Consider the following 288,358-nt stretch of genomic DNA (forward strand, 5'->3'; position numbering starts at 1 on the left):
GGTAGCAGAGAGGGAAGATGCTGAAGGCCTTTCTTTTTTTGTTTGTTTGTTTTTTGTTTTTCTTTTCTAGGTCCGCTCCCTCGGCATATGGAGGTTTCCAGGGGAGGGGTCGAATTGGAGCCGTAGCCGCCAGCCTACGCCAGAGCCACAGCAACGCGGGATCCGAGCCGCGTCTGCAACCTACACCACAGCTCACGGCAACGCTGGATCCTTAACCCACTGAGCAAGCCCAAGGATCGAACCCGAAACCTCATGGTTCCTAGTCAGGTTCGTTAACCACTGTGCCACGACGGGAACTCCTGAAGGCCTTTCTTTATTCTCACTTCTCTTCTATCTGGTCTCTCCACAGAGCACCTTGACTTTCCTGATGCGGTATTCCAACATTTCAACTGAAATAAGTGGAGGCCAGAGGAGAAATGAAAACATAACAGTAATCAGAGTAAACAACAAAGAAAATAAGAGGGACCATAAATTCATGACTCTTGAGGCAATGACTGTTTAACCTATTACATGACGTCTGAAAGGATGTTACAACCAACATCCATGGACGGAGTTATAAGTGATCTGTAGACACACACACGCACCCCGTTTACTAATTTAAAGGCACGTCAGGAGTTCCCCGGTGGCCTAGCGGTTAAGGATCCAGTATGTCACTGCTTTGGCGTGTGTTCAATCCCTGACCCAGGGAACTTAGGCTTGCCATGTACTCTGCCCAAAAAAAAAAAAAAAAAGTAAATAAAAGAAGTATCAATGTTAGTATTGTTTAAAAGCACATAAAGGCTCAAAAATGTGTGTACATGGGCTTTAGCCCGTGATTGAGCAAGACTCGCTTCCAGAAACATAAAGGAATAACGAGTGGTTAACGAATCTGACTAGGAACCATGAGGTTGCGGGTTCGGTCCCTGCCCTTGCTCAGTGGGTTAACGATCCGGCGTTGCCGTGAGCTGTGGTGTAGGTTGCAGATGCGGCTCGGACCCCACGTTGCTGTGGCTCTGGTGTAGGCTGGTGGCTACAGCTCTGATTGTACCGCTAGCCTGGGAACCTCCATATGCCGCGGGAGCAGCCCAAGAAATAGCAAAAAAGACAAAAAAAATTTAAAATTTAACATTGAAATTAGCTAGTGTCCTACATTTATATTCCAATTGACCCAGTATCTTCATCCAAGCAAGATTTTCAAAAAAGGTCCCTTAGCTTTATTAACCACATAGTAATTGTATCATATGGATCTCTTCCTAATTCTGGCCCAAGTCTGCGTTAGCTAGATCCTGCAAACTGTGTTTCCATTTATAAAACTTTTTGGGAGTTCCTACTGTGGCACAGTGCTTTAAGAACCTGACAGCAGCAGCTCAGGTGGCTGCAGAAGCTCAGGTATGATCCCTTGCCCCACATCATGGGTTAAAGGATCCTGTGTTGCCGAGGAGATCGCAACTGTGGCTCAGATTCAATGCCTGGCCTGGGAACTTCCATGTGTCATAAAATAAAAAGATTTTAAAAAGGAAACTTTTTTCCGTAGAAAATAAAACTTGGACTTTAGCCTTATGAACATTTTCACTTAAACAACTGATCTAATTAGGCTGGAATGTGTTCATTAAGGGAATATAAATATATACAGATAGAGAGAAAGACAGACAGAGAGAGACAGAGACAGAGACAGAGAGGCACCGCCCCTCACAAAACCAAGTCCTACTATCTAAAGAGTTTCAGGGAATTCCCTTCATGGCTTAGCGGTTAGCAACTCTGACTGGCATCCATGAGGACCCAGGTTCAATCCCTGGCCTCGATCAGGGGGTTAAGGATCCAGCGTTGCCATGAGCTGTGGTGTAGGTTACAGATGTGGCTCAGATCTGGTGTTGCTGTGGCTCTGGCATAGGCTAGCAGCAACAGCTCTGATTCGACCCCTAGCCTGGGCACCTCCATATGCTGTGGGTATGGCTCTAAAAAATAAATAAAAACTAAAATTAAAATTAAAAAAAGATTTCCAGAGTTCCTGCTGTGGTACAGTGGATTAAGAATCTGACTGCTGGAGTTCCCGTCGTGGCGCAGTGGTTAACGAATCCGACTAGGAACCATGAGGTTGCGGGTTCGGTCCCTGCCCTTGCTCAGTGGGTTAACGATCCGGCGTTGCCGTGAGCTGTGGTGTAGGTTGCAGACGCGGCTCGGATCCCGCGTTGCTGTGGCTCTGGTGTAGGCCGGTGGCTACAGCTCCGATTCAACCCCTAGCCTGGGAACCTCCATAGGCCACAGGAGCGGCCCAAGAAATAGCAACAACAACAACAACAACAATAACAACAACAACAAAAGACAAAAAAAAAAAAAAGAATCTGACTGCAGAGACGCAGGTTTAATCCCCAGCCTGAGAACTTCCATATGCTGGGGATGAGGCCATAAAAAATAACTAAATAAAAAGTCTGCTGAAAAGGCCACTTCTTACAGATTTTTTTTTTGTTAGAAAATAGCTATTTTGGATTTTAAATGTGTTATATATAGTAATATAGTTTAACAACAATAAATTAATATATTTATAATATTTTTTTACTTTCTCAATTTTAATCTCGAATACAATAAATCCTAATAGATAGAATTCACATAATCGAAAGTCTTTTGGAGTCCTAATAGTTTTTAAGAGAATAGCAGCTTTGCAGGGTCTATGTCCTTTGACATATGCATAGGTACATTTCTGGTATTGTACCATGTTATCATTTGATTGTTTAAAAAATAACGAGAACTGGAGTTCCTATCGTGGCTCAGTGGTTAACGAATCCAACTAGGAACCATGAGGTTGAGGGTTTGATCCCTGCCTTGCTCAGTGGGTTAAGGAGCCGGCGTTGCCGTGAGCTGTGGTGTAGTTTGCAGACGCGGCTCGGATCCCACGTTGCTGTGGCTCTGGCGTAGGCTGGCGGCTACGGCTCTGATTGTACCACTAGCCTGGGAACCTCCATATACCGAGGGAAGCGGCCCTAGAAAAGGCAAAAAGACAAAACAAAACAAAAAATAACAAGAACTGACATGGGTGATCTTAGTCATCCCATGTCTTTTCTAGGGCCACACCCTCGGCATATGGAGGTTCTGAGGCTAGGGGTCTAATCAGAGCTGTTGCTACTGGCCTACACCACAGCCACAGCAACATGGGATCCAAGCCGCATCTGTGACCTACACCACAGCTCATGGCAACGCCAGATCTTTAACCCACTGAATGAGGCCAAGGATCGAACCCGCACCCTCATGGTTCCTAGTCAGATTTGTTAACCACTGAGCCACAACGGGAACTCCATCCCATCCTTTTTAGTTTGAAACATACGTTTACTTGCCCCGCTACATACTTTACTTCCTAGCCTCCCTTGCAGCTAAGTGTAAGTATGTGTCTAATTTCTGCCTAGTGTGATGCAAGCCAGTGCTTATGTGGTACTTTCAGGAAATGTTTCCCTTCCTCTATACTCCTTCCTGGATGTGATTGCTGACCTCCCGCAGCCGTTTTGGACCATGAAGGTGAGACAGAGGAAAGTAAGATGGAAGGAACCAGGTCCTGGACAAATTTGTAGAGCCATTGTACTATCCCTACCTCTGAATTTATTTTATAAGACAGAAATAAATGTCTTTTTTGAACCACTGTCATGCTGGTGTTTCTACTCTATGCAGTCACATCCGATCCCCCAAAGTACAATTTTGATGGGAAAACACTGTACATGAATGTTTTAGGTTTTCCAAAGAGAATCTCAGACCTCTCCCCCAAAAGGTTTGCTCCATTAGCAGAATTAAAACATGCAAGAAAATAACTAGCTATCCCTCAACATAAGAAAAGACATATATCCGTGATCCCTTGGGGCTCAGCAGGTGAAGGATCAGGTGTTGTTACTGCTGTGGCTCTGTTTCTGCAGCGGCACAGGTTTGAGCCTTGGCCCAGGAACCTCTGCATGCTGTGAGCATGGCCAAAACAAACAAACAAAAAACACAATAAAAAAGACATGTACTGCACTAAGAATCCAGGTTTTATGACTTTCAGGTACAACAGGATATTCTGCAAGATCTTAAAACAACACTGAATCATTTGAGTGAGAGTTCTTTCATGATAAAGAGTGATCCAGATTTTTTTTCCATGGATTCAAGGAAAGAATGACAATTTTTAAATCATGAAAAACGTGGAGTTCCTGTCCTGGCTCAGTGGAAACAAATCTGACTAGTATCCATGAAGACGCAGTTACAATCCCTGCCCTCGCTCAGTAGGTTAAGGATCTGTGATCTTAGGTCGCAGACGAGGCTCAGATCCTGAGTGGCTGTGGCTGTGGTGTAGGCTGGCAGCTGCAGCTCCAATTCCACCCCTAGCCCGGAACACTCCATACACTGCAAGCACGGCCCTAAAAAAAAAAGAAGAAGAAGAAGAAGAAAGAAAAAGAAAAATGTGTTACATAGTCATCCTTTCACCAGCATTAACCTCAAAGTATAAGTTTTACTTTACTGGGGGTAAAGAGATAGGCTGCCCTTTTAATCAACTGACCAAGGTACACACAAGCTAAGGTTAACGCCTCAGCTAATGAAGAGGCATGATAAAAAAAAATAAAAATAAAAATAAGTTGGTTGACCATACACGAATCTAGAGATGAGCACCAGCTTGGAAATGCTACCTGCAGTGCTTCCAAGTGTCAATCATATCCCGTCACCACTTCAAGAATTAATATCTTCCAACGTTATCATCTAAAATATATTTACAGAGGTCAGAAGAGCTACGTCTGTCGTCCTCTGTGCAAAGAGGTGATGACATCAAGGGGGTATGTCACAAGCCGAAGTTTGGTTAGTGGATTTAAGCTGGTTTGGAGTTTTACCCACTAAGAATGATCTTCTGACCCGTCAGTTTTACAACTCTCCCCTCTCTGAGCTGCAAGGCACCTCTCCACCTCGGAGTTAATCATTTCTTTGCCATTATCTGCCAAGAGTTCTTATCTCTTTTGCTGTCACTTTATAACAGGGTCCTCTTATCAACCTGCATAGAGTCACATGATGAGTCCAAGCCTATCAAAAGTTTCCATTCCTCTGATTAGAAACCATCATGAAACTGGATAGATGGTTTACAGCAGGTCACTAATGCTGGAAAAAGTACAGAGTCCAGGAAAAGACTTGCTCGTAACTTTCTGGATTCTTGGATTTTTTTTTTTTTTTTGCCTTTTCTTAACTTTCACTAAGGATTACATTACTGTAGTCTGATGTGTCTTCCCCAAGGCTACGAAATTTGACAAGCCGCACTTTTTCTTACGCCAATGGTTTCTACTTTAAGCCAAAGGACTGCTTATAATTTCACTAAGAATGTCTTCTAATTCGGATACTGGAGGTTTACAAGAATCTCTAAAGCCTGGACTTACACCTATTGGTAAGTAGGAGTTGCTCTATTTATCATCTGTTTATTATCCTGCTACTGCACTAATACATGTAATTTAATCGCATTGATGTATTTGCTTTTCTAAGTCACTGCCTTTCCAAGTGTGTTTATTAAAAGCACGTAAGTCCATGTATATATCACACATTTTATCTTTTTTAAAGTCCAAAAAAGGCAAATGAGTACTTCAAATATTATTCATTATCTTCACTGCTTTTGGATAGCATTCTATCAGTGTAAAACAGCTAGGAAACAAAATGTTGAATATATCCATTTCATCCCTAATATTTTCTGATAACTTTAAGTGAGAAATAATAAACTAAAATTTGAACAACTTGAAACAAGTTAACCATATGGAACCATGATTGCTCAAACTTTAACAAATGCCTTCATGTATTTGTGGAATTTCAAGCCACACCACAGTATGTCTCATTCATTAGAGATACTATAGAAAACTTCTGTTTTTCATGCCCCCCCCCAAATCACACCATCATTAGCGAAGGATTAGAAATTAAGGGTTACTGTTTTTCAAAACAATAAGCATGCCCTTCTTTTCATAAACAGAGTTAAGTAAATAAAGCTCATTTTCATTTTTTAAAAGAATTAAGTAATAGCATCACAAATATTAATGTTACAGCATGAAATACCTTCAATGAACCCTGAAACTAAAGGACTAAAGAGAAGTGATTCCCAGGGGTCTATAATTTTGAATCGGTTGGAAATCTTGCCCTTATTCCTTTCCACTAGTTTTGGAAGGACCTAAGTCATTTCTTGCAGTCTTTTCTTTCGACCTGGAATTTCCCTGTAATTCGCAGAGGCCTGTCATCCGCTGGGACAAGAAGGAAAAAATCAAGGCTTGGGCTTTTCCTCTTTCTCGCTTGATATCCAGCTGACTCCACTGAATGTAGTGATTGCCTTTTTATGGGCCAACTACACCCTAAAGTATATCAATTGAGGAAATGGTTACCAAAAAAAAATGTTCTGTACTTATGAGAAAGAAAACAAGAGGAAGGCGAGCAGAGCGCAACAGAGAATCAATCGCTCTGCAGATAAAAAGAAAATGTGAGCAGAGAAAGGAGCTGGAAGAGAACACAAAAAAGCAGTTTCAAATCTTCGCCCGGGGTGAAACCTCTCGGGTGCCCTGGCGAAGGGGCCCTTCTGGCCGCTGCCACACGGAGAGACCTCTTGGCTGGTGTCGGCGGCGCGCGTCGAGGGCGCGCTCGGGCTGGGGCTGCGGGGGCGCGCGGCGAGGGCGCGCTCGGAGACGCACCTGCTAGCAGATGCGAATTCTGAGCGAGGGGATCCCGAGACCTCTCACGTGGACCCCCACGGCATGGCACAGGCCCCGGGGGTGAATGAATGAGGGGGAGGCGGTGGGAGGCTCTCCACTACCGCAGAACAAGCGTATTTTTACCGGCCCTCACACCGCGCGGGCTCCGCGGGGGCTGGAAGCCAAAGCACCTGCAAGTCTGGGGTCCGCTGGGTCCCGAGCGCCGGCAGTGGGAGGGGCGCCCCTCTAGCCCCAGAGGGACCGCTCACGGCTGAGCCTCTGGAAGATCCGGAAGGAGGAGCCCAGGGCCTCCGCGAGCCCACCCCCAAGCCCAGAAACGTGTGCAGGCACTTCCAGGCGCCAGATCCCCGGTTGACAAAATTCCAGTCCATTTTCCGGTCAGAAGAGACCTCTTCCCGGATCTCATTCGCAGCCACCGCCCCGTCCCGGCCCAGGCGCCTCCCTCTCCCCATCCCCGAGCGTTGCAGCCCCACAGGTGGTTGGGAGGTGTCCCTCTACGGAACATCTTAGACGCCTGGAGGGGGCTGCTGGCACTGAGGGTCCATCTGTGCCACAGAGTAGCCTCCTGGGAGTGCTGAGGGCCATTCCCAGGGTTCTTGGCTAGTGATTCACGCAGAGGGGACAGTGGAGCCATCAGACAGAACAGCTGGATCCCTGAGGCCGATTGCCTGTTGGATGGGGGTCTGACCTCCTCCCCACAGCAGGCCCACTGAGAAGCTCTCAGTCTTGCAGCCCAGTGTCTGAGTATCTGTGGTCCCTGTGGCTTTGAGACAGCCAATTTCACACTGGGGTGGAGCAAGGAGAGGTCCCCCAAAGTGAGCCCAATGTATGTATATACGGACTGAATCCTACCAAATTCAATTGTGTTCTCTTGGGAAAAGTGCCTCTATCTAAAAAACGGTCTCTGGGTCCTCCCTGCAAATGACATCGTTCTTCTCTGCCCATTGATGGTTACATGCAAATTGTGTCTACACATCTGTGCTCATCTGGAAAAGTGAAAAATAAGATGCTGCTGTTGCTTCTGCCTGCAAGGTTATCCGTGTGGTGTAAGGGCACAGTCTTGGATTATAACCAGATTGTTTCCAAAGTTAACCAGTTCTGGGATGCTGTCCAGATTCTTAGTGTCTGGCTTGGGCTTTTTTTCTTTCACAAATGGGGTGATTTTACTGAATGATTGATACACAATACTAATTTGAGAGAGAAAAAGACTTGTCTATATTAGCAAAAAAAAAAAAAAAAAGGCAGATTTGTGTGGTAGGAAGCATACCCTGTAATGAGTTTTTACTGACACCCCCACCCTCCAGCAATGTGGTTGACATGATGCTTTGACTTGTATTAAATTTACGGAATTCTTCGGATTAGGCACACTTTTGGAGAGTATGATCTATCAATATAATGGAGATGTAATGCTCAGTGCAAACGCTATACTGAAACTGAGATAGAAATATTGCTATTCTGGCCCCCTTAGCCCTCTTGGAGCCTGATTTTATTTCAGTTATAACCTCAAGTAAGCTCTGTGCCCTTAAGGCTCTCTGGAAGTAGAAGTCATACAGTGGAAAGGGAGGTAGCCTGTTATGTCCCCCCAAGCTCCAGGCAGCTTTATTTGCAGTGCAATTGAGAACACCGGTCACCCAAGCCCATGCTCTGACTTTCACTGCTGGGTCCAGGCACCCCGTTCCCTCCAGGAAGCTAAGCCCTAGTGCCTCTTCTTCTTCCCTGCCCACCTTCAACAGTGCTTCCTGATGCTCTTGGATGGCCTGGGTCCTCAAGTGCTCATGAGACTTAAAGGACTTCTTTAATGCTTCTTTTAATAAACCAGGAAATCAGGAAAGATGTGTGTTAGAAGGGAGAATGGAGGCTTGGTGATGCTTTTTTTCCTTTACTCGACCCCTCCCCCCAGACACAATGTGTAGGGTTATCTTGGATTCAGCCTTGAACTTGAGCTGAACTAGAGATGGATCTGGGACAGTACCCTCCCCCCCCCGACGGGGGGGTCTAACCTCCCCAAACACCTCCTGGGATGCAGGGCAAGCCTCAGACATCTTGCTCCCCAAGTCCAGAAACCACCTCAGGATAAATCTGCTTCCTCACAGTCCCCCTCATGGGAACAACAACTTCTCTGAGACATTTGGAACTTCGGGAATTTGGAGGGCAGTGTGTTCCAGAGAGGGCCAGGGGAAGGGTTGAAATATAATCAGTGTGAGTATGAGAGACTGAGCCTGAAGGAACCATGTGGGCTGACCTTGACCAGAGGAATTCATAAAGGCTGCCTCTTTCTCAGTCTTTAAGCAAGCGCTGTCAGGTGTTGTGTGATTGATAAGTAAGAAAAAGACAGGCTTAACTTTTAAACTGCAAAGACGCTGAGCATCTAGGGGTAAGGTGATTGCGTCTGAGGACTGTGTCAAACACTGTGGGGGTGGGGAGAACCTACCCCCTGAAGGATCTATGTGTAATGGTCCTTAGAATAGCTAGTGATTCTCTTCCTAGTGATTTTCCTTACAGAAAGATCGCTCCGATGAAGGTAGGGGAAAGAGAAAACGATTTAAATCACCTTATTATACTGATGAAAAAAAAAATGGACTCACAAAGGTCAAGTGTTTTCCCCAAGATCACTCAAGTTTATCAGAGGAGGGGTCTGGAGATGAAATCCATGGGTCTGATTCTGAAATCCATGCTGTTTCCTCGAGGTAGGATCTGTTTGCCCTCGTTGGTATGAATTTAGGATTGAAAACCATATTGGTCTCCTCAGACTGTCTTCCAAGAGGCTTTGGGGGCTAAAGAAAGACCTTTGTAAATGGCTGTCTTCCTCTTCAATCCACAGCGGAAATCAGATTTAGAACCCCAAAGAATTTCGCCGGGTGGCTGGGGCGTGGCATACGGTGGGGGTGGAGCCAGCATCTAGAGCCCGGCGGGCAGAGACGGGTGGGAAGGCACTTCTGGTCTCAGCCTCCGGAATTTCCTGAAAGGATCTCTGGAGCTTGACGCTTAGCTTGCAGTTCTGTCCCTTGCGGTGGCAACTCTCAGGGCTGAGTGGATGAAAAGGAAATTCAGAGCGTCTGCTGGTTACAGAGTCTGTGGGCAGGAGCAGGGCAGGGGAGTCGCTCCAAGAGAGTGACTGTGTTCAGAGAGGACATTTTATTCCTAAGAAACAAGCAAATGTGGTCTCGGGGGTGGGGGGGTTGGAGAGGAAAGAGAATTGAAGCACCACCACCCCCGCCCCCGCCCTTTTTAAGCACTTTTGACAAAGCCGGGCGTGTCTCCCGCAGTGAGAGGCTGGTCCCACGCCCGGCGCTACCGTTTTTTCACTGTAAAATGCAGATTCTAGCTCCGGATCTGCAGCCTCCGTGCCCTAAAGCTCTGCCTCCTCCGTTGGTCCCCAGAGGATTGCAAAGAAAACCACCGGTCGCAACCGCTCCCAGGTCCCCGAAGCAACGTCCCACAGGTTCCAGACGAGAACCCCCCTGGGAGCCAGCCAAAGAATTCGCCCCAAGACTTGGCGCACGCAGGCCACCATCTCGTAACCACAAAAGTTGTCTTCAAAGTTGGAGGCAGGTTGGAAAAGGAGGGACCCCCTTCGAATCACGCCATCCGAGGCTCTCGGGGGACCCTAACGCTCTCCCTACACCAGCGCGGCAACCCCGCCCCCCACCCAAGGGATAGTAGCACCACGAGCCCCCTTTCCAAATCCCCACTTTCTTTGCTGTCGGAGAGGGACCCAAGTCGCTGGACTCCCGCAGCTCTGCGGGTCTGGCACCCTTTGACCTTAAGGGGGCTCCCCTAAGGTGAGCGTCTCCCGAGCTTCCCTCCCCGCACGGCGGCAGGGGGAATTCAGAAGCTGGGTGGCGCGTTGCCCCTTCCTCCAGGAAGCTTCCAGTCTGGCCAGATTCAGTGGAATGTCAGCCTAGAATCGATCAGAGCTAAGAACTGAGTCCGCGGTCCGGAAAGGGATGCGGGGAGTGGAGGCACCATGGCAGGGTTCAGCTGGTTGCCATAAGGGCTGGGTGGCCCTCTGGCACCAGCATCGTCCTCGAGAACAGTCACTTAGTGTTCTGGTTTGTCCTGAGAACGGACAAGGGTGGTTCCGAGAGTGGAGGCTCCAGTTTGGAGCTGAAGCTGACTCTCATCTTTATTTGCATTACAGAGAAGGAAGAGATAGGTTAGACTGGACCACCTACCCTAGGTGACATCCCAGCTAGCTCCTTTCTCAAGACCGGATTGCCCGGTTCACCTCGAAGGGCGTCAGCTGTACCAAGATGGCAAAGAAAATGAAGTTCAGAAGGTCTGCCTTGAAGAGTTATTACCGAGAGATGCAGATTCCGATAATCCAACACTCCCAAACCCTCCCCTTTCCTTCAGGGCAGGGATGGGAGTTTGGGGGAGGGGGTGGGGAAGCCTGGATTACCCAGATAATTTCAGCACCTTGAGGCTTCCTTGTGGGTAAAGACCGAGCCACGATAAAGATACTCCCACAGTGACCGTGAATCAGTTGTCACTGGGGGGCCACCTCTAACAGGCAGTCTTTCCAGGGGTAGAACTACTGAACTGGCGGGAGCTTTACCTCCTGCGTTGTTGACGTCAGAAGCAGTGGCAGCAGAAAGGGATTTTTTTTTTTTTTAACCTGACACAGCTTCTCACCTATTCAAGTTTATTTTCTGAAAGCTTGGGCCAGTTCGATGCTCTTTGGCAATTTGTCTTCACTGAAGTTTAACCCTTCCCCCCCCCCTTTAAAAAAAAAACAAAAAAAAAAAAACCAAAGTGCTTCGAAAGCGGGTATGGGGCACCTGGAGGCAGGGACGGATAGTCCAGCCCCTGGAGCTCTGGATCAGAATTCTGGAGTTCTTGCTAAAGGCTCAGAGGAGGGCAAAAGTGCTTCCACTGGGCTTTTCTAGTGAGAGGGGCGAAAAATTAGGCGGCGCCTGAGCTGCAGGAGACGGATAAATCCTCTTCTCTTTCCCGGATCAACTTGCTTCTCTTCCCCCTGCCCCGGGCTATCCCAGCCTGGTAGTGGAGACTTTCTGGAGGAAAGAAAAAAAAAAAAAAAAAAAACTCTAGATTTCTAGAGTAGTAGACACGTGCTACGAGACAAGCATTCTGGTTTCTGGAAAGCACCAAAAAAGGAGGAGGCGTTGGAAATGGTTGATTTGGAAGTTTGTAGATTTGGAAGTTTCCTGCGAGGTCAGGTGGGTTCTGAGAGCCTTCTCCCACCTGGGCTCGCGGGAGGCGCGGGTCTTCCACGCAGTTCTTCTGGATACCTGTGTTTGCCGAGCCTAGGAAACTTGAGCCTGTTGCGAAAATCTTGACGATTTGCGCCTTTGCAGGTTGCAAGCGGGAAGCGCACGGGGCCGACCGCCCCTTCTCAGGTCAGGTCAAGGGCAGGCTGTGCCCGGCGCGCGCTCGGGAGCGCGGCGCGGAGCCGTAGGAAGGGGGAAGCGGGAGAGTCAGGCAGTCACTTCATGGCGGGGGGCGGGTAGCGCGAGACCCCTCTCCACCCCTGCTCGCGGGTGGATGGGGCGCACGGCCCCGTGACGCTGAGCCTGGATAAAATATGCCAGGACTGCGCTTCTCGGGCTCATCAAGGCTGCGGGAGCCTCCCCGAGCCATCATCTTGTGTAATTGCAACCGTCAATCAACGCTTTAAGACAAAGTCAGAAGCGGGAAGGACGAGCCTGGAGACCAGCCCCGCAGCACAAAAGGTGGAGGCTTGCGGGAAGTGGGGGGAAAGGGGAGCGAAGTTTGCCAGGAGTTGGCAGGAGAGCAGGGAGTAAACCGAGGATGCTCACGGCTGAAGCCCGAGCCGTCTTCACGCGGCCTCCCGAGTCCCGGTCTCCCGTCCCCACCAGTTAAATGTCCCACAGCCAGGGTGGATTCCGAAGTGCGCTTCCTCTAAGAGGTGGTACACGCGACGTCCCGGGCGGAGGGTGGGAGGCGTCGGCCCGCCTGCTGGGGGCTTTATCATTCCGAGGCGGTGGGTGTATCTTTCGATGCATGCAGACCACCGCCAGCTTCGACATTTAGACCACACCGGCCCTGATCCACCCCATCCCCGTCTCTTCAGCCACTCCTCCTGGCGTCCGCGTAGCCCTCCCTCCTCGCGCTGTGGCCTCTGCTACCTAGACCCATCCCCAGGTAACCAACCCGGCTCCGTTGGCGGGCTGGGCACCTCCTTCCCCAGGTGCCCTTTCTAGAGGGACGCCCAGGCCGGTCCCAGGTCACAGGGCAAGCGGGTCCCCGGCTCCAGTAGGGGACCCCGGCCCAGCAGGATTGAGGGGTCACAGAACCAGAGTGAGTGTTGGGATCCAGGGTGGAGGAAAGGTGCACTTGAGGGCGGTAAGGAGGGTGCGGGGCGGCAGCCGGGTACCGCTGCCCCACCTACCGCATCTGCTCCTCTAAAACCCCCCCGCGGAGCTTCTCATCTAAAGGGATGGCACCCTCGATCTCTCCCGCGGGAGATTTCCCACCTCCTCCACCGCAGGTGGGGTTTCGACGTCCCCTGAGAGGATCTGGCCCCAGGAAGCTCTTCCACTCCGGGAACTGGAGGCCACAGGCACTGAGGGTTTAGGGTTCCCTTTGATTCTCAGAGGAGGGTTCTGTCTGCTGGAGACCTCCTAAGCTTCGCAGCCGAGGACACAGGGCAGTCAGCCTGGACCAGAACATCAAAGCAAGGCGAAAAGCCTTGGACCTTCTCTCAGAGATACAACTGTGGATTCTTTTAAGGGCAGATTGTTAAAAAAACCTTGACCCCAGCCCCTATTCTCCCCCCATTGCGGTCTTTTGTGAAGAGACAAATGGATGCCAGCTGGCCCTTTGTCACCGTCACTCCAGGTCTTTGGGGGTGTGAACGGAAGGCAGACCGGCCTAGACTGTAGAGACACCAGTGTGGCCTGAACAGGTTCCCTTCTGGGGTTGAGGCTGGGCTGATGAAATGTGACCACAAAGTTTGCCCCAGGCCAGATCAGGCTCCACCTCAAGTGCAGGCAAAGATTTCCACCACACTACAATGAAGAGGTTCTGCCAGACCCTCGGTCTTCTTCATCTCCTAACCTCTTCCTCCGGCTGCACAGACCAGAGGGCCTTCCCTTCCACACTGAGGGCAGCCCCCCAGAGCTGCCAGGCAGGGGGTGTTGGGAAGGCCCTGTAGCAAGTGTCCCCACAAGCTCTTTGATTGCTGCGGGTAGCGTTGGTTCTTAAGGCTTAGCAATAAACCGATTCTCAAAGTTCACCTGAATCCACAAGCAAAGTGCTACAAGCATTGATTTGAGCCCTGAGACTTGACTCCTTTTCTGAATTTAATTCATGATACTTAAAAGAACCTAATACTGAAAGTGGACAGACAGTGTTGCACGCTACTGCCACCAACATCTGAACATCTCAAAGGTCACTAATTTTGGCAATTTAAGCCTACTCCTATTTACAAACTAGTGGGCAGCCCTCCCACCACGTTTAAATGTTTTCAAAAAGCTGCAGATGCTACTAAAATGGAAATGTAAATAACTTAGATTCTGAATACTGTATGTTAAAGAGGTAAAGGTCCAATCAGTTGAGAGAGGGCATGATCCATTTCCTAGAAAAGTGTAGATTATGCAAGGCAATGATTGGCGTATTAATCAATTCATCAAATACTGGACTGGGCAGTTTGAATGTGTGATGTCTGCCATTCACATTGAATACATTCAGACCTTTTGAGATTCAAATTCACCCCCTTGTGGGTGGACTCTGATAATTACCCGGTCTCCCAGCAGACACCGAGAGGCATTTCACATGCAGTAAGGAGGCTGGGGGGGGGGGAAATGTTTTCATCTGGTTGGGATGAGATCTGAAAACTGTGAAGATGGGGCTGGGCTGGTGGTGGAAGAGCTTGCATAACAGATGGTTCTTTAAAACTTTTTTAAAGTGCTGGGCCTCTGGCCTCGTGCGGATCGTCCCACCCAAGACACAGCAGAAGGGAAAAGGAAAGGCCAGGCTTCTTTGCATTCTATATGGAAACGCAGTTCACTACAATTTAGGAAGTCTGCCGCCGAGATAATCTTGGGCTGAAGGAGGGAGGTGGCGTTTTCTAAGGGAGCGAAGGAACTGGGGGAGAATGGGGAAACGGGGATGGCTGTTCAGATTCCTGGCAAGCGAGTGAACTCTCGGCCACAGAGGTATCCTCTCGGCGAGCAGGTGAGCCGCGACGCTCGGCCTCTCCGCTCCCGGGGGCCCACGGACTGAGTGCCCAGGGGAATAAAGCCAGGAGGCCCTGGAGAGCAGGCCAGCTCCACTTTGCTCTTCTAGGTTGCTTAAATGTGTGTTTAACTCCTGCAGCCCCCCTCCGCGCGGGCAGACGCCCACCGGGGAGCACCCCTGCCCCCGCACTCCCACCCGCATCCCTCCTGGCCTCCCCTTGGCGCGGAAACCTCCGCCCGAGCTTCTCCTTGGCCGCCGCGCTCAGACAGAGGTCGCCTCTCACCCGCTGTAAGACCCGCCGCGTTCACATCCCCCGCCCCAGGCCAGGGTGGGGTGGGAGGGGGTGAAGCGAGGTGAAGCGGGGTGAAGAGGTTGGGGCAGGCGAGGGGGCCGGCGCCTGAACCTCGTCCTCATTGGCTGGTGCCTGGTGTCCGACCCGAGTCCGGAACCCGCGTCCCCCATTCACTGTCATCACCCCTCATCCCTGCCTTCCCCCTACCCCGGTCCTACTTACCTCCCTTCTCCTCCTCTTCCTCCCCCTTTCCTTCCCAGCCTCGTCATCCTCGGGGCCGGAGAGGACTGCTCTCCGACTGGCGGGAGTAGCTGAGGCAGCAGAGGGAGGCTGGAACTTCTTAACTCCACGCCTGACAGTGAGCGAGAGGGAAGCAGAGTCGAGGAAGGGGCGGAGAGGAGAGGAGAGTGAGGCCAGAGAAGGCGCGCGCGAGGGACCCTGCGGATCCCGAGCCGAGGGCGGCGGAGGGAGGGGCGGGGGTCGCCGGAGCCGAGCCGTCCGGGAGCAGCGGCAGCGGCACAACGGTGGCGGCAGCAGCAGCCAGAGCTCCGCCGCCGTCTCCGCTGCGCGCCCGGAGCTCGGCCGTACGCGCACCCGCGCCCCGGGCCGCTGCGCCCTTGCCGAGCCGGACAGGGGCGCCCGGACGCAGTGTTAGCTCGCAGCCCGCTCCCTCTTCCCGGCAGCTTGCGGGCTCTCGGGAGCTGCGAGCCTGGACGGGGCTCCGGGGTCTTGACGGCAGCCCCGGAGGCGGCGGAGGCGCGCTCCTGCCAGCGGGCGAAGGAGCAACCACCCGGCTGCCCCCTCCTCCTTTCCGCCGGAGTTGAATCTGTGCTGCCCGTGTCCAGGTGCTGGGCTTCCGGACCGACTCGGACCCCCTACCCCCGCCCGCGGCCGCCTTGTCATGCTGCCCAAAGTGGAGACGGAAGCCCTGGGACTGGCTCGGTCGCATGGGGAACAGGGGCAGATGCCGGAAAACATGCAAGGTAAGGAGGCGCTCGCGGCGCTCGGCTCTCGCGGCTACCTCGCCTCGGGCTCGCCCCGCGGGCTGCAGCCGCCCGCCCTGCGCGGGCGCTGGACCGGCCGCCGGGCGCTCGCCGCCTCGGGGCTGCGGGGCGGCGCGCGGGCGTCAGGCCCCCTCCCCGGGGGCAGGCATAAAAGTTTATGGCTCTTGAACAATGCGGAGAGGGGATTTTCCTAGTAATGCCAAATTGGCCACTTGTAATTAAGAAAAGACAGGCTTTGAGCTCTATGGCTACCCGAGCAAGGCAGCCTCAGGCTACAGATCCTTTAGAATAATAAGATCATTCTAAGAAATGGAATAGCTCAGGGAAATCCGAGCTGGTTTTGAGTCTTAGGAGTCAGGGAGAACTTGAACCAGTGCTTTTGAATGGAGGAACACTCTGCCTGGGAGAGTCAATTGCAGAAAGAGGCGCCTCGGGGAGAGCTGGCTTAGCGGTGTTAGGACGCACGTGGGCACCCCAATGCCCGGGCGCGCACTGGGAGGCGGCTCCAAATTTGAACAACTTCATAACCCGCAGGCAGAACTGGAGAATATCCACCATATCCCCAGCTCATCCTCCGGTCGGGCACTGCGGAGTCAGTGAGGTGGGGGCTGCAGGTTAGCTTCGTGCCTCTTCAGTCTGAGCGCTGGCAACACAGGACTTCTGTGTGTCCAACCCCGCCCCACCCCCGCCCCGCTCTTGATTGCTAACAAAAGGGAAAAACAAGCAAATCCCGCAGTCTGTGCTTTCGCCGCATTCCAAAATAAGCGACTGAAGATTTGGCGGAATGAAGCCCTTCAAAAGTTTATCGCAGTCGCTCTGGGCCGGGGAGGGAACAATGCTAGGAAAAGTCACCGGTGCTCTTCTACCCTCGCCCCTGCCAGCGCGCAGGATGTGCGGGCTGGCGGGCCTGTGATCCCGGAACGCTTCCTGCCGTCCCCCTCGAGCGAACTTGAAAGGGCCGGGGAGGCGTGGAGAGCAGAGTTCAGGGCTGGTGCACGCGGCGGTGCGGGAGAGGCGGTGCTGGGCCCGGGGCCTGAGGTCGGCCCGCTGAGCTGGGAATAGTGGGGGGCGGGAAGGTGAGCGTCCTGCCGTTGGCGTCTTTTACCCCTCGCGGATCCTGGGCTCTCTGCAAGCCTCCAGGGAGGGCGCGCAAGTCCCCTGGGGCCGAGGCCCCAGAGTCTCCACTCCTGAGCTGGCTGCCGAGGGACCCGGTTGGCGCAAACAGGCTTTCCCTCTGCCACCTAAGGTTTCCGTGAACGGGGTTGTAGGAGAAGCGGGGTCTCATCGGGGAGTCTCCGCGGCCTGCTGCCGAGAAGGACTATCCTTTGGGCGCCTTGGGGCCGGCGAGATTCTTGGGTCCAAGGGAAAGCTTCAGCTTCTTCTTCCTGCACGCGCATTTCTGAGCAACTCGGGAAGAGAAGCTGAGGGAGAACCTGGAGCGGGAAGTAGCGGAGGCAAGAATCAGGGTTTGGGGGGAGATGGGAGGGAAATGCCATTGCAATATTTTATTTGTTAAACTCGAGAGGGCCGTTCTGGACCCGACCTCCTGCCCCAAAGCAGACGTTTGGCTTTCCCTGGTGCCCAGGGCTCCGGGAAGCCGCCGGTCGCTTGCTCAGCCCTCGGGCCGAAAGCGCGTGGGAAGCGCCCGGGCACGGCTTTCTGCACGCCACGCGGCCTCCCGCCCGGGAAGAGCCCCTGGGGACGGGACCCCATTCCCAGCCTCGCTCTGGTCTCAGCCGGGGGCGCGCTGCCGTCCGACCCGGGGGAGGCGGGGGTGGGCAGAAAGAGGACCCGCTACCGGGTTCCGGGACAGTTCGGGGAACTTGTCCGCGGGCCTCTGCGGCCTGAGCTTTCCAAGGCCCACCGTCCCCTCTAGCTTTCTCAAGACCGGGACTTCTTAGCTCCGACGGCTTCGGTTCTCCAAACGATAACTTGGGTTACGACCCCTGGGGGCGCCTCTGGAAGAAGCCCCAGGCTCGTAGAGCGGCCTCTGTCATTGAATTTTCCAAGAGGGTCCCCGTCTTTTCGGTGTCGGGTCCCCGAAGCGCGCCCTAGTCTCCCTGTAAACCGTTGCCTTCGTGCCCCTCGGGTGCGAGTTTACTTTGTTGGAGGAAGGGGGAGGGAGAAAAGAACACGCTTGGGAAAGCACTTTTTTCCTTCCTTAACCTATGCCTCGAGACTGCAGTGATGAGCTTTAGGAGGGACGGGGGCCATAAACAAACTTGGGCCAGACCCCCGGGTTTTCCAAACGCAAGCGTGGACCTTTCCGGGCACTTCTGGGAAGACGGCGCTCTGCGTCTCTTTATTTCTCTTCCGCGGAGCCCAAGCGCCTGCCTCTGCTTGGAACATCCTTTCCCGTGATCCCCCTCCCCAGACTCGGGCTAACTCACTCCGGTTTATTCCCCTAGCCCAGGGCTCTGTGTCCCCGGAGAACTGGCTCCACTCTGCCAGCGGCCCTCAGCCGAGAAGCGCTGCAAGTGACCCCCCCCACCCCCCAACCCCCCATCCCCCCACCCCCCACCCCGAGGGCGCTTTCCGGAGGCCCCCAGAATCCGTAAAGAGAAAAATCTTATTTTTAAAAGAAGTCATTGGCAAGGAGGCCACTCTGGTGACAGAGTGTTCGGGTACTTTGGGGATGCGGTGGGGGCTCTTTCACCCTTTCCTTTTTGGTAAACAATTCAGAGGAAACTTCTGCCTGGCCCTAGGTTCCCCATCCCCCCCCCGCCCCGCCCCCTGCAAATGCCACTGATTAACTTAAAACAAACTTGACTCGGCGTTTGTGCGCCTGTGTGTAAAGCCCAAAGTTGAGCGAGGGGCGAGCGGCGAGTGCGCCCCCGGGTTTCACCAGAGGTGCCCGGAGGGTTTGGGCGACGGCTAGGCTGCGCGGATCTGCCCTCGCCATCCATTCCCGCCGCGCGCGCTGCGAGGCTCGACCCGCGTGGCCCGAGTCTCACGGAGGGACCGGATCAGGTATTACCTGAGCCTCCTGGCCTCTGCCCACCTTGTGCCGTTTCTCCATCTTTGAGCTGCGAAGACGCTTTCGCGGGGCAGGGTCCTGAGGAAGGCGGTTACCTGATCCCTGCGTGGTCGCGGCCTGATTTCTGTTTAACTTTTAACAGGGTGAACTCAGAGGTGTTTATATTTTGCAGTGATGATCGGAAACATGCGAAGTTCATTAAAGGACTTCAATACTTTGCAACGAAACCAAACCCTCGTGTGTATCTTTTCCTTTCCTTCTTTTTCTTCTTCTTTTTTTTTTTTTCGTCCGGGTTCCCTCCCTCTTTCCTTTTTATTTTTACAGGAGTTTCCAAAGTGTGGAGATGAAAGCCCTATCAGTACAGAACGGAATCTAACCCATCTGAAGGCTGGGAGCACAGGCTGGGGTTCAAGTGGGGCTGCTGAGAAGCAGGTTTCTGGGGCTTCGTTCTTCCGTCAAGTGTTGGCTTGTTGGTGTTTGATCCCCATACATCCTCACAGTTTGGTGGACTTTGGGCAAAGTCACTTCGAGTGGGAGGATGAAGGGGTTGGTCCTTTCTCTGCTCTAGGCAAAGGGGACATTTTGGAACTTGACATAACGAAGCTCTAAAAGAAATTCTCAGTTGTTATGCCGTTCGTGTTTCTCTTCTGAGCTGTTGCTCTGCAGAGTTTGGAGACTTGTGTTGGACAGGGGTCGCTTAAAAAAAATTAACAAAAGAAATGAGGATGATTTTAAAATTATAAAAAGCCTGTGCCTTAATGCCATAAGATATTTTACTTTCCCTGTATAAAAATAGGTGTCGTCAGTACACCTGGGTAAAACCTTCTTAGTTCACGTTTGACCTGGTGATGTGTGCCCACCAAAATGCTTTTTTAGGGCAGGATTAAGTACATTAACTGCATATGTGCATACATTTCTCTTGTCGTTTCAGTGTCTCAGTTTAAAATGGTGAATTACTCCTATGATGAAGATCTCGAAGAGCTCTGTCCTGTGTGTGGAGATAAAGTGTCTGGGTACCACTATGGGCTCCTCACCTGTGAAAGCTGCAAGGTTTGCTTCTCCGTTGCTCCCTGAGAAATAATAATGTTCAAAACCAAAAGAAACCATTGGATGACACCCTAAAGTTAAAATGTAGGCTGTCTTTTGTGGACTCAATTAAAAATGAGAGAGGGAAGGAGTTAGTCTTAGGGAGATGATGCTTAGAAATATGTGTCTGTCTGATTTAGTTCAAAAGGCCCAGAAATTTATGCTGTTTAGAAAACTTTGCCAGTCTCATGGCTTTAAAGCAGTTTATTATAGTAAGGTGATGTAGCTGTAGAAAGACTTCTAACAGTCCAAAATATTGATTTTGCTTGACTTATATATATTTAAAGCATCGTTGTTGTGGAGAGGGAACATGACAAAGTATTTCCCAAATACATTTTAACTTCAGAGTATTCTGTGCGACGTGGCTAAACATTTTTTATCCTCAGACATAAAAGTCTAAGTTCGCCGCCACATGATTTCATCTTGATTTACTCCAAAAATAATTTTTGACGATTTGGGGGAGATTTATATCAGAAAGAATAAGACACCAGAGCTTAAGTTTATAACAGCGTAGTTTTCATAAATGGATCACCTGACCTACTTAAAGGCAAGAAATTTTAATGTGTCAGATGTATTATTAGTAACAATGTCAACGAGACATTAAGAATTTATCTCAGACCTTTTTCATATATTTCCAGTGAACTTGATACTCTTTATTTTTCAACATTTTTAAATGTAAAGAACTTAGTACAATTACTTCAACCACTGCCAGGAAAGTCTCTTCTTTCTCTATAACAGAGTAAGATAGTTTCACTTTGTGGCCAGTAGGACAGATGTAAAGAATCACTGTCCAAGCCAGTACTAGGTTATAAAGCTACAGATTTAATTTTGATTTTTTTTCACATGCGGTATAAGGAAAGCATACACTTTGCTAAAATTCTACTCTCTGCTATACATGCCTTTTTCCCCATCAGTTTCACCCCTTTTGTTTTTTTTACAGTTTCCCCAACTTGAATGTATTCTGATAGAATTGTGAATGCTTTGCTTCCGATTTTATTTTTTAAATCCTTTTGCTTTTAACTATCTCGTATTGACATGTGTTAAAAAAAAAAAAAAAAAAAAAAGAACCCTGAGGTGTTTTGCTATTCCATTTTTCCACTGGTATTTGACAGTAGTTTGCCACTTGTATCGGACTCCTGAAAAACAGTGCAGCTGGCCATGAACGCCTTATCTGAAACCGGAAGGATCATAGAAAAACAGATTTTGTTTTTTCCAAAAAAAGTCCTGGTCCAGGTAGCATGTATTTTTCTCCGAATGTTGAGATGAAATGGTATATGGCTAAATCTCCCCAAGATATGAAGCGATTCCGGAGTTACTCTGATGCCAGAAAAATCTCTACCATGTCCTGGCGCTGTTTGGGAAGGTTGAGCTTGTTAAAATGTAAGACAAATTGCAGAACCACATAAGGGCTGAAATGGAGCAAGGAAAAGCTTTACTGGGGATTTCCTTAAAATGAAACAATGCAAGAGACGGGTGTTCGATTTATAATATGTCTCACTGGTTTTTTCTTCCAGGGCTTTTTTAAGCGAACAGTCCAAAATAATAAAAGGTACACATGTATAGAAAACCAGAACTGCCAGATTGACAAAACACAGAGAAAGCGTTGTCCTTACTGTCGATTTCAAAAATGTCTTAGTGTTGGAATGAAGCTAGAAGGTAAGTTTTCTTCTCAAAACTACGGCCTGTTAAAATTCTCCAAGGACGTAGGATTTAAAACAACATTGTACTTATAATAACGTGGTAACAGTAGTTTCCTAGTCTTTTCACACTCTTGACAATCATGTAAGATCTTTTTATGTTTTGTTAGCAGAATAGCCTGATTCTCGTTTAAACACAGGTGAAATCTCCTGGGAACAGCACTTGAATATCAGAGTTTCACCTTCCTGCCTCTTTTTCAGTCTGAGGAACAGATGCATTCCCTAGGTTAGATGACAGCAAAGCTAAAGCGATTCGACGGAGAACAAATCAAAATAATTTGCAAAAATAGTTTTAAAAATCCTTTAAGTTTTTAAATCAGCCTGCCTTGGTGAAAGTTTGATTTGAATCTTTTTACATGGGTACCTGTGTTACATTGGTTACTCTTAGTTTCATGATTTCTGGACAAGAGTCTACGCCTTTAATTATAAAATGATTTTTCTCATGTAGAGTATCATTTTTGATAGTGCCGGAAAGCATACTTCTTTCGAAGAGGACTGAGTCTACAAAAAAAAATTTTTGAGGTGCAGGAAACATGAAAAATAATGAACTATTAAATCAGTAGCATTGGTTTGATGAGAACAAGAGTGGTTTCTCAAAAGCCACATTAAACTTTATGTTGAAAAGAGTAGAACCAGCCTTTACGATGTACAGATTGGCAGGAAGTCAAGTTAATATGTGACTGCTGTAAATAATTTGTAGTTCATGGACTATTATGGTGTGTTGCTGTTTTCCAGCCTCTGACCTACAGATTAAATACACTGCAAATAAAGTAATAAGAAGAGATACATATCACTGCGATGTGCCAGATCCTAGAGTGATTTTATTTGATCAATGAGGCGCAGGCTAGTGGTGTTAGGGGCTTTTCTGTTGTGTGGCACTCAGACTTGATGGAAATACTCAAACAATTTCAAATATAAATCTGCTGAACTGCTAATAGATTTCCTTCTCAATAGAAGCAGCCACTTTGGTTATCAGGAGTCAGGGTTGTTTTAAGACGAACCTGAGAAAGGCAATGATTGATATTTATTAACTTCTTGATTACTGATCTTTTGATTCTTTTCCAAACAACAAAATCATGTGATAGGTGCTTACTTCCCATAGTAGGAAACGAGCAAGATAAAATATCTTACACATGAAATGTTGTGATTGCATATGATGTCATTTGGTTCCTTTATGTGTTTAACAAAAGGAAAAGGTTGTGTTTCATTACCGCAAAAGTATCCTTTCTTTTTTTCATTCTTTAATTTTTCAAAATTATCATTGATTTACAATGTTGTGCCAATTTCTGCAGTACAGCAAAGTGACTCAGTCATACGTGTATATATATATATATATATTCTCTTTCTTATATTATCTTCCATCATGGTCTATCCCAGGAGACTGGATATAGTTCCCTGTGCTGTACAGCAGGACCTCATTGCTTATCCATTCTAAATGTCACAGTTTGCATCTACTAACCCCAAACTCTCCAGCCATCCCACTCCTGCCCCCCCAAAGTATCCTTTTTTAACTGTAACTCCCAGTGCGAGATAAACAATTGAATAGTCAATAAATTATCATCCAGATGAAAAACTTTCTGATCTTGTGCAGCATTCTGGATACCTAACATGCACAATAAATTTGTAATGTTAGACTCATCCTAAGATTTAAAAAGCTCAAAAACTAAATCTCTAGTGATTTCGACATGTCCCAGGCTGTCAGCGGTCACTGTCTAATTGCCATTGGTGACTACGAGCTTGAGAAACCCTCTTTGTAAATGATTAGACGTGGCTGCAGATGCCACACAAGCAGTGTTGACGGTGGACCGTTTTGACAGCTTCTGAAATGAATTTGCTTTCTTGATGTCCAGCTCCACTTAAGTGAAAAGCATTACCGGGAGTTCCCGTCGTGACGCAGTGGTTAATGAATCTGACTAGGAACCTTGAGGTTGTGTGTTCGATCCCTGGCCTTGCTCAGTGGGTTAAGGATCCGGTGTTGCCGTGAGCTGTGGTGTAGGTCGAAGACGTGGCTTGAATCCCATGTTGCTGTGGCTCTGGGGTAGGCCAGTGTCTACAGCTCCGATTCGACCCCTAGCCTGGGAACCTCCATATGCCTCCGGAGCGGCCTGAGAAAAGGCAAAAAAAGGCCAAAAAAAAAAAGGCGTTACCCAGTGAGGGCAGGTTTCCAAGAAGAGCACGTACCCAAACCCTTTTTGCAACAAATTAGCCAAAATCGCTTTGAGGGAAAAAGATGTTTTAAGGAAAAATAGTCACAATTTAATCTGGAAAGTGGATGATTTGATTTCTTCTTCTTTTTCTTTTTCTTTTTTTTTCTTTTGCCCTTCCAAAAGGAGAATCATAACATCACTGTCATGATAGACCCTCAGCTTCCTTAGCCATAGGACGCACCCCCTGTGGGTAACACAAATTAAGAAATCACTTTAGGAATTCCTACCATGGCTCAGTGGTTAACGACCCAACTAGGAACCATGAGGTTGCAGGTTCCATCCCTGGCCTCACTCAGTGGGTAAAGGATCCGGCATTGCCGTGAGGTGGTGTAGGTCGCAGATGCGGCTCAGATCCTGAGTTGCTGTGGCTGCGGTGTAGGCTGGTGTCTACAGCTCTGATTAGACCCCTCGCCTGGGAACCTCCATATGCTGTGAGTGCAGCCCTAGAAAAGACAAATAAAATAAAATAGAATCGAATAAAATAAAATAAAGAAAATAAAATAAAGAAATCGCTTTAGTCCACCAAAGGGTTACCATGTCCTGTCCCTACCTCTCTGGATGATTTTTTTGGCTGACCAACATGCTTGGAGGAAATAATTCATAAATAAAGAGGACATGGCTTTTAGGGGAATCTCTGTAGGCTATCATAATGAAAACAACCCCACACGGACCACTTGTGGTCCCTTTTCAGCCTTTCGAAATATCTGGAGATCTGGAGAAGGAGCATCATTTATATCTGATTTGTCATCTTACTTCCTTTTTTTTTTTTTTTTGTCCCTGACCCCCCAACAGCGGTAAGGGCCGACCGCATGCGTGGAGGAAGGAATAAATTTGGGCCCATGTACAAGAGGGACCGGGCTCTGAAGCAGCAGAAAAAGGCCCTCATCCGAGCCAATGGACTTAAGCTGGAAGCCATGTCTCAGGTGATCCAAGCCATGCCCTCCGAGCTGAGCCTCTCCTCCGCCATTCAGAGCATCCATTCCGCCTCCAAAGGCCTACCTCTGAACCACGCTGCCTTGCCTCCTACAGACTATGATCGCAGCCCCTTTGTCACGTCCCCCATCAGCATGACGATGCCACCCCACGGCAGCCTGCAGGGTTACCAGACCTACGGCCACTTTCCCAGCCGGGCCATCAAGTCTGAGTACCCAGAACCCTACACCAGCTCGCCCGAGTCCATCATGGGCTATTCCTACATGGACACATACCAGACCAGCTCCCCGGCCAGCATCCCCCACCTGATCCTGGAACTGCTCAAGTGCGAGCCGGATGAGCCGCAGGTCCAGGCCAAGATCATGGCCTACCTGCAGCAGGAGCAGGCCAGCCGCAGCAAGCACGAGAGGCTCACCACGTTTGGGCTCATGTGCAAGATGGCAGACCAGACTCTGTTCTCCATCGTCGAGTGGGCCCGGAGTAGCGTCTTCTTCCGAGAGCTCAAGGTACGGCAGCCCTTGGCATCCAGCCTTCCCCGCCTGGGGTGGGGTGGGGGGACCTGGCTCTGCCCCTGCTTCACAGGGTCTTGGTGCTGAAACACATTGCGCTTACCTGTCCTTTGTTGTGTGACGTCCTAGACGCGACTCCAGGACCCTTGTGAAGCCTCGTATTTTCTGCCGCTCTTCATTTGGGGGCCTGGTGTTTAATCTCACAATACAGGAAACTCAGTTGGATTCTTTTGTTATTATTATTATTTTTTTTTCTCCGCATGTTAGACTACTTTTACTTCTTCCCTTTGCCTCTGATGGTTTATGGCTAAACTGAAGCCAGGGTGAAACAGCACCTAATAAACATAAAAGATTATGGACCAAAGAGCCCTCTTAGAGGGGTGCCCTTTGCCAAGAAAACAAATGCTCACCTTTAGTTGTGTTCGCGCTAAAGAATGCAAAGGCGAGCACCTGGTTAGTCACATCAAGTAGGTATTTACTACCTGTTTACCTTGATATTAGGTTGGTAAGGCCTTTGTGTGCCGGGCGGATTCCAAATAGGATGTTGGCTGTCATTGGCTGGGGAATGGACCCAAGGGTGAGCGTGAGTCTCCTTGGCTGGGCTTTCTCGTTCTCATCATCCCTGTTTGTCATTGATTTTAATGGATTGGTACATGGTAAACACAGTCCTTGTTTGTATAAGGCTCTCTGTTTAACTACGTAATTATTTTATTTCCTGAAACTTAAGCCGGAATTAATATGGGAAAGTTAGAGAGAAGCTTGGGATCTACGAATAGCTACCAAACTGTATTCGGTGGTTAGTGGTTTCATCCTCTGCTTGGACAGCAAGAATGAATCCTGGGTTTGATCTCTAGTCTGTCTGGTAGAACCTCAGTTGCTTTCTGTTACTGTCGGGGAGATGTGGCTGCTGCAGGCCCGTGGCTTCTGATCACCTCGGACTTGGGAGGGGAGAATCTTGGAGAAAGGGGTAGTATGAAAAGCAGGCTTTTCTTTGAAAGGTTGTGTTTCAAGTGGTGTGTGTGTGTGTGTGTGTGCGCGCACGTGCATGCGAGCTGGGGCTGTGGAAGCCCCAGGCAAACAGAAAGCCGCGCTTTCCACGGCTATCTTCATTCAGGCCTCGGTTCTGTCCTGGAAACAAAAAAGTTATCTGTGTGGATCCAAATCCTAAGTTTCCAGACTACCACCAGTCTGAGGGCTGTGGAGACCACGTGGGGGCACACGGTCAGGCCAGGCCCCCTGGGGGTGGAACCGCCCCGGGCTAATCAGGGCGTTTATCATTAAGCTGTCCTGGTGTTTGTAGGGTCACGATTTGTCTCTAGAAGAAGCAATTGGAAAATGAAAACGAAAATGATAATTTTTGGTTAAACCGGAAGGTTAGGACACACTAAGAGTTAAGCACAGCCTTGGCGGTCGGAGGCGCAGTTTGAATTAGATCTTTGCTACTTAGTAAATGTCTTCACGGGCAGGTTGTCAATCTGAGCTTTAGTTTTCTGTCTGTAAAACTGTACATGTGGGAGTTCCTGTCATGGTGCAGCAGAAACGAATCTGACTAGGAACCACGGGGTTGCAGGTTCCATCCATCCCTGGCCTCGATCAGCTGGTTAAGGATCCAGCGTGGAGGTCACAGACGCAGCTCAGATCCCGCATTGCCAGGGCTCTGGCATAGGCTGGCAGCTATAGCTCCGATTGGACCCCTAGCCTGGGAACCTCCACATGCTGCAGGTGCGGCCCTAAAAAGACAAAAGACCAAAAAAAAAAAAAAATTGTGCATGCGTTCTTTGCAGGGACAGTCGGGATTATGGAGAGAACAATAATAACTTCCACTTAGGAAGGATTTCGAGGAGTAAATGAGACTGTGGACAAAGCTTCTAGGACTGGGAGCCTGGCGTATATTACATGCTCAATAAATCAGTGCTATTTAAAAATTGTAATTATTTGGTGACAGGTGTGTGGAGGCCTTGCGGAATACTCTTCTATTCAGGGGAAAAAAGCCATGCCCTTGGACTCCCTTATTTGTTTGACATTGGGAAGAGTATTACCACGTGTGTTTATGGAAGAGTAAAACTGTATAATAGTCATTAACTCTTTGGGAGCTCAGGGTTAATAGAGGCAGACTATTGCCTTTGGAATGGATAAGCAATGACATCCTGCTCTGCAGCACTGGGAACTCTGTGTAGGCTTATGATGGGGTATGATAATGGGAGAAAAATAATGGATACATGTATGTGTAACTGGGTCACTCTGCTGTACAGTAGAAAATAATACTAATAATGTATTGGGGAAATTTAAAAACAAACCTCTTGCCAGTTGAGGTCCTAAAATTTGCCAGGCAGTAAGTTGGGTGTCAAATGGATACAATGTTGAGTGAGACAAAGTATTTTCTCTCAAAGGTTTTATGATGAGAGAGTGTCATCCATATCTATTTAAAAACCAAGACCCGTTGGAATTTATTTCGCAAAAGCCCGGGGAAGGAAATCGTGTGTATTATTAATACCTGAACAAAGGAAGGTTATGCAGTGAAGCTAGTAGCCTCAGGTTGGACTTGAAAACACACTCTCCAGATTTCTCTTTTCCTCTCATTAGAGCTAAATTGTATGAGGGTTTTGTTTTTTTTTTTTTTTAAGGGCATCAGATTTCATGTTTGGCTAAAAATGCAGACATCTTTGGGAATGGGACACAGTAAAGCATTTTCAATCATTTATACTGTTGTTGAGTGCATTTCTCAGTCTTTCATGGGATATGCTTTTTTTTTTTTTTTTTACTTTTGAGCAATGTTATTGAAGCATAGTTGACTTACAATGTTATGTTCCTAAACCAACTATAACGGGAAAAATAAAAATCATTAAAAAAAAAGAAAGGAAAGGAAAAAAAAGTGTTGTGTTAATTCCAGCTGTATAGCAAAGCAGTTCAGTTATACATGTGGGTGTATATATATTTCCTCTGCATTATGGCTTATCACAGGATATTGGATATAGTTCTCCGTGCTGTACAGTAGGACCTTGTTGTTTTTCCATGAGACTATGCTTTTTTTTTTTTTTTTTGACTTTTTAGGGCCACACCTGAGGCATATGGAGGTTCCCAGGCTAGGGGTTGAATCAGAGCTGTAGCCGCTGGCCTACACCACAGCCACAGCAAGGCCAGATCCCAGATCCAAGCCGCATCTGCGACCTACACCAAAGCTCATGGCAATGCTGGATCCTTAACCCACTGAGTGAGGCCAGGGATCGAACCTGCGTCCTCTGGGATGCTAGTCAGATTCTTTACCTCTAAAGGGTGGGAGGTGCCCCCCCCCGGGGGGGGGTCAGAGAAAGACAAACAGAACCCACTTCACACTTTGCCTTGGGCTTGTCTTGAAAGGAGCAAGTTCCTTTAAAGGTTCTTTTAAGAAGGAAAAGTAGAGTTCGGAATAATTTAAGAATCTGCTTAAATACAAAGTTGTGAGGCGACTGTTTGCTTGGGAAGAATTCCTTTTCCCTTGTTTTTAAATTTACTTTGTGGAAACCAGACCAAGGCATTTCAGCCAGCCTTGAGACACGTATTCCTCCAGGGCAGAAAGAGGCTTTCAAACTTTGTAACTAAGACCTTCAGTAAGAATTATATTCTACACTGGAACTGGGAGCATCAAACACAAACACACACGCACACACCAACAGCAGAACCAAAGCACTAGACGATATGTGACCTTGTCCCGTGTACACTGGTATTTTCTATTTTATTCTGCTTCAGTCTAATTTGTTTCATGTTTTCTTAAGATTTCTGGTCATGACCCACTACATTGATTTCACGACCCACTAATGAGGCATGACCAGCAATCCCAGGAGTCATTGCTTTCGAAAGGTGTCCTGGGCCACCCACTGTGCCATTGTCTACCTACCCTGGCTAACTCACACCAACGCCTGCAAAGGGCCGACCTGCCGACATCCCTGAAACCCGCTGAAACCCGCCATCCAGTCCTCGCCCCATCGTCTAGCAAAAGTTGGGATTTTAAAATATCATTTGGCAAGACGAATGCTCCCCTTGAAACATATGTCTTTTTCTTGTTAATTTCACTGCAAATTACCCCATCCAATGATACACTGGCAGGGCTGATGGCTTATACCTCCACAGCCTCAAGATGCAAAGTCACATGTTTGCTTTGGGAGCATAATGGGATAATAAGGCAATTTTGCAAATGACCCCTTGCCCACACTTCCAGGACAAGTTATACTCCCTCCATGGATGAGAAGAGCAAGTCCAGAGTCCATTTGTTTACTCTTGAAGGGCTTAGAAAGGCCAGAGGAAATTTCGTGGGTTGTTTTGTTTTTCTTATACATTTACAAGGTGCAAAACAGATATTCTGCTTCCCATTCAAAATATTGGAATGCGAAAGAGGACATGATAACTGCAAAATGCACATCTTGAGAAATTGCGTGTCAACAGCCAAAAAGGGAAAAAATACGATATCCTCGTAGAAATCGTGCAAATTGCTGGGTGGCGATCGGGGAGAAAGAGATACAGGATGAAGATAAGTGAGCTGTTTGGTTTTTCTGTACACCTGGAAGGGACAGTTCTGATCTCCGTCCGGAATAATGGCGTGGAAGAGATGAAATTAATACTCGGAAACTAGCAGCTTTTGCAACAGCCCAGGTGCATCGATTGATAGCTCCTTGCCTAGAAATGATAGCTTTTCCAGACCTGGGGGAGACGGGGGGGGGGGGGGGGGCGGTTCTTCTACCCATCTGAAACAGGGGTGTGTGGCTACTGAAGGGCAGAGCTGGGGCTGGTTGACTCAGTTTCAGAGAAGCTGGGCATCCCCACAGCCTGCTTCCCACCCCCCAACACACACACACACCCTGTAACCTTTGACTCCAAAAACACAGGCCTTTGCCAGCGAAGCAAAAGCAGATCTCCTGGTTATCAGAAGTCAGTAACGACCGCCCAAGTCCTAAATCACGAATCCTCAGGGAGACAGATTCTCTGAGCCCAGGCCCCTGGAGCATCCATCCAGGGGGTGCATCTGCCTGCTGGCACCCCTGAGCCGTGGAGAGGTGTCTAGAGTTCCCTGTGTCCCCTGGCTCATAGCCCCGTCTTGGGGACAGTCCCTCCAGAACCACACAGGCTTGGGCTCAGTAGTTAAATAGCTCCATGGCATTACACTCTGCGTCCTACTTGAGGCTGGGCCTGTGTGTGTGGGTTCCTTTGTATGCATGGTGGTGAAAATAGGCAGGAGAATTTAGGGTCGTTGTACCCAGGTGATGGATGGGCCGCTGATGGGATGACAGTCTTTTCTGGGGGTGGTTTCACACCTTCTTTGTACCTTCAAATCTTTTCACCCAGTCTGTTTCACAAGGCCTATGCTTGGTTCCTTGTGTTTTTGGAAATCAAGAGCAAAGTCAAGCCCCCCCCCCCCCCCCCCCCGAATCACAGAAAGCGCTGCCTGGGTGAATCAGGAAGACTGTTTTGCTTTCAGCTTTCGGGGTTTTTTTTTGTTTTTTTTTTTTTTTTTGCTTTTTAGGGCTGCACCCGCTGCATATGGAGGTTCCCAGGCTAGGGGGCGAATCAGAGCTATAGCTGCCAGCCTACACCACAGCCACAGCATCGTAGAATCCAAGCCGCATCTGTGACCTACATCACAGCTCATGGCAACACCGGATCCTTGACCCACCGAGTGAGACCAGGGATCAAACCTGTGTCCTCATGGATGCCAGTCAGATTCGTTTCCGCTGAGCCACGACGGGAACTCCTTTCTCGCTGTGTCTTGAGTCCCTCACAAACACGAGGGCCCGTGAGAAAATAATTCCCACTTTGCTGAACAACTAAAGAATCTGGAGGATCTATTTGATCTTCTAATGAGACCCGATGTCTTAAGAGGATTCTGGGAACGGATAGAAGAGATAATTCTGGTACATGTAGGAATAGAAAAAAATCTGAATTAATCCTGACTGAGACATGTAACTAGTGCTTCTGTGGAAAATAGGGCTCAGGCTCAGGGAGTTTGTGCCAGAGGAATTGAGCCCTGCCGAAGCCGGTTTTCTCAAAAGTAAGGAGCCTGGGGGGCAGAAGCAAGCCTTCCTTTTTCTCTGCTCTGTTACAGAAGCTTTGGAAGCAGTTGTGTTTATTATTTTTAACACTCTGGATCCCCTTTCCCCTGGCCTGAGGTCTCCTCTTCCAGCCAGTGTAGGTCTGTGGCTTGAGACTTAGTTGGATCTGCCCCAGTTTTAAGCCATATTCTGCTTGCCTTTGTGCGTGTGTGTGTGTGTGTGTGTGTGTGTGTGCGCGCGCGCGCGCGCCTGCACGGTGTTTTCCAGTTTTACCCACCCGCTGTCCTTTGCCTCTGCCTGGGCTTTGGGGTTCAGGATCTGGAGTCCCAGAGTCCCGCGCATCTCTTTACTTACCTGAGTTTTCATTTCTCTGGATGCAAAGTAGCTGCTCCTGGAGGCAAAGGACCCGCGTTGAAAGTGATTCCTCATCAGGAGGGAGATGTGTTTAACCTCTATTTACCCCGAAACCTACTCATCAAAGAGGGATCAGAGGACAATTAAATCCCCACCCCCACCCCCCCGTAGGTTGGCAACGAAATAGAAAACTGGCTTTTCTTCCTTCCACTGGAGATGGGCAGGGAAGTTTTCTTCTGCCTTTGACTTTGGAGGGACCTGGAACCTGCAGGTCTGACTCTGTGGCTCAGGACTCTTCAGGCGTCACACATCAGCTTCTGATTCCTTCCAGGCAGAAGCCTCTGGGCTGGCTGCCTGTGGAGCGTGTAGATCCTTCTAGCCTTGCTTGCTTGTACAAGCGTGGGTGCTACTGCACCCATGTCTGTTACTGACCGAGGAATCCATTCTTTAGCCTCCTTCTTGGTCACCCCACCCTGGGGGCCCCAGCTCGTCTCCATCAAACTCTGTTTGTGCCAAGCTTTGTTGTTTGGTGGAAACGGCCCCCTGAGTGCGTCCGACGTGGATTCCCCACCTTCTGTGTTCCTTGCTACACTGTTATGTTTGGTTTACTCAGTGAGCACCCATCTGCAAGCTGCAGATTCCGTTTAGACTCGAACTGGTTTCGGCGCAGCCCGGCACTTGTGGTTTCCGTTGCAAACACCTCCTTCGTGGGAAGCCAGGAGATTTGGTCGGAGCAATGAAACTCGCTTCCTTCTGAGTCTGCTTGTTCACACACCCAATATGCTTCCTGTCCCTATTAATCTATCTGTTATCTGCCAGGATCTCAGGGAGCCTGGGAATAGCCCGCCACACCCAAGAAACCTGGCTTTAACTGGCCCGGCCATTGTCAGGTGTCTGAAATGAAGGACAAGGGACAAACACCCTTCTTCCTTGATCTGCTCCAGGTCAGATGGTAAAGGGAGGGGCGGTCCCTTCTATGGGGTGCTCACTCTTTGCCTGCTGGGACCGGGTGCTTCAGGCCCTCCTGGTCCTCTTCTTAGGGCAGCCCTGGGGAGTGACGCAGGACTAGGTCTCCTTTTGTCTAGGGAGGGAGAGGGAAGGCTCTGGACCTCTGCTGTCATGTAACATGGTCCTTCCGGAGGACACATCTGTCCATCCATCCACTCTTGTGGTCCCATAGAGACACCGGGTTATTGGATTAGTAAAAGTTTGCTAACTAGGCTTTTTAAACCTTTTTTTTTTTTTAAGTCAAATAATCTGTTAGTACCAGCAAAATTAACCAGGACACTTGAATCCGTTTAGGGCCATGGGAACAGGAATGAGAAAAATGGAGGAAGAGGAGTTCCTGCTGTGGCACAATGGGATCGGCAGTGTCTCTCTGGAGCACTGGGACTCAGGTTCAGTCCCTGGCCTGCGACAGTAGGTTTAGGATCTGGCATTGCCACAGCTGCAGCATAGGTCACAACTGTGGTTCGGATCTGATCCCTGGCCCGGGAACTCCATGTTCAGTGAGGTGGCCAAAAAATCAAAAAAAAAAAAAAAAAAAGACAATACTGGATCCTTAACCCACTGAGCCACCAGGGAACTCCTGGGAGTCAGACAGTTGTTAAGTGCTTTATGTGGGGCATCTGGTGTATCTCATTTAATACTCATCAATCCCTGTGCGGTAGCCGTGTTTGTTCCCAGCACACAGGGAGGGTACTAAGGCTTAAAGACAGTGTTTACCAAGTTGTCTGAGTCCCGTGGCTGATGTATGGTAGGGATGTCATTAAAATTTAAAAAATGCATATGGCAGCCTTTTGTGTACCGTAAAGGGCTTTATCTATCGTTATGGCCATTATCACGGTGCCCATCTAGTTGCCACTTTACAATGGCTTTTTTTTTTTTTTTTGCTTTTTAGGGCTGCACCTGCAGCATATGGAGGTTCCCAGGCTAGGGGTCCAATCAGAGCTACAGCTGCCGGCCACAGCCACAGCCACAGCAACAGGGGATCTGAGCTGTGTCTGCGACCTACCCCACAGCTCACAGTAACGCCAGATCCTTAACCCACTGAGCGAGGCCAGGGACTGCAACTGCATGGATTTGTTTCCGCTGCGCCACTGTGGAAACTCCTACAATGGCTCTTGAAGGACCTCTGTTACTCTTAAACTGCAGAGAGCAGTTTCTTAAACTGGCCCAAGAATATGTAAATTCTTTCTTTTTTTAACCAGAGGATGACTTGGTAGGACTGGAGGGCAGGGCAGTTTGCATGCAAAGACGTCAGGAGGTGGTCATTGGCTGGAGGCTCTGGAGCTTTTAAACCGAGATTTGCAAAACCGGCTGTGACCCGAGGGCCCTAGAAGGTGGTCAGTCAGGTGCAGTGGCAGAGCAGCCCTCCGGACTTAGGGACACTGGGCAGCCTCCCCCTTGCCCCCACCTCCTCAATGCATGGCACCTGTTCCTACCACGTGGTCAGTAGAGGCTGGGGCATCACTCTGTCTGCTTAGACACAGTTACAAACTTGTTTGCTGAGAATAACTGGGGGTCCCAGCTCACTCCCCAGCATGGCACACACACACATGCTCACAGATCTTAACGGAAAGTCCAAGAGGTTTGTTGGAGTCACTGAGCCCCCGGGAACCTGTCTGCACACAGTATCCAAAGTCATACAAAATCAGGGAGTGAGCGACAAAGCCGAAAACATGACTCATGGGTGACACTCCTTAACACCCTTGTGAAGGACTTTGCCCTCTGACCCCGTGAGGGAAAACAGGTCTTTCTATTTTCCAGGATAAGTGAGGGATGACTTTGCTCTGACTTTATGCTCCTGCAGCTCGGGAGGCCGATCATACAAATCTTGGAGGGCTCAACATCCATTTGCAGAATGGCTGCATAGAAATTGGGCATTTATGCTATTCTTCACGTTAAAGACATTAATCTCTAACCCAGGAATACCACCCACACTCGACAACAGCAGCACACACGGCGTCACCCCTCCCAGCAGCTGGGCATCTTCTCTCTTTTAAACGTCTGATGCTTAAAACCTAAATCCCTCTGCACTTGTGCCCTCTCCATACACAAGGTGCATGGTCCGGCCGGCTTGCCTGCTGATACTCTGACCTTCTGTATCCTTTTCTTTATTTTCCTTACTTTCCTTCACCTCCTTCCCTCCTTTTCTATCTGCCCAGACTCCCTTCCTCGTTTCTCACTCCTGTGGCTTTTCTTCCTTCCCTTGTTGATGCCTCAGTTTCTGAGAGCTGCCGGCAGGCATTGCTTGGTCAGCATGGGGTTCAAGGACCGCTAGCCTCCGCTGCACCTGCGCTTTCCCTGCAGGTGGATGGACCAAAAGGGGCCCCCGAATGCTATAGGTCTGAGGATGGGTGGATGCTGAAGACATCATCCCACGAAGGGTTATCGATGGTTCCCTCGCTTTTAACTTCCTCCCTTGGACATCATGTTCAAATGCCATGTTGGACCCTGGACCTACCAGGACCAAGTCTGTGAATTCACATATACCGTACCCTGAAGGAAGAGCCAAATGCTTGGAGGAGATGTTTTTTAAATCTGAAGCACAGAGGACTGTTGGGTCCTGCTGCTGTCCCTTTCTCTCAGAAACCTAAAAGAAAGCCATATTATCTTGAATATTAGAACTGCCACCAGGATTACACCACATTCAGGATTAAATTTACAACCAGCTTTGATCTAACTTCAGATTCTGTACGAAAGCTCTTTCTTCACATGGCTGATGGATCGTTAGCCACTAGGTCTAAAGTCTGTCCTTTATTGCACAGTGGGAGCATCGAGAGGGCAGAACGTAACCCCAGACTGTAGCCTCTGTCTTGCATTTGGGGATATGGAGGTAACTGGCCTTTCATTCAGGGCCCGTGGTGTTGGTTTTTAATGGCTGCAACAAGACCACCTCGTGTGAACTGATGATCACGGTTCTTTTTCTTTTTTCTTTTCTTCTTTTGTCTTTTTGTCTTTTTTGGGCTGCACCCGTGGCATATGGAGGTTCCCAGGCTAGGGGTCCAATCGGCAACGCCGGATCCTTAACCCCCTGAGCGAGGCCAGGAATCGAATCCGCAACCCCATGGTTCCTAGTGGGATTCGTTAACCACTGAGCCACAGTGGAAACTCTTTTTTTTTTTTTTAATGTATTTTTGTCTTTTTCTTTTTTGAGTGAGTTATTTTTTCCATTATAGCTGGTTTACAGGGTTCTGTCAATTTCTTCTGCACGGCAAAGTGACCCAGTCACACATACATATATACATTCATTTTCTCACATTATCATGCTCCATCACAAGTGACTAGATAGCGTTCCCTGTGCTTTACAGCAGGATCTCATTGCTTATCCACCCCAAATGCCATAGTGTGCATCTATTAACCCCAAGCCCCCAGTCCATCCCACTCCCTTCCCCTTCCCCTGGGCAACCACAAGTCCATTTCCAAGTCCGTGCATTTCTTTTCTATGGGAGATGATCGCATTGCTAAATACCCTGTTTACAGAATACTTTGTCTGGGTCATTATTTCATTTAATGAAAAGCATGTGTTTTGTTTTGTTTTGTTTTTTTATGGTGATGAAACAGAAGATGCTAAATCTGTCTTGAATGAATATACTCAAGATGTCAAGGAGGGAGACAAGACTCCTGAGAGTCAAAGCAGCCAGATAGGGGCTTGGCCTCACTTTTAAGCTACATCAGATTGCCAGCTGGTGATCTGAAAACTCTCAGGATGATGTTTGCAGTGACTTCTTAAGCAGCATTCCTGATGGATACGATTGACACAGGCACACGTACATTCATTTGGTAGAAAATAATTCCACACGCACCTAGGTCCTGGGTACCACATGGGTCTCCTGGGCAAATTCTATGTGTTATATGTATCAGAGTTTTTGAGCGCGTATCTGGTTTTCAGATGTGGTTTGAAATGCTGGCTCATTCTAAGACCTGCTGTTTTATTTTGACCACCATCGCCTGCCTCCGGAAATCTCCACCTGCAAAGGCTTTTTTGACCACCCTCATCCCAACACCACATTCATGCTTTTTTTGATCTCAGGTTGAGATGAATTATTAGGCTTTACTTAATGCCTAATTTGAAAAAAAAAAAAACTTACTAAATATTACATTTCCCCTCGTAAAATAATGATAGAGATTCACATTTGTGCAGAAGCGTTGGCAACAGCATTCTTCAAAAGTTTTCCTTTGGGTGATGAAAAGCTGTTATATTATTTTGACTAGCTAATCAAATGTAATTGGGGAGCTTGAAGTGCCTGAGATTTTCCTCGTGCGGTTATCAAAGCGGGACATGTAACTCGTGGAGCTGATGAAAAGCATCCCTCACGGTACTCTTTCAATTAGAGATCTTACAGAGCGAATGAAAGAACGGTTCTGCTGCTAAAAAGTCCGAGGCATTGAAATGCCCCTTAATGTTAATTGCTGTATTAGCTAGTTAACACATGAGTGTACATTTTAATTGATTCTTGCTCCAGTTTTGGAGGGAAAAAAAAAAACATTTCTGAATCTGATGGGCAAGTAAGTTAAGGAAGGATGAGGCTTGGGCACCAGAGTATACTGTTTATATACTCTCTTCCAATCATGCCAGGTATTTACAGTGAAAACACCAGTGCTCACTTTTGTGGAGTCTGACTTGCTGGAAAAGCACTAATGGTTTGCCCTGGTGTATGGGGATTTGTGGTTATGAAGGTTTGCACAGGAGTTTTACTTGACCTTGGAGAATTCCTTTTATGGTTTTATCAATGACATGTCACAATCTCGAAAACATAACTTCATCCCAGTCATGTATTTGGATGGATCCGCCTAAGGGTAGGCTTTTTTTTTTTTTTTTTTTTTTTAAAGGCCGCACCTGCAGCATAGGGAGGTTCCCAGGCTAGGGGTCTAATCGGAGCTATGGCTGCTGGCCTATGCCACAGCCACAGCAACATGGGATCTGAGCTGTGTCTGCGACCTACACCACAGCTCATGGCAACACCAGATCCTTAACCCACTGAGTGAGGCCAGGGATCGAACCCACATCCTCATGGCTCCTTGTCAGGTTCATTTCCTCTGCGCCGCAATGGGAACTCCAAGGGTTGGCTTTGAAAAGAATCAAAATATGCTATGCCCTGAGTTCCTGCTGTGGTGCAGCAGGTTAAGCATCCAGCATTATCTTTGCTGTGGCACGGGTTGCATCCCTGGTCTGGGAACTTTCATAGGCAGCAGTTGTGCACCCCCCCCCCCCAAAAAAAAAACCCTGCGTTTCATTCACCAGGATGTTGCATTGGATAGGGGTTGGAGGGGGGGTGTGTTCCACTTTTTAGCCACCTGTGGGACAGTTCTGGCACAAATGATTCATTGTGACCAAGGATTAGGACAGATTTTAGTTTCTATTCAGACAGGAATTCCGCTGTTCACTCCCTCACTCCTCAGACACAAACTGAGCTCCTACTGTGTACCATCCCTGTGCTGCAGACGAGACAAGAGCAGGCCTCACCCAGCACATCACGTCCTCGGGGTCCTTTCCTCAGTTAACCTAGAATTCTCCAGCATTGATGCAGCCCCAAACATTGCAGCAAACTTGTGCAACTACTTGTGATGGGTCCCGGCCATGCTTCTGCTGGGTTCTGAGATGATACTGGGACTAGAAAATGCAGGTGAGGGGTTCCCATCGTGGCTCAGGGGAAATGAATCTGACTCGCATCCATGAGGACACAGGTTCGATCCCTGGCTTTGCTCAGTGGGTTAAGGATCTGGCGTTGCTGTGGCTGTGGTGTAGGCCGGCGGCTGTAGTTCCTATTCAACCCCTAGCCTGGGAACCTCCATGTGCCCAGGTTCGGCCCTAAAAGGACAAAAAGGAAATGCAGGTGAATTCTCGGAGACAGCAAGCCAGCCCTGAGAAGCGTGGCGGTAGGACAGGAATGAGTGAAACCCAGAGAGAGGTTGGTCCAGCATATAGTCTAGGCTCTTGGGGACACCTTGCCAGCACCAGGCAGAGGCGAGGCTGGTGAGGGAGGGGGTCTCAAGGATGAGGGGGAGTTGTGCTGCAGGGGGACATGCAGAAGTGCAGGGGCCAGGGAGGCGTCCCCAGCAGAGGACAGCAGGTGCAGAAACATAAAACCTGGGCACTGTACTTCCAGGGACCAGAAAATGACTCCTGTGGCAGAGAGGTGAGCTTGTAGGGAGGTGGCAAGAGGCTGGACAGGTGACAGGTGAAGGGAAGCCACCACGGAAAGGTGGAGAGACTAGAAATTGGAAATGCACCTGCTGTTTCATGAGTTCATTCTTTTTTTTTTTTTTTTGTCTTTTTGGGTCCTCACCCACAGCATATGAAGGCTCCCAAGCCTAGGGGTCCAGTTGGCCGCCAGCCTACACCACAGTCACAGCAAAGCTGGATCCCAGCCATGTTCTGCGACCTACACCACAGCTCACAGCAACGTTGGATCCATAACCCACTGAGCGAGGGCAGGGATCGAACCCGCGTCCTCATGGATCCTAGTCAGATTCGTTTCCACGAGCCACAATGGGAACTCTGATCACACACCAGCTTTTTAAATGGTCCTGGACCCCACCTTTGAACCCGGTGAATCATTCCTTCATTCATTCATTCAGTACATGTAAATTAAATATACACTCAATGCCAAGCCCTGTTCTAGACCAGGGGTTGCTATGGTAACAAGACCAACAAGGATACAGTTTTTATTTCTTATTTTTCCTTTCTTGTTTTTTTTTTTATGGCCTACCCTTGGCATATGGAAGTTCCCGGGCAGGGGATCGAACCCACGCCTCCACAGTGACCTTGAGCCACTGCAGTCGGATTCTTAAGCCATGCACCATGGCGGCAACTCCAAAGATACTGTTTTTACTGATGCTCACATGGTAGTGGGAGGAAGCAGGTGGTAAACAAGCCAAGGAAGATAATGTGAGCAGAGAGAATAAACAAGTGAGCAGGTTATGGGCAGCAAGGGAGCCGTTAGAGGGCTTCAGAGAAAGTAGTTGTGACCAGTGGACACTTGAGCTGACATTGAAATAGCAGGGAAGAACCAGGCAGCCCAGGCACAAGACAGCAGGTGCCATGCCTACGTGGACTTGTCGTTTCTAGAACTTTCTAGCTTGTATTTCCTAGAATCAGGAAGAGAGGCAAAGTCACAGGGTCGGAGTTTGGTAAGGTGCAGCCCACCTGGGGTTTGGTTTTTATTCTCTCTCTGAGGTGGGAACGTGGAGGAAGATTTTAAGCAATGGCACATCTTTGTCTGATGCTCGGAGCACTTGTTGCTGTGGCTGCAGGTGGGAGATGGGTTGAGAGGAAGCCAGAGAGAGCAGGAGGTTCAGCGACCCAGGGGCTCAGACAGAGCGTGATAGATGGGGATGGGGAGAGGTGGATGGGTTCAGAGCAGAGGCTGAGCTAAAGCCGACAGCATTTGCTCAAAGGGGCTTTGGGAGCAGATGATGCCGCAAACAGGACTTGGGTTTGGGGCTCGAGCCATGCAAGGAAGTGGAACCAGCAGCTCGGGGAGCAGGGCCAGCAAATATCCCGAAAAGCTCCTGGAACAGGTCCTCAGCTGTCCCCTGTGGGAACCACTGGTCCCTGTTTTTACGCAGGAGAGCACAGCGAAACCACCCCCTGCCCAAAAAGGATCCAAACTCTTCCCAAAGGCCAGGATCCCCTACTGCCCCTGTTTCTGTTTGCAGCAGTCAGGATGTTCTTTGGTTTACAACCCAGACCCTTCTTGGGCACAGGAGTCACCCCTCTGTCATGCAGGTGGAAACAGGAGGGTCACCTTGGCTTGATGGCTAGCCTGTTACTGAGTTATGGCTTGTGGAGCTGCAACGCCATGAAAACCTACACACTGTGTCATTAAGGGGCCAAATGTACATCAGCAATTAAGACAGAGGGGTCTGCTTAAGACAGGACCCCTCTGCCCACGCAAACTGACCAGGCTGCCAATTCGAGCCGAGCGTCCCCCCAGGGAGATTAATGGCTGATGACACAGTGCTTGGCCCCACGTGACTTCCCTGCTCAGAGATTGGCTCTGGGCTGAGCAGAAGGGGGCTTTGGACTCTTTGTTTAAAAGCATAAACTGTTGGAGTTCCCGTCTTGGCTCAGAGGTTAATGAATCCGACTAGGAACCATGAGGTTGAGGGTACGATCCCTGGCCTTGCTCAGTGGGTTAGGGATCCAGCATTGCCGTGAGCTGTGGTGTAGGTGGCAGACACGGCTCGGATCCCGCATTGCTGTGGCTCTGGCGTAGGCCAGTGGCTACAGCTCCAATTCGACCCCTAGCCTGGGAACCTCCATATGCCGCAGGAGTGGCCCTAGAAAAGGCAAAAAGACAAAGGAAAAAAAAAGCATAAACCGTTAAACCTTTAATAACATTTTTCTTCATTGTGGATCCTCTAGAAGAATCTGACCCAAAGTTTCACTATCTTGACCTGGAAACCAGTTTGTTTTCCTCCGTAGTCTTTTGTTGTTGTTTTTAAAGAAGGACCTTTAGACTATTTCTTTTATAAACAAGGTCAGAATAAAAAAATCTGGAGTTCCTTCTGTGGCACAGTGGGATCAGCATTATCTCTGGAGCTTTGGGATGTGGGTTCGATTCCCCAGCCTGGCACAGCGGGTTAAGGATCCGATGTGGTTGCAGCTGTGGCATAGATTGCAACTGCATCTCAGATCTGATCCCTGTTCCAGGGCACCCCCCCCCCCCAGAAAAAGAATCCATAGTCTTTTTTATAGCATAAAATTGCTACTTAAAAAAAATTCTTTCTAAGCTTTGTCTCCCATCCTTTAATTATCTGTGTTGCTCTTCTTTTTTTTAATATTACTCAATGAATTTATTACATTTATAATTGTACAATGATCATCACAACCCAATTTTATAGCATTTCCATCCCAAACCCTCAGCGCATCTCCCCACCCCCCCAAACTATCTCCTTTGAAAATGATAAGTTTTTCAAAGTCTGTGAATCAGTATCTGTTCTGCAGAGAAGTTCATTGTGTCCTTTTTTCAGATTCCACATGTCAGTGATAGCATTTGATATAGGTGTCTCATTGTCTGACTGACTTCACTTAGCACGATAATTTCTAGGTCCATCCATGTTGCTGCAAATGCCGGTATTTCATTCCTTTTAATGGCTGAGTAATATTCCATTGTGTATATGTACCACATCTTCTTGATCCACTCCTCTGTGGATGGCCACTTAGGTTGTTTCCATGTCTTGGCTGTTGCAAATAGTGCTGCAATGAACATCGGGAGTACATGTGTCTTCTGAGAACTTGACCTTTGTTTTCTACAGTAACAGATACCCCACCCTTCTCTCCCGGCGTTGCCGTGAACTGTAGTGTAGGTTGCAGATGCGGCTCTGATCTCGCGTTGCTGTGGCTCTGGCGTAGGTCAGTGGCTACAGCTCCGATTCGATCCCTAGCCCGGGAACCTCCATGTGCCACGGGAGCAGCCCAAGAAATAGCTTAAAAAAAGACAAAAAAAAAATCTGATATTATTTGGTTTAGTATCTTTGCAGTCGAAAAAAACTCTTGCCTGTCTGTTCACTTTTGAGCCCAAGTCCGTGGTCACTTGCAGCACAGACTGACCTCAGCTCTGTGGACCCTGAAGCTTATACAATTTAGGAAGCTCTCGATAGAAAAAAATTGCAAAAAAAAAAAGAAAAAAGATCTCTGTGCATACAATTGCTTGGATCCCTCAAGAGTCTGGCAAATGCTCCCTATATGGGAAGGTTCCTGAAGTCTACCTAAAGCTCTTAGCTTCAAGGCAAAGTACCTCTGATTTGCTGTTCTGCTAAGGGATTTCTTCTGCAGGGTATCAGTGGGGCTAGCTAGAAATCACGTAGCAGTCCAGTAGGACTTAACTGTAGACCATTCAAATTAAGTAAAACAGATATAAAGCCCCAGACACCTTTACTGAATTTTGTTTTGTTTTCCTTTCTAAAAATAATTACTTATTGGTCCCAAGGCTAAACACAGTTTTGGGTTTTTTATTAACGTTTGATATTTTGGCCTCAGTGCACAGTGGCTTGATATGATATCTCTGTTCCCCGACCAGGGCTTAAACCCCAGGCTGCGGCAGTGAAGGTGCCAGGTCCTAACCACCAGACCACCAGGGAACTCCCAAGACAGTTCTTTCTGCCTGTCGAGTAAAGACATAACCACAGCATCATTTAGAGACTCTCTGCTGGCCCACCTTCTCCTCACCTGAGCTCACCTGAATGGCATCTCACACACACACCTGGTCTCCTCTCCTTTCTTATCTCAGATGCTATCCAACCAATTGAAATAAAAAGTGCCTGAAGTTCTAGTTCAGTTTGATGGAGGATTCATAAAGAATCTAGGCTGTCCAATAACAGCAGTAATTTCTGCACATGCACCTGTCACAGAGATCTGAGAAGGATGAGAGTTTGATGGTGAAGCATGATGTAAACGTGGGGGGGCTTTCCTGCATGTCAGACTGCAGTTTCTCTGTTCTTTTATTTTAAAGGCTATTTTATTTTATTTTTTTATTTGTCTTTTTAGGGCCACATGGCATAAACCTCCTCAGCATACGGAGGTTCCCAGGCTAAGCTGTAGACACAGGCCTCCACCACAATGCCAGATCCGAGCCTCGTCTGCAACCTACACCACAGCTCACAGCAACGCTGGATCCTTAACCCTCACCGGTTCAATGGAGGCCAGGGATCGAACCTGTGTCTTTATGGATACTGGCCAGATTTGTTTCCGCTGCGCCACAACGGGAACTTCAGTTTCTCTGTTCCTAAGAGGAATCACATAACAGGAGTACCGTTGTGGCTCAGCGGGTTAAGAACGGGACATAGGATCCTTGAGGATGCGTGTTCAATCCAGTGGGTTGAAGATCCAGTTTTGGCACAAGCTGTGGCATAGATGAAAGATATGGTTCGGATTTGGCATGGCTGTGGTGGAGGCTGGTGGCTATGGCTCCAATTTGACCCCCATCCTGGGGCCCTGAAAAAAAAAAAGCAGAGGAATCACACAATAAGCCATTGTGTAATCACGCATTTCCCGTTTGATTTGGTTTACCCAGTCCTGACTTACACACTTGCAACATCTGAGAAAAAATACTGGAATTCTGAAGTGATACACTGGGGGGCACATTGGAAAATAGAATCTCTACTTAGGTCTCAGTGCTCTGCAGGTGCCCGTGGCACACAGAAGTTCCCAGACCTGCGCCACAGCAGTGACCACACCAGGTCCTTAACCCACTGCACTACCAGGGAACTCCTCAACTGGATCTTGGTGGCTTTCAAGTGGGATCTTATCATGGTGACGAAGCCTTTACTCTAGAGAACTCAAAGGTCAAAATGAGTGTAAAAGGTTTTAAACAGTGAATTTTACGCACTTCTAATATGGCTTTAAAAAAATGATGTGACTTTCTCACTGGATTTTCGTTTGTGAGGTAGTGTGGCTATATAAAGTGTGCAGAAGAACTTAAATGTTGTTGCCAACACAATAAATAAGTAAATAAATAAAGACGGTGGGAATTAACTAGATGGCGGGGAATCCTTTGATCAGCACCATGTACACTTTAAATATCTTACCATCGTACATGTCAATTACATACATCAGTAGAGCTGAAATAAATAAATTAGCATGGTGTACAGGGGGCCAAAGGAGTATGTGTTGGTTGAATGAATGGTAACAAAGTCCCCTTCCGCATCTGCTGTGGACTTTTGTTTTGAAGCGTAATGCAAAAAGAGAGGGAACGCAGGCTCCCCATTTCTATGAGCCAGGTCACATTTGGGGGGGGTTTTGTTTGTTTTGCGTTTTTGTTTTTGTTTTTTGCTTTTTAGGGCTGCAGATGTGGCATGTGGAGGTTCCCAGGCTACGGGTCGAATCAGAGCTACATCTGCCAGTGTACACCACAGCCACAGCAACGCCAGATTCGAGCCACGTCTGTGACCTACACCACAGCTTATGGCAATGACAGATCCTTAACCCACTGAGTGAGGCCAGGATCGAACCTGAAATCTCATGGTTCCTAGTCAGATATGTTTCTGCTGCGCCATGACAGGAACACCCCCAAGTCACATTTTGGAGTGTCTTATGGCTTCTAAATAACCTATGAGTCGAGAATAGCCTTTCAGAGTTTCCACTGTGGTGTTGTGGCTTAAGGGTCTGGTGTTGCTGCAGCTTGGATTCGATCCCTGGCCCAAGAATCCAAAAAAGAAAAAACAATGATTAAAAAAAGAATATCCTTTAAATGCAATGATCAATCAGGAGATTGCATGGAATGTTCCTGTGTAAGAACATTTAATGTAAAATCTGTTCTAAAAAAAATCGAACGTGGGAGTTCCCGTCGTGGCGCAGTGGTTAACGAATCCGACTAGGAACCATGAGGTTGCGGGTTCGGTCCCTGCCCTTGCTCAGTGGGTCAAGGTTCCGGCGTTGCCGTGAGCTGTGGTGTGCGGCTCAGATCCCATGTTGCTGTGGCTCTGGCACAGGCTGTGGTGGCTACAGCTCCGATTCGACCCCTAGCCTGGGAACCTCCATGTGCCGCAAGAGTGGCCCAAGAAATGGCAAAAAGACAAAAAGAAAAAAAAAATCGAACGTATAAGTCAGTCTGGATTCGAGCTGGTTTTCAGTGGGCTGGTTGTTGCTATGGGAAGGTGCTCCACCTCGTGACGTATAAACATGAGCAGTGGTGTTGGTTGGTCTGGGCGTGCAGGCTCTCCAGGAAATGGGAGAAATCTAGCAGGATTCCTAGGGCCTCGAAGAACCGTGTTGGCATCCTGTGGAACAAGAGGGTGAAAATGCATTTGTTTCTTGAAATGAGAATAAAAGGATTGGGGAGTTCCTTTTGTGGCTCAGTGGTTAATGCACCCGACTAGGATCCATGAGGACTCAGGTTCGATCCCTGGCCTCATTCAGTGGGTTAAGAATCCGGCATTGCCATGAGCCGTGGTATAGATCACAGATGTGGCTCAGATCCCGAATTGCTGTGGCTGTGGTGTAGGCCGGCAGCTGTAGCTCTGATTTGACCCCTAGCCTGGGAACTTCCATATGCTGCAGGTGCAGCCCTAAAAAGACAAAAAAAAAAAAAGAGAGAGAGAGAGAGAGAGACAATAAAAGGATCTACTTTTCCAGGTTCCTATCCTCTTTCAAGATGGGTATTTGGAGCTATTTTCGTCTTTGCTTAGGAATTATTGACCCAGATGGCTGGCTACCCAGTGAGAAATTAAAGATCAGCCACGGCACTTGTAAACCATTTAGACTAGTGTTCTTTGATTTCTCAATCAAATGGACATGCAGACGAACTTTCACAGAGAGGGCCCTATATCCATAACATATTATTTCACAGGCTTTTGCAGTAGGTTTTTCCGCAGCTTTGAGCCGTATCCTCCTTCACTTTAGGAGGTAGAAAAAAAAATGCCACTAAATCAATAATTAGCTTAGATCTGAAAGCACTTTGCTGCATAATGTCATATTTTGCAAAGGTTTCGGAGGTCAGGAGTATTTTGTTTAGCTTTAACTTCATCAAAATAAAGCACTGGGTAAAAAACACATGGAAAGGGCCCTCGAAACAACAGAGGTGCCCAAAATCTTCTATTACATTTGAGGGTTGGGCATATCCAGTTAAATTATCCCTTATTAAGAATTGGTGACTCAATCTTTACATCATTGCTCCCACTTTTCCTGACTCTCAGTTCAATCTGTTTTAGAGCAGAGAAGTGAAAAAAAAAAAAAGTATTAAGAGAGCTTTTGAGATTGAATTCTCTAATTAACTGCTGATCGTTTCTCTCAATAGACTATTTCTTTTAGTATTAGCTCATTAGCTTTTAGTATTAGCTCATTTTTTCATTTAATGATTCTTTAAATTCTAGAGTGCTTTAAGATTTTCAGAAGTTTCACACACATGATTTCATATAATCCCATAATAACTCTTCTCCCTTCTCCTAAATTGCCCCCCCAAATATAACCTTGAGTCTGTTCTGTATAGCTGTGAGTCTGCTGCTTTTTTTTGTTTTATTCCCTAGTTTGTTGTATGCTTCAGATTCCATTATTTGTCAGGCATTATTTGCCTTTCTCTGAATTATTCCACTTAGCATACTGCCTTCCACGTCCATCCATGTTGCTGCAAATGGCCGAAATTCATTCTTTTTCATGGCTGAGTAATATTCCACTGTATATGTGTACCACATCTTCTTTATCCATCTGTCAGTGGACACTTAGGTTGCTTCCATGTCTTGGCAATTGTGAAGAACACCACCATGAACATTGAGGTGCATGTATCTTTTTGAATTAGTAGGGTGGTTTTTTTTGTTTTGTTTTGTTTTTTTCAGCTAGATGCCCAGGAATGGAATTGCTGGGTTTTCCAGTAGTTCTATTTTTATGTTTTTGAGAAATAAATAGACCATATTGGATTCTAGTGGATTGTGAGGCTGTGATGCAAAGGAGAGCTCATGTCCAGGAGAACACAGGCGTCTGTGCACCTGAGTTATTGACTCACTACTTCCAGCCAGAGCCCATCATAATATTACAATAGCATACTATCTAATACTAATGATAATAATATCTAGCAGATGCTTTCTTCTGGAAGGCAGCTATGCTACCACTGCCTGTACTTTCTTCTGAAGATCTTCAAAGTTGCTCAGTGTAAAAATGGATGAACACAGACTCTCTTGAGAATGACCTTGTGATGAAAACAGTCTATGTTGTGTTAGAAAGGGCTCCATGGACACAGGATGCCAGTTTGGGTTGACAGAATGTGTGTCTGTTGCCTTAGATACGGGGGAGAAATTGATTCATCTTTTCTGTGACTGTCTTCACAAGGAAATACTTATAAGGGGAAAGGCTTTAAGTCATTCAGGATAGAGAAGTAGCAGAAGCAAACCTGATAAAATTGATCTTCCTGATTTGGGATGCTTCTAATACCAGAAAACCTACTGGCTACAAAAGGAATTCCTAGATGGGACCATTTATAGAGACTCTGCTCCAGCAGATTGGGGGGGGGGGAATGGGAGAAAAAGAGGCATTTTTAGTATTATATTTTTAACCATATTACATAGCAACCAGATATGTTTTTGCTTTTTTAGGGCCATACCCATGGCATGTGGAGGTTCCCAGGCTAGGGGTCAAATCAGAGCTACAGCCACCAGCCTATACCACAGCCACAGCAATGCAGGATCTGAGCCGCTTCTGCCACCCACACCACAGCTCACGGCCATGCTGGCTCCTTAACCCACTGGCCAGGGATCGAACCTATAGCCTCATGGATACTAGTCGGATTCATTTCCCCTGTGCCACGACGGGCACTCCTCAGATACGTTTTTAAATGGTAGTTTGTTGATTAATGACCTCCTTGTGGGTTATTTACAGCAACTTGACTTCAATATCAAAAAGAGAAAATTGGAGTAATTTGAGAATACTTGAGCTACCGCATAAAGTGAGATGCTTTTCATCAAAACACCTAAAGCTCAAGTAATAATATTTCATATAAGATTTGGAAAGAAATGTTACCCCTCCCCCCCAGTGAAATCTGTTTTTAGTTAATCGGAAATGGGAGTAAAATATTTTATTGAGTCTAAGTATAGGCTTTCATATATTAAAAGAAAAGCTATTTACAGGTGATTTGTTACTAAATAAAATCTTGGAGGAACACTTTTAATTACCAAAAAGGTAACAATAAACACAGGAACTATAAATGAATAAAGTATTCACAGAATCACTGCCCTCTGGACTATAAATAACCCCCCAGCCCTGCCACTATTATTAGCACATAGGAACAAAAGAAAGTTCCAGAAATAGAAAAGGGGAAGAACACATCGGAGAGCCTTCTATGCCGTGGCATAGGAAATATTTCATGAATTTAGGGGTTTAATTGATTTTTAAAAAGGACATTTCCAGGCTGTCTGTTTGCCAAGGAAATTCTTTTTACTGGCATGTTTGTAAAATTGGCAGGCTGATTTCCTCTGCAAGATCCAAGGTGTGATGAGTTTTATCTCGACTTCCTTTCTGACATCGGGACCGATGGTTTGCCTTTTCCTTAACTTATTTGGTGATTATCAGATTGCCTTTCTAGATCAGGTGCTGCAGCTGATGTTGGAAGGGACCGTGACAGCCCAGGACCAGGAGTCAGGTCTCAGTATCACCTGAGCCACCAGTGAGCTGGAGGCCTTGGGTCAAAGCATTTATGTCAGTGGAACATGTGCCTTGGTTTCCTGTGTGTAGCAAACACTATCAAAACCCTAGTTCTCCAGGTCCAGAGCTAAGCAGGTAGGGTTACAACGTAAGTAACCATACCTGATTCTTGCTCACAGACCACTCATGGCTTGGGAGACAGACCTGGAGTTGACAAAGAATGTACGGAAGACATGATCCCTGTGTAAGAACCTTGAGCAAGAGTTTCCGCCATGGCTCAGCAGAAACGAATCTGACTAGCATCCATGAGGATGCAGGTTCGATCCCTGCACTCCCTCAGCGGGTTAAGGATCTGGCGTTGCCATGAGCAGTGGTGTAGGTCGCAGATGTGGCTTGGATCTGGCATTGCTGTGGCTGTGGTGTAGGCCAGCAGCTGCAGCTCCGATTTGACCCCTAGCCTGGGAAGCTCCATATGCCATGGGTGGGGCCCTAAAAAGATAAAAAACAAACAAAAACCCAGCGCAGAGGTCCTCTCTCCAGGAAAAGGGCACCAAGGAAAACTGTAGAAATGGGCAGCTGAATCAACCCCATCCTGAAGGAGGCTCAGCTATAAAAAAGGGTGAAAATGACCGTTCTTCCTTATTTTAGAGGATCTGGTGAGGAACCGATGGCATCATACAAGTGAGTTAAAAAGCATTAAAGACAATATAAACCTAAGCTGCTTTTGTCCTATGTAAACATGTCACAGATTTCTAGTTTATCTTATTTTTCATAATAAAGGATTCACATGCATGAATAGTACGGATCTATTTCTAATTCCCCAATGCCTGCTAATATTTTTCTTTTTTGATAACTAAGGATGAGCACAGTTATTTGAGAACTGACTGTAGTTAAGTGACAGACACAGAAATCTCACGTACTTTGTTTCTGGTTTGTTGTTTGTTTTAATCAGTCTGGACCAGAGTCAAGTGAAGAAAAAATAATCCTCAAACAGAGATGTATTTTTCCATTAGTAGTGATGATAGTAATTTTTTTGGATGATCATTATGTTTAAAATAGTTATATTTGTGGTGGTTTTCAGGATATGAGGTTATGAGATGTAGTATTTTGTATTCCATTATTTTAAAAATATATACATTACTTAAGCACGAGCTATGTGTTTTCTGGTGAAAAAGATCATCTTTCTTAGGCAAAGTAAGTATTAGATTTATTTCTCTCCAGTAAAAATCTATTGTCTTCTTATCTTCGGCTAGATAGCTGGCTCTGCGTTTGTCTCATTTGCTGATTTATTCAACAGGTATTTTTTGAGTGTCTGTTATATGCAGTGTCAAAGAAAGTGAACAGTAGGTTCCAACATGTCTTAGAGTGAAACATTTTAAAAATCAGAGTTCCTGTCGTGGCACAGCGGAAATGTATCTGACTAGGAACTATGAGGTTGCAGGTTCGATCCCTGGCCTCACTCAGTGGGTTAAGGATCCAGTGTTGTTGTGAGCTGTGGTGTAGATCGCAGAAGCAGCTGGGATCCCGTGTTGCTGTGGCGGTGGTATAGGCCAGCGGCTACAGCTCTGATTAGACCCCCTAGCCTGGGAGCCTCCATATGCCACAGGTACAGCCCTAGAAAGACAAAAAGACAAAAAAAATTTTTTTTTTAATATACAGAAGGCGGGCACTAATGGCATATCCCACCCAGCACCACCATTAATGGAACTGAATCCGTGCTGAACCCTAAAAAAAAGAGGGAAGCCTCTTGGCTTTAGCAGCATGCAGATTAATTTGCAGCATGTAGATTAACTTGGAGCATGCAGATTAATTTGGAGTATGCACAAAACTGGAGTCGACAATGCGTTACCATTTAGAATTGCTGTTGTGAATAACTTTTACTCCCAATATTGCTTTTGTTAAAAGTAAATGCAAAACAGAGGAAAGGTATAAAACAGAGTAGAAAGCGGTCCTGTGCCCCTTCAGGTTACTGACAGACCAACATAAACCCACCGATCGCCCTTACAGCCCTGGGTTCAAGTTCAAAGGCACAAGCCCTGCCTCTGTGTCCTTTGTCCTGTATCCACTCCTCTCAGTATCTCATTCACTCTGGCTTTTTCCTGGAAGCTCCTTGCCCTCTTCCTATTGCCATTTTTCTTTTCTTCTTCTTCTTCTTCTTCTTCTTTTTTTTTTTTTTTTTTTCTTTTTTGGTTGTGCTCATGGCATGGGGAAGTTCTTGGGCCAGGGATTGAACCCGCGCCACAGCAGTGACCATGCCAGGTCCTTAACCCACTGAACCACCGGGGGACTCCTTGCCTTCCTTTTGACTTGGACTGAGGTTAAGCTACCAGTCAGGGATCTTGCCAGGTTTGCAGAAAATGGAAGCATGGTAGCTTGAATTTAGGAAAAAAAAAAAATCAAAATGCATGTAGAGGCTTTTCTGGTTTCTTTTCTTTCTTTTTTTTTTCTTAAGAAACAATAGTGTTTATTTATCATGTTTGGCTTAGCATTTCTTTGGTATTCGGTTGTCTCCGTCTTAACCAGAACCTCACCTCAATAACATCTTCAGAAAACAAAAGCATTTGCCCGTGGATGAGGAAGTGATATGAAGATGGAGTGGGAACTTCAACCCAGGACAGAATAGACAAGAAACAATTTTTTTTCCTCCTTTTTCTTCAGAAGTAGTCTTCCGCATGGTTGAATGTGCTAACCTAAGCCTGGTTCCAATATTTCAAAAGATACAGAACTTCCCAGCATGATGATAAAGTTTTCCTGTGTTCCAATAATAAAACCTCAGCGTACCCGCGGTTTCCAGTTCCTTTGTAGCTCAGCAACTTGGGAAGACCAAGCTGGTCCTGAGTCCTCGCCTGCGTATCAGTGTGGGAGTCGGAAACAGATGTTCATGGGACAATGCCATTTGTTGTCACTGTCGATACTATGTGGCAACTTTCCCAAACGAAATTGTTTGTGGATGGAAAAGAATGTAAGCAGTGATTCATGCCCAGGAATTTTTTTTTTTTTGGCTGCAACCTAACCATATTTTGTTTTAAATCCTAGCCCATGACTGGATTAAAAATTTGAGGATAATTTATTATTAGAGGATCTTTCCCCTTTTTTGGTTGCTCCAGCATTGCCTTCTAAAAAAGGAGGGACTATTTTAAGGTGGTTTACTGGCAATCAATGCCTCACGTTTTATCTGAGAATTCAGATACATGAATGGCATGTCTCGCTCCATATTTTTGTTAATAATTGGGAAGCACAGAGAATTCAAAACAGTCCAGCATTATGTGGAAACTTACTGGTTGGTAATAGGCAGACTTCTGCGATCTTGCTTTGAAATGTTCATGAATGTTACAAAAGAAGCACCCACTAACTCACACTTACCGTAAGAGACAATGGATTTATCTGTGCAAAGTAAATGCTAATTTATAGAGAAGCTGAAAATGTGCTTAGAGCGAAATGGGTACAAGAAAGCTGCTTGAAAATTAGGCCCACCCTGTCCTACGACACACAGGCAAACCATCTTTTTTCAGGAAGGAAACCTACCAAGAATTCAAGGCATCATATCCATCATTCTGCTGCCGGTTTTATCAAAACAAATCCTAATCCGCAAAGGAAAGTCTTTTAATGTTTATTCATTGCACCAGATGCCTAAGGCCATCATTATAAAATATTCTTTTTTTTTTTTTTTTTAATACCTAGGTATCTCTTATAATTAGGTTTCTGCTTCCCAGAGAAATTACTTTAAGGGACACAGAACAAAATCTGACTTTCAAACCACAGCCAGAGGAAGGATTGGAATCCCCTGTAGGAAAGGGTTCTAGGCTGGGGGGCCTGGGGCCTGAAGGTCTCATGCCACACACTAGCATTTTAATAGTTGGTGGCCTTGTGGCTGCCCCCTCTCACAATCCACGTCCTCTCATCTGCAAGATGACGGTCAGCCTGGATGACCTCTGCGCTCCTTTCAAGCTCTCCTAGTTCTTTCTTTCTTTTTTTTTTTTTTTAAGTGGATTTACAACACCGTGCCACTGTCTGCTGTACAGCAAAGTGACCCAGTCATACATGTATAGACATTTCCTTTCTTAGATTATCTTCCATCATGGTCTATCCCCGGAGTTTGGATAGAGTTCCCCCAATCAGGGGACTCTTACAGCGGGACCCCATTGCTTATCCCCATTGCTTATCCCCATTGCTTATGACATTTTTATTGTAAATGTCATCGTTTGCATCGACCAACCCCACGCTCCCCGTCCATCCTGCCCCTCCCCTCTCCCCTTGGGCAACCACACGTCTGTGCTCTACCTCCGTGAGTCTGTTTTCTGTTCTGTCCCTAGGTGTGTTTGTGTTCCGTTCCAACCGGACTCTTTTTCACAAAACCTTAGAAGTTTCAAATGCTACTTTCTAGCAGTCCCTGTTCACCTTCCTTGGCTCGCCAACAGCTTGGAGTGTCTGAGCAAAGAGGGTCTCATGCCTTTCCCCAGAAAAGTGCATAAACACCGTTTTGCACCCCATCCTGGGGCTCCGCAGACCCCTTAGAGCCCAGCAATGGTCCCAGGCTAAGACCCCTGCCACTAGGGAGCCTCGATGGTCGGTAAAGATTTAAGCAGGCATTTAAAAGCAGAGCTTTAGCCTCCACACTTGCTAATTCATTGTTTTTTGAAAACATTATTTTTATTCTGTAATATTTCCACACCATAGAGATGTGGCGTTGGTGTCAGCGTGCTTGAAAACTGGGAACACACGGCACTTGGCCAACTAAAGAGCCCTGGGCACGACCCTTGGAAGGGGTCATCCTGCGTGTGTGACCTGAAGGGGGAGGGTGGCAGAGGTGCCCCATGGCCCCGCTGAGGCTTTAGAGCAGGAAGTGGGGGCCTGAGGTTGGCCTGCATCTCCCAGTCAGGGGATCCAGGCTCTTGTTTGCTTTTAATATACGCAAAGCTCAAAAGTCAGTGCTCCTCCCAGAGTAATGGCCTCGGGAGGACTGTTTTCTGGAGCCCCTCACAAGCTAAGGAATACACTGGGCGACTGGAGAAAGTCAGGATGAGTTGTCATTCACGACTACAAAGTGGGAATCAATTCTAATGCAGATTTAAGACGATCTCAAGGGTTGATCTCCTCCCAATCTAGATCCTCTGTATTTTTCAAGCCACCCCCCTGGGTAATTCTACATCTTCCTAAATCCTAAAGTCATTCGAAGTAAGGTTGGGACCTTTTAAAAGTACTTTCATGCACGTGATGTCATTTCATCTGTTAGTTACTATCATTTGGGGTTTGTTTTTTTTTTCTTTTTTATGCATAACACATACACAACTAAATGCGTGCAGTCCATTTTAATGAAGGATGTAAGTCTCCCCCCCCCCAAAAAAAAATGTACAACCCCACTTCTTTCATCCAGCAAATGGCTAAGCTTTTGTAAGACTTTGTTTTTATCGCCCTAACTGTAGCCTTTCGGGTCTCAGGAGGACAGAGGCTTCAAGGATTCACTTTTACGTTTTTCAAATTCTTCTAACTTCTCTGGATTAAGGTCAAGTGAGATAAATTTATGTGGCTGCCTTGGGCCCTCCCAGCACATATAGGATGTCCTCAAGAAAACAGGGGATGGAATTCCCGTTGTGGTTCAGCAGTTAACGAATCGACTGGTATCTATGAGGACGCAGGTTCAATCCCTGGCCTCACGCAGTGGGTTAAGGATCCAGCCTTGAGCTGTAGGTCACAGATGGGGCTTGGATCTGGCGTGGCTGTGGCTGTGGTGTAAGCTGGCAGCAATGGCTCTGATTCAACCCCTAGCCTGGGAACCTCCCTATGCGGTGGGTGTGACCCTAAAAGACAAAAAAAAAAAGAAAGAAAGAAAGAAACCAGGGGTTTCCTCCTGATGTCTCAGGAAAGCCCCCCATCCCACCTGACACACAGGATGTCAATTCGGGCATCCTGCTCCACCTTTGCTGTTTCCCTGGGATGGGTGTCATGGTATCAGGGGCGTCTTGGGTACCGGGGAGCCCCCGCGCCCTGCCCAGCAGCGTTTCTTAGAGCCCTCGGATCCCATCTTTGATCTCCGGCGATATTTTTCTCTGTTATGTCACAGAGGTCACCTGGCTCCTGTGTGACAAACTGCCTGCATAAGTCACAGTGCCAGTGGCAGAGATTTGTAACCGTGCCCCTGGTCCATTGCCTTTGAATTATTTCGCGGGGCTGCCGCTTTACATTTACACTCTGTCGGAAGATGAACAGGGGAAGGGAGTAAAATCAAGGGCAGGGTCTCATCCTGAAGGACAAGGGGAAACAGGTGGAAGGTTAATGGCCCTGGAGCGATTCCACAAGCCGCTCAGGCTTGATATATGGGCCTCGGGCCTAAAACGGGCATTGGCTTTCAAAGATATATTATTTCATTTGAGGAGAGACATTCTGGAGTTCCTGCGTTTGTCTGCTGATAGATGACCCCCTGTTCACAATCGGTTATGGCGTGTGAGTTTTCCTTGGGTCTGCTCCCGTACATAAAAATTTTGCTGAGCCCCACCAACCTCCGCCAGGCTCGGGTAGCAAGAGCAGGGGCGGGTGCCAGCCGACCGCCAGGCTGCCGCTGTTGGCACTGCCGCCTTTGGGGGGCTGCTGCCCTCCTAGCAGTTCCCCTCGAGCCAGGAGGCAAGTGGGGTGTGAAAGACACTCCTGTTCATTCATGGAGAACCCGAGAAGGGCGGCCTTGCCCGCAGGAAAGAGGGGAAGAGATGTTGGGAAACAGGCGTGTGTGTGTGTGTGTGTGTGTGTGTGTGTGTGTGTGTCCGTGTGTCCGTCCGTCCGCCAGTCTGTGTGTGTGTCTGTCTGGGTGTATCTGTCTGTCTGTGTTTGTCCATCCATCTGTCTGTGTCTGCAAGTGTTTCTGGGTGTATCTGTCTGTGTGTCTGGGTGTGTGTCCATCCGTCTGTCTGTGTCTGTCTGTATGTCGGGGTGTATCTGTACGTCTGTGTGTGTCTGTGTCTGTATGTGTGTGTCTGTCTGTCTGTCTGTGTTCTGGGTGTATGTGTATGTGTGTGTCCATCTGTCTGTCTGTGCCCATGTCTGTGTGTGTGTCTGGGTGTATCTGTATGTTTGCGTGTGTGTCTGTGTGTCTGTCTGTGTATGTGTCTGTATGTATGTCTGTGTGTGGGTGTGTGTCTGTCCGTCTGTCTGTGTCTGTGTCTGTGTGTGTCTGTATATGTATCTGTGTGAGACAGAGGTGGGTAAGGTGAATTCAGGGTGATAGTCAGTCTTTAGGGTTCAAAAGTTGCCATACGAAAAGCTAGAGGACACCTAGTAGCTTTGGACTTTCTGGTTTGCACACCCCCTAAGCTTTTCGAGAATGGCTCAGTCTCTTACTATTGTGTTGAGAAAGTTTGAGGTGACTGGGGAGAGGGAGAGAACAGACTCTTGCAAAAAAAAAAAAAAAAAAGATGCTCTACACACCGCCCAGTGATCTATTTGCCTAACCAGCACCGCTGGGCCCGCGCCACCGAAAAATACGTCTGATGTCTCAGATGTTACGAGGGAATTGAACTGGTCACCAGATTAGAGGAACCAGGGGCTGGCATTAACTTCGTGCGGCCTCTGAGAAGTTGTGCTACAGATTCCGAAGCTGCAAGAGTCCCTTATCTCTGCCTCCTCGTGTTCAGAGATTTAAGGGTCATTCAAATACGAGGAGTTCTAATAAGCCTTAGTTTATAAGTCTGGTGAAATTAATTATTAACTCTGGTGGGGGGGGGGAGTGTTTATATGACATCTGCCCTTTATAATTCCTGAACTGTGACATGAGCCTTATCCGGGAGATCGTGCCTATTTTTATGGTGGGCACTGCTGGGGAATAAGCTCTCAACTCACTGTCCAAACCGAAGGTGAGCATTCTTCCCCGTTCTTCTGTGTCCCTGCGTGTTTGAATACTCACACCCCTGTTTGAGGTCTCAGAATTCTGTTTGTGGACACCTGCGTACTGAATAGCTGGGTCAAAGCAAATTCTTTGCACAAAGCAGCTTTCCTTAAGCATCCTAGATGCCGTGGGATTTATAAGTTAGTGCTGGGCAACCAATCTGATTTTATATATATATATATATATATATATATATATCTAATAATAGGAATGTAATTTCTGATTGAGAGACATAGCTGGGTGGCAAATGATAAATAATTCACCTATATTTCCTAAGGTGCCCTCATCCCAATCCTTAGTGGACATCAAGCAAAACGATGCAGTGTCTGGCCTCTGGCTCTGCTTCATAGGAAGCTTATAGAGATACTCTTTCCTTTTCCTCTGGAATATCGCAAAAAGCACAGGTGAAACCAGACCAGAGAGATCCTGTTGGTACCTGCTGAAAGGTGCACTAACTTTTTTAAAGGAAAGCTTTAGCATCACTAATTATCGAGACAGTCGGATGGGGTGTTAGCCATTGGAAGCAGCTGCTTTTCCACTTGTTACTTGGATAAATGAAGCCCCCGTCCGGGGACGCCGAAGATCACGTCATCCTGGCGGCAGAACATGTCCCCAAGCTTTTCAGTCACAGAACATAAGGTGGGGGGTCTTGGATGGTTCTGCTCACGACCTCCACACCTCATCTTCACGTTGGAAGAGTTCCCAACTTTATTTCAGCCCCCTTTCCCTTGCCTCCGTGGCATTTCCCAGTGAGGAGAGCACAGCCCTGTGGGGTATGTCAGTGCCTAAAGCAAAGATCACATCAAAGGCGTGCACATAATGGGAGCTCGCTCGACTTAGGGACAAGCCCCCGTCCTGGGCATCTGGCCCCGCTTGGAGGACTCCTCCATCCAGGGGAAGCCAAGTACTTGCAAGCACTCTCTTAATTGCTCATTTGCAGGGGGACAAAATGCTCCACGCAGAAAGACTTCAAAGCCAATGGAATCTGCCTTGAAAACAGGATCTCAATACCCAGAGTCGCTTATTGTTGCAAAATTAGAATAACAAATGCCCCAGCGTGAAGCCAACATAAACTTGCCCAAGTATTATTCAACCTGAGACAGATTCAACTTTTTTTTTCCCTTTGCTGCCCGCGCGATAGAAGAGGCACACTTAGCCCTCTGTTTGTTATTCTATACTGTTCATTTTAATGATATATTTAGGTCTTCATCACACTTTGTATTTTGACGTATAATTACCCATATTAAAAAAACACTCATTAGTGTTCTGTTCCACTGACTTAATTACGCCCTTAATTAAATCCTGACTAACTGGGGGTCACCGCCATGTCACTGGGATTTGTCACTGTGTCAGCAGGTGTCTGGTTGCTTCTATTCCTGGTTTTCCTCTGGTTTGAATCTATTTAAGAGCTTTGCTTTTTTTCCAAAATGCCAGAGAGAGAGAGAGGGCTGTCATTGGAGGGAGGAATGGCATATATTGGACAGGCAGCTGCTCTCCAAAAGCTTGTTTGCAGGAAGAAATCTTTGTTATCATTAGTCTAAAAATATCTCTGGATTAGGGCAACGATGCTGAACACACCCTCGGCTACAACAGATGCCCTTTTTCAAAGATCAATCGGTTTACTTTCTAGAAATCATGATCAGAGGCATGAGTACAATTCTGAAAAGTTCCTCAACAACAAAACACGGTTGTTTTGCTGTTGTTACATGACCATCACCTTAGATATCTTGCACCAGGATGCTTTGTCTTAGTTAATTATTGGATTGACATGGGTCCATGTAAAACATGTGAAACAAATTACAAAAACGAGCATCAGACGGAGACAAGACAAGTGTCTTTTATAGTGTCTGATGTATGCAGAAAAGTCAGTTCATTATTTGGAAAGACTTGTAATAATAAGACTGTTTGTACCTTTGCATTTCCTATTAGAATGTTTTACACTCATGACGTTAGGACATTACTTCAGGGAGCTAGAACTCCCATGTTTATGTCTATAATAGGCACCTAATGTTGATCTGAGTAATTGATTAGTCCAGTCAGGCATTTATAATGAGTTGTCAGCTTTTCAACATAAGCCACCCAAACACTTGCTATGCATCTACAAAGCTTTTCCATTTATTAATCAGTTCTTAATCTAAAAATGTATGCAAGCTACCTGAAAAGAACTTATATATATACATATATATATATTTTTTTTTTTTCCTGGAATTAGGATGGTTCTTTTAGCGTAAGCCCTAAGAAACTAAACTCAGACTATCTACCTCTAAGTTTTTCAGTCTAGAGATTCTGATGTTTAGAAGAACATTTCTTTTCATTTAAAGGTAAAAAGCCGCAATTTTTCTGCCAGCTAAGATGTTTTTCAGAACCTAGATTTCTCGTGGTAACTTTAACAATAGGTTACAGATAGCAAGCTATCAACAACATAAAACAGTATTGTGACCTTATTATTATTTGAGTTTGCTATTACATAATCAATTTAGATTTACCTACAAATATGGAAGGGTAGCATAAGAAAAAATATTCAAAGAAATGTATGCCATTGTTCCACTTACTGTATTTCTGAAATTCAAATCAATTCATTTCATCCTAAAGCATTAACGCCCACTGCCTTTTTCCCCCCTCTTTTTCCTTTTTGGCTGCCCTGTGGCGTATGGAATTTGTAGGCCAGGGATCAGATCCCAGCTGCAATTGTAACAATGCTGGATCCTTTAACTGTGCCAGGCCAGGGACCGAACCTGCGTCCTGGTGCTGCAAAGACACCAAGGATCCCGTTGTGTCTCTGCGGGAACTCTGAGCTGCCTCTTCTTGAGTAACAGATACTCTCATTGCTCTCCAAACAATTCTCAATGTAGAGTCTCCCTTGATACTTCTTTTAAGTCTTCTTATCGACTTTAAGTAATTTAAAATTTAAATACGTGAGCACAAGAGGTTTTTAAACCAATTCAAATGGTGAGATGATAAGAATTTTCATGTATTCACAGATTCCGTCTTTTTTTTTTTGCTCTTTAGGGCTGAACCCAGGACATCTGGAAGTTCCCAGGCCAGGGGTGAATTGGAGCTGTACCTGCTGGCCTAGGCACAGCCACATCAACACCGGATCCAAGCTGAGTCTGCAGCCTACACTGCAGCTCACGGCAATGCCGGATCCTTAACCCACTGAGTGAAGCCAGGGATCGAACCTGCATCCTCATGGATCCTTGTCGGGTTCTTTTCCTCTGAGCGACGAGGGGAACTCCCTGTATAGCTTCTTAATAGTCCCTGGATAAAGCAAGCCTGGGTCTTGGGTGTAGCCACATGTAGCAGCTCAAACAATGGGAATCCAGGTTTCTTTATGCTTGTGTGTCGTGAATGTAGCGTTTCATTACCATAGACTGGGTCAGATAATGTTAGGGTTCCTTCTGTAATACTTATCAAGGGTCCCTCGTGTGCCAGTTGCATTTTAGGACTTAGAGACTGAACAGGACAAAACCTCTTCTCTTGAGAAACACATTGTATATCTATTTTAGTAGTTATGAATCTTTTTAGAGTAATTACACTAACTTGAGAAAAGCATTTCTAATATAGCAAATACCCCTAATGAAGGATTAAAGCTGTAAACCCTGGAATGCTTCTGCCCCCCCCCCCCCCCCGCTCTGTTTAAGCCTCTAAGAGACCTCCCTGGTTCTCCCACCCAGTGTACAGTGTGAGTTCAAATACATTCCCTGGATACATTCAGAGATTATTTTAATAGTTAGTGTTCCTTTCTGCAGCTCAGAGTCAAGGTAAAAAGGAACAGTAATGATTAAGGAGAATAATGAAATTTTCATCAATTAATAGTAACTTTCTGTAGGTGAACTAATCACAGAGAAGTGTGGAATTCTACAAATAAACAATAATTTTAAAGCCCAATGGAATCTCTAGAAATATTTTCCATGTGACAGCTAAATGATACCCATTTGCAGACTTTCAGCTCTTATCTATGTACACTCCCCAGAGCTGCCATTATTCTTAGAGAATAATGAGTTATATCATGTACCTTCATTAAAAATGCATAAATCCTTTTGAAGTAACTTCTCTAATTCATTGATTTGATAATACAAGCACAGTAAACATTTTTGACATTACAAAACCCTATTGAAGGGTACTATACCCATAGATACAAAATGTAATAGGAAAACAAATTTGTTTTCAAATATACAGGAAAACAAATGTTAAAAAGAATCAGGCTTTATAGATACAAAATAATGCTGTATTTGAACTCTCCTAAAGTGTAAAGTTGAAACAGGGTAGGATCCTGCATGGCCCTCCTGGGTACAAAACCCTTTCTGTGTCCTTCATTTCGTGTTTGTAGAGAAAGAGTTTTGTCTCCTAGGCCTTCTCTGAGCTCCAAACAGCAGACGTGAGCAGTTAGTAGTTAGGGGAGTCAGAGAATGCAAGAAACAAAAGAAAAGTAGTCAAGAAACAAAATAATTCAGTGATAAAATGGAGTGTGATTAAGATTCCCAAAACCTCATCCTGTTAAATCGCCACCAACCAATCAGGAGAAAGGAACACACCCTGCAGCCTGCATCCCAAGTGTTGCCGTTTTTTCCCTGAAAGCCACTGCAGGGGTTCAGGTCTTTGGAGAGTAACTGCCCATTCTCCTTGCTTGGCGCCCTGCAATAAACACTGTACTTTCCTTCCCAGCAACCCAGTGTCAGTAAGTAGATTGGTCTGCATGTGAGCAGACCTGAGTTTGCTTCAGTAATGTTGTATCATGAGTTCTGCCTTTGGGGGCAGAGGGGGTGGGTCAGAGCTGGATGTGTTATGGGTACCTGCTTAGGATAGGCAACTGTAAGACAATTACCTCTTTCAGAGGCATTATGGAGAATTAAAGGACTTCACACAAATCAAGTTCTAGTCTATGTTCAGGAAATGCCAATTTCTTCTTTCCTTGATCAATGCTTGAAAGTCTGGCACTGTGGTTGCTACAAATACCAGGGCTTGGTGCAAGCACTGCATAAATAGTTACTTCCTTCTTAGCAAATAGTCACTTCCTTCTTAGCGCATCGGAAGGCTCCTGATGCGGAAATGACATGGGCTTTGGAATCAAGCTTAGCCTCAAGGCCTAACTCTGCTGCTTTCTGGTCGTGTGCTCTTAGGAAAGAACTTTCGTGTCCTTGTGTATAAAATAGGGATTGTGTACTCCTGACATGGTACTTAAGATGAAATTAAGTAATATTTGCAGAGCATACTGTGCTGGAACCGGGATGGAGAGAGATGGAATGGCCCCTACCCCCAAGGAGGAGAGCAGACGTGTGTAAAATTACAGGGACCAATGCTGTTTGGGGGCAGGGCTGATGGTGAGGCGAGGCTAGAACGCTGTTCCTGAACTTGAATCTCAACAAGAATTACATTTCCGAAATTCTACTACAGAGAGATACCTGGTGAAGACCAGCAAGCATGATTTGTTTTTCTAGCCAGCAGACATGTTTATTTGTATGTGCTTGAGATCTGCTCTTTAGTCAAACACAATTTCATGAACCAGTTTTCTTAAGTCTAGCTAACTCTCCCTGCTTCTCTTGGGTCTGATATAAGGGCTGCTTAGTCCCTGTTCCCCCCTGGAGGACAGAGGAGGAGAGAGGGGTTTTGAGACCATCAGTCTACGTAACTCCATGGTCGGGAGACTGAGACACTGGGTGAACTTAGGCTGGAGGGAAAGAAAAGAAAGAGCTGAAACAGTCAACTGTGTTTCATTCACTGTTGCTAAGTGACTTTCTGCTTCCTTCTATTAGTATGTCAGGCAGGTTTCTTTATGCCAAATAATTATGTCTATTATTAATGGAAAGGTATGAGGGTGGAGAGAGAATGAGTTCCGGAACCTTTTTTAGAAATGAAAAAAAAATTTTTTTCAGATAATTGCATTACAATATGGTGAGTGAGATAATAGAGGTCCCCCAAGGAGAGGGAAACCTCAACCCACGTGAGTCCCGCTTTCTCTGTAGCCCTGACCTGGGTCAACAATGGGGACAAAGACACAAAGGGCAGGTGACTTGTAGTTTTTGTAAGTGGCTGAAGGCTTTGTTCAGGTGATTTTAGTTCAACTTACCTGCCTGTTTTAGCCACAGATAGTATACTCTTCCTTTCTAAAGGCAACACCCCCCATCAACACACACTCACTCCTGCACTAACGCAAACACACACACCCATCCATCAATACACACTCCCTGCACACACCCACACATACACATACCCATCAACACACTCCCTCCTGCACCAACACATACACACCCCTCCATCAATACACACTCCCTGCACACACACACACCCATCAACACACTCCCTCCTGCACCAACACACACACACACACACCCCTCCATCAGTACACACTCCTTGCACACACACACGTACACACACACACACACCCTCTCAAGACCTACCCTCCAGAAAGGCTTGAGTGTGTGCTTTCAGCTCTGAGCCTCTTCCTCCTCTTGTGGGTCTGAGGGTCCCTCCTTCTCTCACTTTCCCACCTTCTCTCCCTTCTGTCAGATTTTTCAGCATTTCCATCTTCCCTTCCACTGGGTTCCTTCTTTCTGTAGAGAAGCATGAGGCTCTGCCCCTGAAAAACAAAGCCCAGCTCCCGGACCAGGCCCCCTCTTCGTCCCCATCCTGCCTTTTTCAACCATGGTACCCACACCCTTGCTCTCTTCCTGGGGTCTCTGGAGCCAGGCCAGCTCAGGGGCACTCCCCCACTTCTTGGTGACAAGAGCTCCTGAATCTCAGCCATTGCAGATGACCTTGGCCACATCTTCTCTGGCCCCATCTGCCCTGAAGGCTTTGTTCAGGTGATTTTAGTTTGACTTACCTGCCTGTTTTAGCCGCAGATAGTATACTCTGCCTTTGCAAAGGCAACACCCCTCCATCCTTGAGCATCCTTGAGCTTACCCCGGCACCGACTTCTGATCCTTCCAGACTGGCTTCCCCTCTGTCCACCCAACCCCTGAACGATACTGTTCCCCTAAATTCTGTTTTTGGTCCCTTTCCTTCTCACGCTACATTCTTGGGGTTCCACTCACACACGCTTCTCTTCCAGACACGTGGGAGCAGGTACACCATCAACTGCCCCTTCCAGAGCCTCCTCTCGGTGCCCGCCTTCCCCCCCAGTTTTCCCTTTCCTGACTCTTAGGGAACACGTCCTCCCCGCCCTTATTCTGGGTTTGCTGGTTTCATCGTGTCACCCTCTGCAGTCCAGCGTGTTTGCAGAGAAAGGTAAAACGCCTGAGCAGGTATTGCTTCTCCGTCTCTTCACCTCCCGCCTCCACCCCAGACACGCTGCGTGCCTCATCTTTCCCCACTTCTCTTGCAAACTTCCTGCCTCCGTGCTTTGGCGCCCACCAAGGCCCATTCCTGACACTATCAGAAGAGGCTGAGCTTAAACCCCAATTGCGGGAATCTTCCTCCATTTCTTGAGCTGGAATTAATTACCCCCCCCATATGACCATAGTAGTTGGCTTGTTTTCCTTTTACACCTAATATGTGTATAGACTCCACCTCCACCATCGCAGACCTCAAAGCCAGTGATGTGACATCTATCAATGCAGTCATGGAGCCCCCGAAACTGGGGCCGTCTGACAAAATCTGGGGTCTCTGGTAATCCTGCCAGGGTCTTCACCCCAGTGGTACTTATTTACATGTCTGTATCCCAACTCACCCCCACTGTTTCCTCCCATAAACCCTAGTGCGGGGTTTTGAACTCCGCGAATTGGCAACTTAGACATTCATTTGTGTTACTATGAAAATGATCACTCCTGATCTAAGGCAGTGGCCTCAAACTTTGAGATCCCAGGACTTTCTGCACCCTTGTTAATGACTGAGGACTCAAGGCCCTTAGTTCCTGTGAGTTTACTGCTCACGATCCATGTTTCAGGAGTTCAAACTGAGAAATGGTTAAAGCCCAAGAATTCCCAAGCACACGTGCCATTTGCCACAAGAGCGATGATGTCATTTCATCCTGAGAGGTCTGGGGTCAAAGAGCAAACAGCATCTGAGTATAAATGGGAAGACAGCTTTAACCTCTTGGACCCTCTGGCCACACTTGTAAAACCAGTGGTTTAAATATCACTCTTGTGGGCATTTACTCCTTCGGGGGGTTAAAGCTTGATGCCAACTGAATGCAATTCCCAAACCGGAATTTTCACATCAGCCAGTAAGTAGAGATACCCAGGGGAACAAAACCCTCGGACAACGGCCAGGGGGTGTGAAGTCGCTCCTGGGCCAGGGGCAGGGTGTCATCCAAGCAGCTGTGGGACAGACAGGTGCGTGAGAGTCACTGACAAGCAGGTGCGGTTTCTCGGGCACTTCCCTGGGCCCCTCCGCAGCATACACTCGCTCACCCCCACCAGCGCCACCTGGGCCTTGACCCCTGTGAGCTGCCATCAAGGAGCCACTGGGTACCACTGCTTGCATCTCTCTGAGGTCCAGGTCTTCAGGATCTGTGCAGCAGCTCCAGTTTCTGCCTGGCCAGGAAAGAGGGTTAGTGGAGGGACCAGTCCAAACCAAAGCCTAGAGTTGTTGCTTCGGTTTTCATTTGGGATTAGACTCTTGGTTTGTTGTATTGGTTGACCGAAGGGGGGGGAAGGTCCTCTAATAATGGCCAATATTTATCGAGCCCAAGCTTTGTCCGGAGTTCTAGGCACACACGAGCTCCGTGCACTCTCTCAACAAGTTCAGAGTATCCGTAATCATTAGGATGTGATGGAAGCTGGACTAAAAGTAAGGCTCCAGGACTTAAGTCTTCTGCCCAAGGTCACCTTTGTCTGTCTGCTGGTGGAGTCTGGCTTTGCGTCAGGCCAGTTCGATTCCCAAGCTACCCCTCTTCGTCTTTGTGGTGTGTTTTCTCCTAGCGTATTCCTGGGCCCGGAATGCCGGTATGCGAGTGTGTGTACACACGTGCGCACGTGGAGGGGCTTATCCATTTGAAGGAATTTTCTAGAACTTGTTATTCAAAGGATGGTCTGTTCCATTAGCCCTGGCCTCATGGATCAGCTTGTTAGACGTACAGAATCTTCACCCCAGAATCTGTTGAATCAGAACCTGCATTTGAACAAGATACCAGGTGAACAGTGGGTGTCTTGAAGTGTGAGTAGCACAGACCCAGAGCACAGCTGCATCTCGCAAGAGAGCAGGAAGGGAAGCCCTTAGTGGGGCTTCCTGCTGAGAGCGATCCAGCACTTTAGTGAAAAAAGACGAAAAGTGTGCTTCTTAAGAGAATAGGCTTCCAAAGCATGCATTTCTGCTATCTTACGCATCATTTCAAACAAAATATACTAATTCTAGACTGTACAAAAGATGCGCATCATCTTTGAGGTCTGCCTGTGGGGTGCTTTATTATTATTATTATTATTATTATTATTATTATTATTTGTCTTTTTGCCTTTTTAGGTCCGCACCTGTGGCATATGGAGGTTCCCAGGCTAGGGGTCCAATCGGAGCTGTAGCCGCCAGCCTACACCACAGTCATAGCAACGTGGGATCCGAGCCGTGTCTCAGACCTACACCACAGCTCATGGCAACGCCGGATCCTTAACCCCCTGAGCGAGGCCAGGGATCAAACCTGCAACCTCGTGGTTCCTATTTGGATTTGTTTCCACTGCGCCACGACGGGAACGCCAGGGTGCTTTATTAAAAGCAAGCAGAGACTGAAGGTCCCCATTGCAGAATGTGGTTTGTGGTGGAGTCTAATTTGTGCCTCGGGGCAGAGGTCATGGAGAGGAGCTCGTTAATGTGCTCTCTGCGGGACCAGATCCATCTCCATACTTCACCGTATTGATCTGAGAGTCATGGGCACTGCCCTCCTTGAACCGATTGGCTCACATGTGGCTGGAAATGGCCAGCATTCCCAGCCTGACCGCCCCAGCCCGAGTGCCACCCAGGGCAAAGGGGGATGTTTTAACCCCCTCATTGAAGTAGATTCCTTTTGGTTCCTAGGGAAGACTCCTCAGTTAGGCAGGAAAAAAAGATTTTAAAAGAAATAGGTTGCTTTTCTACTCTAAGGAGTGTTGTTATTCTTCTGTAGTTTCTATAAATCACGTGTGCCCAGTGTAGGGATCAAATATCTTTGACCAGAGGCAGAGGGCTTGATTAAAAGGATGGCGCTGAGGTTCCCCAAACAGCTCCTTTCTTTATTGAAAACTACCTGCTCAGTGTGGACTTTAGGACCCAGGAGACACCCCAGGAGACACCCTGCCATTCCTGTGCACATGCGATCCTTTAATTGCAGAAGCCCTAAGGAAGCAGCGGTTTGGTGAATCTAGCTCGTAAAACATTTACATGACCTTTGTGTGCTTCTTCCTGGAAGTAATGGGCCATGGGAATTCTAGAAGTGAGGTAGAAACAAGCCAACAAGCAAACATTTCCCATTAAAGAAAAAACAAATGTGTAGATTCCAGATTTAAACTAGACGGGAGCACAGGCAGGACCTTCTAACTCCCAGACGTGGTTTCCAGGAGACACGCAGCCCGCCTTAACTCTATTGCACATGGTGACAAGCTTGTCAAGAAGTGTTCCCTGTTCACACCTGACCCCCTCCCAGCCCAGCACTGTCCTGCACAGCAAGGACCTGTATAGACGTCCTTTCTCCTCGGCTCCATTCTGCCCCTTTGCCAAGCAAATTTTGCTCTGAAAAAGACACTCAAGCTTGAATCTGAGGCGAGTAGACTTATGTCAGGTTTTTAGAAAATAGAATTGTGCCTCCTTCTTTGGGTGAGCATTTCTTTATTTTTGTTTAAATTTTATTGGAGTATAGTTGACTTATAATGCTGTGTTAGTTTCAGGTGTACAGCGAAGTGAATTGGTTATATATATATACACATACATTCTTTTTCAGATTCTTTTTTTAAAATTTGGTGTTTAGCTCAATGAATTTTATTATATGTATAGTTGTACAACGATCTTCACAACCCAGGTTATGGCATTTCCATCCCAAACCCCTAGCCCCATCCCTTCCCCCTCAACCTGTCTCCTTTAATTTTTCAGTCTGAGAGTCAGTATTTGTTCTGCAAAGAAGTTATTGTATCCTTTTTTTTTAATTCCACATAAAAGTGATAGCATATATGTTTGTGCCTCACTGTCTAACTTCATTTAGCATAATAATCTCTAGGTTCATCCGTGTTGCTGCAAATGCCATTATTTCATTCCTTTTTATGGCTGAGTAATATTCCCTTGTGTATATGTACCACATCTTCTTTATCCACTCTTTTGTCAATGGACACTTAGGCCACTTCCATGTCTTGGCTATTGTGAATAGTGCTGCAGTGAACATTGGGATACATGTATCTTTTCCAGTCATCTCTGGATAGATGCCCAGGAGTGGGACTTTTTCAGATTCTTTTCCATAAAAGTTATTACAGAATATCAAGTAGATTTCTCTGTGCTATACAGTAGGTCCTTGTCAGTTATCTATTTTATACATAGTAATGTGTATATGTTAATCTCAAACTCCCAATTTATTCCCCCACCCATATTTCCCCTTGGTAACCATAGATTCGATTTTGAAATCAGAGCCTGTTTGTCTTATAAATAAGTTCTTTTGCATCATTTTTAGTAGATTCCACATACAAATGATATCATATGATATTTGTCTTTTTTTGTCATATAGTATGATCATCTCTGTGTCCCTCCATGTTGCTGCAAATGGCATTATTTCCTTTTTCATGGCTGAGTAGTATTCCACTGTGTACATGTACCACATCTTGTTTATCTATTCCTCTATCGATGCGCATTTAAGTTATTCCATGTTTCAGCTGTTGTAAATAATGCTGCAGTGAACAGTGAGGTGGATGGGGATTTCTAAAATTGACATCTGTGCACTACCACCTTGAATAGAATATAAATATAACAATTTTCCATGTGAAAAGTTGTATGTTTAGACCCTTGTACGATTCCAGGTCTTAGGCTATACCTCTTCAGTTCCCTGCTTTGAGAAATAGGAGGTCACAAGAAGGAACAGTCTGCTCTGTCTGAGCACCTTTGAAGCAACTGGAATAATGTCCAGGTCCTCGGAATAATGTCCTGTTCCTCAGAAGGAGCAGGCAGTTGAGACCAGGTTAAGTCAGGGCCCAGGGGACTGGGCTAAGACAGGCCGCCTGCTTAAGTTCACTCTGGGCCCCTGGCAAAGTCCTGTGTTGGTGGATATTTCATAGGCATTCTAGCCCAGGAGTGAGTTATAATTACTTGATATCTTCTATATTCTGAATGGTAATTGAGAAAGATTTTTAAAATACTTTTCTGGCAAGAGAAAGCCCTACTGGGGAGTTCCCATTGTGGCTCAGTGGATTAAGAACCCTACATAGTGTCCATGAGGATGCAGGTTTTATCATTGGGTAACTATATTTTTGTGTATTTCCAAGGGACCTTATTTCTCAAATCAACCTTCTTTACATTTGAAATAGAGAAATTAAATTACCATTACTGGAGTTCCCCTCGTGGCTCAGTGGTTAAGGAATCCGACTAGGAACCATGAGGTTGTGGGTTCGATCCCTGGCCTTGCTCAGTGGGTTAAGGGTCTGGCATTGCCATGAGCTGTGGTGTAGATTGCAGACTCGGCTTGGAAACCGCATTGCTGTGGCTCTGGTGTAGGCCAGCGGCTACAGCTCTGATTCGACCCCTAGCCTGGGAACCTCCATATGCCACAGGAGCAGCCGAAGAATTGGCAAAAAAGACAAAAGAAATAAAAAAATAAAATAAAATAAATTACCATTACTGTATTTCCCTGCAGGAAATAAATTGAGGTAATGTTATGTTAAAAAATAAACTTCTAGAGAAAAATCAAGAAAAATTTTTTTTTCATTTTTAAAGTTTTATTGAAGTACAGTTGGTTTACAGTGTTTTGATTTCTGTTATACAACAGAGTGAATCGGTTGTACATGTACACTCATCCATTCTTTTTCAGATTCTTTTCCATATAGGTATCACAATATCAGGTAGAGTTCCCTGTGCTGTACAGGGAACAGCTCTGTATTCTTGTATGATAAAGGCTTAGTGATAAAACCCTGGGCTAGGAGTTAGAAGGCCTGGATTGCCAGCCCATTTCTGGCCCCTGAGTAACCTTCTATAAATCACAGCCCACCAGGCCAGAGTTTCCTCTTCTGTAAAACGAAGTCATTAAACTAAAGGTGATTACTGGGTCCTTTTAGCACTGATCAAACAAATTTTTTTTTTTTTTTTTTTGGTCTTTTCTAGGGCCGCACCCTCAGCATATGGAAGTTTCCAGGCTAGGGGTCGAATCGGAGCTACAGCTGCCAGCCTGCACCACAGCCACAGCCACAGCGACGCGGGATCTGAGCTGCATCTGCGACCCACACCACAGCTCATGGCAGCGCCGGATCCTTAACCCACTGCGCAAGGCCAGGGATCGAACCCACAACCTCATGGTTCCTAGTCGGATTCGTTAACCACTGAGCCACGACGGGAACTCCCACAAATTATTTTTTCATTGAAGTATTGCTGATTTACAATGTTGTGTTAATTTCTGCTGTATGGTAAACTGATGCAGTTACACATACACTCTTCTTTTAATATTCTTTTCCATTATGGTTTTATCACAGAACATTGAATATAGTTCCCTGTGCGATACAGTAGGGCCTTGTTTATCCCCTCCATGTACAGTAGTTTGCATCTGCCAACCTCAACCTCCCACTCCATCCCTCCTCCAACCCCTCCCCCTTGGCAACCACAAGTCTGTTCTCTATGTCTGTTTCTGTTTTGAAGATAGGATCGCTTGGTGCCATATTTTAGATTCCACACATAAATGACATCATAAAGTATTTGTCTTTCTCCTTCACTTACTTCACTTAGTATGAGAATCCCTAGTTCCATCCAGGTTTCTGCAAATGGCATTATTTTGTCCTTTTTATGGCTGAGTAGTATTCCGTTGTGTATATGTACCACATCTTTTTTTTTTTTTTGTCTTTTTGCCTTTTCTAGGGCCACTCCTGAGGCACAGGGAGGTTCCCAGGCTAGGGGTCGAATCAGAGCTGAAGCTTCTGGCCTATGCCAGAGCCATAGCAACGCGGGATCCGAGCTGCATCTGCGACATACACCACAGCTCACGGCAACGCCAGATCCTTAACCCACTGAGCGAGGCCAGGGATCGAACCCGCAACCTCATGTTTCCCGGTCGGATTTGTTAACCACTGAGCCATGACGGGAACTCCCTGTACCACATCTTCTTAATCCATTCATCTGTTGATGGACCTTTAGGCCGTTTCCATGTCTTGGCTATTGTGAATAGTGATGCTATGAACATTAGGGTGCGTGTATCTTTTTGAATTAGAGTTTTGTCCAGATAGATGCCCAAGAGTGGGATTGCTGGATCATATCATGTCTATCCTTAGTTTTTAGAGGATCCTCTGTGCTATTCTCCATAGTTGGCCGCACCGACTCACATTCCTGCCAACAGTGTAGGAGGGGTTGATCAAACAAACATTAATTCAGCAGAGGAAAAGTGGTCTGATTTACTCAGAAATAATCACCCCCGCACTTTGGGGCTGAACCCTTGAGCTGGAGTTGCCACCGCTTCAGTGAACCTATTTCTGGGCACCTGTTCATATACCCTCAGCACTGCGGCCTTAGAGGGTGTTCAGTTGTGCGAAGGGAGCAAGTCCTCTGGCGTCACTGGGGAGCTGGGTGGAGGGATTCTCCCAGGAGCCTTTGCGCCCAGCGAATTCCCATCACTGAGCCGTCCTGAGGGACCTCTCCTTTGCCTCTGCCCTCATTTCATTGTATTTTTGGTGAGTGACATCCAGGCCACTCGGGTTTTTCCTCCTTTCTTTGGCCAACAGCCTGGCCAAAAAGGACCCAAGGACATGCTAGCCTCGAAAAACTTTTTTTTTCCTGGCTTTGAAACACAGTCTACACAGGAGGAAGCTGCGTTAAGTCTGTAGGGGAGTCACAGAGCTTCCTTTGTTCTCCCTGCTGTCCCAAGGACCCTAGCGGTGGCTCCCCCTTGCATGGGGTGTGGGGCAGCCGAAACCTTCCCTAATTCATCACCGTTGTTCTGACAACAGGACCGCTGCATACCTGGAATTCTGTGGCTGGTGTCTGGAGAATGAAGCTTACAAACCTCACCTCGGTACCCTATTCTGAAAATGACAATCATATTCACAGATGCTTTCTGGCCATTCCAGCCAGGCTTTATCCTCATGGCTGGAAGATCTAGAGCCTGATCCAATGTGTGAGGAGAGTCGCCTTATTTGTACACGTAGGAGATTTCTAAACCAGAGGACAGGGAACAGGCAGCGGTCATAAATGAAATAGTACTTTGCAGAAGAAAGCAATGGAAAATATTTCACACTCATCTGCCTTGAACTAGTTATTTTCTCCTTCATCAGCCTTTTCATCACCTGAACTTTTTTCCTTTGTGCTTCATTTAGCACCTCTTATATTTTGCCTGCCTTCATTTGGATTCAGATTTTCCTACCATTCCTAGGGTGCCGGCTGTGTGCCGGCCACCGAACTGGGCACATGTGTATTTATCTCATTTAACAAAAGCAATCGCTGTGAGAGCAGCTGGGGTTTAAGAAATTGGGATTCTGGAGTTCTCATCATGGCTCAGCGGAAACGAATCGGACTAGCATCCATGAGGACGCAAGTTCAATTCCTGGCCTTGCTTAGTGGATTAAGGATCCAGCATTGCCATGAGCTGTGGTGTAGGTCGAGGACATGGCTTGGATCTGGTGTTGCTGTGGCTGTGATGTAGGCTGGCAGCTACAGCTCCGATTCGACCCTAGCCTGGGAACCTCCATATGCCATGGGTGCAGCCCTAAAAAAAAAAAAAAAAAAAGTTTGAAGTCTTTGCCCAAAGTTCCGTGGTGAGGGTGCTGGTCTAGGAACCCAGGATTCTGAGCTATAAATAAAGCCCATGAATTTCCTTGATCGTGTCTAATGGTCCTGAACTATGCAATCAACGAAGGGGCATAAGATGTGTACCTTCTCTCTGTAATTTCTGGATGATCTCTGTTCATCTTTGGAAAACAGACCACTGCGTTCTAGGACCAGCTTTTCTCAGCCCCTCTTCACATTGCACCAGCTTTAGGAGGAACACTCGCAGAAGCTCAGTGTGGTGGCTACAGAGCCAATGTCATGAAGCCTGGTTTACTGTGTCATCTAGAGTCCTCCTGTGAAATAACAAGAGAAGTTTCTCTCAGGAGTCCAGTACCCCAAGAAGCTCGTTCGAAAGTCACATATCCACCAGTTATGTTAGCAGTGGTGCTTTGGTGACAAGGACCCCAACTGGGGTCCTTTGCCAGCTACTGAAATAGCCCTTATGGGGCTGGTTTGGGGGACTCATGCTGTTCTTGGCTTCAGCTTATATTCCTACCTTTATCTCCATTTCTTTCATTATTATATGTACATACAAACTGCTTCAAAAATTTTAAGGACGAAAAAGGAATTTTTTAAGGTCATTGCATTATATATGTGTATATATATTATATATACACATATTATATATGTATACTATGTTTGTGTGTATATGTGTGTGGGTGTGTATATTACATATGCATATATAATATATGTAATATATACATGTGTATTGTATATAATAGATACATATAATACATGTTTACACATATGTCATATATAATATATACATATAGTATGTATGTATGCATATGTATTATATATCAGATACATAATATATATTATACATATGTACTTTATATGTAATATATACATATAATATATATACATGTGCATTGTATATGTATATACATATATAATATGTATGATACATATGTATATTATGTGTGTGTGTGTATATATAAAATACGTGTGGGTATATACATAATATATACACCTACACATATTTATATTCTAATCACTGGTTCCATGGAGTTGAACACGTTCTGTGCTGCCTTGTGAACTAATTCTTTTGCATGGATGTTTGTCCGGTTCATTTGTAAGTACCTTGAGCCTAAGAACCAGGTCTTACTTCATTCAAGTCTCAGCGAACCCCAGCCCCAATGTGTGTTGTTTGATTGATTGTTCATTGGGAAATGTCCCTAAATGTCCCTAATCTGACGCGATGAATGACCCCTGTCTTAACCAGGGCCTTGTACACACCATCCTTTGTAACAGTCTGGGGGTGGGTTGGCCATGAACTTCCTCGACCGGCTAGCTCTCATCTTTTAGACTTTGTGAAAGACTGCAGCCTCATGGAAGAATTGTCCAGCTCCTTGAATTGCCCCGTCAAAGCCATTCTTGGGGAAGGATGGACACAGCTCACCTTCCACCAGTGGCAGAAGCCTCCTTTTTTCCCCATCTCTTTGCACAAGAACTTGCTTTTTTTCCTTTCCTTTTTTTTTTTTTTTTTTTTTTTTTGCCTATACCTGCAGCATATAGAAGCCCTGGGCCAGGAATAGAATACTAGCCACAGCTGCAGCAACACTGCATCCATAACTTGCTGCACCACAGCAGGAATTCCCACATGAACACGCTTTGACTTTGAAGCAGTGGAATGTGGTCGGTTCCATAAGCCTCGAGGCAGAACAGTCTCTTGACCTTCCAGCCCTCACCTCGGTCAGATCGCAAGAGTCCTCTGTGGCTACCTGCACACTGGAACAGAAAACGCGACCAGGACCGCTGTGTGCAAGCTCTCATTCGACCCCGCAAATACGGGGAACCTACTGGTCGCTTATAGTACATTGACATTAAAGCGAGAAACTTTTTGAACCTTGGATGGGAGGAAGAGTAAAATCGGGGCGAAAATGTCTCTTTACTTTGACGAATTCTGAGAACGTGGCTACAGTTGTTCTCGAGGAAATTGGCTCGGTTCCATTTTGTCATCTAGTGATGACATATATCAACAGGGATGTGTCACGTTTACATGCGCTTGTCTTTTTCCTCCAAATCTCCAAGGTGCCTCTCACCTAGGTAGGTATCTGATGTGCCCAGAAGCGAGAAAACTTGACATTGAATGTCTGGCATTGGTACATCCTTAAATGAAGGACTGCTGACTTCAGCATCCCTGGGAACTAAGGCATACCGGGTGTTGAATGTTTTGGATAAATGAGACTTAACCTTTGGAAGCGTCAGCCTTGGAAGGGGATGTAGCGATTTTTGATAGAAAGCCTCTAACACAAGTCACGTGACTCCCCCACTTCCAAGGCGAGGGTTCCTGGAACCTGTGCTGACAACTCATGATGGTCATAGGCTGTTGGACCCTGGGGTGCAAGGTGGGCCCCTTAGGGGGTCCTGACAGCTCTGATGCCTCGCTGCCCCTGGATTGAAGGTTCAAGAAGTAGATAGAGGGCCAGTCTGCTTTACCCTCTGCCCTCTTTCTCTGTGGCAGCCAGCAGGTGCATTCCCCAGCCGCAGTCCTCCTGATCCTGGGGGCCGGGCTGAGGGGTCCCCGTCTCCCCGGAGGTTGAGGATATGGGCTGTGGGACACAGTGACACTGCTCACTGCCTGTTCTCCCATCCCAGTTAGGGAGCTCTGGTTTGGGCGTGGTCTTCAATGGGAAATGCGGGAAAGGCAGAAGAGGTGCGTGTCCAGTTGAATAGCATCGCTGGAAACAGAGTGTTCTAGTGACTGTGTGTGATGCATTGCAACAAGATGAGAAACACGTGGACTTTCAGGGGTCCTTGATCCCGCGGACCCTGGGTCTGGACCTTGATGGGAGGGAGTTGGTGGGAATGAGGACACAGCATGAGGCAGAGACCAGGCGGTCCAGCCCCTCTGCCTTCTGCTTCCTCACCTGCAAGAGAGTTTCCATCCCAGGGGAGGGAAAAATCCTCCGTTGCTCCACTAGAAAAATGGAGAAGAGGGCCAGAGAAGCTGAGCGCCCTGGCTAAGTGTTGACAGATGGGTCTTTGTGCTACGAAACAAGAAACAACAGCCGAGCAGTGAGAAAGTTCGCTGGATGCTGGGGCTTGGGTTGCTGCTGTGGTGAGGGTTCGATCCCTGGCCTCAGCACACACAAAAAAAGAAAGTACGTCTCTGAGCAGGGAAGAACTTGGGGCCATAAATCTATTTGGGTTTGTAGCCATTGACAGGGGAATTTTACTGGCTGTTATTGCTCTCGTACAGTATTGGTTTTAGTGCTTGTTTAATCATTGTTAATGTGAAATCATTTTTTTCTTGGACTTTGTAGCAGTTGATTATAGAAGGTAGCAGATAAGACTTTATAAAAACAGTCAGGGATTAAAGCAGTTGTGTGTCCGACTTGCCCAAGGCAAGTTTTCATTAAGAGTTGCCGAGTTGATCTTGATTTGTTTTGTTTTGATTTTCTTCCCCTGCTTCTGAATACACCTTCATGAAAATGTCATCATTGTCACAGAAGGAAATATAAGGAAAGGGAAGCCCACCTTGAGGGATCCCCCCCCCCACTCCTTGGGGCCAGAAAGGAAAGAAAACAAATGAAATAATAGCTGGATGTTATTTGTAATGATTCTGAAGAATCTTCATTTTTTTTAATAATTTTTTTATTTTCCCACTCTACAGCAAGGGGGTCAGGTTATCCTTACATGTATACATTACAATTACATTTTTCCCCCACCCTTTGTTCTGTTGCAACATGAGTATCTAGACAAAGTTCTCAATGCTATTCAGCATTTTTTTTTTTAGTATTTCAAGTATATTTCTTTTTTCTTTCATGATTTTTATTTTTTCCTTTGTAGTTGATTTACAGTGTTCTGTCAATTTCTTTTTGTTGTTGTTGTTGTTGTTGTTGTTGTTGCTGCTGCTATTTCTTGGGCCGCTCCCGAGGCATATGGAGGTTCCCAGGCTAGGGGTCGAATTGGAGCTGTAGCCACCGGCCTACACCAGAGCCACAGCAACGCGGGATCCGAGCCGCGTCTGCAACCTACACCACAGCTCACGGCAACACCGGATCGTTAACCCACTGAGCAAGGGCAGGGATCGAACCCGCAACCTCATGGTTCCTAGTCGGATTCGTTAACCACTGCGCCATGACGGGAACTCCATGTTCTGTCAATTTCTACTGCACAGCAAAGTGAGCCAGTTATTTATATATATATATATATATATATATATATATATATATATATTCTTTTTCTCACATTATTCTCCATTACATGTTATTATTTAAATATTATATTCTAAGAGTTGTTCTAGCAGGAGCTACTGGGAAAGAAAAGAGTTTATTAAATGATTCTACAGTGTTAAGATCCTGAATTGTTAAATCCTTCTCTTACCCCTTGGGGGCCTCCCCAAAGAAAAGCCCCCTAGGTTTTAGTGCACATGGGATGATCCTAACAGATTACATGTCTGTCTTCTCTCCTTGGGATGTGCTTTGATGAAAGGAAAGGATTGTGTCCTGATCAACTCTCTTTTCCCCCTTCTTTTTTTTTTTTGCTTTTTAGGGCTGCACCTGCAACATATGATGGTTCCCAGGCTAGGAGTCTAATGGGAGCTACAGCTGCCAGCCTACGTCACAGGCACAGCAACGCCAGATCTGAGAGAGATTGAGCCACGTTTGTGACCTACACCCTACACCACAGCTCACAGCAATGCCTGATCCCCAGCCCACGGAGCAAGGCCAGGGATCGAACCCACAACCTCATTGTTCCTCATCAGATTCATTTCCGATGCTCCGCCACGGGAACTCCTTCCTCCAGCTTCTAAAACAAGGCCTGGCTCACCCCAGAGGTACCCATCAGAATTTAGAAATGGGTTCAGGTCCACTTTGAACCACCAACCCATGTCAGTAGAATGCTTCCCCAAAACCATCTTTCTTAAAGCCTAACCGCAGTGATTTTCGATGTGGATTTTTCGCACATCCCTGCCAGAGGGAACGTGCAACCCAGGTCAGTTGCAGGATGAAGAAGAAATAAAAGGGAGTTTGCAATGTCAGCTGTGGGCTTGAGAAAGATCTCACACTTCTCTTCTAATTGTTTGCCAGATGCACTGTTCTTATGAGAAAGTCCACGTTTCTAATGATTAACGTTCTGAGGGGTGGGAAGGTGTGTTGGTAACAATACGAGGCCTGTGTTCCTTCGCACGCTCATCTATAACAGCAGTGTGAATCGTTTCTCTGATGAGTAACCAGGTCTCTGAGATAAGCCCTTTCTTTTATTACAGCTGATAACACAGAATTGTACAAGGGGGGATGGCTAACTAGCGAGAGGTCTGGCTATGTCATGGAAATTACCCTCCACCAGTCCCCGTCTGGGCTCCGAAAATGCCACCCTAAATTGTCGACACTATGAACACCCAGCGAACTGACTCAAAAGTCATAGATGCTTTTGCTCCTCCTCTCTCCACCCCCACCACTCCATCAGCTGTACCTCTTTTCTTTTTTTTTTTGTCTTTTTGCCATTTCTTGGGCCGCTCCCACGGCATATGGAGATTCCCAGGCTAGGGGTCCAATCGGAGCTGTAGCCACCGGCCTACACCAGAACCACAGCAACACGGGATCCAAGCCACGTCTGCGACCTACACCACAGCTCAGGGCAACACCGGATCGTTAACCCACTGAGCAAGGGCAGGGACCGAACCCGCAACCTCATGGTTCCTAGTCGGATTCGTTAACCACTGCGCCACGACGGGAACTCCTGTACCTCTTTTCTAAAGATCTTCAGATTTGCCTATATCAGAGTTTCCATCGTGGATCAGTGGAAACAAATCTGACTAGCATCCATGAGGCTGCAGGTTGGATCCCTGGCATTGCTCAGTGGGTTAAGGATCCGGTGTGGCTGTGAGCTGTGGTGTAGGTCACACATGCGGCTTGGATACTGAGTTGCTGTGACTGTGGCGTAGGCCAGCAGCTACAGCTCCGATTTGACCCTGAGCCTGGGAACCTCCATATGCCCAAGGGTGTGGCCCTAAAAAAGCAAAAAAAAAAAAAAAAAGGGGGGGGGCACAATTGTCAACATCTCTTATCTGGAGATAAGGACCAAGTGCGTCATCATATTTGTCTTGTCCTTTTATTCTTTGATTCATAGAACGGCATAAAAACCATGTCACCCAAAGCCCCGTGAAGCTGCCTACTCACCCATTTCAAGATAACGTAAAATATCACATAATCAATTATGGAAATATGGAAATGGGATGTCAGCCTGGAAAACCTCCTCAGAGAGTCTTACCACAAGGAATCAATTGCTGGGGGTTGGGGCGGGGGGGGGGGGGGGGGGGAATGACAATCAGTCGAGAAGCCTTTACCGAAGTCCGGCTGTGAGTCCAGACCTGCCTGCCCATGTGGGGAGGGTCCTCTTGGATTCATGTCCACGTGAAGGTGGTCCTTCCTTCCACAAACACGAGGCAGGGGGACATCGCTCTTGATGTTGGGGGCCAGGGGCCAGAGACACAGGCCAAAATCAGGCACCTGCTGGAGGGAAGGTCGTACGGTCAGTGAGGTTCCTTCATTTGACAGGTGTTTCTACTGGGCTGCTGGGCCCGCAGGAGGGGCTCCTTCCAGGCTGGGCTGCCTCCAGGCAGCCAGGGAGGGACTGGGGGTTTGGGACTGACACATGCAACCTGAGGTGTGTGGAATGACTGGCCGACAGGCACCTGACATGTAGCCCAGGGGCCCGCTCCCCAGTGTTCTGTAATGATCCATATGGGAAAAGACTCTGAAAGAGAATGGATGTGTGTACGTCTAACCGAATCACTTTGTGTTACAGCAGAAATGATCACAGCCTTGTACATCAAGTCTACTTCCATAAAACTTTAAAAAAAAAAAAAGAAAAAACAAAACAAACAAACAAAAAAAAAAAACAAGCACTTAGAGTACTTGGCGAACACCAGGAGATGATAACAGACCAAAGGGTGGCAAGAACAGCACAAAAGACAAAGCCAAAAATGAAGCGCTAATTTCGGGAAATAGACATGCTCAATTTCACCTATCCCTGCAGATTTCTGAAGCAGCAGAGGAACCAGGAAAGAGACACATTTTCAAAGCCTCTCCATCTCCTTACTGCCTGTGGATGCAGACAGAGGTGGGGGGAAGAAAATCCAGCCCTGCCCGGGTTCCTAGGCCGTTGGTCCCCCCCCACACTGCACCCACCCACCCACACACAGACACAGACGCACACGCACGCGTGCTCGCGCAGTGAGGAATAAGCAGGAAATTGACACATTCTATTCTTTTTCTGAGCACAACAGAAAATAAATATGTCCTTATTTGGAAGGGTATCCTCAATATCAGAAAAGAGAAGAAGGCCAGGGAAATGAGTTTTTTCCTTTATTGCTGTTATTTTTTTAATTGAAAGTGAGATTCTTATCTTACAACCTGAACACCCTTTTTTTTTTTTTTTTTTTCTGAGCTGCACCAGAGGCATATGGAGGTTCCCAGGCTGGGGGTGAATCGGAGCCACAGCCACAGCAACACGGGATGTGAGCAGCATCTGTGACCTACACCACAGCTCACAGCAATGCTGGATCCTTAACCCACTGAGTGAGACCAGGGATCGAACCTGTGTCCTCGTGGATCCTAGTCGGATTTCCACTGAGCCACGACAGGAACTCCCTTTCCCTAAGTCTTTAACCACACTTGAGGAGGCTGTATTCCCCGGTGATTCACACCCTCTATATGTGTCTGGGGAGGCCATCCCAAAGCCTACTTTTTAGGCTTCCCTGCAAAGGATGCTAAATGAGCAACCAACACTTCCCCTCGCGGAAGAAAACATGCAAGGGAACTGAATTGCCATCCTAGACTGCCCACTTGGAAGCATATGGGCTGGAATGGGGTGAAATCAATCCAGGAGAACCACATCCAGCTGGTTCTGAAGGCGCCCCGAGCACCTCAAAGGAAATCCACTGTGTGCAAGGGGGTGGAAGTTGCTGGGACATGTGGCCGCAGCTCCTAGTGTGAGCAGAGAGCATCCAGGCGAGTCTTATCAGCTGCTGCCCACAGCCTGACACATAAGACCACACAAGCCTGGACTCTGTCCTCTGAAGAAGGATGTGAGTGCCTACTCCTACCACCCCCTATGCAGTGCTGGTGTGCATGTCCCCCAGTGAGAGCAGCTTTACAAGATAGGGACTGACTGCATCTGCCTTGTTCCCCATTTGGCACGTAACGCTCAACACACGAATGGCTCGTAACCTCTCTACAGAATCAATGGAGTTCCTTTGGTCAGAACAGACTTTCTGGTTCAGGTGATTTTTTTTTTTTTTTTTTTAAATTTTAGGGCCACGCCCAGGGTCTATGGAGGTTCCCAGGCTAGGGGTCGAATCGGAGCTGTAGCGGTCAGCTTACGCCACAGCCACAGCAACACGGGATCCTTAACCCACTGAGCGAGGCCAGGGATCGAACTTGCAGCCTCTTGGTTCCTGATCAGATTCATTTCCACTGCTCCATGATAGGAACTCCTGGTTCAGGTGGTTTCTGATGGAGATGTTTGAGGATGATGTTTCCTGATCACAGAGCCTGATCACAATTCTTCAGTTGCCTTTTTGCCTCTCAACAGGATCAGTGGGGGCTTAACTGGGAGCCTTCTGCTGGGTGTTTCTTCATTTGTGTATTGTTGACCCTTGACTCATTCCATCTCCACAGTGAGAACTGCTTTGTGTATTTTGGGTTGAGAAAATAAGGCGTAGAGAACTAAGTAGCTTGGCCAAGCTCTCCTTGCTAGAGCTCAACTTAAATCCTTGCTTTAATCTAAAGGCAGTGCTGTCTTGACCACATTCATGGTATCCTGGACCTCTGGAAACAGTCAACCCTAAGCTCGTATCACTGCTAACGTGTGAGTGGAAATTTCCTAAGACTCACCCAAACCCCTGAAATCTCATTGAATATCTGCTTAAAAATGAAATTGTTGAAAGCAAGTTAAATTAATTCAGTTTAGAAAATTCTAGCACCTCTTTTTCTTTTTTAAAAAAAATCTAGTTGATTTTTTTCTCTTTATTACTCAATGAATTTATTACATTTATAGTTTTACAATGATCATCGCAAGGTTTAGTTGATTTATGATAGTATGTTAACTTCAGGTGTACAACAAAGTGATTCGGTTATATATTTTTCAGATTATTTTCCATTAGAGGTTATTACAAGATATTGAATATTGTTCCCTGTGCTGTACAGTAAATTTTTGTTGCTTATCTATTCTGTATGTGTTAATTCTTACTATCTCTCTATCCTACTCCTGTTTCCTTTTTGGTACCTGTGTCTGGGAGTCTGGCACCTCTTGATGTATTTTGGAGATGCCATGGAGCTTGAGAGAGAAAAAGAGAATCCTTTAGGTGTACCAGTTAATAGATCTCTGAGGCCTATTTTCTCATCTCTAAAAAAATTTTTTTTGTTGCTCCCAGGGCCAGGGATCAAACCCATGCCCCAGCTGCAACCTAAGCCACAGCAGTGACAATGCCAGATCCTTAACCTGCTGAGCCACCAGGGAACTCCCATTTCATCTGTCAATTGAATAAAATAATGCTAGTTCCGCTAACTCCAAAGACAGGTTCTCTGAAATGAACCTAAAACAATGTGCCAGAGCTCTTTCAAACTGTTACATCAAACTGTCAGGAGTTTTTTTTTTTGTTTTTTTTGGTTGTTTTTTTTTTTGTCTTTTGTCTTTGTTGTTGTTGTTGTTGCTATTTCTTGGGCCGCTCCCGCGGCATATGGAGGTTCCCAGGCTAGGGGTTGAATCGGAGCTGTAGCCACCGGCCTACACCAGAGCCACAGCAACTCGGGATCCGAGCCGCGTCTGCGACCTACACCACAGCTCACGGCAACGCCGGATCGTTAACCCACTGAGCAAGGGCAGGGACCGAACCCGCAACCTCATGGTTCCTAGTCGGATTCGTTAACCACTGCGCCACCACGGGAACTCCAGGAGTTATTTTTATAAATATATTCAGGCATGGCCACCCTGTTTAGGCAGCCAAGGTCTTTGGCTGGTACATCCTGTCTTTGGCTGGTACATGGTAGAAAATGAAGAGAAACCGTTGCAAATAGCGGTGGAAATGGAGTGACCTGCCCTCCACCCTTGACCTTGGATCAAGCCTGTACCTGAAATAGGCGCGTGACCCTTGTTGGAGAATGTGGTTCCCTGGGATCAGATACTCATGGGGACGTAGCCCCCTTCACTTCGCTCCTCACAGCAGCCCTATGAGGGATGTCCTGTTCTCCACCCACTTTCAGATACAGAAACTGAAGTATAGGGAGTTTGTAGGAACATGGTCCAACCATAAAGCAGGTGCAGGTGAACATCAAGACGAGGGAAGCACTGATGACCAATGACAGCCCTGGGCCTCCACCTCCACTCATTGGGGCTGTTGCTCTGTTGCCTTTTACAGAGTTTAGGGGCTTGCTAAGAGCCGTATCCTATTTCAACTTTGGCTCTTTGGGGTCATTCTAATGGGGTCCACTGAGGACTGTTTGAGGCATCTGCACCTCCCACAAGCAAATGCTAATAGAGCTACTGTTAGGAAGACCCATCTAATACATATCTTCTCCTAGAAGCTCATTGATTATAAATACTCGGCTTTGGAGTTTTCATTGTGGATCAGTGGTTAACGAATCCGACTAGGAAACATGAGGTTGCGGGTTCGATCCCTGCCCTTGCTCAGTGGGTTAAGGATCCAGCGTTGCCGTGAGCTGTGGTGTAGGTCACAGACGCAGCTCGGATCCCGCGTTGCTGTGGCTCTGGCGTAGGCCGGTGGCTACAGCTCCGATAAGACCCCTAGCCTGGGAACCTCCATATGCCGCGGGAGGGGCTCAAGAAATGGCAAAAAGACGCACAAAAAATAAAGAAATGAATACTCAGCTTAAATATTTACATGTGACCTAAAAAGCATTTGTCCAGATGAAAAGGATGATTTTCAGGCAGCATCGACGATGTATATTCCAAGCATCTGGGCTTTGCTGACCATTGGCCGTCCTTCCTTTTCTTAAAGCGACTTCCCTTGTGTAGCACATTATGCAGAACATAAAAAACTGGTGCGTAAGAGTGTCCCTTTTTTTTTTCTATTTTTCTCTTACAGGTCGATGACCAGATGAAGCTGCTTCAGAACTGCTGGAGTGAGCTCTTAATTCTCGACCACATTTACCGACAAGTGGTACATGGAAAGGAAGGGTCCATCTTCCTGGTTACTGGGCAACAAGTGAGTATAAAAAAAACAAACAAAAAAGTGTCTTTTTATTAAGCGTGTTCAAGATGGCAGGAATTTAACTAGGTCAGAAGCACTTTTGCGCTTTGAAAGGGAGATTGGCTGCAAATAATTTAGAAAAGCTGCCTTGGTGTGTGCTCTCTGTTGCAGCTCTGATGATTACGGTTAGACTTGTAAAAGCCAGTTGTAATCACAAGCAGCCTACCTCCTCCAGCCTGTGGCGATTGAAAGTTGTGCTCTGAAGGGTCAAAACAATTGATAAATCAACATTAATGATGAGTACCGAGAGCTTTTTCCTCAAGCTTCTACATGAATCTACCACACTTGCTCATCAGCCATTGAAAAAAAAAAAAAGACCTTAGAAATTGTGGCATCCTCGCTAGTTTGGAATCATATTGGTGGAAGAGACTGAGTCAAATATATTAATCTCAAAGAGTTCCCACTGGGGCACACTGGGTTAAGGACCTGGCATCACTGCAGCTGCAGCATAGGCCGCAACTGCAGATTCAGTCCCTGGCCTGGGAACTTCCAAATGCCTCAGGTGCCAAAAAAGAGGGGAAAAAAATCATGTATCATCTCAATATTTGGCCTAGAGGCCAGCAAGTGTGAAGGGACTACAGCATTCTTTTTTGAGAGCCAAGCATTATGAAAGAAAAGGTGGAAAGAGGAAATTACGGTTCAGTCCTACTCCTTTCTGAATAGATGGTCAACGGTCTTTATCAAGCATCCTGCAGGGTCCCAGCCACTCTCCTGGGACTTTGGCACAGATGAGTGACTAGAACAGACTAGACTCTGGCCCTTATGGAGGGAGAAGCTGACAGTAATCAATAATCCTAATAAATGTTAGCGCTCAAAATGCTATTGAATTTAAAAAAAAAAAAAAGGAGCTGCCATGTTAAGATGTATCAATGTACCTTCCCGGTGGCATTCCCTGGTGGTACCTCGGGTTAAGGATCCTGAGTTGTCACTGCTGGGGCGCAGGTTCGATCCCTCATCTGGGGAACTTCTACGTGCCATGGGCACAGGCAAAAAACAAACAAACAAAAAAATTACATCCCTGGGTGTTGCAGTGTGAGTAGAACTGATTGGTTTCACCTTATGGAGAAAGTGACATTTGAGCAAAGATCTGAAGGAAGAGAGACCCCTTGACCTTCTGGACCCCTGCAGGGAGAGGAAAGGCTGCTTAATCGACCTAATTCCAATGTTACAGGATTTGGGCATGCCCCCCCCCCGCCTTTATAACTGATGTGTTATTAAAATGAATGCTCAGAACACGGGGACCCCTTGAGTCCGTTGGGCAGTTCCAGGTATGTGTTCAGCGGCATGTCAGTAGCCAGGACTCAGGCACCGCAAAACCTTTCACGTCCAGTCATACAAGTTTATGTGCTGTGAAACCCCAGCAGTGCGTATTCAGAAATGCAAGGCTGTATGATAAATAAATCACATTTTCCCAATGACATCAAAGGCAGGCACTATTTCAGAGTTTGTGCAGATTGGATCCGTTTGGCCAGCTCCCTCACTGCCTATCCCTGCTTCCTGCATGGCTCAGGAGAAGGGCTTTCTAGAGGAGGAAAGCTAGCCTCCAGGGGCATGACTTCCCAGTCTCTTGAATTTTTGTTGAGCAGTTGTCATCCTGTGACCCAGGCCTTTGGTAACAGTGTACCCATTGCTAGCATCTAATCACACACAGCCTGCCTCCCAACCCCCTCCCTCCGTGCCCCACCAGGAGCTGCATTAGAAGAACCAGACTCAGCCCGCAAATTAATTTGATTTCATCCTTCTGAGTTCCAGAAATCAAATGGGTTTGTGCCGTTCTTTCTCAGAGCACTTCCATTCCCGCTCTTTAGAAATCCTTATTTCATGTTTCATTTTGCCTTAAGTGCCGCCCCTGGGTAAAGGTAATTACCATGTAAGAAGTAGAAAAAGTGCATTTCTTTCTCTGATGTTTCCAAACCAGGAGTGGTCAAGGAGCCAATGGCGTTTCTGATCTTTAAGATCAATTATCGCTACTTTGTGTTTCGCCTTTTCAATGGAATTTTGCTTAACCTTTAACGTGAGCTACTATGTTTTAATTCTGTTGTTTCATGGCTCCCATAAGTGTACATTAAATCATCTCGTTGAGCAAAAGGAAATAATGCTTATGAGTAAGGTTAAGCATTTTGCCAAATCAGTTCTGTATGGGTAACGTCTTATCATAAAATTCATTTCAACCCAGTATTTTAAAAATACACACACACAAGACTAGAGCTGTATGTATAACTATAAAATAACAATGGAGGATTTTGAAGTGGCATCACTTTTAGTATTTGCATATTGTTGCTAATTAACAGCCGCTGCAACATTATCCTAAGGGAAAACAGGTCTACTGGCAACTTATTCATTATCTTCTATTATTGTGCATCATATTAAGAAGACAGGCATCTTACAACACACAAGTCATCAAAAATTTCCGCTGTTAGAACTGAAAGCAATTTAGCTCAAACTGTTGCTCCCTTCATGATGAGTGAAATTTATCCAAAGGGGACAACAGCTTATAGTATTTCTTCAATATCTCCCTTGAATTTAATGGCACAAAGATTACACGTAAGCGAGCGATAAATTAATTTTACTAAGTACATAAAAGACAAGGCCAGCTGCTCCCGAAATGAGCGCAAACCCTGCATTCAACAATGAAAATATAATTATGTTTGTAATAAAACGTAAGGAAGTTGCAAATCAGGGTACCATCTCAGGAATAAATCGCCAGTCCTCCTTCAGAGCCGTGCAATTTGATAAATTATGCTTGAAGGAAATGTGAAATGTGATCAGAGCCCCCATTTCATAAGCATGTTTGAGCTTTCAAATTAGCATGTAAATAAATGTAGAACTGCAACACTGCTGGTTTGCCAACTGATTTCCTGGAGTCCATCCCACTAAAGAAAGGTCTCGCTAAATAGGACTCCTGTGAAATCATTTCAGGTCCATTATAAGTGATCGGGGTATGTTCTCAAGCATCACCTTCTAACAGTTGGACTTACTACATACCTGCTCGAACTCCACCCACAGCAAATTCTAATTAACCCATCTTCCCAAAAATTCACGATTTAGATTCCTTTCCGTGACAACGTAGTTCCATTTGCAACTATGACGTTTTAGTATCTGAACTCAGTGACCTGCATACCTGTTAGAACCCCACACAGAGCAACATCGAATTAACCCCATCTTACAAATTAAAACATCAGTTAATACCAACATATGCATGGCTTGTTTGATACACCTCCCTGGCTTAGGGCTTCCCTGGTGATTTTGCTTAAAATGTGCAAAGTACCTGCCAAGCTACAGAGATGGTGCTTTCAGCAATTGGAATTGACCCTAAGCTTAAGTTGGTAGTATTGTCCCAACGGCTGTTATTTTCTTGATCTTAGTGGCACGGGTGGCACCTTACTAGCATCCAGCTTCACTGCCTCAGTGACGGATAGGGGCAGAAAGGGGCGGGGCCTTCCCCAGGCTCCACCCACATCTCCTCCTGTCTTGTCCTGCTTTCCTCAGCTTCTGGCCCCTGCTTGCCATTGGTCCGGTGGGATTTGTATTGTTATGACGCAGAGTGGTTTAGACCATGTCCAGTTTCTAAGGCATGCAGAGCTCAGCCACCCTTTTTAAGTAAGAAGAACTTCTTGGAGTAGAAAGATGTCCTGGAAGGGAGCCTCTGCAGCGACGGTGGAGACCTCCTTGGTGATGGTGGAGCGACGCTGCAGGGCTGGTATAGACCTAACCTGTCCCGGGGCAACATCCGCTTGTCCTCTCTGCTTCAGTCCCAGGGTTCAGGCTCCCTGTGTGCTGCAGCTGCCCATCACACGACCGAAAGCAGAAAGCACAGGAGCGCTTAGAACAGTTGGTGTTTGAATTTAGTGGGTAAATGCCAGCACCTGGACCAGGCAGGTAGGACAGCGCCGTGCTGGTGCAGGGGGAACCCCACCCCCACCCCGCCCACCCAGAACACACCGCACCGGACTGGGACTTTTTCATGCATAGTTGACTCTATGGAAACTGATTGACACCTTTGGGGGTCATCTTTCCACTGACTCATAATTTTTCTCACTCTCGAAAAAGGTTTCTGTATACCCAGTATTCTCTAGTTAAAGCTGAAAATTCAACTCATCATATTTACACAATAAAAAAAAAATCTATTCTGCCTTGTTTTTAATTGCAAATTCTCCTCGAGGGACTAGTTCTCCTGCTTCGGAGGCAGTCCCTGTGCCTTCTAGAGAAGCAAGTGCAGTCAATTATGGTAATGAAATGTCAATAAATATAAAAATTTAATACAGTCTGCTCCGGGTGAGTGGCAGATGAGGACTTGCCTCCCAGACAAATTTGCTGCTGCTGCAAATATTAAATGCACCTAAAAGAGTATCTGGTTGCCTGAGAGCTCGCCAGTAAAAAAAAAAGGATGGAAGCGCCAGGTACCAATTGGGCTTTCTCATTATGCTGTAATTGCAGCTGCAAAGCCAGTGCCACCATTGACAGCCATCCAACATCTTAACTTATTACCAATTGGACTTTTTGGTGTCCTTGTGAATAATCTAAGATTGTTACATTGTAGCAGCTTTTTCTTCTTAATACAGAAGGAAATAACCCTCTTTTGTTTTGCTTTCCAAATCAAGAAATGATTCTTCTCTCAATAAATTGTTGCTGTCTTTGGAGAGAAATGGCTTAACAATCACACGAAAATAGTTAGGAAGCAGCAAACCAAAGCATGATCCAAATATCATTCTTTCATCCTCCATAAGCATGTAATCTTGAATGACCATTTCTTTAAAATGTGGTCTCTTAGGAGTTCCCGTTGTGGCGCAGTGGTTAACGAATCTGACTAGGAACCATGAGGTTGCAGGTTCGATCCCTGGCCTCAATCAGTGGGTTAGGGATCCAGCATTGCCGTGAGCTGTGGTGTAGGTCGCAGACCCGGCTCGGATCCCGCGTTCCTGTGGCTCTGGTGTAGGCCAGCAGCTACAGCTCCAATTAGACCCCTAGCCTGCGGACCACCATATGCCGCGGGAGCGGCCCTAGAAAGGCAAAAAAAAAAAAAAGGCCAAAAAAATGTAGTCTCTTAATAAAATAAAAAATAGAAGTACATCTCTGCCTTGGCTTGCCTCATTAATTAACATCGAGTGCCCTTAGACTGCTGCCCTGGATTCACTTTTTATGGGCAGTGTATTTTTCTTTAAACTTCTTCATGAATTAACCATATTTTCCAAGGTAATGACCCTTCACAATAGGGAAAAAGATAAAGATATCTATATGTACAGTTGAAGTAGTCAAGGCCTGCTTCCTACCAAGCTTGTCCAAATGATTAGATTTAATCATGGAGTCCCCACTGTGGTACAGTGGGTTATGGATGTGGCGTTGTCTCTGTGGTAGCTCAGATTACTGCTGAGGCATAGGTTCCATCCCCAGCCCAGAGAGGTGGGTTAAGGCTCCATTGTTGCTGTCGCTGTGGGGTAGGTCACAGCTGTGGTTCAGATTCAGTCCCTGGCCCGGGAATTTCCATATGCCGTGGGCACAGCCATAAAAAAAGATGATTAGACTTATCAGAATGATTGTAATACATAGGAGTTCCCTAGTGTTTAGCAGTTAGGACTCAGAGCTATCACTGTTGCAGCCTGGGTTCAATCCCTGGTCTGGGAACTGAGATCCCACACCAAGCCACTGCACACCATGGCCAAAAAGAAAAGAAAGAAAAAAGAATGATTATGGTATGGTGTGTAATAATAGCATGGCTCACCAACTGTTTTCATGGGGAAAGTCTCTTGAGCTATAAATACATTGCAACCTGATTTTATCCACAGTGCTTAAAAGTTTCAAGGGAAATATATAGATATATGTGTATATGTGTGTATGTATGTGTCTCTATCTGTATAATTAAGCAAATCATAATATGTAATATGAAATGTCCACTTCTGGTAGCCACTAAACTGGTTCTTTTTCTAAAATGTTTTTGATTTTTTTTCCCTATTATAGTTGATTTACAATGTTCTGTCAATTCCTGCTGTATAGCAACGTGACCCAGTCATGCATATATAAATATTACTTTTCTCACATTATTCTCCATCCTGTTCCATCACAAGTGACTGGATATAGTTCCCCGTGCTACACAGCAGGCTCTCATTGCTTATCCACTCCAAATGCAATAGTTTATATCTACTGACCCCAAACTCCCAGTCCATCCCTCTCCCTCCCCTTCCTCCTGGGCCACCATGAGTCTTAAAAACTCATTCTTGTTGCAGGTGGACTATTCCATCATAGCATCGCAAGCAGGGACCACACTCAACAACCTCATGAGTCACGCGCAGGAGTTGGTGGCAAAGCTTCGTTCTCTGCAGTTCGATCAACGAGAGTTTGTGTGTCTGAAATTCTTGGTGCTCTTCAGTTTAGGTAAGGAACCCTTTTCTCACAAAGATGACTAAATGGCACCAACCTCCGAGTGTCTGAAAGTCCATCCCAGAGTTTGTTCCACCAAGCAAATGCCTTTCCTTGCTAAGCATCCCCCAACTCAATTACGTCTTCCTGGGTGCGTTCCTGCCCAAGCCAGAGCTCTGCCGTGGCTTGGATGGGGTGTGGGCCAGGAGGGACGAGCCTGGGGTCCTGTGTGTTCGTCCCCGATGGCCGTAACGGGATGGAAAGCTGTGACGGAAGCTGGAAAAACGCATGGTGTCACCCGCTGCCTACCTTTCTGCTGTTGGCCCCTTCTCTGTGCCTTTTGTTTCCGCCTGCGAGCTACTGCTGTTTTTGTTCTTGCAAAATATGGATAGTCATTAAAAAAACGCGCTTCTGAAATCTCTATCAGGAGTAACTAGAGGATGTTTATAACCAGATGCCCCGCTCTACAAACATAAATGATGATGGTGATCAGGGGAAAAGATGCTTCTTTAGGAAAGCTTTGGAGAAGAATGATACCCAAGCAAGACAGATTAGCTACATCAAGGTTCCCAGTGAGTCAGCTGAGAAAAATCACCACTGCTTGGAATAAAAAAAGGATTAAGGAGATGGATTTTTATTGACTTCAAAGGCACAGATTTTTCTGCCGGTCCCGTACTTGATTTCTGCATTCTGTTGGCTTCATAAAGCCAACTTAAATAAACTTTTTGCCAAGTCCATTTCTTCCTTATTGGCAGATAGCTGAGGGAGGCCACTTCCCTTGAATGAAAAAAAAAAAAAATGCAGAAATCAGATTTACCAACATATGTTTTTTCTTTAGTCTTCAGTTGTAAGATAGCAGTGAATTCATATCCTGAGGAATAAAACAATAAAACATATTGCGAAGTAAAACAGATGTGTCCACACTCCAGATTTGGTCCTTTCGTGTGAAAATGCTTCTTGACAGCACAGCACAACTGTTGCTAATAAAGCGAGAGTTTGAAGTAATAGAACCAGAGTTAATTTTTCACATGTCGTCAACATTGAAGAGAAAAGGAATATTTTCATATTTTGGAAAATGTGATAAATATAGCCAAAAGAAATGTTCCTGAAAATCTAAAAAGACACCAGAATTTCATAGATGTAGTGTTCAAAGATTTACCATGCCAGGCCTGGATGCCCTGTGGTTTCTGTATTCACCACAATAAATAGGAAAGTTCTATTCAACTAAATCTCTATCTTTTACCCAAGAACAGGGTTTTTTTGTTTAAGAAAAAAAAAAAAAAGAAAGGGAGAGGAAGATAACATAAGCCTACATGCTGTAATGTCACAAATTATTCTGGTTTATGGCAAACTCTTAGTCTTTTCAACTATAGTACGTTTGAACGGTAATTAAATGAAAAACGTGGTAATATATGTGCAAGAAGACTTAGGCATCTCGGTGATAAAATATTTAAAGAGCGTCATCTCAGTTCAATGGTATTTTAAATGAGCTGAATAGCCGCATTTCATTTGAAGATGGAGAGATTAACCATGAGCCATGTTTAGTTTTCATCACTTTTATCTTTCCTGCATCATTTTTCAAAATTGTTCTGTTCCCTGCCAAATACGCTGGAGGGGTGTGTGTGGGGGGGGGGTGGTTTCTGAAGTGCTCGCAACATTCGAACCTCTCAGATTATCCTTCCAAACAACTGGGCCCTGTGTTTCCTGGCACGTCTGCCACACAGAATTCTCATCTGATGAGTGCAGTGACTCCAGTTCTTGGGCACCAGGAAAAACTAGTGGACTGTCCCTTAAAACCATGCCTGTCTTGAAATTCCCGTCGTGGCGCAGTGGTTAACGAATCCGACTAGGAACCACGAGGTTGCGGGTTCGATCCCTGGCCTCACTCAGTGGGTTAAGAATCTGGTGTTTCTGTGAGTTGTGGTGTAGGCTGGAGATGCAGCTCAGATCTGGCGTTGCTGTGGCTGTGGTGTAGACCAGCGGCTACAGCTCCGATTTGACCCCTAGCCTAGGAACCTCCATATGCCGCGGGCGCGATCCTAGAAAAGACAAAAAACAAAACTATGCCTGTCTTTTGTGGAAGAGAGGAAAGCCTGGCTTTGTGATCCGAGGAAAAGCAAGTTTGGCCACGAGTTTCTTTTTAAAGAAGCAAGAATAAAGCAATTGGCAGTACAATTCGAGTAGTTTCCAATTGGCAAATGGGAGACGTTCCTCCCCTCTAGAAACGTTAAATAATCTATCTTGAGGGGCAGCTTAATTGGCATAAGTGCATAATTAACCTGTAGGTATCCAGGCCACCTCCGGAAGCCCATTTTATCCGGTGTGGGAGTGATCATCACAGGGCCTCCCTTGAAAGCTGAACCTGTGCGCTTTGTCCCAAACCCTCATGAGCCTTTGCCGCTGAATCTAAAACCCACTGTGTTCCAATCCCAGCCCAGCCTTGGACCTCTGTGATCCTGGGAAAGGAGGCTCCTGTGAGCTGATCAGAGACCAGGGGCTGGGTGGAGAGAGGCTCTTGGTGAGAGATGGAGGAAGCAGGGTTTTTCAGAGAGACGCCCACACAGGAACAGCAGTCCCACCCACAAGGACGGCTCGTGCAAAAGCAAGAGGGTAAGATGAGTCCAGGAACGATTCAGAGATCAGTGTGGCTGGAGGGAACCCATGGCTATGGCTGGTGAGGCTGGTCCTGGAAGGCATCAGAGACCCTCAACAGAGATGGAGCACTTACTGCGAGCAGACACTGGGATATGGGGTGAGGGGCAGTAGGGGCCACCATCTTCATTCCACAAAAAAAAATCGGGATGTATAGGGGTGAGGTATGTGATGAAATGCTATCTGCCTTCCTGGTAGCGACACAGAAAGCATTCAGAGTAGCTTGAATTCATGGAGACACTCATGGCGACACAAGTGAGATGGGATGTGGACACGGTACAGGGCACAGACCAGGGATGTGACAGGGTCGAGAGGAGACGTCTCTGGCTTCTGGATGCTTGAACCAGAATAGGAAACTTCCCGGGAGCAGTAGCTGATTCACTGAGCTCCAAAACAACCCACCTTCCTCCCAAAAGGCATCCTTCTCTGAAGCTGAGTCCTAACTTCGTGGAAAGCTAATGACAGGACGAAAGAGAAAACACAGTTGGCCAACATTCTTCCAGTCTGCTCCCTGATTTTATTTCCCCCTCAAACTGTATCCATGAGCAGACATCAATTGGTTAAGTTGGGTGGGAAAAAAAAAAGAAAGAAAAGTAAAAAAGACCCATCTCTCTGGATAGTTTTCTCTGTGTGATATAATCAATTCTAGAGGCCGAGTCTCTGCTGGTTGTCATGTTTTCTTCAAATTCTGTTAAATTACCTTTTTTTTTTTTTTCTCACCTAACAATAAGATAACATAATTTGCGCCCGTGGAGATAATTCTAAGTTGGTCCGATTAAAATTGATGACGCATGAGAGGCTGAAATAAAAGTTTTGTATATTTATTGGTTTGTACTCACACCTTTTCAAAAGGAATTAAAGTGACTGACAAATTTGCTGTCACCAACTGATGCAGAAATAACTCTCGTGGAGGAAGAGGTGTGTGGGACCACGATCGCCAATAGTGTCATGGGCCCTGCATTCCAAAGGCCAGGCGAATTCCCTTGAACCGCATCTCCTGAAAACAAATGCAAAACAGTGGCTTCCTGAATATGTCATTACACGTGCAAGCCCATCAGGAATATGAATGTGGCTTAAGTGCTCAGAGCAGCAAGTGACCAGAATGTACCAGCTAAGAGGTTCCTCTGGCTTGGGATTTTCTTAGCCTTGAGGCTCCATGACTGCATGCTGCTGGATGCTTGTCAGATCCCAAGTGGCAGGAGAAAGTAGAGGCATATTGCATCCTATTTCCCCCGATGGATGCCCTTGACTCATTATAACTTACTCTCTTCTCCAAAAGCACTTTTTTATACGCAGCTGAGTTAAAGAGAGGGTGTATTATTCTCTTTGAGAGGATTTCCCCAGCTTAAAAGCAGCTAATATTTATAACGCCTAATATGAAGAATATAATACTGCAATGCTATTATATAGTTATGTAACGCTAGTATTAATAATGCCTGCGGGAGTTCCCGTCATGGCGCAGTGGTTAACGAATCCGACTAGGAACCATGAGGTTGCGGGTTCGATCCCTGGCCTTGCTCAGTGGGTTAAGGATCCGGCGTTGCTGTGAGCTGTGGCGCAGGTTGCAGACGCAGCTCGGATCCCGCGTTGCTGTGGCTCTGGCTTAGGCCGATGGCTACAGCTCCAATTAGACCCCTAGCCTGGGAACCTCCATATGCCATGAGAGCGGCCCAAGAAATGCCAAAAAGACAGAAAAATAATGCCTGGAGTCTCTTTTTAACTGTAGGCTCAGTCCACTGAAAGGGGAGCTATTGTGTTTGTCACATGCTTCTGTGCAGTAGGATTCACTGCTATAGGTGCGTCTCAGTTGGGCTTAGAAATTGTTCTTGATTTCTCTCTACATCTCAGCTTCTAGCACTTGGCTTGTTACCCAGTAGGGAGTTAGAGAAGTTTCCTGATCATCTAGATGCAGGTATAAACTGACTTGGTTTCCAATTCCAAGCAAAGCTTCTATCAGAGTAGTTTGTGATCTGTCAAAGGAGGTAGTTAAGTCCTATCTACGTGCAGGTTGGTTTTCTGAGACTAATTTTTCCGAAGAACTCTCTAACAGCTACTTGCTCGAATTTAAATTATTTCTCTGTGGGTGCTCCCCTCGTGGCGCAGCGGAAACGAATCCGACTGGGAACCATGAGGCTACGGGTTCGATCCCCAGTCTTGCTCAGTGGGTTGGGGATCCTGTGTTGCCATGAGCCATGGTGCAGGTGTAGGAGTCCAACTGGGAACCTCCAATATGCTGTGGTGCATCCCTAAAAAGACAAAAGACAAAAATAAATAAATAATTTCTCTTACCAGTTTGCATTCTCCCAGTTTGTGTGGGAAGATGTTCATTTATAAGCTAACTGGCAGAAAATTAGAAAGAATATTAGCAGCTAAAATCAGATGGCAGGTGCATGTCTGGTCCCAAGTAAATAAATGCAGAACTGTAGGCTGTCAGCCCATGTTAGCAAACAGTAGCCGAGAACCATTCTACCATCCTCCTCAGCATGGACAGACACCTGTTCACACCAAACGGATGAACATGGTCATATCTTGATTCATCAAAGCAGCTCTTTGCTTCACACCAAATTTCCAAATGCTGAGCATGGCACATCCCAGGAAAGAACCATCCTCATGGAGGCAGATGGCCCAGGAAAGGTGCGCTGGGGTTGCCTGGGGAACCATTCAACTGGGAAAGCCTCTGCCCATTAGATGCCTTTATCAAACTTAGATGCCTTTATCAAACTGCCACCCGTGCCCCCTAAGAAATGGTTTTGAAAGTGGATGGGTAACATCTTCACGTCTTAAAAAGACCTTTAAAATTATAATTTGGGGAGTTCCTATTGTGGCTCAGTGGTAATGAACCCGACTAGTATCCATGAGGTTTTGGGTTCAATCCCTGGCCTTGCTCAGTGGGTTAAGGATCCGGCCTTGCAGTGAGCTGCTCTGTGGGTCTCAGATGCAGCTCAGATCCCAAATTGCTGTGGCTATGGTATAGGCTGGCAGCTGCAGCCCTGATTCAGCCCCTAGCCTGGTAATTTCCATATGCCGCAGGTGCAGTCCTTACAAAATTTGGAAGAAAATCCGGTAATTCTAAGGCAGAGCATTGCTCTTTTTCTCCTTGTCTATGCAGCTGGATTAAACTCTCCAATCCTGACACTACACAGGATGTGGCCCTGCTTAGTTCTTAGTGAAGCAAAGGCCTTCTAGCTATCAGATGAATTAAACTCTTAAGCCCCTGAACGCAGGAAATGTATCTGCTTTGCTCCTAACATGCTCCTTGACATATAGTAGGTTTGTGGGGTTTTGTGTTTTTTTGGGGTTTTTTTGTTTTTTTTGTCTTTTTGTCATTTTCTTGGGCAGCTCCCACAGCGTATGGAGGTTCCCAGGCTAGGGGTCTCATCGGAGCTGTAGCCGCTGGTCTACACCACAGCCACAGCAACGCAGGATCCGAGCTGCATCTGCGACCTACACCACAGCTCACGGCAACGCCGGATCTTTAACCCACTGAGCGAGACCAGGGATCGAACCTGCAACCTCATAGTTCCTAGTCAGATTCATTAACCACTGAGCCACGACGGGAACGCCCTCCCTTCCATTCTGCATTTGCAAAAAGACAACTAGGTGACTAGGTGATTTACCCTCACGAGTTAGGCTCAGAGCCAGGTCTGGAGCTGACCACCCCAAATCACAGTCCGTGTTTTCTCTGCTACCGTGTTTTCACTGTTATCCTTAGGGATGGATGAACTCATCAATCAATCATTTTCAAATGCTCCCTACATCCTAAGGCACCGTCTCTCTCTAGACAGGGTGACGTAGAAATTGGGACAATCATCGGAGGAATATGGACCAAAGAGAAAACCAGAGCTGCTTGACATGAATTTCCAATTTTTATTGAATAGACTAAATAACTGTAAAATGTGAGTGGTCTGGGTGTTTGTATATCTACGTGAACTCCCAGGTCAGGGCTTAGCGAGCTTGGGGAAAGCTTTTGCCATATAGCCTTGGTACTTCCTAGTTCCTCCTTAAGGTTTTGTCATTGCCTCTTTCTAAGTCTGTCATTTTCTTTGAACCACTCTCTCTGCATTAGGGAAGCTGCGTGATCATCAGTTTTCATTACTTGTGTAACTTTCTCTCTTTGACCTCTGTGACGTTCAAAGGAGAAAGGTAGCGAAGCTAACATGACCGTCATCCCTTCCCGTTGGTGGTCACTGGCATTCAAAACCCTCACATAGAAAAGGGGGAGCTGTGGGTATCTGGAAGGTTCAGAGCATGAAGCTCTTGGGTGGGTAGCGGGGGCCAATGAGTCAGGTCTGCCTCCAAGTACAACCTTCTGATTTGCTACAAGGTCCATCCTGACTCTTGCAATGTGATGCTGACATTGTTAATAGCAAATAAAATTGCACCACGTTTTCCAGCTGCAAACGTGGATGCGTTCATAGTCTTGGGGGTAAGGAAATGCCTGTTCAGTCATTGGTTTTCCAGTGGGCTTCATTTTAGCCAGGATGGGTATTTTTTTCTTATTTGACTTTTGTCCAGTAATGCGTCTGCTTGTTTCCCTTTCCCGGGTATGCCCTTTCTCCTCCCGGCTTTCAAGGTCAGAACCCAGTGCAGAGCAGAGGATAAGGTGAAATGCCAACAGGAAAATGGGCTTCCTGTGAGCCACGTCCAATCAGGGCCTTGGCAGAGCATAGAACTTTCGCCACACACGGGAACGCTCTTTCATCACTGTCAGGACCAGATCATCTATATACATATATGTCATTTGAAACATGCAGGCTTCATGATGGGCAGAGAATTGCAGAGCGGCAATTGGTCTCACATCTCACTTAACCAGGGGCCACAGGACTTGCAAGACTAGAAGTCCTTTGGGCCGTAAGTGTTGGTGCAGAGGCTCCAGTGTTACCAGCCTGGAGATCACAGCAGTTCTGTCCCAGCCCCCTTAAGGGGCTGAAGGCTCTGCTCTCCGGATGGATGGGAAAAATGTCTTTGGAGCTACCGCCACAGATGGCACGTGCTCTCCTCGGATACGCCAGGATTTCGCCATGCACACCTCTTCCTCCCACCTGCTCCAGAGTTTGCAGCCCTGAGCAGCACAGAGGAGGGTGTGAAGTGGTGCTTTTGCTGCGACTCCCCTTGCCAGTCCTCATCCAGAGCTCAGGGAGGCATCTTGGTGCAGTCCCACCTTGGGGGCGCTGTGGGGGGGGTGGTGAGGACGGTTTTGTAGGATCCACAGACAATTGGCAAGTTATGGGGCGGCCTGGTTTGGGAAAGACAAGCCAAAATATCCAGCCCTTTCTAAGCTCAGCCACCCTGGCAGGGATGAACAGCGGAGGCCCCGGGACCCGTCATCCACTGGGCACCTCTAGACCAGCCTGGAAATAATGACAAATACCTTTGGAGATGGGATGCAGGGGTACAGAAGGAAGACGATACTGACTTGCCCACATCTCCAGCAGGTTGATGGGTTTGAGGTTTTTAGCCATCAAACTAAGTGTCCCTATTGAGTTTTGGCCAGGGGGGGTGCAGTGGTGAGGATAAAAAAACCCAATTCTGGAGTGTCCATCGTGGCATAGCGGAAACAATATAATTAGGAGCCATGAGGTTGTGGGTTCAATCCCTGGCCTTGCTCAGTGGGTTAAGGATCCGGCATTGTCATGAGCTATGGTGTAGGTTGCAGACGCGGCTCGAATCTGGCATTGCTGTGGCTGTGGTGTAGGCCAGCAGCTACAGCTCCAATGAGACCCCTAGCCTAGGAACCTCCATGTGTCGCAGGTGCAGCTCCACAAAAAAGACAGAAAACCAAAAAAAAAAAAAAAAAACTAAAACAATTCTAAGTAAAGTAGCAGGAACAAAGAGAAATGTGAATTTCCCTTTTGCTTTCTTGCAACATTAAATCCAGTTCATGAAGGAGATTTCTAAGTCCAGCAGACAGCTTGGATGCCAGTGATTAAACTGTTTGCAGCCCCTAAAGCAAAATGAGCTCTTCACTGTATATAAATCAGAGGAGGGTCCATCTACACTGGGTGACGTAGAAGGCGGACAAGGTGAGCGTCTCTCATCCTCAGCTCACAGCCTCCCCTCCAGAAGTGCTGTAGAAGCTTCTGAAGGCTGGAAAACCAGCCAAGGGTCATGTTTGGGCGTCACCAAGTCTGTCCGAAGAGTCATTCCAATCTGGCAAGGACAGCAGCCTGCATGTCCCCAAATTCTGCTTGCAAAGTGTCTGCATAAAAGGTGGTCTTGAAACAGCAAAAACCAATCTTCCCACGAGCTGGGCATCGCTCTTCCTGAGGCTGGCCACTGTGTTTGCTCTGCTGCAGCCTTGTTCAAAGTGTGTCACCGAGGAAACCCTCACATATGCTCCCAGGCTGTCGTGGTGCGTACATTCCCCTCACATCTTTTTTTTTTTTTTGTCTTTTTTAGGGCCACACCCGCGGCACATGGAGGTTCCCAGGCTGGGGTCAAATCAGAACTGCAGCTGCCGGTCTATGCCAGAGCCACAGCAACTCGGGATCCGAGCCGCGTCTGCAACCTACACCACAGCTCACGGCAACACCGTATCCTTAACTTACTGAGCAAGGCCAGGGATCGAACCCGTGTCCTCATGGATCCCAGTCAGGTTCATAACCGCCGGGCTCTGATGGGAACGCTTCCCCTCACATCTTTGCCCAAGAGAATTGTTAAATTGCTCCCCATGAAGTCAGAGAAGCCGAAAAGGTCTCCCCAGCTCCTTCTTACAATTAGCATTCAATCTCAATCTTTCCCTTTTCCTATATGAGATTCTAATTTAGAAAAACACTCACTAGACACTTGTCAAATAACCACACATATCTTCATACTAATGCCTGGCTGATATATATGCAGCAGAGGGTAATGCTGGCAAATAAGCATTTCCTAAAATTTATGTAATCATTTGAAATTCAGAAAGGATTGATTAGCATTCACGAGATGCCCCTGTTCAATATTTACACCATAGAGATTTGGCAGAAGCAAATAATGGCACATAAAGTTGATGCTTGTCTTAATTAAATGCAGTATAATAGGCGTTGTGCGGATTTTTTTTTTTTTTTTCAGCGAGCAGAACAGTTTAGCAATGACCAGATATAATTCATTTTGGAGTTCTAAGTTTGAACTTAATCAATACGTATTTACAGCCGTGGAAGAAGTGATTATCGTTTGTTATCTGCTGGCACAAGAAAATAATTGCCTAAATAGCATTTATTTAGGCATATTTCTGAAGAGCTTATGCCTAAAAATATTTGTCATATTTTAGTTGTTCCAATGAATACTGTCATTTTGCTAACTACTGCTGTTTAGGAAGATGATTTTTCAGAGTCATAATGGCCTGGCAAACGGGGAATAACAAAACAAGGAAAGTGGGTGAGAATGTGAACTTTTTTTTTTTTTTTTTTTGGTCATTTTAGGGCTGCATCCACGGCATATGGAGGTTCCCAGGCTAGAGGCTGAATTGGAGCTGTAGCCACTGGCCCACCCCACAGCCACAGCAACGCAGGATCCGAGCTGAGTCTTCTACCTACATCACAGCTCACGGCAACGCCGGATCCTTAACCCACTGAGTGAGGCCAGGGATCAAACCTGCATCCTCATGGTTCCTAGTCAGATTCATTTCCACTGAGCCACGGCGGGAACTCTGAGAATGTGAACTTTCCGACCTTTTTTTTTTTTTTTTTCCTGCCTTAGTCCTGCCACCTGCTTGGTTAAAATCTCAGAATAAAGTGACCATCTTAGTCCTGACCCAGAAGAGGTTAGTTGGTTAACATGGTCTGATCAGGTCCTGCACACTAGTTAACTCTGGACACCCTAGGCCTCGGGGTCTTTCTAGAACCAAGCCATGACCCACTGCAGAGTCATTCATAAACCTTCTTCCTAAGTTTATTGATACAATCCAGCACGTCCAGTCTTGAGTCCTGGGTTGGGTTAAGACAGACCAAATCAAGCCAGGAACCCAGAGCAAAGAGAAAAGATAGGGGCCTTTCAGTGCTTTGACGCGTTAAGTGACAAAAACTACTACTCTGTGCAAAACCGTTGCCCTGGAGCTGTTGAACTGGCAACAGTCAGTCCAGAGAGAAGGAAACTCACAAGATACAGAACTTTGGACGATGGGGCCACTTCCAGAAAAGGTCCTCTCCACCCTCCATCCCTCCCTCCCCCCTCCCTCTGAACCAGTGCCTGTTCTCTCTCTCTCTCTCTCTCTCTCTCTCTCACACACACACACACACACACACACACACACGCGCGCGCGCGCGCGCCCGCCCATCTAGGCGGTCCTATCTTGTCAACGGAAAGGCCCTTCTCAACGCTCACGTGGCAGTGATCTGACCACTATCAGAGGCAGGAAGGCTTGGGAAGCTGGGCGTGGGGTCCCCCACAGGCCCTCTGCAGCGGGCACCGTCCTTCACCCCCGCTCCCTGAGCTGCCTGGATCTTGGACAGAAACGTTGGCCCCAGCCCTGAAAAGACGCCGAATCCTAGGCTTTTACTGTAGAAAAGAACCTGCGCCAAGGCCAAGTGCAGCCCCTTCTCCCTTCTGAATCAGGAAATTGAGATGAACAGAAGTCAAGAGCCTCGTTCATTCGTATACAGTCACGCAGGGTTAAGACCTGAACTGAAGGGTTTGGACGCCACACGTAGGAAGGCGCACAGACGTGGATTTCAGTCATTCAGAAACTGCTTTTGCTTCATTTCAAAACTAGATCTAGACATTTCTGGGCCATCTTTCTGTGTTTTGATTTTATTTTCTTTTTTGTCCTATGGACCTCCCGGGCCAGGGATCAGATTGGAGCCACAGTCTCGACCTAAGCGGGTTTTCTCCCTATACCTGCTGGAAAGAGCCGTCGTGACTTGGGTCTGCAGTAGGACAGGCGGGCGGAACCCATTTCTCACTGCCAAGAAGGGTTTCCCCATCAGTAAAATCCAGGGAATAATAGTCTCCCTAGGGAGTTCCCGCTGTGGCTCAGTGGGTTAAGAACCTGACAGAGTGTCCATGAGGATACGGGTTCGATCCCTAGCCTCGCTCAGTGGGTTAAGGATGCAGCGTTGCTGAGGCTGTGGTGTAGGCTGGCAGCTGTAGCTCCGATTTGACCCGTAGCCCAGGGAACTTCCATATGCTGCAGTGGTGCAGCCATTTAAAAAAAAAAAAAAAAAAGTCTCCCTAAAAGCACTGTTGTGAGGCTTAAATGCAATAATTATTATGAAGAAGTCAGCACAGCACCTGGCACGTGGCACTAGTATTGTTCAGAGCATCTCTATGGACACCAGCAAAAGTCACGTGAGCGAAGACCCCCTTCCGGGGAGGTGGCCCCTCCTGAATGTCACCTCTGGTGTGCAGATGATGTGAAAAAGCTCTTCCTGGTGGCAGCAGAAACTGCTCTCTTAATTCAGGACCCAGACAAGTCTGAAACCTCTCATCCATGAACCGAAGGTGCCGTGATGACCTTTGACTTTTTGAAATACGTCACAGGAAACGTGCCCAAGCCACTCCCCTTTTCTGCAGCCCCCCCCCCCCCCCCCCCGCAAATCCCAAAAGTGAACCAAAGCCAAGCAATAAATACTCAGTCCTTTTCCTGGGGTGCTGAGGCCCCCAGGGGGTGATGTTCCCACCAAGTGGAGAAGCCGCGTCCATACCTGCTCCCTGGAGAATATTTGCTCCAGAAATTCTTCAGCTTCTCCCAGAAATCTTCCAGGATTGTCAATGCTGTGGAAGTAACTTTACCCAAACAGTTGTAAATTCTTCTTGCAGACGTATTAATACTTGGTCTCTGACTCCAATGGCTAAATACAAAATATCACTTCAAATACACAACATGGAAGATTTCACTTAGAGAAAAAAAGGCTGTTTCTTTTGGGATGAAAATCCTGGGTAACTTTATTCCTTCCAAGGGACTCTTTAGAATTTGAGAATTAAGGAGTTCCCGTTGTGGCATAGTGGCAACGACTCTGACTAAGAACCATGAGGTTTCGGGTTTGATCCCTGGCCTTGCTCAGTGGGTTAAAGATCCGGTGTTGCCATGAGCTGTGGTGTAGGTCACGGATGTGGCCTGGATCTGGTGTTGGTGTGGCTGTGGTGTAGCCCGGCAGCTGCATCTCCAATTAGACCCCTAGCCTGGGAATCTCCATATGCCACGGATGTGGCCCTCAAAAAGACAAAAAAAGAAAGAATTTGAAAATTAAAACCTTGAGGAGACACTAACTTCCTTTTTTATCTAATAAATTTTAAAAGAGTAGGCTGGAGTTCCCGTTGTTGGCACAGTAGAAATGAATCTGACTAGTATCCATGAGGATGCAAGTTCGATCCCTGGCCTCCCTCAGAGGGTCAGCTATCTGGCACTGCCGTGAGCTGTGGTGTAGGTTGCAGATGCAGCTTGGATTCCCGTTGCTGTGGCTGTGGTGTAGGCTGGCAGTTGTAGCTTCAATTCGACCCCTCCTGGGAAACTCCATATGCCTTGGATGCAGCCCTAGAAAGCAAAACAAAACAAAACAAAAGTAGGTTACTTTATGAATAACAATTACTAATAGTGATAATAGGAAGTTCTCTGATGGCCTAGCAGGTTAAGGCTCCTTCGTTTCCACCACTGTGGCTCAGGTTCAGTCCCTGGCCCGGGAACTTTCACATGCTGTGGGTGTGGCAAAAAGGAGGAAAAAAAAGAGAAAGAGGGAGAGGGAACCTGAAATTGGAATTCTCATTTAAAAAATAAAGTTAAAAAAAATTTTTTAAATAGTGATTATATAATAACAGTATTAGCATATCCCCCCATTCATATTCCTGGCTTCAAACTCAAGGAAGGAGTTCCCTGGTGGCTCAGTGGGTTAAGGACTCAGCATTGTCACTGCTGTGGCTCAGCTTCAGTCCCTGGCGGCCGAACTTCCACATGCTGTAGGTGTAGCAAAACAAAACAAAAACCTCAAGGGACTTGATGGAGTGGGGCAAATGAAAACTTGAGCACCTAGAGGAGGATGAGAGGGGCTAGGGGAGCCTGGCCGAAGTCAGCATCATCCATAAATATGTGTGCATCTCCCTGGAGCCTCCGCTTTCCTGACCCTAAAACACAGACACCAGTGCTTCCCCTCTGCTGTGTGTGGGTCACCCTTCTCGTCTCAGTGCAAGGTCGTGTTCTCGCACTTCACAAACACACGTCTTCCTCTGAGTTCCCGTGGCTTCTTTCACACATCTCCACCTGCCATCTTATTTAATCGTTGTGTCGGATGCCCTCACCGAACGCCAGCCCTGATTTCATTCTGCACTCCTCGCACTGAGGATCATGCCCAGAAAACATTCCCATTGGAAACCATACTGGGTAGCAAGTGGGCTCAGCTATCGTAGCTGCCACTTGTTATAGATGCTGCCGTGAGCAAAGCAGCTTATGTGCGTGGTTCTGCCCCTCACGGCCAACCTCGGAAGCCAAGGACCATTAGCCACTCCTGGTTACCCACCCTTCCCCGAGATCAGAGAAATCAAACCACCACACAAAACGGCTCAGCGAGAAAGGACAACAGATGTGCAGGCTTTGGAATCCAGATCTTTTTTTTTTCCACGACCCATTGCTCCTTTTGTGATGACATGATGACGTGTGTAAACCATAAGGCGCTTTGCAAATACTCATCATTTCGGATGATGAGGACATGGTCTAAGTAGACGGGTTGGGATTCTGGAGGATAGCTGCTCCTTCTAAATCTCCTGGCAACAAGGCTGGAGTACCCTCCCCAGCATCCCGAGGGAGATGGCACCATCTATGCACGTTCACCCAGGGCTGCTTTCTTTGGACGGGTGGGTGATAAGAATGGCAGGTTTTCTCAATGCAAAGTCAGAAGCGCCGCTGAAATTACAGGACACTTAGCATGCATGCTGACTTGCAGATTCTATGCAGATTTCCCCTTTAATGTGAAGAAGCACCTATCTGGTGTCCAAATTCCTAGCTTCCCAGTCTTTCTCGTGTCAAGAATCTTAAAAGTTATCAGATACTCTTAGCCTGGATTATTACAGATTCTCCCCTCCCTTAATCAAACTCCAAGGACCAGCCGAGGAGAAGCATAGGAAATAGAGATTAAAAGGTGAGCATGTGCATGTTTTAAAGTGTTTTAAGAATAATCAAAATTAACACTTTGATCATAAAAATCTGTAGCGTGTTCCCGACACTCATCGTCAAGACAGAGTTTTAGTAATTATCCCTTTCTTTACAATTTTTTTTTAAAGTTGTTATTGCTTGCTGAAAGAAATTAGAGGGCAAATTAGATAACCACATGTTCTGGCATTTGTTCAGAACAACCCATATCAAAAGGAATCGGGTCCATGAATACTGTAACAGTATCCCTTCTAATTATAACTTCAAGGAACTTCCTCTCTCAGAAAGGTAGCTGCAGAAACTTATTCTTATCTTACAAAAGAACGAGGCTTTTAGGATTAAAAAACATCTTCATGCACCCTTTTTGCTCCACGTGACATTTTCCAGATTCCTATTTTGATCCTTGCAGCTCTGGAATCCTTCATAAACCCAGAGCCTGGATCATCATTTTCACTGACCCCCTGGTATTTCATTATTTAAGGTACACCCCAAGCTATTGATTTATCCTCCGAGTGGTGGATGTTTATTACAAACAACGCTAAGGGAACATTTTTCTACACGTTTTCCTGTACCTACATTGCTAGGAGTCCTTTTCAGTTCTGGAAACTGCCAAATTGTTCTTTGAAATGAGTACCAAATTGCATTCCAGGGAGTTCCCATCCTGGCACTGCGGAAACGAATCTGACTAGGATCCATGTGGTTGCGGGTTCAATCCCTGGCCTCGTTCAGTGGGTTAAGGATCCAGTGTTGCCGTGAGCTGTGGTGTAGGTCCCAGATGCGGCTCAGATCTGGCGTGGCTGTGGCTGTGGTGTAGGCTGGCAGCAACAGCTCTGATTAGACCCCTAGCCTGGGAACCTCCATATGCTGCGGGTGCGACCCTAAAAAGACAAAAAAAAAAAAAATTGCATTCCAGCCCAAATATCTGATAGCTCCTTTTCTCCACACCATCAACACCATAATTGAATGTCTGTTGTTCTGCTCTAATTTGCCTTCCACTTCCAAGTGAGATTAAGCATCTTTGACATATTTCTCTGAAGCACCTGTTCATGTCCTTGGCCCATTGGGATGGATGCCTTTCCTTAATGATTCAAAGGGCTCTCATAGATGTAGGTCTAGAGAAGTGTGGCTTTTCCTTTCACTTTATTTTAATGACAGTTTTCTTTTGCAGAAGTAGCCATATTCATTTTGTATCATTCATGTAATTTCGTCTATGGTCTTTGCTTTTCTAGCTTTAAGAAATCCTTCCCTACCTTTGAGGTCATAAAATTCATTCACCTTTAGTTTTTTCCCAAATATATTAAGACCTTGATTTTCGTATTTAAATCTTTAATATGCCCAGCATATAGTTTTAGGTAGAGTATGAAGTAGGGGTCTAGTTTTTATTTGGTCTTCTTTTCTTTACAGGTAGTCAGTTGTGCTAACACTGTTGAATAGATTCTTTCCCACTATTTTTAATGCCACCTTTCTTTTATAGTCAAGACCTATATATTTGTGGGTCTGTTTCTCAATGTTCTTTGTGTGTGTGTGTGTCTTTTGTCTTTTTAGGGCTGCACCCACAGCATATGGAGGTTCCCAGGCTAGGGGTCAAATCAGAGCTACAGCTGCCAGCCTACACCACAGCTCACAGCAATGCCAGATCCTTAACCCAATGAGCGAGGCCAGGGATCGAACCCGCAATCTCATGGTTCCTACTCGGATTCATTTCCGCTGCGCCACGATAGGAACTCCTCGATGTTCTATCTTGTCTTAATGTTCTATTTGGTTATCACAGTGCTAATTCCACGTGTATTAAGTAATCTTAAAATAAATCTTTGCTATCTGGTTGAGGTCTCCCTCTTCCTTTTATTTCAAAAGAGTCTTAATTATCCCTATGCTTTTGCTTTTCCATATAAATTTTAGGCTTGGCTTGCTATAATTCTACAAAAAGTCTGGATGGAATTTTGGATAGAATTGCAGATTAATTGAGTAGAATTAGAGATTAATTTGGGGAGAATTATTGTCCTTAAAGAACTGAGCCTTTCCCATCCATGAACATAGTTTAATCTTTCCTTTAGTCAGGTGTATGTTGGTGTCCTTCAATGATACCTTGTCGGAGTTCCCGTCGTGGCTCAGTGGTTAATGAATCCAACTAGAAACCATGAGGTTGCAGGTTCAATCCCTGGCCTTGCTCAGTGAGTTAAGGATCCGGCGTTGCTGTGAGCTGTGGTATAGGTTGCAGACACAGCTTGGATCCCGCATTGCTGTGGCTCTGGCGTAGGCTGGCAGCTATACCTCTGATTCGACCCCTAGCCTGGGAACCTCCATATGCCGCGGGAACAGCCCTAGAAAAGGCAAAAAGACAAAAAGTAATAATAATAATACCTTGTCATTTTCTCCCCAGAGTATCATTTGTAAATTATTTGTCCTTGTGACTTGATAGCGTTTGTTACTGTAAATATAAAGCTTTTTCTCTTACACTTTCTAATTGGCTAATGTACATATGAGTGATTTTAAAAAATATCGGACTTTTATTTAACCAACTTGCTGAATTCCCTCATTTGAAATGAGCTTCCTGTGGTTCATCTTCTCTATAATCATCTGCAAATAAGTAAAGATTTGTCTATCACCCTTCTGATTCCTTTTCTTGCCTTATTTTATTGACTAGACGATGTCTAAATAAGCCCTCTTTCCTTATTAGTGGGAATACTTCTAAAGTCTCACAATTTATTAGGAAAATTTTCATTAACCTTCTTGCAAAAAAAAAAAAAAAAAAGCTGTTATTCTTGACGACCCTTCCTTTTTCCCTTTACTTTTGCTCTTTATTGTTGCTCTTTATTATTTGATTGTTCCCTTTCTAGCTTCTTGAGTTGAACATTCTGCTAATACATTTTCAGCCCCCATGCATTTCCATTATTTTTCATGAACGCGTTTGGTGTTAAGGTAAGTTTCTCCTGAGCACAGCCATAGCTGTATCTGCCAAAGTAGTGATGGGGCTGACTTTCTGGGACAAGTCCGCCAGCCTGAAGATCATGCAATCACTCTGCTGACCTCTAGGGGCACCACTCCCACCATGGTCTATGTTGGTGCATCCCTTAGGGTGGTCCATGGGCTGGACCACCCTATCAGCTCTAAATGCTTCGGGATTTCCCTTCTGATCTTCTTTTTTTTTTTTTTTTTTGCTTTTTAGGGCTTCACCTGCAGCACATAGAAGTTCCCAGGCAAGGGATCAGATCAGAGCTGCAGTTGCTGGCCTAGACCACAGCCACAACAATGTGGGATCCAAGCCACATCTGTGACCTACACCACAGTTCACAGCAATGCTGGGGCCTTGACACTGAGCGAGGCCAGGAATCAAACCCACGTCCTCATGGATACTAGTTGGATTTGTTTCTGCTGTGCCCCAATAGGAACTCCCTGATCTATTTTTTTAATCCATAATTTATTTAATAGTGGTCTTTTTAAAATTTCCAAACAAATAGGTAAGTTTGGACTATCTATTTTTGTATTCTAATTGACTATGTCTTTGAAATACATATTTGTGACGCGATATTTAGTTAATTTTTGTACGTGTGGCATGTGTACTGAAAAAATACAGTCTGTGTTAAGTGCCAAGTTTTATTTATTTATGTTGTTCTTGATAGTTTTGTTGTATCTCCTTGGTGAGTGATTTCTTATATTACTGTAGTTTTCCCTTTTTTTCCTTTTTAATGCTTTTGATCTGAAAATCAGCTTTGTCTAATATTGAGGATATTTTATTAGCTTTTAAAAATTAATGTTCGGAGTTCCCATCGTGGCACAGTGGTTAACGAATCCGACTAGGAACCATGAGGTTGCGGGTTCGATCCCTGGCCTTGCTCAGTGGGTTAAAGATCCGCGTTGCCATGAGCTGTGGTGTAGTTTGCAGACGCGGCTCGGATCCTGCGTTGCTGTGGCTCTGGCATAGGCTGTTGGCTACAGCTCCGATTCGACCCCTAACCTGGGAACCTCCATATGCTCTGAGAGCGGCCCAAGAAATGGCAAAAAAAAAAAATTAGTGTTGAGGAGTTCCCTGGTGGCCTAGCCAATTAAGGATCTGGTGTTGTCATTGCTCTGTCACAGTTTTGATCCCTGGACTGGGAACTTCCATGTCCTGCAGTTGTAGCCAAAAAAAGTTTTTCATTTTTTTGGGGTTGTTTTTTTTTGTTTTGTTTTGTTTTGGTTTGGTTTGGTTTTTGTTTTTTTTTTGTCTTTTGTCCTTTTAGGGCCACACTCGCAGCACATGGAGATTCCCAGGCTAGGGGTCTCATCAGAGTTGTAGCTGCCAGCCTACACCACAGCCACAGCAACACCACATCTGAGCGGCATCTGTGACCTACACTGAAGCTCACAGCAATGCCGGATCTTTAACCCAGTGAGCAAGGCCAGGGATCAAACCCGCCACCTCATGATTCCTAGTTGGATTTATTAGGGAACTCCAAAAAAATTTTTGTTAATTAAAAAAAATTAATAGGGATGACTTTCCCCCACCTCTTTATTGTCAATTGTTCAATTGAGTCAGGAGTTTCTTGAGTTTCTGTGTTTCTGGTGGGTGTCTTGTAAGCAGCATGTGGCTAGACTTTGTTTTGTTTTTATCCATTCTATAAACACTTCTTAACTTTTACATTTGAGAACACTACGGATGTAGAGGAAATTGCCCCCCCCCCAATCTTACCAGGGGGTTCCACCTGCCCCACATTCACTTCATCCAGTGCCAGATTTTCATAACTGCAGTCAGTGTGAAGACCAGGAAATGACACGACAGACCAAAGACGAGCTTATTCAGTTATTCAGTTTGCTTATTTCACCAGTTAAACACTCATTTGTGTGTTTGCATTTGTGTGTGGTTCCTGCAGTTTTTGCCACTCGTGTAGGTTGGTCTAACCACCAACACAACCATGACACAGAACTTATCCATCGCCAGCAGGATTTTGGTGCTACCCTTTTATACCCACACCCACCTCTTCCCCCATTCTTTTTTTTTTTTTCAGGGCCACACCGAGGCACATAGAGGTTCCTAGGCTAGGGGGCCAATCAGAGCTGCAGCTGCTGGTCTACACCACATTCACAGCAACATGGGATCCGAGCCACATTTGCGACCTACCCCATAGCTCACGGCAACCCCAGATCCTTAACCCACTGAGAGAGGCCAGGGATTGAACCCCTAACCTCATGGTTCCTCGTCAGATTGTTTCTGCTGCGCCACGATGGGAACGCCTCTTCTCCCATCCTTCACCCCTGGCGATTGCTCATCGGTTCTCTGTCTCTATAATTTTGCTGTTTCAGAAATGTTATATAAATATAATTATGACCATTTCTGACAGGCCTTTCTCACTCAGCAGTGCTCCCTAGAGATCCATCGGGAGTGTGCCAATGGTTTGTGCTTTCTGTGGCTGTGCAGTAGCCCATTGGGGTAGATGCACTATCGTTGATTTCATGTTGATTTCGTCTTCATCTCTGAGGGACATTTGGGTTGTTCCCAGTTTAGGGCTTTTACAAATAAAGCCACTCTAAGCATCATGTGCTATTTTTTGTGTGAATGTAACTTTTCATTCATTCCCAAGAATGCCTTTCCAGGGCCCCCTGGCCAGTACATGTTTATAATCTCTATTTTGAGGAGTGAGTTTGAACTGCTACTACTGGTTTAGTAGTAAACCATCCTAGTCTTTGTATGAATGGAAAGATGTCCAATTTTGCCTCTTCTTGCATGATAGGTTGTTTGTAAAACTTCAGGTTGACCGGAGTTCCCATTGTGACTCAGTGGTAACAAGCCTGACTAGGATCCATGAGGATGCAGGTTCAATCCCTGGCCCCAATCAGTGGGTTAAGGATCCGGCATTGCCATGAGCTGTGGTGTAGGTTGCAGTCACGGCTCGGATCCCATGTTGCTGTGGCTGTGGTGTAGGTTGGCAGCCATAGCTCCAGTTCTACCCCTAGCCTGGGAAATTTCCATACGCTGCAGGTGTGGCTCTTAAAAAATGTATATTCGATTTAGGGAGTCGAGATCTCACAGCTCTTGAGGAGGCTCTTGGAATTCTACTGCCTTTTCTCCCTGGGAACTTGTAAGTTTTCTCTTTAGTGTTGGTGTCTTAAACACTTTCATCCTAAGGTGTCTGAGTACAGTTGACTCTTGCGCAAGGTGTGTTTGAATCTCATGGATCCACATACACATAGAGTCTTTTCAATAAATAATGCAGGAATGCATGATGAATGGGTGGTTGATGCGGTGGCTGCAGAACCATGGGAGTGGAGGGCCGATCCTAGGACCTGAGCATCCGTGGATTTGGGTATTTACAGCGAGTCATGGAACCAGCCTCCTGCAGCTATCGAGCAGCGACTGGTACCGGAAGCCCACATCCAGTTAGAAGATACTGGATTAAAAAAAATTATTATTTTCCTATGTTATTTCTCTGTAAATCTCTCTGCTAACTTCTATTAGTCCATCCTAGGGTTAGGGTTAGGGTTAGGGTCAAGGTTAACCCCTTCTGACCCTGACCCTGACCCTGACCTATCTCTTAGGTCCCTCTTTTTCATCTTTTCTGCCCTTGTCTCAGCATGTTGCTTTCTGTGTTCATAACATTTCATTCTGTCTTCATCCATATCTAGTTTAGCATGTGTCCCATCAACTAAACTTTTTTTATTTTAATAATTTGTTTTAAAGATTTCTAAAGGAGTTCCCGTCGTGGCGCAGTGGTTAATGAATCCAACTAGGAACCACGAGGTTGCGGGTTTGATCCCTGGGAGAGATTAGGAGGTGGTTTTATAGTTTGGGAGTGGAAAATAGGTTTGCAGATAAGGATCCGTGTAGAGGCAAGCTTGCATTGTTTCTCAAAGCTGGTGCTTAGTAGCCCCAGGACTGGTTCTGGTGGCCCTCCTTCTTCTGCAAGTAGTTCTTACATTTGTAGGAGGTTTTAGTTCCCATGTCTGGACTCACGGAGGTTCAGGTTCTTTATGCCCCCGCACAGAAGGAATTCAGCTAGAGACAGAGTGATAGGCAAGAAATGAATTTATTGAGAGAGGACGCAGAGTTCCCGTCGTGGCGCAGTGGTTAACAAATCCGACTAGGAACCATGAGGTTGCAGGTTCGATCCCTGGCCTTGCTCAGTGGGTTAACGATCCGGCGTTGCCTTGAGCTGTGGTGTAGGTTGCAGACAAGGCTCGGATCCAGCGTTGCTGTGGCTCTAGCATAGGCTGGTGGCTACAGCTCCGATTCAACCCCTAGCCTGGGAACCTCCATATGCCGAGGGAGCGCCCCAAGAAATAGCAAAAAAAGACAAAAAAAAAAGGATGCTTGTGAGAGATGCAAATGGGCAGGCAAGGAGGCTCTGCTGCTCTGTGTTTCTGCTCTGTTTATTTTTTTCTCCCTTAACCTAATGGGTTTTTTAGTTTTTTGTTTTTGTTTTTTTTGTCTTTTGTCTTTTTTAGGGCCACACCCACAGCATAGGGAGGTTCCCGGGCTAGGGATCGAATCGGAGCTACAGCTGCTGGCCTACGCCACAGCCACAGCCACACCAGATCCGAGCCGCGTCTGCGACCTACACCACAACTCACGGCAATGCCAGCTCCTTCACTCACTGAGCGAGCCTAGGGATCGAACCTGCAACCTCGTGGTTCCTAGTCGGATTCGTTTCCACTGTGCCAAGACAGGAACTCCTTCATTTAATTTTCAGTCGAAGTATAGTTAATTGACAAAGTTATGTTTGTTTCCCCTGTTCCGCTTTCAATTACGCATGTATGTATGTATGTATGTATGTATACATTCTTTTTCAGATTCTTTTCCCTGATAGGTGATTACAGGATATTGAGTATAGCTCCCCGTGTTATACAGCGGGTCCCTGGTTATGCATTTTTTTTTGTCTTTTTGTCTTTTTGTTGTTGTTGTTGTTGTTGTTGTTGCTATTTCTTGGGCCGCACCCAAGGCATATGGAGGTTCCCAGGCTAGGGGTTGAATCGGAGCTGTAGCCACCGGCCTACGCCAGAGCCACAGCAACGTGGGGTCCGAGCCGCATCTGCAACCTACACCACAGCTCACGGCAACGCCGGATCGTTAACCCACTGAGCAAGGTCAGGGACCGAACCCACAACCTCATGGTTCCTGGTCGGATTCGTTAACCACTGCGCCACGACGGGAACTCCTGGTTATGCATTTTATATAGAGTGCTGTGCATCTGGTAATCCCCAGGGTTGTTCTGTTTTTAACAGGGATGTTGATCCTGTTGTTTTTGCTCACTTGCTATTTTTCTGTTGTTGATGGGTCTGAAGCAGGAAGGGTGTACCCAGGTGTGACCTCACAGAGACATCTGGATGGAAGCCTGGCAGGTCCCTTTTCTTTCCAAAGAGCCAGAGATCCTTCAGTGCCCACACCAGCACACGCACACAAGCACATACACAGAAGAGCGCTTAAGACTGGGTCTCATAGCAGAGCCGTGTGCAGCGGACGCCCTGTCTGCCCTGCCCGGTTTATGTCCCCTTCCTTGTCCTCTGTCCCCTCTTCATGTGCTGTGTTCCCCAGCAAGCCCAACAATTTCTGTCCCTAGAACCCTCAGGCCATCTTCCTACTTACTCTGCTACTTTTCTTAACGCAATTAATAGTTCCCCCCAGGAGTTCCCGTCGTGGCTCAGCAGTACCAATCCAACTAGTATCCCTAAGGATTCGGGTTTGATCCCTGGCCTCACTCAGTGCGTTGAGGATCTGGCTTTGCCATGAGCTGTGCTGTAGGTCATAGATGTGGCTCAGATCTGGTATTGCTGTGGCTGTGGTGTAGACCAGCAGGTGCAGGTTTGATTCGACCTCTAGCCTGGGAACTTCCATATGCTGCAGATGCAGCCCTAAAAAGACAAATAAATAAATATTTTTTTAAAAAAAACCAAGAACCATAAATAAGATACACAAGACTAAATTTGAGCAAAAAAACAATTTTTAAAAATAAAAACCTCTCAGAGTTCCTGCTGTGGCACAGTGTGTTAAGGACCGACATTGCCAAAGCTGTGGCTCTGTTTGGATCCCTGTCCCAGGTACTTCCATATGTTGCAGGTGTGATCAAGAAAGAAAAAAAAAGTTAAAATTAAAAAAAAATTTTTAGGCAGTTCCCTTTGTGGTGCAGTGGTTAACGAATCTGACTAGGAACCATGAGGTTGCAGGTCCAATCCCTGGCCTTGCTCAATGGGTTAAGGATCCGACGTTGCCATAAGCTGTGGTGTAGGTCGCAGATGCAGCTCGGATCTGGCGTTGCTGTGGCTCTGGCGTAGGCCGGGGGCTACAGCTTCGATTGGACCTCTAGCCTGGGAACCTCCATATGCCGGGGGTGTGGCCCTAGAAAAGGCCAAAAGACAAAAAAAAATTTTTTTAAATAAAAATGTAAAACTTGAAAAATTTTTTTAAATCACCGTTTCTGCATGAGTGATTTTCTCTTTCCTTGTGTATAGCTCATCAGCTGAATAAATAATCTATAAAAATGAAATTGATCTCCAGGCAGAAGGAAGAGTGAGGGGTCCCGGGGGCGTGTTCTGGCCTCAGGGGATGGAGAGGATTTTCTCATCTGTTGATGTCCAGCACGTGTTTCAACCCTGGGTACAAAGCACACTTGCAGACAGAAGCTTCACTTGTGCACATGTCTTAGTGCTGTAAATCCGTGGACTCATATTCAAAAGGGTGACTGTGGCCAGTGAGAGCAGGTTGGGGTAACCACCTAACACTGCCCCACCCCCCACCCCCAGCCCTGCCAACCCCATTTTGCTACGCTTTCAGCGCTGGCTCCCAGGGGGCTGGGCTCTCCCTTCCCACTCTAGGAATTACACATCCTTGTCTCTGACTTGATCCAGCAAGTCGGTCCATCAGCAGAGCCACTGGTATCTCCCAGCAAGCCCCCACTGTGTCCTCACAGCCCCCCGTTCCCCCCTTGTCACCCTTCAAGTGTGGTCAGGGGACAAGATTAGGGAGGAAGGGAGTTTCCATCGCGGCTCAGCAGAAACCAATCTGACTAGGAAGGATCCATGAGGACACAGGTTCGATCCCTGGCCTCACTCAGTGGGTTAAGGATCCCGTGTTGCCATGAGTTGTGTGGTGTAGGTCAAAGACATGGCTCCAGATCTGGCGTTACAGTGGCTGTAGCATATAGGCCAGCAGCTATAGCTCCAATTCAACCGCTAGCCTGGAAACCTCCATATGATGTATGTGTGGCCCTAAAAAGACCAAAAAAAAAAAAAAAAATAGGGAGGAGGGACCTTCCCACCAGGGAGAGGCTCTCCGGCAGAGGACTGTGGCAGCTGCCTGCAGGAGCACCTGGGGCTGTTTGCAGCAAGGAGGTGGGACACGCTCAGAAAGCCTTGTGTTCCCCCAGGGTGTGCATCACCGAACCCAAAGCCTGTACATCACTGGCCCTGCATGGGTAGGGAGTCCATCCTGCTTTGCTTTCCATCCCGGCCATGCGCAGTGCAGCAGTGTCCCCACCTGTGTGACTTATTTTTCCCACCTACGGACCCCTGTTGATCCCCTAGGACCCGCCAACATGTTGCATCTTCCAAGATCCCCACTTGACTCCCCACAACATGTTCGTACTTACTTCTGCATAGTAATTGCAATTGTCTGTTTGCGCCACTTGCCGAAGTCCATAACCCCATCTTGGTAAATAGTAGGTGTTGAAGCAGCTGGAAGGGCTGAAGGGATGGTTGGATGAAGCATTCTTTGATGAGAAACTATGTTAAGTGCTTGAAGAAGCACTCTCTCGCATACTTTCTTTTTTTTTTTTTTTTCCTATCCCAATTCCTTCTATCCCCAGAATGACACATAAAAGGGAACCGAAATCAAATGAGAAAGAGAAGACGCTAACCCATATTTTGCCATCCTTGGTACATAATTAGCGGAGGAAATCTGAAATTGTGCTCTGTGTTCAAAGCGTTAACAGGTAAACCAGTGTATCCATCACTAGCTTGTTTTTATAGCATCAATCCGGTGTAAAGACAAAAACAACCCTGGACATTAGCAAGTATCATTTATATTTAATGCCTCTATGTTTATAGCAGTAAGACGCTGGATGATTATCAGCAGCACTTAAAAATATGATTCCTTGTTAAATAATTAATACATGTGATGGGGAGAGCTCCAAACAATGCTCAAAGCTCCAGTAATTAATGGACTGATTACAAGATACTTGTAAAACGGTTTAAGCACGAAGAGTACAGCAGAGGTGAAATTGTTTTAGAGTTAACCCGGTGTGTATAGACATGTGGAAAGATGTTCAGTGAAGCTGGTGGAGGCTGGGAGACAGAGAGAGAGAAAGAACAAGGTCACAAGATAGCCTGTCAACTTGGAGGTCTCCATTATTGTTTGTTTGTTTGTTTGTTTTTTCCTGTCTTTTTGTCTTTTTAGGGCCACGCCCACGGCATATGGGGGTTCCCAGGCTAGGGGTCGAATCGGAGCTGTTGCTGCCGGTCTATGCCACAGCCACACCATCGAGGGATCCGAGCCATGTCTGCAACCTACACCATAGCTCTGGCAACGCCGGATCCTTAACCCACTGAGCGGGGCCAGGGATTGAACCCGCCACCTCATGGTTCCTAGTCAGATTCGTTTCTGCTGTGCCATGATGGGAACTCCTGATTTAAGTTTTTTTGCAGGCTCTATAAAGGCTGATACAGGCATTGTCCATGCTCCAAACATGTTTTGAGCAGGATTCTAATGACGGAAGAGCATCACCCCAAGTCACAGGACTCTGTGTACCTTTTTTAGAAGGCAGACACTTCCACAGGGCTGGTCCTTTCAGCCTAGTCACCTTTTCTGACCCAATAACTAAAATATTTTTTACTGCCGGTGCTCAAGTCCCATGCCTTTGGGAGTTAATAATGGTACCCTGTGATTTTCCTACTGTCGTCGGCTGTCCTCGGAAATGACCTACGCTCTGAGCTTTCTTAGTGCCTATGACATCTCAGCTCTAGGAAGAGGGGAGGGAAGAGGAAAATGGTCCTTGTGACCGCCCTCGCCCCCAGCCCCATCCCTCTGAGGAGGAGGAGCCTCTTGGGAAGATGAAACGTCCTCTGGTGTCCTTTAGCACCTTCCCAGGCAGTCTGCGAGGACGAATCGGGCGATTATAGGACCGTCTTTTTAAGGAAAGCCATGGGTTTCACGTTAACAGGAACCATCCATCAGTTCGGAAGATTATGCCGTGATTTACTGTCAGAGCATCAGGGCTTCTCTGATTTTCTGCCTCCCGTGAAACATTGTGCTTTCCTTTTCTATTGATGTATCAACTATAATAGTTACAAGCAGCTACAGAAAAATCAATAGTGAGCTTTCGTTACCACCGTGGGCATGGAGCAAAGAGCCCGCGTAGCAGGAGTGCACCTGAACAAACCCAGCTGTGATCACGGAGCTGCATGCACGTGACTGTTTCTCCCGGGCTGAATGGTTAATGGGGGGATTCGGTGCATAGGGAATCTTAGAAATGCTGCTGTACTTGAAGCAGCATAGAGAGCCTGGGAAAGCCACTCCAGAGGGATAGCGAGCATAAGCATCTTTTCGAATAAAAGCAGCCTTGCCCAGATGGTTGTAAAGATGCACCCGCCATGTGTTCTGCTTTGCAACTGTCCCCTTCGGGTCCTCTGGACGGTGGCAGGACATGCAAGGTTACTGTGCCCCAGACTGATATCCGCAAGGTTAGCTGTTTTATCTGTCTGTATCCCCAACAGTTAACCCTGTACAGATAATTCATATAATGCCAACCTCTAATTATATCCTTGCTGTCATGTATTTCTTTTGCTCATTTCCCAGCTGAGGTGTTGCACCTTACTTCCACGCAGTATTTTTTTTAACCTGCTTTAGAGGTGGTTGGACTGTAATTGGAGAATCTGAGTCTAATGGAATGTCATCTGGACAGTTTTCAACCAGGCATCATTTACCGAATCCCTGTGAACTCAGCTAACACTTCCCGCCATGTCACACTCATGCTCTTTTTTAAAATTCTGTCATCTGGCAGCCCAAGTGCACTCTTCTCACGTGTTTTGTCTTGCATGGTTAAGAAGACCCTCCCACGACACACTGAACCCTAATAGCAAACACCCTGGGGTGCCCTGAGCTGCTGGGAGCCACAGACTGAGGGCGCTGGTCTGGCAGGAAAGCCTGGAGCAGGATATTCTGCCCCGGAGGGACTTCCCAACCCAGCTTCCTCAGCCCTGTAGGGTCAAGTTAATGGGGAAACCCAGAATGACAGCAGATTTGCGGTCTACTCATCCGGCTCCCCTCCCAAGAGACTGCTGGTCAGCACCTGCACACATGGTGGGTGTCGAAAGTTTTAAAAATACGTACAGTGAAAGAGTACATTTTAAGCAAGAATTGAGAATGCACGAAAAAACGAGGCGATACTATTTGAGAAAATAAGCTAGAGAGAGGGAGGGAGGGGAGGAGGGAGAGAGAAACGAAGACCGGTTAATAGTAGAAAACCGAATATACACTAAAGCACAGGCAACCGAGATTATGGTTCTTTCATTCCGCAGTCATATACAATTGGAATTTTCTTCCTAATCAAGACAAAATAAAGGCAGTTCATTTGTCCAAGAAACTATTCTGGAACGGCACCGACCTAAACATTACTCTGTGGTCTAGTTGAATTCTTAAATTCTTTTTTTTTTTTTGTCTTTTTGCTATTTCTTCGGCCACTCCCACGGCATAGGGAGGTTCCCAGGCTAGGGGTCTAGGGGTCCAATTGGAGCTGTAGCTACCAGCCTATGCCAGAGCCACAGCAACTCCGGATCCGAGCCGCGTCTGCAACCTACACCACAGCTCACGGCAATGCCGGATCCTTAACCCACTGAGCAAGGCCAGGGGTTGAACCCTCAACCTCATGGCTCCTAGTCGGATTCATTGACCACTGAGCCATGATGGGAATTCTGAATTCTTAAATTCTTAATGCAAATTATTTACGAAAAAACAATTTGGATTTTTTTTCCCCTATGTTTCACAAGTATTCTTTGACCTCGCACCTCATTAAGAGGGCTTCCCATCCACAGGGGTCCCCGTCTGCCTTTGCTTCCTGCAGCTCCTCCTCGGCGTGGGACCCTTGTAATCCGTCCAGGGTCCAGAAGCCAAAGCAACACTTGACATGTTTGGCAAGGACAGGCTGGTATTAAGACAGGGCCATGCCACTAGCCCAGCAACAGGGAAAGCCTAGCGGTGTTTGGGCGGGCGAACAGCGGGGGTGGGTACCTGCTGGCCTTTTGTTATTCAGCAGATCACAATGGGTACACTCGGGGAACTGAGGGAGCCCTTTCCTCCGGGGGTCCCACAGCAGCCCACTGCTCTAAAGTGGATGCGCTCATCATTGAAGGGTTCATGGAATCCCAAGGAAACATTTAGGAAGAGTCTTATCAGAGACAGTGATGAACCTGGGCTCAGGAAGCTGCCTTGTTCCTATACTGATGCCTGGTTTCCGTTGATGCTGGTTTTATTCCATCTCCGTCTTCTGGCACCTGCCTGAGCGGCTGGACGCTCTTTCAGAAGTTTAAAAAGATGTTTCATTTGATGGATCCATCAATGCTGCCCTTCCCAGCCTCTCAGGGGGAATCCCCTTTGTAGACCTGGCTTTAGAAATATTGACATTACACACTTAGAGCCAGATTTCCACATCCGTGATCCAGGAGGGTGCAGGGAATTTTCTTCTCCACTCGACTCCCAGCAAAGGCTGAGTCTCTGGATGACAAAATGCAGAACATAGTTAAAGGCACAGAGGACAAGACTTTAGTAGCCAGTGGACCTGGGTTTCAATGCAATTCCCAGTTCTTCCCCCAGTGGAATCATAAAAACAGCAACAATAATAATATCAACCCATTGGGTTGTTTTAAGCCTTAAATGGAATGGCATGAACATGGGTATTTAAGAAATGTCCCTGGGAGTTCCCGATGTGGCGCAGCAGAAACAAATCTGACTAGGAACCATGAGGTGGCAGGTTCGATCCCTGGCCTCGCTAGTGGGTTAAGGAGCCGGCATTGCTGTGGCTGTGGTGTAGGCTGGCAGCTATAGCTCCAATTCGTCCACTAGCCTGGGAACCTCTATATGCCTTGGGTGCAGCCCTGAAAGGAAAAAATAAAATAAAATAAAATTTAAAAAGATAAAATATAGCTCAGGAGATAAGTTTTCACGTATTTCACTATTCCACGATAAGCTTTGGAGATGTGTTTAATGCTTTCCTTAAAGAGGTATTTCTTTAAAATTTGGGAAGTGGAAGCGTCCTTGTTTCTTCATAATCACACTGCACCTTGCTCTGGGAAGAACTCCTAGTTCTGGGGTCACTGCTGTCTTTGGTGATGACCAGTACAACTCCCAGTTTGGTATTTCTGATCTCGTTTCACTGCACTGCCGTTTAAAAATGACCCCCGATTTTCTCTGATATGGAAGGCTGAAGGACAAAATCAAATCTTAAAACAGTCATTCTCCATCCTCTGCCAGATGAATTATTAAATACCACCTGCAACTAGAAGACACTGAGTGTCCGGGGCTGCCCTTGAACTTGATGTGGGCATAGTCACTGGGCCACCAGCAGGCGCAGGGAGAGAGTGTCTGGTGTGTTGTCTCATGTCCTGGATTCCAGAGGTTGGAAATTTCCTCGAGACCCAGCAGAGCCCACACAGGGTTCCTCGTGGGCATGAGAGTGGCACCCTGATGGCGGGGATATGAGCAGCTAGAGCCTAGTGTCCGAGACAAGAGTCAGGCGCTCAGAATGTCACCACTACGGTCCCTGAGTCTCACCAGAGTGGCTCCAGGTGCCACCACAGGTCGGGAAGAGTGAGCTCTGTGCTTTGCTCCAGGGGAGCCTTGGAAGTAGTTCATGACAATGAAGTCATCGCTGTGGATGGAATGCCCGGAGGTGCTCTAGGGCTCGGCGCTCTCCTGTCTCAAGGGAATCCCTGTTGAAGTACTTTCCAGGAGGAATAAACTGATAACGTGGAGCCTTTCCTCTTTCCAGGGTCAGCTGGCCAGTGAAGGGTTCACAGATTTGAAACCACCTCTTCTTTGCCCTGAACTCCCCTAAGCAATCTGGAGTTGGCAATGATACAGCCGCCAGAGTGTAAACATCTTCTGACGATGCCCGGGTGTGGAAAGGGATTGGTGACCACTGGTCATCCTCCCCTTTCCTCTGCAGGCATGGAATTGAGCATCATATTTTGCAGAACATATATGATAAGATTGAAGGACATGAGTCTTTTTTTTTTTTTTTTTCCCCAGTCATTGACCACACCAGCAGCCTATGGAAGTTCCCCAGCCAGGGACTGAACCTGAGCCCGAGTAGTGACAACACCAGGTCCTTAACCTACTGAGCCACCAGGGAGCTTCTCAAATATGAGATATTGTACTATCGAGACCATCACGGTCTTGGCAAAATCCAGTCTCAGTAAGACAGGGGGAGTAGATGGCTTCCTTCATAAAATGTTTCAAGCTCTTAAAAGTTCTTATTCGGAGTTCCCGTCGTGGCGCAGTGGTTAACGAATCCGACTAGGAACCATGAGGTTGCGGGTTCGATCCCTGCCCTTGCTCAGCGGGTTAACGATCCGGCATTGCCGTGAGCTGTGGTGTAGGTTGCAGATGCGGCTCGGATCCCGCGTTGCTGTGGCTCTGGCGTAGGCCGGTGGCTACAGCTCCGATTGGACCCCTAGCCCGGGAATCTCCATATGCCGCGGGAGTGGCCCAAGAAATAGCAAAAAGACCAAAAAAAAAAAGTTCTTATTCAAATCTTCCCTGTTGTTTTCTCTGCCACATGATGAAGCAAATACAAAACAAATGAGTGATGGATTTTTCTGTCTTTCATATACACATACATATCCCGAAGCAGTTGGGTGAATTATTAATTTATGTCCAAAATATTGATAAGTATTTGACTTGAATGATCTCGTTAGCTAATCAGCTTCCCTTCCCCTCTTAGTTTTCGCCCCAAAGACCTCTCTTTTCTTTTTACAGTCAAAAGATTCAGAACAAGTATTGGTCAGCTATATGATTTTTTTTTTTCCTTCATGCAACCTCTGATCTTATCGAGCAGAATTTTGATAAGCTGAGAAAAATGATGTAGCGAGAAGTAGCAAGAATATCTAGCTCGTAAAGAATAATTTTAACTCCAGAAACAAACAAACAAACAAAACCTGGAGTATTTAGAACAGACATATACAAATAACATTTCTCATAAAGGCCTAACGTTGCAAGGCTTTTACAGGTTGTGATGTTGCTTTTCAGTACAAGTGAAAGCAGAGTGTACAAAGTACAGGAACAGGAACAATTAACTTGGCCACAGAAAGTTGAATTCACAAGTAATGAAAGACATGCAGTTGTAGTGATCTCAACCCAGTGCTTTCTCTACAGTGATACAGGGTTAACAGAGTGGGATACAGTTAAAGGGGGATTGGGGGGTGTCAGATGCAGCATTAAAAAAATTCCCAATTTTGGAGTTTCCCTTGGTGACACAGCGGGTAAATGTGGAAGATCCGGTATTGTCACTGCTGTGACTTGGGTTCCATCCCCGGCCATGGAACATCCACATGTTGCAGGTGCAGCCAAAAAAAAAAAAAGAAATTCCCAATTTTGATGGGTTTTTCTCCCAATGCTATCATTAATCCATTGTGCCTCTTTCTCCAAAGGCTAGTACCAGGCCTGCCTGAAAGTAGGGGGCAGGGAGGGCGGTTTGAGGTAAAATATGAAAAGGCTTTGATAAAAATTCAAAGACCTAGCTCCTGCTGTATGTAGCACAGGGAACTAGAGCTAGTCACTTGTGATGGAACGTGATGGAGAATAATGTGAGAAAATGAATATATATGTATTCATATATATATATGACTGGGTCACTTTGCTGTACAGTAGAAATTGACAGAACATGGTAAATCAACCATAATAGAAAAAATAAAAATCATTAAAAAAATTTCAGAGAACTAGGGAGTTCCCATTGTGGCACAGTGGGTTAAGAAACCAGCTAGTATCCCACGAAGATTCGGATTCAATCCCTGGCCTTGCTCAGTGGGTTAGGGTTCCAGCGTTGCCATGAGCTGTGGTGTAGGTCCCAGACATGGCTCAGATTGCATGGATCACATGATGTGGCTGTGGCATAGGCTGGGAGCTGCAGGTCCAATTGGACCCTAAAAAGCAAAAAAAAAAGGCAAGAAGTAAACTAAACAAAAATTTCATTCTGTAGTTCATAACGTACTTATAAAAGGCCTTTAACACTTAAAGAATGGATTTTAAAACCCATAGCACATTAATAGTACTTTTAAATCCTTGAATTTCTGATTCTGCTGCTGCTTTCAGATAGAAATTATTTCTCATGAGTTAGGTATTCAGACTATGATACAGAAAGACATTCTGGAGTTTCCATCGTGGCGCAGTGGTTAACGAATCCGACTAGGAACCATGAGGTTATGGGTTCGATCCCTGGCCTCGCTCAGTGGGTTAAGGATCCAGCCTTGCTGTGGGTGTGGTGTAGCCTGGCAGCTATCGCTCTGATTAGCCCCCTAGCCTGGAAACCTCTATATGCCCCGGGTATGGCCCTAAAAAGCTAAAAAATAAATAAACAAATAAAACCATACAGTGTCTGAGTTCACATAGAGCTCAAGTTGCTGCGTCTCAATAAACAGCAACAAAGAGCGGTGGTGTCTCCGTCTCTGGTTCTCCCTTCTTGGGAGGCAAAATTCCCTGCCTTGTGACAGACACACCCTTGCATCGACCTCACTGTAATGTGTTTCATTCTGTTAAAGTGATCAATACTTATTCTTTCAAATGACAAGTATGTTCTATTCATATCTTGGTTTCTGCTGAAATGAGTGGGTGAGAACTAACCACACACACCCCCGGGGCGGGGTGGGGGAGGGTTCATTTGATTCATTCACGTCCAATCACTGTAGGGGGTGTGGGGGGTGAAGCCCAGTCAGGCAGTGATGTCCCAGGGGCCAGGTCCCCCAGGAAGAGAGGTCAGGAGCACAGCTGGACGGGGGAGACACATGTGTGAGGTTCCTGCCCAACCCGCTGAGGTCTGAGTGATACAGTGTATATACAGAGTACATGGGTTTTTGGGGGAGACCGCTGAATGCCTTTTTCCATGTCCACTTTGAAGAGATTTTGGAATTATCTGCTGCTGCTCTTCCATGTGAAGGGGACTTCTCCCCGTGGGCCCTCTGCCCTCCTCATCACCCCTGGCCCTTTCCACCCCTCGATACCCCCGGACCTAGAGGGCAGGGAACAACAGGTGCGGCCAGCCTCTTGTGCACCTGCCCTGCAGCCAGTGGGCTAAATAACACAGTTTAAAGACAAGGATTTCTTTCAAATGCTGAATTATGAAGGAGTATTGATTGCCTGGGTAGAAGTATCTGGAAGACCACATCTTTTGTTTTCTAGACTAACGTGGAGGAAGACGAACGCTATAATATGAAGGGAGGTTCCAAGTCAGCTGTGGATTAAGATAGGACCTTGTTTACTAAATGTACATTTATATTCCCAAACGTTACCTTTTTTTTTTTCCTCTCTTAGAAATCCTTTCTCCGAGTCCATAGGAAAGTTGTAGAACGCTACCAAAGCTGAGCATGGGGAATGGAATCGGCTTTTTGCTACGCTCCCGCAAAATAATATTTTAATTGGCTAAGCTGATATCAGATCCAAGTTCATAAAAGTTTGAAATCAAATAATTAAATGCAAATACGGTCTTCATCCCAAAGACGCTAAGAATGCCTTTAAGCTAATATTTTTAACAAGAACGGTTGGACAGCGCTCTCTTGTAAATTTCATCATACCTGAGGCAGTTTTCCTCATTCGATTAGCTGGAAAGCTGAATTTATCCCCGAGGCAAACCAGACATCTAGCATGGGCTAAATTCAACAACTGGAGCTTAAATTTGGCTTAATAAATCCCCACTTGTATCTGCCTGTTTAATTCTCTTTCATATGATAACGCTGGTTTATTCATAGGCTTGGCTTGCCACCTGAACAAACTCCAGTGCATCTCTTATTCTAAGAGAGTAAGAAAACTTTGCAAAAGCCACAGAAGTTCCTGAACGGAAATCAAATGCAAACTTATGATTCAAAAACTGTGTTAGGATGGGACTATGAGAATGAGGTGAGGCGTTTTTCTCCAAAGAAGGGCAGCTTCTTATGAGTGAGGGCATTTTATAATCAGAGGGGACAGATGGTCTTTATGACAAAATAAGGGCGGAGGCTCGGGAGGTTGCCCGGCCAGGGCGGCTGCAGTTCTGAGTCTCATGTGTGCTTGAATGATGCTACCTATTGTATTTTATTTTATTTTATTTTATTTATTTATTTATTTATTTATTTATTTATTTATTTATTTTTTAGGGCTGCACCCATGGCACATAGAGGTTCCCAGTCTAGAGAGTAAATTGGAGCTGTAGCCACTGGCCTACACTACAGCCACAGCAACGCTGGATCTGAGCCACGTCTGTGACCTACACCATCGCTCACAGCAACACCGGATCCTTAACCCACCGAGCAAGGCCAGGGATCGAACCTTCATCCTCATGGATGCTAATCAGATTCGTTTCCCTTGAGCCACGACGGGAACTCCTATTTTATTAAACATTGTATGTATTCTCCCTTAGTCTTAAGTCTATTAGACACACAGCTTTGTTTGAAATTTAGAGGGAAGCCAGGAAATTGCCTCAAAATCCTATGCCCCTTTAAATTCTCTTTCTTGGCTCAAAATCCTCCACCAATTTCCAGCCAAGCTCCCCCCCCCAACCTTTTTTTTTGGCCTTTCATTCTCCATGCAGTTTTCTATGGTCTTCAGCATCACACGTGGTATGTAGAGTTTGATGAAACATATGATCTGTTTCAAATCTTTTTTTTTGTCTTTTTTTGCTATTTCTTTGGGCCGCTCTTGCGGCATATGGAGGTTCCCAGGCTAGGGGTCAAATCGGAGCTGTAGCCACCGGCCTACGCCAGAGCCACAGCAACGCAGGATCCGAGCCGCATCTGCAACCTACACCACAGCTCACGGCAACACCGGATCCATAACCCACTGAGCAAGGCCAGGGATTGAACCCGCAACCTCATGGTTCCTAGTCGGATTCGTTAACCACTGCGCCACCACGGGAACTCCTGTTTCAAATCTTGATCTTCAAACTCCTTGAGAAGAGCCTTCCGCCTTCAGTTTTATCCCTCAGAATTCTGGGAAACCAATGTGCAAATGCGTATAGAGAAGGCAAATGGGTGAATGTTGTCAGCTGTGGACCCCAGCGTGGGCACACAGCCCCCCCCCCCAAGGAGGCTTTTCTCCGCATCTTCAGATTAGGTGACGGTACAGAATATCGAACAAAACCAAGTGTTTTTCCTTCTCCTATGCCTTGAACTCAATGTCTTCCATTTTGCATCGAATTATCCTTTTGGGGGGGCCTGAATGATTGAAACGTGTGCTGCCGTTCTATCTGAAAGTGGTTACGAGTTGAACGATGTCAGAAGCTCTCTCTGAAGCTGCTTAGGCTAGTAGTTGGGACTTCGGCTCCTGGAAGCTGGTGAGTGGGTTCTTAGGGAGTTAATTTGCATGTGTTTGATATTCATGGGAGCTTCATTCAAATGAGCACGTTCCATAGGACAGGTAGTGGGTGTCTTGCCTTCCAGGAAAATGCAGTCAAGGAGGGGACACTGGACAGAGGGACTGCTGTAGAACTGGAGATGTAAGATTGGTCACCTCTAGGACTGGACACTTCTGGAAGGTCCTCTAGACGCAAGCAAGGGGAAGACAGATGTATAAGCTAATGGAAAAATAGATCCTTTCATTCAACAAGTGTGAAGTGGCTTCCGACTCTGTCCAGGCACTGTGCTAGGCCTGGGGAAGGGGAACCACTCACAAGCCAGAGGTCCCTGTGCTCACAAATAACAGGTAGTTGTCATTGTGACTTAGTGGAAATGAATCTGACTAGTATCCGTGAGGACACAGGTTTGATCCCCGTGACAGGGTAGAAGCATCCAGGATGCGGGGACCGCAAGCGCCAGGTCCTAAGGCAGAGACAAGCTCCGTGTGTTGAGGTGCAAAGGCTAGTGTGTCTGGGGAGGAGCAGAGCGAGGCAGAGACACAGTCTCAGGGCTGGACTATGACGGGGGATGTTGCTTTATTCTGAGAAGGGAAAGTATGGACATCTTGGAAAATTATGGAAACAAGTTTCAAGGAATATCGTTTTATTCAAAGGAGTGAAATGATGCTGCTTGTACGCCATCTGTATTCTGTAGACTCCGAGAAAGGGGTGTGTGACACGTGCCAGCACACCAGAGCTGTTTTGCCACTTCTGCAAGCTTTGTACCCGTCCACGCCAAAGCTACACCCTTTCTGGGAGTTCCCGTCGTGGCTCAGTGGGTGACAAATCTGACTAGCATCCATGAGGATGTGGGTTCTATCCCCGGCCTCGCTCTGTGGGTTAAGGATCCGGCATTGCCATGAGCTGTGGTGTAGGTCGGATCCCACGTAGCTATGGCCGTGGTGTAGACGGGCAGCTGTAGCTCCCATTAGACCCCTAGCCTAGGAACTTCCATATGCCATGGGGGCAGCCCTAAAAAGAAAAAAAAAAAAAAAAAGCTATACAGTTCCTTGTAAAGGAGGGACTGCTTGGATATATATGAATTCAGGTGCCATTTTCCTGTGGCTTATTGTGTCAGGTCAAGGCTACCTACTAGACAGAGTTGGAAATCATTTTTAATTGCAGCCAAAAGCCATCTTGCAGAATTGAACTCAAAGCCAGAGAGTTGCATGAAAATGCAGGTGACCGTGAGGGAAAGAGGCAAAGCAGTGTCTGCCCCTACTTGTTTGTGGACCACGCGAATCCAGACTCTTCCTTTCAAAACGTGGCTTCATAACCATGCAGGTGTACACTGCCAGCCGTGGGGTCAGGGCCAGCCCTTGACCTTCACAGACAGGGAAACCGGAAGCCCAATTAGTGATAAGCTCATGACCTCACAGTCAGAGATGGAACCAAGGCTAAAAATCATGACATTCGATTAACGAGGAATGTTCTTTTCCCCTTAGGGTCTTGGGGTGACATACATTAGAAACGCAAAACCGACACAAGGGCAGGCTCACTGCAGGTGACATTCTTTATGCAACGGTGTTTCCTGAGATTGGGCTTTTCAGCAACATTGCATCAGTATTGTTTTGTGCAGAATGCCATGTGTATCTGGAGAGATTGGGCTTCAAAATTAGTCAGACAGGGTGGAAGGTTTTTAACCGAAACTTGAGACCGGGTCATGTTTTCTTGAATATTCTTTGTGATTGCAAATGGGATAAACTTGCAGGTAATCCCTCTGCCTTCCACTACTTTTGCAAAACTGCGAGTTCCCATTGTGGTGCAGTGGAAACAAATCTGACTAGGAACCATGAGGTTTCGGGTTCGATCCCTGGCCTCGATCAATGGGTCGGGGATCCGGCGTTGCCGTGGGCTGTGGTGTAGGTCACAGACGTGGCTCAGATTCCACGTTGCTATGGCTGTGGTGTAGGCTGGCAGCAGTAGCTCCAATTCAACCCCTAGCCTGGGAACCTCCATATGCTGCAGGTGCGGCCCTAAAAAGACAAAAAAAAAAATTTGGCACAACTGCAACATCCCGGTTGCAGATTCTGTTTTGTCCATGAAACTTTAGAGCAGAGAAAAAATGTTCCAATTGCTATTTAGGAAGCTTACTCTCCAGGTGTGTATTGGAAGCCAACACAAATCTCCAAATTTTATCCCTAAAACTTAAAGAAAATAAGGCCTTGTATAAATATACCATACTTGAACACTTTAAAGTTTATTCATATTTAAGTTATCATTTTACTTTTTTTTTTTTTTAGGGCCATACCCACGTCATATGGCAGTTCCCAGGCTAAGGGTCGAATCGGAGCTACAGCTGCCAGCCTGCACTGCAGCCATAGCCATGCAGGATCCGAGCCACCTCTGCGACTTACACCACAGCTCACAGCATCACAGGATCCTTAACCCACTGATCGAGGCCAGGGATCAAACCTGCAACCTCATGAATCCTAGTCGGATTTGTCTCCACTGCACCACTACGGGAACTCCCAGTAGCATTTTACTTTTAACTGATCCTAAGAAATAAGAGGTGTTCCACTATTTTGCCAATGGAAAAACCAGGCTGGGTGACTTGCTCGAAACTAGATTAGACCATCATTGTGTCCAAAAATCTTATTGAGCCAGGAGATCAAGTGGCTTTCAAACTTTTGAAATGGATGGAACCCTCTCTTCTAAATTCTGTCTATAAAGCCACGAACTTATTCTTAGTCCTGGCTCCTATCAGCCTCACTGGGAAGGGTTAGCAGGGGGCTGGGGGTGGAGTGGCCAGAAAGACCCCCAGGAACAACCCCCTATGATGCTGGACTCTGCTCAGTGTCAGATGTGACTGCTCTTTGGTTTGGGGGTTTTTTTTTTTTTGTTTTTTTTTGGATTTTTGTTGTTGTTCATTTTTGCTGCCCTGCAGCATATGGAGTTCCCAGGCCAGGGGTCAAATGGGAGCAGAGGTTGTGACCTACACTGCAGCTGCGGCAATGCTGGGTCCTAAACTGGCACCAGGGATTGAACCTGAGTCCTGGCGCTGCAGAGATGCCCCTGATCCCTCTGTGCCCCAGTGGGAACTCTGTGAGTACTATTTGTAACCATGATCTCTGACATTACAATGATTAAGCTGTGTCAGTGTCAGTATGGAGTGGATAGTATTTTATTCACATTCTCTGAAAACTGTTCAATCATGATTCGTGAGACCCTTTAGCAACTGAACTATCTGACTGACCTGGCCATCCCATTCCCCATCCCCAGCAGGTGGCAGGAACTTGGATGGCCCTAGGAAGGGGTGTCCCAAGAACTGCGGGGTTCGGGTCCCAGCCCTGCCTGAGGGCCATCTTGTGGGAAGGAGTCGAGGGTCGATTCCAGCCCAGGTTGTGAGTGAGTCACTCAACCCCTGGAGAATGAGAATAATAAGACCTTCCCTGAAATTCTAGGAGTTCCCGATGCAGTGCTGTGGGTTAAGAATCCAACTGCTGCAGCTTAGGTCACTTCAGAGGTGCGAGTTCCATTCCCAGCCCGGTGCAGTGGGTCAAAGGATCCAGCGTAGCTGCAGCTGCGGCGCAGGTCAAAAGCTGCAGCTCGGATTCAATCTCTGAACTTGGAACTTCCAATGTCACAGGCGCAGCCATTAAATAATAATAATAATAGTGATACCTTCCCTGTAAGATTCATAACAGTATTAAATGAGATACGTAAAAACAGTTCTTTGCATGTGGACATGTGCTTGCTAATTGTTCGCTGTCCCCTCATTCTGTGGGTCTGTCCTTAGAGATCGTGGAAAAGCCACTTAATCTCTCTGAGTCTTGATCTCATAGTACCTGCAGTGTCCTTTGCAAGTTTTGCTTCTCCGGAATCACATCTCTGGCTCTTTCTCTTCTCTGCCTACACGTCCCCACTGGACCCCCGGGGTTTCATCCGTCACCTGTCCACTGATGCCTCAAAGCCTATTTCTTTCCCTGGAGCATGAGAAGAAGAAGACCTTCCCTGTAATTCTTGGAGTTCCCGATGTGTGTGCCAGACCCAGACACCAGCCCAGGCTCTTGTACTGAGTCCAGACCGATGTCTCCAGCCGTTTCCTCTATGACGGTCCCTAGCGAATGTCCCTCGTGGTTTTTTTTTTGTCTTTTTTTTTGTCTTTTTGCCATTTCTTGGGCAGCTCCCTCGGCATATGGAAGTTCCCAGGCTAGGGGTCCAATCGGAGATACAGCTGCCGACCTACACCACAGCCACAGCAACACGGGATCCCAAGCCGCGTCTTCGACCTACACCACAGCTCATGGCAACGCCCGATCCTTAACACACTGAGCAAGGCCAGGGATCGAACCGGCAACCTCATGGTTCCTAGTCGGATTTGTTAACCACTGAGCCACGATGGGAACTCCCCCTCGTACTCGTTAAACTCAGCGTGGCTGCACCTGCACTCAGCCCATGCAGCCCCTCAAATCCTCCCTCCCCCTCTCTCAGAGAGAAGACCCCACCTGGCTCCCTCATCAGACCCCCAATGTCATCGGGACCCTTGCTCTCTCCTGCTGTCCCTTAATCCCGGGATGACAAGCCCTGCAGGGCAGGGGGGGTGGCGGGGGGGAGGGTCCAACCATCCTGATGCCTCTCACCTCCCTCCCAGCCCCGTGGCCATCACGTTGGTCCCCGGTGTTCCCAGGACAGCCAGCTGATTCGTGTCCCTCCGTGAGCCTGTCCCTCCCCGCCCTCGCTCACACGCCAACCCCTCCTCACCCCTCTGCTCATCCTCCCTCAGACCACTGACCGGTCCTTCCTTCTGAAAATCTGTACCGCTCCCAGAACAAGATCCAGGTTCATCCGATGGGCAACGCCCTTCACACTCCGAGACCTTCGGCTCCGTCCCTGTCTTGACCCGCCTCCCCCGTGGAAGCTCAGCTGCTCTGGAACCACCTTCTCTTCCAGTGTGGCCCACTCACTCCGACCTGTTTCTCAACACCCAAGAGCCCCTCTTGTCCCCAGGCTCTGGGTTAGGTGCCCACCCTGTGTGTGCCCAGGGCACACCTGCTATGTGTCTCCATACCGCCTGACACAGAGACACATCTTTTTTTTTTTTTAATTCAATCATTTTTTTAATTACTGAATGAATTTTGTTACATTTATAGGTGTACAACAATCATCACAACACAATTTTACAGCCGTTCCATCCCAAACGTCCAGCCCATCCCCCACCCCCAACCTGTCTCTTTTGGAAACCATAAGTTTTCCAAAATCTGTGAGTCAGTATCTATTCTGCAAAGAAGGTCATTGTGTTGTTTTTTTATTTTATTTATTTGTTTTCTTGCTTATTTTACCTTTTGTCCCTTTAGGGCTGCACCTGTAGCATATGGAGGTTCCCAGGCTAGGGGTCTAATTGGAGCTGTAGCCACCGGACTATGCCAGAGCCACTGCAACGCCAGATCCAAGCCATGTCTGTGACCTACACCATAGCTCACGGCAACGCCAGATCCTTAACCCACTGAGTGAGGCCAGGGATCGAACCTGCAACCTATGGTTCCTAGTCTGATTCATTTCCCTGGGGCATGATGGAAACTCCATTGTGTCTTATTTTTAGATTCCACATGTCAGTGATAGCATTTGATGTGGGTGTCTCATTGTCTGACTGACTTCATTTAGCATGATAATTTCTAGGTCCATCCATGTTGCTGCAAGTGCCATTATTTCTTTCCTTTTCCTGGCTAAGTAATATTCCATTGTGTATTTTTATCCACTCCTCTGTTGATGGACATTTGGGTTGTTGCCATGTCTTGGCTATTGCAGATAGGGCTGCAGTGAACATTGGAGTACATGAGACATAGCTTTTATACCTGTAGCTTCAACACCTGGCACGGGGCGCTCTGGAATGAATGAATGAATGAATGAATGATTTCAGGTATTTTGGGTACATAAGATGGGAAATAATAAACCACGTTTGAGTGCTTTGTCATTTATAAAGCACCAACCTGCTTTAAGAGCTTGTTTCTGCATACACACTTGATATATTTGCTCTATGTCCACATTTCTCACCCCCAGCTCTTGCTGAAGAGTCGCATTTTCTTGTTAGTCATTTGTGTATGAAGACACTCATATGTTCTGGTGGCTAAAAGTAGCTCTTGGCTAATAATTACAGCCACACGTGCGTGCACACGCACACACATTAATGTAAAGGACTTCACAGAAATGAATTTAAAAATCTGGAGTTGAAGTTTTCGCTGGAAACAGTGGACTCTCATCTTTGGCATCTATACTGGAAATACCCCGTCTTCCTCTCTCCAACCCCTAAGGAGCCCTCGCCCTTGACAACCTAACCTTTGTTTATGGGCAAGAGCCAGCGTGTCGCTCTCTGAAAGTTCTTACAAAGTTATTCATGGAAATTACTTAGATATGGCCCCTTAAAAGTCATTTAAAGATTCATTCCTGGAGTTCTGTTGTGGCTCAGTGGTTCACGAATCTGACTAAGAAACATAAGGTTGCGGGTTCTATCCCTGCCTTTGCTCAGTGGGTTAAGGATCCGGCGTTGCCGTGAGCTATGGTGTAGGTCACAGATGCGGCTCGGATCCCGCATTGCTGTGGCTCTGGCATAGGCTTGCAGCTACAGCTCCGATTAGACCCCTAACCTGGGAACCTCCATATGCCACGGGTGTGGCCCTAGAAAAGGCAAAAATTAAAAAAAAAAAAAAAAGTTTATTCCTCATAGAAAATTCATTTCCTTTCTGGCTTATCAGAGGAAAAGATCTTCTGGAGACAAAGTGTGACCCACTTTATAGATTGACTTCCCTCCAGAAGCCTCGGGGGAAGAAGGAAATTCCCCCAAATGGTACCTCTTTTTCCGGCTTGTGTGTCTTAGAAAAAGGGACAAGATGAAATTTTCCTCTCCCACGTGTGGAAAGTTAACAAAGATAATGATATTCTCGACCCTTTGAGCCTCCTGGCCCCCAGCCCCCTTGCTCAGCCGAGCAAGTCTCCAAAGAAAAGTGTGCACGCGGGAGGATTTACAGGCTGTGCCACGTGGCAGGTGCCAGGGAGGCAGGCATCAGTATCTTTATCTTCTTCAGAGAGAGCTCGAGTGCCGCATGTGCCTGGAAAGCCAGCCGTAATATATTCAAGAAGACCTAAGGGTTTACTTGCCAGTAAGGATGGAAAAAAAATCTGAGCACCCCACTGTGAGCTTATCATAATGCTGCTTCATATGAAAAGTTGGTAATGAGTCCCCGAGTGAATAAAGTAGAACAGATGATAAGAGGTTAATACTTAGAGGAGAACTCAACATGCTTTTGCCAGTCATCAAAATTTAAAGGTGCCGGAGAAAGGGTGGGGGTGCCTCTGTCTGTTTATGTACAGTTTCCAACTCAGAATTTGTAATGATAGGGTTCATTAACTTGGGCTTTTAAATTGTATTAAGAGGAAGCTTAGATGTGGAGTTCCCTGGTGGCTCAGGGGGTTAAGGACCAGTGCTGTCACTGCAGTGCCTCGGGTCGCTGCTACAGCATAAGGTTTTTGTTTGTTTTGTTTTGTTATATATATATATATATATATTTTATTTTCCCACTGTACAGCAAGGGGGTCAGGTTATCCTTACAGCATAAGGTTTGATCCCTGGCCCTGGAACTTCTAAACGCCACAGCCCTGGCCAAAAGGAAAGAAAGAAAGAAAGAAGGATGAGGCTTACCTAGATTGCAAAGGAACACACAGACTCCCAAACACAGGAGGCTTTGAGATCTGACATAAAGTCCCAACCCCAGAAGAACTGGGGGAGTTTTAGCCTCCTCTCCGGCTCCACTCCTCCACCAGGGTCTCCTTCTAAAATCCAAATGTGGTGCAAGACTGCCTTATGTGGCAACAGAAGAGCAAGTCTTTCCAGGGACTCCAGAACATGTGTCCAGATGTTGCATCCTCATAGAGTTGAATATGCTCACGAATTCCCGGTGTTACAGATTCCTGCTCCAGCTGCCAGCGCCTGCTCATTACTTGCTGTGGGGCAGGGAGGCAGCCCCGAGAAAATGATGAAGACTTTAAATGTATTTCATGCTTCAGTTTTCAGGAAAGGGCATGAATTAGCCTACAAACTCACTCCAAGAGCATGGTGGAAGCACACTGAAATTTCTGGACCCTTCTTACAAAGTCCACACAAGTCAGCTACATGAAAGAGAAAAATCCCAGGTCTTCCGAGAGGTGGTGGCATTGGGGTTTGAGCACTTATCTTTCATTGCTTTTTTCTTTTTCTTTTTTTTTTGTCTTTTTTGTCTTTTTCCCTTTTTCTAGGGCTGCTCCCATGGCATAGGGAGGTTCCCAGGCTAGGGGTCTAATCAGAGCTGTAGCCACCCGCCTACGTCAGAAACATAGCAACACAGGATCCGAGGCACATCTGCAGCCTACACCACAGCTCATGGCAATGCCAGATGCTTAACCCACTGATGGAGGCCAGGGATCAAACCTGCAACCTCACAGTTTCTAGTCAGATTTGTTAACCACTGCGCCACTATGGGAACGCCTGCCTTTTTTTTTTTTTTTTTTAGACTTCACAACTTTTAAAGGTTATATTGCATTTACAGTTACTAAAACACGTTGGGTGTATTCCCCGTGTTGTACGATACATCCTCAGAGCTCATTTTATACATACTAGTTTGTGCCTCTTAATCCCCTCCCCTCTCTTGCCCCTCCCTCTCCCCTTCCCTCATGACTAGTTTGTTCTCTGTGTCTGTGAGGCTGCTGCTTTTTTGTTTGATTCCTTAGTTGGTTGTATTTTTCATATTCCATACTTAAACAAAGTGATATCAGACAATATTAGTCTTTCTCTGCCTGACTTCTTTCACTTAGCATAATACCCTCCAAGTCCATCCATGTGGCTGCAAATGGCAAATGTCCTTTCTTTTTTATGGCTAAGTAGTATTCCATTGTATAAATGGACCACATCTTCTTTATCCATTCATCCTCAGTGGACACTTAGGTTGCTTCTCTGCCTTGGCTATTGTGAATAATGCTGCTATAAACATTGTATCTTTTTGAATTAATGTTTTCATTGAGGGGGGGTTATATACCCAGGGATTAAATTCCTGCACGGTATGACAGTTCTATTTTTAGTTTGGGGTGTTTTTTGTTTTTTGCTTTTTAGGGTCTCACCTGCAGCATATGGAGGTTCCCAGGCTAGGGGTCGAATCGGAGCTGCAGCTTCCAGCCTACACCACAGCCACAGTAACGCAGGATCCGGGCTGTATCTGCGACCTACACCACAGCTCATGGCAGCGCCAGATCCCTGACCCACTGAGCGAGGCCAGGGATCGAACCCACATCCTCATAGATTCTAGTCGGATTTGTTTCTGCTATACCACAATGGAAACTCCTTTTTTCTTCTTTTTTTGGGGGGGTGGGGGACCTCTATGCTGTTTTCCACAGTGGTTGTTCTCATCTATATTCCCCTTAATGGTAAAACTGAGATCTGCCTGTCAGGCCAGGGATAAGACATTCAGGAACGAGGGGACAGATTCCAGGTCCAGATAAGCACGAGGGCCCTCATCTGATAACATACATAAATTGAGACTTGGTTACTCAGCTCACAAAGGCATTCACCACAGGATTCTCTGAAGAGAACACACTATTACCATTACATTTTAAATATTTAGTAGTTCCCGCTGTGGCTCAGTGGGTTAAGAATCTGACTACAGTGGCCCGAGGCACTATGAAGCCACAGGTTCTATCCCCAGCCGGGCACAGTGGGTTAAAAGAATGAAGCATTGCCGCTGCTGTGGCTCATATTCAGTCCCTGGCCCAGGAACTTCCATATGCTGTGGGAATGACCATACAAAAATAATAATAAAATAGAATATTTTATTTCAGGAGAAATCTATTGCATAAATCAGTTTTTGGGGGGATTTTTTGTTTGTTTTTGTTTTTTTAGGACTGCACCCGCGGCATATGGTAGTTCTCAGGCTAGGGATCGAATGAGAGCTACAGCTGCCAGCCTACACCATGGCCACAGCAATGCGGGATCTGAGCCACATCTATGACTTAACAGCACAGCCAGATCCTTAACCCACTGAGCGAGGTCTGGGATCGAACCCGAGTCCTCATGGATACTAGTTGAGTTCGTTACCGCTGGGCCACAACGGGAACTCCCATCAATCAGTTTTGGAAAGCTGGTTTCAAATCAGAAAAAGAAAGGAGATTGACTTATAAGCTACATAACAACTGATATAATAGGTCATTTTATAATTAGTCAGTCTTGGGCAAATGCACCACTAATAAGAAGCAAACATGAATTGGGGAAATCTCTGGGGATGCCTTGACTCATATATATAATATGTAATAGCTCTCATCCCAAGATGCTGGCAGTTCATATAGGTAAAGGAACAGTCAGTAAAGAAGAAAAGGATGCCGTGAGAGGGACTGGAGCTGAAATAGCAATGATCCAGGAACTACCTGGTTGGTGAATGAGAATAATTCAGTCAAGGAGGTCGCATCATGGCACAGTGGAAATGAATCCGACTAGGAACCATGAGATTGTGCATCGGAAATGAGTCCGACTAGGAACCATGAGGTTGTGCATCGGAAATGAGTCCGACTAGGAACCATGAGGTTGCAGGTTTGACCCCTGGCCTCGCTCAGCAGGTTAAGGATCCAGCATTGCCGTGAACTGTGGTGTAGATCACAGACACAGCTCTGATCTGGTGTGGCTGTGGCTGTGGTGTAGGCCGGCAGCTGCAGCTCTGATTGGACCCCGAACCTGGGAACCTCCATATGCTGCAGGTGTGGCCCTAAAAAGACAAAAAAGGAAAAAGGGAGAGAGAGAATAATTCAGTCAAAATCTCTTTCTTTTTTTTTTCCCCAACCTTACAGCGTAAATATCAATATCATGGCCACTAAGTTACAAATTGCCTGTTTAGACCTAGGAAAAAAATACACATTTAGGGAGTACGTTGCACACAACGAGTAGCATAACCTTTGTAATAGTTAATGAGAAACACATATAGGTAGCTTAATGGGATAAGTAATTCATCTCTGAACTTTAGAGAAAAATTGTGTATATGTTAATCAAACGTACTCCAATACAATTTTTTTAAAATTGTGTTAAAAAAAAAAAAAGGAAAGGAGTTCCTATCGTGGCTCAGTGGTTAACGAATCCGACTAGGAACCATGAGGTTGCGGGTTCAGTCCCTGCCCTTGCTCAGTGGGTTAAGGTTCCGGCGTTGCCGTGAGCTGTGGTGTAGGTCGCAGACACGGCTCGGATCCCGCGTTGCTGTGGCTCTGGCATGGGCTGGTGGCTACAGCTCCGATTCGACCCCTAGCCTGGCAACCTCCATATGCCGCGGGAGCGGTCCTAGAAAAGGCAAAAAGAGCAAAAAAATAAATAAATAAAAATTGTATAGATGGCCAAAGTCTGAGAAACCTATTTTCCTTCAGAAGAAAAATCTGCATGGATTTTTTTTAATTTAATTTAATTTTTGCTTTAAATAGTCGATTTTTTTCATATTTTAAACTTTTATTGAAATATAGTCATGTGATCAACGTTGTGCTCGTTTCTGCTGTGCGACAAAGTGATCCAGCTACACACTTTTTTTTCAAGTTGTCTTCCCCTATAGGTTATCACAAACTATTGGATAGAGTTCCCAGTGCTACACAGCAGGGCCCCATTAACCATCCATTCCTTAGGGTCAGATGCACATGCCAACCCCAAACCCCCAGTCCATCCCTCCCCCCCGCCTGCTTGTATTTTTTAACTTCTAAGAGAAAGGTGCCAGTGTGGGCTAGCATTCCTTGAACGTATCCAGGGAATGCTAATCTGAAGGCTTTATTTTATTTTTTAATTTAATTTTTATTTGGATGTCTTTAAATAATTTTTCTGTAATAATAGTCCGTGAATAAACCAGAGGTTAGGATCCATCCTTGGTTTCATGTTTGTTAGCAGGTTTGTTTCGATATGTTTCTCTTAATGGCGTGGCATAATTTATCACAGAAGGTTGAACCTAGTTCTCAAAAAATACATTTATCAAAAATTGAAGGTTTCCAGAACAACTTTCTAAAAAGACCATTCTTCATTTATCTTGTATTTTACACTGTGCAAATTCCTGCATCCTCCCTAGTAATCTCAGGGACTGCTGCCAGCTTTCTTGCTGTGAGAATATCGCTCATTGTAGCATAAAAGAATACTCCATGTCCCTTTTTCTAGGATTGTGTTAAAAATCACTGTAACACTGGAAGTGGCTTAATTTTTCTTCCCAACCTCTTAGTAGTTTGTAAAAGAGAAAGCTGAGTTCTGCTTTCTTTTTTTGCTTTTTTCTTTTTTTCTTCTTTTTTCTTGTTAGGGCCACACCTGCAGCATATGGCAGATCCCAGGCTAGGAGTCAAATTGGAGCTGCAGCAGCTGCCAGCCTATACACCACAGCCACAGCAACTCAGGATCCAAGCCACATCTGTGACCCACACCACAGCCAGATCCTTAACCCACTAAGCGAGGCCACGGAATCAAACCCGCATCCTCATGGATACTGGTCAGGTCCATTACCGCTGAACCACAATGGGAACTCCCTACATTTTGTAATTTTGAGCCAAATGTAACTAATATTCATAAGTATATTTAAATAATTTAAAATAACTTTGTAGATAGATGGAAAATGTTTAGTTAGATGTCAGATGCAACATTGGGTACACTAGCTAGTGGACAATAATTTGGCCACCAGTTTCAACACCACAAGAAGGCTCGGAGCTCCTAACATAGTGTCCATTTGTACATTTCATTAATAAATAATCACATATTTTTGATTCTCCCATCACATTTTGAAACAGATGGCGTCTCCAATGCTCATACTGTACCTCCCTGTCAGTACTAATTCCCCATTGTTTTTCATTGGGAGCAAGAGTTAAGGATGGAACGAGGGAGGTATGTTTTACGCAGTTAGGACTCGTAGTGTAAACACTGAAGTCATCCTGGACCCGTTGTTTTTTGTTTTTTGGGTTTTTTTTTTTTTGTCTTTTTGCCATTTCTTAGGCCGCTCCTGCGGCATATGGAGGTTCCCAAGCTAGGGGTCGAATCGGAGCTGTAGCCACCGGCCTATGCCAGAGCCACAGCCATGTGGGATCCGAGCCGCGTCTGCGACCCACACCACAGCTCACGGCCATGCCGGATCCTTAACCTACTGAGCAAGGGCAGGGATCGAACCCGCAACCTCATGGTTCCTAGTCGGATTCGTTAACCACTGAGCCACGACAGGAACTCCCTGGACCCATTTTAACAGCAAATGTAAGACAGTCTGTTGTAACAGCATTTAGAGATACACGGGTATGCATGTATATACAGGTTGCGTTTTAACAGCCACAAAACTATGGGATACGTGTTACTGTGGTAACCCTTTTTTTACTTTAATTTGTATTTTATGTTGCAGTGTATTGATTTACAATGTTGCGTTAGTCTGGGTTGTGCGTCAGAGCGATTCGGTTTTACATATACGTATATCTGTTCCTTTTCAGATTCTTTTCCCATGTAGGTTATTTGAAAATATCAAGCAGAGTTCTCTGTGCTGTAGAGCAGGTCCTTATTGTGTATCTACTTTCTATACATAGTGTGTATATGTCAATAGCAAACTCCAAATTCATCCCTCCTTCCAACACTTCCCTTTTAGTAACCATCGTTTGTGTTCTGTGTATGAGTCTGCTTCTGTTTTGTAAATAAGTTCTTTTGTACTATTTTTTATTAGCTTCCACATATAAGTGATATCATATGATATTTGTCTTTTTGTCTGGCTTCCTTCACTCAATATAACAATCTCTAGGGGGAGTTCCCACCGTGGTGCAACAGAAATGAATCTGACTAGTATCCATGAAGATGCAGGTTCGATCCCTGGCCTCGCTCAGTGGGTTAAGGATCTGGCGCTGCTGTGGCTGTGGGGTAGGCAGCGGCTACAGCTCCGATTGGACCCCTAGCCTGGGAATCTCCATATGCTGTGGGTGCGGCCCTAAAAAGACAACAACAACAGCAAAAACCAATCTCCAGGTCCACCCACTGTTGCTGTAAATGGCATTATTTCAACTATAGTAACTCACCTGAAGTCCAGTACATTTAACCTTTTCATCATAGTTTGATGTGGTTTTCTCCAGAATCATTCTGATTTCTTTTTGTCCAATCAGAAAATAAAGCGGCGGGGGTGGATGGCTGTATCTGTCAGCATGGGTGTATGTAAACACCCACCCATATCAATATATTTTTTCCAGAGGCTTCTATGTACACCTCACAGCAAAGTTAACATATGTTCAGTTTGTGTCCAGTTAACATAAATACACTCCAGAAGAGAAATTCCATCACAACCATTTTCCCTTCCTCGTTGGCTCTGTCTGTGTATCTCAGTCTGTCTTTGGACTCTGTTTCCCCCTTATTCAGCATAAGGAGGACCCCTGGGACAGAGGGTCGTCAGAAATGAGTCTGGGTGCATCGTCTGTGGCCCTCTCCTCTGGGTGACACCTGACCAGAAAGAAAAAAAAAGAAAAAGCCAAGTATCAGACTTTAGAAAGCACTTTTGGGGTAAAGGGCACTGGCCATCCAGACTTGAATTCCACCTAAAGGACAAGGCTTTCATTTGCTAAAGATCATTAGTCACCGAGATATATATTTGAGAGGGCTCCCAGTCGCGCCTCTTCGGTTGGCAGTCGCTGGAGTGTACCAGATGGTTCATTAGCATCGGCTAGCCAAGTCAAAGGCTTTCAGAATCATTTAGAAAATGTCAAACAGAAACAAGAACCCTGTCACTTTTTATTAGAATTAACTACATCATACCCTGGACAGATTTCACCTTGGGTCAGAAAAATTAATACAGAATTATATGAATTGTGTAATATACTGGGTTAAGATAGGCCTTCCTCTGGGGACTCATTTGCTGGCAGTATATTATGATCCCTTTACGTGAGGAATCCTCCAACCTTTCCTTTTGTGAGATGTGAAAAGAGTTGACCTTGCTCAAAATCCATTGGTGTCTAATTGATTGGAGGTAGAGGCAGAATTTCAACAAGACCTTCTTCTAAGGCTCTTTTGTGATCCTTTTCCCAGGAAGCTTGGCCAAGGGGGCTTGCTGAATATTCAGCAGTGTCCAAAGGGTGCTTTGTGTCAGGGGGAGAGAAATACATTCCTTAATGGAACACACTGCTGCAGTAAACAAGAATTCAGAAGTCATGGAGATATTGTGCTTTTTTTTTTTTTTTCTTTAAACTGCAGATGTCAAAAACCTTGAGAACTTCCAGCTGGTGGAAGGCGTCCAGGAGCAAGTCAATGCTGCCCTGCTGGATTACACCATGTGCAACTACCCGCAGCAGACAGAGAAATTCGGGCAGCTGCTGCTTCGACTACCTGAAATCCGGGCCATCAGCATGCAGGCGGAGGAATACCTGTACTATAAGCACCTGAACGGGGATGTGCCCTACAACAATCTCCTGATTGAAATGTTGCATGCCAAAAGAGCTTAGTCACAGCGCTTAGGAGCTCGGCTTCCAAACCAGAAAGGGATTGGTGGTGAGGGAGGTGGGGAGGAAGAACAGGAAGAAAGGAGAAAAAAAATTCCCCCCCCCCAAAAAAAATTTCTGAACGGCTCTAAGCAACACTAATGAGAAACTTAGTTGAAAAGCTATTGAATTTTCAAAGGCATAATCATCAACTACGTACTAGCCAAGGAATGATGTATCAGGGTATTTGTACTGCAAACTGTGAATCAAATGGCTTCACATTCCCCAAAGGATTCTGTAGAAAAGACATTACGGTGGAGTGGACGGAACTCGCAGGTGGACACCAACGTGGTGCCAGAACAAAGACCGCCGGCACAGTTCTTGTAAAGGTAAACTGATCTCCGCTGTGCAGAAATCTAGGAACTGACCCGTGTTATTCATTAGGCGTATGCAGAGGGGGTCTGAGCTTCTGGAATCCCTCGTGGTAAAGCTGAACGGAAACAGTTCCCGAGAGTCCGTCAGCTCCACCTCGATCAGCCCTCCCCTCTTCCTTGCCAGGACCCAGCATCTTCTGCCCTGTGGTCCTGGGATCTCTACTAAGGGTTTGTGCTCAGCCACACCCACTAGTAGCGCCACCAAATCATGAAGACCTAATTTTGAATGTCTGTGTCTTAGACCTGCAAACCGCTAATAAGAACTGTCTATTACTATGTTAGCTTGCCATTTTAAATGTGTTCTGGTTTGTTTTGTCACGTGTTCATGATATTTAAAGAAACAAACAAACAAAAACAATGAAAAAGCAGGCCGTATCCCTCTTCTGATCTTAGAGAAGCAGTCATTAATATTAAGGGCAGCGACTACAAACTTATAAAGCTTTCGCTTTAGCAGTGTTGAATTTCCCAAAAACTTGCAGCCGAAAGGCTCGTGAGGTTCCATCCGTCTTTTTGACCATCAAGGTTTGTAGTTGATTGAAGAATGCAAGGTGAACCGTATTTTTGCTGGGGTGTCAAACCGTCACAGTTCCACGTCGTTTCAAATCACACTGACGCATGTTGAGCTATGCAAAATTAAAGACAGGGGGCGAACAGATAACATGGATGGACTTTGGTGGCCATTGAGTATCCCCTGAACGGAGTGTGGACACGGAGATCTTTACCCATGGCCTGGAAAGATAGCAAAGTGATTCCCCCCTTCCCCGGAAGGGGAGGGAACAGAGTGATGCTGAGCTTTCGGAGTCATAGACCAAAGTCTGCTGTAGAACAAAGCGCGGAGGAGGACAGAGAATCGCAAAACAGACTCCCCAGACCACACTGTCAGTATTATTCACAGGCAATGCCGGACGTATGGAAGTCTTGCCTTATTTCACAATTCTCAAAGGTAGCCGTGCAGCTGTGGATCATCACTGGTCTCCAATAAAGTGTTCCTACTTTAACGTCGAAGCAAATAGCGTGTTTACATTCTTGAGGTCCTCCGGGGGGGAGGGGGGAGCTGTGATAAAACGAAATCGCGAAGGCAGTAATTTCCGTAACGTTATTTTTCTGATTGGTAATTATTTTTGACACTACTTAATTATGGTATGTCGTGAGACACTAAAATCAAAAGCGGGAATCTCATCTAGACGTTAATTTTGTTGAGATTATCGGCGGCACAATCACGTGTAGAAACTGTAAAAAAAAAAAGATAAAATAAAAGTATCTCTTAGTCCCTTAATTTTTTTCATAAATGTTTCTGGCTTTTGAATAGTTTATTTATATTGTATATCATAGTTTCAACTGTAGACAATTATGATGCTAATTTATTGTTCCTTGGTTTCGCCTTTGTATAAGATATAGCCAAGACTGAAGAAACCAAATATGTGTTTATTGTAGCATGTCTTTCAAGTTAGTGGCATATAGTCAGGGACAGAGAAGGGTCTTAATGAATTAAAATCACTCACTTGATTAAATGTTTGTAAATCTTCATGATTCTTACTGTAGTTTTATTTAATATCTATTGTAAATTATGTGACTTGTAGCTTTCTCTGTTTTTAAGTAAATTTCAGCAAGGGTGGGGGTCTTACCTGGTTTTTCTTTCCAAGCATCGTAAGTTGTATACCAAAGATATTAGGTATTGCTTCTGTGTGTACAAAGAGGCTTATTTTATTATTTGTGTAAAACACCTCTAATATATGTCCACGGGAAGGGTAACCCGTGGGCAAAGCCGGGTGTCCACGGCTCCTCACACAGAGCTGGCTCATCCGTGTAGCTCCACAGCTCACAGCTCGGAGGAGGTGGAAAGTAGCTGGTCAGAGTCCCCATCCAAGTACATAGAATGGTAGCATCTTTGATCTCCCCAGTGAAGAACCAAGTTGGAGAGGAGTCGAGCCAATGGTTAAAGAAATGGATCCATCCCGTGTGTGGAATGGGGGTAGAGAAAATTTCTAGATTTGGGGAATAGTTATAAGGAGGGTCAAAAAAATTTTTTAAAAAGTACATTGATTCCCAAAGTTCCTGTTTTCTTATTTTAAATATGCTGTTATCCCCACTGAATATTACACCTAAAAAGGTCACATATTGGTAAGTGGTTAACCTAGTAAATTACACCATGAGAAGCGTTAGAAAGATATGCAATACAGAGCCCCAGCCCCACTGCTGGTGACACTAAAGACAGAAGCTGATACACAAAAATGCCATTGGAGTTCTCTTGTGGTGCAAGGGGTTAAGGAGCCAGTGCTGTCACCGCTGTGGCATGGGTTCAATCCCTAGTCCAGGAACTTCCACAGGCCACAGTCTCTGCCAAAAAAAAAAAAAAAGACTGCTGCTCGGTATCCGTGGCCCATGCAAAGCTTGCTAGTGATTTTCTCTTCGTACTCGTAGTTAACCATTTGCAGCCCAGCATTTACTTAGCAAATGCTTTAGCAACGGCAGGATTTATTAGCACAAGCAGGCTCCACTAAGAAGGCTGTTGGCTTGGCCTGGTTGAGTTGAGTTGGTCCATGTTGAGAAACAGACAATCTGTCATGTCTGAGTTTTTGTATTACGGATCTTCAGCCGCTCCCTTAGATCTGAATCCGTGCGGTGTTTAGAGTGTGAAGTCGGTTCCTCCTTGACGTTCCTTCCTGTGTTGGTGAAATACACATTGTCATGTCGGTTCTTGCCAGGAATTTCTCCACAAAATGGAATTTTTGTTCAGTATGTCAATAAATATCGATATGCCCAGCCTGATCATTTTTATTTTATGCTGTCGTCATTCTGTTGGATTCTAAAGCTTCTAAGGAACCAAGATACTGGACTAGGAATGGAGTCAAAATGAATTCCACACAAATAGATACATTTCCCTCTCATTTCTTTCTCTGGGCTTGAAGCATTAAACTGCAATCTCTGTGTCACCATGACATAAAGCATCATTTACTGTTACAACCAGTGGCAGAAACCGCTTCAGTATCTGTGACGCTCTCTGTGTTCCAGTGAGGTTCGCAGGTGCTTTGTTCATGGTGGGTCCTCAGATCAGCTCCACCAGGCATCCTCCTCTTCCAGCTTCCTGCTCAAAGTGATACACTAGCCAGCAAAGGAGCAGGGATGGGAACCCAGGACCTGTGTATCCAGGACCACGACACTGGACTGTTTCTAAACCTGGGTGACTCCTAGAATTTGTTCCCAGAGGAAAAGATCAGGCATCAAGCTGCCACTATGTATTAAGTTACCGATTCAAATATTGAGAACTTAGAAACAACAGCCTTTGCATTTTGGAGTTCTCTGGTGGCACAGTAGGTTACGGATCTGGTGTTGTCACTGCTGTGGCTCAGGTTGCTGCTGTGGCATGGGTTTGATCCCCAGCTCAGGAACTTCCACGTGGCATGGGTGCAGCCACAATAAATAAATAATAGTAACATCTTTATGTTTTAGACACTAGCCTCCTTCTGCACTGCTGAGCTTTGGAGATGTTTCAAGCAAGAAAACAGCTCCACAGTGCATTTTGGAATTTAATAATTATCTCTATTACAAAATAATGCCCTGGCCACAGAATATGGTGATCCAGCCCCCCCACCCCCACATTCCCGTCCCTACCCCTCAAGACCAGGAGTGGTTATGCCTTTGCCAAGCAGACAGTAATTCTTAGGGGCCTACTGAAAGACACCAAGGAATCAGATCCAAAACAGCATTCTCAAGGTCTAGTAGATTACGGACCTAATTTTTTTTTTCTCTTTTTCTTTCTTTTTAGGGCTGCACCTGCAGCATATGGAACTTCCCAGGCTAGGGGTCAAATCAGAGCTATAGCTGCTGGCCTACACCACAGCCACAGCCATGCCAGATCTAGCCACATCTGCCACCTATACCACAGCTTGCAGCAATGCCAGATCATTCACTCACTGAGCAAGGCCAGGGATTGAACCAGAATCCTCATCGATTTTTTTACTGTTGAGCCACAATGGGAAACTTTTTAGGACCACACTTGTGGCATATGGAAGTTCCTAGGCTAGGAGTCAAATGGGAGCTGCAGCTGCCAGGTTACACCACAGCCACTACAAACCCAGTTCCAAGCCATGTCTGCAACCTACACCACAGCTTACGGCAACACCGGAAACTTAACCCACGAAGCAAGGCCAGGGGTCGAGCCCATGTCCTGAGTCACAAAGGGAGCTCCCAGAGCTAAGATTTTTTTAAGTAACTAAATAGTAACATACAAAACACATCTTCTTTGTTAACCTCTCACGGAGAAGAACTTAAAAAAACTTCGTGCTGCCATCCCATGGAATGTGAAAAAAATATGCTTATATTCATACTCTGTTGAACTATAACTTAAGCTACAGAAAAGTATACAGTTTGATAAACTTTTTTTTTTGTCTTTTTTTGCTATTTCTTTGGGCCGCTCCCGCGGCATATGGAGGTTCCCAGGCTAGGGGTCGAATCGGAGCTGTAGCCACCGGCCTACGCCAGAGCCACAGCAACGCAGGATCCGAGCCGCGTCTGCGACCTACACCACAGCTCACGGCAACGCCTGATCGTTAACCCACTGAGCAAGGGCAGGGACCGAAACCTCAACCTCATGGTTTCTAGTCGGATTCGTTAACCACTGCGCCACGACGGGAACTCCTGATAAACTTTTACATCGGTTTACGTCCAGGCAATTAGCCCACAGGTCAAGGCAGACATAGGACTTAATTTTTGTAATTTTTAAATCAATGGTTACGTATATACATATATATATATATACATACATTTTTTTTTTTAATTGGTGGAGAGGGCGTTTTTCCAAAGCCCAACCTGGCAGCTGATGGAAGTAATTCTGATGAGAGCAGAGGCTCTACTTTCTTCGCTTAAAATCGCTCTCCCAAAGTTGCTGAATCTGTCCGCATGAAACAGCCCCCCGGGGGGAGGGGGATGGTTCTCGCGGATGTGCGTTTGATTGTTGTATTCGATATTCGCAAGACCTTTGAAGAGGTCTGTGCCTTTAACTAAGTTTGACGTTCAGTTTGAAGCCATCTCTGATGTGTGTTTTTATGAGAACCATGTGGAGGGTTTGCGCTACACAACGCAGGTCAACACGCTGCGACACTTACCGATGTTGACATCTCCCTGGAATAATAAGGACCAATTTTCCTTAACACTGAACAGGAAGCGTATAGTTTAGTCACTCAAAATAAATATCCCTGCAGTGCTTTAACGGTTTCGCATAGGCATTTGTTTTATGTTAAGGTGGGAATTAATAATTCGGTGATGGAGATCGGGCTGCCACGGTGGTTTTGTTTGCAGAAAAGCTGAGAACCCGTCTGTGAGATGGTGCATGTTTAATTGTTGCTGGAAAAGAGGGAAGGAGGCCAGAGGGGGTGCCCTGTGACTAATCGCTGAGCATCCCAGGCGTAAACGCGACACTAAAGGATCAAGAAACCAGGAGAAGACTGGAGATCGCTGAACACACAATCAAATGCAGAGAACCAGGCGGTGAGAATGGCGTTGCTCTATTATGAATTCAAGGCGCTCAACACAACATCTGAAGAGACAGCAGGAGAGTTAGAAATGTGCCTTGTGGCCCCAGGGAATGGAAAATCAGTTAAGAATGGAATAGGTAGGAGTTCCCTTTGTGGCGCAGTGGTTAACGAATCCGACTAGGAACCATGAGGTTGCGGGTTCAATCCCTGGCCTTGCTCAGCGGGTTAAGGATCCGGCGTGGCCGTGAACTGTGGGGTAGGCTGGAGATGCAGCTCAGATCTGGCATTGATGTGGCTGTGGTGTAGACCAGCGGCTACAGTTCCGATTTGACCCCTAGCCTGGGAACCTCCATATGCTGCAGGAGCAGCCCTAGAAAAGACAAAAAAAAAAAAAGAAGAATGGAATAGGTAGATATGGGGAGAATGATTACTGCAACATAGGAAGGAAGGAGCTCCAGTCATGACTCAGTGGAAATGAATCTGACTAGCATCCATGAGGACGCAGGTTCGATCCCCGGCCTTGCTCAGTAGGTTAAGGATCCAGGGTTGCCGTGAGCTGTGGTTAGGTAGTAGATTTGGCCTGGATCCCACGTTGCTGTGGCTGTGGTATAGACTGGCAGCTGTAGCTCCAATTCGACCCCTAGCCTGAGAACCTCTGTATGCGGCCCTAAAAAGACCAAAAAAAAAAAAAAAAACAGAAGAAAAAATGTCCTCCCATCAGAGCTGTTCGACAATGAAACCAACTCTCTTGGAGGTGGTGATTTCTCAGGACTGCTCTGCATGAGGCTGGAATTGACCGTACTGGGGCCTCACTTCCTACATCAGATGGCTGGGTCTCCTTTGATGACCCTCCAGAACCAAGTCCAAGAGTCCCACTGCTGGTCCAGAAGTCCAGGAAGGCCCTCTCCCCACACTGCTTCCCTCCCTGGAATTTGCTTGTGCCTTTGGAGTCGGCTGCTGGGACGAGATGCTGGCAGGCATGATCCAGCCACCTCTAGAGACCTGAGTGTGTACAAGATGAATGTACAAAACTCATGACGGTGTTTACCTATGACTCGGGAGAGAAATCACAACTTGACAAACATGTCAGAGCCACGCCTACTTACAACAAGCAATGGTGAACATTCTGCAAAGCAAAGTGTCTCCTTTTTTGAAAAATTCTATTCGTTCATTCACAACTGCTTCTCTAACATCTGCTATAGAGTGGGAGGCAACTCACGGCAGTGGAGGTGCTGGTTCCCTGAGGTATACCTCTTCTGGGGGGCCAGTGCCTCCCTGCCACCCACCCCAAGTTCAGGTGAGGTGACCCAGGAACGATGCTGGGACTCGATTGCCCAGCCCTTCCTCACGACGCCTTCTACGACCTGACAGCCAAGAGCACATTAAAGAGGTTGCCCTGAGAAACACATGGCATCAGCATCCATAGCAACGTCTTAACCAGGAAGAGCCATTTGTTTACTAATCCAATATTTCTCACCCGAGAAATACTCAGCAACTACTAATGTGCCAGCAAACGATCTAGTTGAGGAAATGCATCCAAAGAACTTACCCTAGAAATAATTCAAGGAAATAACAGCATCTCTCTTTAAGCACTTGTTACATACCAGGCATTGTGGCCTACACACTATGACAAACCTGTAATTGTTTCTGCCACCCTAGACACATTCCTAGACACATGGCTCCTCAGGCAAAGACTACATTTCCCAGCCTTCTTTGCAGCAGGTGCGACCATGTGACTACAATGAGCCAATGGCGATGGAACAGGAGCAGAAGTGACCGCCCCAACTTCGCAGTCTCCCCCAGCCTCAGAGACAAGCCACTGTTTCTGGACTCTGACTCTTACCTCCTTCTCTGGCTGGACCCCAGGTGTGGACAGCAATCTAGGTGACTGTCTGGGGACTGAGGTGCAATGGATGGAAGTACCTGAGTCCCCAAAGGACCTGGTGAGCAGAGTCCACTGACCAGACTCGGGTGAGAGAGAAATTAACAGCTGTTATTTAAGCCACTGTATCTTGGGGTCTCTTTGTTTCAAAAGCTTAGCTTTTGTCCTCATCAACACAAAAATGATTTTATTTAATCCTCAAGCAACCCCATCATAGGATGAGGAAACAGAGGGTTTACAGAAGTTATTACGTAACTTGCCCCAGTCTTACAGCCAATACGAGCCAGATTCACACAGTCCTGTTTGATTCCAGACCCTGTCCTGAAAGCAAAAACCGAGACATCTCATTAGACCCAAACTCATTAATGAAGCCGTTTCTTTCTTTTTTTTTTTTTCTTTTTAGGGGCGCCCCTGTGGCATATGGAAGTTCCCAGGCTAAGTGTTGAATTGCAGCTGCAGCTGCCAGACTACAACCACAGCCAGGGCAATGACAGATCCGAGCCAAATCTGCAACCTACACTGCAGCTCACACCAATGCCAGATCCTTAACCCACTGAGTGAGGCCAGGGATTGAACCCGCATCCTCGTGGATACGAGTCGGGGTCTTAACCCACAACAGGAACTCCAACGGAGCATTTTCTTCATACTCAAAAGAAGCAATGGTGACAGACACTTTTTTTTTTTTTAAATAGTGGCACCCAAAACATGAAAATGTTATTTGTTTCAGTAAGAAAAAGAGGGCTGGGTTATAACCATGGATATCTAAAACAGGTGTCATCTGCCCAGGGCCTCGGGAACACTCACAACATACAAGTTCTTTGGAGTCTTACACAGATGACAACGGAGGTAAAAACCTCTATTTGTAAAGCTTCTGGGCAGGAAACGTCACCATCACCACCACCTCTGGCCCTAACATCCATCCTGACCACGGTGTAATTAGCTCCCCTAACTTTCTCATCCTGGCTAGTAGTTTCCCTGTTTATTTGGTCACAAAGTCAGTTGAGAAACATCCTCACTGCCTTCATTACTAAGGACTATGCGAATCCAAGGCAACAATGTTCACGGAGAAAAAAGCATCTTGTGCCTGTCATTCTGGCTCACATGCCTTCAGCCCACTGACTAAAGCCCTCGCTATTAAAAAGAAAAAAAAAAAAAAACTCGTCCCGAGGATTTTCCCCCAGAAATAAATTAGGACTGTCAAAAGCTCTCTGCTGCAGAGGTGGAGCAGCGTCTATAAATAAGTGTGGAAACACGTGCTGTGTCGCCCCTGGTGTGGCTGTAACAGGTTTTATTTCCCCCTCTGCTCCTGCCGTGTGGCCTTGTGTTATTTGAGTGTCAAATGTCCCTACAACCATTGTGTGGCCTGGATTGCAGCCAAGCTCCCGGGGGAAGTGGGAGGCAAGTCCCCCCCCCCCTTTCAAGGAGCTGAAAGTGTGCAGCCCCACCCCGGGGGGAGGAAGGGAGGCCTCCCCCCTCTCCTGACAAGGGCCACCAGACTCGGTTCCTCCCCACCACCCACTCCCTGTGTCCCTGATGAGAAAAGGTCTGTGCCCTGAAACGTGCTGAGTCCTTGTTTCATGAAATTACCTCCTTTCATTCTTACAACACGCCTCCAAGGTGGGCATTGTTTAGCTTGGGGGCATCGTGGATGAGGAATCTGGGGCTGTAACACTATAGTTTCCTAAGGTCACAGAGCTGGTGGCTGGCAAGGAGCCCTGCGTATCACAGGTGATGAATACAGAAACTTTGAAACTCACTCTGCCTCTGCTTTTTCGTTTCCTCACCACCCTCCCTGACTCTTTGGGACAAACCCTTGTCCCAGCTTCACTTGAGGTCAGTATGCATATCCACCAAAGGCCAGAACACACACCTTTCTCACGTGATAATTTCATATCTGGAAAAATCACCACCTTGCCAGAACTAAGCACAAAAATTTAAAAAAAAAAAAGTGTGTCTCCGTGGTTCCTGATTTTTTTTTTCTTCTGGTTTTCTCTTTGTCTGCTTTTGTTTTGCTTTGTTTTCAGGTCACAGGAACTCAAGGGTGTGGGTTACTGCTAATGCTAAAATGCAGGCACCATGGCTGTATTCAATCTCATATAAATTTATTCCAGGGGAAAAATAGGCATTTTACAAATATAGGCATACCTTTAAGCCACCAGAGAAATACAAAAATAAAATATTACTTCAGTAAAAAAAATAAATAAAATAAAAAATAAAATTCAAGCATCTTAGCCACATCGATGCGTACAATGTTACTGGCCAAAGATTTAAGGAGAGTGCAACCAATTTAGATGTGGCTGCTGCTTACAAAGGCATAAAAGCCTGAGCAACAGGTGCCTGTGGAGGGATAGGATGAGAAATAGGAACCACATGCCATAGGAGAGTCACAGACAAGGAAACTCAGAGCCCAGAAAGGACAGAAGTGTGAGCTCGGAACGTGGAGGGATGGGGGGGCGGGGCGCAGCAGGTGGGGTGAGGGGCCCCCCCGCAGAGGAAAAGGGTGGCACCTAGGCTCCGCCAGGTAACACTGAGACTGGGAAATTGTTTTCCTGACATTCAAAGGGCCGCCGTATGACCTCATTCTGTGGCAAACTGTGGCCAAATAAGGTATCGAGGGCTGGGCGTGACGGCCCGTGATCTCCGCTATGTCTTTTTTTTTTTTTTTTTTTTGCTCCACGGAGGCATCCTCAGAACTTCCTGCATTTATTTTCACGCGGGGCAGGAGCAGCTCCGAGGGCACTAAGGAGCAGGGGCTTTCCAGCCGGCTCTGATTTATGACCCACGGAGCAAGGTGCCAAGTTCCTGTTTTTCCAGCACTGCGGAAACTTTCCCAGACATCATCTGATGCGCAACAGAGCCCCTGGCAGGTGGGGCGGGGAGGTGGGGAGCCAAGGGGGGGGGGGGGCACGGATGTTTTTACATTGTGTGCACATGATTCTGATGGGGAAGAGGGAGACCCAAAGCCTGCTTATCTTGTAATCAGTTCGTGGAACAGGCGTTATTAATCATCTCAGTCTTGAGCCTGCCCGTCAGCATAAAGGCTAGGAGCTCCCTTCTGTCTCTCACCAGGGATTTCTTGGGAGGGCAGGATGGAAAATAGCTTTGGTCACCCCCCTCAGTGCCTACAAGGGGATCACTGCTTCCTTCTACCCCTGGCTGGAAGTGTGGATGGTGGGTGGCGGGGTGTGACAGTGGCTTTGCAAACTTGGGAACGGCACACCCACCAGCTCTGGGGACATCCCAGAGAAAGCGTCAGGCTCCCAGAGATGCAGGGGGAGGCCAGGAGGACTCACCTCTCCCCGTGCCTTCCCTATGTCCCCATGTCCCCCACCATAGGGCTGACTACCCTTAAATGGGGTTACTCTGCTCCCCACGCCCCTAGGACTTTGCCCCCAGCTCTCTGGATTCTTGCCCTCATCTTGTGTGGTCAGTTTCAGCCCTATATGTCTCCTATCAGAGGAGAGCTAAGAAGCTCTTTAACCATCTGTGGTCAGGAGTTTAAGACAGTCGTGGTCCAGGTCCCAGCCCAGATGCCGAAAGGCTGGCCTGCCCTTCCTCCCTGCTTCCTTCTGATGAATTGCTGTGTCCTCAGAAAACCACGCTTACAAAATAGCAGTCACAAAGCTCCCAGCACAAGCAAAACACACATCGCAGTAGGGTAATACACCATCACAGGAATCTAAAGAATTAAAAAGGAATTAAGTCTACCACACTCCCCATGTCCACCACCAGGAAGCTTTGGGCAGCCAGGCTCTCAGTCAGGGACCCAAGGCTGTTCATATCCTTAGCATCTTTTTTTTTTTTTTTTTGTCGTTAGTCTTTTTAGGGCTGCACCTGCAGCATATGGAGGTTCCCAGGTTAGGGGTCAAGTCGGAGCTATAGCCGCTGGCCTACGCCACAGCCACAACAACGTGGGATCCGAGCTGCGTCTGCAACCTACGTCACAGCTCACGGCAATGTGGGATCTTTAACCCACTGAGCAAGGCCAGGGATAGAACCTGCGTCCTCATGGAGGCCAGTCAGGTTCGTTAACCACTGAACCATGATGGGAACGCTTCCTTATCATCTTTTAACTCAGCATCTATTCATAATACCTGCTTAATAAATATTTGTTGGGTTGAATCAAATATTTAATTGCTTTTCCCATAATTTAACATATATTTGAAAATACACATAATTTGAAAAGGAGTCTTATGATTTTTCACCTTGAAAAAGACATACACATCCTAATTTGTATGAACCTCTTTCTCTTCATCTTTCTTATAACTGCCTTCAAAGAGAACCTAGCAATCTAAAACGGTATTTTACTAATGATTTCTAGATCAATAGATCCCTGATTATCTAGGAAAAAGGAACCACGACTTAGAAACGAAGTCCTAAAGCCATTATGGTCCAAAATGTGAAAGCCCCCCTGACTTTTTACTGTCTGTTAATGCACCATGAATATTCATATTGTTTGAAAGTTAAAGCAGATAATAGCCTCAGCATTTAAGATACAGAGGACAGGGCATTCCCCTCCCTCGTAGCTCAGCAGAAATCAATCTGACTGGTATCCATGAGGATGAGGGTTCAATCCCTGGCCTCACTCAGTGGGTTAAGGATCCAGGGTTGCCATGAGCTGTGGTGGAGGTCGAAGATTCGGCTTGGATCTGGTGTTGCTGTGGCTGTGGCCAGCAGCAACAGCCCCAATTCAATCTCTAGCCTGGGAACCACCATAGGCTGCAGGTTTGGCCCTCAAAAGACAAAAAAAAAAAAAAAGATACAGATGATATTAGCTTCATCAGCCTTGCAATTATTACATTATAGACCATAGAGTTCTTACTCAGGTGGATATTTTGTTTGGTCCCTCTTTGCTCTGAAAATCCAAGTGAGAAAGATCTCATTTCTTCACATCGAAGAGGGATTCATCTCACATCGTTGCGAGACATGGCATTATTTTACACACTACTGAAAAGGAAACATCTTTCTGACATCATTGTAAGACATATCCTGACTTGGAGCAAGTGAAATTGGGAAGGCTTGTGTCTTAGAAGTGATGATACGAGTCTCCTCTGGGGACACATTCCTCCCCATCAGGTCCAGCACCCCAAGTCCTCAGCCATGGGAGGACTGGCCACCAGGCATTGCCCTTGTAACCAGTAGCATCCAATGTAAAATTACCCATGGATTCTTAATTCTTATTGTGGCTCAGCATGTCAAGAATCCAACATAGAGTCCACGAGGATGCAGGTTCAATCCCTGGCCTCACTCAGCAGTTTAGGGGTCTGGAATGACCACAAGCTGCGGTGCAGGTGCCAGATGCGGCTCAGATCCCAAGTTGCTGTGGCTGGGGTGGAGGCTGGCAGCTGCAGCTCTGATTCAACCCCTAGCCCAGGAACTTCCATATCCCACAAGTGCAGCCCTAAAAAGGAAAAAGAAATTACCCATGGATTGGTCTTAAAGTTTATATATGCATATATATTTCCTTTTTTTTTCTTTTTTTGGCTGCACCCGCAGCATATGGAAGTTCCTGGGCCAGGGACTGAATCAGAGCTGCAGCTGCCAGCCTACACCCCAGCTGTGGCAATGCCAGATCCTTAACTATAGCACACAGCAGGGACTCCCATATACATTTCCTTATTCAGTCGCTATTCCTTTGCACTTAATATATGTGTTAAACAGCATTCCTGGGAGTTCCCATCTTGGCTCATCGGTTAATGAATCTGACTAGGAACCGTGACGTTGAGGGTTCGATCCCTGGCCTTGCTCAGTGGGTTGGGGATCCAGCGTTGCCGTGAGCTGTGGTGTAGGTTGCAGACACGGCTCGGATCCCGAGTTGCTGTGGCTCTGGTGTAGGCCGGCAGCTGCAGCTCTGACTTGACCCCTAGCCCGGGAACCTCCACATGCCGAAGGAGCGGCCCAAGAAATGGCAAAAATGTAAAAAAAAATAAATAAAAAATAAAACAGCATTCCTGCCCTCTAGGACTCATGGTCTAGAAATACATGACTTGTATTTAGGCCATGGGTCACCCAACTATGGCCGATGTGCCAAATTCCACAGACTTTGTAAATTGTGTGCTTTTGTAAACTTTTGCTGTGATGCAACCACACAAATGTCCGTATCATCTAGGTCTGAAGCAAAGACCACGCCTTGCTTGCAAAGCCTGAAACATTTTCTCTCCAGCCTTTTACAGAAGTTTGCTGGTCCTTGATTTGGGCTAATGATTTGGGACAACACATGGGTCACTTAGAAAACCTTCCCCCTGAAACCAATATCCCATCAGTTCAAAGTGGCACAGACTCTAGGGTCTAAGCAGGAAAACTGGAAGCAAAGGGGACTAGACGAAGAGGATATGATCCTAACAGAAGATAAACAGTGGTGATGATTTAGGAACTTTCTGCTCTGCATCCACCTCGGCTGCTAACCTTGGTCTTCTGAGCATTACGCCAACATTGATAAGGAAAGAAAGATCTATAATCTGACAAACTGGGGTTCCTGTTGTGGCACAGCAGAAACAAATCTAACTAGGAACCACGAGGTTGCAGTTTTGATCCCTGGCCTCGCTCAGTGGGTTAAGGATCTGGTATTGCCGTGAGCTGTGGTGTAGAACGAAGATGCGGCTCAGATCTGGTGTTGCTGTGGCTGTGGTGTAGGCCGGTGGCGACAGCTCTGATTAGACCCCTAGCCTGGGAACCTCCATATGCCGTGGATGCAGCCTTAAAAAGACAAAAAAAAAAAAACAAAAACAAAAAACTGACAAACTGCGGCTCATTAGCAACTCTGGGGTTCAATTTCACAAAGGAAGAGCTGAACCCTGGTAGGTGGCATCAGACTGACCACACCGGAGTTGAGCCACACCGCCTGTAATTCTCATCAATGACACCCCTCAAAGCCTGCCCTTCCTGCTGTCAGTTCACTCCTTCTATCAACGCATATTGATTAGCGATTATTCAATGTAAGGCTGTTTCCGGGCACAGAACGCATGCTCTACTGATGGAGTTTGAATCCTAGTGAGAAGAGACAAAAATAGGTAAAATCCTAAATATGTGCTCTGTCAGGTGATGACGACAGGTGCCAGGATGAAACCAAAGCGGGAGATGGAAAGGGCCAGTGGGCAGGAGAGGATCTGAGAGAAATCTGAGCAAAGAGGGAACAGCCATCTGGACCGTTTTTCACGAAGGCTGTGTCGCCCCGAGGTGCGGCCGTCGCAGCCTGTGTGCAGGGGCGAAACAAGAAAGCGAGAGGGGAGAAAGCCCCGGGGGTTGGGGGGGGGAGGGGAGGGGCGAGACCCTGCGCCTGGGCGGAGACTGGACTTCCGGGAGGCGGGGCAAAGGAGGCTGCTGCGGTCCTGCAGGAAAAGGGGCGGGGCCCGGCTTAAGAAGGAGGCGGGGAAGCGTGGAGAGAAGGTCCAGGCACCTGCCCAGGGTGGTGCCTCCGGGGTCTGCCCTCAGATGGGACGTGCGGTTTTACAGACAAGGAGACAAGGAAGTTAACGCATTTCTTGTTATGGACAACCGACATTTCCTCAAGCCCACTCGCAATGGAATTTCCACGTACGATGTGGACAGACGCCTCTCTAGAAAAATCACTTGCCAACCTGGTCACCTGTCACCTCAGCCAGAGTGGTGTCACACAGCCACCACTTCAAGACAAATTGTCTGGCCGCTCTTCCAACCCAATGCCCCCCTTAAGGACGTAGTGTGTCAGTTATGCTTCTCTCATCTGTGTGGCCCCATGTCCTTTTTAAACCAGAAATTTCTTGTATCTGCAATAGCATCAAATGCATTAAGAATCACTCCTGGAGTTCCTGTCGTGGCTCAGTAGAAATGAATCTGACTAGTATCCATGAGGATGCTGTTTCAATCCCTGGCCTTGCTCAGTGGGTTAAGGATCTGGTGTTGCCTTGAGCTGTGGTGTAAGTCGCAGACAAGGCTCAGATCTGGCATTGCTGTGGCTGTGGTATAGGCCTGCAGCTTCATCTCTGATTCAACCCCTAGCCTGGGAACCTAGGGGTGAATCTGAGGTACAGAATTATTTTTAAAAAGGAGTTCCCTTGTAGCCTAAGACCCAGCGCTGTTTCTGCTGTGGCTCGGGTTAAATCCCAGCCTCAGGAACTTCCACATGCCAGGGGTGCAGCCAAAAATAAAAATAAAATAAAAAATAAAAGCCACACACAATAAAAATTTTTTAGAGAATAATTAAAAGAAATATGATTGCTTCACTCTGTTCTCTGTAGCAGTGCTTTCAAATCTGAAGATTCCCACAATCCACCCAGAGACCTTATTAAAAATGTAGATTCTGATTAGCAAGTCTGGGATGGGGCATTTCTAACTGCTTTTCTGCAGGTGTAACGAGCTCCCAGGTGACACAGACACTGCACATCCTCAGACCACCCTTCCAGGAGCAAAGACCTATATGCCGAGACCCTAGGTTAAGAATAAATTGACTGGAGTTCCCTTTGTGCAGCGGAAAACGAATCCAACTAGGAACCATGAGGTTGCAGGTTCGACCCCTGGCCTTGCTCAGTGGGTTAAGGATCCAGCACTGCCGTGAGCTGTGGTGTAGGTCAAAGACATGGCTTGGGATCCCGTGTTGCTGTGGCTGTGGTGTAGGCCAGCAGCTGTATCTCCGATTGGACCCCTAGGCTGGGAACCTCCATATGTCACTGGTGCACCCCTAAAAAGACAAAAAGACCTAAATAAACACCACGCTGATTAAGAAATCAGGCAGAAGCAGATCAATGATAAGCAATTTTCACTGGGAAAGACCCAGCACAGCCCCCTATGTACTCTTTTCCCTCGTCTTGAGGCCACGTTAAAATCCCAAATTGCATTTAGATTCTATGCAAATAAGGAGAATAAGAATAAAAGTAGTGAGTTCCCATTGCAGCTCAGTGGGTTAAGAACCCAATGTAGTGTCCTTGAGGACTCAGGCTTCATCCCTGGCCTCGCTCAGTGGGTTAAGGATCCGACGTTGCCACAAGCAGCAGTGTAGATCGCAGATGCGGCTCAGATCCCGCATTGCTGTGGTGTAGGCTGGGCCGGCAGCTGCAGCTCCAATTCCACCCCTAGCCTGGGAACTTCCCTAGGCTGCGTGTGCCGCCCTAAAAAGAAAAAAGAATGAAAGTAGCCACACTTATAACAATAACAACAGGGTCTCCTCCGGAATTAATTTTCTCTGCTAATTGGATCTGCCCCTCATAACAATCGGCAATAATCCAGGCAGGAGTTTTTTCCACCCATTTTACAGGGCAGAAAACTGAGGTCCCGGGTCACACGGTGGGAGGATGTTTTTATTCCTTCTCCATAGTTCTGTGTGACACTTAGTTCTAGACAAGTGACAGGGCAAGTCGCCACTCCTTCTAAGCGAGCTAGAGCTTGCAAGTTATAAACATATTCCTACAGTCAAAAATGCAGGCAGTTTTTAACCTCGTTTTCCCCACAGATGGCAGTTCCTGCTGAAGACTCCTTGGCCTCCAATACTCCTGAAAGGCATTTCCTTTGTGAATCCCAGCAGAGCCGGCAATAGTTAATAAACAATTTAGAACAGCCACTATAAAAACATAGCCATCTGCGCTGGGCAATAAAGATCACAGAATCCTAAGAGCACAGACTAATGGAAGGACTAGAATGTTGCGGGGGGGCTCAGGGTCCCCTCACCCTGTCTCTGACATGCTCTATTCCCTCCATCCAGAGGAGGCCTCCCCCCAAAATGTGGACTAGCTCCTGGGGAGCCAGGCTGGCCCCAAGGTCACACTTGTCACAACCCCACAGACACGGGGACCTGTTACAGCCCTGGGTTCCTGGCACACTTCCCACCAGGCCTTCTGGATCAGCCAGCTGTCTACACCCTCCCTGACCTTCCAACCCAGCAGGCTATGCCCTCCCTCACAGGTTTGCCCTGAAACTTCAAGGTCCCAGGATGCTCCCCCGCCATGTCCCTGGACCCCTCCCCATGTCCTAGGACCTCCCATGTCCCAGAACCCCCATGTCCCTGGGCCTTCCTCATGTCCCAGGAGGCCTTCCCATGTCCCAGGACCACTCCCCATATCCCAGGACCCTGTGTCCCAGAATGCCCCCCGCAATGTCCCATGGCCCCTCCCCATGTCCCAGGACACCTCCCATCTCCAAAGACCCCCCAAGTCCTAGGACCCCTCATGTCCCAAGACCCTCCCCCATGTCCCAGGAGGCCCCCCATGTCCCATGACCCCTCCCCATGTCCCATGACCCCTCCCCATATCCCAGTCTCCCCCCCCCCATGTCTCCGGTCCCTGTGAGTAGTTTCAGGGGTCAACCTGTCTTGGCTACAGACCCCAATCGCTTCCTCAAGCACTGAGCTAGGTGTTGCTGGGAAGGTATTTGGTAGATGGAATTAAGGTTAGGATTGTGGGTTTTAAGTAAAGAGAGAATCTCCCATTATGTGGGTGGCTTCATTCAACCCATAGAAAGGCCCTAAAGAGCAAAAACTGAGGTTCCCAAGAAATAGAAGAAATTCTGCCGCAAGATTAACGCCTCCACTCCTGCCTGAGCCACCAGCCTGCCCTACAAATTTTGGGCTTGCCAGGCCCCTTAAAATACCTTTCCTTTTTTTTTTTGGCCACACCCACAGCATATGGAAGTTTCCAGGATAGGGGTTGAACCAGAGCTGCAGCTGCCAGCCTACGCCACAGCCACAGCCATGCAGGATCTGAGCTGCATCTGTAACCTTCGCCACAGTTCATGGCAACACTGGATCCTTAACCCACTGAGTGATGCCAGGGATGGGACCCGCATCCTCATGGATACTTAGCCGCGTTTGTTACTGCTGAGCCACGATGAGAACTCCAAGTTATTGATATTTGAATCAATAACGTAACACCTATTGGTGGCTCGATGCCAGATCTTTTCCTTTTGAAGCAAATTCTGTGAAGACAATGCCAGATCCTTAACCCACTGCACCACATCAGGAACTCCTAAAATATGTTTCTTTTTGGTCTTTTTAGGGCTGCACCTGCAGCATATGGAGGTTCCCAAGCTAGGGGTCGAATTGGAGCTGTAGCCCCTGACCTATGCCACAGCCACAGCAACACCAGATCCGAGTCGTGTCTGCGACCTACACCACAGCTCATGGCAACGCCGGATCCTTAACCCCACTGAGCAAGGCCAGGGAGCAAACCTGTGTCCTCAAGGATGCTAGTCAGATTCGTTTCCACTGAACCACGACGGGAACTCCTAAGACACATGATGTACATATTCTTGGTGTGCACGTGCACACACATGTGTGGTTGTGTGTGTGTACATGTGTGTGGTACCCACACCCATGCACCTTGGTGTTGGCAGGAATAATGGGTATCCCCCTCCCCCCCGTGGCTTCTTCACCCCTCAGCACATCCTGCTCCTGACCCACCACAAAGGAGGACTCTTCCTCCAGCTCTGCCCCCCGCCCCCTTGCTGAGGGGCTGCCGGTCCCCACTGATGACTCAGCCACGCCATCGGTCACCGAAAGACTCCGGCCCCAGGTCACCAGCTCCTGCATCCCTACCCACAGTGCGGGTTACCCCTCGTGCACATTTTTCTCACCCATCCTGGTCCTAATTACAGATGCTCGCTTGACTCTCTTCCTCTGAGTTTCACTGCCAAACTGTCCAAATCCAGTGGACACCGTTTTCCCTCTATACTCAGTTCTTCAAAGGTCCCAAGTTCAACGTCAGGCATGTACATCCATCTAGCCACAGAAGCCCCACTCAGAAAAAGGAAATTAGGTTTTAGAAGATATATACCGGGAGTTCCCGTCATGGTGCAGCAGAAACGAATCCCAATAGTATCCATGAGGATGCATGTTCAATCCCCTGCCTCACTCAGTGGGTTAAGGATCCCGTGTTGCCATGAGCTGTGCTGTAGGTCACAGACAAGCTTGGATCCCGAATTGCTGTGGCTGTGGTGTAGGCTGGCAGCAACAGCTCTGATTTAACCCCTAGCCTGGGAACTGTCATATGCCTCGGGTGCAGCCTTAAAAAGAAAGAAAAAAAGCAGAAGAAGATATACACCAAGTTGCTAAAAGGAAATATCTCTTGGTGGCAAAACCCTGGGTGTTCTTTTTTTCTTATTATTATCAAATTCTCTATTTTTCTGCAGAGACGATGCTTACTTTTTATAAGGAAAATATTAATTTTTATAACAATGCCTATTTAAATTTAATATAGCCTGCAAGGCTGTTCTCACATGTAGCCTTTTTACTAAAACTTTCTCTTGTTAAAATTCATGTATTTTGGAGTTCCCGTTGTGGCTCAGTGGTTGGCGAATCCGACTAGGAGCCATGAGGTTGCGGGTTCGATCCCTGGCCTTGCTTAGTGGGTTAAGGATCCAGCATTGCCGTGAGCTGTGGTGTAGGTTGCAGATGCAGCTCAGATCCCGTGTTGCTGTGGCTGTGGTGTAGGCCGGCGGCTACAGCTCTGATTCGACCCCTAGCCTGGGAACCTCCATATGCTGCGGGAGCAGCCCAAGAAATGGCAAAAAGACCAAAAAAAAAAAAATTTCATGTATTTTTGTTAAAGTAGAGTTGACTTTCAATGTTATGCTAATTTCTGCTGTACAGCAAAGTGACTTCAGTCATACACATATGTCCATTCTTTTCCTTATGTTCCTTTCCATTATGCTTTATCCCAGGAGACTGGATATAGTTCCCGATGCCATACAGGAGCATCTTGGGTACCCATTACTAAAACTTTCTTAGTGATGAAAGGTGTGTATAAAATCCCCTTCTCAGTGGATAAGCAGTGAGATCCTTCTGTATAGCACTGGGAACTATATCTAGTCACTCGTGATGGAACATGATGAAGGAGAATGTAAGAAAAAGAATGTATACTCATATTGTAACAGAACAAAGGGTGGGAAAAAAATGCATACACATAAGAGTAACTTGATCCCCATGCTGTACAGCGGGAAAAAAAAAAGAATGTATATATATATATATATATATATATATATATATATACACATATATATATATATATATATATATATACATACACACATGTATGTATATATGTAGGTGTGACTGGGTCACTTTGCTGTACATTAGAAATTGACAGAATACTGTAAATCAACTATAATGGAAAAAAATTAAACTCGCATAAACTGAAAAAAACAAAACAAACAAAATATTCCCTTCTTTCTACTTCCTAGGTAGTTTTACACACACACACACACACACACACACACACACACACGCATGCATGCACACGCACACACCCAGAGTCACGTGGTTAAGAGCATAAGCTTTGAAATCGTTAAGAAAAGCAATGCAAAAGCACTTTTGTCCCATTTGAGCCATCCCTGTCCAAGCCAGTCTGCACCATGCTGATAAGGGCTGCACAGCGCCATCCACTGGTCAGTCTCAGCCTGGCCAATCTCATCATCACCTTGCAACACACAATAGCACACGGGTTTTTTACTTTACCACCACAATATTTTTTTTTTCTTTTTACAGCAGTACCTGCAGCATATGGAAGTTCCCAGGCCAGGAGGCCAATCAGAGCTGTAGTTGCGGCCTACGCCACAGCCACAGCAACGTGGGATCCGAACCACCAGATCCTTAACCCACTGAGCAAGGCCAGGGATCAAACCTGCATCCTGAGAGACAACTTCAGGTTCTTAATCAGTGGATCCACATGGGAACTCCACAATACACTTTTTATATATTTCGTTTGTTTTATTTTTTGTTTTCTTTGTTTTCTTGTTCTTTTTTATATTTTTATATTTTTTAATATTTTTTTTCTTTTTAGGGCCGTATCTGCGGCATATGGAGGATAGGGGTCCAATCAGAGCCCTTGTTCTTTTTTATATTTTTATATTTTTTAATATTTTTTTTCTTTTTAGGGCCGTATCTGCGGCATACGGAGGATAGGGGTCCAATCAGAGCTGTAGACGCCTGGCCTACACCACAGCCACAGCAGCACCAGATCCAAGCCGAATCTACAACATACTCCACAGCTCACAGCAATGCCGGACCGCTCAACGCACTGATCAAGGCCAGAGATAGAACCTGTGTCCTCAGATGCTGTCAGATTCATTTCTGCTGAGTCATGATGGGAACTCCTATGGTATACTTTTTAAATGGGTAATTATTCATCAACAAATCTTGTTTTGTTTTGTTTTGTTTTTTGTCTTTTTGCCTTTTCTAGGGCCTCTCCCTCGGCATGTGGAGGTTCCCAGGCTAGGGGTCGAATCAGAGCTGTAGCCGCCGGCCTACACCACAGCCACAGCAATGCGAGATCTGAGCCACATCTGCAACCTACAGCACAGCTCATGGCAACACCAGATCCTTAACCCACTGAGCAAGGCCAGGGATCGAACCCGCAACCTCATGGTTCCTAGTCAGATTCCTTAACCACTGTGCCACAATAGGAACTCCAACAAATCATTTTAGCACAAACTTATGCATACACTTCCAGTTAGAAAATGATAATCTTGGGAGTTTCCATTGTGGCCTAGCAGAAACAAACCCAACTAGCATCCATGAGGACACAGGTTCGATCCCTGGCCCCGCTCAGTGGGTTAAGGATCCAGCGTTGCCGTGAGCTATGGTGTAGGTCGCAGATGAGGCTCAGATCTGGCGTTGCTATGGCTCTGGTGTAGGCCAGCAGCTGCAGCTCCAATGCGACCCCTAGCCTGGGAACCTCCATATGCCGCAAGTGCAGCCCTAAAAACAAACAAACAAAAACAGAAATCTGTTCCCTCGCATATGTATTAAAAAACCCGACATTACTTCCACAGAAAGTCAGCTTCTGAAAGCAAGAACATTTTTATTAGTATTAATACACTAGTTCCCAATTGCATTTGGCTGAAACCAAAGGTACAGTTCCATTTATTTCAACACAATTTCTTAAGAATACACTCGGAGAGAAGGTCAGTAAAGCACAGAAAGGAGAATTTCCCTTGTTCCCATTATGCCTGCCTTTACCTGAAGAGAAGTCAAGAACTTTCAAGTATTAGGACAGAATGTTCAGCATGCCAATAATTAGCTGACCATAACCTGGAAATGAAAAAGGAAAAAAATAAAATAAAACAACTCGCTCAGAAAACAGAAATAGTGCACTTAAGCCCCTCAGTACAGATCCCCAGCTGAACTATAGTGGAGCAGAACACACTTGCCCGGAAAAGAAAAAATCTGAGACCACATAGGAAGCATTTTCAATTAATTACAATATTTAAAATACAAATATACCCTATTTTTTCTGTATTTGAACCTCACTTTTTTTTTTTTTTTTGCTTTCTAATGTGGATTACTGGGTAACATTACATTGCCAATTGTTTTGTTTTGTTCAATATCTTTTTCTCAAAATTTTAGTTTTTTTCCTCTCAGTTGGAGAATGACAGCGATACCTTTATAACTTATAGGTTGTAAGTTATTTTTTCACAAAAGAAACTTAGTTTAAGAAGAGCCAGATGTGTCTACATTATACAAATAATTAGGGAGTTCCTGTCATGGCTCTGTGGTTAACAAAACCAACTAGTATCCATGAGGACACAGGTTCGATCCCTGGCCTCGATCAGTGGGTTAAAGATCTGGCGTTGCTGTGAGCTGTGGTATAAGTTGAAGATGTGGCTCAGATCCCAAGTTACTGTGGCTGTGGTGTAGGCTGGCAGCTGCAGCTCTGATTTGACCCCTATCCTGGGAACCTCTGTACGCCTCATGTGGGGCCCTAAAAAGACAAAAGAAAACAAAATTAAAAACTCTTTTTCCTTTAGTAGGGAAAAAAAAATGAGGTGGTAGAGTGGAATTAGTGAAGGCTGGGACCTATTTACTTAGGTTGCCCTGGATTAAAAATCTAGGACAGGGAGTTCCCTTGCGGCACAGCTGATTAAGGATCTGGCATCCTCACTGCTATGGCATAGGGAACTTTCACGTGCTGTGGGCGCAGCCAAAATAAAAATCTGAGACAGATCCAGTCTCGTTTTTAAATTCCCCTAATGAGACACTCCAATCACAGTCATTATTTTAGGGGCCCCTAAGGAACGAAAGGAAGATAAAATTCCAATGTCCAGATTGAAATTAAATGAGGATTATCTCATGAGGAATTTGGGAGAGCTTTACAAAGATGAGATTGTAATATGGAGTTTTAGACTTTTTTTTTTTCCTGTAGCTATTTCATTATATTAAACAATCCGTGAAAACTGTAAGTAATGGCAGGAGTGAGTGTATTGATTTTTCTCACTTGATTTGTCCTGAGCTGGTGCCGGCTGAACATGAGAAGCTCTCTCTCCCTGAGCTACAGCCCCTGACGTGCAGAGAGTTTTACTGCTATGCTTAAGGGGAGTTTAAACACACACTGCACAGACTTCCAGCCCGCGGGACCGCTGGACTGTGATCAAATACGCCATTAAGTGAAACGCTGGATGGAGAAGCTGGCTCATTGGGCTGTGGTTATAGTCTAAAGAAACTCTTGGGGATGTTAATAGATTAAAACGAGGGGTTTATATTTCCAAGAGAGACCTCCGTTGTCAAGTGCGGAAGGAGACGCCTTGGTCACACCCCCGACAGCGTGTTCTGGTTCCAACTCAGTAGCAGATCTTGGATTACAGAGGTTAGCTTCCCTAAACCTCAGATTCTTTATCTGGAAATGAGAAGGCGTCGTGGCACCAGCTCGAGCGTTTCTCCAGCGCTAACGCCCTGGGGCTCAATGGATGAGAAATCGATACATATCACAACACACGGCCAGGATTAAATGAACTCTACAGGGGAAAATAGAATATGAAGTAATCCAAAGGTTGGGATCTTAATGGGGGAAAAAAGAACAGATCTTAAGATCATAGTAGTTAGAGAATGGTTACACATATGAAAAGATAACTTGATTTCTGATTTTAAGGTGCAAATAAAAACATAGATATACCATGGAGTTCCCTTGTGGTACAGTGGGTTAAGGGTCTGGCATTGTTTACACACACACACACACACACACACACACACACACAAGATTTACTTAAAACAGGGATCACTAGGGAAGGGATATCACAAAGCAGAGTGGGTGGCCTGATGCTGGGGGGATGCTGTGCTCCAGGGGCCAGTCTGGATGCTGGCTGCACCTGCTCAGTGGGTGTGACACAAAGGTGCATACCTGTTCTCATCACCTACCCAACATCCCTCTCCCCTTCTCTTGGTAAAAAGACTTATTTTCCTTTTGGAAACCAGGCTTCTTCCACCCCTCCATCCGTATGTTTCAGGTTGGAGACCCGGACTTTGACCTCCAGCTCCAAGAGTGAGCCTGGCCACAGCATCACAGAACTGTCACAACTGCTTCCAGGATGGACACAGCCCCAACACAGCCAATAAGAGCACCCCTAGACTCCAGACTCTTGCTGGAGCTCCTGGACTGACACACCCTCTCTCCCTCTGACCGTAGGACTGCTGGAACTCACATCTGCAGCTGCTGTGGCCACTGCTGCCAACCCCTGGGTAGAGATTTGCCTGAAAAGCAAACACAGCAGAGGAAAGCAGAATTTCTGTGATGGGAATCAGTTTCCTGTGGACCCAGAACTCCCAGACCTCAGCCACACAGAAGCCTTTCCCACGGCTTTCCTGTTATCTTAGACTTTGTCTGAGCTGATACAACCTCACTCTTTCTCGAGCTGCTTGGAGTTGGGCTCCTGTGAGTTTCAACCAAGAGTCCCAACAAACATAAGCACTTTAAGACTTCCTTTGATGCCCAGCAGTCTGGACACCCAAGCCGCAGCCCTGATAAATATTTTTTGTCACCCTCTGCCTCGGATTTTCCTCTCCTCCCACCCCAATCCTGGACAAGAGGAATGGTTGTTGTGTGAGGCGATCGGACTGTGGCAGTCCCCCTGTGTAAGCCTAAGTAGGATTGTGTGCCCGTTTTGTCTTACATTTTGAGTCTTTTCAGGGGCTAAGACTTTGGGGATGGAAAATTTGGAACCTTAGATCCCTAAGCCCCAAGCCTTGACCACCCAGCAGTGTTTGCAACCGCATACGATCAAGCCACACCCTCCCCGGCAGAGCCACGCAATCTCCTCCCGAAACCTGCTGCTCTCAAGCTTGGTTGGTTTATATTTACACGTTAGAAGCTGGGGTGAGCATTTTAAGGATGAAAGAAAGCTTCTACTTGATCCGTCCCATTTATCTTTTTTCTCGTCTTTCTCTTGTTCCTGATTTCTTTCTAGATGGCTAACAGTTTGAATTTTATAAAAAGACTTTCACAGCATAAAGAGTTTAGGAATTGAAGCAGATGAAAACGGCACGTCCTCTCAAGGGTCCCTTGTCCCCCAGTTCTCACAGGTGTTCCCCATCTTCTCTTAGATGAACGGCACATATGGTACCAGGGGTGCACATTCTGAGTCAACACACACTGACCAGCCACTTATGGGCCAGGAACCTGCCGCCTGTGATGGAAATTCTATACCGGCTGCCCGCTCCCCCAGCTGCACGAGAAGCAGCCTGGTTTTATTATTTTCTCACTCAAGGTACCTTTCCCGCCCCTGTGGAAATACAGCCATCCTGGAAATGTGGCTGGTGAGGAAACTTCAACAGGCCACCAGAAGCCATGCCCATGTCTCTACTTCCGTGTTCAGGTCTCCTTAGTGGCCAGGAGCTCAGAACCCACTGCCCACCACATAGACTCTTGGCGATCAGGGCCAGCTCACTTCCTTCAGGGGCACCTTCACCTCCAAAGACCCTCCAAACATCCATAAATGGGGGCATTTGGGACCCTGCCGGGATCCAGCCCTGGGGAGGGACCACAATCCCCTGCCACCCCTACCACAGACTCAGAGCCACCTGACAGGGCCTGCAACACACAATGACAGTCTTCATGTGACCCCTTGCAAGCTGAGATCAAAGGGACTGGCGATGAGGCATCTGTTGTTGCTAAACCCGCCTCCCGTCACCCCCAGCAGAGTGATAGGCTGGCTGTGACCCCGTGGCAGCCACAGCGTGGAGTAGCACCCCGACTGTGTCTGGCTGTCAAGACATACAGAGCCCCCAGGGACCTCAGAGGCTGCAGACTTCGCGTGTCAGGGTTCGACTCTTTGCTCTCAAAACACTCAAAAGCAGGTGCAAAATGAAGGGACTGCAAAGATGCAAAAGTAAAATGTCACTGGCATGTCTCACGCAGCTGTTCCCACAGCTCTGCAACGTGTCTGCAAGGCCCCTCCCAGGCCGGGGACAGCCCCGTGGGTTCTGGTCATATATCACCAGTAATAGCAGAGAAAAAAATTTCAATGCGGGTCATGATGAAACATAGGCCTGCAAGGAAGAACAGTTGGCAGCGTGTCTTTTTTTATCCGTAATCTCAATTTTTTTTCTATTTTTAATGTGTGTGTTGTTTATTTTCTTATTTTTTTAATTAAAAAATTTTTTTCTATTTCCCCAATATATTATTTTTTTTCTACTGTACAGCATGGTGACCCAGTTACACATACATGTATACATTCTTTTTTCTCACATTATCATGCTCCATCATAGGTGACTAGACATAATTCCCCAGTGTTACACAGCAGGATCTCATTGCTATGTAATCTCAAATTTAAAACTTATCTCCTCTCCCTTTTTCCCCTTTAGTAGCTATAAGTTTGTTTTCCATGTCTGTAAGTCTGTTTCTATGTTGTAAATGAGTTCATTTATGTCATTTTAAAAAATCTTGTTAGGGCCACACCTGCAGCATATGGAGGTTCCCAAGCAAAGGATCCAATAGGAGCTGAAGCCACTGGCCTATACCACAGCCACAGCAATGCAGGATCCTTAACCCACTGAGTGAGTCCAGGGATTGAACCTGCGTCCTCATAGATGCTGGTCCGATTAGTTTCCACTGAGCCGTGACGGGAACTCCTATATCATTTTTTTGATTCACACATAAATGATATCACATGATGTTTGTCTTTCATTGTCTGACTCACTTCACTTAGTATGATCATCTCTAGGTCCATCCGTGTTGCTGCACGTGGCATTATTTCATTCTTTTTAACGGCTGAGTGATATTCCATTGTGTATCTGTACCACATCTTCTGTACTGTGGCAATGCATCCTGACTCTGTATTCAGGTCATTCAAATGCTCTGTGCTTCTGGAGTTCCCATCGTGGTGCCGTGGAAATGAATCCAACTAGGAACCATGAGGTTTCGGTTTGATCCCTGGCCTTGCTCAGTGAGTGAAGGATCTGGCGTTGCTGTGAGCTGTATCTAGTTCACACATGCAGCTCAGATCCTGCATTGCCGTGGCTGTGGCATAAGCCGGCAGCTGTAGCTCTGATTTGACCCCTAACCTGGGAACCCCTAAAAAGCAAAAAAAAAAAAAAAAAAAAAAAGAAGAAGAAGATGACGAAAGAGGAAGGTTCTCCAAGGAGATGGAAAAGTATGAGCTGCAGTACAAGGGGGCCGTCACTGAGCCAGTTTGCCTGGAATGGGTGATTCCGCAAGAATTAAGAGGCCAGGTCATGGGTGGCTAAGGAGCTTCTTCTAGATTTTTTTCCTGCAGCCAATGAGGAATCATTTAAATACCATGAGCATAATTTATCCAAATTAAATAGTCAATTGCTTTATAAGATCCCAAGAAAATAAGAGATGTAATAGATGAGGTGTAAAGGGGAAGAAAGTTCCAGAAACGTCCCATTTTTCCCAGGCTCTGAGCTCTTTTTCTGACAAGAAACGGCTATAATTAACAAAAATAGAAATAGTTACAATAAATTGTAAGACCCAATTCCTTTCTGCTGTAAAAATGAAGGAATTCCTGGAGTTCTCATCGTGATGAATTGGAAATGAATCCAACTAGGAACCATGAGGTTGTGGGTTCAATCCCTGGCCTCGCTCAGTGGGGTTAAGGATCCGGCGTTGCCGTGAGCTGTGGTGTAGGTTGCAGATGCAGCTTGGATCCCGAATTGCTGTGGCTGTGGTGTAGGCTGGTGGCTACAGCTCCAATTTTACCCCTAGCCTGGGAACCTCCATATACCATGGGTTCGGCCCTAAAAAGCAAAAAGCAAAAAAAAAAAAAGAAAGAAAGAATTCCTTGCCATTAATTGGTTCTCCACTGTCCAGATTAATCAAGACACCAGTTTACAACCACGCTCTTTTTCTCATTCTGACTTTTCCAAAACATGCTTTCAACCAGGGGTGTATCTAGGTTTGGAGCCTGACGCTAATTACAATTTGGCGGCCCTTGTTTACAAAGAATATGTCAAAAGTACAAATACAAAATGCCTGTGATGATTTTACAAACGAAACACCCTCAGCTATGCCCACATCAGCCAGCATGTGAGGAAGTGGGAAAAGGAGTGTGGTTAAAATTTCTCATTTTTTCAAATTTTGCGCAAACACATGCCTGTCTGAAGGTAAATGTAAGATCCCCTGACCATGTGAGCCAACTGCACTGCTATGAAAAACCGACCTGGTTTCCACCCAATCTTAGTCTGGCTCCTCCTTCTTATTCCTGCAGAAAGAGACTTTTATTTGACATGTGGATGTCAGCTTTTCTCAGGCCATGGATGTCAGCTGTCTTCAACTATTGCTTTTTTAATTAATTTATTTTTTATTGAAATCTGATGTACCTTCCTGTGTTAGTGGCAGGTGCACAGCACAGTGAATCAATCACACACAGATCTATTATTTTTCAGATTTGTTTCCCTTATGTGTTATTACAGAACATTGAGTTGAATGCCCTGTGCTAAGCAGTGGGTCTTGTTTATTTTTTATTCAGTACATGTTACATGTTATTTCTTTTTCCTCCAGCTCTGCAACACCTTGTCTTTGGTTTTTTTGGGGTTTTTTTTTAATGATTTCCCATTATAGCTGGTTTACAGGGTTCTGTCAATTTCTACTGCACGGCAAAGTGATCCAGTCACACATACATATAGACATTCATTTTCTCACATTATCATGCTCCATCACAAGTGACTAGATAGAGTTCCCCGTGCTACACAGCAGGATCTCATTGCTTATCCATTCCAAAGGCAATAGTTTACATCTATTAACCCCAGACTCCCAGTCCATCCCACTCCCTTCCCCTCCCCCTCCCCCTTGGCAACCACAGTCCTTTCTCCAAGTCCATGAATTTCTCTTCTGTGGAAAGATTCATTTGTGCCATATATTAGATTCCAGCTATAAGTGATATCATATGGTTATTTGTCTTTCTCTTTCTGACTTACTTCACTCAGTATGAGAGTCTCTAGTTCCATCCATGTTGCAGCAAATGGCATGATTTTTTTTATGGCTGAGTAGTATTCCATTGTGAATATATATCACATCTTCTTAATGCATTCATCTGTCGATGGACATTTTTTTTTTGTCTTTTCTAGGGCCGCACTCAAGGCATATGGAGGTTCCCAAGCGAGGGGTCTAATTGGAGCTGTAGCTGCCAGCCTTCACCAGAGCCACAGCAATGCCAGATCCAAGCCGCATCTGTGACCTACACCACAGCTCATGGCAATGCTGGATCCTTAACCCACTAAGCAAGGCCAGGGATCGAACACACATCCCCGTCGTCCCTAGTTGGACTCATTAACCACTGAGCCATGATGGGAACTCCCTCAATAGGCATTTAGGTTGTTTCCATGTCTTGGCTATTGTGAATAGTGCTGCAATGAAGATGGGGGTGCATGTATCTTTTTCAAGGAAAGTTTTGTCCAGATATATGTCCACAATGGGATTGCTAGGTCATATGGTAGTTCTGGATTTAGTTTTCTGAGGTACCACCATGCTGTCTTCCATAGTGGTTGTACCAATTTACAGTCCCACCAACAGTGCAGGAGGGTTCCCTTTTCTCCACACCCTCTCCAGCATTTGTTATTTGTGGACTTATGAATGATGGCCATTCTGACTGGTGTGTAGTGGTACCTCATAGCAGTTTTGATTTGCATTTCTCTAATAATCAGTGATGTTGAGCATTTTTTCATGTGCTTGTTGGCCATCTGTATATCTTCTTTGGAAAAATGTCTATTCAGGTCTTTTGCCCATTTTTCAATTGGGCTCTTGGATTTTTTGCCATTGAGTTATAACACCTTGTCTTTGAATCTTCTCGCCTACTAGAGTTGTCTCCACCATCAGTCAGCCAATCAGTGAACACACAGCCTTTGGTTTTAATCACTGTTATTGAGGTACCCCATGCTCTAGGCACTGTGTTGGACCCTGGGGATCCTGCCAAGAACACGAGAGGCCAGGTCCAGGCTTTTCCCTGTGGGTTCCAGGAAGAAGATGAGAAACAGGTCAATAAGTAATCAATTATCAAGGAGTGATAAGACCATAACAGCAGGGAAATGCGGTCTGGGACTGCCTCTTGGAGAAGGTGGCATCTAAGGTGGGTCCTTAGTGACAAGGAAGCAGCCATTCAAAGCAGGTTGAGGTCATCAGTTCGTGTAAAAGCCCTCAGGCAGCAGGAAGAAGGCCAGCGCTGCCCCAGGGTCAGGGCTTTGGGGACCGGGGGAAAAATTTCGATTGCTCTAAGTGCCGTGGGGAGGCTCCGAGGAACGAGGTAAAAGGTGACATGATGGGGTTTGCATTTTTAAACACTGACTCTGGCTTCCCTGCAAAGTGTGGATGGCAGAGAGGAGGCTGTGCAGCAGAACAAAGGGACCAAGTCTGGCTTGTGGTCTCCAGCACAACCACCACCCAGGGGCCACCCTCCCTCACCCACAGGCCAGGCACTTGGCAGGGCCCTGAGGAAACGAGGCAGCCTCAGGACCACTGTTCTTTCAAATGCCTTCTGTCCATCATGGCCCTTCAGGAGGCAGAGGGCGAGGGAAGGTGTAGGGGGAGAACAGGAGACAGCTCGTGTTCCGTTTTCCCTTTGAAGAGAGAAGAACTGGAGCTCCCGTGTAGTTCAGTGGGTCAAGGACCTTACAGAGGGTCCGTGAGGATGCAGCTTCTGTCCCTGGATCCCGCATTGCCACCAGCGATGGTGTAGGTCAGAGATGTGGCTTAGATCTGGCATTGCTGTGGCTGTGGTGCAGGCTGGCAGCTGTAGCTCTGATTTGACCCCTAGCCTGGGAACCTCCATCTGCTGCAGATGTGGCTGTAAAAGAAGAGAGAGAGAGAGAGAGAGAGAGAGAGAGAGAGAGAGAGACTCATTTCCCTAAACCGAGGGCACGGAATCAGAAGCAACCACCCCTCCCAGCTCCAGAGGGAGACAGACAGACACTGGCTCCATCCTGCTCCATCACTTCCAGCCTCAGAACCCGGCTTTACTGCTCGGACAGAACCTGGGACTCTCTGGAATCAGGTGAGTAACATCTGAGAGGGTTTCAGCGGGGATCACACGCGATCACGGCTTGTCACCGGGCAAAGCAGAGGCCCGTGCCTCCCCCACGTCGGGGAAACATGGCCCGGGACACAGATTCTCGTGCAGTCAGAGCAGACTTGTGTCTTCATGTGCAGCCCCGTCGCTCCTGGGCCAGCCTTTGAAGCCCGTGCAGTCTCCCAGAGCTGCCTTGTGGGGGGAGGCACTGCTGAGAAGTTCAATTGTGTTATGGTCCCAAATCATCTGTCGTTCTCCTGCCCCGAACACACAGGTCCCTGTGTGTTGATCTAACCAATTGGTAGTGTTTTGGGTAATACATCATGAGGCCAATGGCTCCTTAACGACGAATTACATTAATATATCATCAAAGCCACGGCATGGTTATGATGAATGGTTTTAATACATCATCGCGGTGCCAGGCCACTAATGATGTATTACTTGAAACCATGGCAACGGCTGGAAAGATCAAGATAAGTTTTGTCTTCTTTAAACTTATCCTCTGTAAATACGATTTTTTTTTTTTTTTTAAGTTTCCATGAGAACCTAAGTGTGCCGGGGCTATACGAGGATGCTCGTTCTCCCAATAAGTGTCTGGATGTCTCCTGGTCACTCTTCTTCCATCGTCTTCTGTGGGTTCATTGCTAAATACCGCAGCCAGGTCACAGAAAAATAACATCCCTGCCGAGTGTATGCGTCTTTGTTTTCCAGGCATCTCCAGCTCAATGTCACACTGCAGGTCAGTAGAGCAGTCGCTTTGGTAATGGAAGTTCGGGGCTTTTCCACGCAGCTTTCCAAAGGGTCCTGGACTGGGTCCGATCCTGGACTGCATTTGGGGCAGAAAGGCTGTTTAGTCAGTGTTCAGACCAGTTTGCTCAGACCAGTTTGCTATCTGACGTAGGAACCACCCTCTTCCCTCCCTTCTCCTCCTTGTCGTTGCCTAAATGTCATCACCCAAGTGGACGCACACACACTTGCAGCTGTAGGTTTTCCCCAGGGAGCTTTCCAGGACATCTGAGGGGTTTCAACTCTTCCACCTGGCAGCCCTGAGCCAGCGCTCTTCTTAACACAACGAGAATCGGCAAAGAAATAGAGTTCTATGGGAGCTCCTGTCGTGGCTCAGCAGCAACAAACCCAACTAGCATCCATGAGAACAAGGGTTCGATCCCTGGCCTCGCTCAGTGGGTTAAGGATCCGGCATTGCCGTGAGCTGTGGTGTAGCTCTCAGATGTGACTCAGATCCCACGTTGCTGTGGCTGTGGTGTAGGCTGGCGGCTGGAGCTCCAATTAGACCCCTAGCCTGGGAACCTCCATGTGCCGCGGGTGCGGCCCCAAAAAGCAAAAAAAAAAAAAAGTAAAGAAAAGAAATAAATGAGGGTGCTATAACTTCACCCATAGCAGCCACCACTGTGTCATTAACAGGGAATTCTTAGATCCTCACAAAGCATCTCGACCCTCCAACACAAGTGCTATTCAGCGGGAATAGACTGAAGAGCAAACGTGTGCTGAGCATGTGCACAATCACACACACGTGAGCACACACAAGCACACACACTCACCCACAAAGTGGGAGAAGGAGACATTCGGGCCAAGAAGCCGACCCCCACGTACACCTTCTTAAGAGCTCGCTGATGCTCTAGTGACCACAGCCCCTTAGAGTCAACTTTTAAAATTCAAGCTTCTTGGAGTTGCCATGGTGGCTCAGTGGTTAACAAATCTAACTAGGAACCATGAGGTTGTGGGTTTGATCCCTGGCCTCACTGAGTGGGTTAAGGATCCGGTGTTGCCATGAGCTATGGTGTAGGTCGCAGACATGGCTCGGATCCGGCGTTGCTGTGGCTCTGGTGTAGGCTGGCGGCTACAACTCCAATTAGACCCCTAGCCTGGGAGCCTCCATACGCCACGGGTATGGCCCTAAAAAGACAAAAAACAAAAAAAAAACAAAAAAAATTTTAAATAAATAAAAATAAAATAAAATTCAAGTTTCTTGAGAAACTTCAGAATGGGTATCATTTTTTTTTTTTTTTAATGGCCACATGCACAGCCTATGGAAGTTCCCAGGCCAGGGACTGAATCTGAGCCACAACTGCAAACTAGGTATGCCACAGCTGCAGCAACGCCAGATCCTTCAGCCAGCATGCTGGGCTGGGGATTGAACCCAAGCCTCTGCAGCCACTCGAGCCACTGCAGTTAACCCACGGAGCCACAGCGAGAACTCCAGAATGGGTGTCATTTAGAAAGGGGTGACCAGTTCTGCACAGGGGTGGGAGCATACTGCTGGAATTTCTCAAGTAGACTTTTATACTCTCAGAGATTGGCATGTTGAGAAAGTTAAAAGCATCCATTTGACCACCCCATAGCGTCTCTACGGGGGGATGGGGTGCCCCTCATCCTTGTTCCAGGTGGGCAGGAACCTGTCACCCGCAACCCCTCTGAAGCCCTCCACGGCAGGAAAGCCTGCTTTGAGGGTTGAATTCTCGCCTTTCTCTCTTTATCTGGGCTGGAGGAGGGCAAGGATGGATGGGGGAATGATGAGTCAGCACCTCTGCTTCCTGCCTGAGCTCAGGGAGCAATTTAGTCTCCATCAGCAGCTAGAGAAGGAAAATGCCTGCAGAACAGACAGGGAGACACACTTGGGCAGCGACAAACATCCTCGACTCAGCAATGGGAGGTTTGTGACAGGCTTGGGCTGAAGAAAGAATCTCCCGGATGTTTTTGTGGTTTGTTGTTGAAGGAAACCAGAGCACGGCAGCCTGATTGCTTATCAACCACAATGAGCCACCAAACCACGAGGGGCCTCAGAGACTGGAGCCCAGCCCCTGGCTTGACCAGCAGGGCCCATCAAGGGCCAGGGTGCCTGTGACTCCTGGAGTGTTCCTGAAGGCGTGGGTTCCTGATCACATTCTGTGGGGCTCACGTAGGAGAAGAAGCTTTTCTCTGGCCACAATGACCATCCCACCACCTTCTGCACTTGGCCAGAGCCCCGCTACTCCTTTAAAAGCCAAGTGCACATCCCCCTCCTCCAGGAAGCCTTCCTGATTTCCCCTGGAGGAAAAAAATCTCCCGAGGCTGATCATCCCCAGCTTCTGCCAAGTTCTGCTCTGTGTTATTACTCTCCCTTTCCAAGGTATGCCCAGAAAGTTCAACTCCAGGAACTTCAGAAAGAGCGTCCTTCAGGGACCCATGAATCTGCTCTGCCCGGGGTGCGAAGGGGTGGGGAGGGTTGGGGGCAGGGCAGCAGGCCTGCCACACGCTCCGTGCTCCTCTTACACAGCAGCTCTCTGATGCTGGGTGTCCACAAAGGCGGGAAACAGACAATGTGATGTGATCTTTCGTAAAGATAAGATATTCTTAATGTTCTGTATATCTGCCTGTTTCCTCCTATGGACAACCTGACTATGTGGCTTATTTGCAAAGAGGAAGGAAGTTCTGTAGCAAGTCCCTTCAATCTCAGTGCAAAGCAAACCTTTGTGCCGTTTTCACCATTACACAATAATCACTTCTTTCTAGGGTTTTTTTGAGGGTTTTTTTTTTTTTAATGGTGTGGCTTTTTTTAATTTTTATTTTTACTTTTTTGCTTTTTAGGGCTGCACATGTGGCATTGTGGAAGTTCCCAGCCTAGGGTGGGATCAGAGCTGCAGCCCCCAGCCTACACCCCAGCCACAGCAACACAGGATCCAAGCTGCATCTGCAACCTACACCACAGCTCATGGCAACGCTGGATCCTTAACCCACTGAGCAAAACCAGGGATCGAGACCACGTCCTCATGGATCCTAGTTGTGTTTGTTACCCCCTGAGACACAATAGGAACTCCTCCTTTCTAAGGATTTAAGTTAAATTGGGACAGCATTGCTTTTATGTACAGTTAAATACAGGAGGACCTAGTTACGTAGGGAGAGAGAGGACCCACAGCTGTCAGTTTCTCCCCTAAAAAATAGTTCGAAACACATCCCCAAATAAACCCTGCAAAGTATTTGGTAATTTTTGTCTAGATTCCTCAAAGACAATTAGAACTTGATGGCTGTATCGAATTTCTTATGAAGAAACAGACGTTATTATACAGTTTCCTGAGGAGTCTTGTCCTTAATTGCTTCAAGTAAACAAAAGTTGCTCACACTCGCCAAAGAAAATGCTTCCTTAACCCTTTTGACTTTTCCCGCAAACCATTCAGAGAGCACTTGGGAATCCACTGAATTTTCCAGATATGAGAAAAGGTGCATTCACTGGGGAGTTCCTATCTGTCCACTTTGTACAAATGTCCTTATGAGATGACACCTTGGGAAAGAATCTGCCAGCTACTCAATTAAGATATTTCAGGATTTCCCATTGTGGCTTAGTGGGTTGAGAATCCAACATGGTGTCCATGATGGTGCAGGCTCCATTCCTGGCCTCCCTCGGTGTGTTAAGGATCCAGCATTGCTGAGGCACAGGTTGCAGGTGCAACTCAGATCTGGCATTGCTGTGCTTGTGGCTGTGGTGTAGGCTGGCTGCTGCAGCTCTGATTCGACCCCTAGCCTGGGAACTTCCATATGCTGTGGGTGTGGCCTTAAAAAGAAAAGGACAGAAAAGATATTCCACATGGTAATAAAAGTGGCCCATCCCATAGACTCAGAGAGAGGGGTGGTTATCAGAGGACCAGCTGTATGGTGAGGGATGGAAGTTAGCTATAACGTTGCACCCATGAAACTTATATAATGCTATAAACAAATGTTACATCCATAAAAAAAATGAAAAATAAATAAATACATATAGCGCACGGCTCGGCAAGCCAGTGGAAGGGGGTCTCCCAGAATCAAATTCCATGAACCACAGCGAGCGGCGCCCTCTTCCCTCCACCGCTCACACGCACCCCACCGCTCAGCAAGAGCAGTACACAAACGGAGTTTCCCGTCGGGGTCAGGAGGTAGCACTTTTGCGCATGCACAATGAGCATTCCTTTCCTTCTCTTTCCAGCGATCGCGTGTGCTGGGCAGATACAAACTGCACTTCCGCCACCTCTCGGTGAGACCACGTGCCCCCCTCCTGAGGCAGAGCGCTTCTCCCCAGGAAGAATCGCGCTGCCGGGCATGATGTGTTTCCCCAGTAACTCTCGTCTCTTCTTGACCTTCCTTCCTGCTGGTGCTACATCCTTTGTTACCAAGATAACTTGTTTATAAAAGTGCTTGTATCAGTTACTGAAAACAAGTGACACGGCTCTACCTGGGGCGTGTGGCGAAAGCGAACGCCAGGATCAAGCAAGATGCGGCGAGAGCTCAATCTCTGAATCTGAGTTCCCCTACAAAGGGAGAGTTTGTGATCCTACAAGCTCTACAAACTCTCCTTTGGATACGAGAATTCCCTCCACGTGAAAGTGTTGCTCCGAAAACGACAGATACTTTGTTTCTTTTCTTCTGTGTGGTTTTCATCTTTCAGAATAGTATGTGCTCTTGTTTGGAAGTTAAAAAATATACTTCATGTCTGTGCATATAATATGATGGATATTAACCAGACTTTGTCATGGTGGTTTTGCAACACCTACAAATAGTGAACTGTTAGGTCCACCTGAAATGAATAGAATGTTACAGGTCAGTTATACCACAATTTTAAAAAAATGTGTTTGAGGACTTCCCATTGTGGCTCATCAGAGCCCAGCGTTTTCTCCGTGCGGATGCCGGTTTGATCCCTAGCCTCTATCAGTGGGTTAAGGATCTGGCGTAGCTATAAGCTGCCACATATGTTGCAGATGCAGCTCGAATCTGGCATTGCTGGGGCTGTGGCATAAGCCGGCAGCTGCAGCTCTGATTTGACCCCTAGCCTGGGAAATTCTATGTGCCGCAGGTGTAGACATAAACAGAAAAAAAAACAAAACAACCAAAATGAGTGATAGGGCACAGAATGAGCTGGGCTTCTCACTTACTGTGTGGTCTTGGGCGAGTTCCTTAACCTCTCTGAGATACCATTATTTCCATCTGTTATAAGATAATGGACAATTACTCCCTTGGGGTTGTTGGCAGGGCTAAATGAGCTAGGGTCTATAAACCACTTAGCAAAGAGAAAAGATTCCATCCTTGATGCTTATTATAATTCTTATTGTCATTAAATTAATAAAGACGCTGTTACACAAATGTTGCAGAGTGGAGAACCGGGGTGCAGAGTTTTTAGTTACTTGCCTCCATTTACAAAAAAAGCTACCAAAGATTAATCCAGAGTCCAAAGCTCAGCTTGCTCCCTGCTGGTTCTTTGCCATTTACCCCTCTTAAAGAAACCCCTGTGGAATTTGGGGTATCTCAGCTAATATGGCCTGGTATTAACCACATGCATTGCTTCTCTAAAAGGAATTATGCTGCACATCCGCAGGATAAGACTCAGCGCTCTGGGGCTATAATTAGTTCGTGTCTATTAAATAGCAGTTGCACAACTTCCTAGTAATTTACTGGTATCCTAAATTATAAGGCTGCTTTTTGAAAATGTTTTTGCCTGCGTCATCTTCCCCTCCCAGACTCATTTAGGTCTGGGTCTTTTAAACCAGAATGAGAGTTAGCTGCTTTTTGCATAGCAGAGAACAGATTCTAAAATCATCCCTCTAACTCTATCCTAAATTTCATCAATGAGAGAAAGAGAGAGAGGGGGAGATTATGGGGCAATTTAGAAAATAATAAGGCAGGAGTTCCCATCGTAGCTCAGTGATTAACAAACCCAACTAGCATCCATGAGGATGCAGGTTCGATCCCTGGCCCTTCTCAGTGGGTTAAGGATCCAGCATTGCCATAAGCACTGATGTGGGTCACAGATGCAGCTCAGATATGGTGTTGCTGTGGCTGTGGTGTAGGTTGGCTGCTATGGCTCTAATTTGACCCCTAGCCTAGAAACTTCCATATGCTGTGGATGCTGCCCTAAAAAGACAAAAGACCAAAAAAAAAAAAAAAAAGAGAGAAGGTGATAAGGCAAAGAACCCACATGGATTTGACTCTAACAAGTCTATCTTTCCTGTACCTCTGCAGAAACACAGTTATAAGAAATGTCACTAGCACCTGTGTTGTATTGCATGACATTAAATTTATTATAAACAGATTGATTAAGGAGAGTGTGTTCTGTTGAGCAGGAAAATTTAAATCAATGGCAGCACTCTCGAAAGGTCTTTTCAAGAGATGATCAGTTTTTAATAAGAAGAAAAAAGGAATGTGTGGATTGGTATCATTTCCAATGTTACCGCAAGAAAACGGACTTGAAAAATCTTGGAGTTCCCTGGTGGCTCAGCGAGTTGAGGATCCAGCATTGTCACCACTGTGCCATGAGCTTGACCCCTGGTCCGGGAACTTTTTGCCATGGGTGCAGCCAGTAATAATAATAATAATAATAATAAAATAAAAATACAAATATTGGCGTTCCCATCGTGGTGCAGCGGAAATGAATCCAACTAGGAACCATGAGGTTTCGGGTTTGATCCCTGGCCTCGTTCGGTGGGTTAAGAATCTGGCATTGCTGTGGCTGTGGTGTAGGCCAGCGGCTATAGCTCTGATTAGACCCCTAGCCTGGGAACCTCCATATGCGGTGGATGCAGCCCTAAAAAGACAAAAAATAAAATAAAATAAAAAAATAAAAATCTTAAGATACATTATGAATGTGAAAAGCAGAGCCATCATTTAGAGAAAATCTTACATAAAACTGAAATAAATATGCCTTCATTTAGAAAATTTAAAGGAAATCAATATGACATAAATTACAGGCACTGGAACTGCAGCTGGTTTTAGAGAAAGATAATTTGCACATTTTTTATTACGGTCTCAAACAACACACCCAGAAAGCATGGCCTGGAAATTAAGTCCATGCAACACATGACAAGCATCCTATATAACTGGGACCTCTAAGCCCTGGGAACTATGTCTCGTCACTTAGGATGGAGCATGATAATGTGAGAAAAAAGCATGTATACATGTATGTGTAACTGGCTCACCATGCTGTAGAGTAGGAAAAAAAGTTGTATGGAGGACATAACAATTAAAAACATAAAAAATAAATAATAAATAAAATAAAATACCTTTAAATAATAAAAAAAAAAATACCTGGGACCTCTAGAACGAATATGATCAAGGCAAGTGACACTCAGATAACCGATGGGTGACAGACGTCTTACGTCGTCATTGAGACGGTCGAAGCAGAGCCAAGGCCCCTTGTCCCTGAGGGCCAGCCGTCTGCCCAGAAGGTGTCAGAAGGAGATGGCAGGGTCTCCTTTTCCAGATCCTCCCATCCTGGACGCTGACCGACACAAGTTTCATTTCCATTTTCTCATCCAATTACATCTTGCTCAGTTCCTCACTAAAATTTATAGCAAAGTTTGCAAAGCTTTTGACCTGTATCATCTTATTAAACTTTTATGAAAAATCAATGGCGTTCCATCCGCTGGCGGGGCTGTTCCTCACGCCGTTGTCAGCGGTGAGTGGAGAGGTCTATTTATCCCCAAATCTAAGGAGAGATATTTGACACTTGAAGAAGTTTTCATTTCACAGGCGAGGGGGCCATAAATAGAACCTTCTCATATTTTTCTAAAAGATGACATTTTAAGAATTGCCGCCTTGTGAAAAGGAGCCCGAAAGGAAAGCAAGAGAGTAGGTTTTTAATCATTTGTCTTTGGGGTTGTTGTTTTCATTGGCTCTTCCTCAGAATAATGCATCCGTGTCCGGGCCACAGTCAGGACCCAGGGACCCAGAGCCCCACAGAGCTTCGCTGAGAAGGGAGAAGGCTCGGGTCGCTGTGGAGGCACGGGTTCAATCCCCCAGCTGGGCGCAGTGGGTTAAAGGATCTGGTGTGGCCACAGCTGTGGCATAGGTGGCTACTGTGGCTCAGATTCCATCCCTGGTGGGAACTTCCATATGCCACAGGTGCAGCCATAAAAAGAAAAAAAAAAAAAAGATGCAACAGATTCTAAGGAATGGGCTGGTTTCTACCTCCAAGGATGATGAGGAGCCATGCTCAGAAGCTTGGATGCTGGCAGACAGAGCCGACTCACTTACTAAGCATGCACGCCAGCTCACAGGGAGACTTAGTCACCTCACCTGTAAATGGTGACACTCACGGGAGTATGTGATCCACAGGGATCCTGGAAAGAATTGATGAGACCTTGATGTAAAACCGAGCCTAGAGTAAGAGCTCGGTAAAGGCTGGTTATATTCACATAGGACCTCACAAGAGCTCCTACCAGCTATCACGATTCTGTACATGATAATATTCCTTTTTCTTCCTGACCTATGTCCTATGTTAATTTTCTCCATCATCTTTGTCACATGCAAGACACCCACCACTTAATCAGAGAGTCAAACCAAGTTAAGCTGCCTTTCAAGATAACCCAAGGAAGAGTTTCTGCCGTGGCACCACGGGATTGACAGCATCTTGGGAGCCCTGGGACTCAGGTTCAATTCCCAGCCTGGCACAGCGGGTTAAGCATCCAGTGGGTTAAGCAACCACAGTGGCTTGAGCATTGCTGCAGCTGCAGCTTAAGTCGCGACTGTGGCTCAGATCTCATCCATGGCCCGGGAGCTTCATATGCTGGGGTGGACACACACACACACACACACACACACACACACGCACACACACACACACACACAAGGAGTTCCCTCTGTGGGGCAACGGGATCTGAATCCATTGTCTTTGCAGCACCAGGACACAGGTTCGACCCCCAGCCTGGCACAGTGAGTTAAAGGATCTGGTGTCACCGCAGCTACGGTGTAGGGTCGCAATTGCAGCACCAGTTCTAATCCCTAGTCTGGAAATTCTATATGCTTTGGGGCGCCCCCCCCCCATAAAAAAAGAAACCCAAGATCATCCTTCCTCCTCGCCCTGCTGAAGCCTGGCTTTGGGACTTTGTCCTACACCTGCTTTCTTCCATCCTCAGCCCCTTTGAGAGGAGTGGGCCTGCCTGGTTTCCCACCATGGACCCTCTAGGGTCAGGGACCACCCACTCAAGCCCCACCTGTCCCTCTTGAAGTCAGAAGGGCCCAAAAGTCCTCAGTGGGGAGGGAGATCGAGCCCCGGGGAAAGCTTCTGTGCCTCATTCTTCCAGGACAGACCCTTCAAACCCAGCCTGTCTCTGAATGTGCAGTGAACGAGGTCTGGGGATGGCTGAGCTCCCACAAACAGAGGCCATGGCTGTGGCAGGTGGAGAACTAAGGCTGCGGCCCCAAATGATACAAGCCTGATCCCACCCCACCTCCAGGCTTTTCCACTTTTCTGAGCTAATAAATCTTTCCTGGGAGTTCTTGTCGTGGCTCAGAAGTTAACAAACCCGACGAATATCCATGAGGATGTGGGTTCGATCCCTGGCCTCGCTCAGTGGGTTAAGGATCCAGCGTTGCCATGAGCTGTGGTGTAAGTCACAGACGCGGCTTGGATATGCCATTGCTGTGGCTGTGGTGTAGGCCTGCAGCTATAGTTCCAATTCAACCCCTAGCCTAAAAAAGAAAGAGAAGAAAAAAAAAAAAGCCTTTCCTGATTTTTGAGTCGTTTTGAGTTGCTTTACGCAATTCCCACAGTAGTCTCTGTTTTTTAAATTTTTTAATTTTTTTGGCCGCACATGAGGCATATGGAAGTTCCCAGGCCTGGGATCGAATGTACACCACAGCAGCGACCTGAGCCACAGCAGTGACAACACTTGATCCTAAGCCGCTAAGGCCACCAGGGAACTCCCGCAAAGGAATCTGAAGGATGCCTGTCGCTTCAATGACCACCCAAAGCCATGAAGCTCAGGACATCCCCTGCAAGAACCTTCTTCCTGAGCTCCAGACCCGGTGTCCGATGCTCCGACTTACCTCCAACAGCTCACAGGTGGCATCCACCCACTGTCTTCCCTTGCTAGTCTGGTTTGTTTCCCCTGAGCCACAGTGGCAACTCCTCCCTGTCCATCTTGCTTTTCACACCAAAGCCTGCACATGGGTTGCCTCCCCTATTAAACACAAGGCTCCCTAGAAGGTGACTGATTCTACTGTGTCCCTAGAGAAGGGCATGGAGAAGGGCTCAGTTAACATTTGTGGACCGAATGGATTCATTACACTTTTGTCTGCCCAAAGGCCAGCAGGACCTAGGGCTGGAAGCCAGAGGAGGAACCCCGGGGATTCCCTTCGTGGCTCAGCGGAAACAAATCTGACTAGCATCCATGAGGACGCAGGTTCGAGCCCTGGCCTCGCTCAGTGGGTTAAGGATCCACCGTGGTTGTGGCTGTGGCTGCGGCATAGGCCAGCAGCTACAGCTCTGACCCCTAGCCTGGGAAGCTCCATAGGCCACAGGTGCAGTCCTTAAAAAAAAAAAAAAAAAAAGACTACATGCATAAATAAATACATAAATAAAAGAGTAGGAGCCCAACCGTACTTAGGAACAGACCTGCAAATACTAAAGTCATTTTTCAGCTTCAAACATGACGCTGTTACTAAAAATCCATTGAAACTGATTGCGCACTGAACCAAACAGATCTTAGAGCAATCTTTACAACGAGCAGTGGAAGAAAGATAAACAGAATAATAAAAGAAATTGTATAGTCCTGTCTCCAGGCAAAAGGGATTATGAGTCAAGATTTTCTTCTTTTTTTTTTTTTTCCAAGAAAAAAGTCAACAGACATCTTGGCAGTGACATGGGAAAGTCAAATGGAGTCAAGATGATATTATCATGGAAAGAAATGGATCCGGGGGGCTGGTTGCCTAAAACCATCCAGCTTGTCTTGATGCAGTCTCTGAAGGGAAGAGAATTCTTCTCTGACATTAACCTTGCTCACCATGGGGAGAAGTCTTGAGTGGGAGGCTCTTTGGTGGGAGAGAAAGTGTGTGCTGGGGTGTCACAGGCCACGAGCACAACTCTCCAGGGATTTACGTGTTTAGTCGTTCAGCCAACGGGCTATCACGCCCTGTTTCTACGAAGCCGTGTTTATAAATACGGCTGATTGTGAAGCACGTGCGTCCAGCCTGAATTCTTGCTGCCTCTTAATCAAATAGCCATCAAACGCACAACTGAAACAATGCATGGAAATTTCTTCAAGACAGCAAAAGGGAACTAGGGAAGCAATGTGGTCCAGTCTTCTCAATGTGAATCATGCCAAGCGGCTGACAATGGGCAACCTCGGTGTGATCAGGGCTTTAGCTTTCTCAAAAGCTGTGAGAAAGCAACCAAATCATACAACGTTAGAACTGGACGATCCCTTACAGATACTGAAATGGGACATGGCCCCGTGGGGCTCCTGGGCACAAAAGCCCTTCTGTGTCCCCCATTTCTTGTTCTTAAGAAATGGGCCTCAGAGTTCCCGTCATGGCCCAGTGGTTAATGAATCCGCCTGGGAACCATGAGGTTGCGGGTTCGATCCCTGGCCTTGCTCAGTGGGTTAAGGATCTGGCGTTGCCATGAGCTGTGGTGTAGGTTGCAGACGCGGCTCAGATCTTGCGTTGCTGTGGATCTGGTGTAGACCAGTGGCTACAGCTCCGATTGGACCCCTAGCCTGGGAACCTCCATATGCCGCAGGAGCGGTTCAAGAAAAGGGAAAAAGACAAAAAAAGATAAAAAGAAAAAGAAATGGGCCTCGTTCAGCCACCACGGCCTTCCCTGAGTTCTGAGGGATCTCAGACAGTTGCTGATCAGGAAAGGGAAGAACAGTCAGGCAACAACAGTACAGGATCCTGGTTCCCCCTCAAAGAATACACATAATAATTTGGGCATCTTATATACACCTAAGAGAAACTTTATATTCCTTATGCTTCTTTTAGAAATGAATACTTTAATGGAGTTCCCGTTATGGTGCAGTGGAAACAAATCCAACGAGGAACCATGAGGTTGCGGGTTCAATCCCTGGCCTCACTCAGTGGGTTAAGGATCCGGCATTGCCGTGAGTTGTGGTGTAGCTTGCAGACTCAGCTTGGACCTGATGTTGCTGTGCCTGTGGTGTAGACCAGCAGCTGTAGCTCCAGTTGGACCCCTAGCCTGGGAACCTCCATATGCCTCAGGTGCGGCCCTAAAAAGACGACCAAAATAATAATAATAATAATAATACTTTAGGAGTTCCCTTGGTGGTGCAGTGGTTAACGAACCCGACTAGGAACCATGAGGTTGCAGGTTCAATCCCTGGCCTTCCTCAGTGGGTTAAGGTTCTGGCATTGCCATGAGCTGTGGTGTAGGTTGCAGACGCAGCTCGGATCCCGCGTTGCTGCGGCTCTGGGGTAGGCTGGTGGTTACAGCTCTGATTGGACCCCTAGCCTGGGAACCTCCATGTGCTGCGGGAGAGGCCCAAGAAATGGCAAAAAGACAAAACAAAACAAAATAATAATAATACTTTAAAACCGAACAGCTTAGAGTCCTTCCTTGTCCTTCTCCATGGTTTAATTTCACCCTAAACACAGTCACCCCAAGATTAGGCAAACCAAGCACAGTTGCCTGTGGGTTAAAGATTACTAGCACGCGATGGTTTTTTTTAAGAAATTTCCTAGTTTGTTCTACTCTCTGATCAATATGCCCTTTTCTCAAGTTATTCGAGGCAATAACCCAGAAAACCACCCTCATGATCAGGCCGAGATCTCCTGACTCCAGCTCTGATGACTAAGAGTCCCCCAAAGAAAGAAGAATGCATGTTTGTCCCAATCCTGAGTCCTATCTGAAAACCTGTGTTTCTCCTTTTAACTATAAAACTTCCCGCAATCTTTCCCAAGGGGGAACACAGTCTTTAGGGCATCAGCCTGCGGTGACCCTCCTTTGCCTGGCAAAGCAATAAAGCTATTTTTTTTTCTCTTTTCCCCAAAACTCTGTCTCTGTGTTTCAATTCACCACTGGCAGACAGAGGCCAAATTCCGGCAACAATCACAAGACTTTGATTACTAACTACATTCCCAAGGCCCAGTAAAATCAACATCCCCGTGCAATAATATTCTGGCCACAAGCATTTCAATCCCTTAGAATCTTATATCTAGACTTGGAGGTATTTCAGCCTTCATAGGATGAATAATTGTATTTTTAATTCTTTGCGAAGCCATTAAGTTTTTGGGGGTTTGGGGGGGGGGTTGAAATTATATTGGGATATATTCCCTTGACTTTTTATTACCTGTTTACTGGTGCCCCACCGTATATCAGGTATGTTACAGGAAAACCCAGTGTCAGATTAATCCAATCTTCCCAACTTTAATCTTGTGCTCTTTTATAAATCAGAGTGCAAGCGCTGAAAGATTTCTCCATCAATGCCTACAAAGCAAAAATATTCCTCTTGGGAGATTCCATCCCGGCTCAGCGGAAACGAATCTGACTAGCACCCATGAGGACGCGGCAGGTTCGATCCCTGGTCTCACTACCTGGGTTAAGGATCTGGCATTGCCATGAGCTGTGGTGTAGGTCACAGATGTGGCTCAGATCTGGCATTGCTGTGGCTGTGGTATAGGATGGCAGCTACATACAGCTCCAATTTGACCCCTAGCCTGGGAACCTCCATATGCTGCAGGTTCGGCCCTAAAAAAAAAAAAAAAAAAAAAAAAATCTCTTAGTGTAATAATTAAGACAAAAGCTCCAAGTAAATATTGCAAAGTTGATAGAATCGAAAGCATTAATAAGCGATACTTTTCAATCAGATTGTTCATTGTGATCAGCCTTTCAACAAGGGCCCGTCAGCATTTGTTTTACACATTTCATAGTTTCATTCCCTAAATATGTGATTAACACTTGATGCCCAGGACACTCCAGCTCCAGGGGGACAGGGGAAAATTGGAAACTGGGACAGCATTTATGCCTCTTGTTTACAAATAAGTATTTTTTTAAACATCAATACATGTTTTAAAAGACCAAACCATTCATCACAATGATTTCATACAATTCAAAAACCTCTGAAAGCATGGTATCTTTTAGGAGAAATAAGAAGAAAATGAAAATGAGGTATCCTTTCTGTGGAGACAATTAAGAAATAAAGTCATCTGAAGATTTTACAGGGGGAAACAGACATCTCAAGTGTGTAACCTCTCACTACAGAAGACTAAGCTGGAACCGTATCTAAATTTGATTTTTTTTTTTTTGCCTTTTTAGGGTTGCACCCATGGCATATGGAGGTTCCCAGGCTAGGGGTCAAATCGGAGCTGTAGCCACCAGCCTACATCAGAGCCACAGCAACACCAGATCTGAGCAGTGTCTTCGACCTACAGCAACGCTGGATCCTTAACCCCCTGGGCGAGGCCAGGGATCGAACCCGCTACCTCATGGATGCTAGTCAGGTTTGTTAACTGCTGAGCCATGACAGGAACTCCTAAATTTGATTTTTTTCAAAAATCATAATATACCATCTAATAACTACCAGAGAATACTATATAGATCTGGCTTTGAAGAAACAATTTTTAGTTGATATGATTATGGGGTGCTGGTAAGTTTCCTCCCCAAAATACCCCTCCTATGGAGTTACCTGAAGCCTAAAATTCCAAAACTGTATTTTCTTAAATTAGAATGTTTTCATATTTTAAAATACAGAGAGTTCCCACTGTGTCGCAGTGGAATTGAAACCGACTAGGATCCATGAGGACGCAGGTTTGATCCCTGGCCTCGCTCAGTGGGTTCAGGATCCAGTGTTACTGTGGCTGTGGTGTAGGCTGGCAGCTACAGCTCTGATTCGACCCCTAGCCTGGGAACCTCCATATGTGGCAGGTGCAGCCCTAAAAATACAAAAAAAAAAAAAAAACGCAAATAGCCCCAGGAAAGGTTGGCTATTAAGCAAACTCATTTATACTTGAGTATGACCTAGTTTATCATAATCTCTGCAAGTGTTGATAAGAGGCCAGCAGAAAGGCTGGTGAATCTGGACACACAGGAGACGGATGGGGGCAGAGAGATGAGGATGACACAGGCTGAACCTCAGCTCACTCGATATTTGGCTGACATTTGACCACATTAGTCAAGGCAAAAGCTAAAACTTTTTCAATAACTAGGACAGGCTTTAACCGCTGTCCACCTGAGGCTATAGACCCAAAGGGGTAAACTTGGCCTCTGTCTTTGCTATTTCCTAGACTCCCTGACCAGGTTTGTTTTGCAAAGGTCACTTAATTCCTACTCTGGGTATCAGTTATAAGTTAATATTATCTTCTCCTAGATACTGATAGCATTTTGCATGTGCTAAGGAAAACAGGAATTAACAGAATTCCGATGGCTTACTTAAATGCTCAATAGTGAGCCACTTTAAGGAAGTGATCTCGTGGGGTGTGCGGAAAAGCCTGCCGCCTGTCATGGGCATAAACAGGAAACAGAGCGCTCGCCTTTGGACGGACAGGCAGCCTCCGAATGCTTCCCCCAAAGTGGGCATTGGCTTGGCTCTGGGCACAGGGGCCACCCTTGTTTTGTAATATATTCTTTCTGCATCTGTGCTGTCTTTATTTTTCGGCAAATCCAATGAAATGATGGCCATGGCAGCAACGCGGATGGACTGGGAGATGCTCATAGTAAGTAAGGTCAGACCGAGAAACACAAATACTGTGTGTTAGCACATACACATGGACTCTAAAAGAATGATGCAAAAGAACATATTTACAAAACAGAAATAGACTCACAGACATAGAAGACAAACTTAAGGTCACCAAAGGAGGATGGGATTAAGATATACACACTGCTGTATGTAAAATAGATAAACAGCACAAACCTACTGTAGAGCACAGGGCACGATATGCAATAATTTCTAATAACTTATAAGGGAAAAGAACCTGAAAAAAGAATACACACACACACACACACACACACATACACACATATATACATAAGAATATGTTTGTATAACTGAATCACTTTACACCTGAAAAGAACACATAAATTAACTACCCTTCAATAAAAAATAAAAGTAAAATCCAATTATGCTGAGACAGCTCCGAAAATATCACACATACCAACATCCCATAAAATGATCTCCCTAATCCAAATTATAGAGGCACATATGATATTTTCACGGCTCTCATGCTGCCTTCCTGAAATAGCAGTTGACACAACTACTACCAGCAAAAATTTCCAAACTCTTGAAAGCTCTGTAGGAAGGACCTTCATGTTTCTGTATTAGTTACATCATATCCACAAAAGTCACTGTTCTAGATTAACTTTTGGGGAGCAATATCTTTTTCTTTCAACTTAAATCCTGGAGCTTAAAAGTCTGAAGTTCATGTGATAATGTAACGAAGGGCAATATAAAAATATGGGCGATCAAAACCCATCTCTTATCAAATTGATTGAAATGATCGGATTTACCAGGACGATTGTGAAGATGAAAATGTTCCCATACAACGGAGGGGACCCTGTCTTGACTGTGTTTCTAACGGCCCCATATCAATCTTGCTTCGAGGGTATTACACACCATCAGTAAAATTCTGTTCTGCGTCGCACCAGAGGACATCCTTCCATACCAATCTTGATCTTAACTTAAAGGTTATTTCTGGAGAAAATGGGCCAACAAATCACATTTTCTTAACCGTTTGAGTTTAATGCTTTATGAGCTCACCCATCTTTAAAAATACATCAGAATAGGAGTTCCCGTCGTGGCGCAGTGGTTAATGAATCCGACTAGGAATCATGAGGTTGCGGGTTCGGTCCCTGCCCTTGCTCAGTGGGTTAAACATCCGGCGTTGCCGTGAGCTGTGGTGTAGGTTGCAGACGTGGCTCGGATCCCACGTTGCTGTGGCTCTGGCATAGGCCCGGGGCTACAGCTCCGATTCGACCCCTAGCCTGGGAACCTCCATATGCCGCAGGAGCGGCCCAAGAAATAGCAACAACAACAACAACAACAAAATCAGAACACTTGAAACATGACACCAGAGAAAGGACACATCCAATAATGCCTTTTTCAAAAATGCACAAAATGTAACTCGAATATGATAGAAATGGCTACATTATCTATTTATATAGAAAAAAATCACCCACATTAATTACTGAGCTTGCACTGTCGAGAGTCAATGCTGTTCTCATAATGGTTTGAACTTTAGGGCAAATGAATAAACTACGTTTTTCCGCATTCGCTGCTTTTTCAAGTATGTTATGATGACAGAAATTTGTAATGATTAACACACCTGAGTACAGGGATGGTTTTTCCAGATTCTTCTTTCACAAGAAACTAGCTGACATCCTTCTTATTAGTGTTGCTATAACGACAGTACAAGGAACCTGTAACAACCTCGGCAGTGCATCTGGAATTTGTAAGGGAGATGCCATAAAGAGGTCACAGGAAGAAGACAGAAAAATGTAGGTTTGTCGCTTGTGTGTATTCATCCCCAGTAAAACAGGACCTGATAGCAAAGCATCTCGGAGGAAGAAAGAAAAAGCATTCACTGCATAAACATCCCTACTGAGGAAGCAAGGAAGCCTGAGTCCTGGGCAGGGAGCCTGCATCCATACATCGATGCATCCGTGCATCCATGCATCCATCCATCCCTGACGCCCGCCCACCAGAGTAGAGGGTCTGCTGTGTGTTTAGTGAGTCTGGGGCCAAAGCAGCCATCACCATCAATAAAGCAGAATTGGGGGCAAGCCACTTAGGATGTCTGCAGCAACAGGAGTTTAATACAAGGCGGATCCTCCCGGCGACAGGGCTAAGCGCCTTGGTGGTGACACAATATAAACTTCACGACCTGAAATCCTGGAAGTTGATGTAAACAGCTTTTAATAGCCGCGAACATTTGTCGGCTTTGTTTGGACCATCTGGATGTTCCATTGTGTTGGGCTGAACGCTGACTGCCGCCGGGTGACAGTTGATGTATGTTAAGTACAAGCAAAGTGCCTCGCCCGCTCGAGGGCCCTGAGAGAGAACTTTTCGGTGTTTTGCAGAATATTCTGTCAGATCCCAGCGAAGCCGCCTGCATCCTTAATGGCTACGTGCCAGAGTCCTCCGGCTTCTTTTTTTTTTTTTTTTAATCAAAGGGGAGTTTTGCTTTTAGTGTTGGAAAGCTTAGGGAAAGGATGCCAAAGGTCTTCCAGGCACCTTGGAGAGCTCGGGCCAACGGGAGCGATTTTCAGTATGGAGGAAAAAAACAAAGTCCGGGGCGGGGGGGGGGGGGGGGGGGGGGGATGCGGGCTTTGCTGGTTTCACCTGCAATACATCCAACAAAGAGGCCATGAAAGTGCCACCAAGAAAACCTCACCATTAAACACCGAGGCACCAGCGATCTGAAAAGGAGAGGTTTTTCCCTTAAAGGCACCTTGGTGTCCACCTGCCCAAGCCAGTGCAGGTAACTACTGGGCACACATTCATGCTCCTCTAATGCAAAGCAGCTCCCCTGGTTGGTCCTGATGCTGCAGGAAGCAGAACGCTCTCAAGTGAGAAACGCCACGACCAAAGATGCAGGAGAAGCCAGGATGTCGACCTGACCGTGTGGAAATAGGGCAGAAGCGCAGCGGAAGAGCGGCTGAGCCAAAGAAGGGCTTAAAAATCTTCCTGACTCACTTCCCAGCTCGTCGGCTGTCTTGGAACCTCTGTGAGATGCCCAACAGGACTACTGGCACCTGGGGGACACTGGAGGATCTGGGCCATGGGGTGGGGAGCCCTTGAGATGAACATAGAGCTCTGTTTTTTTTTTATCCCCCTTTTCACTGTGTCAGTTTAAAAATAGTTTAATAAATGGAATTTCACTTTACTGCATGAGATGAGCAACTGGAGGAGGTATATGTAATGACTCGATCTCTGATTGTTCCTCCGGGAACACTGATCCCCTCTGGTGTTTGGAGCACAGCCAGCTCTTCATGAATAGCAGAAACGAGGGGCAGAAATTCCTTGCAAAACTGCAATCTAGGCTTTACGTAGTCCTGGATGCATGGATGCAGATGGCATGTGGTTCTAACAAAGACTGCATTGACTGCGCTGTCCTTCCTCTTGGGGAGCATGCTATCAGTCAGGAAAAGCCTGCAGGAAAAGAAGAAATGCTGAGAACCAGACAGATGAATCTGTGAAATGGGTATGATACACCATCAACGAGTTCTTCACAGGATTAAATGAGACAGCGCAGGCAGAGATGTCATTTTCAATACAAGGTAAGATATTTCAACAGACGTGGTCTGAAAAATCATCATTTGAAAATCGATACTGAAAATTTGATTAGGTGACATTGTGGTATCAGCAAACAAGGACCCACAAATGTTGGGGGGGGGGTTTTAATACATTAGTAAATAGCTAAGTTATTTTTTTAATAAGTTATTTTTTGAGAGCGAGCTCTATGTTCTTTTGAACTATATACCAACTAGTCTAAGTCACACTTATGGATTCATTGGATCCAAGAGCAAATTGACCCTTCCAATGGCTTTCAAAAATTGCCTTTATCTCCTAATTCTTTTCATGATTACAAATTAAACAAAGAACTCCAACTCAAAAAAGAGCTCAGATAAATGTAGTATATCTGTGCCTAGAACAGTGGCTTAGCGCGGGACAGAAGCACAATAAATATTCATTGAATAAATGCAAGAACTCGTAAAGATCCCAGATACACAACTCTGCAATATAGTCATCTCAGCTTTCAGCAACCATCAAACACGATTGCCACAGCAAACATCACGAGGAGCTTTTATTTTTTTATTTTTTTTACCATTTACATATTTATTGAATAGATCCAATTCCACGCCAAAATTATTCAAGGAGTTCCCATCATGGCTTAGTGGTTAACAAATCCGACTAGGAACCATGAGGTTGCGGGTTCGATCCCTGACCTCGCTCAGTGGGTTAAGGATCCAGCGTTGCCATGAGCTGTGGTGTAGGTCCCAGACATAGCTTGGATCCCGCGTTGCTGTGGCTGTGGTGTAGGCTGGCAGCTATAGCTCCGATTAGACCCCCTAGCCTGGGAACCTCCGTATACCAGGGGAGCAGCCCTAGGAAAAGGCAAAAAAAGACCCAAAAAAATTACCTGTCTTTATGCTCTGTTCTCTGAAACAAAATACAACCTAAAGTGCATTGTTTGAAGAATAACAGCTGTTGAACTATTAGAATCTTGTTTGATTTTTCATTTAATTTCACCTCTCTCAGGTTAAACCACACCCGCAAGTAATACATGTTATGCAAAAGGATGGAACAAATGGTTTCTGTGACAAATAGTATCATTTGAAGATGGCTACAATGTTGCTTAGTTCACCAGCTCTTCTGAAAGCCGACCTTGGAGCCCCAGGTGTGCAATCCGTACCTATATGAAAGCTGACCTTGACTCTCCTCCTCTCAAAGGGTGGGGTCCCTCTCCCCTCTCCTTGATCCTGAGTAGACCTTTGTGCCTGCTACACCCAAGAGTAAGATACAAGCAATGCTGTGACTCTGAGGCTAGATTTTTTTTTTTTTTTTTTTGGCTGTGCCTGGAGCATGCAAAAATTCCCAGGCCGGGGATCAAACCCATGCCACAGCACTGACAACGCCAGATCCTTCAGCACTAGGCCACCGGGGAACTCCAAGCTTAGAATCTTTTAAATTTTTTAAAAATTTCTTTTGCTTTTTAGGGCCATTCCTAAAATGGCATATGCCTTTTTAAGGGACCTCCTATGGAGGTGTCCAGGCTGGGGGTCAAATCAAAGCTGTATCTGTGAACTACTTGGAAGCCACAGCAACACAGGACCCTTAACCCACTGAGTGAGGCCAGGGATTGAACCCACATCCTCATGGATCCTAGTCAGGTTCTTAACCCACTGAGCCACAGTGGGAACTCCCTTGGTTTCTGCTTTTTGTTTTTGAAGTTTTTGTTTTTTTTTTTTGCTAGAATTTTTAAATGCCATGTACTCACTCCTGCCTTGCTGTCTTGGGACACTCGTTCCTGGAACCTGCCTGCCGAGCGAGATGGTAATTCACAGGGAGGAGGCCATGCAGAGATGCCCCGGCCCACAGACCTTTCCAGGTGAGCAAACCACCCAGAAGGTAGATCCTCCAGCCCAGGGGTCCAGCTGATGAACCAGCCCAAACTGAAAATGATGAACAAAATTAATGGCTTCTTTGTTTTAGATGACTAAGTTTAGGGGTGCTTTGTTATGCAAAAATATGCAAATAAACATTCTAACATTAGAATTCTAAGATCCTGCAAAACCTATTCTGTGCTTATTATTTATAACCCTTAGCCTAAATGGCTGATGGAGTACAAATACTATTTGTGGGACTTGTTATCAAGAACGGGGGCAGGGGTGGGGGAATTCGGAGTCTGGGACTCACATTTACACACTACTATATCTAAAATCGATAACCAACAAGGACCCACTGTACAGCACAGGGAATTCTACTCAATATTTTGTGATAACCTATAAGGGAGAAGAATCTGAAAAAGAATATATATGTTGAACAGAATCACTTTGCTGTACACCTGAAAGTAATACAACATTGTAAATCAACTACACGTCAATAAAAAATGTTTAAGAAAAGACATAACGGGTTAAATTTTTATTCTAACCATATTGAAGCATTCGCCTGAACTTCCTGGTTCCCTGCACCTACAAAATATAAGAATTTAAGGCTCCCTTAGGCATTCCAGGAGCTGCTCACAACAGAGGCTGTGAAATGACAACAGAGCTTCAAATAATTAGAACTTATCAATACTATTAAGTCAGCTGAGTAAGCTGAGCCATAAGTGTACAGCGAAAATTATAAAACCTTTTTTTAAGATATAAAGGTTTGGTGCTGACCACACGAAGGAGTGGACATGGAAAAATGTTTTGTAAACTATAAGCCCTTTTACACAGAGAGGTTGAGGTTTAAAACAAAAACAAAAACAAACACACAAAAAAAAAAAACCTTATCATTTCAAAGTCTTTAGCTCCAGTTAGATATACACAACCAGGACATTGTAAATAATACATTTATAAATTCATTAATCCTTTTTAAAATTCCAGACTAATGAAAAATTGTGCATTTTTAAACAGCGACTTTGCAACAGGGATTGGCTTAGATGACTTCTCCTCGTTCTCTTCAGGGCCCGTGAATGCAAGCAATGCAAGCTGCCTTGCTATCCACAGACACCAGATCACAGAGGATTTTAAATCTAATTTCAACTATTTACATGCTGTGCATTCTGCAAAAATGAAAAAGTCCACCTCAATGCCTATATTAATGAGGCAGTAATGAAATCAAGTTTCATAACAAATAACATGAATATAAAGATCATTCGTTCCTCAAAAACAAGAATATTATTTGCCTCTGGTTTTACAAATTACCACTGAGTATTCTTAATTCTTAAAATGCAACACTCTTACAATAGCTATAGGAGAAACAGGGTTATAAATGAACAGTGCGTACTACTGTATAGCACAGGGAATTCCATTCAGTATCCTGGAATAAACCATAATGGAAAATATTTTAAAAGAGAATGTCTATACATATATATGTATATATATGCATAACTAAATATCTTCACTGAAATTAGCACAAAATTGTAAATCAGTTATATTTCAATAGATTAATAGAATGTAGCCTTCATAAGAGTGTAGCCCAAAATACTCATATTTCATGTAGTTCCCCGAAACAAGGAATAAAATGTTTCTTAGACTCCTGTTGAAGATATTTGACACAGGAAATTTTTAACATGGTCAATGGAATCACATTAATATTCATGACTTCATCTGCATAAACCCTGGAAGAGCCTTATTTGATTCCTCAATTTTCTGTATAAATCTGTGTTTAAATATTTGCTACCTCTGAAACAAAACTAGCAACTCATTAGACCCTGGAAAAATTAAAGCAGGACCTAAAAAAGCCAATTTTGATCCAATGCAGAGGTAGGAGGAAGCCAAGAGTCCCGGAGCATCTGTCCCAAGAAATGTCACGTCACCTAGTTTTTTAAGAAGTGGAGATGCTGATTCTGCTGATGAAGATATTGTTTCCCCCTCTCGTGCCCTGTTCATTATGCAAGGCTGCAGAATAGGAAGCGCGGCTGTGTGATCCCGCGATCTAATGATCCCACACCTGCTCATCTGGTACGGTTTTAATTAACACTCCAAGGAGGTTTGTCAAGAGTAATCAAAAACATTGTCGCTTATAAAGCTGTGGCAAGAAATCAATAGTTTTCATCAGAAAAGGTAAGGTCTGGCATAACTGAACCATTTAATTGCTTCATTCCAATAAACAAAAACTGCACATTTTAATGACTTGATTCGGGAGATCAATATCGAGCCCCGGATCGCATTAACCAGCAACACGTGGTGGGGTATTCGCAGCCGTCTCCCTCCCGAAAGCCACATTCCTCTTTTTTATTTCATCCCAAGTGGCTGTGCCCATGCGGGGCTGTGATTTATATCGGACGGGTGACCTCTAGGGCCGAGAGCCCGGGACGGGTGGCTAGCTCTCAATGGTAAGCTACTGGCATTTGACAAAGTGCCTGAAGCAGAATGAATTTACTTCTCTTTTCCTCAATCATCAACAGGCTCTGCCCTGACCCCCGCTCTGACTCCTATAACAAGATCTCCTGTCGCCGCCTGAAAAATTTACTGTCGCGTCGACGTCTCATGGAGCCCGCGCGAGGACTTCTGTCACCTTCGCTGAACTGAGGCTGCGGCAGATTTAACTAAACGCCACCCCCAGTTTAAAAACCCAGGGAGTGCATTTCCTATAAAGCAGGCAGCGGTCAGAGGCATCTGTTTCCAAACGGCGTGATTTTTCTTAAAAGTGAAATCTTTCTTGGGGCTCCGTTGGAGGCGAAACAGCATCTGGGCCCCCAGACGCATGGACTCCTGTGGTGCTGTGAGCCCAAAGCTCTTGTTAAAACTAGACTTTAAGAACTCTCCATTTATCATCAGTTGCCATAAGAAGATGGATGTCCCACGGCATTTAAGTCCTTCTGAAGGTTACTTGGAAATAGAAATCCTTAACCGTTGAAAAATATTGTATGTGATATGCATAAACAGAACCCCGTGATATTCTGCTGCAATAAATACGCGGGTACACAAGGGGAAATGAAGACATCAGATTAAACATTTTAAACACTCTGCTGGACTCAGCCATCTTTTTTTTTTTTGGCCCCAATCTCGGCATGCAGAAGTTCCCAGGGATTGAACCCACACCACAGCAGTGACAATGCCTAGTCCCTCACCCACTGGGCCACCAGGGAACTCCTCAGGCATCTTTCTTCATGGTGATGAGGTTAAACTATATTGTCAAAAAAGACTTTTCAACCGTGACTCCAAAAATACCCGGATATGAAGTCTCCGCGCACTTGAGCCTTCACTACTGAACCGTAGACATAAAGCAGAAATGCACATTTGTGAAACATACATGATCTTCGTCACCTGCTTAAAATAATTAAGTGATCAAAATGAACATTTGCAAATGCTCGTGTCTACAACAAGGCGATTAAAAGACTGACGTTTGATGGTTTATTCCATCTCACTAAAGCCTTACGCCAAATTTCCACTCCCTCTTTAATTTTCAATTCTTCTCCCCTCCCTGCTTCACAGCTCCTGGCTATTGGCTTTTACAATCTGTCCCTAGGGAGTGAGGAGTTATTACCCCTGTCGATGGAAGAGAAAGGGATGTTATTCCCTTGTCACCCTCTGCGGCTCCAGCAGATTCCGGGCGCTGATGGATAGCCTTCATTGGAGAGAAGCCGCTGAGGCGCTGTTCGTCCTCACGCCTGTCAGATCCATCCACCTGTGCCTCTGGCATTACTTACTGGAGGCAGAGTGACACGCGGTGTCCCCAGAGGAACCCGAAAAACTCCAGGAGCAAAGACAGCACCAGCCACGCTGCTGCTCCGGGGTAAACACAACGACAGGTGTCCAAGCCATTTGGCAGAAGGATGCTCTCCACTTACACCACTGGCGGAAGAGCAGATGCAAAAGTCTAGTGGTAGAATCTTTCAGAATTGCACCCAGGATGGAGTTCCCATCGTGGCGCAGTGGAAATGAATCAGACTAGGAACCATGGGGTTGCCTGTTTGATCCCTGGCCTCGATCAGTGGGTTAAGGATCCCGGGTTGTCCTGAGCTGTGGTGTAGGTTGCAGACATGGCTCGGATTCCACGTTGCTGTGGCTGTGGTGTAGGCCAGCAGCTACAGCTCCAATTAGACCCCTAGCCTGGGAACCTCCATATGCCGCAGGTGCGGCTCTAGAAAAGACCAAAAAAAAAAAAAATTGCACCAGGGCTATTCTTTAGGCCCTGAGTGTACACAGTGTGACAACTTATGGAAAAGCTGAGGGAAGCTAATACAAGACAACTGAGGAGGCGGCTGCCCTTGTCAGCTTGTTTTCAGTCCCTTCTTGTAACGGTGATTTTATCATTATGGCCCGTCAGTTAAATGACTGGAAACATCTACTTAATTCCTAACTTTCAGGCCCACATTTCTCCCTCTTTCTGGCAAATTCAAAATGGAAGTAACTAGGGAGTTCCCTGGTGGTGCAGTAGGTTAAGGATCCAGCGTTGTCCTTGCAGCGGTTCCGGTCACTGCTGTGGCACAGGTTTTATCCCTGGCCTGGGGCCTTCCACAGGCCACGAGCACAGCCAAAAGCAATAATAATAATAATAATAATAAATGCTTCCATTAATCGTCAAAAAGTCATCATTTCCAAAGTGGCTTTTTAAAGTGTATTACGAAAAAAATAACGTTTCACACAGCTAGGAAATCAATATTAATTTCTAGAACGCAGCCGCGAGTTCTCCATCCCAGGAAAGGTCTCGTCGGGGTCCAAGCTGCGTACAATCTTTTATTTTTGTATCGTTGGTTTGCGCCTCCCCTCTGGCCTTCTCCCTGACGTCTTCACCCTAAGCTGGGTGATGGATGGAGGCTGGGTGGTCGGTCACCGCAGGGGGCCTGAAGACCTGCCCCGGGAGTCAGGTCCCCGTCCTGACTAGGTCAATGTCAGAGGCACTAGCCTGTGCAACAGACTCCAGGACCCTTTGGTCACAAGATTATCAGGAGCCTGAGCCCTCAGCCTCTGTACATTTTCATCTATAAATGTGCAGCATGGAGTTCCCCATGTGACTCAGCGGTTAAGGAACCCGACTAGCAACCATGAGGATGCGGGTTTGCTCAGTGGATTAAAGATACAGCGTGGCCAGTGAGCTGTGGTGTGGATCCCAGAGGCCTCTTGGATCCCACATTGCTGTGGCTGTATTGCAGGCTGGGGGCTACAGCTCTGATTCAACCCCTAGCCTGGGACCCTCCATACGCCGCAGGTGCAGCCCTAAAAGGACCAAAAAATAAAAAATAAAAATGTGTAACAATGTCAGATCCCAAAGCCTCATCCAAACATCCTCAGAACCAAACCCACTTGGGAATGTTTCAGATTTTGGCAACATAGCAGGATGTGCACGATGCATATCACGTAGACGCGTATCACGTAGACGCGTATCACGTAGACGCGTATCACGTAGACGCGTATCACGTAAACGTACATCACGTAACACGCCTTGCAGCCTAGGGCAGCACCCGGCAGCACCCCACGGGGACGTGCATCAGGATTTCTGCAGAGAAACGGTGATTATTCTGGTGACTCCCGGGACTCGTGCTCCATAAAAGCTGTAAATAGCCACAGATCAGTCCGGGCTGAGTGAACGAACGACGTACAAGATCACGTGTGGCTTTCCGAGCTTTGGGACACCTGGATGGTGAGCCTTCTCATTCATGATGGTGTTAAACTTTGTGCCAAAAAAAATAGATAAAAGGAGTTCCCCTCCTGGCGCAGTGGTTAACGAATCCGACTAGGAACCATGAGGTTGTGGGTTCGATCCTTGGCCTCACTCAGTGGGTTAAGGATCCAGCGTTGCCGTGAGCTGTGGTGTAGGTCGCAGATGCAGCTCGGATTTGACCCCTAGCCTGGGAACGCCCATATGTCACAGGGGCAGCCTCCCCCTCCAAAAAAGCAAAAAAAAAAAGACTTTTCGATTTAAAATTAAAATAAAAAATAAAATAAATAAATAAATAGAGGTCCTACCGTACAACACAGAGAACTATACCCAGTCTCTTGGGATAGACCACGATGGAAGATAATCTAAGAAAGGGAATGTGTGTATATGTATGACTGGTCACTTCGCAGAACAGCTGAAGTTGGCACAATGTAAACCAACTATATCTAATAAAAAAAATTTTTAATTAAAAATTAAAAAAGATTGTAGTTACCGTCACGGCACAGCAGACACGAACCTGACTAGGAACCATGAGGTTGTGGGTTCGATCCCTGGCCTTGCTCAGCGGGTTAAGGATCCAGCGTTGCCGTGAGCTGAGGTGTAGGTCGCAGAGGCAGCTCAGATCTGATGTTGCTGTGGCTGTGGTGTAGGCCAGCAGCTATAGCTCCGTTTGGACCCCTAGGCTGGGAACCTCCATATGCCATGGATGCAGCTCTTAAAGAAAAAAAAAATTGAAAGAGTGTGTGCACAGTTGAAAACTGCTCCAAGCAGAAGGGTGTAGGACCCTGGTTCTCCCTCCCCTCAAAGAAAATGGAAAACTTCACAGCATCGACAGTTAAAAGCCAATGCTCAAGCCCTCTGACCCCCAAGGACACACAGTGCCTGCAGGTAGACCCACCTGTAACCAGGAGGAGGCGCGGTAAGCGTGGTGACCGGAGGAAAACCAGTCCTTTACTAAACTAACTTGTGCTTTAGTGACCAGGAGACGTTCTCACATCATTTACATGTTATATGTTCTAGAACTCTCCCAAGTGACCTGGCTTAACACCAATTTTATTTCTCTAGCATTGACCCCGCCTTCCTAGTTCCCACGGTTATATTCTAGTACGAGTCAATAATCTATTTCCCAGACTGACCTCTGCTGCTGCCCACCCCCCTCGCCCCCGCCCCGAGCACCATGTGAATTGAGGATTGAAAAAGGGCTGCATAACAGGAGGCTTTGGCTGGAACTCCTCAATGAAGTCAGTCCGGAATTGCAGCATGAAGCACTTCCCACGAAGAGCTACCATTCATCATAAACGACTCTACCCAATGGTCAAGCCCTGGTTCCCTCTTACTCACATTGTCGTTAAAAAAAAAAAAAAAATTATTACAGGTGATTTACAATGTTCTGTCAATTTCTGCTGTGCAGCAAAAAGTGACCCTGTTATACATATATGTACATTCTTTTTCTCGAATTATCGTCCATCATGTTTCATCACAAGAAATCTGCTGTCATTCCCTCTGTGGTACCGCAGAACCTCATTGCTTATCCACTCCAGGTGCAGTAGTTTGCATCTACGGGGCCTTTTCGTGAGAAGGACTGGAAGGAGGCTGGATGAAGGATCCATGATGTCAGGAACACCTAGGCCCCTCCTGAAAGTGATGCTTTTTTTTTTTGTCTTTTTGCCATTTCCAGGACTGCTGCCTCCCTCGGCATGTGGAGGTTCCCAGGCTAGAGGTCCAATCAGAGCTGTAGCTGCCGGCCGTGGCCGTGGCCATGGCCACAGCCACAGGGGATCTGAGCCACATCTGCAGCCTATACCACAGCTCACGGCAACACCAGATCCTTAACCCACTGAGCAAGGTCAGGGATTGAACCCACAACCTCATGGTTCCTAGTCGGTTTCATTAACCCCTGAGCGACGATGGGAACTCCTAAAGGGGATGCTTTTTGCCATCCCCCTGGATTTACCTTTGCCTTATGCTGATTGCACCTCTCCTCAGACCACAGGGGCAGCGCTCCATCATGTTGACACCCCAGTGACAGTACCAGGAGCTCAAGCAAGGAGTGGGCGCCACCCTCACCCCTCGCCCATCACCTCCAACCCCCATCCCTCAGAGGGCCCTGGGCCTGATGGGAAAAAAAGGATCTCTGTGGATTCATGCAGAAAGTTTTACAAGTTCCCACCAGCTGTGCTCTTGTTCACAAGCACCTCGGTTTGACCCTCACAAGTACCAATTAAAGGAAACGCTATTACAAAGCTGCTTTAACCCTGGAGTCGGTATTCCACGCCCGGAGGAATTCTATTTGCATATAATTTGTGATTCCTTAACATCAGCATTTATAAAAATGTCCTGAGCCTCTTCTGCTTTTCCACTAAGACAGGCTTTTTACCCCCCAGAATCTGGAGGTTCCCGGAAGAGGCCTGGCCCGCCTCAGACCCGGGCACAGAAATTGCCCTTAATACAAACTCTCCCAGACGTCAGGGAATGTGGAGATTCAAGTTCACCAAGAAAATCTCTTCCGGAAAAAAAAAAAAAGCGAAATCGATACCCTTTGTTGCCTGCACTGTGAAATGTTCCTTAGTTTGGTCTGTGTTTGCCTCTCCTGCCTGTCACACTTCCCCAGAAATTTTTGGAATTTCTGCCAAAAATTCCCCGGAGTGTAACAACAGCGCCCGAGGCCCACTGGATGGTCCGGCAGAACTGAGGTCAGGACCTCTTGAAGGGGTCGGGCCTGTTCCAGCCGCATTGCCGGGAGGTCATTCTGTCCCCTCACGGACAGAGACGTAGAAAGGAACGTCACCCCATCCGCCCAGCTGCCCTGAGTTCTAGAACACTGGCGTCCAATGCAAACACCAGCCAGGAGCTCCCTGGTGGCCTAGTGGTTAAGGACCCAGCGTTGTCCCTGCTGTGGCGCCTGTTTGACCCCTGGCCAGGGAACGTCCACATGCTATAGGTGCAGCCAATAAATTAATCATTAATTATTTATTAGTTATTTATTAATTTAAAAAGAAACACACCAGCCACCCGCCTTTTGCCCTGTGTAGCCACGCTAAAAATGGTAGAGGAGTTCCCGTCATGGCTCAGCGGTTAATGAACCCGACTGGAGGTTCGATCCCTGGTCTTGCTCAGCGGGTTAAGGATCCAGTGTTGCCATAAGCTGTGGTGTAGGTTGCAGATGCAGCTTGGATCTGGCGTTGCTGTGGCTGTGGTGTAGACCGGAGGCTACAGCTCCAATCTGACCCCTAGCCTGGGAGCTTCCACATGCCCCGGGTGCAGCCCTATAAAACAAAGCAAAACAAGATAAACAAGTTCAAAAATTTGTTTAAAAATTGATGTATGAAAGGATAAGGACGGCATCATTCTATTTATATGAGGTCCCTGGAGGCGTCACAGGCATAGACAGAAACCAGAGGAGGAGTTGTCAGGGGCTCAGGGAGGGAGAATGGGAGTGAGGGTTTAGGGGTCAGCCCCTCAGTTTGGGAAGGTGAGAAAGTTCTAGAGATAATGGTGGTGATGGCCACACGACAATGTGAGTGTCCTTAAAGCCAATGAACTCAGAGCACCTAAACTGGCTAAAATGGTAAAGCTTTTCTTTCTTTCTTTCTTTCTTTTTTTTTTTTTTTTTTCCATTTTTGGCCACCTCGAGGCATGTGGCGTTCCCTGGCCAGGGATGAGATCTGAGCCACACAGTCACAACCTAAGCTGCAGCTTTGGCAACTCCAGATCCCACTGTGCGAAGCCAGGGATCTGACCCACGTCCCAGGGCTCCCAAGACATCACCAATCCCACTGCACCACAGCAGGAACTCTGGTAAATCTTTATTTACCCCCAATAAAGTGGGTGGTGATTGAGTCTGCCTCCACACACAGATGCCTCCTCTATGGAACTGGCCAGTGCAGCTCCCCCAAAGAGACACCCTCACCCTAATCCCGGGTGAGAGTGTTGCTGTGTGCTGGCCAGATGGACGTGGCAGGTAGAATTAGGTCAGGATGCTGAGATGAGAAGCCCGGCCTGTCGGCGTGTGCCTGAGATGTGAGCACAGGTGTCCTTAGAGGGGGCACCAGACACAGAAGAGAAGAAAGTCATGTGACAGCCAGGAGGAAGCTGAGTCAGGGAGGTGGCAGGGGGCAGCTGCTGCCGGGCTGGCTTGGAGGCTGAGGAAGGGGCCTGAGTCCGGGTGACCAGGCAGCTCTGGCCGCTGGAAGAGGCCAGGGACCAGATCATCCTCCATGTAGCCTTGGAGGGAGCAGAACCACGATTCTGGTTCCATGAAGCTGATTTCACACCCTGAGCTCCAGACTTGTCGGAGAATAACTATGTGCTATTGGGAAACCACTTAAGAGCAATTTGTTACAGTAGCCAAAAGAAACCAATACACACATATAGGATGTTCATGTAATCATTTCATGTAACAGATAGCAGAGTTCCCTGGCGGCCAAGGGGAGAAGAGTCTGGCATTGTCACTGCTGTGGCTTGGGTTCAATCCCTGGCCCTAGAACTTCTCCATGCCAGGGCTGCAGCCAAAAATTAAAAATTAAATATATATATATATATATATATAAATACATATATGCACACACATATTATGTCTTGCAATCCAGTATAATTGACTATAGTCACCACATCGTATATTACATGCCCAGGACTTATTTCCTTTATAACTGCAAGTCTGTACCTGTTATTTTAATAGTAAAGCTAGGAGTTCTCTTGTAGCTCAGCGGGTTAAGAATGGGGCATTGTCATTGCAGCGTCTCAGGTCACTGCTGTGGCTCAGGTTTATCCCTGGCCTGGGAACTTCCACATGCCACAGGCAAAGCCTAAAAATAAAATAAAATTTTAAAAATGGAAAGAGGCAGTTTTCTGTCTGAAAAAAATAGTAAAGCTGTCTGTTTGATACAAAATGCCTTATGTCTTCATTATAGACCCACTTGTCATCTCAGAAAGTTTCATATTACAGGTATTATATTAAATGGTATTGGTATCTCTGCATTATAATCAAATAATTCTATTTGAAAATGCAGTATTTAAAATGTTCAGCATAGGCGGAACACTCCTTGACAGAAGTCGTAGCGATGTTTGGTTTTGTTTTTTTGTTTTTTTGATCCATCCCCTAAGGCAAAAGAAGTAAAGACAAAAATAAACAAATGGGACCTAATTAAACTTAAAAGCTTTTGCACAGCAAAGGAAACCCTCAACAAAATGAAAAGACATCCTACTGAATGGAAGAAAATAGTTGCAAATAATATGACCAATAAGGGGTTAGTATCCAACATATATAAACAGCTCATACAACTCAACGAAAAATAAAACAACCCAATTAAAAATGGGCAGAAGACCTGAATAGACATTTTTCCAAAGAAGACATATAGGTGGTCAACAGACACGTGAAAAAAATGCTCAGTATCACTCATCATCAGAGAACTGGAAATCAAAACCGCAGTGAGATATCACCTCACACCTGTCAGAACAGTTATCATCAGAGTCCATAAATAACATGGAGTTCTCGCTGCACCCATGGTGCAGTGGGTTACAGGTCTGGCTTGTCTCTGGAGGTGCCAGTTCGATTTCCGGCCCAGCACAGTGATTAAGGATCCAGCGTTGCTGCGGCTCAGATTCGATCCCTGGCCCTGGAACATCCGTATCCCACAAGGGTGGCCAAAAAGGGGGGCAGGGGGAGTCTGCAAATAACAAATATGGAGAAAAGGGAACCTTTCTACACTGTTCGAGGGATTGTAATTTGGTACAGCCACTTTGGAAAATAGTATGGAGTTTCCTCAGAAATCTAAAACTGGAACGATTCAATTCCTAGGTATGTATCCAAAGAAAAGAAAATAAAGAAAATAAAAACTAACTCAAAAAGATACATGCATCCCAGTGTTCATAGCAATGCTGTTTCCAGCAGCCAAAATATGGGGGCAACCCAAGTGTTCATCGGCAGAGGAATGGACGAAGAAGATGTGGTAGATACATACAATGGAATATTACTCAGCCATAAAAAGGATGAAATTTTGCCATTTGCAACAACATGGATGGACTTGGAAAGTATTATGCTTTGTGAAATAAATCATTCAGAAAAAGACACTCTATGTTATCACTCGTGTATAGAATCTGAAAAATAAAGCAAATGAATATATGTAACAAAAATAAACAGATTCACAGATATAGAAAACAAACTAGTGGAGTTCCCTTGGTGGAGCAGTGGGTTAAGGATCCAGCATTGTCACTACTGTGGCTGTGGTCAGTACTGTGGCATGGGTTCAGGCCATGGTCTCAGAACTTCCACATGCCACGAGGATGACCAAAAAAAAACATTTCCAGGGAGAGAAGGAAGGGGAGAGTGGCAAGATGGGGGTAAAAGATTAAAAGATAGAAACTACTATGTATAAAATAACAAAGGTATATTGTACAGCACAGGAAGATACAGCCATTATTTTGGAATAACTTTTTTTTTTTTTTTTTGGCTGCACCTGTGGCATGTGGAAGTTTCCAGGCCAGGGATCAAACTTGAGCCAGGAGTTCCTGTCATGGGGCAGCAGAAACAAATCTGACTAGGAACCATGAGTTTTTGGGTTCAATCCCTGGCCTCGCTCGATGGGTTGCCGTGAGCTGTGGTGTAGGTCGTAGACGTGGCTTGGATCCTGTGTTGCTGTGGCTGTGGCATAGGCCGGCAGCTGCAGCTCTGATTTGACTCCTAGTCTGGGAACCTCCATATGGTGTGGGTGTGGCCCTAAAAAGCAAAAAAAAAAAAAAAAAAAAAAACCTGAGCCATAGCAGTGACCCAGGCCACTGAAGTAACGATGCCATATCCTTAACCTACTGAGCCACCAGGGAACTCCTGCAACAATTTTAGATGGAATATAATCTATAAAACTATTGAATTACATTGTACACCTGAAACTAATATAATATTACAAATCAACTATACTCCAATATAAATAAGTAAACACAAACAAAATGCTCTGTTAAAACCTGCCAGAAGGCATACTGTTCCTAACCTATTAATCACCTAAAATATTCTAATATATCCCCAAAGGCTTTTAAAGCCAAAATCAGCTTTCCTTTAAATGGGGGAAGCAAACAGAATACAGACTCCCTCAAATTTGCATTCATTATAGGTTGAAGAGGCACTTAGGTGAGAACAGCTTCTCAGACTGGGGAACATTAAGTAAGCAGACCTTTCGCTCCCAAGCCTCATACCCTCCTAAACCTTGGAAAAGCAACATGAAATTCATCCCACAGCACATTCAAAAGCTGCAGCGCTAGAAAAGACAAAAAAGAAAAAAGAAAAAAAAAAAAAACAGCAGTCCAGCAGACACCTCATTCCGTATTCTCCGCGAAAGCCACCGACCCCTCCTGGAAATCTGAAATGATAATGCAATGTTTCAGAAGCAGGTGGGCTTTTCAATACCCAAATTGTGGACCGGTGTGCACTTACATTCGACAGGTTCCCATCGCATCCCAGTGACGCACCAGTGTGCAAACCCAGTACGTGGTTGATGCAGGCAGGGACTGGGTCCTTGCTTCTCTAGTGCACCGGCCAATTGGCAGGGGTCTCCTCTGCCCCTTCCAAAGAGGAGTCGCTGCACCAGGACCAAGTTTCCCTCCGCTGGGAGGTCCACGGGGAGAGGAGGGATGCAAGGGCGGGGGGGGGGGGGGTGGCGAAGTTATAGTAAGATGTTGACATTCAGCAGAGGAGCAAATGAATAATTCCAAGGGCTCTACTGAATTGCTCAGCTCTGCAGATTTTGTTCTCCGAATATACAGCTCAGCTATGTCCCGTTCTCGTCACGTCCACACCCATCACCTCAGCCTCAGCTACCCTGACCGGACGCCTGGTTTATCACCAGATGCTCCTTAGTGACTCGCCTTCATGCCCCTGGAGCTCCGGTTCTCCCTCCGCTCAGCAGCCTAACTAGCTGTACTGATGTGCCGCACCCGCTCCACCACCTAGGGACTTCCATATGCCCCAGGTATGGCCCTGAAAAGGCAAAAATAAAGTAAAATAAAATAAAATAAATAGAATAGTTAATAAATTTAACTACATCTAATATGAGACTGTCTTCAGGACCAGATGTTTGAAAAGCTTCCATTTTACACTAAAAATGGTTATTTATCATCGATTTTATTTCTAGAGGACAAGATTAAAAGGGTTCATGTCTCTCTTTTGCAAATGCTTTCATATCACCTACGTGGGTGGTTTGGATTCTCCATAAAGGAGGAGCTGAGTTGGATGGCATCCTCATTCCATTTCCCTCCTTTTCCTCAGGCAGGTTTTTTTCTGTTATTGTTGTTGTTTTGCTTTTTAGGGCCATGCTTGTGGCATAGGAAGGTTCCCAGGCTAGGGGGCGAATCGGAGCTACGGCTGCCAGCCTACACCACTGCCACAGAACAGGGGATCCACAGGGACCCATGACACATCTGCAACCTACACCACAGTCATGGCAATGCCAGATCCTTAACCCACTGAGCGAGGCCAGGGATGGAACCTGCATCCTCATACATACAAGTGGGATTCGTTTCTGCTGCACCACAACAGGAACTCCGCCACTGGCTTTTGGGAAGTCGAGGCTTCCTGATGTGTATATTAAAATTCAGATCAGATGAATGTAACCTATGGATCTGATGAAGAGCAATTTCAAGTAAACTGGAAGAATTACTATAATTGGGGGCTTTGTATTCATGTCTTTTTTTTTCTTCTTCTTCAAATTTAGTGCTTCTTCTGCTTCCCACCTCTAATGCACAGTCCCCGGGGGCATAAAGGAAGTGAAATGTGACTACAAGCAAACCACAGCAGCAACCACCTCAGCTCCGCTCTGGGGTGACAGATGGGTTAGCAGGGCTGGTCTGATCGCCTGGTCACTGGATGTCCGGACAGACCTGATCTATGGAGGCTGCCACTCTCCCTGTTCCATTTCAAAGGGGCGATTTCTCTAAATTATTTTCTTGATTGATGTTGTAAAAATAGATACTTAAAGCAGATGTCTTTGCAAGTTCCCTGGTGGCCTAGCGGCTAAGGATCCAGCGTTGTCACTGCCGCGGTGCGGGTTCCATCCCTGGCTCAGAAACTCCTGCATGTTCTAGGCACGGCCAAAACATTAAAATAAAATAACGCAGTTGTCTTTCCACGGAGACTAAGGTTGTTAGCCACCAAAGAGTTTAGCCTCCGAGGAAATGCACCTCTGGTGGGTAGCACCACCCCCCACACCACACCCCAGGTCCCTGGCTCTCTGGTACCCCCAGTGCAGATGAGCAAAAGTGACCTAAGCCAGCCCTTGAGTCCCTTCCAATGCCGAATCCTGCAATGCCAAAGTGGAGCGTGAAACCGCAGTGGTTAAGTTCAGAGCCTGGAGAGTCCAGCTCCATCTCCCGTTACCGATTTCATGTATCACACTGTGTTCCTCTTCTGAGTCAAGACCTGGAGTTTGGGAAAGGCTCAATTCCCTTAAACTCACTACCCACTGTCACTGTGGTGTCCTCGCCAGACACCAATGACAGAAATAATCATACCCTCAGGGAGGATTTGCAGGCAACCTGGCAATCACGGCGCATTCCCCCAGGGGTCTGGGAGACAACAGGTTGGTGGTGACATCTAAGAAATGGATGGACAGCAAAGCCTTCAGGCAAAGCCTCCATAAATATGGTTTCTCTCTGCAGAGGTTTCAAAAGGTATTAATGGCAGTGAGTTTGAGATTATATTTCCTAATGAGGACCTGGAAAGCCGCTATTCCAGGGATCCAGTTAAAAGCAAAACAGCCATCTGGAGGCGTGAGTGGATGTCAGGGCAGGTAAAATTCTTTGGAAAGTAATTCTGAATAATAAAGCGCACCCTCCTTTCCTTTCAAAATCATCACCAACACAGCCCTTCCGACCTCTGAATTTGGCTAAGCCACTAAAATAACCACTCATGCATCACCTACCAGAAGGTGTGACATGCTGCGAAAATGCCACTTCAAAAATTAAGTGCACAAGCGGAGATATGTGACGTGAATTCTGTATAGAGTATAAAAGAGGCACAGATGGCATTTCACTTCAGCACCTGAAGCTCAACCCAATCATTTTATAAGCAAGGGCAACGTTTCACCCTTGTATTCGGATAGACATCAATGTGTTTATTCATTAATTCATTTTTAGGGGTTCCCGTCATGGCACAGCGGAAGAATCCGACTAGGAACCACGAGGTTGCGGGTTCGGTCCCTGCCCCCGCTCAGTGGGTTAAGGATCCGGCGTTGCCATGAGCTGTGGTGTAGGTTGCAGACACGGCTCGGATCCTGCATTGCTGTGGCTGTGGTATAGGCCGGTAGCTACAGCTCTGTTTGGACCCCTAGCCTGGGAACCTCCATGTGCCGAGAGTGTGGCTCTGAAAAAGCAAAAAAAAAAAAAAAATGTTTATTTTTAGCCATGCTTGGGTGCATGTATAAGTTCCCAGACCAGAGATTGAATCGGAACCACAGCAACAATCCAAGCCCCAGCTGTGACAGCACTGGATCCTTAACCTGCTGAGCCTCCAGGAAATTTCCACTGATTTTTTTTAGTTGTTCCTTTTGGTGGCCAAGAAAACTAGTTTCCAGGGATAACCAGTCTGCAGAGACCACCTCCATCCATGCAGTTGATGAGGCAGATTCATTAAGTCAGTGGCTCCTCATCTGCACCGAGCGTGAGATGTACGTCCCTGTGCCAGGAGCCACCCCACGCCCCTGGTCCACAGGACCCTGACCTCAGTGATAGAAACAGAAGTGCCAAATGGGACGTGTTTCCCTTATCACACAGCAAAAGCAAGAAAAGCATGAAGATCATGGCCAGGGATTTTGTCACTTGCAAGGGACCGTCACCTCCAGACTGAGCCTCTCAGGGACACTTTCTCAGACCACGAGTTAGTCACCTTGAACCTCAACAACATTGGAATTCCTGTTGTGCCTCAGCCGTAACAAACCCAGCTAGTGTCCATGAGGATGTGGGTTCGATCCCTGGCCTCGCTCAGTGGGTTAAGGAGCCAGCGTTGCCTTGAGCTGTGGTGTAGACCAGCAACTACCGCTCCAATTTGACCCCTGGCCTGGGAACTTCCACACGCCACAGGTACAGCCCTAAAAAGAAAAAAAAAAAAATTTTTAAAAAAACCTCAACGACGTGGTACCCACGTCTGAGAGGTGAAAACCCCCATTACCTTTGCCATGAAGAAGCCCTCCTGCAGCCCCGCTTCACCTTCCTTTTAAAGATTTCTGCTCAATGTTTCCTTTGGTTTTCTTAATTTGCATGCGTTATTTCAAAAGAGAAAACCAGAAGAGTTATTTGTCTCTGTAGAAATAAAATACGCAGGTAAGCCAGCAACGTCTGTGAACTGCATGATCAGTGCCGTGATGAGGCAGAGGAGCCCCGTGGGTCTGCATTGATTCTAAAATGCAAATATGAACACAGCTAATCTTCGCACAACTATACGGGGCAGAGCATTGATTTCTCCCTCGTGAGCATATGAAAAATTAACTAAAGGGAGGGTAATGCAGCCATATCACATTAGTTCAAGGTGGATGGTGATACGTTAAGGATACATGTTGTAATCTCTAAACCAACCCCCCCCCGACACACACACAGTCACACGAGCATGTGCATGCGGTATAGCTCAAAGTCAAAAGAAGCAATAACATAGAATACTGAAAAATATTCAGTTCACCCCAAAAGGAGGCAGGAAAGGAGGAAGAAAGAAACAAAGAACCACTGGGACCAATGTGAAACAAAGAAAGTAGCCTTGAAACAAACAAACCATCTTTGGTTTGTACCCCTATTAAAAGCTCCACTTCGGCATTCCCGTCGTGGTGCAGCTGAAAATGAATCCCACTAGGAACCATGAGGTTGCAGGTTCAAGCCCTGGCCTTGCTCAGTGGGTTAAGGATCTGGCGTTGCTGTGGCTGTGGGGTAGGCGGTGGGTACACCTCCAATTAGACCCCTAGCCCGGGAATCTCCATGTGCCTTGGATTCAGCCTTAAAAGGTCAAAAGACAAAAACAAAAGCAAAACAAAAATCTCCACTTAAAGTGATGGGAGAGGAATTCCCAGCAGCCTAGTGGTTAAGGATCTGGCGTGGTCACTGCTGTGGCTCAGGTCACTGCTGTGGCACAGGTTTGATCCCTGGTCCGGGAACTTCCACATGCCACGGGCACAGCCAAAAGTGAAAGTAAAAATAAAGAAAGGGATGGCAGAAAATCTAGGGGCAAAGGTATAAGTAACAATGACACCGGCCACCAGTTAATATGTTTTATTGAAAACAGACCTATGCTAATATATTCTAATGTGTCTTTGTCTCAGTTTCACGTGTTCCAAGTGGGGACTGGCCCCCCCATGGAAAGAAAAATTCCCTGGAGAATTCTCAAATCTCGTTCCATCAGCAAAGGCCACTGGGGCAGCTGCCATCATAGAAATGCTTGTTTATTTACCTGCTGGCTGCTCCCTTCCCTGGGGTGCCAGCGGCTCTCAGAGCCAGGCAGTGGACAGACTCAAGGGCTAAATTAGGTTCATAAACTCACATTGCACCCCATACTAAGTGCTCTTCTGAGTCCGAGACACCTACTTGGTGCCTAAAGAAAGACAGGACTCGGTAAAGAAAGGTTAAGACTGGGAGTTCCCATCATGGCTCAGTGGTTAACAAATCCGACGAGGAACCATGAGGTTGCAGGTTCGATCCCTGGCCTTGCTAAGTGGGTTGGGGATCCAGCGTTGCCATGAGCTGTGGTGTAGGTTGCAGACGCGGCTCGGATCCCGCATTGGTGTGGCTCTGGCGTAGGCCGGTGGCTACAGCTCCGATTTGACCCCTAGCCTGGGAACCTCCGTATGCCAAGGGAGCAGCCCTAGAAAAGGCAAAAAGAAAAAAGAAAAGAAGGGTTAAGACCTTCGTCTCACACACACACACACACACACACACACACACACACACACACACACACACAAATCTCACCAATTTAACGTTGGGAAGTTGACATGATGTCTGTACATTTATAGCTCCAGATACTTAAAAACCAGTTTCTAGATCTCCTGAACACAGTGATGCAGCGACATTTTTATAGCAAAGCAGCCTGAATCCCCGTGATAAATAATTCCTAGTCCCACACAGGCAGGAGTCTTTATGAATTTCTGCTATAATAACAAGAGGGTTTAATTACCAAGCTGGTGAGTTATGATGGACCCCTCCCAGCCTCCCCCAGAGCACCTTCCAGCACCACGGCTGCATATACAAGTGACCACCGTCAGATTTCCTTTCCTTCTGAAGGGACTGGAGAGCTCAAAAACTGTGCATGGAGTTTCCGTCGTGGCTCAGTGGTTAACGAACCCGACTAGTATCCATGAGGAGGCAGGTTCGATCCCTGGCCTTGCTCAGTGGGTTAAGGATTCGGTGTTGCCGTGAGCTAGACACTGCTCGGATCCAGTGTTTCCGCGGCTGTGGTGTAGGCTGGCAGCTGTAGCTCCACTTGGACCCCTAGCCTGGGAAGCGCCACATGTCACAGGTGCAGCCCTAAAATGACAAAAGCCAAAAAAAAAAAAAATCTGTGTGAACTCAAACTCACCTCTCTAACGCCAACCTTTTCTCTCTTTCTTTTTTTTTTTTTCTTTTTTTCTCATCTGTTTTAGGGCCACACCCACAGCATATGGAGGTTCCCAGACTAAGGGTCTAATCGGAGCTGAAGCCCACAGCCTACACCAGAGCCACAGCAACGCCAGCTCCAAGCTGCATCTGGGACCTACACCACAGATCATGGCAACACCAGATCCTTAACCCACTGAGGGAGGTCAGGGATCAAACCAACAATGTCGTGGCTCGAGTCGGATTCATTTCTGCTGCGCCACGATGGGAACTCCCCCAACACTACCATTTTCACCGAGGGGGCCCATGGGCTTAAGTGGTTCTGGCTTAAGCAGGGTGTGTAAGATCTTGTAGAAATCACTTAGCGATTGCCAAGTGGGATTTCTCCTAAGGGCTGTGACAAATGAGTGCCATACCAGCGTCGACGAGGGCCACGACTTTGCAGAGAAATGGGATTTTGGAATGAGGATTCAGTTCCAGGGCCCCCTTCCTGGTCACACCTCCTTGGCCGGCCCCTCTGACCCAAACCACCACCTTCTCTTAACTGGATTTGAGGATTCATCTCCTAGCAGTGTCGTCTGTGTCTGCTCCTGCCCCCTTGCGTGGAATCTGAACACAACCCAGGGTGTGCCCATAGACATGTTGTATCCGACGGGCACACGCCTGTGCCCCGTACTTCACTCAGCATCTTTATGTGGCCTCCGAGGACACAGGAAGTGACGTGAGCTCCCACAACTGCTCTGACCTCACGCCTCCTCCTCCACCTGCCCTGGCTTCCTCCACTCTGGCTGCACGGCCTCCTTGCTAGTCTGTGAATGGACACATCCCACCTCAGGGCCTTTGCACGAGCTTTTGCCCAGATACCCATAGGGTTTACTCCCCCTGCAGCTCCAAGTTTTTACTTTTTTATTTTATTTTTATACGATTTTTATTTTTTCCATTATAGCTGGTTTACAGGGTTCTGTCAATTTTCTACTGTACAGCGAAGCGACCCAGTCACACATACATGTATACATTCTTTTTTCTCCCATTATCATGCTCCATCCTAAGTGACTAGACATAGTTCCAAGGGCTATACAGCAGGATCTCACTGCTAATCCATTCCAAAGGCAATAGTTTGCATCTATTAACCTCAGATTCCCAATCCACCCCACTCCCTCCCCCTCCCCCTTGGCAACCACGAGTCTGTTTTCCATCCAAGTTTTTTTTTTTTTTTTTGGCTTTTTAGGCCCGCACCCATGGCCTATGTAGGTTCCCAGGCTAAAGCTCAAACCTACCCCACAGCTCCTGGCAATACTGGATCCTTAACCCACTGAGCCAGGTCAGGGATCGAACCTGTGTCCTCATGAATACTAGTCAGATGCTGAACCTGCTGAGTCACGACGAAGACTCCTCCCTCCTGTTTTTGCACGAGGTCTCGGAGGCTCATGCACCAGGAGACTTAGGCCTGCACATCCTAGAACAAGAAATCACCCCTCCTTCCTCCAGGCCTCAGGCTGGTTGTGACGTTGACATCCCCTTAAGGCTCTGTGCCCTGTGGATCTCGGGCCACTCCCCTGCCAGAGGACCCCAGGAAAGACCTCACAGAGCTCCCCAGGTCCTCTCTCCCAGACCGGGTTCCTCATGTCCCCGCCTGTCCTCTAGGCCATTTCTGCCCCTCAGCTGGAGATTGGTCATGGTACCAGCCACAGGCTCCCCAACCCACGTCATCTTCTTCTAGGAGGACTGGCCTGCATGTCCAGTGTCCCAGGCAGAGCTCCTAGGAGCAGAAAGACAAAGAGAACTCACTCGTGGCCCATGGAATGCTTGGCGGCCTTTCTCAGAGCCCAGGCTCTTTGTGGATTTGCAGGCACTCAAATCCTTCTCAAATCCCACTGGAATTGAGGGGCTGCCTGACTGCCTGGCCTCCATGAGTTCTGTCCATAGGAGGGTCTAGGGTCCTCCCTGGCCCCCGGATCCAGGCTCACACACTGTGGGGTCCTGGTCAGCACAGCGCTTCCTGGATGGTCTCCCCAAACCACCAGCCCCCACCCTCCCACAAACTCACCACTGCAGCGGGCCCGGCCCCCTCGGGCAATATTTTATTGATACTGAATAGAGCTACTGCCCAATTCAACAATTAAAAAACGGGAGTTCCCATTGTGGCTCAGTGGAAACAAATCTGACTCATATCCATGAGGACGCATGTTCAATCCCTGGCCTCCCTCAGTGGGTTAAGGATCCGACATCCGACATTGCTGTGAGCTACAGTGTAGGTCAGCAGCTGCAGCTCCGATTGGACCCCTGGCCTGGAAACTTCCACATGCTGCGAGTATGGACCTAAAAAGACAAAAAAAAAAAAAGAAAAAGAAAGAAAGAAAAAAAAACCCAAGGAAAGATTTTTATTTCCCAAACATGTTTCTCCCATATACCAAGAACGTGAGTGATACCAACTCCCCACCCCAACACTGAGCAAAAGCAATTGCTGGGCTACTCACCTGTTCCTGGAGTTTCAAGCTGAAACAAATGATGGTTATTACCAGCTTACGATCCCTTTAAAAAATCCCTGATGGAAAGGCTAACAGACAATTAACTCTAATGAGTGCCATTGTATAGGTGGTGTTCCCTGCAGAGGGGTAGCAATTGTGCTAACACAGCCCACCCCTTCCGGGGAGCCCAGATCAGGCCTGGCCAACCCAGCTTATCTACATGACCCCCTCGGACCCAGAGCCAGTGGAACACACCTGTGGGGCGGCTGACAAAGAGGGGGCCTGGCTCCCGGCATCAGCTGAGGTGTTAGCCTCAGAGGCTAGGCGGCAGGCCAAGCCCGCAACCCCAGATGGGCTGCCCACAATTGACTCTGTGTCTGGAGACTGTGTGCCTGCGTGAAATGACTTATCCACTGGGGCAGGGGTCAGCGCTCAAGAGAGAGGCAGGGTCAGCTGCTAAAAAGATGCCAGCTCTGGACTTCGGGGGGAAGGAGAGATTAAGCCTAGGAAAAGTCTCAAGACTGTAAAAATGACACTCTTTCAGGCCACAGATTAATTTTAATTCCAAAAGCTCAAAGCCACTATGTAAGGGAAATTATTAGTGGCTAATATTCCCCCCGAGGGATCCCCTAGAAGCTTGATGAGAGCAAGTGCCCCCAGGGGATGACTATTCATCTCCCACGGTCATTACCAATAAGTGACGCTAGACTGAGTCCCTCAAGGTCAAGGCTGGGGGGGGTCCCACACCAGGAATAGTAACCACATTCAATAGGTCTGATCCAGACCATTCCCAAATTTCAGTTACCACGTCTCCAGGGATTTGGCCCACCACCCCCCAGATAATGTAGCCACCCTCGGATTATGACCATGGTCACCCCCAGTTTATGTCCATGGTCACCCCCAGTTTATGTCCACAGTCACCCCAGATTCTGACCAAGATCACCCCCAGTTTAAGTCCATGGTCACCTCAGATTATGAGAAAGTTCACCCCCAGATTATGACCGCAGTCACCCCAGATTCTGACCAAGATCACCCCCAGTTTAAGTCCATGGTCACCTCAGATTATGAGAAAGGTCACCCCCAGATTATGACCGCACTCACCCCAGATTCTGACCAAGATCACCCCCAGTTTAAGTCCATGGTCACCTCAGATTATGAGAAAGGTCACCCCCAGATTATGACCGCAGTCACCCCAGATTCTGACCAAGGTCACCCCCAGATTCTGACCATGGTCACCCTGCATTATGACCACAGTCACCCCAGATTATGACCGCGGTCACCTCCAGTTTATGTCCAGGTCACCCCAGATTATGCCCAAGGTCACCCCCAGATTATGCCCACCGTCACCCCAGATTATGCCCAAGGTCACCCCCAGATTATGACGACAGTCACGCTTGGATTATGACCACCATCACCCTCACATTACAGTCCGTGGAAGAGTTGGTCCCCAGTCCAGGGCCATATCCCCCCCGTTCGCAGCTCCTATTACACCTGCAGCTTTCAAAGCTATTCCAGGGGAAAGTCTCCGTTCGACTTTCTAACCTCGGATGCAGACCGAGTCCCCCAGACGCCTCAGCCCATGGCGCATCGTCATCACTGGTCCAGGCACACAGCGGCACTAGTCTCCTGAAACCTGCTTCTGCTCCCACCCTGCTCCCACCCTCCTCTCCCACACCCAGAGCAGCCAGCGAAGAAGGCCTTGGTGTTTATTTTGTTTCCGGAGACATGGAGACATTGCTGTTTGTCTCCACATAGTTGTCCTGTGCCTCAGAACCCTCTTACCCAGTATTCCTTCTTTCTCATCAGGTTACAGTCCAGTCCTTGTTTACCGGCTTTGCGTTGCCTACACATTTGAAGCCATAGCAGAGAGAGCATCTTTGGGCTCTCATTGTTTACCTAATGCTTCTCTCGTGGGGTTTTCTTCCTGATATTTGACAGTCTTTTTTTTTTCTTATTTGCCCACAGCCTAAGCAGGTGATCACAGCAGGAACAGGGCCCACCTCTCCGCAGCTTCTCCAGATCATTAAACTAGCGGCTGCGAATAGTGTATAGATGAGTGTGTGTGTATGAGAGAGAGAGAGGAGAGAGATGTGGTTTATTGAAATTGGATTCATAAATCATATCGCTGTGGCTTGCTTGTCTCACTTAGGATTATTTTATTTATTTATTTTTTAACTGACTTTTTTATACACTATTTTATTGTATTGTAATTGCAGTTAATTTATTTATTTTTTGTCTTTGGTCCTTTTGAGGGCCACACCTGCAGCACATGGAGGTTCCCAGGTTAGGGGTTGAATCGGAGCTGAAGCTGCTGGCCTACACCACAGCCACAGCAACGCCAGATCTGAGCCACGTCTTCGACTGACACCACAGCTCATGGCAACACGGGATCCTTAACTCACTGAGCGAGGCCAGGGATCGAACCCGCAACCTCATGGTTCCTGGTCAGATTCGTTTCCACTGCGCCATGACGGGAACGCCATGGATTATTTTATAGTCTTCCTGCTAGGTTAGTAGAAGCAGCTCACATGAGTCCTTTTTGATCATTGTATTATATTTCTTGGTGCAAATACTGATCCCCAACGGATGGATGTGGATTGTTTTCCTCACACAAACAACACGGCCGTAAATATCTGTGTACCTGAACCTATACAAACGGGTGCTTGTATTTCTATAGGATAGCTCCTTAGGAAATGGGCAGGCATGCTTCTCTGATACGATGGTAGTAGGTTATATACCACATCCTGGTCCTGACTTTCTTCTTCATGCACCACGTCTCTGAGATCCACCAAGGTTGTAATTTGCAAGCCTGATCAATACTCCAAAGGGAGCCCCACTTCAACGTGCATCACTCCGCAGTTGACTTACCATCGTAGCAGCACATGGTGCCCAGTCCTTTCAAAATACTGAGGACCCACTGTGGTCTGTGGATGGACTGGACAGCAGGGACCTGCTGTATACCACAAGGAACACTACCCAATGTTCAGGGATCATCTATGTGGGAAAGAATCTGAAAGAGAATGGATGTGTGTACATGTATAACTGAATCGCTTTGCTATACAGTAGAAATTATTGCAACACTGTAAATCTACTATACTTCAATAAAACTTTAAGAAATGAAAACGAAAATACTGCTGAAAGGTTAATGGGCTTAAAAATAGAACGTCCAGGAGTTCCTGTCATGGCGCAGTGGTTAACGAATCCAACTAGGAACCATGAGGTTGCGGGTTCGATCCCTGGCCCTGCTCAGTGGGTTAAGGATCCAGCGTTGCCGTGAGCTGTGGTGTAGGTCACAGACGTGGCTCGGATCTGTCGTTGCTGTGGCTCTGGCGTAGGCCGGCGCCTACAGCTCCGATTCAACCCCTAGCCTGGGAACCTCCATATGCCGTGGGAAGAAGCCCTAGAAAAGGAAAAAAAAAATAAAACAAAGCACAAACAAACAAAAAAAAAAAATAGAATGCCGAGGAGTTCCTGTTGTGGCTCAGGGGTAACAAACCTGACTAGTATCCATGAGGATGTGGGTCACTTCTGCAGGTGTGACCCCCCTCCTCCCGCAAAAAAAAACAAAAATAAAATTTGGTTTTGGAAAATTGTTGTGACCCAGAGACCAGAGAGAAAGATGAGATTACAGGGACAGCCTTGAATTTATTGAGAATCAACTATGTGCCAGGCATTTTAGAAAAATCTTACTTGGGAGTTCCCATCGTGGCTCAGTGGAAACAAATCTGACTAGCATCCATGAGGACGCAGGTTCGAACCTCGCACAGATCTGGCATTGCTGTGGCTGTGGTGTAGGCCGGCAGCTACAGCTCCTATTGGACCCCTAGCCTGGGAACCTCCATATGCCATGGGTGTGGCCCTAAAAAGACAAAAAAAAAGAAAGAAAGAAAAGAAAGAAGGAAAAATCTTATTTGGTGCTCAAGACAAAACTTAGAAGTAGTATTTTGGGAGTTCCCTAGTGGTCTAGTGGTTAGAATTCGGCGCTTTTATCACTGTGGCTCCAGGTTCAATCTCTGGCCTGGGAACTGAGATCCCACATCAAACCACTGCAAGTCTTGGCCAATAATGATAATAATAATTGCATTAAAAATGCTAATAAGTGCATTTTTTAAAAAAAGTAGTAGTACTTTACCCATTGATCAGATAAGGAAACTGAGGGCTGGAGAGGTTAACTGAGTGCATTCCTCACGCTGGGGAGGAGCTGGGTTTCAGGTCACACCCACCTGCCCCAGACCCTCAGCCTGTCCCCCTCCTCCTCGTGAGTTTCAACCCAGACTAACCTGTCACTCTTGGGGAAAGGAGTCCTAAGCGGTATGGGGGTGGGGGTGGGGAGGCACATAAAGGTTTTGAGGGTTTTTTTTTTTTGTCTTTTTAGGGCCACACCTGTGGCATATGAAGGTCCCCAGGCTAAGGATCAAATCAGAGCTGTAGCTGCCGGCCTACACCACAGCCATAGCAATGCAGGATCCAAGCCGCATCTGTGATATACACCACAGCTCACAGCAATGCCGGATCCTTAACCCACTGAGCGAGGCCAGGGATCAAACCCGTGACCTTATGGATACTAGTCGGGTTTGTTAACCACTGAGCCACGACAGGATCTCCAAGTGTCACGAGGTTTTCATCAACCATTTCATCCAAGGATTCTGAGAACACTGAAAATGGCTGTTCTCCCCAACAGAAGTTAAATGGAGGTTTAAATGAATGTTCCAAGGAGCCCTGAAAGTCTAAGAAATGGATGGAGATTTTTGCAGGAAGACGCCAGAGGGAACAGGAGCCACACAATTAGGGGTTGAATTCAGAGTTTTCCTGCGTCAGGACTAACGAGAGGAGGCACAGGGAGCCGTGTGGGACCATCAGGACAATGAGAGCACGGAAAGAGCATAAAATGACATAAGCTCCAGGCACGAGGGGACTCCAGCTGGGGTCCCAGGGCTGCCCGGGGCTCCTTGCCACCCCAGGCTCTCTCTTTCCAAATACATGGGTCCAAGCTGGCCACGTGCTGTGGTCAGGGGATGTACAGACCCTAGAAACCATCACAGCTCAGTCACCAGGATGCCAGGCCACGGACACGGAAATGCCCCAAAGGAGCAGATGACGTGATCATCGCATAGGAGGGTGAGGAGAAGAAGCCGAAGTGTTTGCACAACTTTCTACCCCAGTATCCACAGTCTGGACAGAGGCTCTGAGATCACCGAGACCGTTTAAGTAAACGGAGCCCCAGTGGCTCATGAGCCCAGACCGCTGCTGTGCCTGCATCCCTCTGCCGCCCACGCCCACGGGGAGGCCACAGGCCATGGAGCCAAGGGTTCCTCCACCCCCACAAAGCAGGTGGCCGATCCAGCTCTGGTTCCTGGGGTGGGGGTGGGGGGCGGCTAGCAGGAGAGAAAGCAGGGGGCCTGAGAGGGGGGCACTAGAAATGCAGAGCATCTGACAAATAGTGGAGATCCTCCAACCTAGAGGGCTCGCAGGCCCCCAGGGAAAATGGCAAGCATGACAAACTGTATGAAGCAGGAAGATGCAGGCTGTACCACAAAGCTAAATGTGGAATTGATTCTGCCTGGGGAGCTGACCAGAGCAGAGGTGCGGCGGGGGGGGGGTACCCACAGAAAAGAGGGGATCTGGGCTAGGCCTTGAAGGATGACCAGGAACAATAGAAACCCTCATGGCCAACATTTATCATGAGCTTCCTGGGGGCCAGGGCTATGCCAGCAGCTTTATGTGTAATATTTCATCTATTTTGCACAACCATGATTATAGATGTTGTGCCTGTTAAAGTCGTTGTGGGAAAATGAGGCTCAAAGAGCTTAATTAACTTGTACTTGGAGGTCCTGCTGTGGTGCAGTGGGTCAAAGGTCCAGTTTGTCTCTGTGGAGGCGTGGGTTCGATTCCCAGCCTGGCACAGTGGGTTACGGATCCAGTGTTGCTGCAGCTGTGGTGTAGGTCACGGCTCTGGTTCGGATTTGATCCCTGGCCCAGGAACGTCCATGTGCCTTGGGGGGCAGCTCAAAAAAAAAAATAATAAAAATTAAAAAACAAAAAACAAAACACTTGTACTCAAAGTCACAAGTAAGAAGTGGAACAGGAAATTGAATCCAGGTCTTTTTTACTCCAGAAATTCTGGGTTCCCTCTATTCCCCTACATTCAGCACTCTTTCAACTTTCCCACAAATAAGGGGGGGTGGGGGGCTGTTAGGGGGGAGGACTCAGAAAATGGCTGTGAAGACCTTAGCAGCAAGAAGGTGCCTGGACTTTGGGTGGTGGCCACTAGGGGGTGGTAGAGAAGAGAGGAGGCGCCCAGAGGCGTGGGAGTGAGAGCAGGAGGGGCTGGCCCAGGGGCTGGGACACTAGGCTCAGAGCGGGACCGTGTTTCTTTAGGAGCCATCTTAAGGTTGTTTGATTTTGTCAATTGCGGTGAAATTCACATGACCTAAAATGCACTATTTCGAAGAGAATGATTCTGTGGCATTTAGTACAGTCGCAATGTTGTATGACGAGCTCCTTCCCCTGGTTCCAAAGCATTTTCATCACACTCCCTCCACAATAAAATTCATAGCTATTGGAGTTCCCACTGCGGCTCAGCAGTAACGAACCCGACCAGTAGCCATGAAGATGCAGGTTCCATCCCTGGCTCTGCTCAGTGGGTTAAGGATCCGGCATTGCAGTGAGCTGTGGGGTGTAGGCTGCCGACTGGCTCAGATCTGGCGTTGCTACGGCTGTGGTGCAGACCGGAAGCTGTAGCTCCGATTCGACCCCTAGCCTGGGAAGCTCCATATGCCACGAGTACAGCCCTAAAAAGCAAAAAAAAAAAAAAAACCAGGACAAGTATTCTCCGGGTACACATTCCCTGGACACACGGCATAACCATTTCACATCAGAGTCCCCAGCTGGCCATCGTGTTCCTAGCTGATTGCTTGGAATTTTGCAATGAATTTTCCCACAGACATTGCATTCTAAAACATGGTCTTAGTCATTTTCATACCGATTGTGCTGTGATATGCATGACATGCTGCGGATTAAAAGGCTTTATGGACTCTGATATGATGCGAAACTGTGGATTAAATGGGCTTTATGTGTCCACTTTGGAACCTAGACACAGCTGCTAATAAGGTTTCTATGAGAAAGGAGGTTCCAGGGCCCAGAAGCAATGAAAATGCAAGTCTGGCCTCCTGGCCCTCACCTCCATCCCAGGATGGAAGCAGCAGCCCACGTGGGAAGGCAGCCCAGTCCCACGCAGCAGGTCATTCACCACTCCAAGCCCAGGCGCCCAACTGCTTGGGAGTTTTCTCTTTTCCTGTTTTTGTATTTATTTTTTTTCCGTCTTTTAATGGCTGCATCTGCCACTATGGAGGTTCCCAGGCTAGGGGTGGGATCCGAGCTGTAGCCCCCGGTCTATGGTACAGCCACAGCAACGCCAGATCCAAGTCGCGTCTGCGACCTACACCACAGCTCACGGCAACGCCCGATCCTTAACCCACTGAGCGAGGCCAGGGATCGAACCTGCGTCCTCATGGATACCAGTCCGATTCGTTTCTGCTGAGCCACGATGGGAACTCCGCTGCTTGGGATTAACAAAACCCTCAAACCCACCCCAGCCCCCAGCCTGAAGCTTCCAAAGTGGTTCCCAGACCGGCTGACATCTCTTTGGCCGGGTGCTCTTGAGCCCACACCTTCAGGGGGTCTGAAGCCTAGCCCCCCTCAGACTCCACTGTACTCCCAGCACCCCCGGAACAGCCCCGCCCCGCCCTGCCGCTCCCTCAGCTTCGGCCCCTGCCTCCACCTGCAACACTGGCAGTCGGTTCTTCTGGCCTCCTGGGATTCCTTCAGGACAGGTGCTTCAGGATGCTTGTTTTCTCCACACCCAACGATGCCACACACACACACAGACACACACACATGCACACACACCACACGCACCACACACACACAGAGCAGCCCTTCACGCAAACACGGGAGAATGAGAGTGGGGGGGGGGTCAGCGCCCGTCCTCCGTGTACAGGCAGCGGGGACAGGACAGTGTCTGGGCCACCGAGGAGCCGCGCGCGGGAGGCCGCGAGGGGGAAGCCAAGCCCGCGGCGGAACCACGAGCCCAAAGCCGAGGCCGGGCATCGCCCTCCATCCTCATCACAGCCCCAGACCCGCTCTGCTCCACGGGGGAGCCCAGGTGCCTCGGCCACTGACCTGCCAGGGGCCCCCAGGCCGCCGGCCGAGCTCGGCCCGGACCCCCGTCCACCGTGCGCGCGCCGGGAGCGCAGTCCCGCTAGCCCTGCAGGGATCGAGCCCAGAGCGCAGGGCGCTCGGTCGGGGAGGGGATGAGCTCTTGCAAAAAGAAGGCCATTAATGATCGCACGTTTCTCTGAGCCTGTCTCGCCTGAAAGAATCGCGTTTGCACTGCAAAGAGCCATAAGGTAGACAGCTCCAACGGCATTGCTCTTTTGAGGGCGATTTTATTTACACTTTCAGAGAGTTACGGCCCAGATCCTGAGACCTTTGAGAAAGGTTATGCTGGCTCCAAAGAAAGCTCAAGTGGAGATCCCCACTCCCGGTGCTCTGGAAACCATCAGCAAGTCTCCCCTTGCACCTAGGTTTAAAGCAGAGAAAGGGGCTTGAGGTGGTTCCCCAGGCCTCTCCCAGCATCTTCTGCACCAGGCAGTCGCCCCTCCCCCGTATGGAGTCAAGGTCACAACTTCAGTTTCCTTTGTGCTATGACCCTCACTAATAGGAAATATATATATGTATATTTAAAACACACTTGCGGAGTTTCCTTCGTGGCTCAGTGGGTCACGAACTGGACTAGGATCCATGAGGATGCCGGTTCGATCCTTGGCCTTGCTCAGTGGGTCAGGGATTCGGAATTGCCGGTGAGCTGTAGTGTAGGTCGCAGACACGGCTGGGATCTGGCGTCGCTGTGGCTGTGGTGTAGGCTGGCAGCTATAGCTCAGATTAGATCCCTAGCCTGGGACCCTCCATATGCCGTGGGTGCAGCCCTAAAAAGCAAAAAATAAAAAATACTACTCAGCCATAAAAAGAACAAAATCATGCCATTTGCAGCAACATGGATGGAACTAGAGACCCTCATACTGAGTGAAATCAGTCAGAAAGAGAAAGACAAATACCATATGATCTCACTTATAACTGGAATCTAATATACCGCAAAAATGCACGTCTCCACAGAAAAGAAAATCATAGACTTGGAGAACAGACTTGTGGCTGCCCCGGGGGGAGAGGGAGGGAGTGGGAGGGATGGGGAGCGTGGGGTTAACGGATGCAAACTATTGCTCTTGGAATAGATTTACAGTGAGATCCTGCTGTGTAGCATTGAGAACTATGTCTAGATACTTACATAGCAACACAACAATGGGAGGAAAAAGTATGTATACATGTATGTGTAACTTGGTCCCCATGCTGTACAGAGGGGAAAAAAAATAAATAAGTGAAGAAATAAAACATGCTTGGTGTTCATGGGGTTTTTTTTGGTTGGGTTGTTTTTTGTTTTTTGGGGTTTTTTTGTCTTTTTCCCTTTTCTCAGGCCGCTACTGCAGCATGTGGAGGTTCCCAGGCTAGGGGTCTCATGGGAGCTGTGGCCACCAGCCTACACCAGAGCCACAGCAACAAGGGATCCGAGCCACATCTGTGACCTACACCACAGCTCACAGCAACGCTGAATCGTTACCCACTGAGCAAGGGCAGGGATCGAATCCGCAACCTCATGGTTCCTAGTCGGATTCGTTAACCACTGCGCCACGACGGGAACTCCATGGTTTTGTTTTTTAATTGATGGTTTCTTGCAGCCTTCCATTATTAAGCCCCCAAAGCAAAGAGCTGCTGGCACCCCCGCCCCCAGACCCCTCCAACTGGAGCCACAGAGCGGGGAGCAAGGGAGAAGCTCCAACAGTCGGAGATGCCCAGGCTTTGCTCCCAAGCCGGCCTGCTCCACATGGGGCCTTAACACACTCCCAGTTTGGGTGCTGGCTCCCATTCCTGGTGAAACAGAGAGGAACCACCCTGCCAGCAGCCCACCAGGAAAAGGGCCATTTCTCTCTATGTAAGTATCTCGAGGGGATTCCCATCAAATAAAACTGCTTGCGATGACCTAATTTGTTCATTCAAGAGGATAAACTCATCCTATCCATACATTTTGTTGTTATGGTTTCCCTTGTTAAATTATACATAAAAGGCCACCAGGCTTATTTTAGAAATGCAGCGTTTTCAGAACATGCAACTTAATGAGATCCTTATTTTACATGGTGCCTGATTAAGGACCCAGCATTGTCACTGCTGTGGCTCGGATCACAGCTGTGGCTCAGGTTCCATTCTTCGCTAGGGAACTTCTTTATGCTGGGGGCATGGCCAGTAAAAAAAAAAAAAAAAAAAGAAAGAAAGAAAGAAGAAAGAAAGAAAATGTTAGTAAATGGAAATAAAAATGCTCATGGATGATTGGGTGTGAATGATTCTGAAATTTTGTCCATTGTCAATCATGATACCATCTCAGCTGAAGAGAGAGTTGAATAAATTGAGCAGCATTCAAAAAATAAGGAGTTCCCCTCATGGTGCAGTGGTTAACAAATCCGACTGGGAACCATGAGGTTGCGGGTTCAATCCCTGGCCTTGCTCATTGGGTTAAGGATCCGGCATTGCCATGAGCTGTGCTGTAGGCTGCATACTCAGCTTGGATCTGATGTTGCTATGGCTGGGGTGTAGGCCGGCAGCTGCAGCTCCAATTCAACCCCTAGCCTGGGAACCTCCATATGCCATAGGTGTGGCCCTAGAAAAAAAAAGGAAAAAAAAAAAAAACAAAAAAACCCTGCTAAACTTAGTATATAGCCCAGTATTTCCCAAATTTGCCTGTGGAATCTTTATCCAAACAGGAATTATCAACATGCTTTTGTTTCTAGGGTTACATGTCGAGAATTAGTGATTTAAACCATCTAGCTTATGGTCTATAAAACTATAACACGTCAAGATGCAGCATAAGATTTTTTTTCAGAGAATGAAGACGAAGAAAACCCTAATTGCTTTTTGTGAATTTCATAGGCCCTCTGTGTTTTTAAAAATGCTTTCAATATCTAGGTGAACAGTCAGTAGATGAATGCATACAAAAGATGTGATATATCAATCTGTACAATGGAATCTACTTATCCATAAGAAAGAATGCACTCTTGGAGTTCCTTTTGTGGCTCAGCAGTTAATGAACCCGACTAGGATCTATGAGGATTCCCTGGCCTCGATCAGTGGTTAAGGACCTGGCTTTCCCGTGAGCTGTGGCGTAGGTCACAGAAGCATCGCTGTGGCTGTGGCTGAGGCCAGCAGCTGTAGCTCTGATTCGACCCCTAGTCTGGGAACCTCCATACACCAAAGGTGTGGCCATAAAAAGCCAAAAAAAAAAAAAAGAAGGTTCCAGAAATATCCTTTTTTGCCCATGGAAACTACAGGCCAAAATGTGGTAGATTCCATCTTTGTTGAGTCAGCCTCAACTCAGCCCCCAGTACACCTGGAGTATTTAAAAATCATCCCCTAGATAGAGTGAGTCTCCTGCAATGCTTTTGGAAGTGAAGGCAGTGCTGAGAAAGGGTCACGAGTCCAAACCTGTCCCATTACTTGAGCCCCACCTTTATCCCCAAGAGACAGCCATGCATCCCAGCGGGCCCTGTGCTCCCAGGAGGGCTGCATGGTTGACAAGCCTTTTGTATACCTTCTTTCCCTTGGGGCAGAGAAAAAAAAAACCACACAAACATCACCCTGGAGAACAAGAAAGTGAAACCAGCAGCTTAAGGGCTGCTCAAACCATGGCCCATCTGGACCAGTTTTTATTCAATGAAAATCTTTTACAAAAGGACCTCCAGGTGTGTCAAGCACCTGGCCTAAAGGGAAGGAGGAGCCCCCTGATGCAGGGAGCTGCATTTAGTCCTCCTCAGAGATTCTTCCAAACGTGAGACAAGAAAACACTTAACAGATTGCTCTTAAATACATACTCCTTCCCATCCCTGGCTCCAGCTGGGACCCTTTCTCCCCAGCCTCTCCCCATTATTAAGAGGCAAAAGGTAACATGAATATAACCAAGAAATTATGCATTAAAATCGTTGTGTGCTCTTCTTAACACCTAGCAGAAACACTGAGCAAAAAAATAGATGCTCCGGAAATGCCAATCAATTGATTAATTACTTGATCAACAAATGGCCCATCCAAAGTTACTTATTATCTGAGAGAATCTGAACTCAAACTGTAAACACTTTGTTCCAGTTTTACCCCAGGAGATTATTTTCTATTTCAAGGGAGCCTCACAGTTTAAACTGGACTGTGAAAAATGAACCAAAACAGGCAAGCTAATATTTCTCAGATTCTATTCCACCCACAAAATTTGCATTATGTCTGTTGATATTTGTCAAATGCCACCAGGCCCTCTCTATCTGTCATCCTCTCCCACACAGAACTGCCTGAAACTGTGCCTATTTGTTTTTGCTTTCTGTTACCTAATAATCATGAATTTTATGGAAATTTTTAAAAGGAATAGAAATGAGGAGAGCCTGTCGTGGCACATTGGAAACAAATCTGACTAGCCTCCATGAGGACGCAGGTTTGATCCCTGGCCTCGCTCAGTGGGTTCAGGATCCAGTGTTATTGTGAGCTGGGGTGTAGGTCACAGATGCGACTCGGATCTGGCATTGCTGTGGCTGTGGTGTAGGCTGGCAGCTGTAACTCCGATTGGACCCCTAGCCCAGGAACCTCCATATGCCAAGGGTACAGCCCTAAAAATACAAAAAAAAAAAAGAGAGAGAGAGAAACAAAGAAAAAAGAATAGAAATGATAGGCAAAATAAATTTCATCTCAGCCCACCAAATTTTTGCTTTATGAGATAGAAGTGCAGACAAAAGACAAAAAAAAAAAAAAGAAAGAAAGAAAGAAAGAAGAAAATGTAAGATGACCACGTGGGTCAAGGACAGATGTGTGATAGATAAAGTTTGGCGGTGATGATGGCAGAATGGGGATGGTGGGAGTGTGGGTGTTCACTGTACCGTTTTGGATTTTTTTTTTTCTGTAATGTTTGAAATTTTTCATAATAAAATGCTCGGGGAAAGCCCTCCCTCCCAAAAAAAGATAGAAGCGCAGGCTTCATTTCATCACTAAGAATTACTAGTATCACATCATATATACCATTAAACAAATGTTAAGCCTGGGAAATTTCACTGTACTCAGCCATATTAAGACCCAGTATTTTCTTCTTAAAATGCTTATATTTGAGCTAGCTAGAGATGATTAAAGTTGAAAAAGTTATCCAGTGTGCATCTGGTTAATAATTTGTACGCAAAGGTCCATGCTTCTCATACTTTCACAGAAAATGAAAGTGATACTTAATTATCAAAATAAAAATCCTCTGAATCTATATGCGTCAGACAACTTCCCCTTTTTCTGTTATTTTTAATCCCCCACGGAATAGAAGAACGGCCAGAGATCTTTCGGTGTTAATTCAAAGAAACTAAAGTCTTTTTCTGTTTAGAAGAAGCAATTTCTTTTTTTCTTTTTCTGCTGCACCTGCAGCGAATGGAAGTTCCCAGGCCAGGGATGGAATCCGAGCAGCCACGGAGACAGTGGCCCCACAGCAGGAACTCCAGAAGAAGCAATTTCTTTCTTTCTTTTTCTTTTTTTTTTTTTTTTTTTGGTCTTTTTGCCATTTCTTGGGCCGCTCCCGTGGCATATGGAGGTTCCCAGGCTAGGGGTCGAATCGGAGCTATAGCCCTCAGCCTACGCCAGAGCCACAGCAACGCGGGATCCGAGCCGCGTCTGCAACCTACACCACAGCTCACGGCGGCAACGCTGGATCATTAACCCATTGAGCAAGGGCAGGGACTGAACCCGCAGCCTCATGGTTCCTAGTCGGATTTGTTAACCACTGCGCCATGACAGGAACTCCTGAAGAAGCAATTTCTTAAGGCAGGTTCTATAGTCTTAAAACAGTGCTATTTTGTAGTAAAATCAACTCTTAATCGTATTTTGGGAAATGATATTATGTATGTAATTTTATAGTATGTAGGTACTTTCGATTCAACCAAGGACGGAGCTCTGCGCTTTCCTGGCATGATGCTCGACTCCCTAAGAAAAGGATACCAGGTGTTGTCTTTCAATTTCTGTGACCTTAAAGTCCAGAACTGCTCCTTCAATCTTGCTCTCCCCCTCCGAGAATATTTTACGGTGGTTTGATGGGACACATGTGCACGATCTATCCAAGCTAAAGCAAAGTTACTGACAGGATCTATCACTTTACCCTTGAGAGTTCTTTGGGGTCAGGAAAATGGGACAGCGGCCGGCTGGTGTTTATGCTGCCACCTCTCGGCTTTAGGAGGAACGACATCCCAGGGAGAGGAGAGCAGGGTTGTCCTGCAGGCTGTCTCAGGGCTGTACTCGTGCTTCTTATGTGGGGGAGGGGAGCTCACAGACCCTCTGGACAATATTATGAAATCGCTGGATCCCTCTCCGCCGAGGGGCGGGAGCGGGGGGGACATATGCACACAAAAATTTTGAACCTGAAACCCTTCCACGTTCCCCTGTGTAGACCACACCTTCAGCAGAGCAATCTTTTTTTTTTTTTTTTTCATCTTTTTGCCATTCCTTGGGCCGCTCCCGCAGCATATGGAGGTTCCCAGGCTAGGGGTCGAATCGGAGCTGTAGCCACTGGCCTATGCCAGAGCCACAGCTATGCGAGATCTGAGCCACGTCTGTAACCCACACCACGGCTCACAGCAACACTGAATCCTTAACCCACTGAGCAAGGCCAGGGATCGAACCCGCAACCTCATGGTTCCTAGTCGAATTCGTTAACCACTGAGCCACGATGGGAACTCCGCGATCTCATTTTTGATACTAGGACTAAAAAAAAAAAAAATCTGTAAAATGGAAGAAGGTGGGCATTCTGGGAAGCGGATTAGAATGCGAGATTCAGCAAGAAATTTGTGATTTTTAGTTCAAAATAAGTTGTGTTTTGAAAGAAAAAAAAAGAAAAGAAAAACCCTTCATCAACTTTTCCTCCAGCCCAGGAGGTTTGGATTTCACTTTTAAGCTGATCGACTGGAAAGGCGCTGCCTTGAGGAGTTCTGGGCGGTACTTCCGATGGAAACCGTATGCTCTGACATCCCCCTTGCTGACTCCCAGAGGCTCACAGAGCTGAGTTTTGGTCAGATGATGCCATCTGGGGCTCGTGGTCTGCTTACCGGTTTCTGGCAATGTCCTACGGACACTTGTGCAGCCCAGGTGGCACAGTCATCCACGACCTCTCTGAGGTTGTGAGCATGTCCCAGGACTTTCCTGATCTGGACTCCCCCACCCCAGCCCTGCTGGAAATGAAGCCACTGCCTCCCACTTCCTACCTAGGGAAGAACAGTTGGCAGAGTCCTGAGCATCTGAGAAGCTACTTGAACCAATCCCCCTGGTCTTTCTCCCTAATGGTTGATTGGCAGACACCTAAAGAGGTATTGATTGGTCTGGTCAGTCCAACAGCCTGGTCCTGTTACTTGTCAGTGTGACCGAGGTATTGACCCAGGAACATTTGGAGCCCCGTACACATTCCATCCAGGCAGCGAACACTCTTTTTATGAGATTGCCCCTCGTGCCTGCCATGGTCTCAGGGAGGGAGCTATTTTTACAGCCACAGTGACAGAACCTAAAGGCTGAGGCTGCCTGGAGGACAAGTGTTCCCTTTCTGCTTTTTCTTCTTCTGGAGTTGGATTTTTCTCTTTGTTACTCTCAGAGCTCTCAGGTAGTATGTTACTCCATCACTGTGCAGTATATTATCTGGAACAATCAATCATCATTATTTTATGGGAGGGGAACACAGCCACCAGCAATTTGACAGACTCTCAGCTGGTGGAGCAGGTGCCACGTAGTGCCCCTACCCCTCCCCCACCACTCGGGGCCAGGCTGCTTCAGGGGGTTTTACGTTTTATTTATTTTTTATTAATGTAATAAAATGTAGCTTTTACAGCTACCTACAGTATGTAATTACAAATGCATCTTATTGATATGATCAGTGTGATGCTTGAGTTTCCTTTTCCATTAATGGAAACTCTGCCTTTTACACACAAGTTATACAGAGAATTAATGATGGTTTATACAAGCCTGCCGACAAGGAGACATGTGAGAAGCAATTATAGTCATACTAGAGCGGTCCTCTCTGGAGAAACAGGTTTTGTTCCGAAAGATGAGTTTAAATGCGTTTGTTGGTGAACGGCACGTGGTACAATTCAAGGAATAAGATGAACACAGTCCGATAAAGCTCAGTTTGAACAGGACATCAGCGCTTGTCAAATTTCATCCAAAGATATTTTTGTTGATGTTATTCTTTGCATCATTGACAATGTGGATAATGGGCTCCAAAGTCAACTTCCAGTGTCCCTGCCCCAGCAGCCGCCCCACCCTGGCCCACCGGCTTCTCCTGCATGAGCCTTTTCCTAGCTTCTCACACTGAACTGATTTTATTTATTTTTTTTATGGCCTCACTCATGGCATATGGAAGTTCCCAGGCCAGGGATCAAATCCAAGCTGCAGCTGTGACCTATGCCACAGCAGCAGCAACATGGGATCCTTAACCCACTGAGCCACAGCAGGAATTCCTCATCAGGAGTTTATAAACCAGGAGCCGGAGGAACTGGAATTGGAATAAGAATTTTTGGTTTACATAAGGTGAAAAAAACTTCTAGAACACATCCCGTCACAAGAATGGGACGGATCTCCTCTGGTTCCTGAAATTTGAGGAGAAGAGGTTGGCATCCTTACTTCCCAAAGGGAAAGGGGGAGGGGAGGCCACCGTGCCCCTCGGGGCTGTTGCATGTGTCAGCCCCAAAGCTGGGCTGTTACCTCATCATTCAACAGGTTAAAGACGACACTCAGAAGATGCCCATCTTTGGCTAAAGGTGCCATGGCTATTAGCCAGCAGTATTAACACCTGAACCCCAGGCTGATGTTCAAGAGCTCGTTTTTCCTAATGCAGGATGGCTGTGCCATGAAATCTGTCCCATCATCTACTTCAACAGCAAGCCCTTCCCAATGGAATACGTCCCATCCCCTTTCCTATCATATGCTGCCATTCATTTTCCATCCACACTTCCCTTTTCGCTTATCTTCTAGAATGCTCACCTTGATCAGCTCGGAGTTTTAGTTCTAGAATTTGATCTCACCTCAGAGTTTTGGTTCTAGAAAGCTGACCTTGATCAGCTTGGAGTTTGGTTCTAGAATTTGATCTCACCTCAGAGTTTTGGTGCTAGAAAGCTGACCTTGATCAGCTTGGAGTTTGGTTCTAGAATTTGACCTCACCTCAGAGTTTTGGTTCTAGAAAGTTGACCTTGATCAGCTTGGAGTTTGGTTCTAGAATTTGACCTCACCTCAGTTTTGGTTCTAGAAAGCTGACCTTGATCAGCTTGGAGTTTGGTTCTAGAATTTGATCTCACCTCAGAGTTTTGGTTCTAGAAAGCTGAGCTTGATCAGCTTGGAGTTCAGTTCTAGAAAATGATCTCACCTTGGAGTTTTGGTTCTAGAAAGCTGACTGTGATCACCTCGGGGTTTTGGTTCTAGAAGGCTGACCTTGATTACCTCACAGTTTTGGTAGGCACACCGTCACCCCCTTTCCCAGACTAAGTGACCCCCCCTCCCCCGCTCCAGTCAAGGACATGGTGTGACCAGGTGTGACCATGCCCAGCCCTCTGGGAATCTGAGCACACTCCCAGGATGTTCAGGGCTCCTCAAGAATTTGGACCTTTGACAGAAAAACCATGAATAAAACACATGTGTGACCTTGATCTGGATCAGGGATGAGTGTAGAGTTTGTTACTTAACGACCTTCCACACTCGGGACTCAAGCGGGGACCAAGGATGGCAAAGGACCCTGATGTCATGACCGCAGTAACTCACTATCCTGTTCAAGAAATTATTTAGCAAAGTCAAGGTTCCAACCATGTAATAGGGCAAACGCAGGGGTGCTATTTCAGGACCTCCACAAGGCTGGGCACACACCTCAACTAAGACGCAAGCTACAGTTCATATTCATTGAAAAAAATTTTTTTTTGTCTTTTTAGGGCTGCACTCGTGGCATATGGACATTTCCAGGCTAGGGGTCGAATCCGAGCTACAGCTGCCAGCCTACACCACAGCCATAGCCATGCGAGATCTGAGCCGCATCTGTGACCTACACCACAGCTCATGGCAACACCAGATCCTTAACCCACTGAGTGAGACCAGGGATCAAACCCACATCCTCATGGCTGCTAGTCAGGTTTGTTAACTGCTGAGCCACAACTGGAACTCCTGAAAAAAATTTTTTTAAATTTTCTTCGTTAACAGCCCAGCCTTAAAATATCTCAAGAGAGGAGTTCCCTGTTGCCCTGGAGGGTTTTGGATCTGGCATGGTCCCTGCTGTGGTTCAGGTCGCTGCTGTGGCCTCAGTGTCATCCCTGGCCTGGGAACTTCCACACGCCTAGGGCAAAGCCAATAATAATAATAATAATAATAATAAACATTTTTTTAATTAAAAAAATTTTTTTTGTCTTTTTAGGGCACACCCACAGCATATGGAGGTTCCCAGGCTAGAGCAGGCCTAAACCACAGATCCAAGCCACCTGAGCAACCTACACCACAGCCACAGCAACACCAGATCTTAACCCACTGATCAAGGCCACAACCTCATGGTTCCTAGTCGGATTCATTTCTGCTGCGCCACGACGGGAACTCCTGAAATTAAATGTCTTTTTAAAAGAAAAGAAGCCATAATGAGATGGCTCTCGGACTGTGCGCAGAGAGGGCCACTGAGCAGAGGTGGGGACATCAGGGGCAGCCCCAGATGTGTGCAGAGACTCAGCACCCCGAGTTGGAAAGGGAAAGGCGTGAAGAACACTCATTCTGAGATGCACGGGGGGGGGGGGGTAACCTCTGCCGTCACCCTTGTGTGGGACATGAAGAGAAGCAGACACTGCGTTTTTAAGAGGCCACCACCTCCCCTCTGGCAACACAGGATGTTTGCACATCCCGGGAGGGGAGGCCACTGTCCTCGGATCGCACCCTCTGCTGACCGTCAACGCCCCATCAGCCGTGATTTCACCCGATTAATAGATAACCACAGAGGGACAGAAATCCTTCCACAACCTGCCCATTGCCTCAATTTCCAAATTCCTTTACACTGAAAGTGATTACCAGCCAGGTTCTCCACCCCGCTATAGGGTCAAACCACTCCACAAGGTGAGCAAAAAATACAGCAAAAGCAGCCCCCGTGTCTCCCCCCCATTACCTGCTTTACATAGTCTAAAAATATGTAGCTTATTAATGACTGATTTTCCAACCTCTTCAATAAGCCTTTTTATTAGCCTGACACTTCTTCACGTCCCTGTGTCAAACCCTCTCTCCCCGTGCGAGGTTCCTTTATGGTATTTAATATAAAGACAGGACCGTATTTCTCTCCCTCACAATAAGAGAACGGATTGTTTTAAGGGTTATACGGCCTCGGTGTGATAAAGACAGGAGGAACCTTACAAAATGATAAATATTTTCATTAAAAAACTTTAAAACTAAAAGTTCAAAGATATGTTCTCCTCTCTTATTTCTTGTCAAAACATGACTTAAGACCCAAAACTAATCTACTTTCAATTTTATTCCATATTTCAGCGCTGTCATAGTACTCAGCAGAGAGTTTTGGAATACGATCATTTTTTATTTTGTTGATGTTACCGACAGCTTTATTTCACAAAGCAATCTGATGCTATGTCTACCCGTGGCAGGGCACAGAGGTCAAATAGTCTATCCTTACAGGTACAGAGCTTATTAAACGGCGCGTCTATTAAACCCGATGGACAATATAAAGAAACATTCCAGCCAAATACTTTAAACATAGTTCAATGAAGATATGGCCCCAAAGGGTAGTAAATAATTTAAACGGAGCCCGATAAGAAATTTGTTATGGTTTTTACTAGCATCTCCAAAATTATATTTCAAACAAAGTGCTTCAAGAATAGAAACACAAAAGCTGCAGAGAACAGCCTGCGTTCCACGGCAAATGTTCACGCAAATCCAGACATTAATACATCAACAGCAGTTCCATGGTCAAGTTCATTTACAATAATCTAGGCATAAATATTATGTAATCGTGAGTTGAGATAACCGCTTTTAAAAAAAATAATCTTCCTGTCATTTTTATTGCTGTTTTGGAAAACAGCTGCTTTTTAAATTCTATGTACGGTAACATTAATGCGTGGTGAAAGATCATCGTAGATAGAATTTTTTTTTCTTTTTTGGGCCGCACCTGCAGCATATGGAAGTTCCCAGGCTAGGGGTTGAATCAGAGCCACAGCCACAGCAATGCCACATCCTAGCCATGTTTTCAACCTATACCACGGCCCACGGCAATGCTGGATTCTTAACCCACTGAGCGAGGCCAAGGATGGAACCGGTGTCCCCACGGATACTCTTCAGGTTCATTACTGCTGAGCCACAACGGAAACACCAGCTTCACTTCTAAGAGGAAAAACTGCATCAGAAAAGTAGAATCAAAATAACGTGGAGGAGTTCCTTGGTGGCTCAGTGGGTTAAGGATCTGTCACTGCTGTGGTGCAGGTTCGATCCCTGGTCTGGAAACTTCTGCATGCTGCAGGCACAACCATAAATACATACATACACAAAGTGGAATATTATATTATTTTTATTTTATTATATATGTATAACTATATTATACTATAAATATAATAATAATGTGGAAAATATTTGTCTAGTTATTACAAACTATTAAAAGATTACATAATACTTGATATGAAAATCTAAATGAGACACAAAGGTTTAGAAAAAGAGTTGTGATGATTCAGGGTTTTCTTTTTTTCCCTGATATGGTATCTGGTAACCCCCCCCTTTTTTTTTTTTTTTGTCTTTTTAGAGCCGCACCTGCGGCATATGGAGGTTCCCAGGCCAGGGGTCCAATCGGAGCCGTAGCTGCCAGCCTACACCACAGCAACACGGGATCCGAGCTGCGTCTGCGACCTACACCACAGCTCATGGCAATGCCAGATCCTTAACCCACTGAGCAAGGCCAGGGATCAAACCCTCATCCTCAGGGTTCCTAGTCGGATTGCTTAACCACTGAGCCACAACGGGAACTCCAAGAACTCATTTCTTATCTTCATATGCAAGCTGTGGGGTTTCTACCAAGATGACAAACAGAATCAGTACCTTTTAAAAGGTGTGTCATCAATAGTGTTTCTTAATCTTGCTACTGGCTCCCTGGGCTCGCCCCAGACAAAGGGTCCCTGGTCTGTTACCCGGAATGAGACGACTTGATCCAGCATCATTAGCAGACTCGCCTGGTACGATAATGAATACGATACACACACATAAAACATGAGTTGTGAAAGTTGACAATTACCTTCTCCCAGAGCATCACTCCGAAGCCACTGTCCTTGCTTCTGCACGCGGTAAATCATCTACCTCAATGTGTTTGCACCCCATCATTTTTTAAAGTCACAATCTTTGGAGTGTCAACTTGTCAAGGGTCAAAGGGAAGAGCAGGCAAGATTCCCAAATCAATCTGCTTGTAGAAACTGTCTCATTTCATTTCAAATTACCTGCTGTGGTTGAAGCCGACTATGGACAAACCGCCTTCCTCCATAAACCATGACAGCCCAGGTCGAACTCCAGCCATCACTCAGGAGGGGCCAGTGAGGCCGCTTCTGTCATTAACTACTTTTAAACGGCCGTGCGGGGTTAAGCGATTTTGCAGGGCAGCCGCAGGTATAAATACTGTTTGGACAGTTTAATGTCAAGAGACAATTCCTCTGAGATTAAAACTGTGTAACCCCATAGAACAGGTGTCGATACGAGCATTCAGGTCCCAGGATGGTTACCGCGAGCCATGCCTGGACACGTGTTTCGTGTAAGGGACCCCACAGGATGCCCCAGATGGTGCCATCCCCCTCTCACAGCCGCCCCCCTCCCCCCGACAGTATTCTGAGGATACTAACAGTGACTCCAGGCGCTCAGAGGGCCGCCCCTCCATCGGTGTTCTCGGAGGGTTTACGTTTGTCCTTGAGAGGCGGACTAGAAAATAAGGGCGCCCTGCTGCTGTGGGCAGGCACCTGCCTGCTGGCGCCTCCAGGGCCTCACAGTCAATTGGAATCTCACATGTCTAAGGCTGGCTATAAAATCAGGGCGGTTTGTACAGCAACTGGTGCACGAGAGAGCCACGATCGAAGAAATAAGGCTGACACGATGATCCTGCCGCCTTCAGAGAGCTCGTTCCTTGAGGCCAACGCTGTAATATCTAAAGATGACGACAATTAATACTTACCCAGGGCAGAAATAAATAAATAAGTAAATAAACAAATAAATAAATAAATAAGGAGTTCCCGTTGTGGCGCAACGGAAACAAATCCAACTGGGAACCATGAGGTTTCGGGTTCGATCCCTGGCCTTGCTCCATGGATTAAGGATCTGGTGTTGCCATGAGCTGTGGTGTAGCTCACAGACACAACTCAGATCCCGTGTTGCTGTGGCTGTGGCATGGGCTGGCAGCTGTAGCTCCGATTTGACCCCTAGCCTGGGAACCTCCATAGGCCACCGGTGCAGCCCTAAAAAGCAAAAACATAAAAGAAAAGAAAATACTTACCCAGGGCTTAGGACATACTGGGCATGAGCTAAGAGCTTTGCATGCATGGCCTCCTTTAAATCGCACAACCTGGGAGCTCCCCAGGGGTTCAGAGGGTTAAGGATCTGGCATCATCTCTGCTGTGGCTCAGATCACTGCTATGGCATGGGTTCAATCCCAGGCCTGGGAACCTCTTCCTGTCAACAAAGCAAAAAAGAAAAGAGATGGCACAGCTGAATGAAAAATCTATTTTGTTTTTATAGGAGACCCGTGGACCAGAGCTGGTGATAATCAGCCCCAGGTCACACAGCTAGCGATAATGAAGAATGGAACAAATTCTGGGTCTCATGCAGGGACTAGGACAGTCAACCATGATGCTAGAGCACCTCTGTCAAAACAATGACCCCTGCAAGAAGTTCCACTTGCTGGAGTTAGGAAGCAATTATATCTACGCCGGCTCAGCTCTCTTCTCAGGCATCAGCTCCACGCAAAACTGTCTGAGTCATTAAAAGAAGAGGTTGCTAAGTTACGCTGAGAGCCCCAGTGAATTAAATCCAAGTGGTATACAAATAACACGAAGACGTTCCGGGGGCATGCGGGCATGGATAGTTTTAAGAAAATCCATTCAAACACCCTCAGTGTCCATGTGTTTTCTCCTAAAAGTGGTCCACCTGGGTCAACATCACACCACGTTTAATTTTCTAGCCCAATTTTCTAGCCAATTTTAATTGTCTTGCAGCACTTCACAGCTGCAAGTCTCCAGCCTCACTTCAAAAGGCACACCCTCCTCCACATTGCACATCTACTCTACTCCTATACCTCAAGCAAAAGTTTTAAAATGAAAAAGAAAAGAATGAATACAGGTGTTCCCATTGTGGCACAGTGGTTAACGAATCCAACTAGGAACCATGAGGTTGCGGGTTCGATCCCTGGCCTCTCTCAGTGGGTGAAGGATCCGGCGTTGCCATGAGCTGTGGTGTAGGTCACAGACTCGGCTCGGATCCTGTGTTTGCTGTGCCTCTGGCACAGGCCAGCAGCTATAGCTCTGATTGGACCCCTAGCCTGGGAACCTCCATATGCCGCAGAATGTATATTATAATATATACTTATATATAATATGATATGATATATTATATATAATTATATGATATATTATATATAATTATATATTATAATATATCTTATTATATATATTATGTTATGATATGTTACATTATCTTATATATAATGTATATATATTATAAGATATAAGATAATACAATAATATATCTGAAATACTTGGTATAAGAATTGCCACTGTAGCTCAGTGGTAACGAATCCAATTAGTATCCATGAAGATGCAGGTTTGATCCCTGGCCTTGCCCGGTAGGTTAAGGATCTGATGTTGCTGTGAGCTGTGGTGTAGGTCTCAGATGCGGCTGGCTCAAATCTGGCATTGCTATGGCTGTGGTGTAGGCCGGCAGCTACAGCTCTATTGTAACCCCTAGCCTGGGAACCTCCATATGCCATGGTGCAGCCCCAAAAAGACATAGATAGATAGATAGATAGATAGATAGATAGATAGATAGATAGATAGATAGATAAAATAAAATAAAATACTCAGTACAGAAGCTCCCTAGTGGCTCAGCAGGTTAAAAACCTGGCATTGTCACCGCTTGGGTTCTATCCCTGCCCCCAGGAATTTCAGCATGCCTTGGGCATAGTCAAAAATCAATCAATTAATTAAAATAAGATAAAACACACAAGGCATTCCCTCTGCGGCACAGTGGGTTAAGAATCTGACTGCAGTAGCTCAGCTCACTGCAGAGGCCTGGGTTCCACTCCCGGCTCAGCACAGTGGGTTAAGGATCTAGGATTGCTGCAGCTGAGGCTCAGATTTCAACCCCTGGCCCGGCAACTTCCTAAAAGAAAAAAAAAAGATGCATATCAGAGACCAACATTTGTCATGGGTGGAACAGGGAGCTGCCCAGGTCTGAGGGGCTCTGCTGTCATTGTCACGTCACACACATTACTTCATTTAACCTCCGAGGTTAGTCTCCTCCTGCGGTGAGGACTCAGAGACACTGGAACTGGTCCAGGCGCTTCAGCCCTGGAGCCTAAGTGTCCACCCTCCAACCCAGGGGACTCGTCCCCAGAGCTGGTGCTCAGAGACATGCAAAGTGAAATGAACTGACCATCGCTAGTGGTGATAAGCCACAACAAGCTAGCCCCATCCCTGAATCCTCACACACGGCGTTTGCTAAACCTACAAGTAATGAGACCAGGTCTATGGAACTCCTATGGAAGTGATACTTTTTAACACAGGATCGAGAGTGTGTTTTAGATAATAGATCAACAAAATAAGAATAATGCCGATTTTATTGTTTTATTATTATTAGTTCCATGCTTGAGTTAGCCCAGGGTTACTAACTTGCAAAGCCCCTGTTGGGGGAGGCTGGGGGCTCCTCTTGCCTAAGGAGGGGGCAGGAGCTGAGCTTCCAGATGCGGGACTGGAAAGTCAATGCTGGGACCTGAGAGAAGCCCACAGCGGGCAGCTGCAGCTGGAAAGGACCCTTCCCTCCCAACCCCTGCAACCCAGGGATGTGGTCTCTAACCTCGTGGCTCTCCCCCCCCCCAATTGGGGGAGGGGCACCTTCCCACAACAAGGCTACTTCTCCTTCCTCCTCCCCCACCTCCTGCAGGGGTCCCCCCAGCCAACCTGGAGCTCCCTCTCCAATCCCTCTGCAAATTCCCACACCGCCTCTGGGCATCTTCAACATACAGTTTCGCCTCCAGGTCTCTGAAAACAGGCAGAAGCCAGAACTCAGCTGTTGGGCTCTGCTGGGTCTCCCCACCTTCCCCCTGATGACTCCGCCCTCTGCGGGCCAGGCAGGGCTTGCAGGGTGGTGAGGACACAGGACAGCCACACCCGAGGCTTGCAGAAAGTTGGCTTTCCTCTTCCTGCCCCTCCCCGTTCAAGGTCAGATCCTGGACACAACCTTCAGAGCATTCCCTCCCACGGCCCCCGGGGACCCTTCTCCATGAACATCCTCGCCAGGCACTTCTGTTTCTGTTTCTTTTTTTTTAACCTTCTTAAACTTTTTATTTTTTTCCAATTCTTTTTGTCTTTTTAGGGCCACACCTTTGGCATATGGAGGCTCCCAGGCTAGGGGTCGAATTGGAGCTACAGCTGCCAGTCTACACGACAGCCACAGCAACGCGGGATCCGAGCCGCGTCTGCAACCTACACCACAGCTCACGGCAATGCCAGATCCTTAACCCACTGAGTGAAGCCAGGCATCAAACCTGTGTCCTCATGGATGCTAATCAGATTCATTTCCCCTGAGCCACAACGGGAACTCTGCACTTTATTTTTCCAATTTTTTCATGCACTTTTTTTTTTGTCTTTTTTGCCATTTTGGGGGGCCGAGCCCGCAGCATATGGAGGTTCCCAGGCTAGGCGTCCAATCGGAGCTGTAACCGCTGACCTACACCAGAGCCACAGCAACCCGGGATCCAAGCCGAGTCTGCAACCTACACCACAGCTCACGGCAACGCTGGATCCTCAACCCACTGAGCGAGGCCAGGGATGGAACCTGCAACCTCATGGTTCCTCGTCGGATTCGTTAACCACTGCGCCACGATGGGAACTCCTATGCACGTTTTTTTATTAAAGCATCGTTGATGGCACTTCTGTTTCCAGTCTCTCCTTTCCCCTGCCTTTCTTCTTCAGCCTAAAAATCGGACTCCAGTGTTTTCCTTCTCTTCAGTTGTGGAGCGTCCTCTCAGGCTGCCCCGCCTCAGCAACCATCCAGGCTCTCCCAACTCGTTACTCTGAACACTACTGAAAAAGTGAGTCTCCCACCCTCACCTGCACTCTGCCCCCCCACCCCCCACCCCCCCAATGCACTGGCAAAATCCACCCAGAGATGGTCATTCAGGATGCCCTCCAGCGTCACCTGACTTCCCTACATTGGCGATGCCTCTGTCTACCAGTGGGCACCTTTCACCACTCTCTCTTCCCTGGGGCCACCCCTTTTAGACCCCCTCCCGGACCCCCCTCCTCCCACCGCATGAGCAGCAGTGTCCACCTGGGCGCCCCTAGGCCATCAGCTCTGGCTCTGGACACAGGCTCCCCGTGACCTACAAGCTCTTATCCCCTCGGATGCACCCCCCAGACTAGAATCACTCAGACAGTGGGTCATGTCCTATTAGCCTTTGACTTAAGTAAACTCACTCAGTACATTTGGCTTTTTGGTGGCACTGAGGCATATGGAGATGCCTGGGTCAGGGATGGAATCCTTGCCCACAGCAAGGACTATGCCAGGTCCTCAGCCTGCTGTGCCACCAGGGAATTCTAGCCACCAGGGAACTCCTCACTCAATATGTTTTTAAGAAAAAAAAAGAACAATATAAATGGCTCAGCCAGGGAGTTCCCATCAGGCTCAGTGGTAACGAACACAACTATTGTCCATAAGGACTCGGGGTCTATCCCTGGTCTCATTCAGTGGGTTAAGGATCCAGTGTTGCTGTGGCTGTGGTGTAGGCTGGGAGCTGCAGCTCTGGGAACATCCATATGCCACAGATGAGGCCCTAAAAAAAGCAGAAGAAAAAAAAAAAAAAAAGGCCGAGGTGTTTCCACCAACCAAGCACCCGTGACTTTGATACCCTGGGCATCCCACTCCCTACATGCCTCTGGACAGGGCATCTTGTGTTTCCATGGAAACCCCTGGCCCTGAACGCAAGCCAGTGGCTTCATCTCAAGTTCAACTCAAACTCTGGGGAAGCTGTACCAATGGTGGACTTGGACGTCGCCCTCCAACCCAGCGCCTTCTCAAGGGCTTTCAAGTATAATCGATGCCGTCTCACCTCATACCTTAACCTGATCTTAGCGCTGTAAGGTCTAAAGTCCGAGAGAAGGTGGAGCTGAAGTACACCCCAAATTATTCCCTGAAAGTCTCGTGAATGGTCCATAACACACATGCCAATGCCCCAAGACATACAATCCTGTACAATAACGTGTATCTTACAGCGATGTCCCAGGTGTCAAAAAGAGCCTGCAACTTCCTTTGTGGTTGACCAGTTCACGTTCAGAGTCCCTATTGTAGGAACAATGCAGAGGTGAATTTGCAGGTGCAAATGACATTATATTGAGCAAAGCTTCCTGGCTCTCTGCAGGGGTCAAAAAATGCTCCACAGAGAAGACGGGCTGGAGCTGACACCTCTTAAGTGCCCAGTCAGAGAGACTGAGAGGACAGAAAGAGCATAATTTGGACCGAAAATACCCAGTAGGCTCTGAACCGTGCAGGCGTGAAGGGGGAGGCGTGGGTGAGGAGCTGCAGGGGGTGGGAGTGGGGTAGCTCAGAGGAGGGTAGAGGTGGTCTGAACAGGTGGGCGGGGCCTACCTGTACAGAGACCCTCCCTCCACCCAGCCCCGCCCCGCCGGGCCAGGACTGAGCCTAAGGTCCTATGCGTAAAGCTAAGGACTAGAAATTCACTCTGGAACCTCTGGGAAGCTCTTGCAGGGGAACAAGGACGGAGGTGACCGGGTAGGATGGGCACTTCCAGGTCTGGAAAGAGCCTCGATGCAGGAGTGGACACAGACAAAGAAAGCCTTTAGGGGCTTGGTGAGAGGTGACCGCTCCTTAGAGCTGAAATAAAGACACAGCTATTTGAGCCTCAAGGTAGTTTGAAGGGAAATAGTCTTAAATTTAAATATATCCAGTTGAGACCACTCTCTCTCGCCCTTTGAGGCAGACCAAGTCCTATCAATGGAATGAGCGTCTTCTAGGCCCCTCTCGCCTTCTGAGAGCCCACACTCCCTCTCAATAAACCTGCTTCTTATCTATAATTCATTCATTTCTTCATTCATTTAATTAAATCAAAATATAGTCAGTAATTTGATGATTTGCTGCTTTGCAGAGATTAAAATCAGAAAGTATTGGGGAGTTCCCATCATGGCTCAGAGGAAAAGAACCCGACTAGCATCCGTGAGGACGCAGGTTCGATCCCTGGCCTCGCTCAGTGGGTTAAGGATCCGGATTGCCGTGAGCTATGGTGTAGGTCACAGACGACTCGGCTCGGATCTGGCGTTGCTATGGCTGTGGTGTAGACCAGTGGCTACAGCTCCGATTGGACCCCTCGCCTGGGAACCTCCATATGCCGCCGGTTCGGCCCTAAAAAGACATTAATTAATTAATTAATTAATTAATTAAATGGCTGTGTCAGTGGAATGGATAAAGAAGAGGTGGTACATATATACAATGAGCTATTAATCAACCATAAAAAAAGAATGAAATAATGCCATTCGCAGCAACCTCGATGCAACTAGAGATTCTCATACTAAGCGAAGGAAGCCAGAAACGACAAATCTCATAGGATATTACTTATATGTACAATTTAATTTTAAAATGATAAAAATGAACTCATTTACAAAACACAAAGAGACTCATAGATTTTGAAATCAAACTTAGGGCTACCCAAGGGGAAACATAGGAGAGGACGATAAATTAGGAGTTGGGGATTGACAAATACATACCCCTGTGTATAAAAGAACCAATGGATAGCACAGGGAACTCTACCCGATATTGTGTAATAACTTACATGAGAAAAGAATCTGAAAAAGAATGGCTATATGTAATATATACCTGAATCACTATGGTGTACACCTGAAACTAACACAACATTGTATACCAACTATACTCCAATAAAATTCAAAAAAAAATTTTTTTTAAATCTTAGGAGGTGGGAGTTCTCATCATGGCTCAGTGGTTAACGAATCTGACTAGGAACCATGAGGTTACAGGTTCAATCCCTGGCCTCGCTCAGTAGGTTAAGGATCCGGTGTTGTGGTGAGCTGTGGTGTAGGTTGCAGACGTGGTTCAGATCTGGTGTTGCTGTGGCTGTGGCTGTGGCGTAGGCTGGTGGCTACAGCTCCAATTAGACCCCTAGCCTGGGAAACTCCATATGATGTGGGTGCGGCCCTAGAAAAGACAAAAAATAAAAATTAAAAAAAATAAAAATAAAAAAAATAAATTTTAGAGGAGTTCCCATCATGGCTCAGTGGAAACAAATCTGACTAGCATCCATGAGGACACAGGTTCAATCCCTGGCCTCGATCAGTGGGTTAAGGATCCGGTATTATCATGAGCTGTGGTGTAGGTCAGAGGCGTGGCTCAGATCCCTAGTTGCTGTTGCTGTGGCATAAGCTGGAAGCTACAGCTCCGATTTGACCCCTAGCCTGGGAACTTCCATATGTCGTGGGTGTGGCCCTAAAAAGACAAAATAAAGAAATAAATAAAAAATGTTAAAGGCTATGTCCTTTAACATTTAAAAAATGTTAAAGGCTACTTACATTAAGTAAAACAGATGGAGTAGGAGATCCTGCAAGTACAGGAACCTGCGGGCCATGGTAGGGACCTTCCCAGATGGATCTGGGTAGAAAGAGCATCTCTTCATCATCGACCTCAGGGAAGCAGGCAGAGTATGCTGCCCATGGTGGGAAAAGTGGTACCCATTTCCTGTGGAAAGACAGTGAGGTGAGACAGCAGAACGTGTTCCTGAAGATTTCTGGTGAGGATGGCGGCGAAGGGGAATAACAGTCTTGTTTCCAAGGAGGAACTCCTCCCAGCCCAGCAGTACCGCCATGCTGGCTGTTAAAATACTGAAACACTCGAGGTGTTCCCCGATGGCTCAGCGGGTTAAGGATCCCGTGTTGCCACTGCTGGGGCTCTGGTTACCACTGTGGCACGTGTTCGATCCCTGGCACAGGAATGTCCACATGCTGTGGGTACAGCCCAAAATTAGTTTGATTGATTAATTAATTAAATACTAGAAGGGCAGTTGATAAGTTCCCTCCCGGGGCCAGTGGCTCTTCACCTTAAGCCTGGGATGCTGAGACCAGCCCATGTCCGCAACCACAGCCTTGAGTCTGACCCCTGGGGCTCCCGGGACCTGCTGCCTCCAGTGCAGACTCACGTCCTCAATGCCAACAGGTTGATGCCTGCACCATAGAGGTCGTCCAGTGGATCTTCGCCCTAAGTGAGAGCAGACCCCTCGTGGAGAAGCAGCCTTGGACGATTTCCCACGATCCAGGGAGCACCAGGGAGAGGAGCCACCAGGGAGGAGCTGGGGGCCAGAGCCACCCCTCCAGGACTGGGCCAGCCCCTCCTGTGTGCTAAATGTGCGAAGCACCACGTCCACTGAAAGCTGGACCAGGAAAGTCACCTGCCAGTGTGATGCTGGGACATCATCAGCATTACCTGCAATCATTTTATTATTTTATTTTATTTTATTTTGTCTTTTTGTCTTTTAGGGAGGCACCTGCAGCATATGGAGGTTCCCAGGCTAGGGGTCCAATCGGAGCTGTAGCCACCAACCTAAGCCAGAGCCACAGCAACTGGGGATCCAGTTCGACCTACACCCCAATTCACAGCAACACCAGATCCTTGACCCACTGAGCGAGGCCAGGGATCGAACCCATGTCCTCATGGTTGCTAGTCGGGTTCATTAACCACTAAGCCATGACGGGAACTCCCGTAGTCATGTTATTCCTCTTGTACCTGTCCTAGGGACCACGACGGTTAGGCAGAAGTAAACAAAGTGGAAGATGAGAGCTGCTGAGATCTGCCCTCGGATTACTCTGCATCCACCCAAATCACGGAAGGATTAGCGAGCTTCCATCTGACCCAGAAAGGATAAAACCAAATGGACAGTGGCCGTAGAATCAATTTATAACCATCCTCTTAAGAGATGCTGGATTTAGTCAAAGGCTGAACGTTGAGGGAAAAAGCCAACTATGGCAGGAAATAAATAAATGTAAGTGGTTTGTGTTTGCTTATTCATTTAGCAAACTCTTCTGAGCCCATCGTGGCTCCAAAGAAACCTCTTACGCTTTTTTGTTTTAATGGTTGCACCTGCAGCATATGGAAGCTGCCGGGCCAGGGACTGAATCCAAGCCACATCTGTGACCTACGCCACAGCTGCGGCAACACTGGATGCTTTAACCCATTATGACAGCTGAGGCGTGAACCCGCCCCTCCACAGCAACCCAAGCCCGGATAGTCAGGTTCCTAAGCCCACTGCAATGCAGTGGGAACTCCGAAACCTCTTACACTTTTAATATTCAGTCTAGAAACAGAACCATTCTTTAATACATATCATAATTTATTTTGGAATATCAATTTTGCGGTAATTTTTTTTTTTAAGAGGGGCATTTAAAAGGCGAGAGAGGGAGTTCCCGTCATGGCTCAGTGGTTAGCGAATTCGACTAGGAACCATGAGGTTGCAGGTTCTATCCCTGGCCTTGCTCAGTGGGTTAAGGACCCAGCGTTGCCGTGAGCTGTGGTGTAGGTCGCAGACGCGGCTCAGATCCAGCATTGCTGTGGCTGTGGCATAGGCCGGCGGCTACAGCTCCGATTGGACCCCTAGCCTGGGAACCTCCATATGCCGCAGGAGTGGCCCTAGAAAAGGCAAAAAAGACAAAAGTAAATAAATAAATAAATAAACAAATAAATAAATAAATAAAAATAAAAGGCAAGAGAAGGAGTCTGAATTGTGGCTCAGTGGATTAAGAATCCAACTAGTATCCAAGAGGACGCGGGTTGGATCCCTGGCCTTGCTCAGTGGATTAAGGATCTGGCGTTGCTGTGAGCTGTGGTACAGGTCACAGATGCGGCTTGGATCCTGAGTTGCTGGGGCTGTGGCTGTGGTGTTGGCAGCAGCTGTAGCTCTGTTTCGGCCACTAGCCCAGGAACTTCCACATGCCCCGGGTATAGACCTAAAACGAAAAAGAAAAAGAATTTAGATTGGTGAATTTTGTCATATGTACTGTACCACAATTTAAAAAAAAAAAAAAGTAAGAGAATACCACCTGGTCTGGTGCCCACAGCTCTCAGAGAATCTCAGCATCACCCCTGCCAAAGCAGCAGCCTCCCCAATCAAGTGCAGCCCCTCCCAAAGCCATGGCCTCCCCCAAAAAGCATCAGCCCCCCCCAAATCAGCTGACCCCCCCCCCAAGCAGCGGCCTCTCATTCCTCGTCCCACAAACAGTACTACTTCCTCTTCAGCTGGGCTTTTTTTTTAAAAAGAACTCTCTGATTAGGCTTTGACTCTTCAATCTTTAACTTCTTTAGTCACACTGCAAAGACTTCTGCAAAATATTTATGTTCCTGATACTCAACATAAAGAAACTAAGGACAAATGACTTTTTCCTTAAAAAATAAGGCATGGAAGTTCCCATTGTGGTGCAGTGGAAATGAATCTGGCTAGGAACCATGAGGTTGTGGGTTCGATCCCTGGCCTTGCTCAGTCAGTTAAGGATCCGGCGTTGCCATGAGCTGTGGTGTAGGTTGCAGACGTGGCTCAGATCTGGTGTTGCTGTGGCTGTGGTGGAGGCCAGGGGCTACCGCTCCGATTCAACCCCTAGCCTGGGAACCTCCATATGCTGCAGGTGTGGTCCTAAAAAATAAATAAATAAATAAAATAAGGCAAAATTTAGCTCTGCCTTTCCGTGCAAGCTTGTCATGAGGTCCAAGCCAGAGAGGCTTTGGGTAAAAGACCATTTGACCTAAAGGCTGTGGGGCTGGCCAGCTCTGGGGAGGGGAATGCAAAGAGCCAGAAGGATGGGGTGTGTCCGTGGAGCCCGACACTGAAACCCACACTGAGTTTCCCCACTTTTCATGCCGGGTCGCCTGCACACGTGCGCGTAGTAAAATAGCCACCACCACATTTGTTCACTGCCAGGAATAGAAACAGCTCATTTCTTGTCTGTGGAAAATACGGAAAATTCTCTCACACACACAGAAAAAGGAAAAAAAAGATACAATTGTAGATTTCCTATAGATTTCTGAGTCAAAAACAACATCTCATGCTGCTATTTTAAAACCAAATTAGAGAACTTTTTAAGACAGGAAACGTCTGAACAATGACACCTTATTTCCTGAAAATGACAAGTCATTTCTACACATTCCCACGTTGATTTCACCAGAGCCTCCGGGCAGCAGCCCCCACACGAGTCCCACGCCACGTACATTTGCATATGCATGTGTATTTGCATATGCATATACATTTGCATGTGCATAAATATTTGCACATGCAGGCACTGCATGCTGAGGTCCTAATATTTTGAATGTGATGTAAAGGATTAAAGGAGCTAAAATACAGGAAACATTAACCCTGGAGAAAGGTTTATAGGATCCAGTTTGATTTTTACTGAGATGTCACTGTAACTATAGCCAAAAGGCTCTCAGAAAACGCCAACCTAATTTCGTATTAATTTCATAATTATTAATTTCTACAAAGCTTTCCTAATAAAGTCTTTACAGAGCCTGGAAACATGGGGTTACCCTCACCTCTTCCAGGCTGGAAACAGCAGCGAATTGACACAAGCCACAGACCTTCCCGTAGCTACTCAAGTGGCTGGAACTTTTTTTCCCCCTTTTGGAATACTGTGATTTTATTTCATCTCAAAAAACAAATGATTCTTCTGAGACCTCCCAGGGCTGGCCCATATTGGTGTTCTTGTGGGTTGTTTTTAAAATTGAACTATCATTAATTTACATCGTTTCAAATCAGAGTTCCCATCATGGCTCTGTGGAAACAAATCTGACTAGCATCCACGAGGACCCAGGTTCAATCCCTGGCCTTGCTCAGTGGGTTAAAGATCCAGCGTTGCAGTGAGCTGTGGTGTAGGTTGCAGACTCGGCTCGGATCCCATGTTGCTGTGGCTGTGGTGTAGGCCAGTGGCCACAGCTCTGATTCAACCCCTAGCCTGGGACCCTCCATAAGCCTCAGATGTAGTCCTAAAAAGTGAAAGAAAGAAAGAAAGAAAGAAAGAAAAGACGAAAGCAAATCAAGTAAAGATAAGATAATTGAGAGAGAGAGAGGGAGGGGAGGGAGGAAGGAGAGAGAGAGAAGAGAGAGAAAGAAAGATAAGATGAGTTGGAGATTGAGAGAGAGAGAGATGGGCACGAGTGGGATTTGAGACGAGAGGGGGAGGGTGTGAGATGAGCGGGGAGAGGGGTGGAGACGGGATGCAGTGATCGCGGGATGAGATGGGTGAAGGGATATGCGGTGAAGGGAGAGGGAGAGGGTAGAGGGTGAGAGGGACTTGCCCCCCTTTACGGAGAAGGTAGAGAGAGAGGGATGACGGGACCTGGAGAGGGAGAGGGCTGAAGGGAGAAGAGGGTGGTTTATGAGGAGAGAGAGCGGGAGAGGGATTCAGAGAGAGGGACGATAGAGAGAGAGGGAGACGGGTCGAGTGAGACGAGGATGAGGGAGGGTGGTGGAGAGGGAGTGAGGAGAAGAGAGAGAGGCGAAGAGGGTGTGTGAGAGGCGAGTATTGATGAGAATTACGAGAGGTGAGAGTGGTCGGGTGCTGGCAGGCGTGAGAGAGTGAGATGGGGGGAGAGAAGAGAGAGCGAGGGACGAGGGTGAGAGTTGAGAGGGAGGCGAGGGAGGGGAGAGAGGGAGAGGGTTTTGAGAAGGGTTTTGAGAGGGAGTGGAGAGGATGAGAAGTAGAGAGAGAGGGCGAGAGAGGGAGAGAGGGGGGGTCGGAATGAGGGGGGGTAGGGGAGAGACGAGAGGGAGAGGATGCGGAGAGGGGGGGAGAGAGAGAGAGAGCGAGAGGAAAGGAGAGAGGAGAGAGAGAGAGGAGAGATGGGAGAGAGGGAGGGAGGAGGAGAGAGAGAGAGAGAGAGAGAAAGAAAGAAAGAGAGAGAAAGGAAATAAATGATCAGCCTAAGATACCAATTTTCTCTTTAGCATGTACCTGAGGGCGTGACCAAAAAGCCATTATAAAAAAGTACCCACATGGCTTTCCGATCATGAATATGCCACGAGCTTGGCCTGTCCCCATGGAAGCCTGAGCTCAGGACCAAATTGCCTGCATTCAAATTCCAAGTTCCTTGCTTTACAGCTGTGTTACGTTGGGCCAGTTCCTTCCCCTCTCTGAGTCTCTGTATTTTCATCGGTAAAATAGGAGAACAATAAAAGTATCTACCCTTTGAAGAGAAGGTTTTAATAAGATTAAAACAGCAGCAGTGCAGCTAAAAACACAGGGGAGGCTTGTCCTGGACATTTAACCACGCTGGCAGCTGTTACTCCTCTGAGCCTGCTCCTTGGCTAACATGGTTTTAACAGCTGAGCCAGGGGACAGGAAATGGAAACTGTGGCGGAAGAGGAAAAGGGGGGGGCCTCTGTGGGTGTTTTAGATGCACTTACGACACGAGGAGCAGGAGGCAGAGAGGCACAGGGCAGAGATCAGAGCTTGAGGCTTGTCAAGTGACATGTGAGCCCGAAATGAAAAGGATGAGAAAATTCTCTTCTAAGGAGCAGGTGTCCATTTGTCAGAACCTGTTCACACGCCTGCCTCATGCCCATCCTGCCAAAGGTCAAGGTTCAGCCCCCTGGATGCACGTGGCTTCTTCCCATTGAGAGATATCACGTGCCACTTTTTTTTTTAAATAATTTATTTTTGCTTTTGAGGGCTGCATCCGTGGCATATGGAAGTTCCCAGGCTAGGGGTCAAACTAGAGCTATAGCTGCCAGCCACAACCACAGCCACAGCAATGCAGGATCCTTAACCCACTGAGAGAGGCCAGGGATAAAACCCAAATCTTCATGGATACTGGTTGGGTTTGTCACTGCTGAGCCGCAATGGGAACTCCCCACCTTTTTTTTTTTGTTTGTTTGTTTTTTTGCTATTTCCTTGGGCCGTTCCCGCGGCATAGGGAAGTTCCCAGGCTAGGGGTCTAATCGGAGCTGTAGCCCCCAGCCTATGCCAGAGCCACAGCAATGCAGGATCCGAGCCGCGTCTGCAACCTACACCACAGCTCACAGCAACGCCGGATCCTTAACCCACTGAGCAAGGGCAGGGACCGAACCCGAAACCTCCTGGTTCCTAGTCGGATTCGTTAACCACTGTGCCACGACGGGAACTCCCTGTTTTTTGTTTTTGGCTTCATCGCAGCACAGAGAAGTTCCCAGGCCAGGGTTGGAACCGCAGCAGCCACCTGAGCCCCTGTAGTGACAACACTGGATCCTTAACCTGTTAGGCCATAAGAAGGACTCCATCACATGCCACCTTGACAGAGAGGTGCAGGGCTGAGGGGTTAATGCAGTCACCACTACTGGGCCCACTTTTCCCCAACGCTCTGGACACACTTGCACCAACTTTGGGGATCAGTCAGAGCTGAACCCTTCGATGTATTTGGTGGATTCATAGATGCTCAAGAAACACTTGTCACGGAGTTCCGTCGTGGTGCAGTGGAAATGAATCTGACCAGCATCCATGAAGGTGCAGGTTCCATCCCTGGCCTCGCTCAGTGGATTAAGGATCCGGCGTTGCCGTGAACTGTGGTGTAGGTTGCAGATCCCATGTTGCTGTGGCCGTGGTATAGGCCAGCGGCTGTAGCTCTGATTTGACCACTAGTCTGGGAACCCCCATAGGACATGTGTGTGCCCAAAAAAGACCAAAAAAAAAATTCTTCAACGTCTACTGTTTGTCACCCAAGGGCACAAACAGTAGACACACAGGGACAGAAAGGGCACACAGGGACAGAAAGCAGGCAGAATCCCTGCCTTAGGGTCACCCTGAAGCATGAGAACCAGATATTAAGCAAGATCATTTCAGGGTAAGTACTTGGTATAGAGGAAATGAGCAGGAGGGTGAAATAGACCGGGGAGACCACTTCAGGGAGGCCAGGGGCTCTGCGTGTTCCCACGTGTGATCACACGCAACCCTCGGACCGCCCAGCGGAAAGGGGAGAAGTGCTATTTAGGTCACTCAGGCAGCACACCCTGGGTCTCACTACTGGGAGCTGGAAAAACCAGGTCACAAACCAGGACCTCTGTCTGCAGTCCTGTCCTGCGTGGAGCAGCGGGAGAGGAGACTCACCAGGTAAGAGTCAGGCGTTCCAGGTCCAAATCCTAGTTCAGACCAAATCCAGGAGTGCCCCAGGGGCTCAGCCAACTAAGGATCTGGCATTGTCCCTGCTGTGGCTCTGGTCACTGCTATGGCATGGGTTGGAGCCCTGGCCTGGGAACTTCCACATGCCACGGGCTTGGCCAAAACAAACAAACAAACAAACAAAAAAACAAAACAAAAAAAACAAGTCAACTCCTTGGAGCCTATTTCAAAGATGGCACATGAGGATGCTGCCAGCATCACCTCAGGACCCGCAGGCACCATCACTGAGCTGGTGTTAGTTCAGTGGATGCTTTGGGTATTAGTTCAGGTGTTAGTTCAGTGGATGCTTTGGGTCCATTAATTCCCATTACCTGCAGCACGTGGTCCTCAGTGAAGGCTCAGCCTCTTGTGCATGCAGCCTCCCCACCCCCACCCCTCTTGGCACCCTCGACACTTAAATTTTTTTTTTTCTCTCTTTTTAGGGCCGCACTCGCAGCATATGGAGGTTTCCAGGATAGGTGTCAAATCAGAGCTGTAGCCACTGGCCTATGCCACAGCCACGGCAACGCCGGAGCCTTAACCCACTGAGCGAGGCCAGGGATCAAACCTGCGTCCTCATGGATACTAGTCAGATTTGTTTCTGCTGAGCCACAACGGGAACTCCAAATTACTTATTTTATATTTGCCTTATTTTCTTCATTTTTAAGCTTAATTTTAAGCTTAACTCCCTGCACTTAATTTTTATGACAATTAACCTAAGGGCTCAGAGCATGAGCTTTGCAAATTAAGCTTGAGGGATGGGTGGGGGCGAGGGGGGAGGGAATGCCAGCCCAAGGAGATTGGTTTTGTTTTGTTTGGGCCGAATCCATGGCATGTGGAAATTTCCAGCCACAGTTGTGACCTGGGCCACAGTTGTAGCAAAGCTAGGTCCTAAACCCGCTGCACCACAAAAGAACTTTCCAAAAGAGGGTTAATGCTACAAATTCAATTTCACAGACAGAACAAAGCAGCCAAATCTGGGGACTGTCATGCCTTGTCCAAGATCTGCCTATATCCTTGGGAAAGGCCTTATGACAAAGTTTTCATTTGAAAGTGATAAACAGAAAAAAAAAAATCTCTTAGAGTCCAGTGTCAATCCTATCCTTGTCTCACGACTGTCTGCATTAATCTTATATTTAGCAAAACCCAAGAGGTGACGTGTCTGGCAGCTTTTCTACAATAAACACTGCAAAGGATTTTTCAACTAAATTAAAAAGTTAGAGCCCTGCTTGGCACGAGTTTCCAGAATTGCTCATGGTTCTACTGAGAGAAAGAGCAGGTTAAGCCAGGAGTTCCCGTCATGGCCCAGCGGAAACAAATCTGACTAGCATCCATGAGGATGTGGGTTCCATCCCTGGCCTCGTTCGGTGGGTTAAGTATCCAGCGTTACCATGAGCTGTGGTGTAGGTCGTAGATGTGGCTCGGGTCTGACATTGCTGTGGCTGTGATGTAGGCCAGCAGCTGTAACTCGACCCTTAGCCTGGGAACCTCCATATGCCGCAGGTGCAGCCCTAAAAAATAATAATAATAATAATAATAAGGCAGGTAAAGCCAGCTTTCCACAGGCGTTTGAAGGACAGTGTTTAGTCGCCAAACAGGTAATCATGTAAAGTATACAAATATCTTAGGACATTATTTTGCTTCCTGACATCCTTAAGAGAAAAAACAATTCATGAGAATGTGGGCTGGAACTTTTAAATCAATGCTACTGTTTACTTATGATCAAGACAGTGCTTTGCTCTTGGGGAGGAAATGGAGGAACAGAGAAATTTTTAGTAGATTATGGACGTGAGAAAAAAAAAAAAAGATAATAAAAGGAGTTCCCATCATGGCGCAGCGGTTAACAGATCCAACTAGGAACCATGAGGTTTCAGGTTCGATCCTTGGCCTCACTCAGTGGGTTAAGGATCTGGTGTTGCCATGAGCTGGGGTGTAGGTCACAGACACAGCTAGGATCCTGCATTGCTGTGGCTGTGGTGCAGGCCAGCCGCTGTAGCTCCGATTAGACCCCTAGCCTGGGAACTTCCATGTGCTGTGAGTGCAGCCCTAAAAACCAAAGAAAAAAAAAAAAAAGACTATGGACATGGCACACATTCGGCAAAGAGCATAAGGTATGAGATTGGGGGGCGCTAAGAGGAAATGCGAAGAAATGAAATATTAGGAGTGACCAAAAGAGCTTTTTCTGGAAAATCATGAGTGTGACAATGGTACAGCTATTCAAAGAGCATTTGGGAGTTCCCTGGTGGTCTAGTCATTAGGATTTGACCTGGGTTTGATTCCCTGATCTAGGAACTGAGATTCCCACTCAAGCTGCTGCACGCCCCGAAGCAAGAAAAAACACACAACAAAACACTGAGCATGGAATGCTATGGAAATCTCTATAGAACCAAAGTTTTCTATCAAGTCACAGGGTATCAGGCGAGGAGGTGACATTCCCCAGTGCGGATAAGAGACTATTCATGAGGAAGCCCCCAGGGAAGGGCAGGGTAGGGGGCTGGTTCCCAGGCCCGAGGGGATAGGAAGGGAGCGGTCACTGGCGCCTGAGAGGGTCACAGGACACGCTGAGAGGAGAAGGGACCTTGAACACAGGTACACAAGGACACAGCCAAGCTGAGGGGACGCCCCAGGAGGGAGCTGAAGAGATAAACCTCGGACCTCATGCCCCAGCCTCCCTGCATCCACTGAGGCTCCCACTGGCCAAACCCAACTGGAAGCCAGAGAGCCTGGTGGTCAGTGGTCCACGCATGTCTGATGCCCGGGGTGGGGTGGGGTGGAGGGGTGAGGGCGGTGGGAACAGAGGGGCAGACGAGACTTCAGCACACAGGGCATTCTGTTTCTCTGCATGCATTTTCCATTTATGCATCTCAGGGGCACCCAGTAAAACATTAACCTTGAGTTCCCTGGTGGCTCAGCGGGTTAAGGATCCTGTGTTGTTGTCACTGCTGTGGCTCAGGTCACTGCTGTGCCTGGGGTTCGATCTCTGGCCCTGGAACTTCCACCTGCTGCAGGGAGATGGGGGTCCATTAACCTTGAAGGGCACTGGCCACCCTGAATAATGAATCTGGGCCTTGTGGCTGGTGCTTAGAAAAGCTGCTGAACCATGAGCAGCAACATAGGCAGACTCCTTTATCAAACTTTATCAAACAAATATTTCTAAAATCTCTGTCACTGTGTCTCAATTCTAATATATTCCCAACATAATATATTCTATTCTTTTTTTTTTTTCCCTGTCTTTTTAGGGCTGCACCCACTGCATATGGAGGGTCCCAGGCCAGGGGTCTAATCAGAGCTATAGCTGCAAAGCCTATGCCAGAGCCACAGCAACGCGGGATCCGAGCTGCGTCTGCAACTTACATCACAGCTCATGGCAACGCCAGATCCTTAACCCACTGAGCAAGGCCAGAGATGGAACCGGCAACCTCATGGTCCCTAGTCGGATTGTCAACCACTGAGCCACGACGGGAACTCCATTTTCCATTCTTTACAGGTGTTTTACTTCAATAGCTCAACACATCTCTTACTTTCCCCACCCTGAGAATGTTCTGCCCCCTTCCATTTCCCAGAATCACTCATCCTCCTTTCTGCTTGAGTCCCGAAGCTGCAAAGAAGGTGGTGCCCAGAAAAAAGTGAGGGACTAGGTGTTCCAGAAGAATGGCCCACCCATCTTTGCAGGCCAGTTCTGGACGTGGCATCTGCACCTGCAAACTTGTGCCTGGACTTACCGTCCCCTCTCCATGTAATCCGAACCCCAAGAGAGAACACCTGTACCTGAAAGTCCAGCCCCGGGGCCCTGTCCTCACACTCAGCTGAAAATCTCACCTCTTACTTGGCTGAGAAAGTGGAAGCCGTGGGAAGGGAACAGCCCGAGTTGCCCCCATCACCTTACAAACCACGCACTCGGCCCAATGGGCTCTGCCTCCCTCCCCCCACCTATCCCCCGACCCCATTACTGTGGACCGTCGAGCCCCTCCCTCAAGGCAAGCTCCCCTCAAGAATGGGAATGACCATTCCCTGCATGGCTGATGTAAGGGGCTGTCAGCATTCCTTGGCTCGCAGTGGCTTCAGTCCCCTGTCTGCCTGGCTGGCCACGCAGCCTCCTTCCTCTGTGTCCTCGTCTCAAATCTCCTTCCACCAAGGACACTCGTCACTGGATTCAGGGCTCGCCTGAAGAATCTCCTCATCTCAAGATGCTTAACTTCTGGAGTTCCCGTCGTGGCTCAGAGGTTAACGAATCCGAGTAGGAACCATGAGGTTTTCGGGTTCGACCCCAGGCCTCACCCAGTGGGTTAAGGATCCGGCGTTGCCGTGAGCCGTGGTGTAGGTTGCAGACGCGGCTCGGATCCCGCATTGCTGTGGCTGTGGTGTAGGCCGGCAGCTACACTTCCGATTAGATCCCTAGCCTGGGAACCTCCATATGCCGCAGGTGTGGCCCTAAAAAAGAAAAAGCAAAAAAAAAAAAAGACGATTCTTAACTTCTTCATATCAGCAAAGACCCTTTTTCCGAATAAAGGGAACATTCATAGGTTGCTCCAGATCATTCATGAATGACCTTAACTTGGCTACATGGTCACTGCCTTCCAGCAAATAAATGTGCAAGTCCTGACCTACTGGAAAAGCACCACTGAAACAGTTGACTGGGGGCAAGGACCCTCTCAGATGCTAAAGCCATGGGTGAAAGTTCCCTGGAAGGAAAGATATTCACACATCCTAAAAAGTATCACCAGCAATTACTTCCTAATTACAGAAGGGACAGCTCTGTGAAGCTGGGGAGCCAGCTGAATAGTTTTTTTCTTTTTCCTTTTTGGCCACACCTGCAGCGTGCAGAGGTTCCCCAGCCAGGGATGGAGCCCGTGCCACAGCAGTGACAGTGCCGGATCCCCAAACCGATGCACTACCAGGAAACGCCAAGACTTACTTTATAACTAGGGTGGTGGGCCAGAGTGGGGAGAATAATGAGAATATTCAAAAAGGAGAACAAAAGGAATTCCCAGTGGCTCAGCGGGTTAAGGGTCCAACCCTGTCACTGCTATGGCTTGGGTTCAAATCCTGGCCGGCGGAACCTCTGCATGCTGCCAGCATAGCCAAAAAAAAAAAAAAAAAAAAGGCAAACAAACGAAAAAATACATTCATATTAAGTATTAATAGAGGAGTTCCCATGGTGGCTCAGTGGTTAAGAAGTCTGACTAGGAACCATGAGGTTTTGGGTTTGATCCCTGGCCTCGCTCAGTGGGTTAAGGATCCTGCGTTGCCGTGAGCTGTGGTATACATCGCAGATGCGGCTTGGATCCTGTGTTGCTGTGGCTGTGGCTGTGGCCAGCAGCTGCAGCTCCGACTGGACCCCTTGCCTGGGAACCTCCATGTTCCGAGGGTGCGGCCCTGGAAAAGACAAAAAAAAAGAAAGAAAGATTCAAAAAGAAAAGTATTAATAGAGGTTAGATTATGTGAGAACTTCTGACTTTTGTTAACATTCTTAATTCGTTACAATCCATATGCATTGATCACCTGTACCCACCCCCAAGTCCCCCATCTGAAAAAAATAAATAAAAGGAATGATGGACTATTAAACGGGGTGGGGGGGGGAATACTCACCTCACGTTCACCCTCACTCCCAGCATGACTCCTATCCACCTTACCTGGTGGTTTGGGGGAGTCCTCCTGTAATCTTTCATCAGCCACACGGAACACGCCTGGCTGGCGGCTGACTGCCTCCCTCCCTCTCTCTGTCTCTGACTTCTGCCCGGGGCCTGGGGAACTGCCTTCCAGACACTGAGACCCCGCCCCTAGCTGGGCGGGGCTGTCCATCAAAACCCAACCCCACCCACCCGTCCCGCCCCTCCGGTCCACCCGCCCTTCTCTGTAATCTTTTTTATCGCCCCTGACTGGGCTCTGTGCTTCCCTGAACCCAAGGCTATTTCATTTCATGCCAAAAATACTCACCCTGAGGTCATTCCTACGGACAAGCTCAGGGGACGCTCTACACCCTCTGAACTTATTGCAAAATTGCGTGCGTGCAGATGTGTGCCTTGTTCTGGGAAAACGGACCCACAATTTCACCAGAGTCTCAAATCTCCCGTGACCCAGAAGAGAGCAAGAAACACCATTTAATTCTCATTTGGTCCTAATATGCTACCCATTCCACTGTAACTTCCAGGATTTACCCAGTGCCTCGTGTCCTTGGTGTTGGAGAAGAGACCAGATTTTCTCTTTTCAGCAGGCTGCTGGATGCAACTCAGTGGAGTCCACGTGCTGGCCCTGACCAAGTGGAAAGGGGACATTTTTTAAAAGACGGGAAAGAAACCATTAACTCAGAGTTCCAGGATGGCTCGGCGGGTTAAGGATCCAGCATTGTCACTGCTGTGGCGTGGATTCAATCCACGTGCAAAAAAAAAGAGAGAGAGAGAGAAGGAAGGAGGGAAGTTAGGGAGAGAGAAAGGAAGGAAGGAAGGAAGGGAGCCTAACTCCTCCAGTTTAAAGATCCTATCACAACCCAAACCAGAATAAAAGTGAAAGTGAACTTCGCACGCATTTCTGAGCCTCCCACGAGGCTGGGATTGAGGACCAGGCTGCATTGCATCCTGTCTCCTGACTCACTTCTGACTTCAGTAACCGTTCCTCTCAGACCCACTGCACCTCACTTCCTGCTTGTGCAACTTGGAAAAGTTCTTGCCCCTTATCTGGGGAATGAGGAGGATGGAAAGGCAGCAGATGACGCCGGATGCTTCTCGGACACATCACCAGCATCCCCGCTAATCTCCTCATCCCAGAGTCTGTGGTTGCATGTCCTGAGGGGCTGCCCCCCCTGAAGTCTAAAACATGCCCAGAGGTGCTCAGAGTTAGCAGGGATGGTAGAACCCTGGGCAGGTACGCACCCTAACCATACCCCCGAGGTGCATTTCTCAGCACTCTTAACTCATGTTCCCATTTGATAAACATTAGGAATCTCACTCCCCTTTTGTTTATTTCTTTATGTCATTTTTGACACACACACACCCCCAAGTTCATGGAGTTCCCGGGCCAGGGATCAAGCCACAGTCATAACCTAAGCCTCAGCTCTGGTAGTACCGATCCTTAACCCACTGTGCCAGGCTGGGGATCAAACCCACGTCCCAGTGCTCCCAAGACTCCACCGATCCTATTGCACCATAGCGGGACCTCCCCACCCCCTAGAGTTTGTATGATGAAAACAAGGGTCTGGCATTCCTGGGTGGTGGGTTAAGGATCCTTAAGGATCCGGCATGGGCACTGCAGCAGTTCAGGTCGCTGCTGTGGCGCAGGTTCCATCCCTGGCCCAGAAACTTCTACATGCCTCAAAAAAAAAAAAAAAAAAAAAAAAAAAAGAAAGAAAAATGAAAAGAGGGATCTGGGTTTTTTCCCCTTTTACAGCACAGGCGCCTACAATAAATACTACTCAGTGAAAAGGAATGAACTAGGGATTTGTAACAGCTTGGCTGAACCAAATGTATTGTTCTACCAGCTGGAAGAAGCCAGACCAAAAAGAAGAAGAGGAGGTGAGATATGAGTTCCTCTCATACCAGCCCCCACCCTCCACCCCACAGGAGCCTCTGGGTGGGGGAGGGAGCGGAGCTGGAGGGTTCCTTCTTGACAGTGATGTTTGACCAAACTTGCCACACATGTGCATTTACTGTATGTGAATTCCACATCAATGAGGCAGTTTCGAAAAATTCTATCATGCCCTGAATTTCCTAGAGAAGATTGACCATTGAACATTGTCCACCCTGCCCCATAAAACTTGTTCTACAAGTGAGTTCAGGAGTTCCCATTGTGGCTCAGTGGTAACAAACCTAAATAGTATCCATGAGGATGTGGGTTCGATCCCTAGCATCGCTCAGTGGGTTAAGGATCCAGCGTTGCCGTGAGCTGTGGTGTAGGTCGCAGACGCAGCTCAGATCCAGGGTCACTGTGGCTGTGGGGTAGGCCAGCAGCTACAGCTCTGATTCGACCCCTAGCCTGGGCACTTCTATATGCTGCAGGTGCAGCCCTAAAAAGACAAAAAAAAAAAAAGAGAGAGAGAGAAAAAAGGTAAGTTTGTGGACAACTTGGGCTGTTTGTGAGTCCTTCCAGAGCCCCCAAGACTCAGCACAGAGAGCAAGCACTTAATCTCAGTACTCCTCTGCAGACCGCCCCCCCAAACACACACACATGCCCATTTTGGTCCTGATGGGACCTCCCTCCTCTCCCCCTTTTCACTCCTTCAGAGGCTGAGTGCATTTCCTCCTTGGGTCCCACTCACCACTTCGTACTGAATTTTTTGGAGTTCCTGGACCAGGGATCAAATCCCAGCCAAAGTCGCAACCTCCCTCTCTCCCAACTGGGGCCACTGCTGACCCTTTAACCCACTGTGCCGGGCTGGGGATTGAACCTGCCTCCTGGTGCTGGTAGAGGCACCACTGATCCTGTTGCACCACAGTGGGAACTCCTGTACTGACTTTATCTGTTCAGGCTTCTGGTTTCCCACCCACACCCGCCTCTCCCACCAGACTATACACCTAGAGAGATTCCTTTTTGTCTTTTTTTTTTTTCTTTTTTAGGACCGCACCTGCAGCACATGAAAGTTCCCAGGTCTAATCCGAGCTGCAGCTGCCGGCCTTCATGGCCACAGCAATGAGGGATCTGAGCCATATTTGCAACCTACACCACAGATTGCAGCAATGCCAGATCCTTAACCCACTGAACGAGGCCAGGGATTGATCCCACATCCTCCTGGATACTACTCAGGTTCTTAACCACTGAGCCACAACGGAAACTCCTAAAAGGATTTTTTTTTTTCTTTTTAGGGCCACACCTGCGGCATATGGAGGTTCCCAGGCTAGGGATCGAGTCAGAGCTAGAGCTGCCGGCCTACACCACAGCCACAGCAACACTAGATCCGAGCTATGTCTGCCACCTACACCACAGTTTATGGCAATGCTGGATGCTTAACCCACTGAGCAAGGCCAGGGATCAAACCTACATCCTCATGGATACTAGTCAGGTCCGTTAACCGCTGAGCCACGGAGGGAACTCCCCCTGAAGGGATTCTTAACCTTTTTTGTGCCCTGGTTTCTTTTGAAAGCCTTGTGAAACTTCCTGTAAAAGACACAGACATCTGCAGGAAACTAATTAGAAAATAGTTATTAAAATAAATAAATAGTGAAGTATAAATTTGATGTACTTAATAACATAGATGCCTTTATATTCAATGATAAGATCTAGGGGTAGGTCAAGTAACAACCATTATGGCCTCACTTAGTGGGTTAAGGATCCAGCATTGCCATGAGCTGTGGTGTAGGTCGCAGACAAGGCTTGGTTCCGGCGTTGCTGTGGCTGTGGGGCAGACTGGCAGCTGTAGCTCCAATTCGACCCCTAGCCTGGGAACCTCCATATGTCCCAGCTGCAGCCCTAAAAAGACAAAAAATTAAAATTAAAAATAACCAGCGTTATTTCAGAGCAGTGATAAGTATGCACAACACTTTGGGAGAGCTGCAGGCGGCTGTAACACAACGTGAAAACATGTGTGATTTCCTGATGAGAGGCACAGGCACAGGCACAGCTAATGCGACTGGTTTTCCACTACCATTCATATCTGAAGGAAATACTACATGCGGAGTTCCCGCATGTGGCTCAGCAGAAACAAAGCTGACTAGCATCCATGAGGACTCAGATTCGATCCCTGGCCTCGCTCAGTGGGTTAAGGATCCAGCATTGCCGTGAGCTGTGGTGTAGGTCGCAGACGCAGCTTGGATCTTGTGTTGCTGTGGCTGTGGTGGAGGCCGGCAGCTATAGCTCCAATTCAACCCCTGGCCTGGAAACCTCCATATGCCTTGGGTGCAGCCCTAAAAAGACAAAAAAAAAAAAAAGAAATATTACATTGCAGCTGGCGGTTGCTGAAGATATAATCTCTTCTCCATCCAAGTTCACCAAGCCCCTGAACTTCAGCCAAGGACAGGGATCCACGTCTGCCTGCATAAGAACTGGTAGTTTGAGAGGCCCTGAAGGATTTGTCTTTGTGTTCTCAACAGTCTTAGCACACGGGGGAATTTGAGATCCAGCTATAAAACACTGCGGTAAGAACAACAACATTGAGTGTGAATTCAGAAACAAAGATACTTTCTCCTGCTCAGAACTGTTAGCGTTACTCCTGGATATTTATGCCCAGTAGATCCTGGAAAACTATTCACTGACTGCAGAGGGGCTTCAACGCATCTATGTGCAGCCACATCATTCTCCGGCCACCTGGTAACAAAGTCTTCAAGTCTCCAAGCATTCACAGAAAACCAGGAAAAGAGAATAGGGAATCCATTCCCTCGCCACGACCTTGCCACATGCAATGTGACCTTCAAAAGGAGCAATATAAGAAATACCCTCTTTGGAGTTCCCTGGCGGCTCAGTGGGTGAAGAATCTGGCATTGTGGAGTTCCCATTGCGGCTCAGTGGAAACGAATCTGACTAGTATCCATGAGAATGTGGGTTTGATCCCTGGCCTCGCTCAGTGGGTTAAGGATCCGGCATTGCTGTGGGCTGTGGTGTAGGTGGCAGATGCAGCTCGGATCTGGCGTTGCTGTGGCTGTGGTGTAGGTCACAGATGTGGCTGGGATCCCACGTTGCCATGGCTGTGGTTGTAGGCTGGCAGCTACACCTCCAATCCGACCCCTAGTCTAGGAACCTCCATATACCTCGGGTCCAGCCCTAAAAAGACAAAAAAAAAAAAAAAAATCCAGCATTGTCACTTCAGTGGCTCAGGTCACTGCCATGGTGCTGGTTCGATCCCTGGCCCATGAACTTCCACGTGCCATGGGTTTGTCAGAATAAATAGATAAATAAATTCCCTTGCGCAGTCCTCTTCCTCCCACTGCTGCAGAAAATAAGGCAAGATGCTTGTTCCAACCACACCTCTTACTATTACTAAATACTTCCTTTCTTCTTTGTTGTTGCACTTGTTGTTGAGAGAGCTTCTCCTAAGAGTGTAAATCAAACTACTGAAATGGGTTCAAGTGAACTCGAAGGACAATGCAGCACCGAGGGGGGGACCCCAGTGCACAGGGAGTATTTACAGGACCCCTAGTCCCAGGCTGCACAATGGACCTTCACCCCAGAGCCCAGCGGGCATGTGGGGCCCTGGCCGGGCTGCGGGGGGACAGGGGGTGCTCCTCGACCTCCCTGCTTTGACTCATTTTCTTCAGCACTTGAGGCGGGTCAGTTCCTTAACTTTCAGCATCCTTCAGATAAACCAAAGTGAATCCAAATATTTACCTTAATCCCTCTTTTTCCTCCTGCCCCCCGCCCAAATGGAGGGGCTGCTCTTACCCCAGTCCAATTCAAGGCTTCGAGTAAGCATGTTGCCCCTCCCCAGCCATCCCCGCCCCCCAAGATTGAACAGAAGCTGCAGAAGGAAGCGCTTTGGGAAGCAGAGTGTCCGAAGCGGCTCTGGGCTGGATGGACAGCAGGTGCATACCCACGGGCCTCCTATAGAGCCCTGGCACCTGCTCTGGTGTCCCAGGAGGACCTGCTCTGTGGTCCCAGGAGGTATCCTCTCCATCCTCCAGTTGGTCTTTGGGACATACGGCGGAGACAGTCCTCTACCCTCCACCCTCCGTCTTTTTTTTTTTTTGTCTTTTTGTCCTTTTTAGGGGCTGCACCTGTGGCATATGGAGTTTTCCAGGCTAGGGGGTCCAATTGGAGCTGTAGCTGCCAGCCTAGGCCAGAGTGTCAGCAATGCAGGATCTGAGCCATGTCTGTGACCTACACCACCACTCACGGCAATGCTGGATCCTTAACCCACTGAGCGAGGCCGGGGATCGAACCCGCAACCACATGGGTCCTGGTCGGATTCGTTAACTACTGAGCCACGATCAGGAACTCCAATCCTCAGTCTTCTCCCCAGCTTTTGACCTTCCATCCACGAACATGCTCAAACGGATGGCATCTTAGAGGAGCAGCAACAACCTTCACACGGCTCCTCCCCAAAGTTACCCAACCTCTGCCCTGTTATCTGTTCCGACTTCTGAAGATCGTGGCCCGAGGTCGATGTCTTCACTTCCTCCCTCTCACCTCCCTGAACTCTGGGACAGCAATGAATTTATGAAAACGTGGGGGGGGTGGGGGTGCCAGGTTGATGACCTCATTAGGCAGACTGGTCCCCGAGGATGGAGGGTGGCTTTGCCGCCTGGCCCGCATAATCCTGGGAGATGTCTGACATCCCCTCCTCGTGGAAGCAGCACCCCCCACCCCAGCTCTCATCCTCCCTCCCTCCCTCCCAATTTCTTTGGCATTTTCCTTACATGCTGGTAATTTTTTTTTTTTTTTTTTTGGACAGGGGGGTCTTTTCTAGGGCCGCACCTGCGGCATATGGAGATTCCCAGGCTAGGGGTCTAATCGGAGGGAGCGGTAGCCACCAGCCTACACCACAGCTCACGGCAACGCCGGATCCTTAACCCACTGAGCAAGGCCAGGGATCGAACCCACAACCTCATGGTTCCTAGTCAGATTCTTTAACCACTGAGCTACGGCGGGAACTCTATTTATTTTTTTTTTAAGGCCTCACCCACGGCATATGGAGGTTCCCAGGCAAGGGGTTGAATCAGAGCTCAGCTGCCGGCCTACAGCACAGCCACAGCGATGCCAGATCCGAGCCTCATCTGTGACCTACACCACAGCTCACGGCAATGACAGATCCTTAACCCACTGAGCGAGGCCAGGGATCAAACCCACATTCTCATGGATACTAGTCAGATTCGTTTCCACTGTGCCACAACGGGAACTCCTTACATGCAGAAAATTCTAATTTTCCTTTTTTTTTTTTTTTTTAACGGTGGCAGATGGTTTATTAGGCTGATTCTCCGTACAGGCGCTGACTTGCCCATGGCACTCATAACATACAATGCCTGGACATTCTACCAATTTTTCTTAAGCAAAGACACCAGGAAGTTGGCAGCTCAGTGGATGCTGGACATATGAGCTCATCGCCTGTCATGTTCACGTGGCCAGCAGCCACTGCCAGACACAGCACCTTCTAGACGGTGGACTTCAAGTCATCAGCTTCGGCCACTGTATTCTCCTTGTGGGTCCGCAAGGAAGGGAACTGGCCAGCCTGATTCAGACCTGGGCCCAGGATTCATGGGGATCTGCTTAATGACAGACTCTGGAGCCAAAATGGCATCATACGTCTTGGCCAGCTTCTCGACGGGTTTCTTATTCTTGTTGAGTTTCTTCAGGGCTGCAATGTCCATGAGGAGGACATCCACAGCCTCAGCCTGTCCCCAGAACACATGGAGAACTTGGGGTGGGGAGGAAACTTAAGCCTGACGGCGTCCGAGACGCGTTTGTCCCTTTGAGGGTCATAGCTCCTCAGGCTGATCTGAAGCTCCACCGTCTCCAAAACCTCCCGGTTCCTGCATAGCCTTGTACAGGGCGTCTTGGGAGACTTTGCTGCTCATGGTGTCTGGTGCAGTGATAACTGGACAAGAGTAATTCTTCTTTAGTCTCTGGTCTCACTCAATCTCACCATTCCTTTTACAAGATCTAATCCAAGCTCTTGTGCTCATGAATCACCTAAAATAAAAACTGCATGCTCCTAGCAAGGTCAAACTTTTTTTTTGTCTTTCATCTTTTTAGGGCCACACCAGAGGCATATGGAGGTTCCCAGGCTAGGGGTCCAATCGGAGCTCCAGCTGCCGGCCTACGCCAGAGCCACAGCAACTCGGGGTCCGAGCCTCGTCTGCAACCTGCACCCCAGCTCAAGGCAACGCCGGATCCGTAACCCACTGAGCAAGGCCAGGAATTGACTCCACAACCTCATGGTTCCTAGTTGGATTCGTTTCCACTGCACCACAAAGGGAACTCCAAGCAAGGTCAAATTTGATATTCACTTTTTTTTTTTTTTTTTTTTTTTGCTGAGGCATGAATGGCTTGATGTGGGATCTCAGTTCCCAGAACAGGCTTTGAAGCTGAGCCACAGCAGTGAAAGCACCAATTCCCAACCACTAGACCACAAGGAAACTTCTGACATCGACATTTTTCTTTTGTCTTCTTAGGGCCGCACCCACAGCATATGGAGGTTCCCAGGCCACAAGTCGAATCGGAGCCACAGCTGCCAGCCTACGCAGGATCCAAGCTGTGTCTGCAACCCGCACCACAGCTCAAGTCAAGCTAGATCCTTAACCCACTGAGCGAGGCCAGGGATTGAACCTGCGTCCTTATGAATGCTAGTCAGATTCATTTCTGCTGAGCCACGACAGGAACTCCTGACATCTACATTTTTAACGCAAGTTTAAATAGTTGCAAAGCATCTAGTTTATAGAGTTTGGCACATGCACAGATTTTTTTTTTTTTTTGACGGCACCCACAGAAGTTCTGGGACCAGGGATTGAACTTGAGTCACATCAGTGCCAACACTGGATCCTTAACCTGAAGAGCCACCAGGGAACTCCCAGATCTTCTTTAATAGAATCAGAAGTTGTACATCCTTCTTTTTCCTGTTTTGATTCCCATTTCCATTCCACTTACCTTATAGATTTTTTTAACAGCTTTATTGATTATAAGTCACACAGCCTACAATTCATCCTACATTCGTTGAAGTGTACGATTCAGTGGATTTTAGCATATTCATAGGGTTGTGCTATCCCCATAGTGGATTTTTTTTTTTTTTTTTTAGGGCCATAGCCCCAGGATATGGAGGTTCCCAGGCTAGGGGTCCAATCAGAGTTGCAGCTACCAGCCTACACCACAGCCACAGCAACACTGGATCCAAGCCACATCTGTGACCTACACCACAGCTCATGGCAACGCCGGATCCTTAACCCACTGAGGCCAGCGATCAAACCCTCATCCCCATGGATAATGGTTGGGTTCTTAAGCCGCTGAGCCGAAGTGGGAACTCCCCCCCCACAGGTGATTTTAAAACACTTGCATCACCCCAAAAGGAACTCCATCCCCACTGGCAATCACTCCCCATCCCTTGCTCCCCCACCACAGCCTTGAGCAACCACTAACCTATCTTCTGTCTGTAGGTTTGCTTACCCTGGTCATTTCAGACACAGCCAGTCATACAATATGTGGGGTATTCATGCCTTGCTCCTTCCATGCAGCATGTTTCCAAGGCTTATCCTGTAGCATGATCCATGCTCATCTTTTTGACTGACCAGCACGGTGCCATTATATGGCTAGACCACACTCTTCCGGACATTTGTCACTTGGTGGGCATTTAGCTGGTTTTTACCATAAATAATGCTGTTGTAGACATTTATATACAAGGTTTTTTGTGGTACAGCTTTTAAACCAAATATACTTTATGCTTCAACGTCTTTTATCAATAGGCTTTTTTTTTGTCTTTTTGTCTTTTTGTCTTTTTGCCTTTTCTAGGGCCGCTTCCGTGGCATATGGAAGTTCCCAGACTAGGGGTCCAATCGGAGCTATCGCTGCCAGCCTCAGCCACCGCCACGCCAGATCTGAGCCGCGTCTGCGACCTACACCACAGCTCACAGCAACGCCAGATCCTTAACCCACTGAGCAAGGCCAGGGATTGAACCCAAAACCTCATGGTTCTTAGTCGGATTCGTTAACCACTGTGCCATGACAGGCAGGAACTCCTCAATAGCCTTTTTATATATCTCATCCACAAAGTCCAAACACAGTTCAAAATTAAAATTTCAGGAGTTCCTGGAGTTCCCATCATGGCTCAGTGGCTAATAAACAGGACTAGTATTCATGAGGACATGGGTTCGATCTCTGGCCCCGCTCCGTGGCTCAAGGATCCCGCCTTGCCATGAGCTGTGGTGTAGGTCACAGGAGTAGCTTGGATCTGATGTTGCTGTGGCTGTGGTGTAGGCTGGCAGCAACAGCTCTGATTGACCCCTAGCCTGGGGATCTCCATATGCGGCGGGTGCAGCCCTAAAAAGACAAATGACAAAAAATTAAAATAAAATATATGTTGCAAAATTTCAGGAGTTCCTGTTGTGGCTCAGTGGAAACGAACCTGTCCAGTACCCATGAGGATGTGCATTTGATCCCTGGGCTTTTCAGTGGATTAAGGATCCAGCATTGCCGAGAGCTGTGGTGTTGGTCGCAGATGAAACTGATGTTGTTGTGGCTGTGGTGTAGGCTGGCACCTGCAGCTCCGATTTGACCCCTAGCCTGGGAACCTCCATATGTCACAGGTACAGCCCTAAAAAAAAAAGTGAAAAATAAAAATAAATAAATAAATGTGAAGAAATGAAGTAATCTACTTAGAGCAATGTTACTCAAATCTTTGAAATCTGTGCATGTCACAGCCTCAGAATCACTTTGTTATCTCTCATCGAAAATTACATTTAAGGAGTTCCCTGGTGGCTTGGCAGGATAAGGATCTGGCATTGTCACTGCTGGGGCTCGGGTTCCATCCCTGGCCCTCAAAGCTCTGTATGATGGGGATGAGGCCAAAAAAAAAAAAATCACATTTAAGTCTCCCCCAAGCACAGTGAAAGCAGAGGCCGGGAGTTCCCATCATGGCTCAGTGGTTGATGAACCGAACTAGTACCCATGAGGACGCAGGTTGCATCCCCGGCCTCGCTCAGCTGGGTGGGGATCCGGCGTTGCTGTGGCTGTGGTGTAGGCCTGCAGCTACAACTCTAACTGGACCCCTCGCCTGGGAACCTCTATATGCCATGGGTGCAGCCCTAAAAAGATTTAAAAAAAAAAAAAAGACAAAACAAACAAATGAACAAACAACTCCCCTAGAAAAAGAAAGAGAGCAGAGGCCCAAAGTGCCTGACTAGTCTGAGGGGTGTAGCCGGGTCCAACCCCACCCTCAGGTACCCCCCACCCTAGAAATTCCATTTCATTCGCAGGCAGCTTAGAGGCTCCTTTGGTCCACCGGCCCCTCCCCCAAGGCTTTCCCCGCCCCAGTTCCCAAGCATTCTCATTCCCCCACCACCACACACACACACATACACACACACACACACACACACACACACACACACACACACACACACACAGAGCCGCCGGAGCAATAAGCCACAGAAGCAATCCCACCTGGTCTCTGCCTAGCGGAAATCCTGTCGTCTGCATGTCAGGCACCTCCTCTGGGAGGCAGCATGAAGCCCCTTCTCCAGCTGTTTCCTCTGCCTTGAAACCCCTCCCTCCTGAGGCCCACATGGTGAAGCAAAGCAACACCTGCAGGAGTTCCCGATGTGGCCCGGTGGGTTAAGGATCTGACTGTAGCAGCTCAGGTCACTGTGAAAGTTCAGGTTCCATCCCCAGCCCAGCAAAGCATATGAAAGCATCTGGCGCAGCTGCTGCAGCTCATATTCAATCCCTGGCCTGGGAACTTCCATATGCCGCAGGTGCGGCTATAAAAAGAAAAAATAAACTTCACATCTTTGTTCACATCTCATTTTTCCAAAGCCCTGAGCTGAGGTGGGGCTCGGATGCAGGCCCCTGACCCCGAGCAGCCCTCTGCTTCACGGGTGTCTCAGGATGCCCTGCGGTGGGACCAGTCACACATGGGCCTCTGAGGCCATGAGAGGAAAACGCCCACCTTGTGAAGAAAACATTCTCCTGTCACCTGTCCCAGTCCACAGGCTCCACATACCTGACTCAGAACCTTGTCTGCCAGGGAGTTCCCTGGTGGTCTAGCAGTTAAGACTCAGCACTTTCACAGCTGTGTCCAGGGTTCAGTTCCTGCTCTGGGAGCTAAGATCCCACATGCAGCTGCTAAAAGCTGCAGCCCAAAGAAAAACAAAATAGGGAGTTCCCATTGTGGCTCAGTGGGATAAGAACCCAACTATTATCCAAGAGGATGCGGGTTCGATCCCTGGCTTCGCTCAGTGGGTTAAGGATCTGGTGTTCCCGTGACTGTGGTGTAGGTTGCAGAGGCGGCTTGGATCTGGCACTGCTGTGGTTGTGGCATAGGCCGGCGGCTACAGTTACAATTCAACCCCTAGCCTGGGAACCTCCATATGCTGCAGATGTGGCCCTACAAAGAAAAGAAAGGAAGGAAGGAAGGAAAGAAAGAGAGAGAGAGAGGGAGTTCCCTTTATGGATCAGTGGTTAACAAACCTGACTAGGATCCATGAGGACGCAGGTTCAATCCCTGGCCTTTCTCAGTGGGTTAAGGACCTGGCGTTGCCGTAGCTGTGGTGTAAATCGCAGTCGCAGCCCGAATCCTGAGTTGCTGCGCCTGTGGTGTAGACCGGCAGCTGTAGTTCCGATTCGACCACTAGCCTGGGAATCTCCATATGCTGCTGGTGCAGCCATTAAAAAAAAAGGAAAGAAAGAAAGAGACAAATTTTGTCGGCCTCACTCCTCTGCACCCTCTCCGGCCACCAGCTCCTTGTCCTTCCCCAACACAGGCCCACCTTCCTTCTAGAGAGATCCAAATGAAAAGCAGGTAGCCAAGGGGTTTTTTTTGTTTGTTTGTCCTTGTAATGCCAAATCATTGTATTATGGCCATCAATCAAAAAGAAACGCAACAAATTTTCAGAATAGTTCACATTTTCCTCTGCATTCATTACAGAAATGGCTCTGAGCAGAAAGTGCACCAAGTTAGGGCTTTTCTCGGAGCCCCCGGGCCGCCTGGGTGGCATCTGCAGCTTTTCTGTCCTTTCTGCCCTGATGGCTCACGGGGAGGAAGCAAGAACTGCGAGCCACGGATGACGTCCTTCCCGTATTTGACATGCCTGGCCAGTGAGTTGTCTTCACTTTCATGAGCTGAGAGGCGCTCTCCGCAGGGGTGACTCCAGGGCTGCCTTGGTTCAAGCTGCGACCCAGGAGCGAAGTGGGATCCAGTTAGCCTCTGAGGCTCCGTCCACGGGGCTGGAAGGGCTTAGGAACACAAGTATCTCATGTGTCAGCAATCGTGAGGATGCGACCGGGAGATGGTGGAAGCCCCTGCCCCGTGACCGGCCCGCAGGATGCTGGTGCTGGTGCCAGGATGCTGGTCATTGCGCAGGTGCTGGTGCCAGGATGCAGGTCAGCCCCAAAGAGTCCCCCAGAAGGAGTCCGAGGGAGGAGGATCACGGTCACTGGCTCTAGAGTTAAATGTCCACCTTGTGTCATGACCTTAGGATGTTTCTTAACATGGGCAGGTAGAAATGTCTGAGTTTCCGGAATGTTCGCCTTCTCTTTAGTACCAAATACTTGCTTTCCCGGGAACCCCTTTTCTATTACAAAAATAAAGCAGCATTGAGCAATACAAAGTATTCCAGGGAGCTCCCGTCATGGCTCAGTGGTCAACCAATCTGGCTAGAACGCATGAGGTTGCGGGTTCGATCCCTGGCCTCGCTCAGTGGGTTAAGGATCTGGCGTTGCCATGAGCTGTGGTCTAAGTCGCAGACGCGGCTCGGATCCCGCATTGCTGTGGCTGTGGTGTAGGCCGGCGGCTACAGCTCCGATTGGACCCCTCGCCTGGGAACCTCCACGTGCCGCAGGAGTAGCCCTAGAAAAGGCAGAAAAAAAAAAGAAAAAGAAAGAAAAAAAGAAATACAAAGTATTCCAACTTTTATCTTTATTTATAGTCCGCATTCCCATCAAGAGGTCTATAACCTCTCTGATTCTAAGGAAACTCTAGCTTCCGGCCACTTCCTCTATTAAATACAGTTGTAGCAACATCTCACTGTCTGTTCAATAACTACGTGATCAAAATAGGAAAGCAGACTTCCTGAACGTTCCCCTAAAGTTAGACATCAACTCTCAATCCCTGTTTTATTACCGTATTTCTTTTTTTTTAATTATTAATGCTTCAGAAGAAAATTAATGTCGAGGCTCTCGAGCACGCCAAGCTTCAGAAGGACGGCAAAAACTTCATTTCCCCCTTTTTCTAAATAATGCAAGACAGTCACTTCACCATTCCTATGTATTTTCACTTTCTAAGCATGGGAAGGAAGATTTAAAGAATGTCCCCAACACATTACCAAGCAGAAAGAGGACTTGTGGGACTAGCAGAAATCCCTGAAAACAAGTTGAAAAGGTAATAATAAGTGACTCTGGAGCTAGGCATTATCCCCTACCAGTCTGTTTATTCGTATTTAAATCAGCGACATACCAGCTCACAGGGTGATTTTCTGCAGGACGTTTCCAGGGTGCAAAATGTTTGACCCAGCAAAGACCAGGTGACTCAGCATATATTCGAACTGCAGACCTCAGGTTTAGAGAGTGAGAGGCTTCCTCTCTTCTTGCAAATAGTGCTGAGAAGGTACAAGGGAGGGATTTTTTTTTTTGCTTTTTTTAAGGTCAAAGAATTGAAACATGTGCCCCTCTAAGCCCCCCAAAAAAGAAAGGGGAAAAAAAAAAAGACAAATACAGAATGGAAAAAAAGAGAAATCAGATTTTCATAAAAACAATTCTAATCTGCTAAAAAAAAAAAAAAAGACTGTTGGACTTAACTATATTAGCATTTAAATTGCCCCAGTGGGACCAGGGCAGGGGGTGAGGGGAGAGGTGGCTCACAGAGGCCGAAAAGCTGGGGCAGCCTGTGAGGTTTGCCCCTCTCTTTCTCCTGTTGATTACCTGGAGCTGGTTTTTTTTCCACCAGCAGGATGCACAGACCATGGTGAGGATAAAACAAACCTGGAGAAATCAAATCTTGTTTGCGAAAAGGCAAAGAAACTCATTTTCTTTTAAAATGTACAAAGACTATAAAGCTGAGAAATTGAGAATTCAGAGCCCTGCGCTTTCCTAGTTGTGTATGTGCTAATGGTTCCCAAACCTTGCAGATTTTCAAAACCACAAGGGAGGTTTTTATAAAAGTAGCTTTATAGTCTCCTTCCTGCCCCGTGGTTTTTTCGTTTGTTTTTTGGGGTTTTTTTTGTTGGTTTGTTTGTTTGTTAGGAGTGTACCTGTGGCCTATGGAGGTTCCCAGGCTAGGGGTTGAATCAGAGCTGCAGCTGCCAGCCTACACCACAACCACAGCAACGCCAGATCCGAGCCTTGTCTTCGACCTACACCACAGCTCATGGCAACGCCAGATCCTTCACCCACTGAGCAGGGCCAGGGATCGAACCTGCGTCCTCATGGACGTGAGTCAGATTTGTTTCCACGGAGCCACGACGGGAACTCCCAAAGACTACTTTAAAACTTAGGAGGGTGCATCTTCTTAGGTGAGAACTGTTTAAATATTAGTGAAACTCTTTTTCTTTGTTGGGGGGAGGAGGGTCTCTTTTGGGCCACACCCAGGGCATACAGAAATCCCTGGATCGAACCCAGGCCACAGAGGTTGACAACTGGGATCCTTAATCTGCTGAGCCATGAGGGAACTCCTATACCAGCGACGTTCTTAACTTCTTGTTTTGTTTTGTTTTGTTTTTTAGGGCCACACCCATGGCCTATGGAGCTTCCCAGGCTAAGGGCTGAATTGGAGCTACAGCTGCCAGCCTACACCACAGCCACAGCAGCACCAGATCTGAGCTGCCTCTGCGACCTACACCACAGTTCATAGCAATGTCAGATCCTTAACCCGCGGAGGGAGGCCAGGGATCGAACCTGCGTCTTCATGGATGCTAGTCAGATTTGTTTCTGCTGCGCCATGACAGGAACTGCTTAACTGTCAAAATTCCCAATGAAACTCTAACTTTCAAAAGTTATTTTAGGACGTGACCTTGCCTCCCAGTTCCTGTTTACAGTGATGAACCACACTTATCTTTGTTCAAAACAGTCTCCTTGGCCAGGCCCCGGGCGGGTTAATTCCCTTCCATTCGCTTGGATCGGTGTCACAGCGAGCTCTGGAGCACTTACAACCATCCCCATTTTTACAGATGAGGAAGTAGGGGCTCCCAGAAGCAAACCGTGCCGGTGAGAAAGCCCAGATTTAAGCCCAGGGCTCTTGTTGGAGTGGTGGTTGGCTGGTTATTGGGAGGAATTGACATGTGAGATTCGGATCCGTGGAATCCTCAGACCCTCCGGCCTGGTGGCATCATCACACATTCGGGCAACGCTGGCTGCCCTGGGCATCGGGCCAGCTGCCAGGCAGTCACGGAGAGAGCCAGTGGTTCCCCGCCTTGGAAGGGCCTTGCCAGCCCCTGCATGGCGTGGACCAGGGCAGCAAGGGAGGATGCGGGGGCTCTCCAGGGCTTTGTTCAATCCTCGGTCTCCCAGAGTGCACTCTGGGCGTGGGCACAGTTGTGTCAGCCCCTCTGATGCAGAAAAGCACCCACCCAGGTTCTGGGCGCAGGGCCCTGAGGTGCAAGCTGGGAGGGGCTGCCTGGGGCCCCCTTTGAAAGGCTGCACAGAGGATGTGGCTTAGAGCTGAATGTTGAAAAGGATGAAAAGATTTCGCTCAGCAAAGAGGTGGAAGGGTGTTCTAGGCCCTAAGCGGCCAGTGCCAAGCCTGCCTTGTCGCCCTGTCTGGCAGGAGGGGTGAGGTGACAGGAGGAAGGAGGGGGAGGCTGGGAAGAGACCTGGAAGGGATTCATGCTCCCCATGGACTTTAGACTTGAGCAAAGACGCAGAAGGAACCCGCAGTGGTTTTTATGAGCAGAGTCGCAGGAGTGCATTTGTATTTCAGAGAGAACATGTGGGGGCGTGGGGGGGGGCAGCATCAGGGCACAGGTTCTGAGATCAGGTGGGAGCCTGGTGCCATCAGTGGGGCCAGATCTGCCCAAACTGGATCCTGATCCTGAGATCAAAGGAGAGACCTCACTGCCGAAATGCCTGAGGTCAGGCTGAGGTGGAGGGGGTCCTTGAATGCTGGTCCCAGGTCCCCAGCCTGGATCCTGAACAAGTGTGGGGGCTGATCGGCCCCAGGCTTGAGGGGGGAGGAGGAGAGAGCCCAGGTTTTCTCCAAGGTTTCCAGGCGGGTGGGTAGAGGCACATGTGGTCCCCAGGCTGTGCGCACAGTGGGGACCACAGCGAGGACCTGGCCTGAAAGAGAAGGCAAGAGCTGAGCTGTGAACTTGGCTGTGAACTTGGCCAGCTCAGGATGCCCACAAGGGTTTGTTTTCTTAGCGGTTAGTTGCAAATACAGATGGAACAAGGGGTCCAGTCTGGAAGAACAGATTCCTGAGTCATTCGGGATCCTGTTGGCAGCCTCGGGAATGGAGTTTCAGGGAACAGGAATTCCTAAGGCATGTGGATGGGTAACAAAAGCAGCAAACAGAGAGCCAGTCTGCACAGATGCACTGAGGGCCAGGACCTGCCCATCGCCGCCCTGGAGCCCAGGAGCCAGAGCTGAGGTTACGCGCACGTGGCCTGAGAGCTTCCCAAACTGGAGGCTCCTTCCAAGCCTTTTGTGTATTATCCCCTTTAATTCTTCCAGCAACTCACTGTTTTTATCCCCAACTTAAAAATAAAGGAGCCACAGATGTGGTGGGTAACCAGCCCACACAGCTAGTGAGCAGGTGGAGAATCCCTTGACCTGGCAGTTGAGCTCCAGACAGAGTCTGTTTTCTGATCTCTTCCTGCACAAACTGCCTCCCTCTGGGGCAAAGGCTGGGGGAGCATGCGAGTCAGAGAATGAAGAAACAAGGACAGGACAGCACGGAGGGTGAGAGCACAAAGGCTGTGTCTAGGAGTTCCCGTTGTGGCGCATCGGAAACGAATCCAACTAGGACCCATGAGGTTGGGGGTTCGATCCCTGGCCTCACTCAGTGGGTTAAGGATCCATTGTTGCCATGAGCTGTGGCGTAGGTTGCAGACGTGGCTCAGACCTGGCGTTGCTGTGGCTGCGGTGTAGGCTGGCAGCAACAGCCCTAATTGGACCCCTAGCCTGGGAACCTCCATATGCTGCGGGTGCGGCCCTAAAAAGACAAAAGACAAAAAAAAAAAAAAAAGGCTGTGTCTAGAAATAGCAGTGGTTGCCGTTTGCTATACTATACTATTATTTAAAGCATGGCAGCTTCAGAGAGATGTGGTCAGAAGCCCTAAATTTAAATGTCGGCTCACTGGGGACAAGTAATGACCTCTATGAAACTCAGTTTTGTTTTGTTTTTTTTTGTTTTTTTCCATCTGCAAGATAAATCTAACCCAAAACTCAAAGATTAATCCTGAAGATAAAGGGACAACACTCACATGAAAATATACTTCATTCGCTCTATACAATGTTATCTCTGCAGCTGGTGATGCTGGAGAAAAGTCCCCCAGAGCTGATAACACACCATCACTTCTTCATAAAAAGCTGAAGCTGAAGCTGAAGCTCAGGGGAAATGAATCTGACTAGTATCCATGAGGATGAGGGTTCAATCCCTGGCCTCGCTCAGGGGGTTAAGGATCCGGCCTTGCCGTGAGCTGTGGTGTTAAGTCGCAGATGCGGCTTGAATCTGGAGTTGCAGTGGCTGTGGCACAGGCTGGTGGCTACAGCGCCAATTGGACCCCTAGCCTGGGAAGCTCTATATGCCGTGGGTATGTCCCTAAAAAATAAAATAAAATAGGTGCCTCAGTCGATTCCCTTAACACACACACTTTTGTAAGGTCCCTAGAGAATTCACTTGGTGTCTTGGTTTGTTTATGACACTTATACAAACCCAAAGGCAATTCCCAGGACTCAACCGATGTTAGTCTCCCCTTGGAAAGGCAGGTGCCTAAATTTCCGTACACATTTCTAAAAGGCCTGGGGGGGTCTGATCTCTGGTAATTGATTCACCACTCTAGTAAGAGGACTTGGGAACAGTCTCCTTGCAGTAAACAACATTGATGAAGAGAGCAAACAAGGACCCACATTTCCACTGTTCAAATAAAAAATTTCCAACCTAAACCTCTATTTTGAAATCAAACTCCCCGGTCTTACATAAACGGCCAGGTATCCAAAGAATGCGTTTGTCTGGATTCGAGTGTGCTGCCTGCCGTGTTTCACATTTACACGTTTGCCTAGTGCCTCCCTCCCCTTTCCTGATGTGTTTTGCAACCGATGAAAATGTCAATAGTCTCAGCTCTTCTGTAAAGAAGGAAACACACAACAGTGGGTCACTGGTCAGGGTGACTCACGGACAGAGTCAATAGGGGACCCATGAGCCTGCAGCCTGGCATTCCCAGTTCCTAACAGCACCCGCTTCCACTAACCCCCGGAAGGTACCCTCCCTCATCCCCCAAAGACGAGGCTTCTTGGAGGCCTGGGGACCAAAGAGTCCCCAAAGTGTTCTCCTCGAAAAGTCATCAAGCACCACAGTTTGGGGCATTTACCTTAACTTCTCTATTCTGTTCTATGGACGTTTTCTGTCTAGAAAAATGGACATATTCAGAAGCACTTCTGTCTCCAGCGTTGAATAACTGATGCCTCTAAATTCCTTATGCCCCAAGGGACAGGTTGTGTTTGCTTGTTTTTTGTCTTCTTAGGGCCACACCCGCAGCATAGGGAGGTTCCCAGGCTAGAGGTAGAATCAGAGCTCCAGCTGCCGGCCTATGCCACAGCTACTCGGGGTCCGAGTAGCATCTTCCACCTACAGCACAGCTCACAGCAATGCCGGATCCTTAACCCACTCAGCGAGGCCAGGGGTCGAACCTGCAATCCTGATGGATGCTAGTCGTGTTTGTTAACCACTGAGCCACGACAGGAACTCCCAAAGGGACCCTTCTTTTGATCCAACACAGCACCAGGGTAAACAAATCTAGAGATAAGCCACTGGGCCATATTTCCTTAAAAAGTAATTAGAGTAGCAAAAGAACAGGGTATAAAGTATGGACATACCTCCTTTCATTGTTTTTTGCTTTGCAGACCATGTGTTTTTTACAAATGAAAGGTTTGTGGCAGCTCCGCTGTCAGAGGATGATTAGCCTTTCTTTATCAATCAAGTCTTCTTCGTTGTTTTTGGTTTGGGTTTGTTTTTTTTTTTTGGACCACAGGCATACAGAAATTCCTGGGCCAGGGATCGAACCCGTGCCACAGCTATAATCAGAGCCACAGCAGTGACAACATTGAATCCTTAGCCCACGGGGCCACAGGGAACTCCCCATAAAGTATTTTTTAATTAAAAAAAAAAAAGGTAGTTCCCGTCGTGGCGCAGTGGTTAACGAATCCGACTAGGAACCATGAGGTTGCGGGTTCGATCCCTGCCCTTGCTCAGTGGGTTAAGGATCCGGCATTGTCATGAGCTGTGGTGTAGGTCACAGACATGGCTCGGATCCTGCATTGCTGTGGCTCTGGCGTAGGCTGGTGGCTACAGCTCCGATTCGACCCCTAGCCTGGGAACCTCCATATGCCTCTGGAGCGGCCCAAGAAAAGGCAAAAAGAAAAAAAAAAAAACAAAAGTAGCCAGTAGTCAGAACTAAAAGCTGGTGTGCTTGGTTCCAGGCTTCAATCTTTAGAATGTCTGAAACTAAGGGATTCCACTCTTTAACATTTGCTTTTGGTTTTTTTTAGGGCCACATCTGCAGCATATGGAGGTTCCCAGGCTGGGGGTCAAATTGGGCTGGAGCTGTAGGCCTACGCCACAGTCACAGCCACACAGGATCCAAGCCACTTCTGCGACCTACACCACAGCTCACAGCAATGCTGGATCCCCAACCCACTGAGCAAGGCCAGGGGTGGAACACAATTCCTCATGGATACTAGCAGGTTCATTACCGCTGAACCACACGGGAACTCCTAATATTATTTACTTGTTTTTTTATTTTGTTTTGTTTTTGTTTTTTGGTCTTTTTCTCTTTTTTAGGGCCGAACCCTCGGCATACAGAGGTTCCCAGGCTAGGGGTCAAATCAGAGCTGTTGCTGCCAGCCTACACCACAGCCACAGCAATGCAGGATCCAAGCCCAATCTGTGACCTACACCACGGCTCACAGCAATGCTGGATCCTTAACCCACTGAGCAAGGCTAGGGATCGAACCAGCAACCTCATGGTTCCTAGCGGGATTCGTTTCTGCTGCACCACGACAGGAACTTCACTAGGCTGTATTGCTGCCTTATTTTATTTCCCTTAAAAAAGTAATTGTTGGAGTTCCTGTTGTAGCACATTGGAAACAAATCTGACTAGCATCCATGAGGATGCAGGTTCCATCCCTGGCCTTGCTCAGTGGGTTAAGGATCTGGCGTTGCCATGAGCTGTGGTGTAGGTCGCAGATGAGGCTCTGATCTGACGTTGTTGGCACTGTGGTGTAGGCCAGAGGGTACAGCTCCTATTCGACCCCTAGCCTGGGAACCCTCCACATGCTGAGGCTTCAGCCCTAAACAAACAAACAAACAAACAAAAAGTAATTGTTTACCTATCAATGAGTGGGAACACTGAAATAGCAAAGGAAGCTACCATTCATTATCAGCAGGTCCTTTCCTGAAGCAACAAAATCAATCAAAAACAACCTATAAAAATAATGTCATGTCCGATACAAGTTCAAGCCATCATCATATTCGTTAATTAAAATGCCATAAATCTTTCTTTCCTGCTGCCATGATATTCTTACACTGGCGTACAAAGCGCCAAAACACACGTCAGCCACAACATGCACAAATCCACCAGTCCATCTCGGTCCATTAGTCTTGCCAAGGTCAGTAGCGAGTATTCCTGAAATTTTCCCTGGTAGAATGAATAGATGTTTTGTAAGGATTATCTATTCAGGCAGAAAAATCGGGGTGGGGGTGGGGTGGGGGGCTGCGAATGAAAACAAGAAACAATTAGCTATTCAGCTGGCACGGAGCACATTCCAAGTAAGAAATCCTTTGTTTGTTTTTATTTTGTTTTTGTGTGTGTAGCCTACCTTGGGACTCCCACACCTGAAAAGAAATACATCTTGTAAGCTTTTTCTAGAGCTTTTCCACAGCCCTCTGTGGACCCGATGAAGTCAGTCCGCTTTGGCTGTCCTGGGCAGCCGAGGGCTGGAGCCCGGAGGGGTCTATTTGCATTTCAACACCCTTCTTTTGTTTTGAGCCCCTCCGGAGGCTTAACCCGTCCAAACAGCAGGTAAGGTAGTTAGTTCATTCGAAAGGCCCTAGAAAACTCCAATGAGGGAACTTGGGCACACAATGCACTTATTTTAGCTAAAAACTGCCTCCTACTTGGGGAGCCCTAGGAAGCCCAAGCTGGAGCATCATGTTAAAAATTGACCTTAGGGAGTTCCCCTTGCGGCGCAGTGGTTAACGAATCCAACTAGGAACCATGAGGTTGCGGGTTCGATCCCTGGCCTTGCTCAGTGGGTTAAGGTTTGGCGTTGCCGTGAGCTGTGGTGTAGGCTGCTCAGATCTGGCATGGCTGTGGCTGTGGTGTAGGCTGGCAGCTACAGCTCCGATTCAACTCCTAGCCTGGGAACCTCCATATGCTGCAGATGTGGGCCTAAAAAGCAAAAAAAAAAAAAAAAAAAGAAAAGAAAAGAAAAAGAAAAAAATTGACTTAATTCTCTCTGTGACCTAGAGGGAAAGAGTGATGGAGATGCCGAGGTGGGAGAGGAAGACGGCGGCCTGGGACCCAGCTCTGCCTCCAGGAATCTCTCCTGAATAAATTAAATCCTCCTGAATAATAATAAATAATAATAATAATTTAAAAAATCCCTCCTGTTTAGCCGTTAATGTTCTGATGCGGATAGGAATGTCCACGTGCCAGTAGCGCATCTGGTTCTCTGGGCAACAGCAAAGCTAAAAGAGAAATGGCTGGGTGGGAGGAACTGGAAGAAGGGGTGGGGATCCGGCCATCCCAGGCCCTGGGGACTCTCACCCCAGAGGTTCTGGGTCTGTAGTCCGGCCCCGCCCACTCGGATGACTGCACGGTCAGGTGACCGGAAGGCCGCTTTTGGAAAGTTTGCAGTTCCACCAGGTTTTAGCAGAGAAGTATTTGCAAAACTGAACCAAAGGCCTCAGGAGCCAGGTTGAAAGTCAGTGTTTGGGAAAAGACAATCATTTTTTGTTTTTGTCTTCTTAAGGCCGCGTGCAAGGTATATGGAAGTTCCCAGGCCAGGGGTTGAATCAGAGCTGCAGCTGCCGGGCTACACCACAGCCACAGCAGCAGGGTATTCCAGCCGCGTCTGCCTTCTACACCGCAGCTCACATCAACGCTGGATTCTTAACCCACTGAGCGAGGCCTGGGATCCAACCGGCAACCTCATGGTTCCCAGTCGGATTCGTTTCCGCTGCGCCACGTAGGGAACTCCCTGGGGTGTTTTATTTATTTATTTATTTTTGATTTGTAAAAATTAGCGTTTTAAAAAATTTTTTTATGGAAAGGAAGGCCAAGTTTTTTATTTGCTAGTTTTCAGAACCTGCTTTTTTAAAAAATACAATGATTTTTATTTTTTTCCATTATAGCTGATTTACAGTATTTCTGGGGTGTTCTATTTATTTATTTATTTTTTGGCTGCACACGTGGCACATGGAAGTTCCCAGGCCAGAGATCAAACCTGCACCACAGCAGTGACCTGAGCCACTGCAGTGATAGTGCTGGATCCTTAAGCTGCTGCACCACCAGGGAACTCCAACACCATGCTCTTGGGATCTTGGTTACCAGACCTGCTTACGTGGGAGCCACACAGAGAGTATAACCTTTGAATGCTGGCAAGTCAGCCTAGAGGGAAGATACAGCCGCCTAGACTTCAAAGGCCTGGCGTGTCACCACCGTCTGTGAAGGTACCGAGCCAGGCATGCAGCTCTTGGATTTGCATCTCTCTCCCAGCCTGGGTCTCCAGCTCCACCTGTTCTCAGAAACGGTGGCGCCCTAGTCTGGATCCCTCCACTTTCTTTCCGTTCATTGGTCCTCTGCTTCCTGGTTTTTTACTTTCCCTGTATTCAATTTCAAGTCCACAATCTGTTATAATATCCCTTAAACTCCCTTCCCCTCGGTATTGCCTAGAAATCCATCCAGAAAGCCATCGGCCCTGGAGGAGCCTGGCCATCTCCACGCCCCCACCTTTTTGGTGTAGGGCCGCACATGTGGCATCTGGAGGTTCCCAGGCTAGGGCTTGAACCAGAACTACAGCTGCCTGCCTACACCACAGCCACAGCAACGCCAGATCCAAGCCGCATCTGAGACCTACACCACAGCTCATGGCAACGCCAGATCCTTAACCCACTGAGCGAGGCCAGGGATCGAACCTGTGTCCTCATGGATACTAGTCGGGTTCATTTCTGCTGAGCCACATCGGGAGCTCCCTGGCCATCTCCCCTTGAGCAGCCAACTGTGCTGGAAAACCCCAAAAGGGAGGTGGGTTTACAGTCACCAGAGTCAAAGGGTCAGATGTTTCTCCTTTCAACCCACTGGCCACCATCCTTAACCTTCCAGCGCACCTGTCTGGCCCCTCACCTCTTTTGAGCTGAGCGCACCGCGACCCTCTTCTTCCACCCCCCACCCCCACCTTCCCTTCCGGTTCAGGATACCTGGGACCCCCAACCCTGGGCTTTGTGTTCTCTCCCCACAGTCATCCACAACTCCCCCCTCGCAACCCCCAAGGTGGAGAATAATCACCTCCATCTCAAGTCACACATCCACTCCATGAGGAAAGCCTGCTGGTTCTGCCTTCAAAATATATTCCCGCCAGCCGTTTTTCATCACCAGCGCTGCTCCCATCTCATCCAAGACGCACCCAGACCATTAAAGCCCCGGCTCTCACCGCTTCCCCCTGTCGGTCCATTCTCAGTACAGAGGCTCCAGTGATCCTCCCCCCCCCTCTTTTTTTTCTGCTTTTTTTTAGGGCTGTACCTTCGGCGTATGGAGGCTCCCAGGCTAGGGGGCCAACCGGAGCTACAGCTGCCGGCCTACGCCAGAGCCACAGCAACGCGGGATCCAAGCCTTGTCTGCGACCTACACCACAGCTCACGGCAATGCCAGATCCTTAACCCACTGACTACGGCCCCAGGGTCGAACCAGCATCCTCATGGATACTAGTCAGAGTCACCTCAGCTGCACCACCAGAGGAACTCACTGGCGATCCTTTGAAATCAAAACTCAGCCTGTTCCTCCTCTGCCTGAAACCTGCCAGTGGGCAAACCTCTCCACTGACTCAGAGTAAAGCCGGAGTCCCGGCACCACCCAGGAGACTCTCCCCACTGCCCAGAAGGACCTTCCAGGTCCCGGAAGTCACACTCCATTCCTCTGAACATAGTGCACTGGTAGCCACTCCATGCACTCACTAAGCCCTTGAAACTACAACTGAGGATATAAAACTTCTTTTTTTTTTTTTTTTAGGGCCGCACCTGCAGCATATGGACGTTCCCAGGTTAGGGGTGGTATCGCAGTTGCAGTACTACACCACAGCCACAGCAACACGGGATCCTTAACCCACTGAACAAGGTCAGGGAACGAACCCGCATCCTCGTGGATACTAGTCGGGTTCTTTTTTTTTTTTTTTGTCTTTTTGCTATTTCTTTGGGCCGCTCCCGCGGCATATGGAGGTTCCCAGGCTAGGGGTCAAATCGGAGCTGTAGCCACCGGCCTACGCCACAGCCACAGCAACGCAGGATCCGAGCCGCGTCTGCAACCTACACCACAGCTCATGGCAACGCCGGATCCTTAACCCACTGAGCAAGGGCAGGGACCGAACCTGCAACCTCATGGTTCCTAGTCGGATTCGTTAACCACTGCGCCACGACGGGAACTCCCTAGTTGGGTTCTTAACCCACCCAGCTGCCATGGGAACCCCTAAATTTTTAATTAAAAAAAAACAATTAATTTACATTAAAATAGCCCCCAGGGGCCACCCTCCTGGAAACCACAGCTGTATGTGAACCCTGACCCCCTTCCTGACACTTCCTGAAACAGTAAAATCTCCCTTGCGGGGCCACTCCTCGGCTCAAAAATCACTCTGGCTTCCCTTCTCCCTGGAAGTAAAAGCCAAAGAATGTCCTTATCATAACTGACAAGGCTTTTAAGACCTGGCCACCCCACCCATGCCCTTCCTCATCCCACCCGCTCCAGCCACAACGCCGGCCTATGCGTTGGATGCTCCCAAGGCCGCTGCTAACTCGGGGCCTTGGCTGACACTGTTCTCCTGGCAGGGAGCTTGTCCCAAGCTCAGGGCCCCCCGACCCAGCACTTGCTTCGGGACAGGCTCCACCGCCCCCGTCTGCCCAGGAGAAGGGCGATCCCACCCTGCTGGACCTGAACGCCCCACCCGGAGCCCACCCTCCGTGCTTCTTCAGAGCGCTATCTCCTTCTGATAAATCATGTTTGTTTACTCCTTAATCATCTGCTTCCCCCGTCCCCCCAGCGGGGCAGGGCCTTGGCCTGTTTTGTGCACAGCAGGACTCCTAATACCTGCTGCAGGCCTGGCACTCAGTTAAAAAAAAAAAAAAAAACTGAATTTGAGCAAAGAATGTGGAATGTGGGTGGCTTTATGGAGCTCAAGACTGCTTCCAGCAGCGTCAGCCCTTGCTCAGGGCCTGCAGCTATGTCCCCAGGGAGAGGCGAGTTCTGGGTTCCTCTGAATATAGTGCCCTGGCCTGCAGGAGGGCAGGTGGTGCTTTAACCGCACTGGTTCTAATCTCTGGCAAACGCCTTTTTTCCTGGGGCAGGAAGAGGGAGGCCAGGGCACTGCTTAAGTCCAGCGGGAGTGACCTTCCCCTTGTCTCTCGAGGTGCGCTCTCCACAATCCACAGAAAACCCTGCTAAGGGCGGCTGCCAAGAGAGGCATTCCTGTGACCACAGAGCTTTGTGATTAGATCTCGGTCGATCCTAGGCCTTCTTGGGAGGAAATGAGAATGATTACTTTTATAACAAGTCTAAATGAAGAGCCATTCAGTATCTGCTCAGGGGAACTGAATCCTACTCCTGCTTTCACCCTCCCCCCTCCTCTAAATGGCCCGAGGCTTTCTTACCAAGCTGCCTTTAGATTGGCCAAAGGCTACGCTAAAGACAACGTTGTTGGCCTTCCTGGTTGAAGATATTGCTAGGGAGAGCCCTTTTTTTTTTTTTTTTTTTGGTCTTCTCTGGGCTGCACCTGCAGCCTATGGAAGTTCCCAGGCTAAGGGTCACATCAGAGCTGAAGCTGCCGGTCTACACCACAGCCACAGCAATGCGGGATCCAAGCCGCGTCTGCCACCTACACCGCAGGCCATGGCAACGCTGGATCCTTAACCCACTGAGCGAGAACAGGGATGGAACCCGCATCCTCATGGATACTCATCAGGTTCATTACCAATGAGCTGCATCGGGAACTCCCGAGAGCGCTATTTTTCATGCTCACATTTTTGCTGTCAGCAAACCAAGTCATGACCAGTCAATTCCAGACCAGTCCCACAGCCTGGGTCAACTTCCTCTTAACCTGCTGGACAGGAGTGAGTGCTATTTTTTTTTTTCCCTCTTGGTTTTATGTTAGCATGTTAATGAGGCACAGGGAAGAGCTAAGGAAATTCAAGCCATCCATCCTCACGCGACACACCCCGAAGCCAAAGCCGGGGTGGGCACAGAAAACTGGAAACATCGTGCGTGTGTGTCTCACACCCTGATGGTAGCACCAGTGAGTGGGGAAACTACATCCTGGGCTACAAAAATAAAGATATGATTGGTGTCACCCACTGGACCGAGAACCTGACAATTTTTAGGGACTTTGGGATGCTTTGTTTCCAAGAGGCTTGCTTGTCAGAGGGGAAAACCCAGGTCATGCATTTTCCTGCAGCG

The 288,358-nt window shown here is 47.0% G+C and overlaps 1 protein-coding gene, 1 long non-coding RNA gene and 1 pseudogene across 5 annotated transcripts; 1 reads left to right on the forward strand and 2 right to left on the reverse strand.

Moving 5' to 3' along the window:
- Positions 1–15,192: 15,192 nt before the first annotated feature.
- On the forward strand, positions 15,193–143,335 carry NR5A2 (nuclear receptor subfamily 5 group A member 2). Its single transcript, XM_047755318.1, has 7 exons — positions 15,193–16,094; positions 20,024–20,142; positions 21,693–21,834; positions 24,875–25,521; positions 83,748–83,867; positions 90,134–90,281; positions 141,673–143,335. The coding sequence occupies exons 1-7, from the start codon at positions 16,013–16,015 to the stop codon at positions 141,918–141,920; spliced, it is 1,506 nt and encodes a 501-aa protein (XP_047611274.1). The 5' UTR covers positions 15,193–16,012; the 3' UTR covers positions 141,921–143,335.
- Positions 143,336–238,482: 95,147 nt separating this feature from the next.
- Positions 238,483–260,671, reverse strand: LOC125112839 (uncharacterized). Of its 4 annotated transcripts, none has more exons than XR_007131269.1 (4): positions 260,563–260,671; positions 247,337–247,502; positions 239,381–239,679; positions 238,483–238,723 (listed from the first exon to the last, which is right to left on the reverse strand). It is a non-coding gene; the product is annotated as an uncharacterized LOC125112839 (long non-coding RNA). The 4 variants fall into 4 exon arrangements; XR_007131267.1 differs by having other exon boundaries at positions 247,337–248,018; XR_007131268.1 differs by lacking the exon at positions 260,563–260,671 and adding an exon at positions 247,861–248,271.
- Positions 260,672–267,050: 6,379 nt separating this feature from the next.
- LOC125112455 (60S ribosomal protein L10a-like) lies at positions 267,051–268,362 on the reverse strand (annotated as a pseudogene).
- Between the last annotated feature and the right edge of the window lie 19,996 nt (positions 268,363–288,358).

The sequence above is a fragment of the Phacochoerus africanus genome, chromosome 12 (genome assembly GCF_016906955.1).
Source record: "Phacochoerus africanus isolate WHEZ1 chromosome 12, ROS_Pafr_v1, whole genome shotgun sequence".
Lineage (NCBI taxonomy): Eukaryota > Metazoa > Chordata > Mammalia > Artiodactyla > Suidae > Phacochoerus > Phacochoerus africanus.

What these genes read in the sequence shown, in the direction of transcription:
- NR5A2 (XM_047755318.1), top strand. Translation starts at nt 16,013, where the DNA reads ATGCTGCCCAAAGTGGAGACGGAAGCCCTGGGACTGGCTCGGTCGCAT. An exon ending in GATGCCGGAAAACATGCAAG is followed by an intron (nt 16,095 to 20,023) that starts GTAAGGAGGCGC and finishes TTGTCGTTTCAG; the next exon opens with TGTCTCAGTTTAAAATGGTG. An exon ending in TGTTGGAATGAAGCTAGAAG is followed by an intron (nt 21,835 to 24,874) that starts GTAAGTTTTCTT and finishes ACCCCCCAACAG; the next exon opens with CGGTAAGGGCCGACCGCATG.